This window comes from Drosophila pseudoobscura, chromosome X (genome assembly GCF_009870125.1).
Source record: "Drosophila pseudoobscura strain MV-25-SWS-2005 chromosome X, UCI_Dpse_MV25, whole genome shotgun sequence".
Classification (NCBI taxonomy): domain Eukaryota; kingdom Metazoa; phylum Arthropoda; class Insecta; order Diptera; family Drosophilidae; genus Drosophila; species Drosophila pseudoobscura.
In genome coordinates this window covers 20,777,317-21,018,294 of record NC_046683.1, presented here as the reverse complement: position 1 = coordinate 21,018,294, position 240,978 = coordinate 20,777,317, and the positions used below count along the sequence as shown (strand labels likewise).

The 240,978-nt window shown below is 45.7% G+C and overlaps 25 protein-coding genes, 5 long non-coding RNA genes and 1 other non-coding gene across 73 annotated transcripts; 12 read left to right on the top strand and 19 right to left on the bottom strand.

Moving 5' to 3' along the window:
• Window positions 1-17,257: 17,257 nt before the first annotated feature.
• On the bottom strand, window positions 17,258-18,644 carry LOC6901901 (pistil-specific extensin-like protein). Of its 2 annotated transcripts, none has more exons than XM_002133400.3 (2): window positions 17,803-18,644; window positions 17,258-17,741 (listed from the first exon to the last, which is right to left on the bottom strand). In XM_002133400.3, the coding sequence occupies exons 1-2, from the start codon at window positions 18,497-18,499 to the stop codon at window positions 17,419-17,421; spliced, it is 1,020 nt and encodes a 339-aa protein (XP_002133436.2). In that variant the 5' UTR covers window positions 18,500-18,644; the 3' UTR covers window positions 17,258-17,418. The 2 variants fall into 2 exon arrangements, with proteins under 2 accessions (XP_002133436.2, XP_015040962.2); XM_015185476.2 differs by having other exon boundaries at window positions 17,601-17,741; window positions 17,820-18,644.
• A 14,443-nt stretch (window positions 18,645-33,087) lies between these two features.
• Window positions 33,088-33,540, top strand: LOC117184909 (cuticle collagen 2-like). The gene has a single exon (XM_033384075.1). The coding sequence runs from the start codon at window positions 33,133-33,135 to the stop codon at window positions 33,418-33,420; it is 288 nt and encodes a 95-aa protein (XP_033239966.1). The 5' UTR covers window positions 33,088-33,132; the 3' UTR covers window positions 33,421-33,540.
• A 4,738-nt stretch (window positions 33,541-38,278) lies between these two features.
• Window positions 38,279-38,851, top strand: LOC117184881 (S-antigen protein-like). The gene has a single exon (XM_033383981.1). It carries the CDS (start codon window positions 38,342-38,344, stop codon window positions 38,759-38,761), a length of 420 nt encoding a protein of 139 aa, XP_033239872.1. The 5' UTR covers window positions 38,279-38,341; the 3' UTR covers window positions 38,762-38,851.
• Window positions 38,852-46,132: 7,281 nt separating this feature from the next.
• On the bottom strand, window positions 46,133-48,176 carry mst (misato mitochondrial distribution and morphology regulator). Its single transcript, XM_001355260.4, has 3 exons — window positions 48,002-48,176; window positions 47,210-47,939; window positions 46,133-47,137 (listed from the first exon to the last, which is right to left on the bottom strand). Exons 1-3 carry the CDS (start codon window positions 48,080-48,082, stop codon window positions 46,224-46,226), a joined length of 1,725 nt encoding a protein of 574 aa, XP_001355296.1. The 5' UTR covers window positions 48,083-48,176; the 3' UTR covers window positions 46,133-46,223.
• A 72-nt stretch (window positions 48,177-48,248) lies between these two features.
• On the bottom strand, window positions 48,249-48,910 carry Mpv17 (Mitochondrial inner membrane protein MPV17). Its single transcript, XM_002133403.3, has one exon. The coding sequence runs from the start codon at window positions 48,788-48,790 to the stop codon at window positions 48,287-48,289; it is 504 nt and encodes a 167-aa protein (XP_002133439.3). The 5' UTR covers window positions 48,791-48,910; the 3' UTR covers window positions 48,249-48,286.
• Window positions 48,911-49,351: 441 nt separating this feature from the next.
• Window positions 49,352-50,458, bottom strand: LOC6901905 (uncharacterized). The gene has a single exon (XM_002133404.3). It carries the CDS (start codon window positions 50,356-50,358, stop codon window positions 49,420-49,422), a length of 939 nt encoding a protein of 312 aa, XP_002133440.1. The 5' UTR covers window positions 50,359-50,458; the 3' UTR covers window positions 49,352-49,419.
• A 180-nt stretch (window positions 50,459-50,638) lies between these two features.
• On the top strand, window positions 50,639-52,882 carry Ddx56 (putative ATP-dependent RNA helicase DDX56). Its single transcript, XM_001355261.4, has 4 exons — window positions 50,639-50,781; window positions 50,843-51,594; window positions 51,800-52,225; window positions 52,285-52,882. The coding sequence occupies exons 1-4, from the start codon at window positions 50,719-50,721 to the stop codon at window positions 52,718-52,720; spliced, it is 1,677 nt and encodes a 558-aa protein (XP_001355297.2). The 5' UTR covers window positions 50,639-50,718; the 3' UTR covers window positions 52,721-52,882.
• LOC6901906 (small nucleolar RNA Z30a) lies at window positions 51,640-51,731 on the top strand. The gene has a single exon (XR_053179.2). It is a non-coding gene; the product is annotated as a small nucleolar RNA Z30a (small nucleolar RNA).
• Window positions 52,883-54,351: 1,469 nt separating the features above from the next.
• On the bottom strand, window positions 54,352-65,475 carry slgA (proline dehydrogenase slgA). Of its 6 annotated transcripts, none has more exons than XM_015185480.2 (12): window positions 65,003-65,252; window positions 62,487-63,216; window positions 59,198-59,319; window positions 58,146-58,232; window positions 57,863-58,044; window positions 57,028-57,063; window positions 56,512-56,576; window positions 56,154-56,332; window positions 55,915-56,089; window positions 55,497-55,850; window positions 55,266-55,443; window positions 54,352-55,190 (listed from the first exon to the last, which is right to left on the bottom strand). In XM_015185480.2, the coding sequence occupies exons 2-12, from the start codon at window positions 63,042-63,044 to the stop codon at window positions 54,985-54,987; spliced, it is 2,142 nt and encodes a 713-aa protein (XP_015040966.1). In that variant the 5' UTR covers window positions 63,045-63,216; window positions 65,003-65,252; the 3' UTR covers window positions 54,352-54,984. The 6 variants fall into 6 exon arrangements, with proteins under 6 accessions (XP_015040966.1, XP_033240072.1, XP_033240074.1 ...); XM_033384181.1 differs by lacking the exon at window positions 59,198-59,319 and adding an exon at window positions 58,637-58,758; XM_015185477.2 differs by lacking the exon at window positions 65,003-65,252 and adding an exon at window positions 65,277-65,475 and having other exon boundaries at window positions 54,985-55,190.
• Window positions 65,476-66,257: 782 nt separating this feature from the next.
• Window positions 66,258-73,301, bottom strand: bbx (bobby sox). 5 transcript variants are annotated; one of them, XM_015185486.2, is made up of 4 exons: window positions 73,166-73,301; window positions 68,250-69,260; window positions 68,106-68,187; window positions 66,258-68,032 (listed from the first exon to the last, which is right to left on the bottom strand). In XM_015185486.2, the coding sequence occupies exons 2-4, from the start codon at window positions 69,233-69,235 to the stop codon at window positions 66,704-66,706; spliced, it is 2,397 nt and encodes a 798-aa protein (XP_015040972.2). In that variant the 5' UTR covers window positions 69,236-69,260; window positions 73,166-73,301; the 3' UTR covers window positions 66,258-66,703. The 5 variants fall into 5 exon arrangements, with proteins under 5 accessions (XP_015040972.2, XP_015040971.2, XP_015040970.2 ...); XM_015185485.2 differs by having other exon boundaries at window positions 68,250-69,257; window positions 73,166-73,288; XM_015185484.2 differs by lacking the exon at window positions 73,166-73,301 and adding an exon at window positions 71,164-71,267.
• Window positions 72,621-75,621, bottom strand: waw (Translation factor waclaw). Its single transcript, XM_002133405.3, has 3 exons — window positions 75,017-75,621; window positions 73,166-74,936; window positions 72,621-73,097 (listed from the first exon to the last, which is right to left on the bottom strand). Exons 1-2 carry the CDS (start codon window positions 75,590-75,592, stop codon window positions 73,389-73,391), a joined length of 2,124 nt encoding a protein of 707 aa, XP_002133441.3. The 5' UTR covers window positions 75,593-75,621; the 3' UTR covers window positions 72,621-73,097; window positions 73,166-73,388.
• A 198-nt stretch (window positions 75,622-75,819) lies between these two features.
• On the top strand, window positions 75,820-77,295 carry LOC117184978 (uncharacterized). The gene is made up of 2 exons (XR_004470458.1): window positions 75,820-75,955; window positions 77,049-77,295. It is a non-coding gene; the product is annotated as an uncharacterized lncRNA (long non-coding RNA).
• A 4,384-nt stretch (window positions 77,296-81,679) lies between these two features.
• On the bottom strand, window positions 81,680-86,595 carry Septin1 (Septin 1). 4 transcript variants are annotated; one of them, XM_015185488.2, is made up of 5 exons: window positions 86,557-86,595; window positions 83,862-84,054; window positions 83,529-83,787; window positions 83,083-83,448; window positions 81,680-83,011 (listed from the first exon to the last, which is right to left on the bottom strand). In XM_015185488.2, the coding sequence occupies exons 1-5, from the start codon at window positions 86,581-86,583 to the stop codon at window positions 82,756-82,758; spliced, it is 1,101 nt and encodes a 366-aa protein (XP_015040974.1). In that variant the 5' UTR covers window positions 86,584-86,595; the 3' UTR covers window positions 81,680-82,755. The 4 variants fall into 4 exon arrangements, with proteins under 4 accessions (XP_015040974.1, XP_033238731.1, XP_001355300.2 ...); XM_033382840.1 differs by lacking the exon at window positions 86,557-86,595 and adding an exon at window positions 86,459-86,555; XM_001355264.4 differs by lacking the exon at window positions 86,557-86,595 and adding an exon at window positions 84,611-84,708.
• Window positions 85,239-86,253, top strand: LOC26534040 (uncharacterized). The gene is made up of 2 exons (XR_001452489.2): window positions 85,239-85,887; window positions 85,957-86,253. It is a non-coding gene; the product is annotated as an uncharacterized lncRNA (long non-coding RNA).
• A 1,750-nt stretch (window positions 86,596-88,345) lies between the features above and the next one.
• Window positions 88,346-95,348, bottom strand: sol (small optic lobes). 5 transcript variants are annotated; one of them, XM_015185494.2, is made up of 8 exons: window positions 94,667-95,348; window positions 93,487-94,109; window positions 92,431-93,403; window positions 91,601-91,872; window positions 89,453-91,524; window positions 89,119-89,385; window positions 88,892-89,034; window positions 88,346-88,825 (listed from the first exon to the last, which is right to left on the bottom strand). In XM_015185494.2, exons 1-8 carry the CDS (start codon window positions 94,933-94,935, stop codon window positions 88,648-88,650), a joined length of 4,797 nt encoding a protein of 1,598 aa, XP_015040980.2. In that variant the 5' UTR covers window positions 94,936-95,348; the 3' UTR covers window positions 88,346-88,647. The 5 variants fall into 5 exon arrangements, with proteins under 5 accessions (XP_015040980.2, XP_033238263.1, XP_015040981.1 ...); XM_033382372.1 differs by lacking the exon at window positions 94,667-95,348 and adding an exon at window positions 94,561-94,598; XM_015185495.2 differs by lacking the exons at window positions 92,431-93,403; window positions 93,487-94,109 and having other exon boundaries at window positions 94,667-95,346.
• Window positions 95,349-95,570: 222 nt separating this feature from the next.
• Window positions 95,571-97,763, top strand: LOC117184495 (protein ALP1-like). 3 transcript variants are annotated; one of them, XM_033382375.1, is made up of 5 exons: window positions 95,572-96,050; window positions 96,113-96,512; window positions 96,585-96,687; window positions 96,775-97,245; window positions 97,277-97,763. In XM_033382375.1, the coding sequence occupies exons 1-5, from the start codon at window positions 95,871-95,873 to the stop codon at window positions 97,305-97,307; spliced, it is 1,185 nt and encodes a 394-aa protein (XP_033238266.1). In that variant the 5' UTR covers window positions 95,572-95,870; the 3' UTR covers window positions 97,308-97,763. The 3 variants fall into 3 exon arrangements, with proteins under 3 accessions (XP_033238265.1, XP_033238266.1, XP_033238264.1); XM_033382374.1 differs by having other exon boundaries at window positions 95,571-96,050; window positions 96,781-97,763; XM_033382373.1 differs by having other exon boundaries at window positions 96,775-97,763.
• An 821-nt stretch (window positions 97,764-98,584) lies between these two features.
• On the top strand, window positions 98,585-101,481 carry LOC4815957 (probable ATP-dependent RNA helicase DDX10). The gene is made up of 2 exons (XM_001355265.4): window positions 98,585-99,059; window positions 99,130-101,481. The coding sequence occupies exons 1-2, from the start codon at window positions 98,697-98,699 to the stop codon at window positions 101,275-101,277; spliced, it is 2,511 nt and encodes an 836-aa protein (XP_001355301.2). The 5' UTR covers window positions 98,585-98,696; the 3' UTR covers window positions 101,278-101,481.
• Window positions 101,482-104,576: 3,095 nt separating this feature from the next.
• LOC26534308 (protein ALP1-like) lies at window positions 104,577-107,448 on the bottom strand. 3 transcript variants are annotated; one of them, XM_033382832.1, is made up of 4 exons: window positions 106,102-107,448; window positions 105,640-106,039; window positions 105,465-105,567; window positions 104,577-105,371 (listed from the first exon to the last, which is right to left on the bottom strand). In XM_033382832.1, exons 1-4 carry the CDS (start codon window positions 106,279-106,281, stop codon window positions 104,828-104,830), a joined length of 1,227 nt encoding a protein of 408 aa, XP_033238723.1. In that variant the 5' UTR covers window positions 106,282-107,448; the 3' UTR covers window positions 104,577-104,827. The 3 variants fall into 3 exon arrangements, with proteins under 3 accessions (XP_033238723.1, XP_015040982.2, XP_033238722.1); XM_015185496.2 differs by having other exon boundaries at window positions 104,577-105,377; window positions 106,102-107,445; XM_033382831.1 differs by having other exon boundaries at window positions 104,577-105,377; window positions 105,640-106,036; window positions 106,102-107,445.
• A 3,049-nt stretch (window positions 107,449-110,497) lies between these two features.
• On the bottom strand, window positions 110,498-123,240 carry RhoGAPp190 (Rho GTPase-activating protein 190). 9 transcript variants are annotated; one of them, XM_015185497.2, is made up of 16 exons: window positions 123,106-123,240; window positions 119,738-121,030; window positions 118,952-119,670; window positions 118,282-118,864; window positions 118,033-118,211; window positions 117,689-117,931; window positions 117,525-117,593; window positions 114,917-115,042; window positions 113,741-113,785; window positions 112,932-113,435; window positions 112,408-112,641; window positions 112,121-112,173; window positions 111,665-112,058; window positions 111,459-111,590; window positions 111,245-111,395; window positions 110,498-111,167 (listed from the first exon to the last, which is right to left on the bottom strand). In XM_015185497.2, exons 2-16 carry the CDS (start codon window positions 121,018-121,020, stop codon window positions 110,969-110,971), a joined length of 4,914 nt encoding a protein of 1,637 aa, XP_015040983.2. In that variant the 5' UTR covers window positions 121,021-121,030; window positions 123,106-123,240; the 3' UTR covers window positions 110,498-110,968. The 9 variants fall into 9 exon arrangements, with proteins under 9 accessions (XP_015040983.2, XP_033238719.1, XP_015040990.2 ...); XM_033382828.1 differs by having other exon boundaries at window positions 112,417-112,641; XM_015185504.2 differs by lacking the exon at window positions 123,106-123,240 and adding an exon at window positions 122,702-122,836.
• Window positions 122,978-123,494, top strand: LOC26533327 (uncharacterized). The gene is made up of 2 exons (XR_001452492.2): window positions 122,978-123,066; window positions 123,125-123,494. It is a non-coding gene; the product is annotated as an uncharacterized lncRNA (long non-coding RNA).
• Window positions 123,495-123,740: 246 nt separating this feature from the next.
• On the bottom strand, window positions 123,741-127,609 carry IntS2 (integrator complex subunit 2). Its single transcript, XM_001355266.3, has 3 exons — window positions 126,531-127,609; window positions 124,830-126,469; window positions 123,741-124,766 (listed from the first exon to the last, which is right to left on the bottom strand). Exons 1-3 carry the CDS (start codon window positions 127,428-127,430, stop codon window positions 123,908-123,910), a joined length of 3,399 nt encoding a protein of 1,132 aa, XP_001355302.2. The 5' UTR covers window positions 127,431-127,609; the 3' UTR covers window positions 123,741-123,907.
• A 374-nt stretch (window positions 127,610-127,983) lies between these two features.
• On the top strand, window positions 127,984-140,909 carry beta-Spec (spectrin beta chain). 6 transcript variants are annotated; one of them, XM_015185507.2, is made up of 9 exons: window positions 127,984-128,159; window positions 132,059-132,699; window positions 133,233-138,819; window positions 138,894-139,090; window positions 139,171-139,339; window positions 139,661-139,711; window positions 139,902-140,008; window positions 140,083-140,249; window positions 140,340-140,909. In XM_015185507.2, the coding sequence occupies exons 2-9, from the start codon at window positions 132,238-132,240 to the stop codon at window positions 140,524-140,526; spliced, it is 6,927 nt and encodes a 2,308-aa protein (XP_015040993.1). In that variant the 5' UTR covers window positions 127,984-128,159; window positions 132,059-132,237; the 3' UTR covers window positions 140,527-140,909. The 6 variants fall into 6 exon arrangements, with proteins under 6 accessions (XP_015040993.1, XP_015040991.1, XP_033238717.1 ...); XM_033382826.1 differs by having other exon boundaries at window positions 127,986-128,155; XM_015185506.2 differs by lacking the exon at window positions 127,984-128,159 and adding an exon at window positions 128,521-128,645.
• LOC117184567 (uncharacterized) lies at window positions 140,667-141,652 on the bottom strand. The gene is made up of 2 exons (XR_004469976.1): window positions 141,369-141,652; window positions 140,667-141,194 (listed from the first exon to the last, which is right to left on the bottom strand). It is a non-coding gene; the product is annotated as an uncharacterized lncRNA (long non-coding RNA).
• Window positions 141,653-144,009: 2,357 nt separating this feature from the next.
• LOC4815556 (O-acyltransferase like protein) lies at window positions 144,010-146,455 on the bottom strand. Its single transcript, XM_001355268.4, has 4 exons — window positions 146,091-146,455; window positions 145,307-146,030; window positions 144,317-145,250; window positions 144,010-144,240 (listed from the first exon to the last, which is right to left on the bottom strand). The coding sequence occupies exons 1-4, from the start codon at window positions 146,281-146,283 to the stop codon at window positions 144,106-144,108; spliced, it is 1,986 nt and encodes a 661-aa protein (XP_001355304.3). The 5' UTR covers window positions 146,284-146,455; the 3' UTR covers window positions 144,010-144,105.
• Window positions 146,456-148,842: 2,387 nt separating this feature from the next.
• chas (chascon) lies at window positions 148,843-173,339 on the bottom strand. 4 transcript variants are annotated; one of them, XM_015185509.2, is made up of 7 exons: window positions 173,107-173,339; window positions 169,090-169,427; window positions 163,269-163,350; window positions 159,639-159,808; window positions 159,284-159,565; window positions 152,527-153,034; window positions 148,843-152,435 (listed from the first exon to the last, which is right to left on the bottom strand). In XM_015185509.2, exons 2-7 carry the CDS (start codon window positions 169,147-169,149, stop codon window positions 149,368-149,370), a joined length of 4,170 nt encoding a protein of 1,389 aa, XP_015040995.2. In that variant the 5' UTR covers window positions 169,150-169,427; window positions 173,107-173,339; the 3' UTR covers window positions 148,843-149,367. The 4 variants fall into 4 exon arrangements, with proteins under 4 accessions (XP_015040995.2, XP_033239811.1, XP_015040996.2 ...); XM_033383920.1 differs by having other exon boundaries at window positions 173,143-173,339; XM_015185510.2 differs by lacking the exons at window positions 169,090-169,427; window positions 173,107-173,339 and adding an exon at window positions 168,401-168,805 and having other exon boundaries at window positions 163,269-164,302.
• A 1,350-nt stretch (window positions 173,340-174,689) lies between these two features.
• Window positions 174,690-177,048, bottom strand: LOC6901912 (ubiquitin-conjugating enzyme E2 S). 2 transcript variants are annotated; one of them, XM_015185512.2, is made up of 3 exons: window positions 176,260-177,048; window positions 175,721-176,188; window positions 174,690-175,658 (listed from the first exon to the last, which is right to left on the bottom strand). In XM_015185512.2, exons 1-3 carry the CDS (start codon window positions 176,266-176,268, stop codon window positions 175,509-175,511), a joined length of 627 nt encoding a protein of 208 aa, XP_015040998.1. In that variant the 5' UTR covers window positions 176,269-177,048; the 3' UTR covers window positions 174,690-175,508. The 2 variants fall into 2 exon arrangements, with proteins under 2 accessions (XP_015040998.1, XP_002133446.1); XM_002133410.3 differs by having other exon boundaries at window positions 175,721-176,191; window positions 176,260-177,045.
• Window positions 177,049-177,249: 201 nt separating this feature from the next.
• On the top strand, window positions 177,250-180,381 carry par-6 (partitioning defective protein 6). Its single transcript, XM_001355269.4, has 3 exons — window positions 177,250-177,613; window positions 177,920-178,148; window positions 178,220-180,381. Exons 1-3 carry the CDS (start codon window positions 177,536-177,538, stop codon window positions 178,984-178,986), a joined length of 1,074 nt encoding a protein of 357 aa, XP_001355305.1. The 5' UTR covers window positions 177,250-177,535; the 3' UTR covers window positions 178,987-180,381.
• A 586-nt stretch (window positions 180,382-180,967) lies between these two features.
• On the bottom strand, window positions 180,968-182,997 carry LOC6901913 (lymphokine-activated killer T-cell-originated protein kinase). Its single transcript, XM_002133411.3, has 3 exons — window positions 182,578-182,997; window positions 181,977-182,335; window positions 180,968-181,919 (listed from the first exon to the last, which is right to left on the bottom strand). Exons 1-3 carry the CDS (start codon window positions 182,835-182,837, stop codon window positions 181,471-181,473), a joined length of 1,068 nt encoding a protein of 355 aa, XP_002133447.1. The 5' UTR covers window positions 182,838-182,997; the 3' UTR covers window positions 180,968-181,470.
• Window positions 182,998-183,448: 451 nt separating this feature from the next.
• On the bottom strand, window positions 183,449-205,463 carry gce (germ cell-expressed bHLH-PAS). 4 transcript variants are annotated; one of them, XM_033383922.1, is made up of 10 exons: window positions 204,570-205,463; window positions 196,654-197,774; window positions 192,403-193,499; window positions 186,829-186,992; window positions 186,403-186,760; window positions 186,138-186,330; window positions 185,845-186,076; window positions 184,932-185,765; window positions 184,712-184,851; window positions 183,449-184,636 (listed from the first exon to the last, which is right to left on the bottom strand). In XM_033383922.1, exons 3-10 carry the CDS (start codon window positions 193,488-193,490, stop codon window positions 184,469-184,471), a joined length of 3,177 nt encoding a protein of 1,058 aa, XP_033239813.1. In that variant the 5' UTR covers window positions 193,491-193,499; window positions 196,654-197,774; window positions 204,570-205,463; the 3' UTR covers window positions 183,449-184,468. The 4 variants fall into 4 exon arrangements, with proteins under 4 accessions (XP_033239813.1, XP_033239812.1, XP_033239814.1 ...); XM_033383921.1 differs by having other exon boundaries at window positions 204,586-205,463; XM_033383923.1 differs by having other exon boundaries at window positions 204,912-205,463.
• On the top strand, window positions 203,965-206,073 carry LOC117184859 (uncharacterized). 2 transcript variants are annotated; one of them, XR_004470329.1, is made up of 2 exons: window positions 203,965-204,198; window positions 204,359-206,073. It is a non-coding gene; the product is annotated as an uncharacterized lncRNA (long non-coding RNA). The 2 variants fall into 2 exon arrangements; XR_004470328.1 differs by having other exon boundaries at window positions 203,965-204,293.
• Window positions 206,074-212,861: 6,788 nt separating this feature from the next.
• On the bottom strand, window positions 212,862-216,163 carry LOC6898464 (uncharacterized). Its single transcript, XM_002138471.3, has 2 exons — window positions 215,263-216,163; window positions 212,862-215,211 (listed from the first exon to the last, which is right to left on the bottom strand). Exons 1-2 carry the CDS (start codon window positions 216,007-216,009, stop codon window positions 212,968-212,970), a joined length of 2,991 nt encoding a protein of 996 aa, XP_002138507.2. The 5' UTR covers window positions 216,010-216,163; the 3' UTR covers window positions 212,862-212,967.
• Between the last annotated feature and the right edge of the window lie 24,815 nt (window positions 216,164-240,978).

Sequence of the window (240,978 nt, the reverse complement as noted above, 5' to 3'; positions counted from 1 at the left end):
ATGATAAGCCACGTTCTGTTAGCCCAGAGTTCTGTATATAAAAGTGGCCTGCTCAAGGGGGGAGAAGGAGGAGAAGCTGAAAGAAGCCAGTCATGGACTAGTGGAGTAGACTTGACGTTCAAGTAAAATCGCAAATGTTCAGACGAACTATGCAGCCCATAAATTGTAAATATCTACACTCGTAGTGATCTGGAGAACGTTTTCGTTGATGTCATGGTTCTATTTTTTGACTCGTTTTGTTTGTCTCCTTTGCATAGCTCAAAAGACTAACTGCGGACGTCCGTGGGTCTCTCTAGAATCTAGATGTAAGCCAGCTGCGTAGGTACTTTTCCGAACCTGGGACCGAACCTCTGTGCGGGTGCGGGAGCGGCTGCGGGTGCAGGTGTGGTACTGGTCACCTTCGAGGACGTTCTACGTGAGCAACTTAGTACCAATTCTGTGGTGGTTGGAATAAGGGGAACTGATTTGGGAGAGCCAAATTAAATTAAATTAAATGAAATTAAATTAAATATGTCACTTGAAGTGCATCCATATCCTATGAACTATGAACTAGTTCCAACCAACTAGATGAGTGTCCCGAATGCCATAATTGCTTCAGTTTGAGAGAATGAATTACTGATAGAGAAAGTATTTATACAATATGCAGATTTCGCCATTTCAATGGGCAGCTGTAACCATTCACTGCCAGAGCGTAGAGTACGTTACTCGATTTTTAATCAGTTCTGTGCCACCCACTTGGCATTCTCCATTCCTGTGAGAATTAGTTCACCTCACTGCACCCCTATCAAAGCAGACCTTTGTTACCGTGCAAAGAAAATAATAATTTGGATCCTTGGTCTCTAACTACTCCCACTAGAGCATCCCCACTAGAGCCACAGACCAGACCGGTGCATGGCTCTATCCCATGCACAGAGACAGACAGGCAGATAAAGATACAGGAACCACCCACAGTCCATACGTATTCGTATACGTATACGTATACGTATACGTGTATGAATATCCAATATCTACATGTGTGTGCGTGCTCGATTCAATTCAATGCTAAAATATTATGTAAATCAAAAGAAGTTGAGTACGAGGCAGAAAAAGCAGAATTAAATGTGCCAAAAGCATTAAAAGCAACTCAGAAAGAAGAAAAAGTAAGGAAAAGACGGAAATAAATCAAATAGAATTTGTGTGCTCATATCCAAAATATACCATAATACCCATACCATACATACATACATATGTACACACATATGTGTGTATAACCCACATATCCCGGATCCAGACCCTAGACCTTAGACCCTAGAACCTTGACCCCTCCCCTCAATTGCAGCCCCATTCCAGTAGTCAAGTCTTCAAAAGCTGACTACTCAGATGTACTCTGACTCATATACGTACCAGGAGGATATGCACTCGTATAAGCAGGCACAGGGAAAAGGAGGGGAGGAGACGATACATTTTATATATGATAAAGTAAAATTAATTATACATAGGGAATATTTTTTTTGGTGGATATAATGAGTAACGATATCGCCTAGCAAATCAAAGTTAAATTTAATCTAAAAGTGTAAGAAAAAAGAAATATCCATATCCATATATGTATGTATATGTATGTATATGTATGTATGTATATGTACACAGAAATCCCATGCGATCAAATTGTTCCGATTGCAGTCAGGCAGGAGCGGGAATAAAGCAAAAGAATGAGAATGAGGGAAAGATATGGGAGGAAAACATACCCCCAATAATCTAAGAAGGGGAACTACGCGAGTCGAGGGAATAGGAAAAGAAACGAAACTAAGAAAAACTATAACAATACCTAAGTGAACGTGAAATACAGCAGCCAGCAGCCAGAAGCAAGAGAAACCATTCAAATCGTAAAGCATTCAATGTCTACTACGCTACAACCATACAAAGATAAACCATAAACTAAATATACAAATATTCAACAATTAAATATTGCATAATACACATCCAATGGGAATATCCAGCAAATTCAACACGTAAAAGAACAAATAAAAACAAAAACGATAATCGGAAAATGAAAAATGAAAAATTAAAAACAGAAGTATGCCGCATAATGCGAAAATTCATGATTCTCATGTTAAAACACATTTAAGTAAAATTAATAGAATTTAGTTGGATTTGTTTTTATGTACATAAGAAATGAGCAAAACAAAAACGTTTGTACTGTAAAATCTGATATACAACAAAATATTTCAGCTGTGCGAGCTACCAGGAAAACCCAAAAAAATCAAGACAAAAAAAATGAAAAATAAATTTAAAAAATAAAGATAAAAATATATGGAAAAAAAGTATGGAGGTATATCGATTTTTGTTGTACAGTACCCAAAATAAACTCTCTATATACATAGTAGCAGGTCCACTGCTCCTGTGCTTAGGTACGGTAAGTAAGGTAAGTAAACATGGAAATAGTTTAAGTTTTCTCGAATGTTAAAGGCAGAAGGAATCCACAAATAGTCGTAATATACATACATATATACATAAATACATGCATATGCATATGTACGTATGTATTGTATAAACAACATCTAACATCTAGACATGTCAGACTGTCTTTTCACAAGAGCCCGACCAAGCGCCACCTTGGGTCGATTGCAGTCCTGCCAGTTTGAAAATCACAGAAGGATCCCTTTCCGCACCAAAAAATGCATGTATATATACATGTACATATATTCTTGATCAGCATGAACATGCGAGATTAACCATCAGCACTTTTCCTCTTATTTGAAAGCAATTTGAACAATTAAAGCGTATACAGAGCGTCTATAGATCGTAATAGAGATGGATACATTTTTAGTAGTTTCTGCCAGAGCGCGAAAGAAACTATAAGGTCTTCCAGATGCTTTTGGTCAACGTTGGGCAATTTCGATTGATACGAGATCACAATAGAAATTGTGAATATAATTATATAATATATAATAGAAATCTGCGACCCTGACAATCCACTTGCGGAACACTGCGAGCAAGATGATAACACTTCAGGATTGATGATATATGCTTTGAACATGATTTGATGACACTCAGAGACTGGGAAATCCCCTTTGAAATGAAATGGTTTAGCAATGAAAACACAATCAGGCAGTTGAAAAGAGATGTAAGTCAGTTAATGGTGGGGTGTTTCCTAGAATAAAGGTCGTGGAGGCATCGGATTCGGAAACTTTCGTTTTCTTCTTCCGAAGAAAATTCGTACTAAAAAATTCCAACTGGACGTTGTTAGTGCAATCGACTTCCTCATCTGAGGTTTAGTAACCAAAACCTATGCAACCTACATAGTATGTTAAAGTTAATTGCAAACTTTAATCATAAATGAATTCAATATTCGGAAATTCTCGTACATGATTTAAAACAAACCCATTGTTCGAATCACAGAAAAAAGTTAGGGTCGCAGAAACGAAGAGGGAGGCGTCACAGTCCACACACAATCCATAATTGTTAATTGGATTTTTATACCCGATACTCAAAATGAGTATTGGGGTATATTAGATTTGTGGTAAAAGTGGATGTGTGTAACGTCCAGAAGGAATCGTTTCCGACCCCATAAAGTATATATTTTCATGATCAGCATCAATAGCCGAATCGATTGAGCCATGTCTGTCTGTCCGTCCGTCCGTCTGTCCGTCCCCTTCAGCGCCTAATGCTCAAAGACTATAAGAGCTAGAGCAACGATGTTTTGGATCCAGACTTCTGTGATATTTCACTGCTACAAAAATATTTCAAAACTTCGCCCCGCCCACTTCCGCCCCCACAAAGTACGAAAATCTGTGGCAGAATCGTAAAGGATGACTGTATTTTCTAGAGTGCGAAATCTGAACCAGATCGTATAATTTTTATAGGCAGAATCAAGAAAACAATTTCATTCTTTCTCGCTCTGTCTCTCTCTAACACACAGGTTTCATGGTCGGTTTTGCCAATTTCAAAATATGAGTTCAAGGATCTCAGAACCTATAAGAGCCAGAGCAACCAAATTTGGTATCCACACTCCTGTGATATCGGACCTTGACCGTTTTGTGTCAAAATTTCGCCACACCCCCTTCCGCCCCCCCTCAGAGACTATTAAGGCGAGAGTAACCAAATTTGGTATCCGCACTTCTGTAAGATCTCACTATAAAACGTATATCTCAGAATTTCGCCCCACCCCCATCCGCCCCCACAAAGGACAATATTGCAGATTCGAGAAAACGCAGAATCATAGAGAATGACCAGAATCTATCCAGTTGCAATCTGGATCAGATCAGATCATTTTTATAGCCAAAAGCAACATATCAATTTGCTGTGGCTACGCAGCGCCCGACGTCACGCTCAGACTGATTTTCTGTCTCTCTCGCACGCACTCTTTTTCGTGTCGTTTAATATTCGCAGCGTCTGCCGGAGGAGAGCCATACTGACTTAGTATCGGGTATAACTGTAGAGTTGCGGTGTCCGCAGCAACTCACAACGTTCCCCCTCGTTGGGGTTTATGTTTTATGCACGATATAGCAAAATACGAGTATTTATGAACTCAACTCAAGACTAACTAAGGGCAGGCGTTAGAGCGCTCACTTTTGGGTCCTATTCTTAATCTAAAACGTAACTCACATCCTATTCATTACTCACACACATGCAATCAAAACGAAGCTGCTGTCACTGAGCAAAATAAGCCCCGAAAAGAGAGCGCGTTGCGGGAGTGGACCACCGTGTATATTTGCTTCATGGCAATAGTAAGGATTTACTTGAGGCTACTCCACTATGATTTAGTTTGATTGTTAATGGTCGTAGGTTGACAAAAACCCTTTGCCATGTTTAACGGCATTTATAATTTTATTTTTTTAAGGTACAATACGTTTTCTATTCGGTGATCTATTTGGGAATTTTTAAGGATTATAATGATAGCATATACCATATCCGAGCATTTGAAAAAGTGACTATGCTTGTTTATAATCATGAAAATTATGTAATTTTTTGCAGTTTGAGTTAAATATTCAGAGGTATATATCGAGGTATATTAGATTTGTGGTGTAAATGGATGTGTGTAACGGCCAGATGGAAGCGTTTTCAACCCCATGAAGTATAGATATATCCACCCTTCTGTCCGTCCGTCCCGATTAGAGCCTAGATCTCAGGGACTATAAGAGCTAGAGAAAACTAATTTTGTATACAGGCTCCTGTGATATCACACGGTTATCACACGCCCCGGTCTGCCTCCACAAAGTACGAAAATCTTTAAAAACGAACAATTTTGAAGATACGAAATAAAACCACAGACGCAGAATCGTAGAGAGCGCCTACTCATTTTCCTCTTCCACACACACTCCTATCGTTCAGCGTGCGAACTCTGACGGAGAGAATGAGTTCTGAATGAGTTCTGGGTATACGTGTAGAGTCGCGGCCCGAGCTGCGACTCACAACGCTCCGCTCGTTTTACAGCTGCCATGCAAGCCCAATTTCAATGTACTTGAACTGCAACCAATGGGCTCGTGATAGGTGTCCAGAGGACACTGTCCACGGTAGAAAGTGCAACTTTTTGCACTTATTACAAACACGCACACAAACACACACCAAGTACGTGCCTTGATTATTGAAAAACAGAACACCCGATGGGATGAGGGCGTCGATGAGGATTCCATGGAGTGGGCGGATCGAAGAATCCGCATAGGACCAGTGCCATTTGAGCTCGATTTGTTTCGTAAAGAATAAATAGAAATTGCACAACAAAATGCAAATGCAAACTGGGCAAATAATTTTCCATGTGTGTGTGTGTGTGTGTGTGTGTGTGTGTGTGTGTATTGTTAGTCAAATGGTGGCTGCCAAAAACAACGGGAAGAACTAACTAACATTTTGTATTTATTTTAAGTTGTAGTTACAAAATATGCACAAAACTCGACCAGAGTTATTTATATTGCAGACCCACAGAGCAACAGACACGCACAAATGTACATATGTATGTATAAACTGGAGCAAAATGAATAAAATTGTGTGACAATGTTGTCCCATCTCCACCATAACCCTTAACCCTTCCTGCACACTACACACACACACACACACTGCATTGCACTCACCGCAACAGAACTCAACAGAACTCACTTCCTTCCAGCCTAAAAATGAAAATGGAAAAAATATCTTTACATTTGCATCTTTTATATTCACACGACACAAATAAAGGCCAAGGCAGGGGGCGGTACAGGAACAGGGACACGAATACGGATGGGAGAGGGAGAGGGGAGTGGGGACAGAGGACATAGGAAGCAAAGATTGCGTTTGCAGGGTTATGTCAACCAGAACCAGAACCAGAATTAGAACGAGAACAGAAACGAGAATGTAAGCGAGAACGAGAACGAGAACAAAAGCTTGGATAGAGATGAGCAGAAGAAAGCCAATGCGAATCCAGCTGCCTAACGATGGATGCACCTTGCAACTGGATGAGAGTCCAACAATGTTGAGGAGACCGACAGAAGATGCACAAGGTGGGAGGAGGAATAGATGGCTATACAGCAAGCAGGAGCAGGAGGAGCAGCAGGAGCAGCAGCAGAGAAGGTTATTCAGACGAAAGAGCAGCAACAGCAGGACCTGGCAACATTTCTCTCTATTCTTTCCTCTCTGCGAACACTAATAGTTTAAATTCATCTACATGTCTGTGTCTGGTTTCACGCTTTATGCACTGCTAATGATTTGATGTCCTTCCCCCCTACGCCTCCCCCGTCGACTACAGAGTACGGATGGGGAAAGAATAGCAGGGAGCCATGCTCCAGCCACGTGACGACGTCAAATGCAAAATTGTCAAGCTCCAGCTCCATTCCCAGCATACATACATACATACATATCTATATATTTATATATATATATACATACATATATTCGTATACATTCAAATACGAACGGATACTCTCTGCACGAGTATCTCTTCCGTAGTGCTGCCAAAAGATACAGGAAACTGGCAGCTTGCGTCTTCAAGCAGGCCGCTGACTGCATGGGGCCTCAAGCACCGGCATGGGAAATCGATTAGTTCAATTATTTACTTATATGTAATTATAATTACCTAACACAATACCAGTTTGCCCCTCAGACGCAGAGAGCCCTAGGAAAATGCATTCCAATTAGGAGAAATTACCCAAAAATACATTTTTCCACTCGGGAGTCCATTTGAGTCCGTTTTTCTCAGCCTGGTCCGATTTTTCGAAAGACGCAAATTTCTCAGAATCCTGCTGATGAAACAAGTCCCAACCGTACCTTACATTCCAAAATCCAAAGCAAGCCCCAATCGCAACAATAGATCCACTCCCGCGACGGAAAATATCAACAGCTATCCCAAAATGTAGTAATTGGATATAGCCCAATATTGTAATTTGTTTGCCCTTCAAAGATCTTAGTAAATTTAAAAAAACATTATGTGGTTCCTCGATCTCCTCCCCCAAATCAATACGCTTATAAACCAATAGACAATTACATCTCAACAAGAAACCACGTATTACTACTCTCCACCGATATCGAAAAAGCTTTCGACAGAGAAGGAATCCATTACGCCATTGAACAGCTCTAAGAGTGGAAACTAGCTCCAAAAATAAAAAATTACATTCGCTAAGGTAGCTTAACAACAGAAGATTCCGAGGGCAAGTAAATAAACCTTATCAAGAGGGACCCCAGGGATCCCCGTGGTCAACACAAATGTGTCACCCACCTGACAATGTCTGCCTTAATTTCAATCCAGATCTTTTCTTCTATTCTTCTTCAACAAGTTCTAACACAATAGCCCAACTGTCCAAGCATGCAGACAAAAAAATAATATCCAGCAAAAAATCTTCACACTTTTGTACAATATGCAAAAACCGAAATGTACAGAAATTAAACTAAATATTGCAATTAAGCGTAAAAAAAAAATACCATCTTAAAAATATTAGGATTAATCTTTGGAATGAACACGTCATTAATAAATTCGTTAAAAGGTGATAAAATTCTTAGTTTTATTAAGAACGAGGGGGAACGTTGTGAGTTGCTGCGGAGACCGCAACTCTACATTTATGCCCGATACTTAGTCAGTATGGGTCTCCTCCGGCAGACGCCGCGAATATTAAACGACACGACGAAGAGTGCGTGCGAGAGAGACAGAAAATCGTCTCAGACGTCGGAGGCTGCGTAGCCACTTCAGATTGATTTGTTCCTTTTGGCTATACAAATGATCCGATCTGATCCAGATTTAGCCATCCGATAGATATGGTCATTCTCTATGATCGTGTGTTTTTACTTTTCTCGAATCTTCAATATTATGGATGCCACAGATCTTCGTTCGTTGTGGGGTCGAAAGGGGGTGGGGCGAAATTTTGAGATATACGTTTTATATTGAGATCTAACAGGAGTGTGGATACCAAATTTGCTTACTCCAGCCTTAATAGTCTCTGAGATTTGTAAATTCCCCAGATTTTCGTACTTTGCGGGGGCGGAAGAGGTTAGGGCGAAGATTTCACACAAAACGGTCAAGGTCCGATATCACAGGAGTGTGGATACCAAATTTGGTTGCTCTAGCTTTTATGGTCCTTGAGATCTAGGCGCTCACTTTTTGCAATAGGCAAGGCCAAAGCCAGATAGAGCTAGAGAGAATAAAACTGTTAGTGTTAGGTAGTGTTTTCTTTTCACATACCCTAAGTATCTGACATCTGGTTGTATTGTACTTTGCCAGTCTGCAAAGTTGACAGATGCAGCTATAGATCTTACCCGAACACTTTGTAGCTCATCTTATCATCTAGAAAATATCAAGCTTTTAAATTGAAAATTGTTGATGGTTTTTTTTTCCAAAATTTGGTTTGAAAGCTCTGTACATTTTGTATGTTCATATGTACGTATGTATGTAGGTACATTAAGCGGGCGTCATTTAAGGTATCGTTTGTAAAAATCTATGAATAAACGGCTAAGGTGCAGTCGTTTGACCAAACCTTCAAATGTCCCATTTTGCAGTTAAATTATGCAAAAACATAAATAAATAAAAATTAAAGTGTTTTTACTTGCTTATGCACCAACAAAAATACCATCTAATTCAATTTATCATTTTTCATTTGTATCTGTGAGAAACAGATGTATCTGTGAGATACGACGACGATGACGAAGCCGACGTCATTAAATTACATTTATTTCATTTAACAATGTTCGTGTTTAAAAATTAAAAAATTATTTTCGACAATTATAAACATCTTCAGCCCTAAATTAAGCCCCGTTCTCGTTGCCGCCTCGTTTCGGAAAATTGCTGTGAGTGCCCACAGTTGAAGCTCACTTTCATTCACTGACTAATGAATTCCATAAATACACCTTTACAAATACCCGACTACATTTGGCAGTGCTATTAAGAGAATGAAATGAATATCTAAATGTATAACCATACAAAAGAAAGCTAATGAAAGATTTTAACCTCAGAGTATTTTTAGACTAATTGTTTGTGTCGATCTTGGATTTGCCAAGTAAATTCCAGATCGAGTAGTATTGTACATACATAGCCATGTATATGATTTCTTTATGGGATGGAAGATGCCTTCTTTCTGTGCTGCCCCTGAAATGGTATGTAAGGGGGACAACAACAGTACCGTCTACAAATTTATATTTACAACTGTAAAAATTGCTGACCAGCTTCAACATATCGCGCTCACTCTTTTTCTACTCACACTCTTTGCACTTCTTTCTTTGCACAGAAGGAAAACAAGGAGAGAGGGAGAGGGAGAGAGTTCACATTTGTTGTTGAGCTTTTTTTGCAGCTGGAGCAAATATTTGAGGATTTTAATTGTTTGTATTCCTGACCAAGAAAGAGAGAGAGGGAGTAACAGAGCGGTAGAGTGAGTGTGTGAGCGAGGGAGAGAGCATGGCTAGAAAAAAATCAGTCAAAAAAGAGGAGCGAAAATATTTGAACAATTCCAAAATGCGATAGTAAAGTGTTTTAAGCGGTTTTTGTTTGAATGTGGCCGTTGGGTCAAGGGGAGGGGGTAGGTGGGAAGTGGGAGTTGGGAGTTGAATGGGCATCGGTTTCGACGGGTTGGGTTGGTGAATGTTGCATGTTGAATGTCGGATGTCGGATGGGTTGCCCAATGGGAAGGGGCGTTGACCGAGAGCATTGCATACTTTTAGGCTCTGCCTCTGGTCTGCCCTCTTCGTTTGTTTGTTTGTTTGTGTGTATGTTTGCGCTGCTGCTGCTGCTCCTGCAGCCTGTTTGCATCGCACACACACTCACACACGCACACGCACACATGCTCGCAAACGCATTTATTTACTGTGCACATTTACTGTGTTTTATTGTTAACATTTAAAATATTTGCGCCTGCATAAAATTTGACCCGTCCTCCGTTTACCATCCTTCACTCCTTTCTTCTCTTCCGGCATCTCCTCTTTCCTTCGCTTTCATTTGCCCGCTTTCGCTTTGTTGCTTCTTTGTTTGCTATACTTACTTTTATATACACATATAGATATGTATGTATGTATGTATGTACTTGTCGTTGCTTTTTCAATCGCAATTGTCCAACACAGTCTCCAGGCTGGGACTCCCGCTCGGACTCGGCTTTAAATTGCTTGAGTATTTTATCCTAGATAAATCCCTAAGTGAAAATACGGACGAATAGAGGCCTGCCTGTGTAACTGCCGACATCCGGGTGAACCACCCGAGAAAGCCATCTGTGAGATTAGACGATCTGAAGAAAATTTCAATCCCAGATCAATTTAATTGCAAAACTCACTAGATTGGCTCATTATAGTCAAAATTCCCCGATTGGGGCTTGAACAAATGATCAAAAGTTTCCGTCAGTATAAAATAACTAATTCTATATAATAATACCAGTCAGACTCAATGGAATAGAGGTATAGACTGGGATTAATAGACAGGTTATTCTTCGAAATCGCCAAAATAGCTGCGATAGGAACATTTGGCTAAATTTACAACAATTTACTTACATTTTGGTTTTTTAACAAGACTTTGCGCAAAAGTCTTTTCTTCAATCAAAGGATCATTTGTCTGAATCATTCGGAAATACGGAAACTACAGCCTCCTTTTGGAAGGATTTTCCATATCAAAACAGTCCACAACGTGGACTCAACAGAGATTCAACAGGGATTTCCAGCCCGAAATTAGTCAACAAATTCCTTAAATAATAGCCAGTGGTGAAGAGTAACGTAAATCCTCCAATATTGCTCGCTATTTGCGAAAATCATTGCATATACGCGGCAGCGGCCTTGCCTTCGCCTCTCTATCCAGCTTCTACATTCCTGCAGTTCTCTGGAGCTGCTCGAGCTCCTCTAGCGCTCTCCTTCTGTCGCTCTTCTCCGATCTCTCACTTTCGTGAGAAATGGTGAAATAATACAAGGTGGTCCGTTACTCTCTTTCGGGTCTTTAAAGCGCTTTGACGCCATGTTTGATGAGAGAAAGAGAAGAACGACGTTTGCCGTTGTACTGGGAGAAATAAGACCCGTAAAGAGAGCACGTTGCGGGAGCGGACAACCTTGTATAATTTCATCATGGAATTCCGTCCGCTTGCCCTTGGTCAGTCTTGAGCTGGTTTTCGTAACCATCAGAATCGCATCGTTGTTCATCGGTCGTTCACACACATACCAACATACATACTTTCGCTTTCGTCTACCAATAATTATATTAATTAAAAGAGTCGAATTCCAAAATCATAATCTTTTCGATTAACAATACATTTGATATCGAAAACGATTGATCTGTGAGCTCTCAAGCGCAACGTATGTTTTCGCTGACGAAAGCAACGAATTGCTTGGGTAAATGCCATATGCCATGCGGAATAAGTGCCTTCTTAGGCTTGTTGACCCCCAGATCTAGCCGCACTTTCCGTCAAACTGGTCAACCAAGGACGATTGCCTTCTCTCAATGTAGGTATCCTCAGCATTAATTTAGAAACGGTTTCCTTGCAACAAAATTTTGTATTCTCGACGATATTCATCTGATCGCCAACAGCGAGAACGTTGACATCTGCAACGTGCTCATTTTTAGGAACAGTTTCCGTTTCCGTTGCTCATTTATGATGTCCAAGCAGATAGATCAATCATTGCTGCAGTGGTACTCGCTATGGTCCTCGAATAGTAGTATTATTTTCAGAAAATTATAGTGAAGTGGACGAAAGAGGTACCAGTTATATTGGTTGGATGTACCTGGAGACCCCGGACGAGACAATTGTAAGGCTGGGAAATGCTGCATGCATTAAAAGCTTCGCGCAAAATTGCCCTTAAAGTCGTACGAAAATGAACGATGATGGCCCTGCCTTTGAAGAAAAAACCAGAAATTATTTCCATGATTCCGACTAAAGTTAAAAGGGACGGCTAGGGGTAAAAGTTTCGGATTCGAATTCGTTTCAATTTCGCTTTACATTAATTAATGCTGCTCGTCGAAACTGGCCCGGATCCCAGAAGGAGGGGAGGCGAGTATGGCGGAGGCCTTAAAAATTCAGACGGCGTTTAGGTAACCACGCCCCCTATACCGAATACGCCCCCAGTCATGATTGCATGCCAGCCACACAAATGAAGACTGGAAAATGGGAAACGGAGAATGGAAACGGATATCCAACATGTTTCCCAGGAGACCCCGTGCCCGGCTCTCAGCTAACAAAAGAGCTCATGTGGTGGGCTCAGTACTCGCGCTCCTTCCTCCTTCCTCCTTCCTCCTGGCTCTTGGTTCCTGCAAAGATGCGAGGGGCGTGGCTGGTCTGAAAATAAGGGGGAACATACAGGCATACAAGCAGACAGGCAGACAGATGGACGAAGAGCAAGCGAAAAACCTAAAATTTTCAAGCAGCTCCACATTAATGTGGAGCACATTAGTGCACGTAAGTGTATTAAGGATAATGGATGCACTCATAGATATTCGCCGTGAGGAGCCGCTGGTGGGCGATGAACACTCGTATGCAGGTGTGCTGAGGAGCACCCTTTAATGGCAGCGCAAGACATACGGGAGAGAACCTGCAGCGGTCGAATGTGAACGGAGTCCGGGTCTGTGTTTGGTTTTGGGTGCGAGTGTGGGTGTGGGTTCACATGTGTATGTGGGTGTGTGTTTGTGTGGGTCTGGGGTTATCCACATAAATAACATTTGCCCAAGCGACGGGGCTGTGGGACTATGTGATTTCGCTATCTCAACATTTTGTTGTGTTGCATAAAGACTTCGTTCGACCTGACAGCAACCTCGAATCAGGTCAAAATCCTCCAAAAACGGCCAAAGCCAAAAAATCAAATGCTGGTCTTACAAATAATCCGTCACTAATGATTAGGCAAGGTACGTCTCTGCAAGGTCATCCGAACCATCCCGTTCCCTTCAAGCAAAGGTCGAACCTGTTCTCAGCTGTTCATTGGGCAAGAGCGACAATACCTCTAGATTCGGATATGGCGGTATACACGTAATGAGCCCGCCTTACTGATTGCCCTGGAACCCATTTTCGAGGTATGGAATGGATTCCACAATTCGAGACACTCTCCCCTTATCCATAGAAGATAGACTAGAGTCAGAAGAGCACAGAAACCTTGGGCATCGTCTCTAGAAAGCTTGCATTCTATTTATATATTCTACATATACAATATTTATGCACAATTTGGAATGATCCCTAACTATACCATATAGCTATTCTGCATTCATACATATCTTCCATTTGCACTTTTCCAGCGGGGTCTTCATATAGAATCTGAGTTCCAACAACCAAATCCAATCTCAAACGCCCGAAAAAATCCCCCATTTCAAGGAAAATACGTATAAATTCTTACGTTGGATGCTCCAAGTGGCACTTATCAAACCGAATTGAATTTCAATTGTGTAGCCCCCAACCCATGCCGTTGTTGCCACCTCACCACAACTCACCTTCCGCAGCCAAACAGCAAAACAGCCGAAAAGAACCACAGAAATCTCACAGACAGAAAGACACGGGTAGGGAGGGGCAGTGAGGGGCGGAGCGCACAGTGTGGAGTGCGGTGGGCGGAGGGCGGAGTGAGGAGTGAGGAGCGCGGGATGAGAGCAAAGCATTTTTATTGCCATCATTGTCAGCGGGAATTGTCATCATAAATATTTGATTGTTGCATCAATAAAAGCTTATGACACATAAAATCCATAATTTCAATTGTTGCCCCGCAGGCGAAGCGGCCCAGCCCGGCCCGGCCCGGCCGGTGGCCCCAGCGGGCAATGGCAATCCCGAGCGAAGCGAATGGAATCGGATCAGCCCAAGGTTAATGCAGCCAAAGGAGCCAAACAATGAATAAAGAATAAACTGGATACTGAGACGTGGTGGCTCTGGGAATGGTGTGGGAACGGTGTAGGAATGGTCGGGTGGTGGTGATTTGTGTGGGAGTGGACTTCAAATGGGGGTAGCCTCATAAATCAGCATGGTTACGGGTTGAGGGTAACGGTAACGGTTAGCGCTAGGGTAAGGTAGCGGTAACCCCAGGCGCACTCCCAACTCCGAATTCACCTGGAAAATGTCAAAGGAGAGTGAAGCCCGCTGGTCTTTAATGAACTACCACGGGGTAGTGCTGGCAACCTCATCGTTGATCAGCCGGAGAAATCGGAGAGATTTCGTCTGCGAGAACACTGCCCCTGATGACCAATCAGCGGTTTTTATTATTTAAATCTCATTTGAGGCCCATTTAAAATGTTGGAAAAATGTATTCATAATTTACGCATTAATTGAAAACTTAAACTGTGTGGAATTTCATTCGGCTGGATTGGACTCAGATACAGATGCAGATGCAGATGCAGGTCCACTTCCAGGTCCAGGTCCAGGTCCATGTCGAAGAGCAGGACGCTGTCTGGCCTCGTGTCCTTTGCTTAATGATGTTGCAATTCATGTATACATACGTACATATATACATATGTTCATATGTATATGGATATCTCCTCACTTTATGCATCGCTTCATATGACAAATTAATAAAGCGAACTCATGCGTACATGCACATATGTGAGTGCAAATATCCAGATGCACGGGCAGTCGTAGTATGTGTATGTATATATGTATATGTAGATGTGCATATGTGTGTATATGAGTACATATTTTCGTATCTCTGGCTGTTCATAAATCAAAATTTATGCCCATCAGGCGAAACCCCGCAGACGTCAAGCCGAGCACATTTTCCACTGTTCCGAAAGACAACAACAATTGGCGAGTAATTGACATGATTGAGGGCTTAGCGAGGCAGTGGCGCCCCGGAGAGGGGCTGGGCTGTTGGTTAATATGGCATATGTTGGTGGCACTGACCAATACCCAACAATTTTGCACTGCAAACGTCAGCGAAAGTTTCAACGGACAGCCAAAGGACGGACGGAGTCGAAAATGCTCGTGTGTAAAGTGCTAAGCTAAGCAGGAAAATGTACGCTCCCGCTTGCTTCCCCTTGCCCTTGCTTGCCCTCCTCACTGGCACTGTGAGAAACGAGAGCAAAAGCAATCGAAAGTGCCAAAGAGTCGACAGGTTTCCTCTGGAGTGGCGTGAGTGGCACCCAATCAAATTTTTCTTGTCCGCCCAGTAATTGATTTGCCCTTGTGTCTGGTTTCGCTTTCGCTTTCACTTTACTCATTTTTCGCAGTGTACGTGGCCGGACTGGCCAGCAAAGCAGTTTATGCGGGGCAAAAATAACCACGAACTAGTTGAAGTCAGTCTAATTTGAATATTACAATTCGCACAGCAGGAAACAATTGAAATATTAAAGAGAAATTCGAACGATCGCCCGTTGGAATTCATACGGAAGCCATCAGGCTTTATCGAATAAACGATATAAATCAACGAAAAATGTCATGCTATAAGCATCAAAACTCTTGGATTATCCATTTCGCGATCAAACAAAGGCATAGACCAAAACGATTTCAAGGATTTCCAACCGCGACGAAATGTGCAAAATGTAAATTTCCCAAATTACATCGAAGTATGTAATTGCACTCTAAACATTAGAAATAGATAGATATGGGAAATGAGAAGGTGAGAAGGTGAGTGAGATCGAGATATATGTATGTACATACATACATACCTACTAAGGACCATGAAAATGTGGCAAAAGGAATCCGTTCGAGTGGCTGCAGCAAGAATCAAAGTCGAGGAAAACATCGGCATTGTTGCGCTTAACCCGAAACCCCAACACGCTTAACCTCTTCCTCTCCACCCGCCACTCTGGCTCACCCCTTCCTTCCTGGCTCTCCCTTTGAACATTTTATGTTGTACATTTTATTTCATTTAATTTTGTGCTCTTTGGAGGACTTTTTATTTATTTATTTTGTACTTTTCTCTCTTTTTATTTTAATTTTAATCCAATTTCTGCTGAAACACACACACAAACACACGCTTATAAAAGAGCAACGAAGAGAATTTATTTTTATTTTTATTCTCATTTTTTGTTTTTTATTGTGTGAGGGTGTGCTTTTATTTTCTGATTTTTTCCCCCGGCTTGTGGCAAAATATATTAAAAGCTACTTACAAAGTGCAGAGCCAAACGCTTTGGCCCCGTGTGTATGGGTGTATGGATGTATGGGTGTATGGGTGTATGGGTGTGACTGCACATAAACGTACGTGCATGTGCACACACACGCACACACACACGCGCGGAGGGACAGGGCGAGAGAGAGTGCCCACACACATATTTGCAATGTTGTGGTTCCCATATAGCCACGTTGGCAACGAAACGGGCTATGATGACGATACGATGGTCATGGCGATGGCAATGGCGATGACGATGATGATGATGATGATGCAAGTGATTCATGCGGAAAACGAGCAACAATTTTGGTTTACCAGGCAGACAACGCCAGCAACAATGCCAGAAACAACGGGAACAACAACTCGTTGTTGCACCCACATCACCAACAACAATTGACCAAGACATACATGTGTTTACACAATGGGCAATTGCCTATGGGTATGGCCTGGCCTGGCCTGCTCTAAGCTAGGGTTCTGGCCTGGTTCTGGCCCCAGCCTCAACCTCAACCTCAGGCAAGCTCGCTTGCTCTTTCCATTTTTTTTATTAGAGATGTGGCAGTTTGTTTTTTCTGGATTTCCACGTCCGAACCAAGGACGATTGCATCAATTGCGAAATTTACTGGACCGGGAAAGCCGAACCGAGGCCGGAGAGTAGTCACAGTTCACCCGAAAATCCATCTACATATACCCGGAGACACCCTCAACAGGCAGCTTACTTGCAATCATCAATTGTGTCATCAAACTTGTGTTTGACTCATTAGACCTTCCGCGATTTCCTTTCGGTGTCTCTCAAATGTGCCATGATCCGCCAGAATCGCCCATCCCACATGCCAACAAATGACCGCTGCACAACTAGATGGCCATCAGTGTCTAGCGAGACATTTGCTTACTACCAAATTTAAGCATTTATTAGTATACGAAAGATTAGAATACCCCAACAAAAATAGAAAAACCTTACGGATATATGTACATACATATCTACTAATATTGTTTCTGTCCCTTCCGAAGGCTTCGTTAGGAAATCGGATCTCGATACACGTACCCCGAGGACTTGACAGGTATACCGTCCCGGGGCGGCTGTGCAAGAGAAGACTCTGAGGATTGTCTGGAGAAGTCAGCCGAATCGTATTCGTTCGCATAGTTGACTACAAACCACGGTAGTTCTGCCCCAGAGTTTCCATCCACATCTGCACCATTGTAATTGTCAACCGGGGCTGTCGCGTCCGTGCCGTCATCGTCTTCGTTTTCGCCATCCGGTGCGTCTTCCGGACCCGCCTCCACCGGTCCCACTTGCGCAGCAACTCCGCCACCGACCACGCTTGGCCTATAGTAAGTATCTGCAAAGTGTTGGAGAGAATCCAATTGTTCGGCAATTAGCTAAAAGTTTATGTATTTTACCAGTAGATTGTGCGTACTGATAGACAAGTCGATCGTTTAGCTCGGCTGCTGGGCGGCGCGTCTGTGTCTTTGTCTGTGGTTGGGGCAGCGGCTGTCGGGGCTGCGGACGGGGACCGGTACGGCGACGGGGAGCAGGAGGATTGGGGAGTGATGGTGCAGGCGGTACTTGTTTTGGTGGAGGCGGCGCATCGTAGTCATAATCAGCTTCGTATCTAGCAGCCAATGCAGGACCAGGAGACTTTCTTTGTAAATATAAGGGGCGCAGGGGGCGTCTGGCAAGGCCTGACTGCGGCGGTGCTTTTCCCAAAGCATCTTCGTAGTCTGTTTCATAGTCAAACGGCAGGTAGCCGAAGGAATAGTACCCGTGCGGTTGCAGGACTGGCCTTTGGCGTGGAGGCGGAGGCGGAGGAGCTGGTGGTTGGACTGGCGGTGCAGTCGTTGTTGTTGTTGTTTTCCTGGGGCGACTCGTTGTGGCTTTGACTTTGTCGGCCTTTGCATTTGAGAACTGGGCACTCTTCAGGAGCAGATTACGAAGGACCATCCCAAAGTCAACAGTGACGGTGCCGCGCTTCACCCGCAACTCTGATTCTTCGATCTCCGATCTCGTGGTCGAGACCTGTGGCGTCATGGCATGACTCCTGGCAGGACCGAGACCCAATGCGACTAGGAGCAGCACTAGGCAAATCTGGCGCAGCATATTCCCACTGATATCCGTAAGTAACACCGATAAAGTTCTGGGTAGTAGCGCTTTTAGTACCGCACTAGGCGCCGTCTGACTAAAAACTGGCCCTAATCAGCGGTCCAGTCGACTTCGGGCGTAACGCCGAACGAGCCTGGCCTATGGCTGGTGGATTAGTGGCCCAAATCTCAACAAGTTAGACGGGTTAGATGCCAAGCTCTAGAAACACTTGCTAACAAAATCATACTTTTATTTCATACATGGTCGTGCATGACCGGCAAGTCCCTCAAGGATACGGCAATTGTACGGCAAAACGCTTCCCAGGTATGAAAGAAACTTAAGGTTCATTTATGGTATATCGATATATAAAAACAAGGTTTATAAACGGCAAGATATAGCATTGTATAACTGGAATAACACTCAGAAACTGTCTGTATTTTTCATTTTTGCTCCTTTAACCTCCTCCTTTCCCTCTGCCTTTAGTGAGATCCAGGCCCCCTGGCTCTCTTTAAGTTCCTTCTGTGGCAGCTCACTGTTACTCTTCAGTTCTCGATGGTAATTCGCTATTCCATGCGATAAAGCTCGAATCATATTATGGCTATTTTTTGGAGGTCATACACACTCTTCATCGTGCAGCGTGGGCCCTCTGGCCATACTGGCTGAGTATCGGGTATAAATGTTCAGTCGCGGCCCTGGCTGCGACTCACAACGTTCCCGGTCGTTTTTGGTCGTAGTTCGGAGCTCCAAATCTATCGGAAAACGTAGGTTTGATTCTGGAGGTTGTCTGTTCAATAGTGTTAATAGACGGCCCCGCAGACCCCGACACCGGTGGACCTGTCGGTTATGAACAAGTTTTGTGCGTTGCAACAATTACTTTTGAGCTACTTTTTGCAGTAGTAAAAATGTATGTATTAAACAACGAAAAGTATTCATTAAGCCGAGCCGAGCGGTCGATGCATTTTAAAATCTACTCTGCAGACGCACATTGGGACCAACCAATATACTCTATAGGGTATATTTACTGTGATAAACTTACTTCCAAGGGTAGGCAGGAATGCTCTGCGCTACGCGGGAAAAACATCTCCGCATAATAAAAATATATTACCAGGTCACTATATTATGCAATATAGTCTTGTCTTTTTGTACAACTTCAACAGTAACCAGAAAGGAAGCCAACATCGGCGCGTCGGTATTCAAATACCCTTTATGACGACCGATCTTCAAAATAGGATGTTAGGTTACGATCGTTACACTCCCCAACTCCCGCAACGCCACCAAATTGAGAGAAATGAGGGATAAGCAGGGTGTGAAAATTTCTAGGTGGTATTATGAGGCACGAGATCAAAGATCAATTCCTGATCAAAGTCAAACCCAGAATCGGTACTTCTGATACAAACCTTTAAAAAAATAGTTCAAATAACCAAATTTTGTCTGGCAGAAACAGCGCCGGAGATCCTCCCCAGAGGCCTCTATGGCTCAAAATGATCCTGCAATCTACATTCCCAGAATATGCTTACTGTAGTGTATTGTAAGGGTAAAACTCAAAGCCTGCAATCGTACTGGAATCTTTGAAACAACTCTTTTCAGACTTTCATGAGGTGTGCACCAACATGCAACTGGTAACAATTGATGTGGCTGAACCTGTTCAGATCACCTGTTCAGGTGAATGAGCGGTACAGCCAATCATTTATATCAGACTCGCTCTGGTCGTTATGTAAAGCACGCTTTTAATTGTGTCTTCGGGCTCTTGATTGTATCTCGGAATACCCTGATACCCAACAGTGGTAAGTTTCAATCAATGATAAGCAAAATTTACGATTTGCCACAAAATGCAATCCCGTTGAAGAATTGTTCTTATTTTTCTCGAAATTTCGCGTATATTTCCGCGACCGCGAGAAAAGAGAAAAGAAAAGAGATCTGTTTTGCTTAAATATTATAATTTCCACTCACCTTGGAGCTGTTCTAACCCCTGAACCCCCTTCGTACCCTCGCACTCGTATATGAAATATCAGTAGTTCTTAATTCTCGCCGGCTGGGCGAGAGTGTCTGGGCTTTCGGAACAAGCATAAATATTTTCCGAAGGCACAGACAGTCTAGACTGACACTACACTCTAGAGTTGTTTATGCTGCACAGTGGGAGCTCAGGGCATATCAGCTCGCAAAATGAATAGCTTCAGATATACTTCAGATATACATACTCGTACAAATATATAATACAAATCTTCAAAGTTTCAGCCTGCACTTGTGCATAGCGCTATAATATCTAGAAGCTTTACAATACATTTTGAATGTTGAGTTTGGTTGCCGGTGCGTAATGTTTTTTTAATCCTTCAAGATCATGAAAGGGCACGGAAATATTCGCTGCTACGACCGCGACTCTACATTTATACGGCTCGGTTTGCGGAGCAACTGCAAATTGATTTGTTCCTTCTTGCCATAATAATCATCCGATCTGATTCAGATTCCAGTCTAAGAGATATGGTCATTCTCTAGGATTCTGCGTTTTTGGCTTTCTCGTATCTTTAAAATTGTGGATGCCACAGATTTTCGTCCTTTGTGGGGCTATGATACGATCTGGTTCATATTCTGCACTCAATAAGATATAGTCATTCTATGTATATAGTTCTGTGTTTTTGATTTTTCTCCTGACTTTAAAAATGTCGATGCCACAGATTTTTGTCATCTTTGGGGCGGAGGGGGGCTGGCCAAGATATCACAGAAGTCCAGATATAAAATGTCGTTGCTCTAGCTCTTATAGTCTTTGAGCACTAGGCGCTCATAGGGACTGACTTGGTGCTGATCAAGAACATATACATATATGTACTTTATGGGGTCGGAAACACTTCACAAATCTAATATTTGATGTGTAATATTTCCTATTGAATAATGATAACAATGAATAGTCCCTAAAAAGTAAAAATACGAAAACAAGACGAAAATGCTTAAAAGAATTATCAAAGTCCTTCGGATGTACTGTAGCGTCCCATTAGGATCCGCCTGTCCGTACATATATACATATGTATATGTGCGTACACAATAATAGATGATCTTCTTCACAATGCCTTATGGGGTCAGAGTCAGAGTGGCTTCCTCTTGTGCGTTGCACACAACCAATCATAATAGTATTCCAAATATTAATATCCTTTGGAGGAGCATACAACTAATCATTTTGATCATCAATTGGTATCATATATCTTGTTGTGCACCGTTAATCACAGAACATCATGTGTATAACATCACCCGATACCATCGCTATTAACACTGTGCCACAGGACGAGTGTGTGCCAGCCCGTCCCAGGGTCCACGTCCGCATGGCTTCAATGATGCAAATTGATTGCCGACTAAATAAACTTAAATCACAGACACAGACGCAGCTTAATTTAGGAACACGCACACACACATGCCCAGTGCATACTCGTATACAGACACACACTCGTGTGGGTATTTGTCTATTCAATGAAGTTGCCAGGAGATGCAGCACGTGTGAACACCGCACTCTACGGACCTCCTCCAGCTTCCACATGGATATCATCAAGTGACAAAGCCATTGCACTCGGATTCAAAAGAAGTCAAAAGGCACTCATGTGTGTAATTCAATATTGGGGACAAATTGTTTTAAACACGTTCCATTAGATTTCGCATTGAAAATGCCATTACACACTCACACGCGTGCACTTATTTAAATGCTTAGCAACAAAAATCAGCACTGCTCGCATTCTCGCATTCTTTTTCTTTGTGCGATTTCATTAAAATCGTACGAATTCTTTGAAGCCATGACATATCCGACCATCGCTGCGCATCGCCGCGAACAATTGAGAAAATTAGTTTCGAAATTTTCAGGGTTAAAATATTTTCAAAATACGATAGATCAAGGATTTTGACGTAATCAAAAGAAATTATAATTCATTTTTAATCATACATGCAGTGCCGGAAATACATAAGTCTTAGCAGAGCAACAAATTTTCAGTTTACTGCGGTTCTAAGAACTTATCCCTAGCTATTTTCAACTGATTTAAAGTTATTTGTGTACCTACATAGTTCTCAGAAAATTCCGATTTTCTTCGATATGAAAAATGGAAAATGTTTTCGGTTTCCGGTAATGCGAGTATAATACTTTTTGCAACCTAAGAAGTAAATCTTGCGAAAGTGAATTTGGGAGCACGCCGAAATGACAGCAAAGATGCAAAGAGAAAAAGGAAGCAACAGATGTGCTCTGTCCGCCCCACCTCTCCCCATATTGTGTTTGCCAGTGACAACTGAGAGATTGAATTGAACTTTGCATTCGTGCGATTCCGAAATGGAAGGGGAGCAGAATAGCAATGCGAATGAGAATGGGAATGGGAATGAGATTGAGAATCTGAATGGGAGGGAGTGGGAGCGAGCGGCAGGCAGTACCGTAATTGTGAATTGATTGCTCGAGTGTAGCGAATTTCGCTCGCAGAAGAAGGAACTCGAAGAAGTTCCAGGAGAGCGGCCGAGCGGGAGAGCGGGAGAGCGGCAAAGAGCAGAGTCATGCAATGTATTTGGAAGGCCACTCAATGCGATTTGTCTTGTGTCAGATTTGAGTGACAGAGCCGTTTGTTTGCCTAGCGCTGCAGCGTATGGAAACGGTACAGCCAAACTCGTACGAGAATGTGTGTGCTGATCTGTCTGTACGACTATTTGTATGTATGTATGTGTGCACATACATATGCATGTGCAGGGAATGCTTCTACGGCTTGCCTGGCGACAAGATTGTCGAAGATAATGTGTTGAAGTGCAAGCAAAATATGTACCAGCGTCGGACTTTATTATTAAGTCAACCTATTACTACTTAACTATTATTAATGAAGTATGAAATATTTGTCTAGAACTGGACTGGGAGATTCAAGCACAAGCAAACCAAATTTAAGCTTAAACCCAACTCAACATTAGGATATGCATGCCAATACAGTTGCTCCGAGATTAGACATTAGATTCGATTTTGACATTAATATGCAAATACTTGGTTTAAATTGGACAATGGAGCAGAAGGCTAAACTTAGTACCGAACAATTCTGGAGGGCCCTGTTCAGCTGTGATCTTGACACTTTCATCGCCCTGCACTCTGGAGATTCCTTGCAGCTTTGAAGCGAATTTCTTTTGACTGATTTACGGGACGTGAGTTTGCTCGGCTGGTACTCCTTCGTTTCATTTCGAGCTAACGAACCACACCTCGGCAAGACCCAGAGACCCAAGGCCTGCCCTCAAACCATCGCCCATCAGCCATCTGATGGCTGCTCAGACCTGCTCAAGTGGCAGCCGAAAGCAGCGTTCCGTTCCTGGGCAGAGTTCACAATGAAGGCTCATGGCAGAGGCGGAGGCGGAGGCGGAGGCAGAGGCAGAGGCAGACCAGAACAGAGGTTCAGGACGGTTCAGGACCGTTCAGGTTCTCTGCTCTTGGTTTTTCTCTTCTGTTCATTGTGGCACAGTGCATTAGGGCTTCGGATAATGCGCTTTCCCTCTGCCGACACGCCCTTCGCTTTGTGTTCCTCTTGAGATTGCTTCACGCCAACTTTTGCTTCATAATTTGGCAGTTTTCTTGTTGTTTGTCGGCCTTTATTGTATTATCCTGTATTGTCGTTATCCCGGTCGTCGTCTTCCTCCTCTTCCTTCCCCTCTTCCTTCCCCTCCTCCTCCCCCTCGTCCTCCGTCCGCGTTTCGTTCTCGTCGTCGCTTGTTGCTTTTATCTTGAGCCTACCCTTAGCTTCCGCGCCCCCCCTCCCCCCACCCATCCAACATCATTCTCTTTCCCCTGTTGCGACTCATTATGCGCTTAATTTTCGCTTTTCATTTTCAATTGCCATAATTTAGTTTTATTTTGCTTCATTTTCAGCACTGCCAGCAGAGGGAGGCGGAGAGAGACTGGGCGGAAAAACCTTACCTGGGAAAAGTTTTGCCGCAAAAAGCACAAGCCCCACTCCAGCGAGGAAAACGGGATCCATAGTAGTATGGGAATAAGGATGCGGCTGCGGATGAGTATTTGAATCCGGATGCAGATGGGACTGGGCTGGAAATGTGGATAGGGATGGCATATTTTCATTTGAAAACCAAGCTGCGTCTGATTACATCATAAGAAATGCGTAATAATTGCGTTAACATTCGAGAACCCAACAGCAGCAGCCGCAGTCACAGCCACAGCGAGCGTCGGCAGGAGCAACTTTTACGAAGATAGGACGCCCCGACCATCCCACCAATCTCTGGCCGCATTAAGCGCGTCCAAACACGCTATGTGGGCGGTGGGGGGTAGTGCGAGGAGGGGTAGTTGACAAATATAGCATAAGGAAAAGGCATAACATAAAACTTCATCAAATTGTGTTCACCTGTTTCTTTTATTCACAAGTTTTTAATTTAATCTAAGTGTTAATTTGAAGTGACGTAGAATAACCTTTTCTTTTAATTTTTTATTTTGCCATGGCCAAGTCGAGCAGGCTGGCAGCTAGCTCTGCTGGTCAATAGAGACACAACAGGATGGTCTGGCATGCAGAATGTACATACATATGTATGTATATGCATAGGCCTGGGCTCTTTGGCCACCTGTTGGCTTATTCTTCCAATTAATTTTCGCCTTGAAACTGAAACTGGATCCAGTTGCAGTCGGTCTGGACCGACTCCCTTTCCACACAGACAGTGTGGCAACTCTTGATAAGAACTATTATACATATGTATGTAGCTGTGAGGCAAGACAGTTGAAGAGAGCAAGCTTAATCCAATCCCGAGCTCGTATCTCGCTCGTGTTACCTATTGGCTCATTTCCGCAGCTATCGCGGGCTATTTTTTCCTTTCCTGCTGTTTAGCAATGCAAAGCACAGATAGCGGGAGAAAACCCCCAGTAAGAAGCTATAAATCAGAACCAATGAAATATCATTAGTGCCAGACCCACAAGAAACTGCAACAGAAGGAAAAGCAGCACAAGAAAGAAGCGAAATGCATGTTTGCAACAAAAAGCAACACCCCGAGAAGTGTACCCGATCCGACTCTCCTTGTACCATGCCCTGTCCTGCCCTGTCCTGCCCTGGCTATGTCCTGCTCTATGCTGTTTCCTGGTTGTAAAAACTTGAAAAATTGATTGAGCGCGTGAATAACAGCTAGTGAAATGGCTTAAAGAAGGGAGGAGTGCCAGAGGAGTTTCTAGATACATGTTTGCCCATACAAATGTCTCTGCTTACAGCTCTCGACGCGACTGAGGGCAATAAAATGTACAAAGTGCGGGCCGGAGAGTGCTGCAGGGAACTGTTCATGCCACATGCCACCCCATGTTGCAGTTTGCGCATTTGTATGCCAAAAATTACAACAGATACAGCACAGAGCCGGAATCAAATCGAAAGTGGAGCTCTGTTGTACCCTAACTTTGGACAACTTACCTGGATCTTTGATCTCCTACTATTGCGATTGAACATACAAATCATAAGCAATTTCGATATTTCAAACAACAAATGTGTACAATTGCTTAGAAATATTGGTTCCATTCGTCATTCTCTAGGCGGTACTGCAAATCTTTTCCCATTCTGATAGACCACCTCTAAATAATGATCATGCCAGCATTGAAACAATCAAATACAACCGTTCTTTGGTGTGGCAATAGTTCTGTTCGCGGAATGAATTGTTAAGCTATGAATATAATTTTACATTTTTGGTTATATTTATTAGGTTTTGTAATTTATAACGAATGGCAGCAAGTGGCAGACCCACTTGTGTAGGGCAAAACAAAGGGAAAAAGTAGAGTGGAGTTCTGCAGTCCTTAGTCCCGGCCAAAAGTAACCCACGGAGATGGGGGCCCCACTCAAACCCAAACACTCGCAGACAGACATTGAGACAGTCGAACAGATATAGCAACAGTATCATTCCACGGGACCCTCTAACCCGTGCTCATGGCCGTGCCCGCATCTCTGCCTCTGTCTGGGGCAGCACTCGCTTGACTCTCCAGACATAAACAGCACGTAGCTGGAAAGCTAAAACACCACGTAGCATTATCGATGTAATCACCGGATAAGCTAACAAGTTGCCAGGATTTTCACGCATACTCCGTTGCACCAGAGCACCGGAGGCAGGGCAGAGCAGGGCAGGGCAGAGCAGGGCAAGGCGCGGCAGAGCAGGCGGGCTGCACTGCAGGGGATGCGTGTGAAAAACAAAAGGGGGTAAGCTATTCCCGACTTCCCCTCTCGATGGGTTTTCTTGTTTTCTCCTCTCTTTTTTGACTACTTACCATTTTATAGTTTCGCAGTCGATTTGCAGGGGTGGGCACAGAGGGAAACGCTGGGGGAAAGGGCTTCGGAGAGGGACGGACTGAGTAAGCGAAAGGGCGAAAGGAAACCGGAGAGGAGAGAATTGCATTGAACTTAGTATGGATAAACTGATTTGGTAACTAAAAACGTTCAAGTTATTGATACTGCAAATATTGTGTGGAAATTCCTTGTTTCCTTCCATCAGAGGACCCCCCATTTTACGTATACGCAATGCCACATAACAGGAATCATGATAATTGCATAATTAATGGGTATGATCCTATTAAGAACACTTGTGCGAGTAATTCGATAGTTGGCTCCTTTCAGTGGCAAGCGCAATCCAGTTGGATAATTTAAACAACTCAAAAGCAGAACTGTGGAAAGCAGAAACTATGATTTAATTCCCGTAACAGGTTCAAAACGATTCTGTAACATAATGAGGGCAAATGTGGATAAGTTTTGAAGGTATGTTTGGGGCTCCGCGGAGCTCCGGAAGGATCTACAATTTTGATCATATACCAATTTATGCTGCAAAATTAATCATACAAAAAGTTTAATACTTGATTAGCCATAGAAACCCTTTACGCTTTTTGCAGTTTTTCTGACTTACTGTAAAAATCAATTATCGTAGATCTATCGTAGGAAGTGAACCTTCCCGATTGATTACTTAAAAGTTGAAAATCTGTATCAAGGTAGATAACAGGCCTATATCGGAAGCTATACCAGCTATTTTTACCAAATTAAATTATGGCAATCCCATTGGGGAAGAGCATAAGGATTCTGAGGATGTGAAAATCCCATCCACATTGACTCCCCCAGTGAATAAATTTATTTCTGCTGATTGTAATAAATCTGCAACAGAAATAACATCATAAAGCTAATAATAGAACTGAAGAGTAAGAGAGTGATACTCGTACCCACTCATTTACCTACTTTTATACAGAATTGAGTTTTTCCACCTTCATTTAATTATACCAATTGTAATTTATTGATTTTAATCACTTGTATTTTGAACCGAGATTGTATAGCTTGATTATAGTGTCTATTTAGATAGACTGCAAGTCAAATATTCGAATACATATGTATGTCTGCATTATTTTCGTACCAGATCCCAGATGAATTGAAAAGATCAAAAGCCGTATCCAGTCGACACAATCAATCGATTTGCCTTATTCAAGAGAGAGCCTGGAAAGATAGCAGAATTTAGTTGATTACCGACGTGGTTCGATGATGAATTCCATTTTGAACAGCCCCTTGATAGATCATATTAAAATCCGTTCCAATCGAATGAACTGCCAATTTTCTCATTTTTCCACTCTTTCCACTCCTTCTCTTCTGCTTGTTCTTTCCATGGTTGTCCACTTTGTTCCATTTGAGCTGAATCGGAATCCTTTGGTCCAAGAAAACCTCTTTGGGTCAACTCTTTGATGGCCACCAAAAGTGATTGCGAAAGACAGGGAAAACTATAAAGGATAAACAATCGATAACAAGAGCAGAGGAAAGTTGGCAGTGGAAGGGTGCTGCGGAAAGCGTTGCACCTCGTATTATGAGGGGCAATTTATGGCCACACTTGTGGGAATACCAAACAAAATTGCAAATATTTTGCCATATATGTATGTACATACATACACATACATCTCAACATACAAGATTACCCCCACTCAGACGCTCACACATATGCACTGAGTACGTATATACATATATATATATGTGTATATATATATGTATGTATCCGTCTATTTCTCATGTCTATGACAGCGGAGGCGAAGCCGCAGCGACGTGCCGCAAAATATGCGCCAAAAGCATGCAACCTGGCGTGGGGCTCGCTGGGAGAAAGAGGTGAACTCGGGCTGATAGCCATTGCAACATGTTGCCTTTGCCACTGAGCTGTTGTCTTGCTATATTGTTTCGAGCAGAGCGCATCAATTTCTAGACAAATTTAACAGAGAACCCACCAAAAAAGAAGCAAAAAACACAAAAAGGCAGCGGCGGAAAGGCGATGGGGCAAATACTCGTCCGAGTAGGTGGATCTGGCTGCGCTTCATGTGCACAATATCAAATTGGGAACACAAACACCACACGACTAGCCTGGCTAGAACAGAATAGATGAATGGAGGGATTGGGAGTGGGGCTGGGAGTGGGAGTGGGAATGGGAAGGTGCCAAGGATTCCCTCGATGCAGGCGCTTAAGAAGTTTCAGACATGAAATCAATTTGTCTTCCAACTCCCACGAAAACGAAAACGAGCCGTAACCGGCAAATGCAACGGCTACGGCTACGGCAACGGCAACGGCAACGCTCCCAGTCTCAGTCTCAGTCCCAGACACAAGCCCACAGCCAGACGCAGCCCCACTCGCACTCGGCCACCCACCCTCGATCCCAGGCCAAGCCAGAGCGGAGCAAAGCAGAACAGAGCCGGGACAAGTGAGGGCCAGAGCGGGGACGGGCAAACCGAAAAAGGAATGAACGCAGCCAGCAAACTACTGCAGAAAAACAGCTGAAAGTCCGCAGTGGAGACACAAGGAACACGAAATACTCTGTCCCTAGAAAGGAAAAGTGGGAGTAATGTGTCCCAGTAATATTTCCAACAATTCCCGGAGCATTATTTCCGCCGAAGAATTCTTCTGATTAAGGACCTTCTCTTGTGTGAATTATCCTTATCCAGGGGTTTTTTCTTATCGAAGAATTTGCTCAGATATCTCAAATATCAATTTGCGGACACTTTCTATCCAGAACCATTTTCCTTTGGAACGCTTGATTAGGGATCACTTTCGATTGGGATAACCTCGAGTGTATCCTCGGGACGTTTTCGTATTTGCGAGCTCGGTTCCCAAAATGCTCCCTTGATCTCATTCTTCCCTGTATCTTTGAACCTCTCTTGCATTCCCGCGACCCGTATACCCGTTGGCCACGGCAACGAATGTCAGACAAGCAAGGAAACATCCATGGCCCGACTCAGAGTCAGAGTCAAAGCCAGTCATGTGGCAACACACACGAATACACGAATACACGGACACACGAACCCACGAACACACTGAGACACATGTGAAACGGTTTCTGGTGTTGCAATAACTTGTATTTTAAGTTTACTCACTGCTGGGATTCAAAATTTAATTTCATAGTGCGGTGCGTTGTTATTATTTTGCATAATAACATTTCTGGCCCCGGTTCCGTTCACTCAACCAACTTGGGATCCATCCGTTTTCCTTCCGTTCCGTCCCGTCCCGCATCGCTCATCCTCCTCATGGGGAGGGCATGTGGTTCGGAATTCGTATCCGAACGAGAGAAGTGGAAGTAGCGTCGCTGGAACTGCGACTGCCTGAGGACTGGGACCATCGACTGTCCGATTGTGCAATCGAATCAGGCCTATTAGTCTCTGTTGGGCGCATTAGCAGACTGGACTGAAAAGGACGGAACGGGACTGGGGAGAACCGGACAGGACCGGAACGGAACGGAACGGGTAGAAAAGACCGAGCATCGAACTAGAACAGCAGGTACTCAATAATGCCTCATCAACACAACAACATTCCGATGTGTGTGTCCGGGTGCTTGCATATGCATGTGTTGGCTTATCAAAATGTGAGTGAGTCGATGTGCCATGGACAGCTGACCACAAATCAACGCCACCTCCGGCTCGCCCATTAACGTATTAAGCTTCTGGGCAAGTGACAAAATCAAGTGAATCCTGGATCGTTTATGACGCTATCGTTCGTGAGATACCGGAGGAGATGGCATTGGGCTGTCGAGGATGTGAGAGTTTCCAACGGTCATGCGTGGGGGTGAGACGTCTCGAGACGTTTTTATATCCCAGGAGCTTCTTCGTCAGAAGTTAGTCTTCATTTCTCGTTTGGAGCTCTGCAGACCTGCAGGCCTCGTACACCTCGGACTCGTACAAGATCTCGTTGCTCTAGCTCTTATAGTCTCTGAGAACTAGGCGTCAAACAAGACGGAAGGACGGATAGACGGACAGGAAGATCATGAAGATATATACTTGATGTAGTCGGAAACACTTCCTTCTGGGGGTTACACACATCCATTTTCTGCAAAAATCGCATATACAAATATATACTCCTTTTGAGTATCGGATATAAAACCCAAATTACCCGCAGACGAAGTGACTTCTTCACTCTTCCGATTACTTGGGCATGTATTTTCCTCTGCTTTTCTCTTCTTTCCCACTTATTCCTTCACGTTCCCGATTTACTTTACCATGTGCTTTTGAGCAGTATAGCAGAGGTACGAGTAATTGTGCATTTGGTCTCCCAGCTGCTATCAATTTAGCATTAATGTTTAGTTCCGATCTTGTGTTAGTTGGTGGGACAAGGGTAAAGGCATTCATAAGCGCCACTCCGAAGCACTTGGTCACTCGAAGCACAAAGCACAGATCTGGTCGCTCTGGAACTATAAATCCCTCTCGTGGATTGTGACGCTCAGCCCTTGCACTCGCCAGCTTCTGTTTCAGTGACTTTCGATTAACAACAACGAATTAAGTGCTACTTAATTGTTAATTGCTCTTGCTGCTGCTGTTGCTTGCTAGCTTGCTTGCCTCTCAGAATTTGTTGCATGCGCAACTTTGGCACTGCCTTTCTGATGGCTAACACCTTCTGATTAGGCGTCAAAACTAGAGAAAATGTACACCTCTTAATTTTTCATACCTACTTTCTCCCTCGCCCAAAACGGACTCTGCTAAAGTGGTCTATCCGCCTCTCCAGCTGGGATTCACTTTTCTTGATATACACTGACTGGCACAACCTTGATAAAATTTCCAAAGGGAATTGTGGCTGTAACCCCAAACAGGTCATTGGGGTGTAATTATCATCAGTCAGCAACAGGGACATCGGCATCAAATAATGAGCTAATAACAGTTTTATGGGATAACAATCTTTGATAAAACAGGCTTTTGTGTTTGTAGAGCTCGGAGAGAAATGGTTGAAGGTGTATTTGATATTTTTCCCGCTTCCTTAGCCTTCGCTTAAACCAGGGGGAAATAACAGAAAATGGTGAGGCAGACACCCACACTCATAGATACCCATGCACACAAATACACAGTCTACTCGCAGCATGGATGCCACAAAATGGTTTGCACAGAGAGGGGTCGTGGTGCACGGGTCAGGGTTTCCCCGAGCGCTTTGAGAGCGTCAACATTTTTTATTTATTGACGATTCACAGCACGCGCCGTGCCAAACAGATCATCAAATGTTATTGCACAGAAGAAGGTCCTTCGCCCACGTAATCCTTCTTCGAAACCCCACATGCATTGTTACAGTTTTAATAGATTCATAAATTAAACTAAACAAAATACAAAATAAATCCCGTAAGGGGAACTGTTACACTTGAGAAGGGCTGCAGTTTAGTGGTGGAAGGGGCGTAGGACAAAGGATATGTGCAGGTCTCCGCGGGATGTAAGGGATGTATGGGATGTATGGGGATAAGGGTTAGAGGCAACTTCCGTCTGAATGTCAAAGTTTGAGCTTCTTTCGCGACTTTCGTCTTCCGCTGTTCCTTGGACTGGTACTGGTACTGCCACTGTGAAATATTCATAAGAGTTTACGGGATGGGGGCAGGACTGCAGCGAACACTTTCCCGAGACAGACACCCCACACGCAGAGACACACGGAGCACAGTCATAAAGCAATAAAAAGAAATCATGTGTAGAAATTTTTTATATGCAAGTTCGTTCGGTGTCTCATCCAAGTGCCAAATGTTCAAGAAACTACAGGAACTGAGAAGTGGAAGCTGCGAGGTGAGAGGCGGGAGGCGGGAGGCGAGAGGTGGAATGTGGGAGGTTATTGTGTTGCGCAAATCCCTGCGAAGAGCTTAAGGTTTCATCTCTATCGTTTTTCCAGACTTTATATCATTTTCCTTTGGGTGAGTTAGCCAAGCTAAGACACACCTTTATAAAAATCAAACAAAAAATATATACACTAAGAGCTAAATGAATAAAATTTCTCTTCAAGCATTAAGTTTCAGCAAGACTTCAATAATCGCGAGGACCATCAGGTTCAACTTCTTGAGAACCACTGCGATGATCTCATTATGAGTATCTATGGTATCTGACTATTTCCTCAAACAAGATCTGAAGATTCCTCTGAATAATCGAATAGATTGAATTACAAGCTTCTAAAATGTATGAGGATGCGATTCTTAGGACTCCAAACAAACCGAAGTAAATCTCCTATAATTAAACCTTTATATAGAGCATTGAATTAACTTACATAACCGCAGTCGGAAATGCCATTCACTGTTTGCCTTGATGTTTTCAACTAATGTTTGCCCAGAGAAAACATCAGTGCAGGAACATCTGTGCTTGACCCAAGTCGAGCTAATTGGCAGTAGTATATAAGGGCCGGTATTGGCCGGTAATATCAGATAGAGTTTTTCATTCAGTCTACAAAAACCAAAACCCGAAAATGCGCATCCTTATCGTTGTTGCTCTCCTTGCCCTGGTCGCTGTAGCTACCGCTCAGAGGTCTGGAGGTCCCCCGGGAGGTCGTCCAGGAGGACCACCACCTAGGGGTCCTGGAGGTCAACCCAGTGGTCCTGGAGGTCCTGGAGGTCCTGGAGGTCCTGGTGGTCCTGGAGGTCCTCCCAGTGGTCCTGGAGGTCGCCCGAACGGTAATTCTACAGAGCCTCCACCTTCCGAGGCTCCATCCTCAGAGGCTCCATCCTCCGAGGCTCCATCCGCCGACTCCAACTAATCAAAGGCAGATCGTATCTACAGCTCTGTACCAGATTCCTCTGTATGCATATGCACTGTATCTGCATGTGTACAGACATAGTATATGGAGAAAATAAAGAGCTTGTTCTTATTGAAGTAAGTCCTATTCCGATTCCATTACCATCTGAAATTTGCATTCCAAATCGGAGTATCGGGGTATCGCTCTTCTCACAGAAACAGAAGAGTCCTGTCAAAGGGCCGCCTGGTGTGGGGAAGTAGACGAAGGGGCGTGTCTCAAATCGGATGCCTAAATAAGAAATCATTTTATTTGAAAAGTTTCGTTTTCCACGCCCCTTTGCCCTCGCCCCTGTGGGCTGCGTCAGCGTCAGCGACAGCTTCGTCTGCGTTGGCGACAACAGCAACAGCGGAAATAACAGCAAGAGCGTCGACAAGGGCAGACCAAAGGCAGAGCACATGGCGCAAGAAAAAGAGCAACGAAGCGAGCAACTGAGAATCTAATTGAGCAGTGTCTAGACCTGAAGATACCCTCGTTTCCTCTTTTCCTCTTTTCCACTTAACCACTTATCCACTCGCTGTTACGAGCACCAGCTTCCTTTGACTGACACCCACCGTAGGTGTTTGCCGTGGCTGGAGGCTAAATTAACGAGCAGAAAGCATGGGAATTTGTTGGACAAAACAGTTGCATCTGAAGACAATTTAACCTGACGTGGGAGCCTCATAATTACCGATCGATCAAGTCAGTTATTTTTTCGTTGTTCCTCTGAGTGTAGTTTCGATAATTGAACCCGGAGCAGCCACTTGGGTGACCGCTTGGGAAAGCGTAGAGTTTTCATTGTACTCCGAAACACATGGATCACGCGCTACCAGTTGAAGAAGCTGCTAGTACAATGTGTTTTTCCTTTATTGATTCCAGTCCCATTCGTTATTCATGCGTCCAGAGAGAGACATGTTCATAAGACAAGACCTGCTTCCGCTGGTTACAAACATTCCGCGAAAAGGCAGAATACGGTTACACTTGCACTCGCAGAGTGTACCGCTGCCCTGTAGAGGGTACCAAAATAGGAACAAGGAGGGGGCATGGCAAAAGCAACAAAGTTAAACTGTAACAATAACCAAAGTCAAAGTTTGTCGGCAAAGTTTCCCCTTTTTTTGTTGCTCTTCTTGTTGCGTGTGTGTTTGTGTGTGTGTGTGTGTGTGTGTGTGCAGGATACAAATTCATTTCAATTGTTTATATGTATAGAAAGTGATTGTGGGGAAGGGTGGAGCGAATTAGAGTGGAGTGGGAAACAGCAGAATACGGCAAAACGAGAAGAAGAATCTGTGTAAAATGAGTTGGATTTCGATACTCTTGCAGAGAGTATTGTGATTTTGACGGGAAGATCAACACCCAGAATGGAAGCATCTCCGATTCTAGTATATGTAACGTTGAAAATTTCAGGTTTATACTGGAACCAGATCCCATATCATTGTACTTAAACATTGTACTACATATCTCAGCGAAGGTACATGTAAATTCCTTCCATAGAACGAACGATGTGAAAGGGTATCTAAAGATTCAGCCCCGTCGAAGCTCGCCTTCCTTTCTGGCTCCCGTTGAGCTTTTCCAGATGAAAAAGCTCCTTGTAGCTAGGGGTGGGAGAGGGAAACGAAAAGAGCTCTCCTGGGCCAGGACCAGGACCAACACCAGGGCATACCTGCAGACTTCTTTCGATTCACTTTCTGTTTTGCAGCGAAATGCCCAAGAAATGCAAATAAAAACTTTTTGTTGTTCTTTTTTTCTTGTTCCTCTGCGTTGGTTTTGGCTTTCCCATCGATTCGACTGCACCAGCGCCAGAGCCCTTATCGGGGCCGGAAATCAAATAAGCATAGAACAAATTGTGGGCCATTTTAATTTTACCCAAAATGCAACGAAAATCGTTAGAATTGAAAACTGTGAACTGCCCCACAAATGGGGGGATTCCTGGTCCCATTTCCGCAAAACTGTTCGAAAGTGAAATTAAGATTAGGAGAATTAAAAGCTAATAGGCAACAAGGTAAAAATGTGACTTTTATTAACAGACCAGGTCCAAATTTATTAAAGTTCGTAAGAAATACATATGACATATATCATACCACGGAGCCTCCGCAAGAGATGGTCCCCCCCCCACCAAAGTTTATTTATTGGCAATACATTTCTGAAAGACTTGTTCCTCAAAGGAAGCAAATTGTTCCTCTTATTCTAAAAATAATTTGTCTACTTTATAAAACCGGATATGACCAATGTTAGTACAAAGCTGTAAATTAAAAAAAAAATAATAATAATTACCTTTTCAAACATTTTTGGGGAGAGGAAATTAGGAACACTCGGCACCGCCGATCTTCAAGGAAGGCAAGGAGAAACAGGCCAAAACTTAATTACGCATTTTGCCAAACCAAAACAAAGCAAAACTGACAAAATCGACATTAAAACGAGGGGGAACGTTGTGAGTTGCTGCGGACACCGCAACTCTAAGGTTATACCCGATACTAAGTCAGTATGGCTCTCCTCCGGCAGACGCCGCTAATATTGAACGACACGACAAAGAGTGCGTGCGAGAGAGACAGAAAATCAGTCTGAGCGTGACGTCGGGCGCTGCGTAGCCACTGCAAATTGATTTGTTCCTTTTGGCTATGAAAATGATCTGATCTGATCCAGATTCAGCAACCTGATAGATATGGTCATTATCTATGATTCTGCGTTTTTAGTTTTCTCAAATCTGCAATATTGTGGATGCAACAGATTTTCGTCCTTTGTGGGGGCGGATGGGGGTGGGGCGAAATTCTGAGATATACGTTTTATAGTGACATCTTAAAGGAGTGTGTGTACCAAATTTGGTTACTCTAGCCTTAATAGTCTCTGAGATTTGTGGTTGCCTCAGATTTTCGTCCTTTGCGGGGGCGGAAGGGGGTGTGGCGAAATTTGGACAGGAAACGGTCAAGGTCCGATATCACAGGAGTGTGGATACCAAATTTGGTTGCTCTGGCTTTTATAGGTTCTGAGATCTTTGAACTCATATTTTGCAATTGGCAAAACCGACCATGAAACCTGTGTGTTAGAGTGAGACAGAGCGAGAAAGAGTGAAATTGTTTTCGTGATTCTGGCTGTAATAATTATACGATCTGGTTAAGATTTTGCACTCTAGAAGATATAGTCATCTTCTACGATTCTGCGTTTTTAGTTTTCTCGTATCGTCGAAATTGTGGATGCCACAGATTTTCGCCCTTTGTGGGGGCGGAAGTGGGCGGGGCAAAGTTTTGAAATATTTTTTTAGCAGTGACATATCACAGAAGTCTGGATCCAAAACATCGTTGCTCTAGCTCTTATAGTCTTTGAGCATTAGGCGCTGAAGGGGACGGACAGACGGACAGACGGACAGACGGACGGACGGACAGACAGACAGGGCTCAATCGACTCGGCTATTGATGCTGATCAAGAATATATATACTTTATAGGGTCGGAAACGATTCCTTCTGGACGTTACACACATCCACTTTTACCACAAATCTAATATACCCCAATACTCATTTTGAGTATCGGGTATAAAAAGGCCAAAAACAATTTATTGCAATTACCAACAACAGCTTTATTGAATGCACACATATGCACATGTTCGAATGAGACAGATGGAGATGTCGGCTAGCAGGAGAGGGCACGGGCACGGGCAGGGGCAGGGGCACGAGCATGGGCATAGGCTTTGGCATGGGCATGGGCATGGGCTGGAAATAACAAAACACTTCCAAAAACTGCAATTGACAGTAGAGAAATTTCAAGACATCACAGCATAAAGGATAAAAGGTAAAGATGGGAAAGATTGAGCGGAAAAGAGAAAAGTGTTCATGTGTAATGGAAACAAAAGCTTTTAGAGATTTTAGTTCTGTACTCGTACTCGTATACATGTACACTAGTATGTTAGTACATACATATGTATGTACATATAAATCGAATAAATAGCTCGGTACTATGTTCGATGTCGTTATTAATTGAAAGATGTTAATTACATGTAGTTTCAGTGGAGAGTCGCAATTCCTATTAAATATTCCTATATATGTACTATATACATGGAATATATGTACATGGATCCATACAGATCCTCCCGCTGAAGTCCGCCTCAGGGCGATCTGTTCACGAGGGTCAACCATTCATACTAACACATTCTTGAACTCCCAAACTTCTAGTCACGAATTGTTTGAGAACACAGAAAAAAAAGATCTGTTTTTCAGAAAATTCTTATTTTTAATGTACTAAGACACGAACGATATATAGAATAGAATATAGTATAGAATATGTGGAATACAAAGATTTTAATGGTTTATACGGAAAGACGGTAAAGTCAAGACTATTCTCGAAGCACTCACTTAAACTTGTTTTATGAAAAACATTTCCATTTCCTGAAGATACATCTTCCCGAATTTTCATTTAATCGCAATATCGACTAGAGTGTTGATGTTTGTCCAACAATATTTCCCGAGTACCCGGGAACCCGAGTACATTATGCAAACATCAATCGATGGCAAATATTTTGCATACGCCAGCGATAGATGTGGACACAAGACCGATTCCCGGACAGACCAGAATGCGGTCCATCAGTCGCTGGCTTACGTAAGGCAAACATCCCGGCATAGCTGTTTGATCCGAGTTTGGTGCGAGAAAGAGAAAAGGCTAGTTCTGGGAATTCCATCGTACCCCAGTCTGCCCAAGGCCAGTGCCATTGACTGGCGAGTGGGAGCGAGTGGGGTTTACCTTATCCCAACTGACGTTAGTTTGCTCAGCCTTCACACGTCATCGATGAAACACTTGTGGTGTTCCGCTCGACTCTGTGACTCTGTACCCGTCCGTCCGTATATATAGTGCCTTATGTGGGAGCTAAGGTCAGGTGGAGTTGTCTATCACAAACAATCGCACAGAGGTAGCAGATAACAAAATGCGCACATTCATCATTCTCGCTCTCGTAGCTCTGGTCGCTGTGGCCGCCGCCCAAGGACCTGGAGGTGGTCGAGGGGGTCCAGGAGGACCGCGTGGCGGTCCCGGTGGCCGTAGAGGTCCCCCAGGAGGTCGTGGAGGTCCTGGTGGTCCTCAAGGTGGCCCAGGAGGTCCTCCTAGGGGTCCTGGAGGTCCCGGTGGTCCCGGTGGTCCTCAAGGTGGCCCAGGTGGTCCCGGTGGTCCCGGTGGTCCCGGAGGCCCAGGCTATCCATGGGGTCCCCCACGAAACAGCACAACCACAACCACGACCACGAGCACAGAGGCGAGCTCCTCCAGTACTACAGAGGCAAGCTCCACCAGCACAGAGGCCAGCACAGACGCCTCCACCTCCACCGATGCCAGTACCACGGGATCCGATTAACCTGTTCCAGATCTGGCTTGCTATTCTGCTCCTGGGTCATTTCCGATAAACCTGTAAATAAATTTGTAAATGTTCGCACATTGAAGAGAACCTTGTACCGAGCCCTTTGTTGATGGTGATAGTGGTGGTGGGGTAGAACGCGTGTAAGTCCGGCCCAAACAGTGCAAGGAACCTAATCCGCTTATTGAACAATAAGCAGTGCTGTGCGGGTGAGGAAGCCCACTTGTTTAACCTGATCCCACCAGTTGGGTGCGAATTCATTTCCATTCAATTCGAGAATCGAGAATTGAGAATCGACATGGCTTACCTATGCAGGTGCTTACGATGCATGCATCCATCAATTAGTCGGAGGCGATTACCGATTCCCTGTGGTTGGAAATAAGTCAGAATCCTTTACCGAAACAAAGCACCGATAACAATAGCCCGATCCCCGAAACAGCTGCAGCTAGCACTGCATTCTCGGTTGGCCATTCAATCATTTTCCATCTAATTGGGAATTAAATTTGCGTTGGGAAATTCGAAAGTGGTGGGGGGCACTCCCTCCGCTCACTGGAATAATTGGACGGAATTGTTTTCTATTTAATTGTATTTGGTCAATTTCCAATGAATCAACCTGTTAACTGGTCGAAGTTCGCCCACGAACAACTCCAGAGCGACGAGGAACCACAACATACAGGAGCTGGACAGAACAACACTGGACAGAGCTTAGCAGGAAGAGCATGGAGTAGAGCATCAGCAAGAGGATTACGAGGCATTACGAGCTATAAAACAACAGGATTATGGCTTCGCAATAGCAAACACACTCACATCAGGATTCGAATGTCCCTGTATTTCTGTGTGACGCCTCCATATCGAACAAATATGTGTATAAGTAGAAGTACTGGTTCCTTTTCTCAAGGATGGAAGATGCACTGGAACTGAATTTTAAGAAAGCTTTCTAGAAAGTTGCTTTTCTCTTCGTTTGCCAGAGCCTATTCTATCATAATAATCGCCATATTTTAATTTATTCCATGCCTTTGTCGCTGATAGACATCTGTTTTACGAGTCTTTTCAAAAGGTCCGTTACACAGGCTATTGCATAAGCAATCATTATTTCTTTTCAACATAGTCTCCTTTTAGCTCTATAGAGCAATAGAGTCAAACGTTTCTCCAGTTTTGGTGTTCCTTCCAAAAAATAGGATTTGTCAAAGTCCTTAATAGGAAACATAGAAATTCATTTTTGGGTGACCTCATCGTTGGAATCAAATCTCTCTCCGTGAAGCCAGTTCTGCAGGTTCGAAAACAGGAAATAGTCCCTCAGGGCTAAGTCCGGCGAATAGGTTGGGTGAGATGCTCCCTTACCCTAAATCGTAGCCATGGATCCACCTAGCGGTAACCTTTCTCATATCCAAGTGATCATTCAAAATTTAAACCACTGAACACTTTCAATCTCCTATCGACCTACAGGCGGGTGTAGGGATCTCAACTGGGGATCTCAACCCCGAAATTCAGTAAACCACTTTTTACCATTGAAATTGATGGTTCAGAGTTCCCATACTATTTATAAATCTTAGCCTGGGCCTCAGTGGTGGTTTGATTCCGCAAAAAGATTCCTAATGAAATTTACTTTTTTTTCAAAATTACTCTCTTCAAATTAGAAGAAAGTCTGCTATCAATGGCTGTCAAATAATGCAGCGTTTTTTAAATTTTGACAGCAATCAGCTGATAGGCGAGACTAATTGAACAGCCCACTTGATGAGTTGATGATTGAACATCATTCAGATTTCTAGATTATCGAAGGGTACCCCACACCACAGATATCCCCACATATCCACATCTGTGAGGCCTGGTCCGCCTATTGGTCCGATCTTTGGATATCTACTCGCTTATGCTGGGCAGCCAAGCAATCGTTTCTCTCTTTGTGTGATTGGAGCTAATGGAAGTGGAGCGGGTCAAGTGTCAATGTCAATGGGTCAAATGGGTGGTGACCGTGAATCCATAAGCAGTGGCGCGCTTTATCAAATCGCGCTTCATTCGTTCAACAATTAGCACCGATAACGAATTTATTGCCTGGACCTGGAGTGGGGGGTCAATTGAGTTGGACTGAAGTGGATTCGAGTGGAGCATTCACACGTAATAACAATTACAAATGCGCGCGCTCCATAAATCAAGCGATGCCATCTCCTTCTCCCCCTCTCTCTCTCCCCTCTCTGACCAGCTTCCCATTCCTAGCCAGATCTCCTCTCCGGCTGGCGGCTCCTGGGCACTAATTACAATTCAGGACGCGTTGCACTCGAAAGTTGTTGCTCAACACTCGGAGAGAGGCAAGGCGAGGCGAGTGGCGAGTGGCGAGTGCCAGACGACGAGTGCTGGCGGCCTGATGGGGCAGAGTGCTTAACTTCAAAGTAGCAATGCCCATCCACACTCCTTTGTGGCTCGCGCGTGGTTGCCTCCACCTCCACCCCGAAAGTGTTGTTGTAATTAAATTATGTGCCAAGTGACGTCGTCGTAGTTGTCGTTGTCCCCAGCCTCACTCCCAGGCCCAGTAGCCTGTCCTCCTCCGTTGCCGTTGCCGTTTCCATTGCCTTTGCCGTTGCCTTTGCTTCGTGCCATCTCAGATGTTGTGGCAAATTAAGTTTGCTTTTGTTCTAGATTAAAAAGGCATTGAAATGTCGGCAAGGATAGCTAGAGGAGGGTGGCCAGGAGAGCGAGCCAGGGCGGAGTAAGGGTAAGCGGCAGTTAAAATGACGCCTTCGGCCAAATTTAGCTAACTTTGTTAAGTTTGTTTTGCCCTGGGAGTCAGTCAACTCCAGCCAGCTCTGAAGGGTTCCATTGGATGATGAAGTACCCAGTGATAGGGCCATAGGCAGACAAGAAGAGTGTCAGGGTGAGAGAAAGAAATTAAAAATCAACTCGCAAGGAACCAAGCTGAGCACTTAAGTAGCTGACCAACTGAGTAATTGAAGGAACTAATTGGAAATGATGGGACGGTGGGTGCGGGTGGGCGAACCGGGGCAGGCGTTATTCCTTCTACAGATATCCCCAATGGCTTATTTTCCCTTCTGTGAATTCACGTACACGGACATCGGGCGCATGCGGAAATTAAGTGATTTTTTTTAATTTAAAAAATGCGTAGTATATGTATATATATTTTCATTGACTTTCATGGGAAAACCTATTGAAATTGGTACATTTTGGAATTTTCATATTCATGTTTTTCCGTACTATTATCTATTATAAGAAAGATGATTCGTGATAAAATGTTTCCTCAATATTGGACTCTATACAAAAAATCCCACAAATTGGCCCAATCTCGGCTAATGGTACGTTTTTTTTACTTTTACTACCTCGGAATTCGGTGACGTAAAGCCAGTAACGTACGTAATAGTACGGTCATATTTTGGCTTATATCGTTTTTTGGTGAACATACGGCTACCCAATTTGTATTTAACTGGAAAGATTTTTTTCATTTCATTCTCTTTTTTGTCGTACGAATATAACGTAACGCCAGAATGGAAGTGCCCATACACTTGCATATGTAAGTAGTCTTATGACTTATGTAACCTATACAATATATTTTATACGTAACTTAACGTCAATGACTATTTCCGTTCGCAAAAATGATTACCTATTTGTAATTATTTTTATCTCTTTCCAAATTTCCATTTCTCTTTGTTTTTTTATTTCTTAACATGCGATCAACAACGATCTCTAAAACACCTATTCTATCGTTCTCTCCTCCGCCAGGGGGCGAACATTGCACGAGAAAGAGTGCGTGAGAAAGAGAGAGAAGGAGTAGCGCGTGGATGGGAAAAGCGGAAGACACTGCGAAGCGATTCCAGAGATTTTCTTCCTTTATGATGGCGGAAGAGGGCGTGAGTCTGAATACAAAATTTTGCTGCTCTAGGTCTTATAGTCTCAGAGAACTAGGCTTCAAACACCACGAACAGGCGGACAGACAGACAAAGCTATGTATATCGGACTTGACTATATATGTATCTAGTATATAGAACATATATGTTCTTTATGAAGTCGGAAACGCTTCATTTTGGGCGTATAAACTCCTAAACTCTTTGAGTATTGGGCATAATAATCTCTTTCGTTATCGGTGTATTATGTACATTATACATACAGTAGCGGACAGTGAAATGTAGACAATCAAAAAAAGGTGTTTTTTGTTTTTATAAAGTTTTGTTTCGTTTTTTAAGAAAAAAGCTCACGAAAATAACTACAAAATAAAAACGGCTAACGAAACACATTAAAATTTTGAATCCAAAATTCAATTTGGTATTCACTTTTATAATTTTACGGAAAAATTCATTCCAGGTTTTCATTCAGATTGATTCGATGTTTTTTTATCGATTCTTTCAATGCAGATAATTCGTTCAGGATGTGCTAAAGATTCTCGATCGGATTGAAGTCATTACCATTACCCGGCCAGTGCAATGTCCTAATTCCCACTATTAATAATTATTATTTTACCTAAGAAGACCCATAATGCACATACCGCTGAGAGTTCTATAAATTCAAACAATTGAGAAGCAAAAGCTTTACCAATGGAATGATGTTAGTCTGTCTGAAATTTGCTAAAGGAAATTTCTTTTATCGCTCAATCGTTATTGTTTTTTTACATCAGAAGAATATTCCATCTTCAAGGAAAGCGTTATCCAGGACGCTGTAATAAAAACTGTTTTCGAGCTTCCGTGATTCTGAAAGCAGTTTGAGTCATCTGCTTTTGCTAAAGTCGAGTGTAACCGTAATTAAATAGACATAGTCCTACGAAGGTCAATTCTTGGGTCCAGAACCAGGGCTGGATGACAATGCAAGATTTCGTGCCAGTTCTGCAGCAGGCAGACGCGGACCGAAATGGAAACCAAATTACTTAACCTAGAAATTAAATTAGAAGCGAAAAAACACAATATACTCGTACCCGTATATACGGCACAAATATTTTGCCATGCGATGCTCTGTCGGTTCAAAACTGGCATTTCAAATTCCACGCACATATTCCATTAAAGTCGTTGGCGTAATTTTAATTTCGGATTTGGTCCCTTTTCCACAGTAGAAACAACGGAACAGTGGCAGCTGCTGCTTTAAGAAGCCAGCTCTGGAGAAGGAGTTGGGGATCGAGGGCGACTGTGTGCCAATCAAATTGAAATTTAATTTGCACAACAATGCGGCAGGAGCAACCCGAAACTTGACCTGAGAGGAGAGGAGAGGATAGGAGAGGAGAGGAGAAAGCGCAAAGCCGCCTTGGGGCCACTGCGAAATTATGAACCCCATCTCATATTGCTCCTATCCTATATACTCGTACCTATTCTGTTCTGCCTTTATCGGCGGGCGGAGTTCACTCGAGTGTGCCCCGCCTCCCGTTAGCAGTCCATAAAATTGTGATTTACTCCCGTTGAGATTTCAATTACTGCCGCTTTATTGGCAATAAATTTCCGTATAAATTAGGCGGGGAAAACTTTCAATCCAACAGAGTGGCCTGCGTCCGAAAGGGTTAAACAAAACGAGAAGTGGCCGCACGTAGCCACAAAGGTAAAGGCAACCCGGAAAAGGTCCTTTGGGTTAACTGTGGAGACAACAAATAAACCACTAGTATCAGCGGGAGGTGTTCTCAAGCTCAATATCCGACTGGGGGATACCTAACTACATGGAATTCGGAGGAAGAGCTTTGGATACAATAAAAAGGATCGAGCTCCAGGCAATGTACAAATGTTAATAATAATATTTTGATAATATCTTCAAGATTCTCATCATTAAATAATTTAGACCCCATCCCCATAATTCCAAAATAATTCTTCGAAACCTAGAAAAATCCAATATCATGCATAATATCCAAACAAACTTGTAAATAAGTATCTCTACCATCCTATCATCATTATATTAATGAATATCTTTTCACGGCTTTGCAAAGGCAATTCCTTTGTCTGTCGTTTATATACCAGATACTCATGTATTAGATTGGTGGTGGTGGAACTGGATGGTGTAACACTCAGAAGAAAGCGTTTCCGACCCCAAAAAGTGCATATATTCTGGATCAGCATTAATAGCCATGTCCCGATGAGCGCTCAGATCTCAGAGACTATAAGAGCTATATCAACTAAATTTGGTATTCAGACTGTGATATCACACGTTACAAGTCTATTTAAAAACATTGCCCCACCCTCTCAAGGACGAAAATCTGTGGCATCCACAATTTTGAAGAGACAATTGCCGAATCTGGATCAGATCATTATTATAGCCAGAAGCAAAAAAATTAAATTGCAACGTTTTCCACGCGCTTACCCACTCACTCTCTCTCTTTCTTTCTCACACATACTCTACCTCGTGTAGTGGGCGGCAGGTGTTGGTGCGAGAATAGAATAAAGTATAGAATAGAATAGAGCAGAAAAAAAACAGATGTAAAAGAATATAAGGAAAATGGAAACAGATAAAATCTAATAAATAAATTAAAATCTCCCAAACGGTTTGACCTTTTTCCTTTTTTCCATTCTGCTAACAGCATAACCAAACGGCATATAAAATTTATTGTATTAATTACATAAATCATAAGCTCGCATATAAGCATGTACATACTGACATATATACATGTACTGACTGAGTACTGGGTATAAAAGTAGCTAGCAACGTACCCGCTCGTTTTTTATACCCGATACTCAAAATGAATATTGGGGTATATCAGATTTGTGGTGAATGTGGATGTGTGTAACGTCCAGAAGGAATCGTTTCCGACCCCATAAAGTATATATATTCTTGATCAGCATCAATAGCCGAGTCGATTGAGCCATGTCTGTCTGTCCGTCTGTCCGTCCGTCCGTCTGTTCGTCCCCTTCAGCGCCTAGTGCTCAAAGACTATAAGAGCTAGAGCAACGATGTTTTGGATCCAGACTTCTGTGATATGTCACTGCTACAAAAATATTTTAAAACTTCGCCCCGCCCACTCCGCCCCCCCAAAGGACGAAAATCTGTTGCATCCACAATATTGCAGATTCGAGAAAACTAAAAACGCAGAATCATAGATGATGACCATATCTATCAGATTGCTGAATCTGCATCAAATCAGATCAGTTTTATAGCCAAAAGGAACAAATCAATTTGTACTGGCTACGCAGCGCCTGACGTCACGCTCAGACTGATTTTCTGTCTCTCTCGCACGCACTCTTTGTCGTGTTGTTTAATATTAGCGCCGTCTGCCGGAGGAGAGCCATACTGACTTAGTATCGGGTATAACTGTAGAGTTGCGGTGTCCGCAGCAACTCACAACGTTCCCCCTCGTTTTAAGCTCGAGACAGGCTGGTAGCCGAAAAACAGAGGCTTTGAACCAAAGAATGGAGAGACGAGACTGCACTGCGGACAGTCCATGGTGAGAAGACCATAGACATGGGATATATTTTGCGCAACGATGTGGATGAGTGTTTATTGTGTGTATTAATCTAGTCTTATGACAATCGGATATCTTCTTCATAAGAGAATCCACTTACAGGTACTGCTGATCGGCATAGTTGTCGCGGAACTCGAGAAGCTTGTCCAGGGCCGTTTCGTACTCCTCCCGATCGACGGCCGACTGGGAGTACGACTGCAGTTTTCCAATTTGGACACGATGGGTCTGGGTATGGAGATTATCGAGATGGTCGCCAAGTTTGGTAGAGTTCTGCAGGGCTGCCAGCACTGGAGTCGACTCCACGCGGGTACTTGACTCGCGTTCCCCGCCCCCAGCAACCTTGAAGCCGTCCGTGGCGATGTTCGGCTGGAATATCTCGTAGGGGAAAGGCAATTGAGTCTTGAAGGGCAGGGGAGTGGAGGCAGCATTGGTGACACTGCCATGGAAGCTGCACTGATAGTACAGCTGCAGCATCTGAGAAACACTGTTGCAGCCATAGGCAGCCATCCGTAGCTGGGGTCCGGCCGTCTCCTGAGGACGTTTCAATCGACTGGTGGGAATTCCGCGGGCCATCACCGACTGCACCACATAAGAGGTACCAGCCTCGCAACCTGGCGTCAGCTGGGTCAATAGTGATTGGTCGCCGCTGTGGTCCATATAGTCGATCAGGTCCTGCTCCTGCTGCATTCCAAGTGGCAGGGCCATGGCAGCTGCTGTCATCTTCCGTCCAACCGGGCAGACATTTTCACAGAACCGCACCAGCGACTGGGGCGTCTGGCGCAGACGGTAGCTGAGCGTCATGGTGTCCATGAAGGCGGCGAGCACAGCCGAAGTCTGGTAAAGGTTTCCAGTTTTCCATTCGAGGCCTGGCATGCGACGGGACTGTAAGGTGTTGTTCCGCCAGATGGTCTCTAGCGTGGCTAGCGGTGTGAACATCGTGGCCTGCTCGCTGAGATGGTAATAGCTCAGCACGCTGTTCACCACGCGAATACTGTGGGCAGTTCGGGGATCTAACAGGATGATTAATGGAGTTTGGTATACAAGTTATATGGGAAACTAACACAGATTTCAATGTCCCCTACCTGCTTGGTTATATGAAGGAATCCGTGGGTAGTGCAGCGGCAGAACAAAGCTTACGCGACTATATTCATCGTTCAAATGTTCCATGCACTTGCTGGCCAGGCCACTGAAGCCATCGTCTATGTCAAAAAGAATGTGGAAGCCCTGTAGGCCCTCGCACTCCTCCACATATTGGCGAATGCGGTTGCAGAAATCTTCGTTGAAGGCGTCCCCATCCCAGATCTCCTTTCCAGCTGCTTGTGTGGCCAAAGCCTGAACATTGCTGTCGCGAATTAAGTCCGGCAGTACATTGAGTGTGCGCGGATGGTATCTAGCGTACAGGTAGTCAGCCCAGCTACGCGTTGTATCGGCCAGTTGATAGTTCTTGCCGGCCTCTATAGCTCCCTTAAGCAGATCCCGCTGATACTCGGATATCGGGACTTGCGGCTGCTCGCGCACTTCCAACTGATCGACGGTGGAGAGGTTATTTTGCTCAGCACTCTGTCTAGTCTTCTGTAGATGATTGCCTGTTGTGAGGGGCAACAGCTCCTCGTTACGCTGTACATAGTTGCCATATAATTCTCCCACGATTGGCAGATGGGCCAAGTTGCCAGCCAGGTCAACGGAGAGCAGACGAGGCGTATAGGTAGTCTGGCCATAGTCGTTGAGACCTTCTCTGTACAGTACATCGTTTTGCGGCAGCTGTTCCTCGGCCACCTGGCTGCTGGAGCCGTCATACACAAAGTTTGCCTCCTATAACAAGCATAACCGCATTGGATTGAGGAGTGGCAGTGGCAGTGGCTTTTCGAGCTCACCTGCTGATTCCAGAAGTGTGCACCAACATAATTGGCATAGGTGCCAAACTGGAAACTCAAAATCTCACGTGTGAAGTCCATAATATCGCCCTATTGTGACTAATTTGGACGGAATTGCAGGCAGCCGCGCACTTCCACAAACACTATCGATGGAGAGTATATCGATGTGTGCAATCGATAGCTACAACGATAGCGCCCGCGAAATTGACAGAATCAAAGAAAATCCAACACCTTTACACAGAACGTGTGATTTCATTCGCAGAATCTGCTGGATAACTTAGTTTTTTATTTGTTGAGTATGAGAGAAATGTAACAGTTCCAGATAATGGCAATGAACTGTGCATACATCACTTGGTACGGCAGTGGGACGAACGTGAAGTTGACGAACTGGGCCGCCGGCCATAGCATGTAATTCTTTAACATAATCGAGAAATAGCTATTCCGAATGCGGGTCTTGATCTTCTCCGTATCCTCGCCGTTGACGAAGGGCACCATGAACGACATGGCCAATGTGAAAGTCGGCGCAAACACGGTTTGGTCAATGACCATCTTCTTGATTCCGCGCGTCAACGATGGTTGGTCCTTGCTCACCAGCGTCTCCAGCGTCAGGTACCATTTACGTAAAATCGGGCCAACAAACAACAGACCGAGGGCACTGAACCGGGCCGTTCGTCCAGTATCCCATTGCTCGAGCGATTTCTTCTCAATGAACAGCTGGGCAATTGAGTCGCCGGCTCCCATAATTGCGGCCACGTTCAGACCCTCCCTTAAATAGCCACGCAGCGCCATGCTTCTGTTTGGTTGGCCTGTGCAGAGGGGCAAACGAAATAAATATAACCTATTCCGAGTTTGTTTGGTTAAATTTGGGCACGGAAAAGGGTTGTCAAAGCCCTTAAAATTGTAGGATTTTCAAATACATTCTCGGAAGCGTCGAAAGCAACGCTGATATACTATCGATAGTAGAAAAATTAGCAGACCATCAATTTTTTTTGTTCACCCCCAATAGCATCGAGCGCGTGATTTCCAACAGCGATAGTGGAAACTATCGATGTTTTCCCAACTCTTCAAGATAGCAGTTGAACGTATTTTTTATGTTATTTACTTATCGATAGTTGAGCTCACCGATAACTTCATATTTACACTATGAACTATCGTGCACTACCATTAGCAAGATAATTTTAAATAAATTTTAAAACATTCAACGGATAAACATACACACACACCAGCTTTGCCCCGAGCCCTGCTGGTCTCAGATCGACGTACATCTGTATCTGGTCATTGCAGGTTAATTTTCTAGTGCCCACTCAAAATGCTCCAGTAGAAACCAAAGACAACAAAAAAATAAGCAAATGTTTGTTTTCTTAGTTTATTTCGTGAGTTGAATATCCTCACATCACATCTTTCTCCTAGTTCTTCGTTTAGACTTCTCCATTGGTTTTCAGCTTCTTTCGTTTCTTTTTTGGCGCTTCATCGGCGCCGTCCTGCTGGTCATGTTTCACGTCGCCATTCGTTTTGACTTTTCCATTGGCTGTGCGCTTTTTCGGCTTCTCCGCTGACAATAGCTGATCTTGTGAGATCTTTTCTTTTTGTGTGTTATGCTTCTTTTTGGTCCGTACTTTTTTGTCGCCGCTGGTGAGGTCCCCGAGGTTGTAAGAGGCACCATGGCCCTTGGTCATAAAGTCTGGTGTCACGCCAGTCAACACCGATTGACGCACATCTTGCTCTTTCTCCTCCAGAGTCTGTGTTGTTCCCTGAAGCTGCTTGCGGATCTTATAATAGTTTGCCTTATCTCGCAGCAATGCTGATGTCTCAAGACTCCTCTTATTCGCCTCAATCAGGTGTCGGGAAATGGCTTTGGTCACCTTAATGCGCTTCTTGTAATCACGGCCGAAGAACGGGTGGCGCACAGGCATCACGAAGCTCGGGGGAGTAGCAGTTGTTGGGAAAGAGTTGGCCTCCTCGTTGGCGCCAGGCTGCGCTACGTTTAGACGCTTGCTGAGCACCACAACGCCACTAAGGGGAAATTTGCGCACCCTATTTTTGCCCTTCACATTCGTATAACCAATGGATTCGGAGGAGGGTGTTGAATATTCGACGCACCGCACTTGAAGTCCGCCCACAAAGCGACGTCCGGGCATCTTGATGCGCCTGCCCTCCAACGCACTGGGATCCAAGCTCTTAGGGCATTGCAATAGCCAGGCTTCGTGCGTTTGGGCATCGAACTCCTGAAGGCCTCGACCGCAGCAGCTGTTGTTAGCGCAGTTCGGCTTTAGAGCTTCGCAATCGTTTTCTTCTAGAAAGTCTTGGAAAATCTGTTTGACGTGTTTACGTGCATTTATTTTCTGATCATCACCCATTGGGATATACGAAAAAACGATTCAATAAATAATTAAAAACAAACGCCGCTGCCTATCTGCACGCACGTGCTGGGTTGGACTAGTGCTGCAAAGCGCTGGAAATGCCACGCCAGCCCAGCTGATATGAGTAGTATATCGATATGGAAAAAATTGCTTAAATTATTAAATTTATTTAATTATGGCTTAAGTAACCTGTTGCCAAGTCGTATCATTGATTTATGTATTTATATTATATTATATTATATTTCGACTACAGCATGTATCGATAAGTGGCGCACCTTTGCGTTCTGTGCAACACTTATTTATCGGACATAAACACATGTGCGTTCTGTCCGCTGCGCATTTTACAAATTTGCAACAATGAGCAGCCCAGAAAAGTTACCAAAGTTCCATGAACTTGAGTTGGACCATCGTATTCTCAAGGTAGTGTGCAAGGACCTGACCCGTATTACGCGGTTACTCAACTTTCCCATTCGTTTTGTAGGCAGTATCGAAGCTGGGATGGGAGCAGCCCACGCTGATCCAGGGCACGGCGATTCCCCTGCTGCTTGAGGGCAAGGATGTTGTAGTTCGCGCTCGCACCGGCTCCGGCAAGACGGCCACCTATGCCTTGCCTCTGATACAGAAAATTCTCAACTCTAAGCTCACTGCCACCGAACAATGTGTGAGCGCCGTGGTACTGGCCCCAACCAAAGAGCTGTGTCGGCAGTCACGCGCAGTCATCGAGCAGCTGGCCGAATACTGCCACAAGGTTGTGCGTGTTGCGGACATTTCCGGAACAACAAGTAATACTGTGACTGAACGGCATGCCCTCGCCGAGCGCCCCGACATTGTTGTGGCCACTCCAGCCAAGCTACTGAACCATGCCAAGGCCGACGGTGTGGTAGACCTGAAGAAAGTCGAGACTCTGGTGGTGGATGAGGCAGATCTGATATTTGCATTCGGCTATGAAATGGATTTCAAGGCATTACTTAAACATCTGCCTTCCATATACCAATCGGTGCTTGTCTCGGCCACCCTTTCAGACGACGTGGTACGCATGAAGGGACTGTGCCTCCACAATCCAGTCACGCTAAAGCTGGAGGAGCCCGATGTAGTGTCGCAGGATCAGCTAACCCACCAGCGCATCCTGGCGGAAGAGAACGACAAGCCGGTCATCCTGTACGCCTTGCTTAAGCTGCAACTGATACGCGGCAAGACCATTATATTTGTCAACACCATCGATCGCAGCTACAAGTAAGTAAAAAGCGAACCCCTGTTGCTGAATTCCTGTAGTTGAGTCCCACATGATGTTAAACCCAAAGTGAAAGGGAGTGCGCATCTGGCAACAGTTGGCGCACGCATGACCAATAACTAATCTTCTCGCTGATGGATCAGATAGCCCCTGACGAGGCCCCACCATGAAACTTCATATTCAACTCCGCTTACCCCTCTCTTGTAGGATTCGCTTGTTTTTGGAGCAGTTTGGCATACGGGCCTGCGTTCTCAACCCGCAGCTGCCGGCCTCGATTCGCATCAACATGATTAGTCAGTTCAACAAAGGCACCTACGACATCATCATTGCCTCCGATCAGCATTATCTAGAGCGGCCCGATAACGGTTCACAGGACAAGCGCAAATCAACGCGCGGCGATTTCGAGTCTAGCGCCTCGCGTGGCATCGACTTCCAGTCGGTAAACAATGTGATTAACTTTGACTTTCCGCTCGATGTTACCTCATACATTCATCGCGCTGGACGCACGGCCAGAGGCAACAACAAGGGCTCCGTTCTGTCCCTCGTTAGCATCAAGGAGTCTGGCGTAAACGATGCCGTAGAGAAGAAGCTCCGAATAACCTTCAGTGCCAAAAAGGGCGACACGATCATTAAGTAAGCAAGCATGCTAGAATCTCCAATCTGTAAGCAAGCTAAAGATTTTCTTTTCGCAGAAACTATCAATTCAAAATGGACGAACTGGAGTCTTTCCGCTACCGTGCTTACGACGCCTGGCGTGCTGCCTCTCGTGCCGCCGTCCAGGAGACCCGTTTACGCGAAATCAAAACCGAGGTGCTCAACAGCGTGAAGCTCAAGGGCTACTTCGAGGATCACCAACGCGATCTGAACGCTCTGCGTCACGACAAGCCGCTGCGCATCCTCAAAACGCCAAGCCATTTGTCCGACATGCCCGAATACATGGTCCCCAAGGTACTCAAACGTGTCGTCGTCTCTAAAGCCTCTGGCCCTGCCGACGAGTCCTCGGACGCCAAACGCCCTCGTCAGACAGCCGCCAAGGCAGCCTTCGACCGAAAGACCAACGATCCCCTAATGGTTGAATTTGGCAATCGACGCCCTGCCCCCAGACAAAAAAAGAAGAAACCCTTGTAGGCGGGGACTGCTTACCAAGGGTTCCGGAAATAAGCTAGTATATATATATATGTAAGCATTTAGGTGCTTTAGTCTGTAATGGAATGAAAAATGTGTATGTTACGAGTTGAGAAACGATGATAATAATATAAATCTCATCGTGCCATGAGATGAATTGAGAAATTGTAATGTTTCTTCATTGAGCAAGGGAATCTTTGATGCTGAATCTGGACTGCAGAGAAACAAGAATATATAGTTATGCTTCCTGTGGTCAGAAGCGATTCCTTCTGGCTTTTGCCGACATCGACACAATACTAATATGTCCCCTAACCTCTTAGCACCGGGTATAATGAATATGAAAGAGAGGGAAGCATAGGAAGACAGCGCGTCCCTTTCAGTTGCGTGCGAATAAGTGTCCCGCAGGCATCATTAGGGGATTTTGACAAATGATGGCTCAGATGATAGATAACCTCATTAGCAAGAATGCCTGCAAGTGCCAGACCATCTATTGTCTCCTCTCCCCGAGATGATTACCCAATCAACTGAGGCTGTGGGAACACCGTGAAGCCATTACATGGCAAATGAATGAAATTTTCACGGCATGAGCTTTCGTTTTTAACATTTTATTATTGTCATTGAAATAGTTAACATTCATACAATTATTTATTTATAGCGTTTTATGCAATACAATAATAATAGCAATCATGAGAATATACTAAAGAAAACTATCGCTTCGGTCCTTTTCGAATCGAATCGATTCAAATCAAATCGCAGCGAATTCGTTTCGGTCTTGCTTTATTGATGCCTTTCTGTGTCTGTCTGCGTGTCTGTCTGGCAGGAATCCTCATCTCCCTGGCACTTGGGGCACACTGATGCTGATCGATCGGAACGAGAACACACAATTGGAAACAGAAATAGTGGGGCAAAAGAAGATGGCAAAGAGATTCTCGCGGTTCCGTCAACGCGGCTTTTCGATCAACTATCGTAGTAATGACTTTTATAATATCGCTTTGCTACTCGCTAAAATATACATATGTGTACATATATAATGTTAATTTAGCCATAATCATAATCATAATCATAATCATAATAATAATAATAATAATAATAATAATAATAATAATAATAATAGGAGGTGTTAGGTTTAGGTATGCGCGGTTATCCCTGGTTCCTAGTGGTGGATGCTCTCTCTTTCTCCCTCTCTGGCCGCTGCAGGCCACGGCAGTATTTGACTATTTTGGAGTAGATGGTAGGGCTTCAAGCAGGGGGTACAAATTCCCCGGACTCTCCCCCTCGCTTTACTCTCTTTCTTTCTCTCGGTCTCTGTTCTTTCTCTATCTATGTATGTATGTGTGTCTATGTGTATGATCGTAAGGGGTGGGATCGTAAGCTTAAGGAGGAACGGAACATAAAAAAAAAACAGTCAAATCACATCGTAAGTGGAACAAAAGGTTGGGAGAAACAGAAAGGAACGTCAACGAAATTTGGGACTAAAATGCAGCCATACACATACATATATTCTATGCATATATATATCGTTACATATACGTATGTATTTCTATAAACGTTTTGCTCTCATTATTTGTATATATATGTCATATACTGTATAGATTTTTATGTTTTAAATTACGATGCTAAAAAATGTTCTCTTCCTCGCAATCCTTTCTCCATCCAAGATCTTCTGATCTTAGATTGCTCCTACTCTTCTTTCGTTTTTCGTTTCGTTTCGTTTTATTTTCTTTGTTTTTTTCTGTTTATGGTTTTTAAGGGGATTTTCTTTTAACACACATAAAGAAATCGTTTTAATTTATTGGTTGCAACAAGACATCAAAATATCATACATATTTTCATTAGAAAAACATTTCCCTCTCATCAATCCTGCTGTCTATGGTTGTTTCTCCTCCAGCTGCTGTTCTCCTCCCTTTTCTGGGGAGTGGGATGTGGACTGTGGACTGTGGATGGTGGGTGGTGGATGGTGGGTGGTAGGTGGTGGGTAGAGTGCGAGACTGGGGATGATGAAGGGAGGAGGATGGCTCTCTGGGTTGTTCTTGGTATATAAAAACAGTTCCATATATACGCGAAGATAGACGCAGATCTCGTAAACATTTAGAATGGATAACAAACAGAATAAAAAAGCCTGAAGCGAGCACAATTCCCTGGCGACATTATCAACATCATCATCGTGGCGGTGGGTCATCCGTCGCTCTCACCACCGCCGATTCTGTACGGTGTGCCGTGTGTCTGTACAGTGCGCGTCCATCCAGAGTGCTGGGCCGCCAGCAGGCTTAGATGGGGACGTAGTTGCCTTTGGGCTTGTAGAAGAGCTGGCCGCGCACCAGGCGACGGCTGATCTCGGTCAGCAGCAGGCGTTTCTCCTTCTTGATCTTCTTCAGCACGCCCTTGTTCTCCTGGGCGCGACGCGACAAGTATGGCAGCACCTCTTCAACGGGTCCATAGGGGATGTACTTGTAGGCGGAGTAGCCAGCCTGCCCTGTGGATCGAATCGAGCATTACGGAACATTAAGAGCTGAGCACGGTTTGAGATTTGTAAGGGACGAGAACTCACCCAGAGGGAAGGTGATGTAGTCGCACATCCCCAGCAACTGGCCAAAGCAGATCACCTTGTCCTCGGGTGAGATGCCGATCTGATTCATCTGCTCGATGGCGAAGCGCACGGTGTCCTCGTTGTGGGATGCCACCATGATGCCAATCTTCCTGGCGTCATCGCCGCAATCCTTCATTAGCTGCAACCAAGCATATGGAGAGATTACTTCAAAGGAATAGGAGTTGGACTCACCTTGATGCGACGCAGGCACTCGGACAGAGTCTTGTGGTACATGTCTGTGGTCGCCTCGTACGTGGGATTGACGGGATCCGGATAGCCGAGGGCCTGAGCACGGGCACGCTCCTGCTCCATATAGGCGCCACGCACCAGCTTGGCGCCGAAGTAAAAGTTCTGGCGCTTGGCCTGCTCCAGATCGGTGCAAACCTCGCGGAACGTCTCGCGCAGATAGCACTGATAGGTGTTGAAGACGATGGCCTTGTCCTTGTTGTATTTGCGCATCATCTCCAGCGTGATGCGCGAAATGGCCGGCTGGAAGTAGGTCTGCTCCGCATCGATCATGATGCGCACGTCCAGCTCGGCAGCAGTCTGGGAATATATCAGATGTGGAATATACCAGTGTTCAGTTTCCGGAGGAATGTAATGCACCCACCTTTACAATCGTGTTTAGACGACGAATCATATTCCTAAACATTTCCTCCTCTTTGGGCGGTATCTGTGAGATCAGTCGGCGCATCTGGCCGGTCTGGGGATCAGGAACACGGAACGTGTCGCTCAACTGCGAGTCCTCGTCCACAATTCCCGACCAGGGGAACAGATGCAGGATGCTGAAAAACAAGGGGTCTCCATTAGACAACCGGGCGACCCGTTTCCTCCTCTGTCCTGTCTCACCCCTCCTTATCCGAGGTGACATTCTTCAGAAAGTCCTGCACGTTCTTGTTGTCGCCCAGGGTGGCATAATACTTCTCGAGATCTTTGATGGTCTTGTGGTGGGTCAGCACGTTGCCCTGCCCGCCCACCATGTCCTCCATGTACTTGCGTGTGCGCATGATCACCTCCGACAGTTGCAGCTAATGGGAACAGGGTACAGGTATAGAACAGGTATGTATGAGTGGCTAATGGGGTATAGGCGATTCAGTTTGGTTGACTTGTTTTGAGGCGAATTTCGGTTTGAACTGAGCGTTTTCTGACCGAATTAAAAGTAATTGAATATCAAGCCAGGAGCATGCGATTTCGCGCTTCCACTTACCAGCAATTGTGGACGGCCCAGGGCGGTGAGCTTGATGGCCGTGATGCCAGTACCAAATGTAGCTCCTGTTGTGGTGTGTTTTGAGTCGTTGTTCAGTGGTGTTGTTGTTTCAGATTGATTCGGGATGTTCATTCGGTGGTTGTTGGTAATGAAAAACATTTGAACGAGAGTAGAGCAGTCGATGAATTGGCCATTGAGTGGTAAGCAGTGTGCGGCAAGCAGTGTCCAGCAAGCAGTGGTAAGCTGTTTCTAACCAGACGAAACAGGCATGCGATGTCTACGTATGTATCTACTTATCGTCTAGGTTGGTCCAACGCTACAGATGCCACAATACTAGGCTAATACTAATCATACAAGCAATCTAACTAAATCAACTAAACTAACTACAAATACACACAAATGATGCCACAATAATATACACGTATATGTTTCAATTCTGTGGTTGTTCTGTTTGTATGTTTATTGAGAGATACTTTTGTTTTCGGATGCGTTTTGTTGGATATTGGTTTGCCTTACCCGTGGCGGTGGCACGGGGCACCTTGCGATCATCGTCTTATTGTTAGGGATATTTTTGTGATTTTTTCATTAGTTTTGTATATACATATGATTCGATTCCATTCGGTTATTGTGAGGGATTGGTTGTTCGGATTCGTTTTCGGATGCGTTTTGCAAGCATACCATTTACCATTTGCGAGGAGGGTGGGCAGGAGAAAACTTTGATTATTTTACTTGATAAGATCAGATGTTGCTCAGAAAGATGAAAGGGATAGAGAAAGACTAGCATAGGGTGGCGAAGAAGCCTCCTGCTTGAATTGGTAGTTCATTCATTCAACATTCAATTGTGGTGAAAAAGTTGAAAGTGCCGCAACCAGCTTTAACAGATCAACTATGATCATCTATGTATGTATCTACGAGTATCGAAGGCTTAGCTGAGCCCGTTACCAGATGACAATGGTCAAAGACTACAAAATACCAAGATATTGCATCAGTACTTCAATTGCATAGTACTATTGGGCTATCCCTCGTTTCGCCTCGCGCATCGATTTGCCGCAACGCATACTGGTTTTTGGTTTCCTGGGAGCGACTTTTGTTGTCTTGTTGGCTTCTGGGGACCGACTCAGCTGTCCAAGGCATTGACGAACAGACGATGGAAAATTCCCTAACTTAACGTAGTTTTTGTGTCCCATGCAACATATTGGTACTTGTATAGTCTTTGCTTTGGTGCAGAACAAAATACTAATTTAAAAAGACTTCATGCTAACAGAAAATTGTATTTTAAGTGCATATACTAAAACTCAAGGGATTTGGCCATCAGCCATCAGCCATCATCAGGGGAAGTAACGTTGCTCACCTGAAACAGCCTCCAAGCACTTGATGAACGTCTCCATGTTGCGCTCGCAGGTGGCCTCGTTGAGATAGAAGTAGGTGCGGGCACTGCTCACCTTGTAGCGACGATCGGCGAACGATTTGTCCACATGATACTGGGGCATGGTGCCCTCCTCCTTGTTATCGCCCGCACTCGAAACGGAAGATCTGCAAGCACACGAAGTGTGAACGTGTTAGAGGAAGACTGTTACTGACTGACTGACTGACTGACTGCAGGGGAGCGGGCCCCATTCGATACAAGCACTTACTCGACTTCTCGCTTTTCGGCCTCCTCCTGGGAGATATCCTCCTCGACGGAATAATCAAGTATGGGCTTGACGCCAAACGACCGGAGTCTGCATTTGAAGGAAAAGGGAAGATCAATGACATTCGTCAGTTCGTTTTTTCTCGGTTAATACTTCAACACATACGCGCATATATGTAAGAGATTAGTACATCAAAAAGAATTTAGTTTTCGTTTTTGTTTTTGTTTTAGTTAAGAGATTAGGGGATGGAAGTGGGGTTTAAAATTTTGATTGGTTTTAGCGATAGAAGGAGTAGTTTCAGCATTCGATTTAGATCAGATCAGATGGGAGATTGGATTCGAGAAAATCTTCATGCTTGCCACATGCCACACGGATGAATGCCCGGGCCAGGTACTGCTCGTGCTCCTCTGGCCAGGGCACGCCCAGTGCTTGTACAGGCGGACAGGATTTAGCTCGTTAGTAGCGAAAAATTTGTAGATATTGTGGGGATGCACCTCTCCAGGGTGGGCACGATCGTGTGCCGGTTCTCGCCGGCCACAAAGTGTCCGTAGAAGCTCGACTTCATCAGCAGCACAAACAGCTTTTGGCCCAGCAGGTTGCGGGCCAATTTCAGGAGCTGTTCGGGAGTACATTCGATGCGGGATGCGGTGGTGCGTTGTTCGATATTCGATTTCGATTTCGATGTTGTCGGTTTTGTTTTGTGGATGTGGATTCCATTACATACAAAGCGTGGCGTGGTGTGGTGGTGGTGGTGGTGGTGGTGGTGGCGGTGGTGGTGGGGTTTGGTGGGGCACAAAGCGGTGTCCACGACCGGTTTGTTGCAATTTGCAAATTTTCCGATTCAAATTCAAAACAAATACGAAACGGAACGGAAAACGGAGAACGGAGAACGGAAAATTGAGAACGGAGAACGGAGTACGGAGTACGGAATACGGAGTACGGAACCAAGGCACGAAACGAAAGGCAGAAACAATAAGAGCAAAAAGAAAAGAAAGTAGGAAGAAAGAGAGAAAAGAAAGCGGTAAGTGAGTGGGATTATCGTAATTGGCAATTACCTTTCCAGTGTGGGTATGATCTTGATCTGATCCTCGCCAGCGACAAAATGGCCGTAGAAGGTCGCCTTCATCAATACTGTAAATAACCGTTGCCCCAATATTTGCTTCGACCATTTCATAAGCTGCGAAATTTCGAGTGTATTTTTGTTCGTGTTTAAATCGTTATTTGCGATATTCGATATTCGATATCCGATAGGCATCGGTCATTTTCATTCGATCGGGGTTTGGGATATATTTGGGAGTTAAATATGTTATACATATACAATTTGGAAAGCAATGTGCATTGGTTTTCACTGATATTATGTTTATTAATGTACAATTTTGAAGAACAACAAAACAAAACAACCGAAAAGGGGCACAAGAACTGAGAAAGGGGAGAGGTAGAGGGAGAGGGAAAGGGAACGGGAACTTTCCCTTCATTGATTCACTCGAAGATCTCTCGGCCATCTCCCATTCCGCCGTGACTGTTCCGTTCTATTTACCGTACGTTCGTCACTTGACGAGACATAAATCACTCGGAATTTGGCCAACATACCAAGTCAATTCAAGTCAAGTCAAGTCAAGTCAGTGTCCGAGTCAAGGCCGGAGAAGCGTGGCCAAAGTCCAATTATACTCATACGCAAACAAATCGAAAAAACACCAAGCGAAAATGCGACAATTGTGCGGGGGCAGACCCCGCCCGCCTGTGCGGTGGGAACAGAGTTGGGCACAGTAATACACATATCTGGGGAAAGCTATAGCTACATGCATGTATAGTACGTATGGTGTGTCCAAATCGGGCCGAGTGAAAGATGATCTATGCCGAGACCAGCAGATCTATCGACCAGAACAAAAGTCGAACGAAAATAAATCGAGCACTAAGGCAACGACACACACTCAAATCGCAGAACGAACAGAGGAATGAATGGAATTCGTAGTCAATTCCAGAAAAGTACGATCAGCTACGATCGGGAATCCCTAAGATCTCTTGAGCAGAGATCTAGCTTAAGATCTATGGAGATCTATACCTGAAAAAACAACAGTTTGTGGAATCAACAGCATGGAATTATCTGCAGAAGGAACTAAATGGACATCTCACACTCCCACTACCCAGGGGAAATGGTTTAAATAGTTATCAAAACGGTCGAAGAACGAGAGGGAGAGAGAGAGAGAGAGATCATTAACCTTCTCCTTGAACGATTTTGTTGAATGATTCTCCTGGGCACGTGCTTGATGCGGGATCCGTCAGGTGAATGGGGGTTGGGTGGGTGGTGCATGGGGGAGGAGGAGGGAGGGGCACATGCCTCTGTCTGGGGGAACCGGTTTTTCTTGACAACCCCAAAGTAATTAATTGACCGAAAGCCCAGGCTAAAAGCAACAAAAAACTGGTTACATAAAAAGAATTCTCGTTTCGCATTTTATTTGGTTTTTGTTGGCACTTTTTGTGCTTTAATTTTTTGGCAAACAATTCGGAGAGCGAGAATGGCAGACGGAGCACGAGAGAGCGAGAAAGAGGAAAGTAAAAAAAAGAAGGAGACTGCGACTGGGACTGGGACTGGGGACAGGTGTTTGCTGTTAAACTATGACGCCCCCTCCCCAGCCCGACAAGCTCGACAATGGCCAACCCCTCTGGCACATCACGAGACCCGTCGCCGTCGCCGCTGCCGTCGCGAAAAGCAAAACTGTAAATAGCACAGAAGCAAAAGCAATAGCAATAGCAATATCGGGAGCAGCAGGGACAGGCCTTCCCTGGCAAGGGGGTGGGGGTGTTGGTGTGGGATGACTAATGCCACATCTGATATTTCATACGGAGCCGCGAAACCGCCCTACAAGCGGCACACATATGCTGTATGTCTGTATGTATGTGTATTTAAATATCCAATATGGAAATGGATCAAACATTGTCGGAATAATGCACATGGAATAATCAATAAACAATCAAGAGGCAAGTGGCAAGTGGCAAGGGCGAGCGCTAACGGGGTTTGGGTTTGGGTTTGGGTTTGGGTGGGTGGTGAAAGCGTAATTCAAACATAACACCCTCAACCCCAAAACACGAGAGCGGGGGGATGGGATGCGCCCTGGCCGAGTGCAGTAGTGATTGATTGCGAGGCAAAGAAGAACGCATTTCGTTCAGTTTTGAAGGATCCTGCTGTAGCTTCTCACAGACCCTTCTTGAGCGATATTTTACCATGGAATTCCGACAACTCATAGGAAATGAATATTTGAAGTAATTTTGAAGCGATCTTGAAGTGGAATCCAAGTAAAATATCCAATTCTTAAAAAAATATTCGATCAAAATAGGATGACGATCGCCATGGGAACACTGGATATGCAAGGGTGTCAAAAGCTTCGAGGCTCGAAGCTAGTCTTCAATTCACGTTTTGTTGCTGCTGTTTTGCTGGTGTTGTTGCTGCCTGCGCTCTGATTGGCGCTCTTTTGGGGGCCTGACTGCCTGCCTACGCGTATACTTGTCTAGAGACAAGCATGTGTGCATGTGTGCGTGTGTGTATCTGTGTGTCTGTGCATCTGCTGCCTGCCTCACTTTTCCTGGCGCGCTGGCAAGGTCACTCTCCGCCGTCAAACTGCAATTTGCAATGCAAAAGTTTTCCTTTTCTTTGGCACAAACACATGCACACCGAGCGCTTACTCAATCAGTCAGTCATTCAAGCCATTCACTCAACAATTTGCGGACGAGTGCAGCACCTGCTCACCCTCACGCTCACGCCCACGCCACGCCCGTGCCCCTGGCGCTGCACTGCATCAACAACGAAAACAACATCACGTATGTAGACAAGCAATCAGCCAAGAATTCACACACATTCACAAAGGAAACGGAAGAGAAGCCAACAGCTGGCACTAATATTCTGCATAAGAAATGCGCAGGAATACGAAGCACTATTCAGGATGTTGGGTGGGGATGGGGATGGGGAGTTAGGGAGCAGGTCAGAGCTGGAGCCAAAGAGAAGAAGCAACGTGTAAGTGCAAGAGATCGAGAAATTAAGGGAAACGACGAGGGTGCACCTTAGTGGGGGAAGTGGGAAACCTAAGAGCGGAGAGCGGGTGCAGCAACAGGAAAAGACAGGCTGTCGCTCGCTCTACTTGGAAGCGAATAAATAGCATAACTTCAAAGCACCAAAGGGAGCCGGGAACACACACAAATGTGTGTTACAAAGATCCCATGTGATAGAGATAAAGGCAGCAAAAGAGCATCTAAGAGAGCACAAAACGGATCAGCGTCGACAGCAGCACCGCTGAGGAGAAGAAGCGAGAGCGCAGGAAAGAGAACCTCACAGGAACCGCCGCCACTTACCGTCATGTTGTGCTCGACCAGCTTCTCGCTGGAGCAGATCATGTACACCATATAGGCCCGCACCAGCTCCCACGTGGTCTTACTCTTGAAGGCGGCGACCGGATCGTTGAAGCCCACGTCGAGCGGGTCGCGCTGCGGCGTCCCGGACGGCTTGGGCGACGCAGACTTTCCCAGCTGTCGCTTTTCGCGCAGGGCCTCCCCCTCGACGTCGCTGGACTGCGCCAGCTGGTGGGACTGGCGCCCGTTCTGGCCGGAGTGCACATAACGTGTGTGCTGCCTCGATCCTCCGACTCCTGCGGCTCCTGCTGAGTAAATAAGACGACTCAATAGCTGATGATGCTGCTGACGGCGACGCAAGATGCCCGCTGCCTGCACATGCTGCTCTTGGCTGGGGCTCTGGCTGCTGGCCTGGACGTCGGCTTCAAGGGCGGCTGTGGTATGGAGGCTGTGTCTTTTGGCAGCGGCGGCGACTGAGCTGCTCGAGCTAACACTGACGCTGGTGCGGCTGTTGATCAAGTATGTTGTACGTTGGGTCCTCAGCGACCGAAGTAGAGCCATTACAAGGTCAAGTGCTTCGGGGGAGGAAAGGGAATTCGATGGATCAGTCGCTCTACTGCCGCGTCTTGATGCTCCTTTTCTTGTATTCCTCGTGTGGCTGTCGCAAGCGAATTTCACTCGTTTTCCTTGTGTATGCTTTCCAGTCTTCTTCTTGCTGATGCGGCTGCTGTTGCTGTAACAAAAAAAACAAAAAAAAAAACATATTTGAGACGCACAGCTGATTTTGCTTTTGCTTTCCCATTCTTCTCGGTACTACGAGAGCTTTTGATTTTGTTTTTGCTCTCCCTCTCTGTCACATGGCTCTCTTCGAGCGGTTGCCTGCTTCTGTTATACAACAATTGCAAACGGGTCCCACAGAGATCTGAAGAGAGCAACGCGTTAGAGGCGCACATACACACACACACACACACACAAACACACACAAACATGAGAACACACACAATGGGACACCTCAAAAAGTGTTCAATTAAAAACATTATTTCAATTTCTTCGTTTCGCTGTTTTTTTTGTAAATGTTTTTTGACTATTACTTTTTGCCCTGTGTTATGTGTTATTGCGCTTTGTACGCCCAAACGTTTTGCTATCGCAAAAGCACGAAACAAACTGTGACGACTGCCTCGAAGGCCAAAGCAGAGGTATCGGCAGCAGCGCAATGCCCGAACGACGGCAAATTGGCAGAGCCGTTCTTCGTCCCCGCCACACACGAGCGACGGCGACGGCGACGGCGACGGGCACGAAGCATGAAAATCCTGCTCGGTTCGCGTTCTGCTTTTACATAACAGTTGTGTCTGACCCTGTTTCCGTGTCTCATCCCTTTTCATGCCCTCTTAGAAATATGGCGATGTGACGTCACAGCAGCGCGAGCCCCCTAACGATGAGATTCTGGATTTGGATTTAGCTTTGGCTATGATTTTCATTACGATTGAAGCCTCCTTCCCTGCGGGCGCTTCTCTTTCTCACTCTTCTGGATGCTTTGATTTAATTGATATGCGCCGCAAACATGGAAAACACACTAATTGGTGTTAATTAAGTGTTGTAGGGGAGGGGAGAGGTGATCATCTGCTGCTGGGTAAGATGAAAGTATGAGCGTAATGTGATGAAAGTACACGTACTCCTCAGAAAGGCCCTGACTGTGACGACCACCCCCTTCCCATCCTCGGCTCTCCCCTACGCTCCTCTCTTCTTCTTTACTCTTAATTAATTAGCGGCATGCTAAATGCACGCTAGACGCTGTTCCTCCTCTTCTTGTTACTGCCACTGCCACTGTCACTTCTACTGCCCTCTCAGCCTATCATTGCTGCAACTGCTTTCTTTGCCTTCCCTAACGCAGCTGTCAGTGTTTTCCCCATCTTATCTGTTTTCTGCTGCCGCTGCTCCCTTTAGTTCTGAAGATGCTGCCCTGCCACCACTAGTTCTGCTCCGCCTCCAATGTCTCTGCGGCAGAGCAATCAAACCAAAACTTGTCGGGTTTCATTGCAAAAGTTTCATTATAATTTATTATTATAGGCTCTCTTCCCTCCCGACGGCACTCATCAGACAGACAGAAGATACTCAAAAGCAGGTAGAGTAGGGGCGCAGGCAGCGCTCGAGATGGGAAGGCAGAGCAGAGCAGAACCAGAACCCCCCGCACTATACACAAATTAAGTTGCAAATTCATCAAAAATGCTTTCTGTTGCTAGCTCAAGTCTCAGCGGGAAGGTGGATGGAGCGAGAGAGAGCAACGCGCGGCTAAGAGGCAGCGACTAATTTTATTATATAACCGTACTCTCTCGCTACAACACAGAGATCCTTTTATGACACTCGCATACACACCTACACCCGATTCGGAAACGGTTACACCGCTCCCATTCCCCCCTAGGTTTCCATCGAAAACGACACTGCCACTTGACAATGCTTCCTCTTTTTGGCAATTTTTTCACATTTGCGTATGTGTATCTGTGTGTGCGTGCGTTCTTTACCTTTTTCTTCTTTTTTTCAGCGCTTTTCAATTATCTTTTACGAGCATAAATTACACTTTTCCAACTGCCTCTCATCGATAAATACACAACAAATAATTTGTATCGTTTGAAATCACGGACTGGACCCAAAATTTAATTAAAAATAACTGTTTGTTGTGTTTTTTTGGATTTGATTCTAAGAGTTTCCCTGATTTGTGGTCTGACAGATTCGGCAGCGGGACGGGCAGTGCGCGGCAGTGCCGATGACAGAGAATTCGTAGCGTACTGTTCGTACCTCGATTGAATACAGCCACACTTCTTTTAAGCGATTTGTAGTTTTTACGAATTTGGTTGGCCCGCTCGTTCGTTCCGTTCCTGGCTACTCTTGGTCTTGTTGCACACACACGTTCGCACCGGTATCGAAAATCGGGTGGAGAGAGCGAAAGAGAAAAAAATGAACTGTAAGGGTCTGAATGCGCGAACAAACTAAATTAAGGCCAACATTTTCAAGCGAAACTGGTGGCGAAAGCTCGTCCAAAGCTTGCCAGAATGGTCAAAACGGTGTATGGTTTTGGTATTTGGGGTGGGTTCGGTTGGGTTGGGGGGATGGCAGGGGTGCCACACTTTTGTGTGTGTTTCTGCGAGAGTGTGGCAAGGCAGCTGTTTTGTTCGCGTGCTGATGCTGTTGTGCTGCTACCGTTCGTTCCCTTGCACGTGAGCCGGCACATTCCCAATCACGCGCCCGCCATCTTGGCCTCGTACTCTGGCACCTTCGTCGCCCAATTGGATCGCATCGGCTTATCTGTGCAAGTGGCGGTTGGTTGGGAGTAGAGTCGAACCTTATCTTGCAGCCGGCTAAAAATCACACGTTTGTTGTTGGTTCTGCATTGAATCGAAAAATCATCTGGCCACACTAAAATCCGAACACGGTTGCTTTATCTATCCATATCGATTACCGACTGACTTGCAGTTCGGGTTCAAATTTAAATTCGAATTCAGAGCAGCGCAGAGAGAATTAAAAAATATTTATTTTTTGATGAATATATTTTTGTTTGCATAATGATTGCGTTTCGACACATATAGTAATAAATTACGACTAAATATTAGAAATTATAGTAATAATTAACACTTAATGAGCGTCCAGCTGTTGGTAATTTCGGACGCGGCCCGATCAAAGAGAAACTTAACAAAAAACAGAACAAGTCATCTATAAAAAAAATATGGTATCCATATAAATATATCATGCGTGTGATAATGATAATAGAACCGATTCATGAACGATTTGAGTTGCCTATCACAACAAAAAAAAAATATATATATATCAATTTTTCTGTCACGCATACATCTGCCTGCGCTCTCTCTTTTTACATAATATTATTGACTAAATTGTAGATCAGCGAATGTCTGTTTCTTCATCATGCCGAGGCGTTCGTCTCTGTCGCACCACCACCACCACACCACTACTAAAACGATTTGCATTATGCAAAACGAATGCGCATGCATATGCATGAAAGAGAGGGGGGAAAACAATAATATTCATGACTGGCGGGAGGAAAGGGTTAAAAACAATGCGCGGGATAGGTGGGAAGGTTCAGGTGCTATATAGCCTTGCTTCCTCCGTCCAGCTGGTGTTGGTGCTGGTTCTGGTTCTGGGGCTGGTGCTCGTTCTGCTGGAGTGGCATGATGCATAGTGCTCGGAGGCGGCATCATCCGAGTCCCCTGTTAGTTGGACTTGGTCAGCTCAGTGCGGTTGGCGGCTACTTCGGCCAGAATGAGTAGATCAGATGTAGAGGTCACATCGAAAGCTGCCTGCGAGGACGACGACGATGAAGACGACGACGAGGAGGCCGAGGAGAGTGGCGGCGACGCAGAGGACGAGGAGGAAAGTGAAGTGGAGGTAGTGGACAGGGTCAGGGACGAGTTGTTTGCTGCCTTTGCTTCAACATCCGGGGAGGCGGTCTGGTCGAAGTAGTAGCACCCGTTGATGGTCAATGGTAGAATAGACGCCACCTCCTGCTCAATGGCGCTTACGTCGCGACGTGTGATGCTCTCCTTGCGAGCCTTGCGCTTCTGACTGCCCACAACGGCTGCCTGCCGCTGGGCCTCCTTCCTGACAAGCTCATTTGCCGCTGCTTTCCCTGCGCCAGCTGCACCTGTTGCTGGTCCTCCTCCGCATGCTGCTCCCCCAGCACTGGTGCTGTTCGAATTGCGCTGCTTCTTGCCAGCTGTGAATTTCTTCTTTTTCTTGGTGCTGCGCTTGCGCTGCAAGTAGGCGTCCAGACTGAGCGCAGTCAGTTCTTTGATCTTCTCCTCCAGGTCGAAGCCACCGCCGCCACTGCTGCTCGACTCGGAGACGCTTCTTGGGTGTTTGCAAGACGTGCTGGTGGCTACCTCCAGGCTGTCCATCTGCTGGCGCACTGCTTGCGAGTGGGGACTGGCGGCATCTACGGCAGCGTCTCCAAAGAAACCGGCTCCTTGTCCGCCGCTATTCAGGCGGCTTTTACTCTTCTTGGCCACAGCTGCCAGTTGGCCGGAGTTTACTAGCTCCTGGTAGATTTTGCCCTTGCAGGAGCGGGAAGACTTCGCCTTCTTGCAGGGGGATGATCCCAGGCCACCCACATCCTCCTCGCTAGAGTTGCTCGAGTTGCTGTCCTGAGAAATCGGCCGTTTGGTGCCACCAGGCATATGGGTGCTCAGGAACTGACTGGTTTCGCTCAGGACCTGCTGCAGCTCACACGCCTTCTCCTGCACTTGTGCTTGCAGCAGAGCGCTCAGTTCCCCCATCTGGGTTTCGTCGGCCAGCTTGAAAAAGTTTCCTCGCAGTAACTTGGCGGCGGAGAGAGAAGCGGTCATCGGTGCCGCATGCAGCTCGTTGCGCTCCCACTGCAGCTGGACTTGCTGCTGAGTGTTTTGTGGGTTCTCGTCGGTCAGGTGGCCGCCGATTGCCGGGGTCGCTGCATTGCCGGGTCGTGTTGCCAGTGTGCGCAAGGGGGGAGCCGGCAATTTATACCACTTAAAATTTGGATTGGCATTGAAAAACGCATCTTTGTTCTGTAAATATTAAATTGGAAATGGGAAAGGGCTCAAGCGTTTAAGTTAACATTTAAGGAGGAGCTCTCCTTACCTGCTGTGCCAAATCAGTAAAGCAATGTTTCTCCTGTTCATCGAGTGCTGCCCACCAGTCGCCGAGTATTTTGGTAATGGCTCTGCGGAGGAGAAATTATTAAAAATGTTGCCGGTAGTTGTACGTTGGGATCAATGGACTCACCGATTCTCCAGGGACTTGTAACGCTCCTTGACAATGGCCCGATGCCGTTTGCAGAAGATGAGAAATGCATTCATCGGTCGCCGGGCATGATGTTCTGGCCTTCTGTCCCCCGTCTCATTGTTGGGTGATCCAACTGCTGTAGGCTCTAACTGCAGTTTCTGCTGGACCAGTTCCTGCTGCGGCACTGTCACCACGTCCACATGCTCTTCGGTGTCCTCCAGTTGTATGCGCGTTACCTCCTGCTGCACTCTCATCGGCACTGTCATCTGTTGCTCCTCTTCGTCGTCGTCGTCGTCGTCATTGTCCTCGTCGTCGTCGAGAAGGTCTTCCCCATCGTCTTCACTGTAGTCCTGCAGCTTGGCATAGTTGTGCACATCCTCGACGAGTCGAAAAGCGTGCTCCTGGTCTTCGGTGCGCTGTGGCTGATGTCCCTGATGCGGCTCTGGTTGTTGTTTCTGTGGCGTCAGGGACAACAAAGGTAAAGCCAAGGCTGGTGGCTTGGCTGTTTTCTGCTGCGGACGCTCCTTCTCTTTGGTGATTGCTGAGGTACTCGAAATTGCTTGGTGCAACAAAGATGTGCGCCGTATGGGCATTGGCAGCAAATTTAAGCTGGCCACTCCCCCACCAACGCTGCCACCTGTTGCGTCTTCTACTGCTTTTGGCGTGCCTGCTATAGTAGCAGTTTTACCAGTTGCTGCTTCTGCTGCTTCTCCTCCTCCGCCTCTGATGCTTTCTATTATTTTGAGCACCTTTGTAGACAGCGATTCCTTTTGATTGTTGTTCATTTGATGGTCCATTTTATGGCCACTAATATGGTTTTGGTTGTTGTAATTCTTATTGTTGCTCCTGCTGCTGATATTGTTGCTATTGCTGCTGTTGTTGTTGTTGTAAGTAAAGTGCAATGTTATAGCAGCACCACTTGACTTCGCCTTCGTATTTGCTGCTGCCTGCTGCTGACCACCGCCAACACTCAATCCGTTGATCATCTTTATCTCATGAATGATTATTCTTCTTCTTGTTGGAAATTGTAAATAAGATAGAGAGAAAAGAAAGCAAAGGAGACAGAAAATTTCTGATCAGTTATATGAATTTCACAAATATGCACAGAGCGGGGCTGCCAATATGCTTGAAAATCAATCGTTGACAGGACTTGGCAGCCCTGTTAAACAATATTGAGTTGTTTACAATTTTAAGCATCTCACACAAGCAAGAAAGAGTGACCTGCGTGTGTGTGTGCACATGTGTGTGCATATTCTAGTGCGTCAACCACTATCAGCTGTGTTTGTGTGTGATTCGATGCGTAGACTTGCTTCCATTCACCGCCCCCTCTCAATAATTTTTTTAAACAAAAATAACGCAAAAAACTCACACCAACACTAGTGCGTTTTTTATTATTATGAAATTTTATGTTATTTTGCGCCTAAACGGGAGGAGGAGGAGCATGTATGAATAAGTGAGATATTAACACTACTCTCTTTTTGTGCGATTTTTATACCAACATATATGTACATACATATACATATGTGTACGTATGCGAAAGCGATATTTTTTTACGCACATACAATGGCGTACAAATGTACATATTTCTATATAGTTGTATGACTGCCTGATCGGTCAGCGAATACATATGTATGTATGTATGCCTGTACTTGCATAAACAAATCAAGCGAAAAATAAAACGAAGTTAATCAAATTTTCTAAAAGGGAACACAGACTGTAACTGTTTACAACACTGGTCGTATTTTGCCAGGTTAGCAATCTTAGTGAAAAATAACTGAATTCTTTCGAAGTTCCTCCTTCTTCTCTCACGCACACCATCTGCTAATTTCACACAATTTTTATACATATGTACGTACATATGCCATTTCGTGTTTCACTGCTCGATTCAATATTAATATTTTACTTGGTCTACCATTTTTCTTTCTTTCATCAACTTTCTTCGATTGGATTGCACAATTATCTGACAACAAAACAACAAAATAAAGAAAACAAAAAGTAAAACAAAAAAAGAAAACAACAAAACACTCTCGCGATGAACACTGGCTACGTGTACAGCTGTGCGATTGCCATCGTTGTATAGGTATGAGGGAGCGAGAGTGCGAATGCGCGCAGGTTCATGAGTTTGCAAGTGTGCGTGCGTGCGATGCCGTTCGCCTTTTCTCTCTCTTTTGCATTTTGATTTGAACTTGATTGCGCTTTTCTACTGCTTCTACTGCTTGCATTCAACGCACAGGGCTTAACTGTTCCCTTTTTCTTGTAATTTTCCTTCCGTAACAGTTTGACAGGGTGTGGAGTGTGGTTTTGGAGCGGTGGGAGGATCTTCCGGGCTGCCACTTAGAGCAAAAATCCAACTGCAGCTGTCAGCTGTTGGCTACCGTTGCTTTTGTCGCTGTTGCTGACCGTCTCACAGAAATTCACACACACAGGCATACGCATACTGAAACACAAACACACACACACGGTCAAGGCCAAGCCATTGAGACGGCTGGTGGTGGGGTCGCAGGGTGGTCGAGGCAATGGCATCGCCATAACCTTCAAACAACCAATTCTCGTTTTCAATTCCGTTTCTAGGTTAGGTTTAGATGCAATCAATTTTTGTTTTTTTCTATTTGTCCACTTTTTTCATTTCGACGAAAAAACAACAACGAAAAGTGTACAAAACCCAAACACACTAACAGACTCGCTACCGCACGTACACACTCTTGCACACAGCCATACGCTCGCACACACTCGCAGTTAAAGAAACAGCTGATGACGTTTGTTATTTTGTGCGCGTCGACTATTTTGCAAAAAAGTGTTGTGGAGGAAATGGCATAGCGGAATTTTATTTATCCATTTCCTAAATGAAAACTGATGCACCTGCAAGGGGCATTAATGAAGCCCCGCCTGAAATAGTCTCAACTAAAGTATTTACTTGAATCGAAGAAATCGAATTGCACTCGCAGTCACAGTGCTCGGCCGCTCTGCTCTTATTTAATTTAATTTCAATGTTGATGATGTCAAATGAGAATGAAAACTGACTGTGTTTTTGTGTTTTGTGTGCGGCAGAGCAACGACAACGATAGCGACGGCGACGGCGGACTACGACGACGATGTCGATGTGTCGAGACGAAGTCGCGTCGCTGCTGCTTGCTGCTGCTCTGTGAGTTCAATTGCGCGCAGCAGCAGAGGCGACACGGACACGGACTTTTTCTATCTTTTTCCCTTTCTGCATATGCTTGCTTGTGTGTGTCTTGTGCTCCTCCTGGTCGTTCCGTTCCCCACATTTACATATGCACAAAATAACCGCTGAACACAGAGAGAGCACCAACTCTTGCGATCTCTCTTGCACTTGGGCATGGAGGCCAGACTCAGCTGTTTTTCAGCGCACTCTTGTTGTCGTCTCCTTCTCTGCTCTTTGAAGAGCAGGAGGTGGAAACAAAGTGCAAGTGATTCCTGGAAGGGGAGAAGGAGGGTGCGAAAGAGAAAGAGTGGGAGGCTGCTGCAGCACAGTCACCGTCACCGTCAGAGTCCCTGTCACTATCACTCTCCCACTTGCACTCTCTCTCTCATATCATCTCGAACTGCAACAAGTTGGCATTTCCACAGCTGATCGACAAGCTGCAGTCTGCCTCGTTCTCCCTTGAGCCTTCCAGTTTTAAGCTTCCGTTGTCCCGTGTTTATTGCATAACCATTTGACAGTTTTGCTCAGATTTGGTTTATTTGCAATTTGCATGTTACCCATAGCAAAGTAGAGCCAGCAGCGAAACAGCAGCAACAACAATGTTATTGTTTTTCAAGGTCACATAAACACAAACACGCACACATACATACATAGAGATGAACGACACCGCCAGCGCCCGCACCCGCACCCACAGGTTTGGAGGTTCGGTTCGGTACGAATCTGGCGTTCGTTCTCTCTATCTTTCTCATAAACAACAACATTTTCGCCGGGAGCGAGACACAAGCGAACCAAGAACTTGCTATCTCACACACACACACGCATTTCCATTCGAACACAGATTTTTTGTATGGCAGTATGTGTGTGCTCAAGTTGTGTTTGGGGAGACGGGAGGATACCGTTATGCACAATATCTAGCGCTCTCTGACTGCGCGAGTGTACGTCAGTGTGTCTCTGTGCCACATTTCAGGGTCAGGGAAATTCGATTTTTTTGTGCCTTGCCTTGCTATTCCTCTTCCTCTTTTTGTTTTCATTGAGGGTGCCACAGAAACAACAACAAAAATAATACGAAAAGGCATTAGCGGGCAATGTAAAAGCAAACAAGAACGCAACGCTTTCCCGTGAACTGCTACGAAGCTCCTAATACCCTTCGACTTTTCACCTTAAAGCTGGGTGAACTAAAGTCGGAAAATGTTACCATCCCAAGCAGAAACTTTCAAATGTATTTTAATCGCTAAATTAATCGTTACCAAAAGATACATTTGAATAACAAAATGTAATCATATTTCTACTATTCTACTATTTCCATGTAGAATGAAAATTCTTCCCACCAGAACTAGAGTGGAAACAGAGTTCATGCTAAAGTGTGGCAGATACAATAATATAAGAATTAAAGCACTCAATCCCCAGAAATCTAAAGAAATTTACAAATAACTATGAGTACCACAAATAGTTATCTAGCTCTAGCTTAAGTTCATTAACATTGTGAAATAGGGGCGTGGATGTGGTCACGCCCATTTCCTCACTTTTGGCTTGTAATCCATATGTATGTACATATTGCTATGTTTATGCGATGATGAAAGGTTATCTTTTACCACGGAAACCACTGGGGCGGAGATTGGAGTGGAAGCAGCTTTCGGTTGGGGGTCCCCACCCGGTTTGCTGACGATAAGCTGCCCACGCCATGCCTTGGGAGCGTCATTCAAGGGATAAGAAAGAGAGAGAGAGAGAGAGAGGGAGATAGTGTGGCACTTACCTCACACACAAACAAGAACGGGTCCATATCCTTCCTCCTCTCTCCTGTTAATCCCACATTTGGATGGGGGCTGCTGGGGTCAATCGATGAGTTTATGTCTGCTGACGCACAATGCAGCCAAATGAGGATCCCAGCGCATCGTATCTTTTCCATTTCCTGTTAATCGTACATGTGTGTGTGTTTGTGCGTGGGTGTGGGTGTGGGTGGGTGCCAAATGCAGATCCTAGCGTTTCAGAACATTGATGAACGTCTCGTGGGGCACACGGATGTTGGCGAAGAGTCGCATCTTCTTTTTACCCTCGGCCTGCTGTTTCAGGAGCTTCATGCGACGCGTCACATCGCCGCCGTAGAGCTTGGCAGTGACGTCCTTTCGGTAAGCCTTGATAGTCTCGCGGGCCAGCACCTTGCTGCCGACACAGGCCTGAATCGCGATCTGAACCATCTGCTTGGGTATAAGATCCTTGAGCTTGTGCACCATTTGGCGGGCTACGCCGGTGGCCTTGGAGCTGTGCACGATGCGGCAAAGCTCGTCGACGGGCTTCCCGTTCAGGTGGATGTCCAGCCGGACCAGCTGGGTGAGGTGATAGCCATGGTCCTCGTAGCTGAAGCTGGCGTATCCGGAGCTGATCGACTTGAGGCGATCGTGGAAATCTAGTATGATCTCGCTCAGCGGCAGGACGTACTTCATCAGAATACGCGCCTCATCAATGTTCACAGAGCTCTGTTGCAGTCCGCGTCTTTCCACGCATAGGCCGATGATTTGGCCGACGTACTCGGTGGGCGTGATGATGGTGCCCATGACCAGGGGTTCGTAATACTCCCGGATGCTGCTGGGGTCGGGGAAGAGCGCCGCATTTGATATGTCCATGGTGTCCGTGCCCTGCTGACGGATCATCTTGGGGTTGCCCAGCACCAGCCGGTACGTAACAGACGGAGCCGTAATAATCGGCTCCGCGCCATGCTCCTGCTCTAGTCTTTGGCAGAAGACCTCCATGTGCAACAGGCCGAGAAAGCCCAGCCGCCAGCCTTGGCCCAGTGCCGGGCTCGAGTCCACCTTCACAGTCACCGCCGAGTCGTTCAGCACCATTTTTTCAATGGCACTGCGCAGGGCCACGTGCTTGGACTGGTCCACGGGGAAGACGCCGGCGAAGACAAGCGGCTGCTGGGGCCGGTAGCTGCCGGCTGCGCTGACTGACTGGTTTTTCAGGTGGATGGTGTCCCCGATAATCGACTCCTTGCTGTTGCGCATGTTGCAGGCGATGAGCCCCACCTGGCCGGCGGACAGGCTAGCCACGCCGCACTCAAACGGACGTAGCACGGAGATACTCTTCACGGGATAGGCCTTCTTGGTGGCCAACGACTGAATGTCTTGGCCCTGCTCCAGCTTCCCGTTGAGCACGTAGATGAGGTTGAGAGCTCCGCGGTACTTGTCGAACCAGCTGTCGAAGATCAGGGCACGGAAAGCACTGTTCCGTTCCACTCTGGGGGCAGGTATAACCTCAATAACCCGCTCGAGGACCTGGGTAACGCCTGTTCCAAGTTTGGCAGACACTTTGAGTACCTGGTCGGGATCGATGCCGAACAACAGCTGCATGTCGTGGCACACCTTGTCTGGATTGGCATGTTTGATGTCGATCTTGTTCAGCACCGGCACCACGGTCAGATTCCGCTGCTTGGCTAGGTGATAGTTGGCTACGGTTTGGGCCTGGACGCCATGGCACGCATCCACCAGCAGGATAACCCCATCACAGGCTGCCAGCGAGCGGGAAACCTAAGTACATCGAGAATTGGGAGAAGAAACGATTCAGGATGAGTACTGATTCAGACAAAGAACCCGCTGCTCCCACCCACCTCATTGGAGAAGTCCACGTGGCCGGGGGTGTCGATCAGGTTCAGAAGGTATAACTCGTCCTTATATTTGTAGTATATAGAGGCCGTTTGCGCCTTCACTGTGATGCCGCGTTCCCGCTCGACTTGCAAGCTGTCCAGCACCTGGTGTTGGCCGGTATTCTTCGAAATGGCCCCTGTCAGCTCCAGCAAGCGATCGGCCAGGGTGCTCTTGCCGTGGTCCACATGTGCAATAATGCTGAAATTCCGTATTCGCTCCACTGGCATTTTAGCAAACTCCCGCAATAGTGAATCCTGAGACAACTCCGAAACCGCACCGGAACTCGATTCCGACTGCGATGCCTCCGCCGCGTTCTTGACCCAATTCGTTGTGGAGAGCCCCTTGTTCCAGTTCCAGCTGTAGGATCCTTGCCATGGCCAATGGACGGTGCCTTTGCACCGCCTGGCAGGATGGGAATGCACAACGCCCACCGCTTGGATAAGGGACCAGCGGATTGAAAGAGTCTTGTGCATTGTGGTACAAAATTCACATTTTTCTTTGCCCGGCAATGTTACCGAACAACATGTGAGCAGTCTCATATATCGATAAGAAAACGAACTTAGCCCACTTAACCCCCTTCTATTTAAACAGTTCAACGACTTGAGGTAAATGGTCGAAAATATTACTGATTATAAATTCTTCTTTTAGATCCATGGCAATTTTACTCTGAATTTAAAAAAAACCACGATATCTTTCACCTGAACTGCGCTAAAATTATTATATTTTCATTATTTTCGGTGGAATATTAAAATACCTCCTTGGTTTACAATGGGTTAATCGTTCTCACATAATGTTATCCAATCAATGAACCTATTTTCTATTTGACTGGTTTAATTTAAATACTTGCTCTTATTGGATTTTGTCTAAAGAAAGGTTAGCGAAAACGGTCAAACCAATAAAACGTCAGTGATCGTTCGTATTGCTCAATTTTGATATTCCGGTGAATACTGCTGGCTAACTAAAATTCTGCCCACATATTTTTATCTCATTCATAAAAAAATTGTCTACAAGATTAACTACTTTTAAGTACTCCCATTTATTGTTTTTGACTAAAACAAGGTTTAAGGCTGGTATTGGAAGACTTGTTGCTTATCAACGGGAACATATGTAAACACTATTTCGTCAATTTAATATGAAGATACTGTTAAACTGTTTTTAGCTATCTATAAAGCGTTATTAATAGAGATTTCTCAAATTGATATGTATGTTCTAGGCGTATTCATGCATCATGCATTTGATTAGTTTCCTGTGTATATATTCTATATATCCCGATACCTATTCTTGGTCTCCATAAGAGAGCTATAAAGTTTGAAATATTGTTGTGATAGCTTAAAAACAGAGACTGACTAGTTTCTGCCTTCATTGGAGCCTTGGAGGACCAAAATTTCCTTAACTCTATAATCCGTCTTCCAAGGGTAAGCAGAATGTTGCCCATGCTCGTTTTCTGGGCACATGGTCATGTGGCGCATGTTGCTGCAGCAACTTGTTTCGAAATGGATTTTTATCGCTTTGATGAACATTTTTTACGATTTTCATTGGCGAAAAGCGGTTCCGTTAATGTGCGATATATTTAAACCTGTGCAAAAGGGTTCCCAACCACATGCAAAAATAAGTTTATATGGATATATTATAAGTGGTGTATATCAAATGCTTATTAAAATAACTTATCAATACCAGGCTCCGTCTTTCATTTTCACAAAAGTTTTCCGATTTACTTATGAAATCACATAAATTGGAGCTCCCCTTTTCACAAACCGCAAGATTTCTTAAGATAATCAGATAATAATATATCTCAAGATAAGTAAACGGCTTTTTATACAACAAAACGAATCTTAATTCAAAAAGGAAAAAAATATATGACTTATTGATGCATTAACATAAACTTGACACCCATATCAGGGCAATTTAACTTGTGCTTTCTTTATAAATAATTTTGTTTTACGCAATCTATCATTTGTAGAGCATTATCTTACAAAGTCTCCATTTTATTTGCAGGGCAGATACAAAGAATCAGAGACCATAGTCACCAGCAGATTGCATCCATATCAGGCAAACTGTTTAGTGGTGAAAATGGAATTCGAAGGGACCCTGATCGAGATAACATTCATATTCACATTGCTCTCACGAATTGGGAGACAGAGTCAAAAGCCGGAATAGCCTAAATGACCATTCATTCTCCGATCCGATACCACAGATTCTCGAATCCCAGATGAATTTATTAAAACTCTGCAGGAAACAGAAATCTTTTGAGATTCGCGAATTATTTTAGGTTATTCGAGTAACACAGCTTTAATTATACCTCAAAATTTAAAAAAGTGACAACAATTTTCAAAAGTCAAACCGCAGCGTTGGCGTGCGATGTCCCCAGGCCGCAGTGCTCGGTACAGTCGGTCTGGCTATCGACCTGCAAGCTCCATAGGACCCATTAAGCAAGGCAACAGCAGCAGCTTGCTCTGCACTGAACAGGATGCCATAGCCAGCACAACATCTCCTTCAGTAGTGTGGGGGTTTTTTATCTGTCCAGTTTCCAAACAGTTTCCAAAATAGTCGACAAATTAAAATATGAGGTATGTATGAAAAGTATAGAGATTACAGAATTACATTAGGTTATGTTAGGGGTAGTCCCATCTGGAGGCTTGGATGAATTTAGACAAAGTCCCAGGTTTGATTTCGGAAAGGTCCGAAATGACCGTGAGGAAAGGGGCCCCGAGAAACCGAAGACGACGATTTCCAAGGGCCGGGCAATGACAGAAGAAGTGGGAGAGCGATTCCCCATCTTCCTCGTCGCGAAAATTCCTGCAGAAGTCATTGTGAGGGATTGACAGCCTAGAGGCGTGAGTGCCTATCTGCCAGTGTCCCGTGATTACTCGGGTAACTGCAGAGAATTGTGCTCTACTGAGTCTATATAGCTCCGCCGAGCGCTTTTTCGATCGATGAGGCCATATGGATCTCGATATTTTACAGAACAAATTTTTACGCTTGGAACACACTGCAGTGATCCGGGAGCCTGAATCCATGACTGACGTTTATCTCGCTAAAGTTGACTTCGCCTCCCACGCGGCCGTCTAACTTTGAGCCATCAGTGTAAAAGTGGACCGCATTTGCAGGTCCCGGTTCGCACATCTCCCAGTCCTCTCTGGATGGGATTGCTACCTGGAAAGCCGACGAGAGGTGATCACTAGGGGTACAGTATTCTGTCCTTTTTTTTCGTTTTTCCGTGTCCGTTTTCCACAGTTTGGCTTTTCTCATTCTGAGGGGGAAGAGTGTTGCAACCTTCTTTCCCATAAGGTCTATGGGAAGGAGCCAGGTATCGAGGGCTTCACCTGGGGTAGTGCGTAGCCCGCCAGTTATGCATATCTCTGCCATGCGTTGAACTCTGCTGAGTTTGTTGAGACATGTTCTTTTGTCTAAGGCCATACGCCATACCACCACTCCATAGAACATGATGGCGGTGTAAAGCCACCGAACTCATTTTAGTCCGATGGTTTTTTCTGCATGTATAGAGGGCCACTGTGGCCTTCTTTACTCTATACTCTATGCTTAATTTCCAGTCGCGCTTTCTATCGAGAATTGGCCCAAGATACTTGGCGTTGTTGCTAAAGACTCACACAACGTGTGCGGAAATTTACCTGAGAATGCTATGGAAACATCGTCCGCATACGCCACAACGCGGCAGCCCCCGTCTATCTCCCGCAGCTCGCACTGCCACGTTCCATAGAAGGGGCGAGAGGACTCCGCCCTGCGGTGTGCCTCTGCTGACAAATCTGGTAAGAATGAAGGCGACTTTGGTATGAAGCCAGGTTCCGGGATATTTATGGGAAAAGATTCCCTCGTATATCCTTTTGAGCCAATTAGTGGCTTTTTGTCCAGCCTGAATCAGTTGGGCAGGGTTAGTGCCATCTGGCCCCGCAGACTTGTATGGTTTGAAGCTTTTGATGGCCCAGGAAATGTTCTCCTGGCTTAGAAGGTTCGTGATATCACTTGAGGCAACGGAAGGAGCCGCGATGTAGTGTGGTCTGTTTTCAACGCAGCCGGGAAAGTGGGTGTTAAGGAGAAGATTTAGCGACTCATTGCTGGACGTTGTCCATGATTGGTCAGCATTCTTCAGGTAGCCCAGAGTGGGTGTAGTTTTCGAGAGAACTTTGCGCAAGCGCGAGGCTTCTGAGTTATTCTTAATGTCGCAAACAGAACTTACGCCATGAGGCGTGTTTGGCTTTCCTCAGTTCTTTATTGTAAATTGACAGGCTGGCCTTGTAATCGGCCCAGTTCTGCTCAACCTTTTCAGCCGTAGCTGTGTTAAGGAGTCTCCGGGAGGCTTTCCGGAGTTCCCCCAGATTAGGAGTCCACCATTTAGGTTTCTTCCGGCCTCTTCCAGATTTAACGAGCGCCTCATTGCAGGCGTCGGTAAATGTTTTTACAAGATGAGTCGTGGCCCCCCTGGAAATCTCGTCCTCAGGTGGAGTCTCAGGGAGAACACGACAGAGGTGGTCTGAGTACCGAGTCCAGTTTTCCGCGTGAGTTTCCGGAATTGAGCTGGTCTCGCTGTTGTCTCGTACCTGTGGTCCGAGAAGAAGTGCTCTCCAGGACCCTCCAGGATACGATGTTCCCATGTATCTCATGAGAGGCAAGTGTAAGGTCCAGGACCTCCTGGCGGTCTTTAATAATGAAGGTGGTAATAAGGTAATGATCACTCCCCCGATTTAATAGGACCATCTGAGTGGTCAGTAAATAATTGAAAAGGTACTAACCCCCTTTCGTTAGTGCCAGTGCTTCCCCACTGGCAGTGATGTGCGTTGGCGTCGCACCCTACGATTAGGCCGGTGTCCTTGGCCTTGATGACTGCGATTGGCGCCCGGAGCGCATGTGGAGGGGGTCGGGGTTGGTCGTGACCCATGTACGTGGAGCAGATCCTCAGTGAGCGCCCCTGGCCTTCGAGGCTCACTGCTGTTTGGTCTTTATTGCTGAAATTTGGGAACAAAAATAAGTGCAAATCTCTTTTTGCAAGAAGTCAGGTGCGGGTTTTACCTGCGGTGTCAGCTACGCATAGCTTATAGTTAGGAGTCCTCAGACCAGAGACCCTGTTTCCGAGGATCCAGGGCTCCTGAATGAGGACTATGTCGGCTCCACCCTTGGCTAGGTGGAGCAAGAGAGCAGCGCATGCTGCCTTATAATGGTGGAGGTTTATCTGCAGGAGTATCAGTGACATTCCTGAGGTTCACCTCAACCATTGTTTTATCGTGGTCGCTTTCCGAAGAGTCCAGCTCCTCCCCGACCCCGATGTGCTTGAGATCCCTAGTAAGATCGCTCACGTCAGACACGTTACCATCCAAGATGTCATCCGACACCACTGATGCTACGTCCGACACCGCAGGCTTGATCTCCATGCTAGGGATCTCCGGGGGCTCCAGGTCTGGCTCGAACTCCGGTTGCATGCCCTTACAGTCGGACTTCTATGGTACTATGACTACCTCCTTGTAGCCGTAGTCCGTAGTACCCTCCGTGTCATGGAGAAGTCTTACCGACTCCTCGTTCAGGTCGAGGATGACTTGGCGCCTCTGTCCATTGCTCTCCTCTACTTTGGCCACCAGCCAATCGGCTGTGGGAAGGTGAGGCTTGCAGACCTGCAGAATCCGGAGAATCTTTTCCGGCTCTGCAGGCTTCGCCGAGACCCAAGCTCTGGCCCTCGGCTTGCTGGGGAAGTCCTCCCATTTAACGGCCTCCAGCTTGGCTCATGGGTAGACCTCCTTGAGCGATGCTACCGCCGAGCGAGCATCGTGGCAGGCGATGGCACTCGGCCTTGGTGCCACCCGGCGTCCTCACACTTGGGCGGTGGTCCTCCATGACTCCCTGTCTATGACTTCAATTAGGGGTTTTCCCCTCGCCACCTCGACAAACGAGCGGTTGCTCAGGGTTTTCGTCCTCTTGGCCTGTTGGACTTACGTGGTGGTATCTTCCGCCGAGCGTTGCCGCTTGCTTGGGGCCTTGGCTGCGGCCTTGACAGCTTTGGCGGGCTGGCCTTGGGCAGACGCCAGGAACACCGGGTCATCGTTGCCCAGAATGAAGGCCGCCCGTCTCTTGTCCTGGAACCTACGCCTATCTTTCGAAGCAGGAAATCCACCTGAAATGCCGGGGTTGTCAAGGGGTCGCCGGCCCCAAGGGGTCTGCCAGCCGCAATAACGTTCTGCATAGCAGCCCCCCCGGTAACCGCGGGGCTCACCATGAACTGGTGTTATGAGTTTTCTTCTCTCCGCCCGATTACAATAATAATAATAATAAAAAAAATAAAAAAGTCGCTTGTGCCATTACTTTGTGCTATGGTGTTTTGTGTTGTAGTGGTAGAAAATCATTGTCGGACCACAGCTTGCTGAAACGTTATACAACGCCCTACAACGAAAGTAATTCTTAGGAACTAATACATAATTTACAATATCCCGAACCTTTATGTAAACAATATATGTATGTATGTAGATGGATGTATGTAGATATATGTGCAATGTACATATGTATGGAGATGTGACCACTGAAGAATAAGAATACAAATTTTTGCGTTCTCGTTTGAAAAAGAAAATCCCCTAGAAGACCCCATTGAACACAAATCAATGGATTATAAATTATCTGCAATAAAATACACTTTTGCTGCTTTTATTTTTTTTAAATGTTCCGTTTAGTGAGGAACGCACCTTGTAGAATATAAAGTCATAGCGAATTAAGTTGGGATAAAATATTTCATATACATAATAAAAAAGAGATTTCACATTTTGGTTTTTTGTTTTTACTTTCGAGTGCACATGGCCCTTGACTCGTCCTTTAACTTGCCCGGATCTATGGGCGGGCCATGCCACCTAGGAAGGGATCACTTTAAAGAGCTTCAAGTACTTCAAAGATCAAGTTTGAGCAGTCAAAGATTGTGCATAGGATGCAGGGGGCAGGGGACTGGGCCCATAGTTCGAGGGCAAATCAAAGGACGACAGTACGACGTGCAGAACTATAACCTAAAGGAAACGCTTAATACGGAAGAGCAGAGCCAGCAGCGGAGCTGGAAGCTGGCTGGTTGTCGGAGGGAGCCAGCGTCCAGCCAGCGCCAGCTACTGCTGTGTGTTGGAGACTATAAAGACGATAAACAGACAAAAAATGGACTAACATACATTAGATCGGATGAATCAGGCGATGGGTGTATACTTAACCTAAATGCAAATACAGAGTGCAATAATCCATGGTTAATATCGACATGTCATGTCTAAATACATAGTAGGAATACAGTTGTTATTCATGTTCGATTTTAGGAGTGTGATATGAAATGTGTTCGCGTTTGTTTTTGTCGATTTGATGAGCATTTTGGGAGCAATTGCATTGCAGATGTTTCGCCACACGTAGTAGATGTGCGGCTGTGTGTTTTCGTGTATATCTATGTTCTATATATTGATATTCATATGCATGTACATATACACATGATATAAATATGGTGAATGCAAAATTAATACAAAATACTTTAGCGCCCTTCGTTTTACAGTGAGATTATAGTCAAGCGCGACCGCAACTTAAAAATCTGCGTACAAAATATATATATATATATGTATATGTATGTTTTTTGTGTATAACTATCGATTGCACAATTTAGTGCTTTTCGCTTCTTGATTTTTATATATATATATATATATGTATATATATATGTAGGTGTATGTATCAATTGATTGGATACGCTTCAATGCTGGGCTTGCATGCGTGCTTGCATCTGGGCCAGCATCTCCGTCATACGTGCAAGCTCGGCCTCCTTCTCCTGCAGTATGCGGTCCTTCTCTGAGAGCGCACTGTTTGCTACAGTCTGAGCGTTCACGTTGTTCTCACGTTCCTGCTTTATGCCGTTCTCCTTACCCTTGATGCCTTTGGCCAGGCGATCAGATCGATAGTTTTCGTAGTGCACCTCTTGCGTTACCTCCTGCAGGTCCTGCATGTGGGTTCTGGAACGGAAAACAAACATAAAAGTTAACAAGCGTGTGAAATAGAGCGAGGGACAGCGGGAACTACTCACATTAGCATTGTGCGCAGCTTTATGAAATCACAGTGATCGGGATTCTCTACCTCGACCACGCCCCAGGGATAGAGGCGGCCGCGAACCTTTTTACCCTTGACCTCAAGTAATGTATTGGCGCCGCAGACGGCAAAAGGCACAGCTTCCTTCAGTTGCTTCACTTGTTCCTTGTAGTCTTCGTCCTCGTCGGAATCACAGTCTGGCAGTGGATAAATTTTAATGCCATGGCTCTCGATTTCTTGCATAATGCGGCACTTAAGGCGCAAGATCTCTTTTTTGGTGAGGCAGTCAGCTTTGGCAATAACGGGCACAATGTTCACCTTGGAGTGGAGTTTCTTCATGAATTCCACATCCAATGGCTTCAGGCTATACAATCCAATCAAAACTCAGCGTTAAGAACCGTCGAAGGGACAACGAACGACACATTGCAGTGAAAGTGAACTTACCCATGCCCAAAGGGCGAAATAAAGTAGAAGCAGCAGTGTATGCGATTGTCCACAATGTTGCGACGATTAAGACCGCTTTCGTCGCGCAGGAAGCGCTCGTACTGCTCATCGATATACTCGAGTATGGCACTGAAGCTGTTAGAATTGTCGATGGCGTCACCAAATCCGGGTGTGTCGACTACGGTAAGGCGCAGTTTGACCCCACGCTCCTCAATCTCCACTGTCGAGGCCTCCAACTTGACTGTTTGCTTTTGTTTTTCTGCAAGAAGATGCGAGTCATCAACGTCCAACACAAGGAAACACAAAAAGAGACAGGGAGGGGCGTGCGCCTACCTATGGCATCGGGTATGATGCGTTCCGGGTATAGGTCCGTGAGAAATAAACTGTTGACCAGTGTGGACTTGCCAAGTCCGGACTCGCCAACCACCATCAGGGTGAACTCGAAGCCCTTTTTCACGGACTTCCGATGCACTTGGTTGGGCAGATTTGCGAACCCCACATAGCCGGGCGTCTCAATGCTGGAAAACTGCAACATACCATAACAAAAAGAGATATGTAAGCCGTTATTATTATCGAGTATTGTTTTTATTTCGCATAGAAAGCGATGGCGTCGCGACTGTTTGAAATGCTTGTCACGCACAATAAAGAAACTAAAATTTCTCTTGCCACAAGCCACATATTTTTGTACATATATGTATATGTATGTACATATGTACATGACTGACACCCAAAATATCAGAAAAATGCTATCGTTACTGACTGCCATTGCCATTGCTCTCTGAATGTGGGTCAGAGGCGGGACACTCGGAGAGATCTGCAATCGCAAACAAAGGAAGAATGCCGATAGCGACGCCACCACCGACGCCGGCATGTGTTGTGAATCACTTGACTGCACAATGAGCGGACGCAAGGCGAACGAACGAAGGAGGCATCGGCGAGCTCACGGCAAACAAAAATGCACTTAGCATTTGGACTACAGACATATGCTGCATCTGCATCGAACTGCTTTGAGTAAATTTCTTTTTTAAACGATCACTAGACATGCTAATCAAAATTGTATATAAAATTATCGAGCTACTCACGCCCTTTGTATCAGCCATTTTAAAAAAAAACACGAAACGAACGAACACAATGCAATGAACAAAATAGAGCAGTGTGACCGCGAATTTATCGAATTTTTTTATCGAATTTATCCGACCCTCAGAAATATACCAAAATATACCGTCTCATTTTACAAATATACCGTAAATATACTGACGAATTCAAGTTCTATTATACATATTCAGTGAAATATTATTAGCAGATAGAACCCTCAGCCCTGCCCACATAATTTTATCCAATTAATGATTTTCTACTTGACTGGCTTATTTGGAATACTTGACTTTGATTGTTATTGCCTCAATTTTGGTTCCTCAACAACAATATAGCGTCTCGTATGATGAAAAACCGAATTAGCCCACTTAAGTCCCCTCTATTAAACAACGACTTGAGGTAAATGGCGGAAAATATTAACGACTGTAAATTTTTTTTTTCGAATTTCCGACACTATATTCAACCATGATGACGTTTATGTTATCAAATTCTAAACTCTTTTATAATTTTGGCTTCATCAAACCGAAACGCATGTATTACTTATGATTTCAAGTTAACTTTATTAAAAAAGTTTGGGTTAGTTTGCACGGAAATCTGATCAGGTCAGTATCTATTTTCCGGTAAAAAAATACATCACTTTGGGTCCGCCAGTCGACGTTAAAAATTCTTAAAACATAAAAAAAAAACTGATGTATCTGATAACTGCAGATGAATATACTGGGGGCCATTCAACTCGCTCCAGCAGCGATCAAATAACAATAAAAAGATACATTGCCCTGGCAGCAATATGGGTGCGGCATTAGTTTAGTCCAATCTAGACTGTAAGACAGTATGCAGGTTATCTGTCGCTACGCTTTGTAGCTGTTATCAGTTCGACTAGTTAGCCCGGTAGACGTTGTTCTGCCATTTAAAATATCAATATTAATTTCGAAGATCAATGGAGTGTACATTATTTGTTGTCAGTCCAACATACATAAATAAGCTCGGTGGTTTGCGCAAACGGAATCATGCGAAAACCTTAAATTTCCTAATCTAAGTCCCAAACTGACATTGGGATGTATTTGATTGACATTGCGAATGCCAATCTAAAAGGAAATGGACCGCGTTTGGAAAGAATATTAGCTGCTAAATGTTTTGAAAAGACGGGGGGAAAGGCCTTCCCATGGCAGGGTAATTCAGAAGCTACTGCTCCGGATCTCAGGTATGGTGGGTACGTCGGAGGTAATTGAAACCTCAGCTTGGTTTGCGTCTGTGTTGGAGGAAGAATGTAAAGTTATTTGATTCCATTTGTTTTGAAGTGTTTTTTTTTTTTGTTTACGATATATTTTTTTTTCAGATTGTTGGTATATGGTACGACCCGAGGGCTTGGGAAACACCCAGCCTTATTTAATAGGTCATCCAGCTCGACGACAATGCGCCTGGATTTTGGGGAATTCAAGTTATTGTAGCCGCAGCGTGTATCCACACGATTGGGGTGGGTCATTCGTGGTCTACACGGTTGATGAGCCGCCCATGAAGTATATTTACAAAAATTTATGTGCTTCGTTTGGCAATACCGTATTTTACAATTATCTACTGACGCCTGCAATGAGGCACTCAATAAAGCTTGCCGTCCTGGCAACTAGCAACTAGAGGTCGGAAGAAAACTGAATGGTGGACTCCGAGACTAGGGGAACTCCGAAAAACATCGTGGCGGCTCTTTAACAAGGTCAAAGCCAATGCTGAACAGATCTTTCTTGAGCTTAAGGTCAGTCTGTCAACATTCAATATTGAACATAGGAAAAACAAACTCAGAGCCTTGTCGTTTGAGCAAGGTTCTTTCAACGGCTAAGCTTTACCTGAAGAAAGCTGGTCAGTGCTGGGCTACGTCGAGCAGTGTCGTTAGATCTTCTTCTGAATACCCACATCGTAGGCTGCGACGTAACTTCAAACCTACCCACTTCTCGTTCGTAGACGACATCATCTGAAACTTTATTTTCTCCGCCCTAGTTCTGAAAAACAAACATTTTCTTCAAAGATCTCAGTCTAAAAAAGTTCCATTTGTGACAAATTAAAAGCCAAAATCCCAGAGGCGAGCCTTACGTCAGCTCACTTGGACCTGTGATGAGCTCGCAAAGGGGCGCGTTTGGAGATAGAGCAGATCCTCAGTGAGCTCTCATGACCTGTTTCCGAGAATCCAGGGCTCCTGAATGTGGACTACTCTTGGCTAGGTGAAGCAGGAGAGCAATGGGGAAGTTTATATGCAGGAGTGTCAAAAACATTCCTGAGGTTCACCTGCACCATTTTTTTGCCTGGATACCTCTTTTTTGTAGCCGTAGTTTATAACTCCTTCCGTTATTCCGAGGAGTTCTATTGACTCTTCGTTTAAGACGAGGATGAGGCACCAGGCCCTGTCCATTTATCTCGTCCGTCTTAGCCACGTCCAATCGGCTGTAGGAAGGTGTGGGGGACCTCCAGTTTGGCTCCTGGGCAGACATCTTTTAGTTTCGCCACCGCCTACGTGCAGAGCGCCGCCGAGCGAGGATCTTGGCAGGCAATGGCTTTTACTCTACCCTGTTGCCACGCGGCGTCATCACAATTGGGCGGTTATCCTCCGCTCTCCTCTAGCTTCTGGAGGAAGCGATACAGCAGCTAGTTTTCCACCTGGTGCCATTTTTATCGAGGAATCCGTCTGACACTAGAGCCCCTGTCTAGGACACCAATAAGGGTCTTGACCCTCGCTACCTCGTCAAGCGAGCAGTGGCTGAGCTGCGTTTTCGTGACCTGCTAAACTTCTTGACGCTTGCTTGGGGCCTTAGCCGCGCCCTTACCAGCTTTGGCTGTCTGGTAGTTTATCAGGATTGTCTTGGTACATTGCCTTAGCTGGATCACTTGTGTAAACGATATGCTGGATCGTTTTTATCGTCCCTTTTATTGGATCGTCCCTGAACGCTTGCCAGCGCGATGTCGCTTGGCTTGGTAACCCCCAAGCGTGGGCCATCTGGCTTCCCAGATGCAGAGATAGAGGGATTATCATTTTCCTCCGGCACTTTATGAGGAGTACCGAACTCCTTTGAGGTATGTTTAGATGTATTCGAATTTGGCATAATTGGATCCACGAGAAGGGGAAACTTCCCTCTTGCCCCGCGAAGCCTAGTTTAAGCTGGAGGATGGCATGTATCCGGATTATGCATATTAGCGACTGAGCACCCCCTCGACCTTGCATGCCTAGGCAACACTGAGAGTTTTCTTCTCTCCGCCCCACTACCATTAGCCACAATCTGGACCTGTTACCAGCCGCCTTCACGGGGAGAGTATAGTCGCACTTTCACCGTCGTATACAGCTACGACGGGTGACGGTAAGTTCGCGATCTCCCTGTATCCTAGGGTATGGAGCAAAGCCGCCTCGGGTCAGGAGAGCACATGTATCCCAGAACGAGTTATGGCAAGCCGACCCGTCATTCGTTGATCTCCCGGAAACACCCGATGGCTGACGACCAACCATTGAAAAAGTTGATTCACCATGAATTTGTTCCAGCCAATGCTTGGCCGTTTTGAGACGTTTTGCAGGCAGATTGTGACTGAGTTTTGGCCAAAAACTAAGCTTCGCTAAGGTAATAAGGGCCTCCCATCGCCGTACGAGGCCTTTAGAAGTCTATTTTAGAGCCGATTTTAAAGAGTTGAGTTGTTTAGTTCAACTCCAACATACATACGCACATCAAAATGTTGGTTTTTTAACCAGTTCGTTTGAAGTTTGATCAGATGGTATACGTCTATACCCATCTATACATATATATATTTCTTTCCTTTGGGTTTTGGTTTTTGTTGTATGCATGGTACGTAAAACGTTTACAAAACATAGACTAGAGTACGGTATAAATGAGCGGAGGCGAATGGAAATCAAGACATACATAAGTACACATCGAGAGAACATCAAAAGGAATCATTAATCGTTATCTTTAACCAGTGCTCAGGCATCCGTTCATCCGTTCATGCATCCATGCATTTCATACGCATTTGTGCGGTCCTTAATCAATGGAGTCTCAGATTAGGTGATCAGGCGCGGGGCATGCAGCCCGTGTACGTTTTCAATGGGGGGGCAGTGTGTAGCTCCTGGCGGTCCCCAGTCGTGGAGGCCCCGAGAGTTGGCCAGCCGGTGTGTGAGCCGATGGGCGATGCTGAAGCCGCCGCTTCCTTCCAGCTGGGTAAGCACAATAATCACTTGCCTGGTACGGGTACGTAATGTTGAGAAATTAGTGGGGAATCTGATCGACGCTGAACGTCTAACCTACCTTTGAAGCGGCGGCACGGAGTCCACAGTTTTGAGCTCGCCTCGGGTGGACACCACATTGTAGCTCTCCTGGCAGTCGCACTTGACATGAATCCACTTATTCTCGTGTCGGTTCTCTACCATCACAACCAGACCCGCCCAGCCCTGCGGAGGACCACAAATACAAAACCATATGAGTCTTTCATTGTTAATTTGGAGTGCGAAATGGAATGGTAAAGGAAGACTTGCCTTGGTGAGGTAGTAGGCGGTCATACCCTCTCGTCCCTCGTGCCTCTGACCTTTGGTTAAGGTCAGACTGATGATGGCATCGGCTAGGAGGTGCGGCGAAGGGATGATCTGCTCCACAAGCAGGCGCTTTGAGCTGTGGATGGCTAGGATGCACTGCGGATACTGGTGCGGATCCTCAATACCAGTGTGCCAGTGGTTGAAGGCCAGGCAAACCAGCAGATAAATGTCCCGCTCTAGCATCTTGTGGCAGCCCACAAAGCCGCGCACCTGCAAAGAGATTCCCAAATCAATCCGGGGCAGAGGTGGTTGACTTGTCTGGGTCACGAACACTCACCTGACGCTTGCTGTGCTCCACGAGACGGCCGATCTCGGGGGCCGCCGGCGAGCGGGTGCGGAATATCACAACACAGAGATCCAACTGGGAGCGCTGCGACTTCTCGGAGTTTCGCTGGCCCTCCTGGAAGAGCGTGAACTCCGCCTCGGTGGGTTCCAGCACGGTGAGCAGGACACAGGAGATGGAGCACAATGGCTGGAGGGTGCCCTGCAGACGCACCTCGTTCCAGCCGGACCGTACCTTACAGATGTCGATGCAGTCAAAGTAGTTGAGCACGTCCTCGAAGGAGATCCAGAAGACACCCTCGGAGGCGCCGTGCGGCATCAGGGCATCCCTCAGGTCGTCAGTCCACAGCGAAGAGTCATCCGACCAATCGCCGCGCCACGAATAGTGGCCCCACGGGTTGCGCAGCTTTAGCAGCCTGTGCCCCTGGATATCCTTCACGTCCAGCACCGAGTAGGCGTGCCGGGGCCGCAGGCCCTTATGCTGGTACTCCTCCTCGTCGACCTTCATGTTTCCACCGCCGCAGCTTGCACCCATGAGGAAGCGCACACAGCGCGAGCTAAGCAGCTGCGCCCAGATCAGATCCTTGTCTAGCTCGTCTTCGCTGGGCATGGGCAGGGAGCTCGCCTGCAGCGGTATACTCTCACAGGGGGCGCCCGTCAGAGTGGCCAGGCCTTCGATGGCGCGACCTGAGACGAGCGCCTCGTAGCAGCCATGGATCTTGGCCACTGCCTTCTCAATCAGCGGCACCCAGAGCTGCTTCCGCTTAGCCTGCGAATAAACCAGATGGCCGCGCTTATCGCAGGGCAGCAGATCGTCGACGAGCACGGTCGTCCACTTGCCGTCTTTGCAGAGCCGCACCTGGTAGGCTCCCTGGGGGCAAATCTCCTTGGTGACCAACACCTCCTTGACGAGGTCCTCGCGCTCAGCTAGCACGGCCAGGGCGCTTAGCAGCCAGCAATTGCCCAGCACACCCTGGCAGATGTCCGATGGCAGGGGAGTGCGGAAAACGGCCCACGGCGGATATGCGCCGCCGTCGCAGTTAATCTCGTGCGGACGGCGCCACTGCACCACCGGATTGCCCTCGGTTGCACTGCTTGCCGGGTTGTAGTAGAGGCTTTTCGGCGCCGGCGGAAAGGAGTCGTCGACGAAGAGCTCGTTGTTGTCGCGGCAGTACTGGATGATATTCTGCCACTTGGTCAGTGCCTCGGTCTCCTCCAGCTGGCGCAGGTTCTCCATCAGCTTGCTCTCTTGCCGGATGTCTGTTAGGGCCACCCGTATGGACTTCCTGGCCAGGGCATCCCCGATAACAGCGTTTACTAGCCCCCGCGGACTCGAGCATATGTCGCAAACTACGGAGGCGGCGCAGTTCTCGTAGGTGCATGCCGGACATTGCCACTTCTTGGAGCCAGACCCTGCTGATGATCCCTGCTGTATGTTGTAGGCTGAAGTGCCAGCTGCCAGTCCGGCTATGGAAATGTTGCGAGGGACGATGGAGCCCCCGGTGCTGTGCCTTTTGGGAATGGCCCCCGAGGAGCTCCTTACTGACTGCACCTGTTGCGGTTGCTGCTGTTGCTGCTGCTGCTGTACAATGGGCGACATCCCTATCGCCCTGGGCGAGGGACTGCGTGACCCACGATGCACGACCGCTGCTGGCAACTGCAGCATGGGCATGGGCATGGGCACAGTCATAGGCAAGGACAAGGGCATGGGCATAGGCATGGCGATCCCCGTTGGAATCTTGGCCTCGTTGGCGGTGCCTGGCGGGAGGTGGCCAGCGGCGGCAGCGTCTTGGTCCTCGTACGACTGCCCATCGGGACGCTCGCGCACCGTTTCGACGGGGAGCAGCCGAATGGACTTGCAGGCACTGCACAGACCATAGTGCAGCGAGTTCTTGAGAGTGCAGTGGCTGCACGTCCAGAACTCGCCCTTGCGCAGCGTCATGTCCTCGATGGAGGAGATGCTCTTCAGCTTGGATCCGCCGCACACAATGCAGGCCATGGCCGAGGAGTAGTTGACCAGGGTGCACTTCTTGCACGTCCACGGTTCGTCTCGGTTCGTTGGCGTCTCTGAAATTCAATTCGAGCAAAGCATAAGCCTGCATAAGCGCATGTTCATGTGGATTCCCTTGACAGATGTACCGACCTGCCTGCTGCTGCGGCTGCTGTTGGGCCTGCTGCTCCGGCTTGGCCTCGCACATCTCGCAGGTCTGCAGCCAGAGACGATTGTAGGCATAGGAACATTTGATGCATGTCCACATCTTGCTGCGGCTGCTGTGCCCCACCAGCGGTTTGTTTTCGCTGCGTTGGGCCACAGGTGCTGCTATCGCTGATCCTGCTGCTGCACCCGATGGCGCCCCTGTTGCTATCGCTGAGGCTGTGGCAACAATAAGACGACTACTGCCTGGATCATGAGTGCTGTAAACACAGAGCAAGCGATCAAATATTAACTCCAACACAAGTAACTCCAATAGATCCGTCCGTATATAATAATAATAATAATAATTACAATAATTGAAATAAAAATGGGTTCGCAAATGAAGCGGCTAATTAATTCGGCTAATTAACAACAAACTGAAACTGAATCTGCAACTGAAATGGAAACGAAAACGCAACTGAAACCGCAGCAAGCAAAAAAGCGACAAACCAAACGAAAAGATAATACCATCTACAGTGAGAGCCCTCGTAAGCGGACACCCCAAGATTGGTTGCAAATATACATTTTTCCGTTCCAGGGGGAACTCCGCCGGTAGAGCTTTCACTGTGTGGAACACACACACACAGACACATGGCCCGGGCGTGACTAAGCGTCCAAGCAAAACAAAACATAATCAGCAGAACCTAAATAATTGATAAGGGAACAGGAACAGTGTGTTCTGCACTGTTCTGCACGGTTCTGCTTTGGAGCGGCAGGTGAGAGATTGTTGGGTATTGAGTGTTTGGTGTTGGTGTTGCTCTAGCGGCTTGGAAATTTACATTTTGGATTCAGTGGCCTTGCGTGGTCCCTTCCAAACCTTGGCATAGATGGAATGCTCTTCGACGTGCAGCTCTGGCTGTGTACTGCTCGACTCTGACTCGCTTGCCTCCCCGCTGCCATCGGTGCTGGCTCCCAGGCCGAATCCTGTCATAGCTTCGCTACTACTGTTGTCCGTTGTCAAAGCTGACGCCTCAACGTTGACGCTTTCATTGTTGTTGGCCTGTACTTCCTGCTGCTGCTGCTGCTGTTGCTGTTGCTGTTGCTGATGGTGTTTCTTCTTGAGCTTGTGCTGCTTGTTCACCTGAGCATATATGGGCATTGACGGCTCCCCTGCAGCCACAGGGGAGGAAGCCACAGGCATAAGCAGAGGCAGGGGCACAGCCACGGCGGTTGCTGCTGCCTGGGCTGCCTGGGCAGCGGTCGCCCTCAGCTGCTGTTGGACCAAGGCCACGCAATCGTTCTCATACAGCTGCTGCTGCTGCTGGTGCATCTTTCCACAATTGTTGTTGTTCTTGTTGCTGTTGCTGTTGTTGTTATTGTTGTTGTTGTTGTTGTGGTGCTGCTGCTGGGGCTGATGATTGTGGGCCATATCACAGGGCAGGGCTTGGCTGCGCTTTCCACTGGCAGCAGTACTGGCCGTCGGCTCTGACCACTCATTGACGGCTATGAAGACTCCGTTCCTCGGTATGGTGAACTGTGATGGATTCATACTCACTGCTGGCTCCCGCTGGGCATTCGCTTGCTGCTGCTTCGGCTGCTGTTGCTGTCGTAGCGGCTTCGATATAGACTTGGCCTCCTCCTTGGCCGAGGATCGCGAGAGCGTCGTGATGGTAAAGTTGTATTTCTTTTTGGCGCAACTCTCGCGCACCACTTTATTTTGGTTCTTGTTGTTATTGTTCTGCTTACGACGACAGAAGGTATCGTTGGCAATGGCGAAGCGCGAATTGCTGCAGGTGGCCACAGGAGGAATACCTGGCAAAGGGATGGGAGACGCCATGAGATTAGGATTTTGACTAGAGGGGCCTTCAAGGTGCGCTGCGATGGGTAGAACTCACCTGTTAGCAGTGGCTTGGACTGGGGAAGATTGAAGATGTCCTTGCTCTGGTTGTTCACATAGCATATGTGGCAGCTGCGGCCCGAGGAGCTCTTGTCGATGGCCGTGCTCAGGCTCTGGGTACGCCGAAAAAGGGAGAATCTGCCACTTCGACCGCTGCCCTTAAGCTGTCGTTTTTGGGAATGTTGTTGCTGTTGGTGCTCCTCCTGCTGGTGCTGGTACTGATGCTGATGCAGCTGGTGATGGCTATAATGATTATTCTGGTCCGATCTGTCCGTTAGCAGCTCCCCCTTGCTGCCGCTGCCTAGATTGTCAGCTAGCTCTTGGCCCCGAGGACCGTCGCCGGCAATCGCGTCCTTGTAAATGGGCGCCAGATAGCTGACCGTGTCGCAGATCAAACAGTGCCAGGTTACTGAGTTGTTGTCCGTCTCACAGGCGTGGCAGATCCAGCGTCGGTTCAGCGCCGGGTTCGAGAAGTGCCGATATAGCTCAATGGAGCTCTTGATGTACTTTCGCGTGTCCTCGCAGTCGACGCAGTTGGCGGGCAGGTTCTGGCTGTTCCGCTGCGGTCGCTTCAGGCAGCCGCGCAGCAGCGACTTGTAGACATTCTTGTTGTATTCGTTTCTGGAAACACAAGGAGGGGAAAGGAAAAGGTGTGGGTTAGGGGCCCGGAGTCAAAGGTTATTTCATTGACCGCATGGAAATCCAACTTTCGACCACCCCTTTCACTGGTGTTCTGTTCCCTTCTCTGCTCGCCTTCCCAATCACTAAACGCTTTTTTTCAGCGAAATTTTGTTGTTTGTTTTGCGCTACGGCTGAAAACAGAGGCGCAGACGCCTCGGCGGCCGATTGTGGGCGATGGAAAAGGAGGGTGGCGATGGAACGAAGAGTAATATTCAATTAAAAACCAAATCAATAAAATTGTAAACAATGTTTCTTGATCCAAATCGATTTTCCCCAATTTCTTCTCTGTTCCTCCTTTTTTTGTTGCTGTTGCTGCTGCTGCTGCTCCTCCTTCTCTATGTATACAGGCACACACACACACACATACACACACACATGCAAACAAACTCACGCGACACGCACAAATACACACATGGACGGGCTGTTTGTTTTTGTGTGATGATTTTTTGACCTCCACTGCTTTTTGCCTACTGCGTGCTGGCTGCTTTCTTTCTTACCTGGTTACCGTTTTGATCCTATCAAGCGAGTCTCCATCAGCTGGCAGTGCTTCTGCCGGATGTGGGGGCTCTCGCTGTCGATGTATCCAAGTGCTGGGCTGTCGCGGTGCAGTTTTTACTGTAGCCGTCTGGTGAGACGACAATGTTGCGGTAGGACTGGGAAACACTTTGCGCACCGTCCCACAATTGTAGCATTTAAGAGATTCAGTCGGATTGATCGTATTGCACTTGGTGCACGACCACTGCAGCACCGATGAGATAGTGCCCATTGCTGAATGGCTGAGTACTGGGACAGGCAGGAGCAGGGGGGCCTAGCTGCTGTCGAACTGATTAGAGTTGGGGCTGCCACTAGCTTAAACTGGAGCTTTCGCTCTGCCTATGGCTGCTGTGTCTGAAGCTGCAGCTATCAGCGCCGTTGTTGTTTGTGTTGCTGTTGTGCAGGGTGGTGGCAGGCAGAGCTTCACAGCGAGCACCAGTATAACCAGGCAATGGCAATTGCTTTCAACAGTTTCACGCCGCGCGCTCCTTTCACACTTTTAACTGTTGCAGCACAACACATATTTAGCAGATTGTGTGGGCAACGGGACCTTGTTGTAGATACAAACTTCGGACAGCAACAATAAGAACGGCCCACCTGATTAACTTATCGATAACACTGAGAACAATTTGTACAGGGTGGCCACGCCATTGCATCAATTGAATTAGGGCTGTCAAATCTACTTAATTTGTATGTGTACTAAATGATATGAATCAATTAAATTTTTCCTCTTAATTAAATCTCTGTGATAGGCAAACTTTTATAGCCAGGAGTTTGCTATTTATATCAAAATTATCCTATGTACAAAAACTGGACTTTCGCCAAAACGCAATAACGCAACCCTAATGCAACAGCTGATGCTGAGACTTTATGCATTTTCGAGCACTACTACGTCAGGTTATCGATACTAAGTACAATATAAATCAAGGTGACCATTTCTGGTGGTTGTATATATATTTGGTATATTTTAAAACCCGAAAATGAGATTATAGGCTCTGCACACTGAGCCCATCCCGGGGGAATGGTTGGAATTTTTGACAGATGTGAAACTCCGATTCACACTGCCACCATCCACCATCCACCATCCACCATCCGTCAAAAACAGCTGATGCCAATAACAAGTTCATTAAATTTGCGCGGAAGATTTATTAATTCTTGGTTATTATAATGGATGATGAAAATATAGCAATTATTTCGGCTGTGGTTGCACAGCAAAATATTTTCTTGCACCAACTAATAATGTTGATTAATGATGATGACGATGATGACTTTAACTTTGACGAAGATGAGATGCTTGACTGGGTAACTGCCATAAAAATACAAAAGCCAGGAAGATTATGGTCGTTTGTGAGTACTTCTACTAACTTCAACCATAGTTTAACGTACAAGGACATATTTTATGGTTTTAGAAGCGGTTCGGGACATTTTGGGAGAAAGAGGTACCAGAAAACAACGAGACGTTTTTCAAAGAGAGTTTCCGAATGGAGAGGCCCTGCTTTGATATTTTAGTGAATCGGCTTGAAGTGCTGCGAAAGAAGGACACCAACTGCCGAGCTGCAATTCCTTTGGAAAAGCGCATCGCCATTGCGCTATACACTTTGGGCTCGTCCTCTGAGTACCGAACAGTTGGCAGGCTTTTCGGTGTAGCTCCAAACAGTGTGTGTAATATCCTGCACGAGTTTTGCAGAGCACTTATCCACGAGTTTTCGAAGGAGTACATGTCGCCCAATTACCTAACTTCCGACAAAATTGATGAGTGCGTAAAGGGATTCGAAGCAATTGGGTTTCCTCAGTGCCTAGGTGCAATTGGTAGGAAATCAATAAGAACTTCAGCAATATGTTTACATATAAATTGGTTTTTAAACTTCCTTTTTATTCTAGATGGATGCCACATCGAAATAAAACCACCAGCAGCTGAGGCAGTAGACCACCATAACTCTAAGGGCTGGTATTCCACAGTCTTGTTTGCCCTAGTGGATTATAGGTATGCAAATGCAAATATCTTGCACAAAAATATGTAGTTAGCAAGTTGGTTTAATGTCCTAAATTATTTAAATCCGATTCTTTTTAGATACAGATTTACATATGTAAATATCGGCTCTGCAGGAAGGTGCAATGACTCGATGATATACCAGAAGTCAAGCCTTGCAAAACATATCGAAGCATCGGCATTACTCCAAGAGAAAGCCAAGGAAATAAGCGGAGTAAACGTCCCTGTAATGCTTATCGGGGACTCGGCATTTAGGTTTTCTAAAAAGCTGATGAAACCTTACCCGTTTTCCACAGTCGCCTCTTTGGAACAGCGCACGTTTAACTACAACCTTTCCAAAGCTAGGCGAGTGGTGGAAAATGCATTTGGGCATTTAAAAGCCAGATTCCGAATAATCGGAAAAGGTCTTGGTAGCCACCACAAAAATAATAGCGCCATAATAATGAGCTGTTGTATTTTACACAATATATTAAATATGCACAACAGCGCGATTAATGAAAATTGGGAGCTTGCAACAAATGAGCAGCGCGAACAGCCCGATACCAGCAACAGTTCTGCTGACTTTAATCAGTCAGCAGAACAGATACGATCTGCAATCGCAAAATATTGTGTAGACCGTAATGAAAATTAAAAACTTATTTATTTTTATTTTTTAAAACTTCTAATAAGTCGTTCTGGAATTTTGTTTGGGTGCTGATCAAGTCCTGCACCATCTTCTCCTGCCTAACGTCGTGCTCCTCCTTCTTTCTGTGGTGGCCCTTTTGTTGCTCGAGACGCTCCTGGCCAGCCACGAAATGTCGGTCTTTTTCTTTTTCTTTGGCGGACGCCCAGACAAGGTGCTGGAGCTACAAGATCCGTCCAGGTCCATCTCAATAATATACGTCAGATGGTCGTCAGTGTGAATAGCCTATTAGACTGCGAAAGAGGCTGATGAAGTCTCGTTTTGGAGATATGTACTTCCTTCTGAGTACCAATAGTGTTGCGAAAATAGCTTAAAACGTTTCAAAATGGGTATTCATCTTTATACCCATCAATATTTATAAAACCATTAAAATCATTCTCAATCACCATTGTTCTGTTTTGGCTTTATTGTTTTTCAAAATATTCCCCCTGATGATCAATACACTTTTGCATTCTTTAGAAGCACTGCTCATAGCAGTTTTTCAATTCCTTGTGAGACACCTCCAAAACATGGTTTTTGAACTCTTGCTTCTACTGCTTCTTCGGCGCTCGTAAATCGTTGAGCACGCAGATTTTTTAAACCCGATACTCAAAATGAGTATTGGGGTATATTAGATTTGTGGTGAAAGTGAATGTGTGTAACGTCCAGAAGGAATCGTTTCCGACCCCATAAAGTATATATATTCTTGATCAGCATCAATAGCCGAGTCGATTGAGCCCTGTCTGTCTGTCTGTCTGTCCGTCTGTCCGTCCGTCCGTCTGTCCGTCCCCCTCAGCGCCTAGTGCTCAAAGACTATAAAAGCTAGAGCAACGATGTTTTGGATCCAGACTTCTGTGATATGTCACTGCTGACGAAAATCTGTGGCATCCACATTTTTAAAGATATGATAAAAGTAAAAACGCAGAATCGTAGAGGATGACTATATGTTCTGTTCTATATGAGCCATTTGAAAGATTTTTTTCGATGCAAAATTTAGTCTAAACTAACAATAGAAATGTGATTTTCCAATATAACTCAGAAGAAAATAAAGTTTTCTGATTTATTTTATAACATGTAGACTGAGTTGTGAAAAGTATTAGAAACTGTTTTGCTACTTTTGTATTAAAAATATATATTTTTTTGAGTGAGATTAGATTTAATGGTATTATATATTTGGAGATTGAAATGGTATATTTTCGGAATATACCTGAGTATTTATTATCGATAGTCCGCACTCACACTAATATATATACAAATTCATCGCAACTTGATTCCCGCGTGCAACCAGAACGTGTGTTTTGATTATAGGCGAACATTAAAGAGAATATATAATTTCCAAGGAATGCAACGACACAAACCCAAGAGGTCTGGAAAACCAAGGCCGCACCCCAAGCCGAACAATGGGCAACCAAGCCCCAGTAACAAGCAGAAGCGTCCCAGGCCAGAGTACAACAAGTCAAAACTGGCGGCCAACGATTTAGAAATCCGTGAGCTCCAGGAGAGATACAAAGAGATCGATGCACAGGCCATCAAGAAGTTCGCGCAGTTTCCACTCTCCAAAAAGACTCAAAAGGCCTTGGCCGAGGCCAAATTCGTAAATCCAACGCAAGTGCAACTAGAAAGCCTCGGACCAGCATTGCTGGGTAAGGATGTGCTAGGCGCCGCTGTCACCGGCAGTGGAAAGACCTTGGCATTCCTCATACCCGTAAGTGGCTGGAGATCTCAGACATACGGGAAATTTGACTTAGTTTTTCTATATCATTACCTCTATTTAGGTCTTGGAGCACCTGTTTATCCACAAATGGTCACGTACGGATGGAGTGGGCGCTATAATCATCTCGCCCACACGCGAGTTGGCCTACCAGATCTTCGAGACCCTTAAAAAGGTGGGCAAGCATCACGACTTTTCTGCCGGTCTGATAATAGGGGGCAAGAATCTGAAGTTTGAGAGAACACGAATGGACCAGTGCAACATACTGATCTGCACGCCCGGCCGTCTGCTTCAGCACATGGACGAGAATCCGTTGTTCAACACCAGCTCCATGGAGGTTCTGGTCCTTGACGAGGCGGATCGCTGCTTGGACATGGGCTTCCAAAAGACCCTTAATTCCATAATCGAGAACTTTCCTCCAGAACGGCAGACGCTGCTCTTCTCGGCAACGCAGACAAATACAGTTCAGGATTTGGCGAGACTCAATCTAAAAGATCCCGTCTATGTGGGATATGGTAGCCAGTCAGCAGCTTCCACCTCTTCGTCCGCATCGGCATCCACATCCATAAAGGAGGGTAGTCAGACGACTGCCGTTCTGGCAGTTCCGGAGCTGCTGCAGCAGAGCTATGTGGTGCTCAATCTGGAGGACAAAATCACCATGCTTTGGTCGTTCATCAAAAACCACTTGAAGCAGAAGATAATCGTGTTCGTGTCCAGCTGCAAGCAGGCCAAGTATCTCTATGAGATCTTCTGCAAACTGAGGCCGGGCTGCCCGCTGCTCGCCCTCTATGGCACCCTGCACCAGGATCGCCGCATCGCCATCTACGAAGACTTCTTGCGCAAGAGCCACGTGGTCATGTTCTCCACAGACGTGGCCTCGCGCGGCCTCGACTTCCCCGCCGTCAACTGGGTTGTCCAGCTGGACTGTCCCGAAGATGTCTCCCAGTACATCCATCGAGCGGGTCGCTCCGCCCGCAACAAAACCCGTGGCGAGTGCCTTCTGGTCCTGACTCCCAGCGAAGAAGATTACATGATCAGAGCGCTGAAGGAGCAGCTCAACCTCAACATTCACTGCGTCCAGATCGATCCAAAAAAGCTTTTTTCGCCGCGCGTCAAGATCGAGGCATTCTTGGCCCAGTTTCCCGAACTGCGGGCCACCGCTCAGCGTGCCTTCCTCTCATACCTTAAGTCCGTCTTCCTCATGCGTAACAAGCGTCTGTTCAATGTGTTCAGTCTGGACCTGGACGCCTACGCACAGTCGCTGGGCCTGGCGGTCACGCCGCGTGTCCCCTTCCTGGAGAAGTTCCTTTGGCGACAGAAACAGCTCCAGCAGCAGCAGAGTTCTGCAGAGGGACCTGCGGGCGCCAGTCAGAGCCCCAGTACCGCATTGCCTAAGATAACCAGACAGCAAACCTTTGGTGGGGAAGATAGCAGTAATGAAGATGATGATGACACCGACGATGATGACCTTATCAAGGTCAAGCGAAGGGATCACGATGTCGAGGGAGGACCCTTGGAGTTACAGTTGGACCACACCAAAGACGAGGGCGAGCCGGAGGAGCCGCTGGTGGTGCCCAAGCGCGAAAAGCTCGTTACTAAGGCGTCGCTGGCTAAAAAGGCGCTCAAGAAGAATTTGCAGGTTAACTCCAAGCTCAAGTTTGACGAAGAGGGCGAAACTGTGGCCGATGATCGCAGTCAGATGAAGGCGCTCAGTTCCAGACAGCAACGCCAGCAGAAGGATAAGAACAAGGACGACGATGGTGGAATAAACTTGGTGCTATCCAAAACCCTGCTCTCAGAGGAGGATCAGTACGATAAACTTCGCTTCCGTGAGCTGGTCAAGAAGCGTCACAAGCTACAGCGCGAGAAGTTGCGCAAGAAGGCGGAGGCTGCCCAAGAAACGAGCGATGACGAAGACGAAGAGGGCGTCAACGATCAGGAGGATGCCGACGCCAATAGTGACAGTGACAATTCTGTGGACCTTTCCTGGCTTCCCGATCCCGACAAAGTCTACAAAAAGGAGTCCAATCAGTACAACCAAAATGGAGATCCTCAATCGCAGCCTAAGCCAGAGCCCAGTTCCAGCTGCGATGATAATGAAGATGATGGTGAAGACTCGGATGACGAGCCCGCCTTCAAAAAGTCCAAGTTAACGAATAAGATGACGCTGATGGACACGGAGGCCATTGTAGCCAATCTTTTGGGTAGTTAAATGAAAAGTGGGTCTCGACTGTTTCAGTAAATTAACACAAACTATTGTTATTTCAGCCTATATTACGTAGGCTGCTATTTAAGTTTCTGGCCTAGCTACGCGGGCTGCTATTTATATTGGCAATTGCTATTGCTATCGGCAATACTAATGTCAATACATAAAATCTGACAACACCATAATAAACTTTGTCATTTTTTTAGCATATACTTACTGTTACTTCAGGTGTGCCACAGGGAAGTGAAGTGAATGACCTTTCTCAAGTTATAACATACTCTACTACACTAATGTATGCTGATGATGTTGAAATCTGTCTTTCTTACTCTGATTGGTATTTGCACACACGCCTTCAACTTGATCTAAGTGAACTACTATTGTGGTGTTCAACTAATCTTCTTTTTCTGAACCTATCCAAAAGCAAACTTATGACATATCACCGTCGTGCTCCTCATTTTGTCCTATATGTTCTAGGAAATCATGTCCTTGAGCGAATTTCGAGTTCAAATGACCTCGGAGTCCTTTTTGATCATAAGATGTGTTTTAACACCCATATAGCTGCAACTGTAAATAAAGCTAAGGGTGTTTTAGCGTTCATCAAGCGTTGGTCCAAGGAGTTTGACGACCCGTACGTTACGAAACAACTGTACATCTCGTTAGTACGTGCTATATTGGAGTATTGTTCTTGTGTGTGGAGCCCTCAGTGTAAAGAGCAGCAGGTTGTTATTGAATCCGTGCAAAAGCAATTTTTAATTTGTGCCCTTCGTAACTTTAACAGGGACTCGGGTAGAATCTTGCCACCCTACCGGTCTAGGCTAAATCTTATTGACCTGCCGTCGTTGCACCATCGCAGGTCTAATTATGCTGATCATGAACCTTTTAGGGTTTTATGCCATAATTATAACTCCCTCTGCCAAACCCTATCCCCTGAACTGTCTCTTAAACTAATTGCATGCAATATTTATAATCACTTAAATTTAGCTAACTTTTAACTTATCTTTTTCCGCCTTTAGTAACTAAGTACCATTATTAACAGATAATTTGTTAATTTAATAAATAAATAATACATACATACATTTTTTTGTACAATTGGTTTTTGTTTTGTTTACAATAAGTTAAAAAAATGAATTTGGCAAAACAATGGAAATTTCTTGAAAGGGTTTTCGTTGGATTATTTTTCACAACTTTCGACGTGGATTACAAGAATGTGTCGATGAACTTAGTTCTTGGTATGTCGAGAAAGCACCATCAAAAAGGACAGTTTTTCGCTGGTTTGCAGAGTTTAATCGTGGTCGTAGTTTAGTCGATGCCGAGTACCGTGAAGGTCTTCCAAAATCAGTTGTTGTGCCACGAAACACCGATGGTGTGCGTGAACTGATAGTACAAGATCGACATGTGACATATCGTAAGATAGAGGCATTCCTGCACATTAGTTCCACTTTAATATATTCCATCTTCCATGAACACCTAGTTTAAAAAAGGTTTGTTCTCGTTGGATACCCCATAACTTATCAATCGCTAAAAAAGGCCTGCTCGCCTGTTTTTGGGAAGAATGGGTCATGTGGCCGTTGTTTCGCTAGAGGAACGTAGGACTGTCAATTCTGAGTGGTACACGACCATTTTTTTGCCGGAGGTCTTCGGAGAAATTCGCAAAGCCAAGTGCCGAACAGGAATCATTCTCCATCAAGACAATACGAGCTCTCACACATCTCTACAAACTCATTAGCCCTTCAGTCCTGACTTGGAACCCAATTGCTATTCCCTCACATCAAACAAAAACGAGGGGGAACGTTGTGAGTTGCTGCGGAGACCGCAGCTCTACATTTATACCCGATACATAGTCAGTATGGCTCTCCTCCGGCAGACGCCGCTTATATTAAACGACACGACAAAGAGTGCGTGCGAGAGAGACAGAAAATCAGTCTGAGCGTGACGTCGGGCGCTGCGTAGCCAGTGCAAATTGATTTGTTCCCTTTGGCTATAAAAATGATCTGATCTGATCCAGATACAGCTATCTGATAGATATGGTGGTTATCTATGATTCTGCGTTTTTAGTTTTCTCGAATGTGCAATATTGTGGATGCAACAGATTTTCGTCCTTTGTGGGGGCGGAAGCGGGTGGGGCGAAATTCTGAGATATACCTTTTATAGTGAGATCTAACAGAAGTGCGGATACTAAATTTGGGTACTCTAGCCTTAATAGTCTCTGAGATTTGTGGATGCCCCAGATTTTCGTCCTTTGCGGGGGCGGAAGGGGGTATGGCGAAATTTGGACACGAAACGGTCAAGGTCCGATATCACAGGAGTGTGGATACCAAATTTGGTTGCTCTGGCTCTTATAGGTTCTGAGATCCTTGAACTCATATTTTGCAATTGGCAAAACCGACCATGAAACCTGTGTGTTAGAGAGAGACAGAGCGAGAAAGAATGAAATTGTTTTCTTGATTCTGGCTATAATAATTATACGATCTGGTTGAGATCTTACATTCTAGAACATATAGTCATCCTCTACGATTCTGCGTTTTTGCTTTTATCGTATCTTTAAAAATGTGGATGCCACAGATTTTCGTCGTTCGTGAGGGCGGAAGTGGGCGGGCCGAAGTTTTGAAATATTTTTGTAGCAGTGACATATCACAGAAGTCTGGATCCAAAACATCGTTGCTCTAGCTTTTATAGTCTTTGAGCACTAGGCGCTGAGGGGGACGGACATACGGACGGACGGACGGACGGACAGACGGACAGACAGGGCTCAATCGACTCGGCTATTGATGCTGATCAAGAATATATATACTTTATGGGGTCGGAAACGATTCCTTCTGGACGTTACACACACTTTCACCACAAATCTAATATACCCCAATACTCATTTTGAGTATCGGGTATAAAAAAACTGCGTGCTCAACGATTTACGAGCGCCGAAGAAACAGTAGAAGCAAGAGTTCAAAAACCATGTTTTGGAGGTGTCTCACAAGGAATTGAAAAACTGCTATGAGCAGTGCTTCTAAAGAATGCAAAAGTGTATTGATCATCAGGGGGAATATTTTGAAAAACAATAAAGCCATTTTCATTTAAAAGTTTTGGTTCTTAATTGCTATTCCCGAAATATAAATAGCAGCCCTCGTATAAAAAAAGAACAATGGTGATTGAGAATGATTTTAATGGTTTTATAAATATTGATGGGTATAAAGATGAACACCCATTTTGAAACGTTTTAAGCTATTTTCGCAACACTATTGGCACTCAGAACGAGACTTCATCAGCCTCTTTCGCAGTCTAATAGGCTATTCACACTGACGACCATCTGACGGATATTATTGAGATGGACCTGGACGGATCTTGTAGCTCCAGCACCTTGTCTGGGCGTCCGCCAAAGAAAAAGAAAAAGACCGACATTTCGTGGCTGGCCAGGAGCGTCTCGAGCAACAAAAGGGCCACCACAGAAAGAAGGAGGAGCACGACGTTAGGCAGGAGAAGATGGTGCAGGACTTGATCAGCACCCAAACAAAATTCCAGAACGACTTATTAGAAGTTTTAAAAAATAAAAATAAATAAGTTTTTAATTTTCATTACGGTCTACACAATATTTTGCGATTGCAGATCGTATCTGTTCTGCTGACTGATTAAAGTCAGCAGAACTGTTGCTGGTATCGGGCTGTTCGCGCTGATCATTTGTTGCAAGCTCCCAATTTTCATTAATCGCGCTGTTGTGCATATTTAATATATTGTGTAAAATACAACAGCTCATTATTATGGCGCTATTATTTTTGTGGTGGCTACCAAGACCTTTTCCGATTATTCGGAATCTGGCTTTTAAATGCCCAAATGCATTTTCCACCACTCGCCTAGCTTTGGAAAGGTTGTAGTTAAACGTGCGCTGTTCCAAAGAGGCGACTGGGGAAAACGGGTAAGGTTTCATCAGCTTTTTAGAAAACCTAAATGCCGAGTCCCCGATAAGCATTACAGGGACGTTTACTCCGCTTATTTCCTTGGCTTTCTCTTGGAGTAATGCCGATGCTTCGATATGTTTTGCAAGGCTTGACTTCTGGTATATCATCGAGTCATTGCACCTTCCTGCAGAGCCGATATTTACATATGTAAATCTGTATCTAAAAAGAATCGGATTTAAATAATTTAGGACATTAAACCAACTTGCTAACTACATATTTTTGTGCAAGATATTTGCATTTGCATACCTATAATCCACTAGGGCAAACAAGACTGTGGAATACCAGCCCTTAGAGTTATGGTGGTCTACTGCCTCAGCTGCTGGTGGTTTTATTTCGATGTGGCATCCATCTAGAATAAAAAGGAAGTTTAAAAACCAATTTATATGTAAACATATTGCTGAAGTTCTTATTGATTTCCTACCAATTGCACCTAGGCACTGAGGAAACCCAATTGCCTCGAATCCCTTTACGCACTCATCAATTTTGTCGGAAGTTAGGTAATTGGGCGACATGTACTCCTTCGAAAACTCGTGGATAAGTGCTCTGCAAAACTCGTGCAGGATATTACACACACTGTTTGGAGCTACACCGAAAAGCCTGCCAACTGTTCGGTACTCAGAAGACGAGCCCAAAGTGTATAGCGCAATGGCGATGCGCTTTTCCAAAGGAATTGCAGCTCGGCAGTTGGTGTCCTTCTTTCGCAGCACTTCAAGCCGATTCACTAAAATATCAAAGCAGGGCCTCTCCATTCGGAAACTCTCTTTGAAAAACGCCTCGTTGTTTTCTGGTACCTCTTTCTCCCAAAATGTCCCGATCCGCTTCTAAAACCATAAAATATGTCCTTGTACGTTAAACTATGGTTGAAGTTAGTAGAAGTACTCACAAACGACCATAATCTTCCTGGCTTTTGTATTTTTATGGCAGTTACCCAGTCAAGCATCTCATCTTCGTCAAAGTTAAAGTCATCATCGTCATCATCATTAATCAACATTATTAGTTGGTGCAAGAAAATATTTTGCTGTGCAACCACAGCCGAAATAATTGCTATATTTTCATCATCCATTATAATAACCAAGAATTAATAAATCTTCCGCGCAAATTTAATGAACTTGTTATTGGCATCAGCTGTTTTTGACGGATGGTGGATGGTGGCAGTGTGAATCGGAGTTTCACATCTGTCAAAAAATCCCACCATTCCCCCGGGATGGGCTCAGTGTGCAGAGCCTATAAAAAAGTTGACTTTTTTTTTATAGCTGGACACAAAAGGGTCCCAATAGATAGGAGGCCGCCTCGATTCGATATTTTGGAATGTGGTAGTAAAGTTCAGTCCGTATTTGGAGGTTCCCTTTCCTTAATTCTCCAAGAACTACCGGACAAAAAACAGTTTTTTACCACGTCAAATTGATCTTCCAAAGTTGATTTGAAATGGCTCGTTACGAAAACTGTTGTGGCATTTGGTTCGCTTTAATTTTTTTCGGGCTTAAATTCACATATTCATGATTCGTAGATGTCATATACAGCTTTTGAAGCGTCACGATCGTCATATATGATAATTTTCTTAGACCAATCGACACGAGCCTCTTTTTGACCGTTTTGGTAATTGTGTGGGATGATGGACGTAATTTTAATGTCTAAGGATGCCTCAATCTTACCGTACGGTGACATAACGATCTTGCCAAAATATTTCTCGTACAACCACTGATGGACGAATTTAGCGGAATTCGTCCTGCAACGAGGGACGTTTACAATTGAATTCGTTTTACCAGGTTTTCACATTAGCAGTTCATAAGTTCTTCAATTAAATTTAAACTAAGCTGATCTAAGCATTCTTGACTTATGAATCCCCATCAAATATGGTCGAAAATCATCAGCGCGACCGTAGAAGAAAAAGTTATATGTAAGGTTATCCCAGATAATATCAAACTTGTTTGTGCAAATGACCATTGTGCCTAAATAGGCCAGCAAATTAAACAGCAGCCCTCGTACAATGCTCTGTCAATATATCATATGATATTAGAACATTAGAACTAGATTGTGGTACTCTAGCAGATCCGAAACGTCTGATGATGGCTATGGCCCATGAATCTCTCCAAACGTTTCAAAGTTTGGGCTTCATTCTTTGGATTCCCACTGGATGGATCATTAGATCGGCAAAATGCAAGTGCAAATGGAGTACACCAGTTAATTTATGAAATCCAGAATTAGAATATTCAATAATTTGACTTGTGAATAATCCCGCTTTGACTGCGACAGTAATATCACAGCTGTAATTGTATATTCTGGATTATAGAACACGTATATATGCACATAGTACATATATACAGAAAATATGCATGGGAGTCGAAAAGTACACCATTTTGATGTCTAACGAACCGAATGCATTCGGTTGTGTAGAAAAGCACAGGTTGTACGGGTGGGATCCGCCAGCAGCATAGGAAGCGTTGGCCTGAGGAGTACTTAACTCTGTGGCCCACACCACAGCCCCCGATCAAAGTTAACGACGTCGTCTGTATTAAGGTCGAAAGTTTGCAGTTTTACACACTACACGTAGTTTACCACTACGCTCTCTAACTTTTTACACTAAAACATCGAACAATGAAACCGTAAAATAAAATCTAACAGCGGAGAAATCTTTCTCGTAAATGTGGAGTCAGAGTTGCCGCCGTCAGAGATGGCAGCGCCCAACATTTTGGTGACCCCGACGTCATCTTTTTTCCTTTGGAACCTTTTTCGTAGTGTGAGTCCCAATGCATATTTTGTATGATCTAATTATGTGTCCATTCAGAAGAGATGCGACTGCAGCTGCCAAGGCAGCGCCCTGTGCCCTCATCTTAAATATTAAGATCGCAAAATCCCTTAAATAAAAACTCTTACTCCGAATGCTTCACAAATATTTGGAAAATGCCCACAAATTTATTCATATTTCGTTTCGTTTGATTTCATTTTATGATTTTTCTTTCCTTTTTTCTCCTCTCATGCTATTGTGGATCTTTCACCTCTGCAGGGCCCCAGGATCAGTGGTAGCACAAGCATATATATGTACGGATATAGTGGATATGTGTGCTACCTAACTCATCAGCTGGGATTCCCAGGTGGGGAGGGCCCGGGAGACGAGTTGTGTTGTGTGTGGTGGATTTGGGAAGTGATCGACGTCTGTGGAACATGGCATGTGGCTGGTTTATGGTTTATGCGGGGGGAGCGGACGCGGACGGGAACGGGTAATGACAGAGGATAGTGGAGAGGAGTATCGTGTGGTTTTGCTTAGCATGGGCGTGGCATAAAATTTGCTTTTAAAAATATCATTACACATCACGTCAATTACAATTTTTTTTTGTTTCTTTTGTTTTACGTTTTTTTTTAGTTTTGGTTTTAAGACATATTTTTGCTTGGTTTTTTGTTTTGTTTCGTTTTTTTTTTTTAGCGTATATAAATAAATGCATACACATATATACGTTAATACATAGACGGTATATATATGTACGTGTACAAATAATGCAATAGACACACATCTATACAAATTATACTATATAATGGTTAATTGTTTATTCCTCTTCATCCTCTGACGTCTCTTCTCCTCCTCTCTCTGTTTTTGGCAACAGATTTCATCTCGTTTTCCATTTCTTCCATTTTTTGAGCCTTTTCCTTTGCTTTGTTTCCACTTCTTCTCTCTCGTTTTTTTGTTTTGTTTTGTTTTTTTGTTTAAGTTTGAGGTCCGTTCAGACACAAGATACAATACACACGTATATATAATTACATATTTAAGTTTTTCGTTTTATATAAAAAAATTAATGCTCAATTACAAGAAATAACACTTAGGCTTATGTTGTCTACAATTTTTGTTTTCTTCGCCCCATCCATCGTGATGCTTGCACTCCTCCTGCCCCTCGTGCAGCGCATCGATAGTTAAAATATATGTATGCATTGTTGTATAATTTGTTGTTTCGCTAATTTTGGAACATTACACACACACACCCACACACAATTACTTAGCCGAGAGAGAGAGAGAAAGATATAGAGAGAGTATGGAGTATGTATTACATATATGTATGTATGTATGTATGTATGTATGTAGGGTTAAATGCCCGGCTAATGCGAATATCGTTTAGACAATCAGTGTAGTAGAGTGGAGAGATTGGAGTGTGTGTTACAGATTTTTGTTTTTGTTTTGTGGGTTTTTCCTTGTTTTGAGGGTGGGGACGGGGGAGGCTTCCAGTTGTTGGAGATTTCATTAGCTTTACGCGGTAATTATCAGAATCGGCATTATCATATACATATATGGGTATACATATATCTAGGGTTACGTCTAATTGGATAACACATACATGCATAGTGGAACACATACATACGCGCAGACACACGCACACGCACACACACACACTGAGATGCACATTTAGTTTAGCTCGTATATTAGATTTTGTCCGGATCTTCGCCATCTGCTTCTGAGCCTGATCTGAATGGCGGGATTCAGATCCATAGATCCTCTGGCTTTGCTTTTCGTCAACATTCTTACTTCTCCCACTTATAATATTATGTATAAATATAATACATACGCACAATACATATGGATATAGTAGATATATAGCTTTAATTGTAGACATATCTAGATATCTAGCGTTCTCATTAAATGTTCTGTGTATGCACGTACTGTGGAAATTGGTGTTGACTCGATCTTGATCTGGGTCATTTGAACATACAATTTAAGCTACAGTTATAGTTACAGTAAGAGTTACGAGACACAATTACAGTTACAGTTACAGTTACAGTTACAGTTATAGCATACACAAAGATATACAGTAAATTGTATTAATCCTTTTCCCGCAGTTTTTCGTTTTTTTTTTGTTTGTGTGTTTGTTTGTTTGTTTCTTCATTACTTGATCTCTGTTTTTTGTTTTAAATTGTATTTTATTTTATATTAGTTGTGCGTTGTCGTTGGCGCTGTAGCCCCCTGCCACAGTCCCACTAGATCTCTGGAAGGAGGGTGGATGAGGGTGTCTCTCACTCAATGGATTCAACGACAATGGACACACAGAGAAAACACTTGACGCGCGCTTACATATATCACGGAAACACAACAAAGCCATTGGATATACAAAATATATATATATAATATACATATATATATTTGTGTGTACACAAATACACACGTTGTATATGTATTCTGATGTACATAAAATATATAAGTTACATGCATATACATATATATAGCACATTTATATATATATATATATACATACACATACATAAATGTAGACATATAGACATATATGTATGTGTGTATACATATATGCAAGTATATAAAAAATAAATATACATATACCCTACTTAGCCAAGTGTTCACTTATTCTCCCCACGTTCCCCAAATACTTTACACATGCAGATACAGCTACAGATGCAAACACAGATACACTCGCACACATAGATATAAAAAAAAAAAAAACACAGATAATATCATCATCGTATATATGAAGTATGTATATATATAGTATTCATCATTACGCGCCTGCTCTTAGACTCCTACTACTCCACAAAATGAATCGATCGATCGATGGGCTGCCTTCTATTTCTTTCTTCCTTTCCTATCCTTCCAAGCTATGGCTCTATCTCTTTCACATCTATCCATGTTTCACACACTTACACACACATGGCACACTCCTCACACACACACACACACACACCGCACACACACCGCACACAACACGCACGCGAACATTGAGTCTATCTATGATCTGTTGTTGTTGTGGGTCCAATATCTAGACCATTACGAACGCATCCTTGCCGCAGAATAAATAGGGGAACTGGTCGATCATCGTCTGGACAATGTCCTCGAGGTAGGGCCGCAGCTGCTCGAAGTGGCCCATGTCGGTGAAGTCGATGGGTATCAAGGTGGGCCACCAGCAGATGGCCAGGTTCTTGCTGTCCATGCTGTTTAGCTTGGAGTTGTCGGAGACGCTGCAAGGATTGAGAGATTAACAACTGATGAATGAGGCATCTGCCTGTAGGCGAAGCCAATGGTTGCCATCACTTACTGCACAAAGTGCTGGAATATGTATTTGAGTATGGCAAAATTGATGGGGGGCAGCTTCTGGAGCAGCGATTTTAAAGCTATCAAGCGGCAGCTACGATCCGTTTTCACCTCCACGTTCAACTTGGAGGAGCCCACTCCCACTCCACGAGAGCCTGAAACGAGGCGAAAAGGCGCGTGAGATTGGGACAAGATTGGGTCATATGTCCTATGCTCACCAGCAATCTCTTCCAGCTCCTTGATGATGTCCTTACTAAACAAAGGCGGCAGGCGTTTCGAGAAGAAGTCCTTCAGCGCCGTAGCAACGGCATTGACGGGTATGTCCAGAACATCGATGACGGTGTTGACATCTGAATTGGCATGAAAAAAATTAAAAAAACAATAAATACATCACTGACGAAGGTTTGGATACTCCTCCTCTTACCCTCTTCGAAACGCTGGAAGAGCATATCCACATGCGCCCGGCTGCCCGGCACCCGATAGATGCCCTCCGAGTCGAGTCCCTCCTTCTCGATAAACTCCACGCACTTGTTGAGGAAAATGGGTATCTCGCCCTGTTCGGAGCTGATCATTAGCTTCCCGAACTGCGCCTCCACGGACTCGGCCAGTCCCTTGGCATTCTGCTTGAGCTTCCGTTTGAGCTTCTTCTCCTGCTCCTTCTCCTTCTCCTGCAGCTTACGCAGGCGTGCCGCCTCCTCCTTGATGCGCCTCTTCTCGAGCTTCTCAAAGTCCTTCAGGCATTTGGCATTCATGTTGTACTCGGGCAGATTCTCAGCGCCAAAGATCCCAGCTGCCGTCAGTTCTGGCACCATGGAATACTAAACGCAATGCAAAAGAGTCAGATAAAGATCTATGATCGATAGTATGGACTTGAGCTTACCTCTGGGGATTTGTCGCTCTTCATGAATTCCGGAACACCAGCCTCTGTTTTCTCTGTGGATGGAAGAGGGTGAGGGGAAGCAAGACATGATGAGTGGGGGCATGACTCAGTGAAGGCGTGAGTCGAAGAGTGGGCAGAGGGCAGAGAGAAACAGAAACAGCAGATATCCAATTACAAACCCAAGCGAAGGAAGTATGTAAGGAGCAAGAGTAGGAGCAGGATCAAAGTATAGGAGGAGGATTGGGTGCCACACGAAACACCACAAACGACACAAACACGACACATACTTTTCTCACCTGCCCCGACGATGGCCATGCGCTGATAGTGCAGCGGAATCTCCGGCGGACTCACATACGAGCCAAAGGGCGGCACTCTCGGTGTCTGCACGGGTATGGCCACCTTCTTCTTCTTCTGCTTCTTGGCACTGGCCTTGCTTGCCTTGCTGCTGGCCTTGAAATAGGCATTCTGCTGGCGCACCCGTCGCTCTGTGGAGCTGGCGCAGCTGTCCGACTCGGTGCAGTCTGTGGATGGTAGGGATAATAAGCAGAGAAAATGATTCTGTGGTCAGCTGGGAATGTTGAGTTGGGTTTCAAGGATATGCAAGGATGCCCTGCCTGGGGGAGAGTAAACAGTGAACAGAGTGTGGAGGGATCGCGGGTGCGGGTGCGGGTGCGGGATCGGGTGCGGTAGTGGTAGTGGTAGCGGTAGCGAGTGATTTGAGGGTGAGCTGAGATTCGAGTTTTTTCGGGTAGATGATTGAGATCCCGTGCTTGAGGTGAGGTCCAAATCCTCCCGATCCTATCGATCCTACCTTCGTTTTCATATATCTGCTCGTACTCGGCCAGTTCCTCGGAGTCCTCGTCCTCTCCATCCAATTGGGCGTGATCATACCGCTTGCCATCCTTTCCCACAGGCTCGCAGTCGCCCAGATACGAGTCGGCCATGCTTCCACTGCCGGTGCACAGGCCCAGGCCAGTGCCCGACCCAGAGCCGGAGCCAGAGCCCGACCCGGAGCCGGAGCCCGTGAAGTTCATCTTGGCCACTGCCTCGCTGACCAGCTGGAAGTTCTTCATGTTCAGCTTGCCCGGCGGCTGTGTGGGCAATGTGAAGGTGGAGGAGCTCATAGCCGGGCAGTTGCGACTAGGCGCCTCGCCTACCTTCAGCGTTTGGCTGGGACCCTTCGGACGGATCTTGTTCAGATTGGAGTCAATGTGCCGCCGGCCCGTGGTGTAGGCGTGTGTGGAGCCACTGAAGTTGTTCCAAATCGAGTTCTTGTTCATGTTGCGTCGCCCATCGCTCTTGTCCTCCAGCCATTCTGATTTGGAAAGAGAGTGGGAGATCGGATTAGGCAGGCCTAAGAGAGAGGGGTTCGTTCGGCTCTTCCCCGCTTCATCGTTCCTCATCAGAGGGAGGAGCAGTCCATCTACAGCTAAATTTGAGGGGTATGGTGGTGGTGGTGGTGGTGGTGGTGATGGGAGGGAGTCTAGCGGAGCAAACTGCGTGCAGGTGCAGGAGCAGGAGTGGGGGGCGGGGGGATTCAGGCAGCTAGCTGGGGTAAATCTATGGGAGGTGCATGCTGATGCATTCTGGAGAGGAGTGGAGGAGCATTAAGAGATTAACCTGCATCGTGGGTGGCCAATGAATCCTTAGACCCGCTGACGTCCGCTGCTTATATGTGTGTGTGTGTGCATAAGTTTATGGGAGAAAGAGAAACGAGAACCAGAAGGGAGAAACCAGATCAGTCTCGGTTTGACACAGCGCTGCAGATGGATGAAGAAGCTTCCACAAAAACAGAGGGAGAGAGAGAGGGGGAGAGCAAAGAGAGGGCAAAGCAAAAGTATAACAAGAACGAGAACAGCAAACAAACGAAAAACTTTTGTACAATATTCGATTCCGATCGATGTTTGGGGGTCGGCTGGGTTGGGGTGGAGTGGAGTGGAGTGGTGTCGGGGTTTGTGGGATTATAGATACATGGTTTATATAGTATGTACATAGATATAGATGTATATATCAGACAGCCCGCGGCCCAAAAAAATCAAGGATCAACCGAAACAGAAAGAAATAACCCAAAAAACCCAAATAAACAATAGCTAATAAGAGGAAATGGGAAACTCTAGGGAGAGCATTGATTGCTAAAGGACAAGGAAGGAAGTAAGGAAGGAAGAATGGAGATTTTCCACCTGGCCCTTGCGGTGTTTTTTGGCCAAAGCTAACACTGGATTCCATCGAGTTCAAAAATGGTTCGAAACAACTCTTCACATAAGAGCATCCTGCTAAACCATAATTTTTGGTTTCTCATTTATTAAAATTATTACTTCTTTATCTTCTGGGAAAAATACTAGATCGATATAGGATCGGTTCCACTTTCTACAGTGTAAAAGGACATAGTGAGATTTTGTAGGGAATCATTCCTACACGGCTTCGCGTGTCGCGCTCAAAGGCGACGAAGCTTATCTTTTGTCCAAAAATCGATGTTATATGACAGATCTTCATCCGCAAGGGGTATCGCTATCCAGATCTTTCTTGGGGCATCAGGGGAATCTCCTCTGAGGATGTGGGGCTGGATGTGGAGCGGAATACTGGGAGTTGGTGACATTTTGTTGGTGTTTTTATTGAGTGAAGACAAGATCAATAACAAAAAAAGTCTAAAGGATAGAAAACATAGATAGAGAGAGACACACAGACCAAGAGAGAGGGAGGGAGAGAGAGAGAGAGAGAGAGAGAGATAGAGAGAACAAAAAACTATAGGTGGAATAGGAATAAATAGGGTGAAATATATTCAAATAGTTAGATTACATGTTATTTCTTCCAAACTTGATTCTGAAGCCGAAACGAATTGACTCTTATATGTGCATGTAATGAGCTGATGATCTGGAGGGGCTGGCTCTGGAGGAGTTGTTGGAGGAGGGAATATCTGGAATCCTTATATAGTTTTCGTTTGTTTTTTTTTTTTTTTTGATTCGAGTATTTTTTGTTTTGTTTTGTTTCGTTTCGTTTGAGCAAATAATTTCGATTTGCAATGGGCAAAAAAATGACAACAACAATGACACACACACAGAGATAAATCGATAAAAAGTTGGTTAAGATTAATCGTTAATTAATTAATTCATAATTATCATCATTAATCATTATAGATTATAGTATATATTGTATATATAGTATATATGGAGTATATGGCGCACTTATGTATTTTTGGCGAGAATGAGAAATGGCAATGGCAATGGAAATGGCAATGGAATGAATGAATGAATGAATGAATGAATGAATATATAATATATATGATCTATACATATGTATATGATATATACAGTCAGCACAACATTTATTCGGACACTCGTCTATGTCAACTTTCTTTATAAATAACTTGAAAAGTATTTAAGTTTGACAAAAAATTTTTATTTCATTATGAACATGGATATTATTACTACTAATTTCAAAACAAAAAACAAAAAAAAACTTCTTTGGCGTATCAAAAAAAATTAAAAGTATCAAAAAAGCCACTTTTTTACGCACAACAATTATTCGGACACTTTATATTTTGTACGAAAAAAACTTATTGTCCCCAATTTTTTCTGATTTCAATATTTGGTGGGGCCGCCATTAGCTTCAATAACAGCTTTTAGACGTCGGGGCATACTTTTTACCAAATGATTGGTTTCATTTGGATCAATTTTCTCCAATTTCGTCATCAGACCCGTTTTAAGGATTTCCTTGGAGGAAATTTTATGTTTCCTAATTTTTTTTTCTAGCAAATCCCAAACATGCTCTATGGCGTTCAGATCTGGTGACTACGGCGGCGTTTTTAACTGCTTGCACTGATACAACGACCATTCTTGGACCAAAAACGAGGTATTTTTGGGGTCATTGTCTTGTTGAAACAAGAAATGCATCGCTTTAAGACCCAATTTTTCGACACTCGCCATTGAATTGTCAGTCAAAATTTTCTTGTAGATGTGTTTGTCCATCTTGGTCTCAATCAACACCATTTGCCCAGGTCCAGCTGCTGCTATACACCCCCAAACCCTTACATTTCCACCGACATGCTTCACTTCATTTCCGATGTGAACAAAAAAAAAAGATTGGAGTTCGCAAAACTTCACTTAAATAAGCCAGATTCTTTTTTGGAGAGTGTTATATTTAATGAGGAGTCTAAATATAATATATTCGGACATGATGGACCATCCAAAGTATGGAGAAAGGATAATCAAGCCATGAAAGAGAAAGACCTCATACCAACAGTGAAGCATGTCGGTGGAAATGTAAGGGTTTGGGGGTGTATAGCAGCAGCTGGACCTGGGCAAATGGTGTTGATTGAGACCAAGATGGACAAACACATCTACAAGAAAATTTTGACTGACAATTCAATGGCGAGTGTCGAAAAATTGGGTCTTAAAGCGATGCATTTCTTGTTTCAACAAGACAATGACCCCAAAAATACCTCGTTTTTGGTCCAAGAATGGTCGTTGTATCAGTGCAAGCAGTTAAAAACGCCGCCGTAGTCACCAGATCTGAACGCCATAGAGCATGTTTGGGATTTGCTAGAAAAAAAAATTAGGAAACATAAAATTTCCTCCAAGGAAATCCTTAAAACGGGTCTGATGACGAAATTGGAGAAAATTGATCCAAATGAAACCAATCATTTGGTAAAAAGTATGCCCCGACGTCTAAAAGCTGTTATTGAAGCTAATGGCGGCCCCACCAAATATTGAAATCAGAAAAAATTGGGGACAATAAGTTTTTTTCGTACAAAATATAAAGTGTCCGAATAATTGTTGTGCGTAAAAAAGTGGCTTTTTTGATACTTTTAATTTTTTTTGATACGCCAAAGAAGTTTTTTTTTGTTTTTTGTTTTGAAATTAGTAGTAATAATATCCATGTTCATAATGAAATAAAAATTTTTTGTCAAACTTAAATACTTTTCAAGTTATTTATAAAGAAAGTTGACATAGACGAGTGTCCGAATAAATGTTGTGCTGACTGTATATATATGATTTATATATACATATATATTTATATATATATTTATTTATATATATATATATATATATATATATATATATATATATATATATATATATATATATATATATATATATTTATATATACATATATATTTATATATATGTATGTATGTAGGTAGGTAGGTAGAGGCGGGTTGGTACGAATGCTAGTTATTATTATTATTATTATTATTATATTTGTATATTGTATTTTGAATTGGTGTTTTATGGCGCACGAATATTCTGAATCGGTGTTTGCTTGGTTTGAGGTTTTTGGATTGGTTTTTGCTTGAGGTTTGGTTTTGGGTTTCGCTTGGTCAGAGTATTTTATTCTTTTGGGTGGGTGGGTAGATGGTTTGGTTTGGTTTGGTTTGGTTTTCAGTGACCGCCAGCATGGAACTTACTTTGGTGCAGGTGCTTGGGCTTTTCGTTGTTTTCGTCGTAGATTTCATCTAATGATATATCTCTTTCTTCTGCGGAACATGCGATATAAAACAAAACAATACATGAAGGAGGCATCTGTTATGTTTGGCGCGTTGTCTCTTCCTTCTCTGGCCCTCTGTCTTACCATTTAATGAGTTGAGAGATCGGGTAGGAAGCATTTCGTAATTCTCGCTGCCGGAACCATCGGTGCCCAATGTGTTCGACAGCATATAGCTCTCGTGGCGGGGAGGTGGGCGCGGCATCTGGTTCACCGAGCTCTCCAGCGTGCCCTCCCCCGAATCTAAAGTAATTGACTCCTCCACATGCAGATTCTCCACCTCGTACTTGTTGTCCCAGGAGGTCTTCAGGAATGGATTATAGAATGCAACTGCAAAAACAGATCAACATTCAGCATTCGACTTGATCAAGGATTGATCCGACCGTTTATGGATTGGCAGGGACTGGCGGATTGGGATTGGATGCACTTACATTTAACATACTGATCCGCTGAGAATGTCATGAAGCTCCCCTTGAAACGATCGGCCACGGCATTTCCTTCGGTAATGAGAAACTGACAGATATCGCTGTTGAAGAACGCATTGACTCCTCCGCTCTCCGTCACCGCAATGATCTGCAACGGAATGTTGGCATTCTGGGCGGCCAAAATGCTGTCAACGTAACCCATAAATTAGTAAGAGGGAGCGCTTGCAAAGATCCCTATCCGCTTAGTTCTTTTACCTGAGGTTGGCCAGGGATGAGCGACGCTTCGCCGAGTAAAAGTAGATGTAGCCGTGGATGAGCTCATCCCGATATTGATTGGTGCCATGGTAGGAGGAGAGTATGAACTCGACCCGCCGCTTGGCATCCCCAATGAACACATCGACAATTATCGAGTGCTCGCTGGCCTTCACAAGCGTCGATTCGGCGACCAGCGGCTGGACAATGTTCTCGATATCGTACTGATCGCCGCAGAAGATGCAGCACAGGATACGGAGATCGGTGTGGTTGGAGGGATACGGATCGTAGCTCTTCATCTCGGTCAGCTTCAGCGACAGGATGACAATGTTCAGAATATCGTAGACATACTTCTGATGGTTCTGCGTGTGGTCGATGAAATCGCAGTGCAGCATCTCCGACAGACGCATGCCCTCGCTGCGCAGATACTCGACCTCGTTCTCCTTGAGGTCTTGCGGCTGGTACACCAGCACAATGGGAAGATTCTCGAACTTATCCTCCAGCTCCAAATTACAGAGCAGCGTCCGTTCCAAGTTGTCCTTGAGCGTTTCAAACGACTGCTGATTGGAGTACACACAGATGAGGCCTACAAAAAAGAGAGTGGAGTGGAGGGTCTCCCATGAGAGAAGTGAAATGAGGAGAAGAAGCTGCAGGATCTGGCCTGTCCACTCACCACTCGAATACACATCGATGGCCTTGAAAGCCTCCATGTCCCCGTTGGCTATGCGATAGTTTAGATAGTACGTCTGATTCTCGTAGATATACTCGCCCTTGCTGCCCGTGCAGATGCGGATGTCGTTGAGCAGATCGCTGGCCAGGTGCTCCGATCCAACGATCAGCAGATTGAGCGTGCGATCGGTGCCGTTGCCAGTCGTCTTCCAGCCACCGCCGCCACCGCCACCGCCAACTCCTACACCGACTCCCCCCGGAGTCTTGTGGTTGCTTGTGGTCGACTTGTCGGAGAGAACCTCCTCAATCAGGCTGTCCACACAGTTGTTGAAAAAGGGGCAATGGTCACGAATGGGGCAGTGGATGAAGCGCAGATGCTGGACGAGCATGACACGCCGCTCCTGGTCCAAGCGGTCGAGCATCTTGTAGCGTGAGTCTTCCTGGATGACATCCGTGATCTGACGCACATCCTCCTGCGTAATAATGTCCACGTTTTTGAACTGCAGAAAGTACTGAGCGTGCTCCAGGAGCAGTTCGACAAAGTTCTGTTTGCTTTTCTCGATGATCTCGTCCTGATGGATGTCGTAGATCTGCTGGCAGTCGTGCTCGGAGAGGGCCTCGAAGCACTCACGACCCATGAACAGGACGCGCACCTCCGATAGTTGTTTGCCGGGCGTGACAAAGCCGGACTCCTCCAGTAGCATCTTGAACTGCTGCTTCCAGCTGAGGATTGACAGGAAGAGAAGGATGAGTATCGGCACCGTCAGGATTTCTGCTTCGGTAGACTTACCCGATCTTCTTCTTGTCCTGCTGCACGGAATTCAGATAATTGCGGAATACTGTCTCTGCCTCGGAGGTCTCCAGTACATCGAAGGGGATGCGCGCCTCGTCCTCGGCCTCGTCCATGTCGACCAACTCGGTCCAGGAGGCCTGCGGACACTCAAAGAAGTACTGCTCAAACTCGATGTGGTTCTGCAGATAGTTCCGGGCACACTCCCAGGCATCGTCATCGCTGATGTTCAGGGCCCCGGTGTCCGGCAGCATGTACTCGAGGGCCAAGGCGAACTTGTCGAGATACTGGTGGAGCTTCTTGTTGAGGTGGTCATCGCGCAGCTTCTTCATGTGGCGGCGGAAGAGCTTCTGGCCGGCCTCGTGTCCGAATATGTTCAAGAACTCGTTCCACTCGCGGTACTGGGAGAGCATCTTTGAGCCCTGCGACCAGAGGATGTGGTAGTCAGTGATCTGGTTGCGTATCAGCCGTGTGACGGCCTCCGATCTGGTGTCCAGCAGCTCCTTGCGTGACTTGGCCGACTCCTGGTATGATATGATCTTCACCCGATTCTTCACCTTGTCGATCATCTGGGCGAGCATGAGGAAGGCCAAATCGATGTTGATGCTCTCGTGGGCTGATGTCTCGATCAACTGCACCGTGCTCTTGTAATCCTTCCGCTGGCTGATCTTCTCCGCCTCGCGCACGTACAGCTCGTACGCGTCGTCGTTCTTTGTGGTCACCAGGACAAGCGGCTTCTTGTTCTTCACAATGGTGGCGATCACATTCTGAACGAACTCCACCTGCTTCTCCACACTGCGGTTTGGCACGGGACTGACGTCAAACACCACGACGAAGCCGTCGATGCTCAGCCGCCCATCGGGCATCACCTTCTGCTCGTACTCCTTCTCGATGCCCAGCTGATTCTTGCATATGTACATGAGCTTCTCCGCCGAGAAGACCTTGGTGGCGGTGCAGCGCTTCGAATAGGGATCCATTTTTCCCACCTTGAAGGCCTGGAATGTGGAGTCATCCATGAACTCGGTCTGCTCGATGATATTGAAGTTGTACTCGACGCCCTCGTCCGTGGTCTTGCGCACCTCGCCCCAGTACAGGAAGTGGTCGTTGTTCACGATCCTGCCGCTGAAGTCGCTCTGGCTGAGCACTGATATGTGATCGATGAAGTAGTCGTCGGCCATCGGCCGCATGAATCTGTTGCACAGGCATGACTTGCCCACACCCACCTGGCCGCGATCCTTTTCGGTACCGGATAGTCCAATGACCGAGATGTTGAACTGACGCATCTTGAAGCACCTGCAAAAAGAGGAGAGCAGTCAGCATATTGGTCGAGGATTCTCCTCTCATTTTTGCAATTTTCAATTTTCCCTAGACTTTTGTTTCACCCACAAGATACGATTGACTACGCAGCTACGGATACATCCACGGATGGACCCCCCGCCCGACACACATTTCTGCTGCACAGAGATACATAGAGAGAGAGAGCCTGGCGGCTTCTGCGGTGACAAAAGAAAAACTGACTTTATTTTTTCTTTTTCATTTTTGTTGTCTTTGCCAGTGCAAAGCGGAAAATGTGCCCAAATTGATTTCAAACTGCAGATGATTATCGCTTGATTTCACATTTGCTGGCAATCCCCGCATCTTTTTTTTGCCCTAGACCATGCTCCATTACCGAGCCAGTACCTGGATTTCACAACATTTTTCTATGGGAAAATCTGTCTGCAGCACAAATCCTTTTTCCTGGCTTGACTGCGGTGCGGCGGCTGCTTCTGCTGGCTGCTGCTGCTGCTGTCTGCTGCCTGCCTGCTGACTGCTACAAACAGCGCAAGACAGCAAAAGAGAGAGTGAGAGAGCCAGAGAGCCAGAGTGCCAGAGAGCAAAGAGAGCCTGCCTCCGATAACTGAGAGAGAGAGCTGAGCCGCATCCACTCAATGTGGGTGGATTTGTTGTTGTTGTTGCTAGTGCATTTCTCTCACTCCTAATTTTCAGATGTTGCTGTTGTTATCCTGTTCTATCCTTCCTGCTGGTCGCGCTCTCCAGCTCTCCACAACAGCTACTGAATGAAGGCGAAAAATACGAATTGTTGCTGCGGCTGCAGTCGTGTGGGTGTGTACCACTCTTCAATAAACATTGAAGGGGCCGAAAAGAGGGGGCGCAATGAGGGCGAAAGTAAAGCCAAGAGCCCAATGCAAATAAACATAAGCACCAGCTACTACCCCCCTACTACTACTCTACTCGTACTACTCTAAACATTAATTGAGCTTTTCCGGCATTACAAATTATTGCAAGCGAAACCTCCTCCACGTGTATGTGTGTGTGAGGGTATGGGTATGCAAATGTGTGTGTGTTGTGTTGTGCTCCAACTGCAAGTGCAGCACGCAGAATCGAAATTGGAGACACAGACACTGGACTGGCAGCGGTGATGGTGCTGCTTGTCTGCTGCAGGCCCCCATAGAGATGGAAGTGTTCCAGCAACAGATTTCCTGTACAATCTACATTCCCGGGCTGCCCGACAGCAACAACAACAACAAAAACAACAAGAACAACTGCAGGGCCTACGATAACAACGACAAAGCAGAAGCGAGCAGAACCCCAGTCTATGGTTATTGTTGTTCTTGCTTCTCAATTCACTTTACCAGCCCATTGGGGCAGGGGCAAGGGCGGGGGTAGGGAGTCGATAGTAGTTCTGGCTGAAAGTGCAGTTGAATATGCAACGGGTGGGGCAGTGACAGAGCTTAGGGGGGTGGGCACAGAAAGAAAGAGAGAGAGAGATAGAGTACAAACAATTTTGGTGTAACTTCATTGAACTGTTTCCAGCCGAAATTCGGATTTGATGCAGAAAACACTGTTGCCGCATCCGTCTTTCCATCACCGTCTCTCTCCCACTTCCACCTCCACTCTCATCTCTACTCCTCTCCCTCGCTCTATCAGAGTCACTCTCTCTCACACACGAGTTGCGACAATTACCTGCAGTTGCGCACAAAGGCGAAGCAAGGCCACGGGGCGAATAATCAGACAAGCTACTTTCTTTTGTTGTATTCTTTGCGTTTGTTTCTAATGATGGCATTAACCAAATTCTAACAAAAAATTGGAGTTGTATTTGCTTTAATTATTTTCCAACCAGCTTGTACAGGCACAAACACAAGACAACACACACGCACGAGAGCACTCATACACGGGTACGGGCCATAGAGATGCCGTTGGGAGAGCAAAGACCAAGAGCGAGCGAGCGAGCAAGAGCGTACACGACGTATACAAGAAGACAATTACGAATCAGCATCGTAAAACACACACAAAACTGAGGAAAAAACTTCTCCCAACGCAAGTGAAAAGTTGTAGTTTGTCTCGCTTTTTGTTCAACATTAACTCACAATTGTTGCACTTTCACAGCTCCAATACGTTTAATTAAACGGTTTAAATATACTAATAAAAGTTATTCCACATCCGAGCTGAGCTTTAATAACAACAAAAATGCACCCAGCGTTCGACTTGGTCTTGGGCATTAGGGCTGCATCGCTGTTGCTATCGATGGTCGATGGCCAGGCCAGTGCTGACGATAGCGATGACTCCACTTATAAGCCAGAGATAGCGTGGAACATATCGGGGACTAAGCATCCCTGCATTAGCTACGCTGGCGCTATGATATTTTATTATATGTTTATAATGAGAGTCTTGAAATCTGTTACGAATAAAGTAATTTTCATGGCGGCTCTCTTAATATATGTAGAGTGTAACCCAACGGAACCCAACCACTCATGTACATATCGACAGTTTCCTCTATACTTTTCGCTGCAGAATGTCAGAATGTTTCAGATAAGAAACTATTTTCGTATGATTATTATGCAGATACGTACATATGTATGTACATACATACATAGATGTGTATCGCTGCATTTAAATCCCGATCGTCGCCTTTGAACTCCGATCTCTCCTAAGGATGTTGGTCCCGAACAGAATTATTGCAGCGTTGCTGAACTTCAATTTCATGGAAATGTTTATTTTGCTATTTTGGTCATTTTATGAATTTTATTACACATTATAACAAATTTGGAGATTGGTAAAAGGGTGCAGGGGCAGGGGAAGGTACAACGGGAATTATGTACATCTATGGATATGGATTCTATATTATTCTAGCATATTCTCTGTATTCTATATTCTGTTTTCTGTATTGGGCTAATACAACTCGGACTTCTGCATCACTGCGGAGACCAGGGCTTTGAAAGCGTCCTCTATCAGTACGATATGCATCTGGGCATCCCGGTACGACCAGAGCTTTGCACTCTCCGTGAGAGGCATTTCCATCGTGGTCACGCCCAGCGACGACTGCGAGTGGAGGCTGCGGCCGGTGTTCATCAGAATGTTGACACAGTCGTCGGCCAGTATGGGGAACGTCTCGACGAACCGCACCATGGCCGGCAGCACGTGGCGCAGGAACTTGCACTTGGAGGAGACGGTGAGCAGCGACAGAGTCGTCTGTATCACATTCAGGCAGAACTTGGACACGCCCAGACTCTTGGGTATCGAGTAATTGAGGACCAGGTGGGAGGTCAGCTCAATGGTGAATATCTGCTTGTCCATCTCGTTGACGTTGAGGAACTCGTGCACAAAGTCGATGCAAATATGCATCGACGGCACGCTAGCCACCATCATCGGGATCACCGACTTGGGGTACGTCTGGAAGTGCACCAGCTTTGCCAGCGACGGTTCTGATATGAACGCCTGGTGCACATATGTCCCAATGATGCCCTGGATCTCGCGCAGCTCCAGATGGGACAGGCGATCCTTGGAATTATTTGACATGTACTCCAAAACTTCAAGCAGTATGTGTACCGCAGCACTCTCCTGCGAGGCAATCAGCGTCGTCTTCAGCTCCTCTCGGTCGGCGTCTGTCTGTACCAGCCCGTTCTTGTCCAGCACCTGCTTCTGCTGCATGTACACGTTCAGATATGTTTTGGAGGCGGCCAGGCTGCCCTTAAGAATGCGCAGCATGATCATCAGCAGATATGGCGAGCAGAACACATGCCTGGGACAGCTGTGTAAAGAGATGCTATAATCAAGATACTCCTCTAAAAGCTATATGTTTAGTGGCAATTACCTTAGCACTTCCATTGGCTCCAGCAGGCTTTCATTGGCAAAGGTCCGGCGATTGATCGAGTCCGCGCTATTGGTGATGGCTCGCAGCGACATGACCCACAGCGTAGTGGGCAGAACCGCATTCAGGCGTAGCCAGAGATCGTGGAACAGGTCCTTGATGTAGCGTGGCACCGACTTCTGAAATACCACCGGCATGTGCTTCACCAGCTGCTGGCCGTACTGGGCCAGTGACTCGGCGGGCAGCTGCAAGAGCTGTTTGAATATGCGTATGGCCAGCCGAGGCTTCGTCTGGATGTGTTCGAGGGCGCGGCTCAGCTGCTCGGGCGTCAGTTCGGGACAGGGACAGTCAAGGGCTTCGATGCCTAGGGTCGTCAGATTGTGCTCCTCCAGCCAGTCGTCCACCATACTCAGGTGCGGATAGTTGGAGATGACCAGCCGCAGAAGCGGATGGAACAGAAACTGATATTCGCTGTGATACTTGTGGGCCTTCTGCAGCAAATACTTGAGTGGAAGGCCTCCCATGAAGTTGTTCGCGTACTCCTTCTGCTTCCGGCCGCCGATGGCACTGAGATTCATCAGGCGCGTGTCCTCGTACAGCAGCAGGTAATAGATCATAAGCAGCTGGGCAGTGAGGGGGCAACTGATCTCGACCTTGGCCAGCTCCTCGCTTTCTGTCATCTGCGGCAGGTCCTCGCCGAACAATGTGAGCTGGGAGGTGCGGAACACGTGCAGTATCTCCACCTCGGTGAAGGGCATGTGGATGTGATCAATGTTGACCTTGCCGGTGGGATTCGGAATGATCAGTGTGTTGACAAAGACCTCCACCAGGGCGGGCATCACGGGATGGATGGGCCGCACCGCGCTGCAGATCTGCTTGAAGATCCACGACTTGATTGTCACCTTGTGCTTGAGGAAAGTGCGCGACTTGAGCAGCTGGTGGATGCAGTGTACGGGCAGGTAGCCGGGTATGGTCCCACTCAGATTGGGCGTCACCGGCACCCGCACCGCCTTGAGAGCCACCACCTGTTCGGTAAATAGCTCCTGGGTGAAAAGCTGCTTGATCCGGCTGGTGCTGTTCGGCCGGATGGGTATGCGCATGCCCAGTGTGGAGCAGACCATTTCGCTGATGGCTGTTATCTGATTGCTGTGAAAGTGGATGGCCAGCAGGAGGAGCATCTCCCCCAGCGAGGTGCTTGTTCCAGAGCGCTTGCAGAAGAAGGCGTCCTCACGCGTCAGCCACTGCAGCCACTCAATCGCCTTCATCTCCAGCGGAATAGTCGATACAAGCGAGGGGCAGGCTATCAGCATGCACAGCCCCAGTGTCACGAACCTCAGACCCGATGGCGTCGGCTGGGGGCGGCTCGTGACCAGCTGCGACAGCGCATTTATCTCGTCGTCATTGAACTTCAGTCCGCCGATGCCCCGCAGGGCGCAGTAAAGCCGCATCAGCACCACGCCCTGCAGATTGAAGTCCTTAAGCTCTGCCGCATTTGTGGTCGTCTTTACAACCTTCTGGAGCAGCTCCACACGAACCAGATTGAGGGCATCACCCTTGCGCTTCTGACTGGAGCGTGTGTAGATCGCGAACCAGCAGCGCAGGTTCTGATCGTTTCCCAGCAGCAAGCCCGTGAGGAAGGGGATCTATTCAGAAAAATCCATTAGCGTTGATTAGCTTGATTACTTTGGTTGCGGGACCACTCACCAGATCGTCGGAATGCTTAAGCGCCAGCTTAAGCATGAAGGAGGGCCCCTTCATCATTTCCACGCACAGCGTTCGATTGGCCAGTGCTTGGGTGGGGTTCATTTCGCTGAGGGACATCAGCAGGGAGAGCCTGTGCTTGCCGTCACTGCCATCCTCGTCGTAGTTGGCAATCACGTGGGAGACAACATCGCGATAGCAGTCGGGAAAATTGGCCACCAACGCAGTGATAATGCGATACCCGTTGGGCACGCTAATCAGGGCATCCGTCAGCTCGAGAATGTTGAGCAGGGAGGGTAGTTCGGCCAGGGCAATGCAGAGGATGTCCACCACCTCCTCGAGGTAGATTCCGTCGTCAAGCATCTCCGAGTGGGCGGCGGGTTTCTGATCGGAGACCTGCTGCTGCAGATTGAATATCTCGGAGAGCACGACGCGGACTTTACGCGCCACATCGGCCCGTTCAAAGCCCAGGGCGATGCCCGACTGCAGACCATACTCCTGCTGCTGGCCCTCAAAGTAGGGGGTCTTCTGGCGAGTCTGCAGCTCTTTTTTCAGTTCATTCTCTAGTTCGTGATAGTTGACCTGCAGATAGGAGACTATGCTGTTCACAACCTCGATGCCAATGAGAACGGCCAGGATCTGTTTGCGAGACTCCATCGACGATGTGGTGTTGTCCAGCGGCGAGAGCAAACTCATGCGCACCAGCGATGGCAGCACTGGACGGATTTCGGCCTCTGGGTAGCTGGCCAGCGAGGTGATATCCAGGTTCTGCATCGATGTAAACACACGCTCGGACACATCGTATACCTGAACCGGCGTCTTCTTCACTTTGGCCCAGTGTCCTAACTTGTTGATATCGATCTCGATACGCGTGATCTTGGTTAGTGGTGCCGGGGCCAGCATTTCGGATAACCGGCCGTCACTCTTGGGGATTCAAAAAAACAAATCTTTGTAAGCTATCCGTTCGTCCAGGGAATCCTTGTGCTTGTGTTCCGTAAATCCTCATCCACACAAAACGGAACGTGAGCACCAGAGTGACCATTTACGATATATTATATACTAGGGCTAGAGCGGTCCGTAATCAAGTTGTTTTTTAATCGATTTTTTTTTTTTAATGGTATATTTCGGTATATTTCTGAGGGCTACGCTGGGGCTGTCTTCTGCTCTCTTGCTCATACATGCAACGAAAAAAAGTGACGGAAGAGCGTAATTTTGAATGGTCTATAGAAAGAGGTATGGACAACAGGCAAATACCCCATGGAAAATTGCAAGGTTCGTTCGAATCTTATCTCGGCCCAATATACCTTGAAGACAAAATCGGTATATCGGCTAATCGGGTAAGGGCTGTTTTGCCTGTTATCCATACCTGCTTATTTCTCCCATTATGTAGAAAATGTGTAGCTACCGCGTAGATGCCATGTCAAATATCAATAGCAACACAGTTGTATTGCGCACTTTGGTATTTTTTAGTGCCAATTGCTCAGTGTTTTGAATACATACATTTTCCATTCTGCTCGCAAGTAAAGTTCATCCGCCAGACCGAAATTAAAAATTTTAACGTGTAAAATCTATGATATTTCTTGTGTTTTATGAATCAATTAGGGCAAACGGAACTGAAAAATTATCGAGTAGGTAAGTGAGAGTTGCGAAACGCAGTGAAAATGCCGAAATAACGCTGAAAACGGTCGGTAAAACAGACCAACGCCCTAGTGCTGTGCTTCCTACCTCAGCTCTATCTCTTCTACCTTTTCAGAAGAGAGTGGCAGAAAGTAGAAGCAGCAGAGTATAAAAAAAAGTATCTCAGATATTGAAATGTGGGCCAGATCAGAGTGGACTAAACTAACCAATTACTAATGCGGACATAAATGTGCTCTACCATACAAGCTCTGTGCATATAATATATAGTGGTTAGACCGTGCGCATACATACATAATAAAAACATCATCGATTAAAATTGCCTGCTCTACCGCCACCGCGCCGCTGGTGCTGTAGCTGCCTCTGCTGCCGTTGATGACATCATTCGGCATTTGGTTTTTGGGTAGAGCGAGCGCGTACAAGTCCCACAGTGGTGTGGTGTGGTTCGCTTGTCTCATTACTGCCCTCCTAATCGAATTGGACGTGAGTGTGTGTCGAGTGGCGGACGGATTCGTTTTATTTTTATGTTTTTTCCCCCATCCTCGAGTTTCTCAATGGACAAATGTATAAGAAGTTTGTTCAAAAACGGTAAATTAATGCAGTGACTGAAACTGGAACTCGAATCAAAACAAAACTAAGAAACAGTGAGAAAGTGATCGGCAATCGCCGAAAGAGCATAAAGAACACCCGGGAGCATACACAAAGTAAAATAATAAGCAGAACCAGAAACATAAGAAGAAGAGCCTTAAGTAACATTTGCGTCAGTTGGTGATAAAATAAAATATCAGGCAATCGCCTAATCGGAGATACACTCACTCAGTCATACATGTGTACATATGTATGTATGTGTGTATATATGAATACACACACATGTGTATGTTTATGATTCGTACAGAAATACAACTCTAGGAACACTCTTTCCTTCCTCATAGATACGCTTGCACTTTGAAATACAGTTACGTGCACACAATCAGGCACTCACACACATGCACAGCCATACGCCTCATGTAAAAATAAGAACTCCTTCGTCTCCGTCGCCGTCGCCGCTGCCTTTCCCTTTCCCCTGCAAGAGGTCACGAGTTGAAGTTGCTTTTTGTAAGAAAGAGAGAAAACCACTGGCAATAATGGGTGAAAACAGTGTGGCGGTGGCTGCACTTGCTCTTTGCTAAGATAGTTCGTGTGAGTGTGTGCGAGTGTGATGTTCTGGCCCACCTTGTTTATGACAAATCAGCGGCTATCACTCTCTTGTACAGTTGTAAACACACGAACATACACAGAAGGCTGTGGCACGTACATGGGAATTCATGGCCCCCAGGTGCCCATGCCGTATAAAGAGGGGAGCCCAGCAACTGGAAAACCAAATAATGTAACTTGTTCAAAAAATGCAAAGGAACAACAAATATTGTGATACTGTGATCCCCAACCCCACCCCAATAAACTGGTTTCTCCATAGAAGCAACTGAAACCGAAACAAAAACAGAAAAAACACACAACTTTGACTTTGGTGGTGGTTTGCATTGGGCCTGAATTGAGCTGAACTCTTGGCCTGCTTAATTGAACTCGGGAGTTGCACAACCACTCCACAACTCCTCCACGCCCCGCACGCACTCTCTCCCTATGACGGCTCTCGAGAGGCAGACAGCTCTCTCTCTCTCTCTCGCGCCAGCCTTCACAAAAATGATGAGTGAGTGAGTGATGAACTCATAATAAGATCACTTATAAATTGTGCGCCAGGCAATCATAATTAAACATCGCAAGATGAATAGATAGACGGAGACAGCAATATTGATAGAGAGAGAGAGAGAAAGAGAGTGACAAAATAAGAGAGAGTGCATTTTGAGTTGAGGAAACCAACCCTGGCTGAGCTACTACTCCCACCCCCACCCGCTGGCACTGGTGCACCACCTTCAGATATACAACAAATACAATATGAATACTCTCCCGTTTCGACTCTCTCTATCTTTCTCTTCCATTGTGCGTGAGAGGGCTCGCTCGCTCTTTCTTTCGTTAGCTCATTCGCTGTTGTTTTTGCGTTGCGGCAAGATTTAAGCTTCGTTTTATTAAAAATATTACGTAATAGATAGAAGCCACTTTTGCGTGTGTGAGTATGGAAATGAAACATTCATGCATATGTACGTGGCTCTCGGTGCTTGTGTTAGTGTGCTGATTTTCTATTGTTTGTTTTAACAAGTTTTTCTCTTTCTGTTGCTGTTTTTGTTGTTGTTGTTGTTGGTGTCGCAAAATTAGTACAAATGAAATCAGCAGTAACTACGGTGGCGACTGTGGCAGAGCTTTGACTGAAGCTCTCATAATTGTGGAGAGGCCAGAGTAGGGCAGAGCGTGAAAACCAAAAGCCGGAGTAGAGCCTAAGCCAGACCAGAGCAGAGACCCACTGCCAAAGCAGTTCCAAAGCAGTTTCAAAGCAGTGCCAGAGCAGATATACAGTTGTGTATGTATTGTGTTGCTGGAGGAATGACCCCCATCTAGCACCTGTACTGTGCTGTGCTGTAAATGTAAATGCGACTAAAGGTCAAAGGACATTATCATAGGCACCAACCCACATACGTGAACAAACAAATAAGCACACACATATGTATGTACATAGTAACCGGTTGTATATACATACATATCTATTTACCGTAATTTTGCATCATTCTCGCTTGACCTAGGTCCGCGTCGAAATCGAAATCAAAATCGAAATGAAAACTGCAGTCGGCTCAAACTGAAATGTGAAAGCAGGAGAAAGTGCCAAGTAAAAATGTACTGTAGTAGACCGAGAGGCAGTTAAACATATGAACATACTATGTATTTTCATTGCATCCAAAGTTCGAGCCCAACATTCGAGCATAACCCATTTCGTTTAGTTAGCAGGTCTCTGGCACAAGTGCGAAAATACTGCCGCTGCTGTGGTGGAGGATAGTGCGAATGAATGATGGCCGACAGCGTGTACGGTTAATCACTTGGAGAGTTGAAGCCCAGCTTTTTTGTGGCATGGGGATTTTTGGGAGCACATACTTCTTTCGTGCAACTGATTTCTCGTGTAGAGATGGGTCAGTGTGTAGCGGCTCTCGGTTTTCAGTGTGAATGGGCCATCATTTATGTTTTCTCCACATAGTGCGAAATGGCTCTGAAATGCACATTTTGAGCCATATACATATGCATGTACTCCGGGTATTCAGTATGAATAGGTCACAATGTCTGCAGTCCTGTGCTGTGTAGAGATATGTATGTATATAGAAGTTCGCTTGGTTAGCCGTAGCGTAACATAATAGGTAGCCCCCCGCTCATTCGTGTTTTGTAGAGATGAAATCGGGAATGTGTGAACGCTTTTTGGTGGGAATGGTATCTATTCTACAGTAGAGCGTTGTGTACAGATGGAAACAGCGGACAGTGTGAACGCTTTTGGGAAGGGGAAAGCAGTGCACAATCATGGATGTACTATATTCTGTACTCAATCTGGGTTTTGTTTTCGATAGTTCTTTTTGTGAATTGAATTTCCTGCAATTTCATCAAATGTTGCTCCAGGAGGGGATACGGCTGGTGTGGGGATGGGCATGGGGATGGGGATGGGCATGGGCATGGGTTGTGCCGCCCGTTGAACAAAAAGAGAGAGAGCCTCACACTCGCACTCTGCTTGTCTTTTGGGGAGGGGGATGCCAGCGTGTGATGTAATCGCGTTAACTACGAGTATTTCTGAGTGTGTCCGAGTGATAGAGAGAGTGAGAGAGATAGAGGTACAGTTGCGATCGGACTTGTTGGTTGACCCAGACGACCCTGCGCATGACGTCACCTCAATGAATCATCCATACACAAATTGTCCAACCGATTTTTCCACAGTTTTCCCAATGCTTACCATACCTTACCTTACCTTTCCTTTTGTTTCGTTTCCTTTGCAGTGATTCTCCTCTGAAGGCAACAAATTCGGTTCTGGACTAGGATAAAAAACGAGCGACTTGACACCGACAAAGGAAGGAGGAAGGAGCAGAGCAGAGCAGAGCAGAACACAACTTTAACGAAACAGTGAGAGACACAGAACCAAAAGTGTGGAAACTGTAGAAGTTTCAAATAAGCAAATATGACGACGGACATCTCAATTGTTCGATGGGACCCCAGTCAGGGGCCTGGCAACGAATATATCGACGAATACGAATACGATGGCGGCAACAGCAGCTCCCGACTGTTCGAACGGAGCCGCATCAAGGCCCTCGCTGAGGAGCGGGAGAGCGTACAGAAGAAGACCTTCACCAAGTGGGTCAATTCGCATCTGTGCCGTGTGAACTGCCGCATCGCCGACCTCTATGTGGACATGCGGGATGGCAAGCATCTGATTAAGCTGCTCGAGGTCCTGTCCGGCGAGCGTCTGCCCAAGCCCACCAAGGGCAAGATGAGGATCCATTGTCTGGAGAATGTGGACAAGGCCCTACAGTTTCTGAGGGAACAGCGTGTGCACCTCGAGAACATTGGCTCCCACGACATTGTCGACGGGAATGCATCCCTCAATCTGGGCCTCATCTGGACCATTATCTTGCGCTTCCAAGTGAGTCCTTCTAGCCTTTCCTCTACAAATGTAGTACTAATATTAAGATCAGTAACGCCCATGCATTTCAATGGTTGTGTGCAGCGCCACCACCGTCCTTCCTCCACCACGATAACAAAATAATTATATTCTCTTCTATATTCAAATTCACATTTAAGGGACATACAAAATAACACTTATTTTCATGTTGGCGACGAGCTTCGCCAAAAAGTGTCCTAGTATTCTAGAAATGTCAGAATGAGACAGCCCAGACAACGTGAGATTACGTGTCCACGCCTGCATTCAAATCTGAGTCGTCCGCTGCCGCTCTTCAACAAAATTTGAAGAGAGCCTGGAGCCACTTTCAAAAGCCAAGCCGCTAAAGTCATGTATCATTGAAATGTGTGGGCGTTACTCATCTTCCTATTGTATTTATATTGTTTTTGCTTCTACCTTCCTTCAACCCGTTCGGACGCTCTGCTGTCACTGACACACTTTTCCCGCACTGCATCGAATATGTAACTGTTACCGTCCCTCCCTTCCGCACAAAACAGATTCAAGATATCACCATCGAGGAGGTGGACAACAAGGAGACCAAATCGGCCAAGGACGCCCTGCTGCTGTGGTGTCAGATGAAGACCGCCGGATACCAGAACGTGAATGTGAGGAACTTCACAACGTCGTGGCGCGACGGTCTCGCGTTCAATGCCATCATCCACAAACACCGTCCAGATCTGGTGCAGTTCGAGAAGCTGTCAAAGACGAATGCCATACACAACCTGAACAACGCGTTCGATGTGGCCGAAGACAAGCTGGGCCTGGCCAAGCTGCTCGACGCCGAGGACGTGTTCGTGGAGCATCCCGACGAGAAATCGATCATCACGTACGTGGTCACGTACTACCACTACTTCAGCAAGCTGAAGCAGGAGACGGTGCAGGGCAAGCGCATCGGCAAGGTGGTGGGCATCGCCATGGAGAACGACAAGATGATCAACGACTATGAGCACTTTACCAGCGACCTGCTCAAGTGGATCGAGACGACCATCACGTCGCTGGGCGAGCGCGAGTTCGAGAACTCCCTTGTGGGGGTGCAGGGCCAGTTGGCGCAGTTCTCCAACTACCGCACCATCGAGAAGCCGCCCAAGTTCGTGGAGAAGGGCAACCTGGAAGTGCTGCTCTTCACTTTGCAGTCGAAGATGCGCGCCAACAACCAGAAGCCCTACACCCCGAAGGAGGGCAAGATGATATCGGACATCAACAAGGCCTGGGAGCGGCTCGAGAAGGCCGAACATGAGCGGGAGCTGGCCCTGCGCGAGGAGCTGATCCGGCAGGAGAAGCTCGAGCAGCTGGCCGCCCGCTTCGACCGCAAGGCCTCCATGAGGGAGACGTGGCTGTCGGAGAACCAGCGCCTGGTCAGCCAGGACAACTTTGGCTTCGATCTGGCAGCCGTCGAGGCGGCGGCCAAGAAGCACGAGGCCATCGAAACGGACATCTTTGCGTACGAGGAGCGCGTCCAGGCCGTGGTGGCCGTCTGCGATGAGCTCGAGTCGGAGCGTTATCATGACGTGAAGCGCATTCTCCTGCGCAAGGACAACGTTATGCGGCTCTGGACGTATTTGCTGGAGCTGTTGCGCGCACGCCGCATGCGCCTGGAGATCTCGTTGCAGCTGCAGCAGAACTTCCAGGAGATGCTCTACATCCTGGACAACATGGAGGAGATCAAGCAGCTTCTGATGACCGACGACTATGGCAAGCATCTGATGGGCGTTGAGGATCTGCTGCAGAAGCATTCGTTGGTCGAGGCTGACATCAATATACTGGGGGAGCGGGTCAAGGTTGTCGTTCAGAACTCGCAGAAGTTCCTCAGCGACGACCCGGAGTCGTACAAGCCCTGCGACCCCGAGATCATCGTCAGCCGCGTTCAGCAGCTGGAGGATGCCTACGCGGAGCTGGTGCGCCTGGCCGTCGAGCGCCGCAGCCGGCTGGAGGAGAGCCGCAAGCTCTGGCAGTTCTACTGGGACACCGCCGACGAAGAGAACTGGATCAAGGAGAAGGAGCAGATCGTCTCCACCGACGAGATCGGGCACGATCTGACCACCGTCAATCTGTTGCTGAGCAAGCACAAGGCCCTCGAGTCGGAGATCACCTCGCACGACCCCCAGCTGCAGAACGTGGCCAAGGTCGGTGCGGAGCTGATCACCGAGGGCCACTTTGGGGCCGATCGCATCAAGGACCGCCTCAAGGAGATACTCTCCAAGTGGGATCACCTGCTCGACCTCACCAAGTACCGCCGCCAGCGACTGGAGAATGCCGTCGAGTACTTCCAGCTGTTCGCCGATGCGGACGATGTCGACAACTGGATGCTGGACACGCTGAGGATCGTGTCCAGCGAGGATGTGGGCCGCGACGAGGCCAACGTGCAGTCGCTGCTGAAGAAGCACAAGGACGTCGCCGACGAGCTGAAGAACTACGCGGAGGTGATCGATGCCCTGCACAAGCAGGCCGACAGCCTCAAGCTGAACGAGGCGGAGAAGGCGAACGTGGACAAGCGGCTCGAGGCGATCGACAGCCGCTACAAGGAGCTCACGGAGCTGGCGAAGCTGCGCAAGCAGCGTCTCCTCGACGCCCTCAGCCTGTACAAGCTGATGTCGGAGGCCGATGGGGTGGAGCAGTGGATCAAGGAAAAGACCAAGATGCTCGACACCATGGTGCCCGGCAAGGACATCGAGGATGTGGAGATCATGAAACACCGCTTCGAGGGCTTCGACAAGGAAATGAACGCCAATGCCTCCAGAGTGGCAGTGGTCAATCAGTTGGCCCGCCAGCTGCTCCACGTGGAGCACCCGAACTCGGACGAGATCCTCGAGCGGCAAAACCACCTCAACCAGGAGTGGTCGACGCTGCGCGAGAAAGCCGAGGCGAAGATGGACGACCTCAAGTCCGCCCACGGTGTACAGACCTTCTACATCGAGTGCCGCGAGACGATCTCGTGGATCGAGGACAAGAAGCGCATCCTCACCGAAACGGACAGCCTGGAGATGGACCTGACCGGCGTGATGACACTGCAGCGACGGCTCAGCGGCATGGACCGCGACCTGGCCGCCATCCAGGCCAAGCTGTCGAGCCTGGAGCGCGAGGCCAGCAGCATCGAGGACGAGCACCCCGAGGAGGCGCAGATCATCCGCGAGAGGATAGCCCAGATCGAGCTGATCTGGGAGCAGCTGACACAGATGCTGAAGGAGCGCGACTCGAAGCTGGAGGAGGCCGGCGATCTACATCGCTTCCTGCGGGATCTCGATCACTTCCAGACGTGGCTGACCAAGACCCAGACGGACGTGGCCTCCGAGGACACGCCCACGTCGTTGCCCGAGGCCGAAAAACTGTTGAATCAGCACCAGTCAATCCGCGAGGAGATCGACAACTACACGGAGGACTACAAGAACATGATGGAGTACGGAGAGCGGCTGACCTCCGAGGGCAGCACCTCCGACGATCCGCAATACATGTTCCTACGGGAGCGTTTGAACGCCCTCAAGGACGGCTGGGAGGAGCTGCATCAGATGTGGGAGAACCGGCAGGTGCTGCTCTCGCAAAGCCTCGACCAGCAGCTCTTCAATCGCGATGCCCGCCAGACGGAGGTGCTGCTCAGCCAGCAGGAGCACTTCCTCAGCAAGGACGACACGCCCGTCAACCTGGAGCAGGCGGAGAACCAGCTGAAGCGGCACGAGGCCTTCCTCACCACCATGGAGGCGAACGACGACAAGATCAACACGCTGCTGCAGGTGGCCGACACCCTCGTGGAGAAGGAGCACTTCGATGCGGACAAGATTGGCAAGCGGGCAGAGAACATTACCGGGCGGCGGGACGATAACCGACAGCGGGCCCTCGATCAGCACGAGAAGCTGAAGAATCAGGTGAAGCTTCACGAGTTCCTGCAGGATCTCGAGGAGCTGGCTGAGTGGGTGCAGGAGAAGTACGCGACGTCGCAGGACGAGACTTACAGGAGCGCAAAGACAATCCACTCCAAGTGGACGCGCCACCAGGCGTTTGAGGCGGAAATCGCCGCCAACAAGGAGCGTCTGTTCGAGGCCGAGAAGTCCGCCCAGGAACTGTCCAGCGAGAAGCCCGAGTTCAAGGACGTGATCGAACCGAAGCTGAAGGAACTGGCCAAGCAATTTGACGATCTCGAGGTGCACACCAAGGAGAAGGGCGCCATGCTGTTTGACGCGAACCGCGAGGTGCTCGTCCAGCAGACCTGCGACGACATCGACTCGTACATCACCGACCTGGAGAAGCAAATTGTCAGCGGCGACACGGCCAACGACCTCACATCCGTCAACATCCTCATGCAGAAGCAGCAGGTCATCCAGACCCAGATGGCGGTCAAGGCCCGCCAGGTGGAGGAGATCGACAAGCAAACGGAGTACCTGCAGAAGACCGTGCCCGAGGAGCAGATCGAGCCGATTGTCGTGAAGAAGACCGCGGTGCTAGAGCGCTTCGAGAAGATCAAGGCACCGCTGATGGAGCGCCAGAAGCAGCTGGAGAAGAAGAAGGAGGCCTTCCAGTTCTGTCGCGACGTCGAAGACGAGAAGCTCTGGATCGACGAGAAGCTGCCGGTGGCCAATTCCAACGACTACGGCAACTCGCTGTTCAATGTCCATGTCCTGAAGAAGAAGAACCAGTCGCTGGCCACGGAGATCGACAACCACGAGCCGCGTATCAACGCGATCTGCAACAATGGGCGGAAACTGATCGACGAGGGGCATGAGGACGCCAAGAAGTTCGAGGCCTTGATCAGCGACCTCACCCAGAAGTGGCAGGAGCTGAAGGACGCCATCGAGAACCGCAAGAAGCATCTGCTGGAGTCGGAGAAGGTGCAGCAGTACTTCTTCGACGCGCAGGAGGCCGAGTCGTGGATGAGTGAGCAGGAGCTGTACATGATGGTCGAGGATCGCGGCAAGGACGAGATTAGCGCCCAGAACCTGATGAAGAAGCACGAGAACCTGGAGCAGTCCGTCGAGGACTACGCCAACACCATCCGGCAGTTGGGCGAGGTGGCCCGCCAGTTCAGCGGCGACGACATCTCCAGCGGCGACGCAGTCGCCGTCAAGCAATCGCAGCTGGATAAGCTCTACGCCGGACTGAAGGACCTGGCCGGCGAGCGACGTGCCCGCCTCAACGAAGCCCTGCAGCTGTTTATGCTCAGCCGGGAGGTCGATGACCTGGAGCAGTGGATCACCGACCGCGAGGTGGTGGCCGGCTCCCAGGAGCTGGGCCAGGACTTCGACCATGTCACCCTGCTGTCGGAGCGCTTCAATGAGTTTGCCCGCGACACGGAGGCCGTCGGTGGGGAGAGGGTGGCCAAGGTAAATGGCATCGCAGACAACCTCATCCAGGCAGGCCATTCGGACTCGGCTACCATCGCCGAGTGGAAGGACAACCTAAATGAGTCGTGGCAGGATCTGCTGGAGCTGATCGAGACCCGCACCCAGATGCTGGCCGCCTCGCGGGAACTGCACAAATTCTTCCACGACTGCAAGGATGTGCTGGGCCGCATCCTCGAGAAGCAACACGGCGTCTCCGATGAGCTGGGACGCGACGCCGGCTCGGTGTCGACGCTACAGCGCAAGCACTACAACTTCCTGCAGGACCTGACCACACTCTACTCGCAGGTGCAGCAGATCCAGGAGGAGTCCGCCAAGCTGCAGGACGCATATGCCGGCGACAAGGCCAAGGAGATCACCAACCGGGAGCAGGAGGTGCTCAACGCCTGGGACAACCTGCAGGCCATGTGCGACGCGCGCAAACAGAAGCTGGCCGACACCGGCGATCTCTTCCGCTTCTTCAATATGGTGCGCATCCTCATGATCTGGATGGAGGATCTCGTCCGCCAGATGAACACATCCGAGAAGCCGCGCGACGTCTCCGGCGTCGAGCTGCTGATGAACAACCATCAAAGCTTGAAGGCCGAGATCGACACACGCGAGGACAACTTCGCTGCCTGCATATCGCTGGGCAAGGAGCTGCTCACCCGCAATCACTACGCCTCCGCGGACATCAAGGATCGCCTACACCAGCTGAGCAACAGCCGGAACGCCCTCCTCCGCCGCTGGGAGGAGCGCTGGGAGAATCTCCAGTTGAGTAAGTAAACCCTTGTCCTTAATTTGCTTTGCCTCTACTAATCTACTACTCTACTAATCTGTGTGATTTTCCAGTACTGGAGGTGTACCAGTTCGCCAGAGATGCTGCCGTGGCCGAGGCTTGGCTCATTGCCCAGGAGCCGTACCTGCTCTCCTCAGAGCTCGGCCACACAATCGACGAGGTGGAGAACCTGATCAAGAAGCACGAGGCATTCGAGAAATCGGCCGCCGCCCAAGAAGAGCGCTTCAGTGCACTTGAGCGGTTGACAACGGTGAGTGGTTAAGGCCCCGTTAAAGCCCGTGCCTGAATCAATCTAACCCAATCTAATCAAATCATTATGTGTATCCACAGTTTGAGCTTAAGGAAATGAAGAGGCGCCAGGAGTTGGCCGAGGAGGCTGAACGACAGAAGATCAAGGAGGAGCAGGAGGCTAAGGCCGCCTCTGAGGCAGCGGAGCAGGCCAAACGAGAGGCTGAGAGGCGGGATGATGTCGATGTTGGCATTTCTCACGATGATGCAGGTATGAAAACGTTTTACCCTTCTCCTTTTTTACTACTATTCCCCATGTATCCCATGTATCCCATGTATCCCATGCATCCCATGCATCCCATAAATCCCCGTCTCGATCCGCATCCAATAATCTGAGAATAAAAAATATAACAAAATGCCTACCCTATCATACATAGATTGAAATCAAGATCAAGATCAAGATTGTTCGATAACCAAAGACAATTTATATCTAAACGTTCTATATCATTCACTCATGCTTACTAAACATTAAAAATATGCATTAAATATCGCTACGGATTAACACAACCAACTAACAAAAACCCAAATGAAGCCGCCAAAGATACGGCCGTCGAAATCGAGCGCGCTGTCGAGATACAAACAGGTACAAAAACATTATCTCAAGAGCCATAGCATGCGTATTATTATGCGTATATTTTCCGAGTAGCTTGAATATTGAATCTTTTGACTCCATTCTCATTGCGTATGCATACTCGTATGTTTGTGTGTTCAACCTTTACCAATAATTGCGCTCAACTTTGACTAACTGAAGGCTTTTATTCTCTGCTCCCCAGAACGAGGCGCCACACCAGCTGCTGGCGAGGGCCAGGAGGGCTATGTGACACGAAAGCATGAGTGGGAGTCGACCACCAAGAAGGCCTCCAACCGATCCTGGGACAAGGTGAGTGATATCAACTCTTGCCATTCCCCCTTGCAGTGCGTTTACAATTTACAATCTTAAAATTGCGTCTCAAGGTTTACATGGCTGCCCGGAGCGGACGAATTTCGTTCTTCAAGGATCAGAAGGGTTGCAAGAGTAACCCCGAATTGACCTTCCGCGGCGAGCCTAGCTATGATCTGCAGGGAGCTGCCGTCGAAATTGCCAGTGATTACACCAAGAAGAAGCATGTACTGCGTGTCAAGTAAGTAGCCATTACCGAATCGATCCACCCACTGATCGTACGATGCTGATTCCTTGGCTTTCCCCTTCTCTCTCTCCCTCTCGACTGCAGGCTCGCCAGCGGAGCTGAGTTCTTACTGCAGGCCCACGACGATAGCGAGATGTCCCAGTGGGTGACCTCCCTGAAAGCCCAGAGCGATTCGGCAGCTGTGGCGGCCAGCAGATCCCAGACTCTGCCAGCCACCTCTCAAAAGGACGAACCAAAGCGCAGATCGTTTTTTACTTTAAAGAAAAAGTAAATCCAAGCATAGGAAAGAGCAGCTAATTAAAACAAAACAAAAAACGGAAAATAACACAAACAAAAAGAATGATAAAGAAAAAGAAAAGAAAGAAACAAATATATATATTTTTTTTCATATATTTAAACTTATTTCGTAAAGAGACAAACAAAAACTTGCAAGAGACGAACGAGCAAACGTAAACCATTATTATGCTTATCAAATTTGCACGATAAATACTGCTATTATGATTAAACGTATGTATCTTATTTATTTAAACAAATACAAAGTAATATAAAGATAAAAAAAACGACAAAAAACAAAACAAAAAACCATTTGAGGAAACCAACTCGTGTATGCATTTCAATGTATTCGATAAATAAACGAAATATTCCTTTAAAGTACACCAATTGCCATGGCATTTATGCATTTGTTTCTGCCGTTTGCAGTATTTGAGTACCTTATGTACCTTATGTTCTCTTAAATGTGTGCATCCTGGTATTAGAGACGTTCGAAATATGAGGCTTTGTTTTCTGATCCACCGGTTCGCCACAAATGCAAATCGCAATCATTTATTTATTTTATTCGGAAACCCCATATGGGCCACATGGGAAAACTAATCGCATAACTAAAATAATTAGTTTTTAAGCATATTCCTAGGCGTACCGGGGGCCTCGCCAGGAGCGCCACTGGAAGAGGGAGAGAAGTGGATCGCATTTTGGCATTCTGGTACAAACATTTTCTCGTTCTATATGATTCTGTTGCTGTTGTTCTTATAGTCTCTAAGAACCAGGCGAAAACAAGCCGGCCGGACAGTCTTGCCTATATCGGCTCGTCTGTTGATGCATAACAAAACTATATACATATACATTATGGGGTTGGAAACGCTTCCATCTGGAATCCACACGAATTTAATATACCCCTATACTCCTTGATTACCCGGTATTACAAATACAGTCTTTGACTTGTGGACTTTCATGGAGTGCAACTGCAACAGTTGGGATCCGACTAGATTCGGCGTGACTGTTTTCATTTTCATTAAGGTGAGTCTTTGAGTCTTTGTGAAATTTGTAGATTAGTGTGCAACAACCTGCAACGTTGAAAAACAAAGTATGTACATATATACCTTAATAAGTGCGCCCTGTGTCAAATCGCTTTTGTAGACCAATAAAAAAAATGTTCTAAAAATAATTCCTGCAAAGGTGTAAAATTAGTACGCTCCACTGTCTTTGCATATGATCACTAACCATGCAGTACATAAGTATATGTACATGTGTGTATAGATTTGTCAGCTCATACAACGATTATGTTCCAAACGAATTTGCTGGATTGGATCTATACTGGATACTGGATATATATATATATACTGTATGGTTAGTGATCTTATGTCTTCGGCTCTGGCGTTTGTTATGAGTGTGTGAGTACTAATAAGAAGCCCTGCAGTCCCAGAAGTGAGCGATGACGTTAGCGCCGGCCAAACCGAACTCGTTTTATACCCGATACTTAAAAAGAGTATAGGGGTATATTGGATTTGTGCGTAGACTGGACGTGTGTAACGTCCAGAAGGAATCGTTTCCGACCCCATAAAGTATACATATATGTACATATATTCTTGATCAGCATCAATAGCCGAGTCGATTGAGCCCTGTCTGTCTGTCCGTCCGTCTGTCCGTCCATATCAGCGCCTAGTGCTCAAAGATTATAATAGCTAGAGCAACGATATTTTATATCCAGACTTCTGTGATGTCACCGTTACAAGAGTATTTCAAAACTTTGCCCCACCCCCTTCCGCCCCCACAAAAGACGAAAATCTGTTGCATCCACAATATTGCCGATTCGAGAAACCTAACAACGCACAATCATAGAGAATGACCATATCTATTCGGTTGCTGAATCTGGATCAGTTCGGATCATTTTTATAGCCAAAAGGAACAAATCAATTTGCACTGGCTACGCAGCGCCCGACGACACGTTCAGACTGATTTTTTGTCTTTCTCGCACGCACTCTTTGTCGTTCAGTGTTAGCGACGTCTGCCGGAGGAGAGCCATACTGACTAAGTATCGGGTATAAATGTAGAGCGGCAGACGCCGCTAATATTAAACGACACGACAAAGAGTGCGTGCGAGAGAGACAGAAAATCAGTCTGAGCGTGACGTAACGCGCTGCGTAGCCACTGCAAATTGATTTGTTTCCTTTCGCTATAAAAATGATCTGATCTGATCCAGATTCAGCAATCTGATAGATATGGTCGCTATCTATGATTCTGCGTTTTTAGTTTTCTCGAATCTGCAATATTGTGGATGCAACAGATTTTCGTCCTTTGTGGTGGCGGAAGGGGGTGTGGCGAAATTTTGAGATATACGTTTTATAGTGAGATCTAACAGAAGTGCGGATACCAAATTTGCTTACTCTAGCTTTAATAGTCTCTGAGATTTGTGAATATCCCCAGATTTGCATCCTTTGCGGGGGCGGAAGGGGGTGTGGCGAAATTTTGAAACAAACTCGTCTCGGTCCGATATATTAGGAGTGTGGATACCAAATTTGGTTGCTCTAGCTTTTATAGTCTCTGAGATCTAGGCGCTAATGTTTTACTCTAAGCAAAGCCGCCTATGCTACGTGTGTGTTAGAGAGAGACAGGGCGAGAAAAAATGAAATTGTTTTCTTGATGCTGGCTATAATAGTAATACGATCCAATTCAGATTCTGCAGTCTAAAAGATATGGTCATTCTCTACAGACGGACAGACGGACGGACGGACAGACGGACAGACAGACATGGCTCAATCGACTCGGCTATTGATGCTGATCAAGAATATATATACTTTATGGGGTCGGAAACGATTCCTTCTGGACGTTACACACATCCACTTTTACCACAAATCTAATATACCCCAATACTCATTTTGAGTATCGGGTATAAAAAAGCCAAAAAAACAGAATCATTGTAAATTTCAGATTATTATTATAGTCAGAGGAAAACAATGAAACTGCAGTGGCTACACAACGACCTCCACGCTCTCCACGCGCCTACACACTCTACCTGGCCTGGTTTAGTGTACGCCCTGTGGCGAAGGGAAGCCATGCTGACAGAGTCCGGGGTATAAATGTAGAGTCGCGGCCCTAGCTGCGGACCTTTTTATAAATTTATTGAATTTGTATAGGATTATTTGAAATTGAATAGACAAACACAGAAAATATTTTTCAAATAATTGGTCAAAGATCGATCAACAATCGGCGGAAAACCAAATAAAGTTTGAGAACAAATATGAGAAGAGAAAGAAAGAAAAAACAACAACAAGTTATTCCGAGGCCCCCGTTTCTAGACGCCGTTGCGAGTGCACCGGCCTGAGACTCTAAATCTGAGACTCATAAAACACATTGCCAAGTCGACCCAAGATTGCTGGAAGTCGGCTGCACCATAATCGACGTATTATATTGCAATATGCAAACATCAATTTGGCTACATATGTATGTTGCCTTAATGTCGAGTGCAACGGTGCTCATATTTTCCGAAGGAAAAAACAGTTAACCATTTGTTTAATTGAAGTACATAGTTAATAAAATGTTTGAGCAACAGCTGGAAAAGCATTTCCAGATCTATTTAAAGACTCTTTTCCTTGGAGAACATGGTGGTCAGCACCAGGCTGGACAGCCTGTTGAATGGGCTCTCAAATATCAGCGTGAGTGCGTTGGCCAGAACGTAGCAAATCACCGAGTGGGCCACAATCAGAAGGAACTGCAATTGATTACAAAGTTATTCAAGTGGAACATTCTCGAGTCTACATACATGCGTATGTGATGTCTGAACTTACAATAACGAAGAAATCGGCCTGTAATCCGCCGCTGAATGAGTAGTAGAAGTTGAGAATGACTATAGGATTCAGCAAGTAGATGGCGTAGGTGAATCGGCCGGCCCGCTGGATGGAACTGGCCTGCAGGAGGACAAGGAGCCAGCGAATGGGTGGATACGATTCGCTCGTATCTGCCTTGTCCCCGATTCTGATCAGATGGCTAGTCCCTGCGGCCAGAAGCAGTCGGAGAAAGATCATGAAAATGGTTATCAGCAGTGGCGAGGATGGATTCGGGCCGACCACCTGGTTCGTTAGATACAGCATAAGGAAGACCAGTCCCAGCTTGGCCCACCGATTAGGCAGTATCTGATCGAAAGGAGTCGGGCTGCCCCGCACATGAGAATACCCATAGGCACCGCCAACAATATAGGCAAGCGTGCGGACAATGGGACTCACGTACAACAATTTGCCCGAGTGGATGAAATCATCAAAATTGCCGCCCACCTTCAAGATCTCCATCACCAGAAGCGTATAGGCAATGTTCCCCGCCAGAATCAGAGCAACCAGAGAGCGTACCACCCTCGGATGCCTGGTGTGAATGAAGAGCATCAGCAGAGCCACCATATGGAGCTGCATATCACAAGCCAGCGACCAGGTCCAGTTCCCACAGAGCTCAATGACGGGAAAAAAGTTTTGGATGAATAGCAACTGGCGGTGCCAATGCCGAGGGCAGAGCTCGTCCATCGAATCGCTTATGTGAAAGACGGACACCTGTTTCTGGTATTCCATGCTGAGGGTTCCTATTAGAAGGACTACGAACTGCATAGGAGCAAGACGCAGGAAGCGGTGCAGCAGCTGCCTGAGGTAGCGCTGCACGTTCCCGCGCAGGCTGTCCCGGGCAATGTTCTGTTGCAGTTTCTCGTCCCGTAGAAAATTCGTCACGGTAAGAAAGCCGCTGCAATGAAGATGTCATCAATGGAATGGAAGAGTGTTGAAATAAGCCATGCGAACCTAATAACAAAGAACACCTCCACCACAAGTGGTATGTAGGTGTGCCTCATGGTCATGTGGACCAGCTTGTTGAGAATCTCCACCGAAGGGTCCACGGAAAAGTACTTGTACCAGATTACATGCACCCCCAAGAGAGTGAAAGCAGCGTAGACCCTCAGCCCATTGATGACGCTGTTCTCCTGGCTGGGATTCACTTCCTGATACAGGCGTTGCCAGTTGGTAGATACATTAAAGCAGGCCACGATGCGGGAACGGTTATCAAGTCCACTGACGGCCAGGACGGTCAGCAGGAGTATTCCTGTTATCACACCCAGGACCAAGTGGAGTGTTCGGCTCTTGTAGAAATCCTGCTTCAGTTGTGGCTTCTTCACGTACTCAAGCTGTGGACGCATATCCCAGCGCTGAAAGCTCTGGCCCGTGATCAGGGCCTGGCGCAGTAGTCGCTCGACTCTGGGGGGGCTGCAACTGCTAGGCAGGCAGAGACCAATGTGGAGCATAGGATCCTCCTTAATAGAAACCGATATTTGCCAAGGAGATCTGGCCCTGATGTAGGCTACTTGGTAATCAAAAGCAAAGGGGGCCAGCTCCACGAGGAGTTTCGGCATTTGCGCGGTCAGGTCCAGAAGCATTGGTTCATTGACAGCACGGCAGGTGGCCCGACTGCCCAACCACAAGCTCGGGCCCATCATAATGTTGGAAAAGCCCTCGCCCGAGGCATCCAGAGCTGAATTAATCAGTAGTAAATTTAACCGCTCAACGACCGATCAGTGCGTCTTTCACTTACCCTTCAACGCCCAGAACTTCTGGCCCTGCAAGGCATCGCTCAGCTGTAGCAGCTGCTTCTCGCACTGGCTCATCGTAGCATTGGAACTCTTTGGAACCGTTTCTACGATGTCCACAAGCAGGGATTTGTTCTCCCAGGGCCAGCCCTTGCCCAGCACGGCGAGGACTTTAATCAGCAACAGAATTATCAGCATAATGAAGAATACAGACAGCTGCAAGAGCACTTCAGCTCTTCACGACAGACTCTGCGCAACTAGTCGAGTTTCTCGGCGATAGCAAAGTCTATGCGACCCAAATAACCCCCAGATATTAGCACTCCGTCAGTGTTTCGATGAACCGTAACGCTCGGCTAGTCCCAGAAACAGCTCGCTAGCTGCAGCTAAGCGCTGATTTTATAGGATTCACTGCTCCACGAGTAAGCTCGATTTTACTATGTTGGAAGCTGGAATTTTATAGCCAGCTCGACAATGCCATACCCAGTACACGGACCTCTCTGTCACGGAAACATTTTCAAAGACCAATGAGGGTTATTTATTTAAAAATGTTCAAATATGTATTATTTTAGAAGGCAATACTGCTGAGCCCACCCATATCGAAATTGAATATATGGTCTTTAAAAAGAAAAATAGTAAAATTAAATATAACCATTTTGATTCAAACACAGGTGTATTGAAAAGTCTTTTTAATACTGTTGATATTTGACCTACAAATTAATAACACATTTATAGATTAAAATGTTTATATTGAATATTATTATGAATTCGACAATATTTATTTGAATATCAAAGGGAAAGACTGTTTATTTTGAATACTTCAGATTAAATGAATTTAAATATTTTTGTTGTATTTCGTGGAACTAAGCTTATATCAATTTTGAATGTCCCTTCCATTCCCAACTGGTACAATCATAACCATTCGAGTTCTACTGAGGTTGTGATTGCTGGAACGTGAGGACGTGAAATATTATCCGGTATGGCAAAATAATTTAAGCACCAAATTTAATTAAATTTAATTTAAAATTAAAAAATATTTATATGTTAATGACCTTTTTTTTCAAAGTGTGTTTTCTTTTTAAAAAATGTTTAAAAACTGATATTTTTTTTTAAATATTTTTTCAGATTTACTGCTTTGTTTTTCACATAACACACGATACTTAAGTTAGGCAAAAAACTACCAGTTTCTAAAAAAATTAAAAAAAAACACACCATGAAAAAACCATAATACAATTTTAAAGCACTAAATACATCAGAACAATTCGGATTGGCTCGAAGCGTAAATATGGTGTTGCAAAGTGTTATAAGTGTACTACAGGGAAGCTCCAATATACCCATAAGCTCTAGAAACACATTTCACAATTATAAGTTTACTTCTTATTTACAATGCAGTCTTTTCGACTTTGTATCTATCGTTTAAATGGCATAATGGCCATAACAAATAGACTGATACTTATTACAGAAACGAGCGGGAACCTTGTGAGACGCTGAAACGGACGCGGTGCTACTTAATACTCGGTGCTCAGGCAGTACATATATGAGCTTATGATTTATGTAATTTATTCAATATCTTTTATATGTCGTTTGGTATCGCTGCTCTCAAGACAGAACGAGGGGGACGTTGTGCGTTGCTGCCGAGACCGCAACTCTACATTTATACCCGATACTTAGTCAGTATGGCTCACCTCCGGCAGACGTCGCTAACACTGAACGACAAAGAGTGCGTGCGAGAAAGACAAAAAATCAGTCTGAACGTGTCGTCGGGCGCTGCGTAGCGAGCGAAAATTAATTTGTTACTCTTGGCTATACAAATGATTGTATATGTATCTGGTACATATGGTCATTCTCTATGAGTGCGCGATTTTTAATTTTTTCATCTCTTCAAAGTTGTGGGTGCCACAGATTTTCGTTCTTTGTGGGGCGGAAAGGGGTGAGGCGAAATTTTGAAATACGCTTGTAACAGTGACTTATCACAGAAGTCTGGGTACAAAATGTCTTTGCTCTAACTAGTTTAGTCTCTGAGCACTAGGCGCTCATAGACACGGACAGACAGACATGGCTGAATCGACTATTGATGCTATTGATGCTGATCAAGCATATATGTATATACTTTATGGGGTCGGAAACGCATCTTTCTGGACGTTACACACATACACTTTCACCATCTTATCTAATTATCAATCAATTAGATCTAATCTGTTTCCGTTTTTCTTTTAATTTTTTTACATGTCTCCTTTTTTCTATTCTTACACCAACACCAGCTCCGCCAAAGCGCTCACAGCAGGAATTTGTTTCTTGTGGCTCTAATAATGATCCGATCTGCCAGATATGGTCATTCTGCACGATTATGCCTTAGATTTTCGCTCTTTGTAGGGACTTGTAACAGTGTGATATCACAGGAGTCTAGATACAAAATTAGGTTGCTTTAGCTCTTAGAGTCTTAGAGATCTAGGCTATCATCGGGACGGGAAGACGATGCTGATCGAGAATATATGTATATACTTCCTTATGGGTGTTACACACATCCACTTCCGCCACAAATCTAATATACCCCTACACTCTTCGAGTACCGGGTATAAGAACAAACAAGTTTTGGATATTAGTTCCTTGTGTTGTGCTTAACACATTTTACAGCATGCTTTCAGGCGCCAACTGTAAATGAAGATTGTGATTTAGCTATAGATCACGGTCACCGTGTGAAAGCGAATAAAGTGAAAATGTCCAGCCAGAAGAATCGAAAGCCACTTTCGGGATCAGGACTTTGTTTGTTTTGGCACTTTATTTGTATTTGTATTTTTTATTTTAATTTGAATTTGTTTATTAATCAAACATGTACAATAATATCGAATTAATATTAGTTATTTTAGTTAGTTTATCCATACAACGGTATCTATACAACAAACGTTAAGATTAGTATAAAAAAAAAACAAAAAATTTAATCGAAATATTATAGATATTGCATTTAAATTTAGGTATTATTATAATCAACATATTGTAGATTACGATTAGAAGAGGCGTGGCAGGACAGCAGGAATGGTAGCGATTTCGTTCGATTTCTGATCATCCATTAAGTTTGGCCTTTTATTTTGATTTGCTGCTTGTCAAATGAAACTAAAGCCAAGGCCGGGCATTTGTTAGCGAGCAAATAGCGAGACAGCAAATAGTTAGACAGAGACAGAGACATACATTGGCATACTGTGTGTGGCTCTGTTCGACCATACGGCATACGAGAAGTGGTTATCGAGGGAGAGAGATAGAGAGAGAGAGAGAGAGAGCGATGGCAAATCACTTTCGATGGCCGGCAGTATTACGTAGCTCTATGATGGTCGCCCCAGAACCCCGTCGCAGATGCGGCTGTTGCTGCTGTGGATGCTGCAGATGCTGGTGATGTGTGTGGACATGTTGCTGGTGCTGGTGCTGGTGCTTGGAGTCCACCTCGCTGCTGCGACGCACGATGCTCGCCGTGTCCTTGTTGAGCTCGACGGACGGCGGGGACCGCGAATCCAGCGAGTACTTGGGCTGCAGCGGATACTTGTGGCCATTGGTGGAGGGGCTGCGCGGACCGTAGTCCTCATCGCCGTGGATTACCCGATAGAGATCTGGCGCCTGCTGGTGCAGGCCACGCAAGTACATCTGCTTCTTATCCTCCTGATATGGCAGGTCCGGGTCGTCCTCGTTGCCAGTGGCTATCTTGGTCAGATCCTTCTGACTGCGACTGATCAGATTGACAATGGAAGGACTCTTGAGACCGCTCTTCAACGAGTTGTCTTTCCCGGAGAACAAATGCGGATTGGACTTGTAGTTCTGGCTCTGGCCCAGCCCCTGTTCCTGCCTCAGTTGATAGCCATTGCTGTAGTTACTGTTGCCACCTCCGGCTACTCCGCCGCTGTAGTTGTTCTTGGTCAGCTTTTCTATGTAGATGGGACTAGGATCATTGCTACCGTTCATGCCGTGCACATTGAAGCTCTTGCTGCGGTTCAAGACCTTGGCATAGGTGCGCGCAGGCTTTGCCGGACCATGCGGCATTGCCTGGACCTGGCTCACTCCACGTTGCTGGGGATGCGGTTGCTGATGATGCTGGTGCTGTTGCTGCAGTGAAGTTGGTGCCGGGGGGGCCGTGACATAGGTAGAAGTAGAACGACCGTGGGGCGGTAGGGGCTTCTCTAGGCTGTAGCGCTGTTCGTGCATTTTGCGGGGCAACGTCTGAGCCGATCGGTAGTCCTGCTGCTGCTGGTGGAGATTGGGCGTGGAACCGCTAAAGCGCTGTCCGTGCTTCTGGTAGCGTCCCAGGGTATGTGACGAGGTGACAGGCGGCGGAGCCCGGGACTCGTAATAGTCGTCCTCCCGGTCCCGGTCCCGCTCTCGATCTGCTCGTTCCTCCACGCGCTGGTCGTAGCGCTGGCGCGGGCGTCGTTCATAGATGTTCTCCTTCCCGTAGAGGGTGCTGGAGTAGGGATCCTCGCCCAGGTAGTACCGTTGACGCGGACTGATCGTTTGCTCCAGGTGCTGCAGCTGGGGATCTGCGGACTCGGCTCGCTTGAAGGTCTGTCGTCCCGACTGCGTTGATATGGCTAGCGTGGATTGCGTCTCGGGCTTCAGAGGCTCTCGCTCCCGTTCGCGATCTCTTTCCCTCTCCCGTTCACGTTCACGTTCTCTGTCTCTATCGCGCTCCCTTCGGTGCTGAATGTCGCTTGCCGAGTCCTCTGAATCGTTGCTGCTGTGACGGTGCCCGCCCCCGATGTGGCCATCTATAACATTGTACTGCTGATAGGTAGTCACCCCAGCACCCGGTCCACCAGGGGCGCCACCGCCTCCGCCGTGACCTTGGCTGGGCGACTGCTCGCGGGACTTGCTGGAGGCGGATTTCATGCGGAACTTCCGCTCGGCGCTGGCCGAACGGATCTTGCTGACCAGCTTGCGCAGCGAGTTCCCTATGACTTGCCCCATCCGGCTGGGCTTGCTAAGGCCGCCTCCGCCTCCGGCGCTGCCACTGACCGCAGACAGATTTGAGGTGGAGGCAGATGTGGCCCCCGGACGGAGAGTACCCGTGCTCACGCCCGCGCCCCCTCCCAATGCTGGCGGGTAGTTGGACGTTGGGGCGAAGCGTGTGCGCTGCTGCTGCTTCCGGCTAAGGGTCATCGTGCTGGTGGGTACCTCCCGGGGCGGCCGCGTCATCAGGTAGTCAACCTGCGGTGACGAGGAGCGGCTGCGGCTGCGAGGTGGCGGCGAATAGTCTGGCGGTGGCTCCAGCGATGGCTGGGGTGCGGTCGCCTTGACGGGCACATGGACGTGGGCATGGCTGTGCTCGCCCAGCTTCTTCTCGATGGCACGTCGACGCTGCGGTACTGTGGGCCGAGCCAGGCCAAGGTTGCTGCTGCTGCCGGAAAACTCCATGGAAGCCAGAGACGTTAGGGGCGGCGTTGGGGCAGCGGGCTCGTAGCTCTTCCCGCGACCGTTTACCGCAGCGGGGGCAATTCCATTGACCGGATTGCTGTTGTTGTGGCGATGTCCATACGCCACTCGCTTGTGCGACGGCTCTTCGGGTCGTGGCGGCACTGGCGCTGGTCCCGGGCCGGGTATGGCCTCCAAGTCGTCGAGGGCATCGTGAGAGCCGCGCATGGAGCGGGCCAGGAATTGCGATGAGAGGCTCTGGCGCTTCTGCTGCAGGATATCCTCTCGGCTCACATAGCTATCCTTGGCCAGGCTGTCCTGTGCATGGGCAGTCGTTCCCAGTCCCGATCCCTGGCTGGAAGTGGGGCCGCTTATCTTCTTCTTGAGCCCGTTGCGCCGTATTGTCTCCTGGAGGTCCTCGCGGAAGGCCTGCGACGAGAAGTGATTTACCAGTGGTCCCGCCTCCTTGCGCTCCGACCAATTGGATATGCCCTGAAAGTACTTGGAGCGTCCTGCCCCACTCTGGTTCGCTGGCTTGCGCTCCAGTGTGGTTGCTGGGACCGCCATGGCGGGAGGCAAACGTTCCCGATCTCGTTCCCGTTCCCGCTCCCGCTCCCTCTCCCTCTCTGCACTGCGGGGCAGGGTCTGCGGGTGATGGGCGTGATGCTGGGGAGGATGATGTGGATGCTGGGTGGTCAGCTGCGACTGGGAATGGCCATGAGCATGCACATGAGCCGCCGGCTGGCTCTGCGACTTGATGGTCACATTGAAGTAGCTCTTCTTGGTGGGCTCCACTTCGGCTTCGGCCTCGTCGTCACGCGAGTCGTTGGAGGCAGTGGACTCGCTGCCAAAGTGCGACTCCAGCCACTTCATCGTCTCGCCCTTGCGGGTCTCCTCCTCGCGGTCAAAGTCGAGCGGCCGCTTGGTCAGAGCATCTTTGCGATCGGCCAGCAGGGCCACCTCTGGAAGGGAAGCGGAAGCACCACAGGGATTAGCTTGGCTTTGGGAGAGAGGAGCGGAGATTTATCTGGACCGGGGCCGGACTGTACTCACCCTTCTGCTGCTGCTGCTGGGAGCGCCGCAGCTTGCGCATGCGGTCCGAGAGGCTGTCCCAGTCACCAGGTCGCTCCAATTCGCCGGGACCGTCCTTGTCCATCTGGGTCGTCTCGGCCGCGTAGCGCATCTCGGTGGACAGCAACTTGCCGTTGGCTAGCACATCCACATGCTGCTCGTCGCGCTGGCGGAAGTATCGTTGATTTGCCGCCGTCGTTGTCACCTGCTCCTGCTCCAGTCCGAACCGCAGGCCCCGTTCATCCCTCTCGGGCAGCTCGTCGTCGAGTATGAGCTCGTGTTCGGTGGTCCGCTTGCTCTCGGTCACCAGCGTCCCGTCCTCCTGGGCCAGACACCGTTTTTGCGTGTCCTCCGAGTCGATGGTCTTGCGCGACTTACTCCGATTGGCGACCACCTGCGGCCCCAGTGGCACCAGCTGACGTTGGCTCTCCGGCGAGCAGAGCACGGCTTCAAGATCCTCGGCTCCCTCGCGTACTGCCTTCACGTAGGTCTGCCATGGAATAAAGAAGCCAAAAAACTTTCGCTTAGTATGCCACATTCTAGTGCAGTAGCTCATCTGCTCATCCCCAGTCCCCAGTCCCCAGTACCCAGCCCCCTTCCCTCTAAGCGTTGCATCACTTCTCCAGCGATGCAGTGACTGCACACACACAGCCCGTCCTAGCTCCCAGCTGGGTTTCAGCTGGCTTTCGTATTCAGAGCAAGACAGAGTCGGAGGAGCAGCGGAAAATCCATTTACTTCTTCAAGCTTCAAGCTTGGATGGGGCAACGTCATTGGGTTAGCGGTAAAAGTCAAGAATGCAAAGCCAGCTCGAATACGTGTGTGTACAAGCGACATGGCAACGATGACCGAAGCTTCAGATACCTCTGGATGGATCTACGTACAGCTGCCCTTAATCGTAAGGATCAGCATTGGTACTCGTACGATAAGATCGTATGATCAGACGTCAGATGTCAGATTTGGTAGGTCCGTTCACGGGGTCAAAGTCAACGTCAGCTCAATCGGATTGCTTTAAGGCTTCTAAAGAATACATGCGAGTAACCTAAGTACTAATTTATGTGCGTTGCAATAATACGGGCAATATAATAACCATGATAATACCTTCTGAAATGCTATAAACAGAAGAAGAAACAGCAGTCGAAGAAGAAAACAAAGAGAAGGGTGGGGTGGCATGGGCAGACTAAAGAAGGAAAAACTTAGGCATAGACATCTCAAGGTCGGATGGGATCGCATCGCTGGAATAGATGACAAGCAAAAGGCACGCCTGGGTGACCAGCGCTGGCCATCTCCGAACCGCAGAAGAGATCGCTTTGTCCGACCCCTTCCTATCCCCATACCCCGATCCCCCCCCACCTACCTACCTGTGGATCCACAACTGGTTGTAGTTTTTGTTGTCGTCGACCTTGTTTAACGGTAACGCGCGTAGAAAGTGTTTTGTTGCTGGTTTTGCTTTCAGTCTGAAACTTGATGGTCAGTCAGCCCCCACTCATCCCACCCCTCAGCCGTTGTCTATGCCCCTGCCCCTGCATATACAGCATCCGCTCCCCTCCGTCATGCGATTCGCCTCTGGGGCCTTTGTTGTTCGCTTTTCAACCCATTGAGCGTTCGATGGCAAACGAAATTTGCCATCCATATGCCATATGTCCATCTGTAAATGCACAGTGCACAATGCATAATCGCTGATTCACTGATTAAAGCCCAAGAAAATGCAGGTTCCAGTTGAAGAAAATTAGCATTAATCTTAAGCCTCAAAATATTCGAGGCAGCCAAGAAAAAATGTAAATTCTTCCGGCCAGAGCTCTTGATTGCCCTATATGTATGTGAAAGCGGTCGGATTTGGGTAATATTTAATACAAATTATGTTTAAATTACTGAGTTTTCGGAAAAATGATATTAGGCAAGTATCAAACCTTGGAGTCGTGACAAATTCTTTATTTTAAACCCAGTGAATGCGCAGAATATTTTGGGGCGTCATCCAGCTCCTATTATTTTGAACTCTACTGTATGCATACTATCGCAAATGTGTGCGACGGTGTCTGTTGGCTTACGGCGCTGCTAGCTTCATTGATTGATCAACGAAGCAAAGCCAGAGAAGGGGAATCTGATCTATAGAGATGGTAAAGAGCTGTTGTCGTTGTCGTTGTCGTTGTCGTTGTCGTTGGTGTTGGCGCGCCAATCGATGATTAATATCAATCGATGACGTTGACGTTGACGCTGACGCAGACTTCGAAGCGAAGACAGACTTTGCCCCTCTAGTCTTTTTATAGCATTGTCAAGCGGTTTGTCATTGACCAAAAATACCGTAACCCAATGGGCAACACACTGAATGTGGGCATATTCCTTCAAGGGAGAGCTTGCTGTTTTGCACAAGGTTAAATCTGAAAATGTATAGGGATTTCCAGATGCTGAGTGATCAAATTCGAGTGCTTCTCAGGAAGTGCTTTTGGAAACCTTTCCAACTGCAGCTGTCACACTAGAGGGTAGAGAGGGTATGCCCTGTTCGAGTGTATCCCCTCTTCTTTCATGACTGTGATTTATCTTCGACTTGACTTAACTTGGCCGAATCTCAAACTGAATTCCAACGAAAAGAGTTGGACCTGCTGGGCCATAGGGGCAGTGGTAATGGGCACGGGGTCCACTCAGCGGGGACTGTGACAGGGCTCCATAAGTAGATACATACATACTTCTCTTGCATGTACCCATACCCATACCCATACCCACACACATACCAATATTCAAATGGACTGCTGGCCATGTTGCCTGGCATGCCAAGTGGCCTGGCCGAAACCGAACCGTCGAAAAAACAAAGCCGAATGAAAGACACAAAATCGCAACAAACTAAAACAAAAAATACGAAATAAAAAGAGAAATGAGCAGATTTTAAAAGGGGAGCCGAAGGGGTGGCTCGGTCGGAGTGCTGGAGCTGGCGCTGGAGCTGGAGCTGGGCTCACCGACCAAGACCAAGACCAGTTTGCCTTGGGAGTTGCTCAACCTCACGGAGCTCGCGATCGATTATTATTATTGTAATTCAGTTAGTGTGCGGCCAACGCCAACGCGCCAGCCCGCTTCATATGATAATCATAGCCAAGTCGATGATGAGGTTCGGGGCTGGTGCTTGAGCTCGAGCTGGAGCTGGAGCTGGAGACAGAGCCAGAGTCAGAAGTACACCCAAAGCTGGGTGACGGGCGGTGGGCAGTGGGCAGCCAATAGTGGACGGACCAGATACCCTTGCAGATGGATTTTGTTGTTTGGATTATTGGAAAAATTATCAAGCTCCGATTCTGGTGTATACCCGTACATCCTCCCCGCATTGAATCTCCTATCAAATTAGAGATCAGCTCCCAGACAGGACATTCCTTATTGTTTAAAAAAAACTAAATTTGGCTTTTGGCGGGATATGTGCGGCATATATGTGGGTTGGTGTACCACACAAAATACCAAATGAAGATAAGATCCCTAGACGACGAGCAACGATGATCCCATCACTAAAAAGAACGACGAACAACGATTATGCCATCACGAAGAAGACGACGAGCAAGAAGAGACAAGCAGAGAAATAAAACGACGGCGGTACCGAAAAGACGCAAAAACGACGACGCACGCAGAGAAGAAGAATAAAACGACGCAGAATAAAGAATACATTTATCCTAAATTTATCAAACATTAAATACAAATTAGTTATTAAACCTAAAGTAAATAAAAACCCCACATATATATTATTTGTACGTACATACATACATATGTGTTTATTATGTTCTGTAGCATAGATCCCGAAAATTGTTTTACTGGGAAGAATAGTACTTCATTGGGTTTCAGAACCATATCAGAAGACCAGGCAGATGGATCTTCAGATATGGCTATACATATTCATGTAGATACATATAATGTATAGGTTCGGAAATGCTTGCCTCCCTGCGCGGCAAGCAGCTGGGCATGTGTATACTTAGTTAAACGCCCCGTTGCGAGTCCAAGTCGAAGCTCGACTTGGGAACGAGTCTGGGAGTCCAGACTTGGGCTGCTCTAGAGGACTGAGTGGGGTCTGCTCTGGGTCTGGTTATAGTTTCCGTTGCGTGAAGTTGTTGCCCCCTCGGCCCCTTTTCCTGCCCCAGTCCCAGTCCCAGTCCCTGTCGCTGCCACAGCCGTTGCCCCAGCTGCTGATTGTCATTTGCTGATTAGAGTTGTTGGGGCTGGATCGGTTTGGTTTGGTTTAGCATGTGGGCACCTAGACTGACTCGAAACGGGTTTCGGTTTGGGCTACAGCTAGCCAAGTACCCACACACACACACACACAGACACACACACAGAAACAAACACAGATGCAAAGAAGTACTGAAAAATACAAGAAATGAAAATTCAAATTCCAAACACTTTTTAGTGGGGTCTCTCTTGCCAGCAGACTTCTGTGAATGTTGTGGCATGGACGAATTTAATGCCCACTGCAATCGTCTCAGGTCTACTCCCCACAGCCCCCCATTCTGCTTTGTGTTTATATCTCAATCTGTGTATATGTGTCTGTGTGGGTACTTGGATGTATATGTGTGGTTAGGTTCATGGACCTTCCTCAGACACGCCTAGAATCCAAGCAGGAGACTCCTCTCCAGCTATTGATTAAACCTGGCTCAGAACAGGTCTGCGCAGCTCAGCAGACCAGCTGCCCTAGCCCGAACGCAAAGAGTGTACTCTGCCTCTCTCCCTCTCCCTCTCTCTCTCTCTCTCTTCAGTTTTCTCCCTCTCTGTCTTTCACTGCCTCTTGTAACATTAACGACCACAACAAGAGGAATCATCAATACACTGAAAATCAAAGATTGATATTTCGGGATGGGGATTATCAGATAACCAGATTTAAACATATTCCCTTTTCAAATAGTAGTATATCACTTAGATATACATATGTACATATGTTAAAAGGTATAACATTTATTAGTGACAATATTAACCGTGGATATTCATCAATATTTAGATATCTGTATGTACATACATACAATTGTCCATATGTACAGGTGAATTATGTATCACCTTGAAGACACACATAAAAGATACGGGAACCACGATCTTTTTCAAATTTCAACCTTTTTCTTTCCGTGCAGCTTCAATGGCAATACCTTTTTGGTTTGGTTAATTGCCAACTACCGGTTAGGTTGGCATTAGCTCCAGATCTGGTCAAGAGCTATAGAGTCTAAGAGTCTCTTCTTATTGGGGGTACGGTTAGAGTAGGCGTGGTGGAGATGGGGTTACCGTATATCGCACATTTGAGAATTATGCCAATTGTGGTTGGGCTTGTTTGCTGCTCCTTTTTCGTCGTCTATATGCTGCTATGCTGCGCCTTCTTTCAGTGATCTCCCTTTTTCTGCTCCTCCTTCCGCTTTTTTGGTCACTTCGCACTCAATTGGCGCTGCTCTAATCTGTTGGAACCATCTGCCATAGGTGGACCCACGCATTAACAGTTAAATTAAGACACAAACACACACAAACACACACACACCTCCCACCAGAGAGAGTCCGCGATTAGGAGAATTGTGAAGCGAGAGAGCACGAGAGAGGAAGAGAGAGTAACTAACGAAATCACAGAGCAGCGCCGTTGTAAACAAAAAAAATACACACACCTACAACAACACAGCCAGATGTTAGGTCCAATGGGGAATACGTCTATCCAACGCTCGAGCTTTTGGTAGCGAAAGCAAAGACAGAAACTGTAAACCAAATGCAAAGACAGAGAGATACACGACGGCACTGCAAAGCCGAATCGAACGCGCTAAATGCAAAACGAGTTGTCTTGGCGCTCGCTCGGCGGCGACTGATCTGACAGCAGCAGCGGCAGCGAACGGCCCGCAGCTCGAGTTGCTTTTGAGATGCAGCCAGCAGCCAGCAGGCAGCAGCAACAACACCAATAACTTTCGAATGAGCTTAAAAGCAGCCACAACAACAACAACAACAGCAACAGCAGAGGCAGAAGCAGAAGCAGAGATATCAGAGCAGGTAGTGGCAGCGACCGAACAAATAAGAAGAAGCAGCAAGAAAAGGAAGTCTAGCTTCGGGAGTCGGACTTTTCATACCCTCGTAAAGAGAGCGTTTCTATCAGAGAGCAGCAACGAGTGATCAGTTTTGGGTAACACCTGATCACATACTCGCAAATCGTATGAGGTATGATCGATGCGTTTCGTGATAGAAACTGAAGATTTTGGCGGCGTGATAGAGCATACTCGGTGCAGTTATCTGGCTCTTGTGCCAGCTGTATTCTACAATCTAGAATCCGCTTTTGATACGATTTGGCGTAGTATTTACGTGGTGTACCGAATCGGTTGTAAATGCTGATCATAAATATATGTACATATGTATAATCGATGCGTTGCATACATCTGGTCTACTTCATAACCTCCAAGGGTATACAAAAAACTCAACGCAACTGACCAATGGCGCTGCCGCTGCTGGCGTCGCTGCTGTCCGTCTACATTGTGGCTTTTCACGCCGAATTGATTTTCAGTTATTTACGCCAATATTCGGTTTTGCTTGTCCGCACTCTCCTGTCTCCGATTACACACTAACAGACACACTTCCATTGAAGTCTGTGTGTGTGCATGGACCTGACAGGCGGCTAAACCGCTCCTGTCTTCTGTCTGCATCTCTGCATCTCTGCGAACCGGTATCTAGTGCTGTCCGCTCATATTCTTTAGCAAACGTAAGTTTTAAGACTATATGTATGTATGTATGTATGTACCTCGCTGTCACGGGATTGGGACTCACCTGATCCGTAAAGTCACCCAGGTGCCGAATATCCTCCGTCTCGTGGTAGTCCTTGATCTCCTCGTGCGAGATTACCCGCTTATCGTCCACCTGCCGCACCAGCCCATCCACGGGACGTGGGACCATGCGCTTCACCAGCTTACCACCGGATCCACTGTCCGGCCCGAAGGCCTCCTGTAGCTGGGTCAGCTGCGACTCGCTCACGGCGCTAGCCTGCAGGGCTGCCACATCGATCAGCTGGGCGTTCCCATCCAGATCATCGGGCAGGTCCAAATCGCGTTTCTGCGAGCAAGGAACCATCATCGGAAACCATCAATACAGAAACCGGATTGATGGGTGACACCAGTGGACTCACCTCAGTTGTTTCCGTCTCCTGTTTGTCAGTGTCCTCGGTGGTGTTCGTTGACACAATGGGGCCAGAGTCCTCGATGACTTTGCCATCCTGCAGCTTCACCTGCCTTTTCACTCTCGTCTCGATCTGTCTGGTCGTGGTTAGCTCTGTCTTCCGCTTCGTTATCCACTCCTCTGCAATGAACGGAAGTTTGATTAGAGCTTTACGAATTTTGAGCCGCTCCCAAAAGAAGACTACAGAAAGCTCCACTTGAGCTCGGCTCTGCTGTAGACAAAGCTTTTGCAGCCGATGCTCAGACCAAGCTCAAAGGAAGCTTTTCCCTGGAGCTTTTCTCCAATTTAATTAAACCGCACAAAGGACTTTGGTTGGTCAATTCCAGTTCTTTTTTAGGCTGGGATTGCAACATACCAGCCACGACTCCAAGATGCCTCATTTGCATGTGGATAAAGCCCATTTTGGACTTGCCACTTCTAACAAAAGAAACGGGCGGAGGGGAGGGGCAGGGCACTGAGACTGAATCGCTTCAGCGATCTGTTGCCGCGTTTGAGTTGCTCGCCCAATTACGTAACCAAGTCCAAGTTGGTCTATCTGGTCCCAGACCCAGCCACAGCCGCAGTCTCAGTCCCAGTCTTAGTCTCAGAGTCCGACTCCGATCTCTGCCTAACTGTACTCGGTGTGTGCCTGTGTTGGGCAACCTGCACTCAGAGGTGGGCCAAGAGCTGGCAGCCTAAGCTCTCTTCGAGCACGGACATCCGACAACTGGCAAAGCACAGATTTCTGCTCTTTTTTTTGTTGCATCTGAATGAAAACGGAGCAGAGGTTTTCTTCGCTTTTTTGCATCGACAGCGTCTGGGGCTCTCTGTCCCCAGCTCCGTCTCTGACTGCATTGAAATCGCTGGACCATTAAAGGTCGCTTATATAATCTATCTGCATTCGCAGCAGCAGCAGCAGCAGCAGAAACCGAAACGAGACGTCTCGTTGTCTGGCGTCTAAGGGGGGAGTCCGGCGTCAGTCTCGCGACTCGCTTCAAATTCGAGCCCGCAATCGCCCATCCGCTGGGCAGTCGATCGAACTAGGCGCAGTCAAGACTGCCTACAGAGGGAGGCCCGAGCTGAACTACAGGAAAGCTGGGCAATTTCCTAAATAAAGCACTATAGAAAATGACCCATGAAGGGTTTTCCTTAATATTAATTTCTAGGTTCTTTTAAGTATAATATTAAATTCTATGGCAAGAGAACCTGTTAAGCATTTATCCAGGAATCCCGTGTGAAACATCTGGGAAGAGATGTGTTTTAAATGTTAAAAACTATTCTGTAAATGCACATTATGATAAAGCGTACTCTTATTACAAATATCATCTGTTCAACTGTTCTTTCCGAAAAAGATTCTTGTATTCAGATTTATTGATGGAACGACCTAGGTTATGGGTTGCTTTAGATCCGACTTATGGAATTATATTTCATTACAGCAATGGTTCTCATTACCTACTGGATAATTTGGGAGATTAGGTACGTATTTTTTCTACGATTGCAAGCAGTCTATGTATCTGTCGTTAGACCTAAGCCTCGTCATGCCATAGGTTTTACTGTGGCAAGGCCCCTGCCCCGTCCCTTAGCCCCGGCAGTCTATTGTTCGTATATTTGCCTGACCAGACTGTTTATCTTTATCATTTGTACATATACATATATCCGCATTGTTGCAACTGCTGCTTCTCTGCCTTCCCCTTCCCATTCCCATTCCCATCCCCCTGAGCAGTCGGGCAGGCACTTCATAAATAGCAACAACTTTGCCAGCAACAACTACAGCAATCACAATTAAGCAAACAAAGGGAAGGGAAGGAGGAGCAAGAGGAGCAGGAGGTGGTTGTGGTGCAGCAGGTTAAGGCATAGGCAGTGGTGGCGGCGGTGGCGGCGGAGGCGGCGGTGGCGGAGACGGTTGAGGTGTATCGGCTGCAATAGCATTCTCAGTTTCGTTTTCATTGTTCGATCCAAGCCGATTCGATTCGATCGATTGCGCTTGGGCTGACGCTAATGTTAATTTATGTTGCATGGCCACGCCCACTTAACAAGCCTCGATTTCTGCCATCGATTTGGCCATAGCCAAAGATTGCATTACATCTTGGGCTCCCCGCTGATCCGCCGATCTGCTGATCTGCTGATCTGCTGCACACATTTGGACTAATTGTGGTATCGATTATGGCCAGGCCAACGGTTTCTGTCAACCGATTTCCTCCCAATCTCGATTTTCATCTGTTCCACTCCTTCTCCTTTGCAGCGCAGCACTTGTTAGGAGGAACTCGATTCAACAGCAGTCGGGGGGAGGACAAAGACGACTGAAAGGAGGACGGGGAGGAGGAAGAGGAGGTGGAGGAGGTGTTTTGAGTGGTGCACCAATTATTGTAATTTTTCCATAATTTTTTCAACCATCTCCGTTTGCATATGGCCAAATGTCGTCGGGCGCTTGTCAGGCTGCCTTGCAGTTGATTTTTAATGATTTGCTAACGTGGGAAATCTGCGAAGCTGTGCCTTTTCGCCGGATCACTTTTCTGGGCTCGGTTGCCAGTCTTATGTAGTCTTGTCAAGACGTTGAGTGGGGTTTTCCTCTGCCCGCTTTTCCATGCATTTGCATTTTGCTGTTGACTGCTTGTTATTTCTAATTTTTACACGTTTTTCACTCTTTCTGCTCGGCTCATACATTTTTCAGATTGCTGCCAGTAATCGACTGATTGTTGCAGTTGCAGTTGCAGTTGCTGTTGCTGTTGGAGCCACTGCCTCTGCTGGCAGTAGCGCCTTTGTGTTATGTTAATCACATAATTAAATCAAGACTTTCTATAATTTCCGCAAGTGGCGCCCCGGAGGGCTGCAACTGGGAAAGTAGGGAGCGAAAGGAATTTGGGATTAGCTGCATTATGAATATGGGAATGGATCTCATCGCATCGCATCGCATCGCATCCATAAGGGATTTCTCTTTCATGAATCCACATTCATTTTCATAGGTGTCCCCCCATAGGTGTCCGATTTTCTGGGGACTCCCCGTCGCATTTTTAATGTGCGAAAGGTTGATCAGAGATCGATCTGATTGAGTTTCTTCCCCGCTGATTCAGTCACTCGCGCGGCCTGCATTCGAAGTGAGCTTCGTACAATCGATAGCCGAGTGAGTAATCGATGGACAATGCAAGGAGATCTACGACTATTCAGATCTCGTCTCAGTCTGTCCCTCTCTCCAGCTGTGATCTCACGCTCGGGCCTCTTCTTGATTGCTGGTCGGTTGATGCTTGGAAAGGTTTCGACAGCCCGATGATGTCACTTGATTGGCTCACCCGCGATCATTCCCATTGATCTGATTGAATGGGCTTATGCAAGGTTGATTGAACTGGGCTTGAGATCACCGCGACCAGAACGATCCCCAGATCATATCATGATCATGGCCTTTTAGCAAGAATGAGTCTGGCCAGTCTTCGCACCAGTCTTCGATCTAATATTCCCTATAGAACGCATCCTGTGTGTATCCAGTTCTAGGAACCGACAGGATATTAGGGATGTCCCCTATGATAAACTCAACTCATTTACCTATTCCAGCAACTAGCTCCAGATTATTCCCCTTAAACCCGTACGTTATGTGCCCCCTACTTACCTTCTTTGGTTATAGCTTCTGTATCGCAATTGGGTGCCGCTGCCTCGTTGCTCTCTTCGTCATCTTTGGGTTCGAATTCGACCTGCGAAGTATCAATGTCGTAGAAATTAACGCGGGTCACGTGACGCACGTAGTCAGTGGTGGTGGTTGTAGCTGTGGTTGGAGTTGGATTGGTGGTTGGACTGGTGGTGGTGGTGGTGCTGTTAGTGTATCTGGCGGCGGGCAGTAATGATAGCGGTGGCCCTGGCAAGGCCTGGGCCTGGACACGAAGGACAAGCGCGATAGGTGACGGATGCGATGCCAAAAAGTCTCCCTGGCGTCCGCATCCGTATCCATGGGAACGTGGTGGCTTGGGCACGGCATTTGTGGGCTGCAGCTGCGGCTGCCGTTCCGTCTGCAGGCGAACCGGCACCCATCTCCCCTGGGCAAAGGCGGGCAGTGCTGCTGGCTGATGGCTATGACTATGACTAGGTCGGAGGAGACGGGCCGGCTGCTGGTGCTGTTCCCGGCTCTGGTGCTCGCGCTGGCGCTGGAGGTAGCTGGCCGGGATGGCCGTGTCCCCCGTGGAGGCCGACGAGGACTCATTGCTGCTGCGGTCGGATGAATCCGGGGGGAAAGGAGGATCGTGCTTGGGCGGTGCCTGTGCCTGTGCTTGGACGTGGGCGTGACTGCTGCTGCTGCTGCGGCTGCAAGTGCATGGCGACAGTAGGAGGATCACCACCATTCGATCATCTGGCGGTGGCTGTGGCTGTGCGCTTTCTGCTGACTACATCTGCATCTGCTTCTGCTTCTGCTCCTGCTCCTGCTCCTAATCGTGCTGCTGCCTCTGTCCCTGCCCGTGTGCTGCGCCAGCTCTGGTCCCAGCTGAGACTTCAGCTCGAGTTGCTGCCCTTGCCACAGCCAGTGGCCACCCGATTAGTATTGCTTGTGCACTTGCTCTCCAGCGGATCCGGTTCTCATTGGCCACCCAAAACATCTCAGAGCGCGGCTCCCGGCTGCAGCTCCAGCCTTCAAAGGTGACCAAAACTTTCCGACTATGAGCCAAATCGAAGCGAAATGAGAACAAAATTAAGCCATAAATTATGGACATACCATACATATGTATATATGTATAGCTAGAGAGACAGAGGGAACGAGAGAGAGAGAGAGAGAGGCTGTTAGAAAGGGCTACAGATAGTTCTGCCGCTTCAGTCATTCCCGGTGGGCGTTAAACCCGCCAAGCGTAAACCCCCGAACGGGCCATGTGCAGCTGAGCGAGTGCCACGAGCTCATTAAGCCAAGGGCCATAATTGGATCTGGGGGTTGGGAATGGGACTGGGATTGGGATTGGAACTGGGATTGGGACTGGGACTGGGACTGGTACTTGCTCTGGAGCCTCCTTAGCGGATGGAAACAGAGAAACTCAGAAACCGAACCGCGTCAGCTCCCAAAGAGCAGAGTTCAAGGCGGTGAAATGTTAGATCCAAATGGAAACTCAAACAAAACAAAACTCATCTCAGTTGGATTCAACTATGCCCAAAATGCGGTCAAAGGTAGCTACAGAGTAGAGCTACAAAAACCAGAGGAGAACCTCTGGCCTGTGACTGTAGCAAGCAAAAATATGAGACAAAAGCCTGTGTGGACAGAAAATTGAACTGACTAATCTCATTGGATAACGGGCAGGCTTCACGCGGAGGACCTTAACTCTCAGCTGACAAGTTCCTTCGGGTGACCCTTGGCTTCTGGTAAATCCCAGAGTAGAATGCCAAGAACGAAAATAACTAGGAGCTGAGAAGAACCAATAGTGCTGAAGATCAAACAAAAATGAGCTCCCGCTTAGTTTTCACCTCTTTAAAAGAAAATGTAATATTTGTTTTCTGGATATTTTCCAAGATTTCTAAAACTATCTGTTAGAGCTGCAGAATGTACTCCTCTTCATCAAAACTTATATTTTGCTCAATTCGAATAGCTCTCAGTGCACTTCCTCTAGCAATGTTGCTGTTTTCATAAAAAGCCAATAGTCAAAACATTCCCCATCCTTACGATGAGATCATACGATTTACATATGTATGTACGTGCATATATGATGTCTTCAGTCAACACTTCGGGTAACACTACATTAAGTATGACCTAGATTATCGCTTCCAACTATCCAAATGCTTCCCAACTTTGGACAATCGCTGGTCTGTTGGCTCTGCTCCGATCGCAAGACACTCAATGGCTTCCTATGGACATGGCACAGAGACGGACTTCCCTCTCCCACAGCTTGCCACTAATTTGCTGTTGTGCGAAAACGATTCTTGAATTGATAATTAGGCAGACGAACAATAAATCTGAAGAGTGCCATTGTTGGTGGGTATTTTTCCGATTGCTTGATTTGCTATTTTCGGTTTTTAGCGATCGATTTGGGCTTCCATTGGGACGCTCCGCAACCGGTGCTGGGGCCGGCCCGGCCCGGCCCGGCTTTGACCATCAATAAGCGATCATTGAAGCCGCAAAACTGACGTCAGACCGACACAACAACAATTAATTGTGACTGCAATTTGGCCATTTTTGTAATTGTTTCCGGTCAAAGCTACCTGTTGTTGGTGGTTTTGTTGGCTTCGTTAGTTTTATTTGCCGCATAGGTATGGGTAAAGCGACAGCAATTGACAGAGAACAGAAAAGAGAGAAGGAAGCTTCTGTGCTCCTTCTCCGCATCAGGCGCTGGCTCCTCTTTTGTCGAGCCCCGCTCGACAGTGGGGTTGGGAGCTGGGAGCTGGGAGCTGGTCGCGCCCAGCTATGAGTCAACAAATCTCACAGTAAGCTTTTATACCCTTGCAGAAGGTATTCTCGTTCTGCCCCAAGGGCTTGCCCCCCAAAAAGGGTAGCATTGCCGATCATTTAAAGACGATTTATTCTTGAGGATGCGTTGGGATATCCTCCGTTCTGTTTCTATACAAGATTTGCAAATCTGTGCGAGAAAACCTGACTTACTCCTTAAGGCCAAATTTTTCTGGCTTGATCTTTACAAGATTCCAAAAATATAAATTTTTTAGTGACCGTTTGCTATGGATAGGAGCTTGTGGGAGTTATCTTTTATAATACCAGCAAACTCAATTAATTGCAGTGATGAAATTCGGCTAGTTCTATACTCAACGTATGGTCTCTATAGGAAAGGGTATGTAAACCATCGGCTCCCGAAGGTATCCGGTCTCTGAGCGTAGCTGAGCTAGAGTTGGAGATTTTGTAGAGTTTGGTAAAATCTGACAATTCCGAATGCAATCGCACTGCCAGTGCCTTTTACTTGACCCAAAAGCAGCGACAGCAACAGCAACAGCAACAGCAGCGACAACTTCATGTGAGAATGCTTCAAGCTGAGACAAAGTTTGAGCCGAGCCCACAAGTCACGCACTGGTCAACGACGAATAGGTATCCAAACAGGCCTCTCGCCGACCTCAGCCCCTCCACCATTGTTGTTGCAGCTAATTCACGCCTTTTGGCCATACAAAGACATTGAATTGTGGACGCAGCCAAAAAAATTTCCTTTTAGAAGGGAGGGAAAACAAATCAGAAATAGTTCAGACCGCCCCCACACTCCCCTCCTTCACCACTCACTACCCCATAAAAGGGGCAGCAAAAAACAACAAATAAACAAGTTAAAAGAGCAGAAGACAGGGACAACAATAACAACAAAAACAGTCGAAGCTCTTTCAAAAAGGCAGCCACACTTAACCACAAACTAACGGCGAACAGAGAGACAGGGATAGAAACAACAACCACAGTTGTGGGTGCTGGCTCTCCTCCCTGTCCCGTCGCCCACCCACCCCACGATCTACCACTTTGTCAGCCCGCCTGCTGCCCGCACGGTGTCGTCCACTTTTTGTGCAGGCTATGATTTGTTGCATGAGTGTGTTTCTCATGGCTGTTGCTGTTGCTGTTTCGATACCCTATCACGGGGTATAGAGATTCTGAACAGACATACATACATGCATACCTGCACACTGGATTCCATCCATATCCAACATCGTACTCCGGTCTATATCCATTGAAACTATTCACATAAATACTTTTGAAGCAAAATCTGACTGGATCTTGGCATAAAAACTCTTTAACGCCTAGATTCCATCACAATATAATCATTGTACCTACATACAGACATACATACATATGTATGCGTGTGTGTGCATAAGTCACATGCATCTGGATGTACACAGCTGACATAATAGTTATCGATCTAAAAACAAGTCATTTCGTAGGAAAAGCTACTCAAGCTGTAATTGAAGATATGTATGAATGAAGACTTTTTAAGGGTATCAAACGGTACGGCTTCCCAAAGCAAGTCATCCTTTTCGTTGTTATTTCTTTCGGACTTGGAACTTTTTAATGGTGGGAAAATATTTGTGCCTTATGGCCGCCAGGGTGTGTGGGAGGGGCGGTGGTGGAGCTGCAATACTTCTCCAATAGGAACTAGGAGCATTAGGAATTTGATGTACCAACATATTGCGTATACTACTCGATCGATTCGTGAGTAGGAGGATGGTGATGCTGGGGGATGATGTAACCAACAAATAGAAGCGATCTAGCCTCCATTGAGAAGAAAATGTAGTACGAAATAAATGTACAGCAAATATGCAGCTAAGAGAAACAGCAACAAATGTCACGACAGCAAAGCAAAGAAAAACGAAACGAAACGAAACGAAGCGAGCAGCCATAGTCAGAGCCAGAGGAGTGAGGAGTGCAAGACTCGAGCTAATGATTAATTTTTTGCACGTACTAAAGCCTGAGCCATGTACGCTAGATAGAGCTGGCAGCTAGCATCGTATGCGACATTCGCTCGCACACACATGGATGCCCTAAGCAGCGGGCAAACTGGGAAATGGGTCGCAAATGCGTCTCTCCTATTCTCTCGCCCTCGTCACACAGAGTTGAACCTGCGATCCTCATTCCATCCCTCCTCACTGGCATTGATTGCGTGGATGCTCTGTCCTGGTCCTGGTCCTGGTCCTGGTCCCTCGCACACAAATAGGGACACCTTCTGGACAAATTCAGGGATCTGTGTGTGAACACCACCTGGCGTGCTTCTTAAAACATCCATTACATTACATTACACCTTCTCCCGCTCTCTCTCTCTCTCCCTCCCTCTCTTGTTTGCTGTCTCCTATTTTTCTCACCGTTCGCTCTGGGCACCAGCACACGCGAACACACTCTTTGGCGCTGTCACACTTTGCACTTTGCCTTTGCCATTCAGGCCGAGGCAGCAGCAGTAACAATTAGCAAAAAAAAGTTGTATAAAAAAACCGCAAATTGTGCAAAAACAAATAGCAATAAATACGAGTAGATGTTGCACTGGGGCACTTGTGTGTTTTTTTAGTTCGAATTTAAACGTTATTAAATGAACCGCAGCCCCTCAACAAAATGCAACAAAAGAAACAGAAGAACAGCAGCAGACAATTCAGACCGAACGCCGAAAATCAAAAATCAAAAACCGACGGTAAACAATCGCGCGGCGGAGCGCTGCTGAAGGAGAGCGCAAGCGCGAGTGCGAGTACGAGCGAGAGCTTCGATGGCGCGCATACGACTGGGGTATGGCGGCAAGCTGCACCGTTAGTTTGTTACACCTGAACTCAAAAGTTTTTGGGCCCAAGCCGCCGCCGCCGCCAATCATTGTTTTTTTTCCCGCGACGCGAGAGCTTTGCCTTTGCCACCTTACACAAAGTATCCAAGTGTGTGGAGGTGTACATGCATAGATACACATGTACATTTTAATGCATATGTGTGTTCGTGTATGTACGTATGCATGTGTATGTGTATGTGTGGTGGGTTAGGGGGTGGGATGTAGTGACAGGTACAGGGTACTTACCAGTTCATTTTGCTCGTCTTTGGCGCCAGCTTTCGATTTGCTGGTCTTGCTCAGAGCCATAGCTTTAATGGAGCAACCACCAGCAGGAGCTTGGATCCACGCTTTGATTCTTTTTTGTCTGTGTTTATTTTTTTTTTTGCTTTTATTGCAAGATTTTATCTTGTAAATCAATCGCAATAAAGTAGCCAAAGAGATGAAGCACGAAAGCTTCTCAGCTGCATTGGATTACGAATGTGCTTAGTCAAGTTTCAATCCAATTTGCGCCTGAAAGTATGCAGGGAGTTTATGCACCAAGAGTCTGTAGATGGCACCACGGTGCCGATGCAGATAATCAAAGCCTATAAAATACCAAGATATTGTATCAGGAAAAATTGCATTTCAATTGTCGTTCGAAGCTCCTTGTTTGTGGCGCTGGGGATACTGGTACGTCACTTCTCTCTTGGACTATTCTCTCTGCGGCGCAGAAAATACGTACTTTTCGATCCGAAAATTTCCAACAAAACCAAAGGTCTCCCATGCACTTTCTTGGTATTGCATAGTCTTTGATATCATAGTGTGTATACAAATTAGCTTTTTAAATTTTTAACACAATGGAAAGGTTTTTTATTTATATGATCATAAACTATCGATAGCCTTTAAACTTGCACTCCTTCACGGTACCCAGTTATTAAGGCTATGGATTTTTAATTAATTTATTCACAGATGTCGATTCATTTTTTTCTCGTCTTACTTATCGAATATTAAATATTATTTGGGTCTAAACAGTACATTAATATTTCGAAATGATCGTAAGCAAAATTTTTGTGGAAACTATTATAATTAAACTGCAAAAATTTCCCTGGCTAATCAGTATCAAATTGTTCGTATGTCACAGAGTATTTTTTCATTAATAGCTAAAGTATCCCCTGCATGTACATATGTACATATGTACATATAGGCCATACACATCATAGTCTGGTGAGAGTATTCAAAATTCCTAAACAATGCCATCGCACTACGGATGTTTTGAGTTCTCAAAACTGAAAGTTATTTGTTATTTATTTCTCCACAAATAAAATATTTATAAAATATATTAGCAAATTTAAATCATCAGCTCAAGAATTTTTGTACTTATGTATGTATTTCAAATGTAAAACATACTGATTTAAAAAATGTATGCGATAAGAATATCTTACCCTGCAAATATAATTTGCTAAATTTAAGAGTAAAGAATCTTTGGCTGAAAGCAACGACGAGAGCTAAATAATAATAAATAATTATTTGGATAGCTATATTATGCTCCTTCAAAATGACGTTGTATGGAAAACGGCTTTTGTAGGTCACCGTCAGACATACATATGTACATTTTGCTCTCCATGCACTCTAAGCTCCGTAAATCCGTAAATATCGTACGAGTATAAAAAAGAATGTGCACTTGAAATTTGGCGCATTATCTACCACCCACCATTTTTGTTGACAACGACATTGCAAAATTTTGAAATCTCACTGGAATACTAAATGACCGTGTTGATTTTTAAAATGTCTGAATAATATTTACGATATTACTTATTTTAAATGTTGAAATCGATCAAATCGAACCTCAAAAAATATCAACATTTTTTGCAGATTGTTGCAATGGCTTGGACTTGGATAAAGAAGCTATCGCTATTGAAAGAATGATCCTAGCCGATTACAGTGAATGCTCTGTCGAATAGGTAATATTCTAGTCCCAATTTTTGTGGATACCTCTCATGGGAAGTAGAAGCTACAGGAACCGTACCTGTTTGAGCCATATTGTGTTCTTCCTTGGACTAGATTTGAACTATTCTGCCTGTCGGAGTGAGCAGCAGATCTGCTTCTTCTGTATCTCCTCCTTGACTGACTTCTCATTTAGATAATTGCTGCTCTCGAAGAACTGCTTTGAACTGGTGGTGCTGCCCACTCGCTGTTTCGTCGCATAGTTTCGAACGCATTTGGTCAAAATGAGTTTTCGTTTTTGGCTTTGAAGCCTGATGGCCAAACCATTTGAAACGCCTTCGGCCGCCACCACCCGCCCCCGCCAGTTAATGAAACGTTCAAGCGTTCTTGCCACAACAACAACTAAAGCAAAAGCAACAACGAAAATAAAAACATAATAATATTGTTGACACACAAACAGTTTGAAGCCAACAAATCTACAAAATCAGAGGATTTTACGATGGCAAACACCATGCGCCATACATGTACGTAGATCTCAAAATGGATTTGCATATGCACAACCATACGTATGTGTGTACATATGTACTCATGTATGTATGTATAGCAAATATATAGACATCGAAACCCATATATTCCGACATATATCAAATATTGATAGCTGCTCGAAATGACGAAATGAGCGAATTATTTGCGTGTTTTTTACTTAACGTTTTTTCTTTCTTCGGCCCACACAGAGCCAGTATCTGCCATATATTATAGAACTGTGATCTGCTATATCTGTGGCGGTCTCTGCCTGTCTGTGTGTGTGTGTTTACGTATGAGTATGTGTATGTGTATGTGCGGCAAACATAACGTCGTACAAGGCATATGAAGTAGAACTGACAGTTTGTCATACCCGCCACAGTGTAACAGTCCTAAAATGATTCGTCGAATAAATGTTGAATGAGTGGATTGGTATTCGTACATGAAAGCAGAGATGAATATTCATTCATACGATATGCACATATGATAGATGGTTAGATGAATGAGTGGATAGATCAGATCAATGAATAAATTAATAGATGAGTATGGTCCTCCAGGAGCTGTGAGATTCTAGACTAATGAAGGAATTGATTGTGACCAATCAATTAATAAATGGGTAAATGATTCGATAGTATATATGTACATATTTACGTACATATGAATGCAGATTCATGATTTATGCAGACTGATTCATGAAGGGCGCGTCAATACGGTGAAAGAATAGTTCGCGTATGGTAGAATTGTACGCCGTTTGGTACGACTATATGCAAAAGATTGCAAGATGTGTTACTTGATAAAAGACACCTTTCCTAGTTTCAAGAACGTTTTGCACAATGTTCCGTCAGGAAGTGGGTACGTTTAAGCTCGGAAGGAAAATATTCTTTTATAACGTTGCTTGCCCGCATCATTTGTCCTAAGAAGCTCCTTTAGCGCAATGTTCTGTTGAATATATTGTTTCCAGGTTAAGACCATCTTTCAGTTTTGTTTTTGATTGTCCACCAGAAGACAATGTTCGCCTTCGAAAGTGGTATCCTCATGAAGGAGAGAGTATCGCCTAAAACTGGCGAGGCGATGCTAAAACGTGTTCGTTAGCGAAGGCTTCACTGTAATCATATGCAAAACATTTTACGGCGACCGCGGCGAAAGCCACAAAATAAAGATACAAACTAACATCGCGAAAGAGTCATTGTCATCGTCAAGTTGAATCGATTTCGATTCGATCGCATTTGAGATTATTCGATTGGACACCACGATCACTCGCTATACTGTGTGCATATATCCCCGAATATGTCTAGAAATTTACATGTACTGTATATATGTATATCTACTGTAAGCTCGGTTCTGGACGAGATCGGGCAAGGTCGGCACTAGGCACTGGGCAATGGGCTTCATCAGATGATCTCTCTCGCAGATCACAGATCGAACACTTAAAAAAAAGAAAAACAAACAAACGCACATATGGAGTTGGGGACAGAGCGAGGCTGAGCGTGGCATTTAGAGTGAGAGAGAGAGAGAGAGGGAAAGAGCCATCCAATTAGCCAGAAGACACATGAACGCATGGATACGGGCATCTGGGCAAACAGATGTTGCAAAAATGGCTAATGGGGCAGACAAGCGTGTCCAAAAACGCAGACAGGCACGCTCCTAGGGATGGGTGCCCATCAAGGATGCATCTATCGATTTTCAGTCCATAGATCATCGATAGATGAGCTATTTGGGATGTGGGGCGTGATCTTTTGATGATTATCCCGGTTCATTAATCACACAGTACTAACAATAACACTAATAACAGTGCAACACAGTCACACACACACTAACCGAAAGGGTAGGACGAGAGAGAGAGAGAGATAGTACTTAGAAGGAGTCGCGCGCGCGTTTTTTTGTCGTTTTTGCGTACGCCCGTCGCGAGAGCACTTTGAGCAGCAGGCCAGGCCAAATGGTTTGTTGTAGTCCGTCTGTGCCAGATTCACAACTGATCTACCTGCTGCCATAACCATAGCTCCGTTGCCGTCTGTCGCCGCAAAATTGGCGATCGCGCGCGCTGCTCAGCCGCCGCTCCCTGCTCCAGCCCCAGACCGAGCCAGAGCCCCACCGATCGGCGATCAGTATTTCCCATTCGCATTCAAAAGCTAAGCCCCAGCTTTGTGGTCGGTACATCTGCTAGCCAGCCACACAGCCACTTGGGTATTCATTCAAGTAACACAGACAGAGAGAGAGAGAGCGAGAGAGAACCGAAAAGAGACTAGAGAGAGAGAGCCATTTCGAATGGAAGCTGGCCAGCAGCTATGATGCGAATACCAGTATCGGGCAAGGTATGTTTATTCAAGGTGAAGCGCTTCCGGTCTAACCAATCGTGTCCGACCTCTTTCGTTAAATTTGTGTCCCGCATAGACATAAAAACGAAAGTAAAGAAGTGCATAGCCAACATAAACGTAAGTGCGCACTCTGCCTCACCCTACATTAATGAACACTGGAATCGGGGCTGGTCCCTAGATGAGCGGATCATTGAGAAGGAGAGAGGAGGAGCGAGCTGCTACCCTAACGTTAGATAAACATATGTATATGTATACTCGATATACCATAGGGTAAAAAACATTCGGTGATGTTGTTCGTGGCTCTGCGACAATATTTGGTTCGAGCAACTTGTCGCTTGAAGGTTAGGCCCGATTGGAATGCTGGCCGGCTCAAAGCGTTGGCGGTTAGGCAACGCCAGAGAGTAAAAGAGAGAGACAGTGAGTGACCTGCGCACACACCTACACTCAGCCCCACAGTAAAACTCATGTCGGCATGTCTCATGACATTTTGCAGAATCGCTGGGAATATCGAAGCTGCCCGCCAAACTGATAAACTGTTCGGGGAGGGGGATTGAAGGGGCTGAACGGAACTAGGAAATGCCTTTTGTCATTGGCACGCGCTACATGCACTGCTTGCCGGGTGAGGGGGTGGGTTGTCAGACGAACAACAGATAATACTCTCGCCCTGGTTTTTTTTCATGGAATTTTATTCTTTTTTATTGTTTTCATTTCTCATTAAGGTTTTTCTTTCAGTTTATATATATATATGTGTGTGTGGGTGTGTGTGTGTGTGTGTGTGATGATGATTGGCCGAACGAAAAGATTGGCATCCACTCCCAACTTAAAAAAGAGATAGTGCGGGAGAGGATGGTGCTGAGGAGCGGATCGCATCCCTTCGCGCACTGATTCCCTTCAAAATGAAAGTGAGATTGATTGGATGAATATATGATGTATGATCTCTATCAGTCAGCTGATCCGTTCCAGTTACTTTCGTTCTATTCCTTTCCGTTTCGAGTGTTTTAAAGTAAGTAAGTACAATCATAACCTTAATCTCTACAGAATGTGCAATTATTGATCTTTTACAGTTTTCATTTATAATTTTATGTATTTTGTTGTTTTTTTTTGTATGGTTGCCTTTTTCTTAAGCTAAGAACAGCTGATAAAAATTGATACGTACGAATGTGTCATATGTTAAAAACTCAAAAATATTCATTAAAATTCGGGGAAATAATAACCACTCTAGGACACGAATACAAAATTAAACTTCTAATATGCATATGATTAATGATCTTCATCTTGATCTGGTTTTTAAGGGTATGTAAGTAGAGTTTGGTGATGCTTTAGAGAGATGCTGGTTTGGGCGATGACACTGTTTCACTTCTGCATTTAGTTTAAACTAATTACATAAATTATGCTAGGATAGCGCGTGATTGTTAAAAAAAAGAGGACTACATAAATTAATTGGGCGCTGTCGTCCCGTTTATCTTCGTGATTCCCCATCTACATTCTAGATTCGGACAGCAGGGCCCCGGACTCGAGGGGCCCGCCGCCGATGTGTCGCGTAAATACGCAATTTTATGTGGTTACTGGATGTTTTTTCTTTGGAGTTGTGGTTGCGGTTCTTTCTATCGTTTTAGCTTTTCCTTAATTTCTGTTCTTTTTCCCACCTGGCTGGTATCCGGGGGTTTCCCTGGTTGATTGCATCAGCTCTGCTTTTGGTTGCTCCTCGTTACCGGATCAGTGTAAAATTTCATAGCGCGCCTTTACTCATCGCCCTAATAAATAATTGCTTATCCCGTCATTCGTTTGTCCCTCCCGTGTTGGCCACCAAAGCCTTATCCGTTGCTTCCCTCCGTCTGCTGTCTCCGTGTGTTCCTGCTACTGTTTCTCCTGCTCCTGTAGTGGCTGGAACTCCGCTTATGCCTCTCATAACCTCTTCAGCATACGCTTCTTCTCCTTGAGCAACTTCTCCTTCTTCTTGTCCTGTAGCTTCTTGTCCAGGCCCGCATGCTTCTTAGTTGAGGGTCCGTCATCATCTTTGGCATCGCTGGCAGCCCCGACACCACACTTGGCGGGCTAAACCCAGACAAATTCGGTTGAGATCCATGAGATCCATACGATCAAAATGGAACACTTACCTGGGCATGGATCTCCGTCATCATGCGCGCCCGCTGCGAGTAGTCATCGTAGCGTTCGAGCAGCATCTTGCCAGCCTCCTCGTTAAGAGCCGACTCTGGATTGGGCACAATCAGCAGGCATTTGATGGTGAGCAGTATGTGCTTGATGCCCAAGTCCGGCTTCCAGTCCTTCTTTAGTGTGTTGACGCAAATCTCGCCGTTGCCTGCCACATTTGGGTGAAAGATCTTAGTGAGGAAATAGGCCTTAGGCGGCGTTTGAGGGAAGTCTTTGCTCAGTGTCAGCTTGACGCGGAAGATGCCAACGGCGTACGGGGTGCCCGCTGGTCCGTCGATCAAGGCCTGTATATCGGTGACATCGCTCTCGTTTATCAGCACTTTAATGCCCTCCGGCGGTGTGGTCTCCATCTCTTGCAGCTCCCTCATCACTTGTCGTATCGTCTGCGGCGACAGATTCTCCACATTGGAATACTGCTAAAAGTGGTAATTTTTTTCAATTGTTTTAGATTTGATTTTCGACCGCCCAATATTGAATACATTACCGAACTCATGGCTTTTCCTGTGCCTAATGGATGCTGTGTAAGTGTGTGTGTTGCGTAGAGGTTTTTCAAGGTTTCGCGACAGTACTGCTGTCCTGGGCCCGGAGCTTGGGGACGCCAAAAGTGTTGCAATCTTTCTTCGCGCGGGGAAGACGCTTTTTCACTTCTGCCAATTGGCGTCGTCGTTCGAGTGGAAAACTACTTGTGTTTCACTGTCTTTTGCTGTTTGTGTTTTTGCTTCGAGTGGGGGTTTGGTTTGGGTTTCTTCTTCTGTTTTTGCACGCTTTTCACTTTTATGCCTAATCGCAGCACAAATACTTTTTAATCTTTATAATTTTGTTTTGCGACGGATTTCAAATCGATTTGATCGCCTTCTCAGTTGCTGTTGTTGTTGTCCTTCTTTTTTCGTCACATTTAAACAAATTCTGTCCAATTGCACACTTCACGTTCAACAACAACACGAAAACAGCTTCCATTTACAGAAACCCTCGTCGTATGGCATGCGCTACACATCTAGCATGCTGGCTCGCTGAAACGTTCTTCACAGGAACTTCTTGAAAAGCCGCGTTTGGTGGTAAATCAATTCAAAATATACAAAACCTGGTCCAATTCAGTTGAATGCTTTCGCTGCAGACACTTGCTTTTTTTTAATTAAACCAAAATATGTATTATTATTCGCAGTGCTCTCTGTGCAGAGTGTACATAAGTCAACTCAGCCTAAGCAAACAAGCAGTTCTCTACACTTTTTTCAGGAACAAACACTAGGGTTGTCTCGCTCTGGCGCACGCCTACGAACGCATCACAGTTGCATTTGAAGTTCACACTAATTTCGATATTACTATTTTGCAGCTATATTTGATTAAATTTAAATTAAAAATATGTAGTACATTTTTCGAAAAGTACAATACAATTGCATTGATGAATAAACAATTACAGAGAAAATAAATTGCTTTGCGTTGCAAGGGCGGTGGTTCAGTGTGGCCGTATGCCAGCGCTGCCACATTCCGCAGACATTGTGCATTCTCCAACACTCCAGCGCTGAGCGAGATCTACTACATCCATCTCCATCCATTTATTTTATTTAATTAGTTTTAATTTAGATTTCTAATTCTAATTTATTGAAACATTTTAATTTCTGTGCCCCGCATTCCGTTCGGCTCTCTTCGCTCCGGTCCGGTTTGTCCGTGTGAGCCCTCGCCCACCGACACCGACACAGACACAGAGCCAACAGTGCCCCCTCCGTTGTGTGTGCGTTGCTGAGAAATTGTGTGTGGAAAAAATGTCGAAGAATAAAATAAACACAACCTCGGCCACGGCGATCGGCGCCGAAACGAATCTAATCGAAGTGAAATCAAAGGTGACTACTCCTAGGGAAAACTACGATGCTGTCTCCGTACCGTGCCGCTCCCAGTGAGGCTACTAATGCGGTCGGTCGGGGTCAGGTCGATCAAGCGGCGACAGCGGTGGCATTGCTGATTCATGCGTAGGAATGGCAATGCAAACGAGTTGCCAGAGCTGTTGCCTCCAAAGATCAGCAGCTGTTGGAAAAGTAGTGGTGCCTGGAGCAACAGGCCGTGCAACAGTTGTTGCGGGGTGAAATTTTCATTGAAATTGCAAATAGCAAATAGCGCTGGAATACCTCTAATGGCCTTTCCATTTCTAGTTCGATGCCGAATTCCGACGCTGGAGCTTTAAGCGCAACGAGACGGAGCAGAGCTTCGACAAGTTTGCGGCACTTATCGAGCAGCTGCACAAGCTGGCGAACATACAGTTTCTTATACTCTACATCGATCCGCGCGACAATGATCTGCTGCCCATCAACAACGATGACAACTTCGGGCGAGCGCTCAAGACAGCCCGACCCCTCCTGCGTGTAATAGTGCAACGAAAAGGTGAGAGTCAAACCTCTTTGCCTGCTTCCAAGACGATATCTACTCTAAATCCGACTCGTTTTCCCTTCTAGATGATCTGAATGAGTACTCCGGCTTTGGGACGATGAAGCCGCGCAACCTGATTGGCAGTATACTACTCGGCCACACGCCGGTTAAGACCAAGGCGCCATCGATATCAAAGCCGCACGACTTTCGCCAGGTGTCGGCCATCATTGATGTGGACATTGTGCCGGAGACGCATCGGAGGGTGCGCCTGCTGAAGCACGGCAGCGACAAACCGCTGGGATTCTACATACGAGACGGAACTTCTGTACGGGTGACGTCCAGCGGCCTGGAAAAGCAGCCGGGCATTTTCATATCGCGCCTGGTGCCGGGCGGACTAGCCGAGAGCACGGGCCTACTGGCCGTTAACGATGAGGTAATCGAGGTGAACGGCATCGAAGTGGCTGGCAAGACTCTGGACCAGGTCACCGACATGATGGTGGCCAACAGCTCCAATCTGATCATAACCGTCAAGCCGGCCAACCAGCGTACGCTCACGTCGACGCACCGCGGCTCCTTCTCGCGTAACAGTCAGCTCTCGAGCGGATCCCATCACACAAACCACACGAACACCTCCGATGAGATCGAGCATGATGATCAGGATGATATTGTCGACCTTACTGGCGTCACGCTCGACGAGAGTCCCACGGGCACCTCCTCCACCGGCAATCACAATAATCATCAGCCGCAAACGACGCAGCAGTCATCATCACCGCCCTCGCATCACCAGCAGGCAGCCTCCAATGCATCCACGATAATGGCCAGCGATGTGAAAGATGGGGTCCTGCATTTGTAATCCCTCCAGCAGCATAAGTACTCAGAGCCAGGCAGCGACAAACGAGCGGAAAGCGAAGAGCGTCATTGGAATGTCGAATTAAACCCACAAACGAACCACACATTTGATGGAATCAGAACTGTACAGGCCTGTGGGTATATCAGTGGAAGATAGAAAACTTTCACCGAATTCGATGAGCTCTCGTTAATCGAAAATCTCTAAAGTTTCCAGTTAATTAAGAGTCAAGTTACATGAGAGATCCTGACAGGCCTGGCAGTCATACAACATATACACATATATAAAATGTTTATATATGCAGTCACACGACTTTCCCAAACATTCCACACAAACACAAACACACATGCACATACACATGTTCATTTGCAAGTTTTTGAATGCAGTAGTCCCTCGTTTTTATCTTTTTTCCTTTCCATATTTATATTTATATGTTTATTTGAATTTGTAGGATTTTTCCGTCATGTTATTATTCATAGTCCCCCCGATGATGTCGTATTAGATTAGAACGAGATGGCAATGGAGATTGAGACAGAGCAGGAGGGAGCATCAAATGCCTAAAAGAGAGAGACGGAGAGAGAAATTCACTTTAAATACACCTAAATGCCCAACGGTGATTGTAAAATTCTGATAATGTAATAATTATACACTTGCACACACATGCACGAATAACTGGTATCCAAAACATTCCATTTTATGTACTCCGACAAACCAAAACTCACTCAAAAGATCGAAACGCCATACATAAAACGTGGATATATTCTAATATTGGGTGCGTTTTGTGTTTGTGGAACTTATTTTTAGCAAGAATTTTTTGTAAAAGGGTTTTATATGTATATGTCTGCTTTGAACATGTATCCCATATTTCTTGTGGTTATCTTATTTTACTTAAAAGATTATTTTTATTTTACCATTTTTTTTTTGTAATTTTACACTCGTGTTTTGTCGCAATGTGTCCAATACTCGTTCAAGTTGTTTGTCTTTTTTTTGTACAAAGGAAACCAATATTTCATCATCTAGGGTAATACAAGGAGAAGAGAAATCGGGAAGATAAAGTTAAACAAACACCAACAGCGCCTTCGCCTTCAAGAGAGCAATTCGATACTTTTTATATATTTACAAGAAAATATATACAATAATGATAATGCATCTATGTATGTTATACACGTAACTATCTAGATCTAATTGAGCTATATACACACTGTATATGCTTTAGTCAAATCGAAGAAAAGACATTTATCAGCAGAGTTTCAGATCTGCTCGACTTGAAGTTAACAATCACCATAATTATTACTTATGAGAAAGACCGGACAGGCATTACTACCAATACCTTAGATATCTGATCGATCAAACTCTATGCATAATATACTATACATATACTATATACACACACACATACTATACCCACACACATATAGATAGAACGATCTAGACTAGTGACAGCAGCGAATCTGAAACTGTATCTAAATGCGTTTCCATATCCCGCAACCCATACCCATTTCCCTTGAAAAACCCAAACCAAATCCGAACCATAACCGGTCGAGTTCGGTCATCCCACAGAGCCCCGATTCCCAATCACCTATAAATGAAAGTACATATGTATATTCCATCTGAACAACTGAAAGAAAGAGAAAAAAAGTAGAGAAACAAAAACTTATATTTTGATGTATGTATTATTATTTTTTAATAAATCTAAGAAAGTATAATCGAACTTAAAGGATTTTTCCTCATTTAGATGGGTTACGGAGTCTCTTAACTTGAGAAGTTAATGGTGAAACGATTCTGAATGAATAATATATGAGTGGATTGCTTCTAGTAGCTGATAGATATTTTAGAAGTCATTCTCCGTGACCTAAAATAAATCTAATTCTAAATTGTTATTTTTATTCAAATTGTGTGGATTGGAACCTTTCGTCACATCTGATGACTAATGGAATCTGGGATGGTATCCAGAATTCCGAATTTTGTAATCAACTCGCAGATGTACATATGTAGTTCCTATCAAAAAGGTCATTGAATCTTTATTTGCTCTTTTCGGATATATATTTTACTCAGACTATTCCGATGAGCTCAAAAATGAGGATGTGAGCTATCAGATTCCACTAAATTGCTAATTTATTTTATTTTGTTATGTTGTTAAGTTAGTCGAACAGCAGGATGATGCCGCTGGTTAGAAGCGCATCTGTGGCTCCAACTAAGCTCACTCACATATACGGTAAATGCTTCAATTGGTGTACAATATTTAAATTAAAATTATAATCAACTATCCGATCCAAGGTCGCCAAACTATTCTGGTCCATCTTAATATATCTTAATGCTTTAGATTAAAGATTTATTTATTTTTTAGTGAAGGAATCAAATACACGTAAATTCCAAGGAGGTACATCTAGATTCTAGATAAATGCAATTTAATCCCATGTACCATGGGTAACATTAAATGCCAGAAGGTTGAAAGTTAGATGCGGATGAGGCTTGGGAGGAGCAGCATGTTTAATCGCTGGACTTGTCTATGTTGGGCGCATTATTCGGGAGGCACTTCAAGATGGTGCGGGCCGAAGGGCGATCCTCGCCCAAATCATTCGTGCACAGGTAGAATAGCTCGACGATGGTGTTGTAGTCGTCGCTGAGCTCGAAGGCCTCGGGTAGGGGTGGTCGTGTTCCATATGCCGACTCCAGGCTATTCAGAACAGGATCGTTCTCCTTGTCGTCGGCCGGCTCTAGAAAGCTGTTTAACTCGACGATGGAGTCGTCCTTAAGGCAGCCAACACCGCTTTCATCGCAGCCCTCGTCGCCATCGACGGTATCATTCAGCATGAGAGTGTGCGGCGGCACGAGGGCCAATGTTTCGTAGATTACAAGGCCAAAGCTGAAGATGTCAGCCTTGCTGTCAATTGTATCCATTTGGTCAATAACCTCCGGTGCGGACCACAGAGTGGTGCCTGTTAAGATAGCCTTTTTTCGCATCAGAGTTTTTTTTTCGACTGTATATGACTTACCCACGTAGCGAAGACCATATTCCCCACTTATTTTCACCTCATTTTTTTCGTCTAGAGGCAGAGAAACTCCAAAGTCGCAGAGTTTGCAGATCTCAAACTCGCCTTTCACGAGCACATTAAAAGACTTGAGGTCGCCGTGGAGCAACTTGGCTTCGGTGTGCAGATAGTCCAGCGCCTTGGCAATGTCCATTATCATTTTGAAGATGTGATTAGCGTCCAGCGGTCCCAGCTCCTCTTCGAAGCGCTCTTCCAGTATCGAGCCCAGTGAGGTATTGCACATCTCCAAGGCCAGGCTGTTCACGCCAGCGGACGTCTGCATCTCGCCGCGGAAACCAACAATGTTAGGATGGCTTAGTTTTCTAGAAAAGTAATTGAAGGGAATTTAATATGAAAGTGGTGTTATTGGTGAATATTCGCCGTTGATCATTGTGCATCTAATCCACAGTTATCCTTCGCGACGGATTGTCTGTGGTCACAGATTCCAAAAATACATGCAATATATGTATGTACATATATATGTACATGGAAGCGGCTGACACACGAAAATGCAGGCTCAACACACAAACACACACACAAAATTACGCCATGCCGCTTTACCCACCGCAAGATATTCGCCTCATGGATAATGCGGTCGTTGAAACTAGTATCCTTTTTGTCCAGCGTACGCTGGGTTATACGCTTGATTGCCCACGGGGAACGGGGATGCCCAAGACGGGGCGAGCGATCCAGGCGGTAAACGTTTACGCCGGTGCCATAGCCCAGGGTCTTCAGCATTGGTGATGGCGGTATGCGAATCGGTGTGCTCAAGTTCTGTATATTCTCCACATGCACATTACGCAGATTGCCTCGCGGCGATTCCATCTTGATGCTTGGATGCTGCAATGCGGCAAATTTTACGACGGAAAAAGATGTAAATTGTTTTTAAAACGATTTAAGTTATGAGACGACGCGCAAATGTAGTTTGAACCCCAAAATACAACACTGGGCGTGATTATCACAAATACAACGACAGACAAATACAATTTCCGCAATTGTCCACACTGTTAAAGCAGAGTTGCTTTGAAGAAAAATACTTGCCTTGCTGTCCTACTGACATATCTTGGTGGTATTTACTGAATTGAATTGGTCCTTTAAAGCCATATCATGCAGAGAATTTCATAGGTTTTTGCCAACGCATTTCCGTTAAATACGGTATGTAGGTATTCTGCCTAGTATTTTGCAGCACTATTGCTTTGCCGCCCTGTTCTGAAAAAGACGCGCGCAGTTTTTACCGTTGCTGTTTGAATTTAAATTCAAATGATTTTCCCACTTTGATTCTCCTTAATGCAGTGCATGTAATTTCATTGTTTTGTATATAGGTACACAAGTTTATTCTCTAATACATTATTTTAATATTAATTTAGATAAAAAAAAAACAAATGCATAACAAACATTTAACATAGTTCTCTAAATATTTTTCGCCATAGATTTTTTTCTTCTTTTTGTGTACTTAGTTTACATCGTACAATATACATATTCATGAATGATGTATGTACACATACATGTACATATACTTACATATGGATGTATGTACGTACTTTTTGTAAATTGTACTTGGGTCACTTTCAATGGTTGTTCTTGCCAAAATCATTCTCTAACTTACATATTGATTCTGTGGGGGGAGGGGGAATCGGGATCGGAATCCGATTCCGGATTCTCTTATAGTCTAGCAACATTAAACATCTATAAAAAATGTTCGTACAGTAGTATATTTAGTTTAACTACGTCATATACGCACACATGTGTGTGGAAGTACATACATGTATAGTTTAACCGAAATTTGTTTACATTTTAGTTTTGTATAATTATGCAAGTATGTTTGTATCTATGTACATATGTATGTATGTAGTTGGTAACAGTCTTTTATCACGTTTAGTTTTGGTTATGCACATGCTGCAACATGCATAATGTATGGTACATAGGTATATAGTATAGTTTAATTGTATTCCGATTTAGACTAATAATTGTTTATCCTTCACATCCACTTCCCAACACTCTTCGGAGTGCGACGACTCTAAATTGAAGTTAACGACCACTAGCTCTACACATTTATGCGTTCTGTATGCATACATATGTGACTAACTCTACCTGGTACATAACGGTTAAAACAACGAACAAACAAGTATGTATGTATGCCTGTCTGCCTGTGTGGGGCTGCGTGTGAGTGGCCTGGGAAGGAGGGCTTGTGTGGCCGGCAGGCATTTAAAAAGTATTGTATGTACGTTGTCTCATGCTCACTCATGGGTTCAGTAGTAGTGGTTGCTGCTTTCTGAAAAGCAGCAGCAGATCGGATCCAACTAGATTCAAACTAGAATAAAACTATGTGTTCCATCATTTTGTTGAGCTTGCTGCCAAGACAGTGTTATCACATCATTGATGAAACCCTTCTTCAGTTGAGAGCCGATTCTTCTCTCTCGTCTGTCTTTGTCTTTATCCTCTGCCATCCTGTCTGTTTAGGACGGCCTGGCTTGATCCTGACCTGGATCCAGATCCTGATCCGGTCTACGTGGCTCGGAATCCGAATTCTTAGTTGCAGTGGCATTGTTGGCCTTGTTCTGTAGCTGCACCTCGTACTCGCTCTTGATGTTCACAAACAGTTCACTTTGCTTCTGATGCTCCTGCTGCAGGTTCAAAATAATTCGAATTATATACCAGGCTGTCATCAATGGTGATCCGTAGAGTGTGAGATCACTTACCATAATCTCATCGAAACGCTGATTGGCATGAGGCAGCTCGTATCGATTGCCCTGGTCCCGTAGATTCCTGGCTACATTCAGCTGATGAGATAGCTTTCGTCCAATCTGGTCCAGGGAGGTGTTCAGCACATGCTCGATCTCTGCAAGGAAGAACAGACGTGTCAGGTGTCAGTAGATATACTTAGGGATCCATCCAGGAGTAACCTGGATAGAAGCTCACCTGTGCTGGGCATAAAGCAGCGCTTTGCTACCTTAACATCCTTCGGTTCCTCCAAGGCTGAGCTGCTCCTCTTTAGGGAAGGTCCCACTGGATTTGGGTCGGGTGTCAGTGGTACCTGGCACAGGTCGCATTGGGAGCGGGCGTCGCCGCCTCCATGGCAGGTGCATTCAGGTAGGGAGCTTGGTGACTTTAGTGCCGAGCTTTGAATGCTCCGCAGATGCTTAGCTACCGTCACATTGACCACGCTGATGCTCTTTGAAATTGAGGACTTTACGGAGGAAGCTTCGGGGGGAACTAGAGCCAAAGGCGGGGTCTTGGAACTGCCTTGACCATGGCGGGATTCCGACAAAACTGATGAGTGGCCCAGGAAGGAGCTGTGATGCGGACGCGAATGATGGTGATGTTGATAGGATTCTCCGAACTCGGACATGCTGCGACCGCCATCATCCTCGTCATCGTCGTCGTCGTCGTCCTCCTCATCCTCATCATCCTCATCACCATCCAGCTGAGACGGGTCCTCGTTGGACTTCTGCAGATTTTGGATGAGTCGCATGACGGCCTTCTCCAGCAGCGCAGGATGCTCAGAGGCGGGCACATCAATGGTTGACTGGGGAATCTGCGTGTTGATTATCACCGAAAATTTCTTCTTCATCTCTTGGACGCGCCGCTTGCCTTCCTCATCGTCCAGCAATGTGTTGACGCATACGAACGAATGAACCTTGTTGGTCTCCTTGTCGATCTCCAGGTAACCCTTGGACTGCAGGTAAATGATGTTTCCATTCCGGGTGAACAGACGATACGTGGACTCACCATACGAGCTGTTACAGTCGTACACTGAAACAGATTATATGGGTTACGATTAAATGGAATTTCTAAAGAGATCACTTGAGAGATCAACGAGAGAGATTCTTACTCTGTCTTAGGGCCACGATCACCCAGCGTACGTCGTCATTGTGCATGAAGGTGAAGGGACTCAGGTTGCGCACCTCGTCTGTCATATAGCCCGCTACAATGCCGATTCGTTGATCGCAGTCGATGATTCGTCCATCAATCAGGTGGCGAGTGCGATACTCCAGCGAGTTCGCATCGATCAGCCGGCTAGCGATCTTCGGCGGACGGATGATCCTAGCACAGCCAGTCAGAACCTAAAGAAGAGTAAGAGCGGTATCAGTGATCGTGGATTCCCGGAGAGATAGTCAAGCATACAATATCGTTGCCGCTGATCGTGTGCAGAGGAATGACATCATCGCGACCTCGCGTCCTCCGAATCAGCTGCAGGCTCGAGCTGAAGGTGCTGGAGCGGACGCCACGAGGCGCATCGTCACTCCGGCGGAAACAACCATCGATCTTCACCACCTCATAGGCTGTTGGTTCCGAACGGGGCCCTGCACGAGCCAATCTAGAGAAATTAAGAGAAGTTCAAGCTGCTGTTTAAGGAAGCCTTTGGATCAGAAATCCCAGTGACACATACCGCACGCGAAAGCTGCGCCTGTCCTCGCGCAGTTTTCGATCGATGTAGTCCTCCTCGGACTTGCTGCGCAGTCGCGGCTCTCCATCCGCTTCTGAGTCTACGTCGTGAACATCGAAGAGATTCTCCAGCTCGGTGGGGATCAACTGCTGTTTGAGCATGTTCTGGTCCTCAGGATGGGTAATCTGCATGATGCTCTGGCCGTACAGGTCCGTCTGACAATGGCCAAGGTGCTGCTCGATGCTCGATGAGATCAGCAAGATGTGGCCGTGGCAGGTTACGGTAAGGAAAAAGCTGTCCAGCATGCCCATCAGGGTGTCTGTGATCTGTGGGCGCTGGTGCTGCAATGTCTTGCCGAAGGCTGTTGGAAGTCCCCATTAGTACCGTCATCGCTGGCTCTATCATTGATCTTTGTTGGGATCCACTTACCGTGCTTCAGCCGAAGTCCGTGGGCAGCAAAACGGAGCACGGCCGTCTTGTCCACGCGTCTCGGCGACTCAGCCACATGGGGCACCATCGTGGAGAGCTCTTGGATTGAGCCATTTAGTTTGTCGCGTCGGTTCTTTTCGGCCCGGTTGCGTGCCTCCCGGCCGCTTTAAAGGAAACAAAGGGACAGGGTTGCATGTGTAAATTAGGTTATTAACGGCAACGGTTACTGTTATGTAAAGTTGGGCAACAGGACAGAAAGGAAATCTATTTCACATTAGGGTAGGTAATGACTGATACAATATAATGAGAATTAAGCCGGCCGGAAGTATGAGCCAAAATACGCAAGTCTAAACTGAGATTGTAGAAAGGGAAGAGAGCTTCTACAGGTCTCAATTAAATAGAGCTGGAGGTGAAGAGCGAGAAAGAGAAGTAACGAGAGTTGGGTAAATAAACCTAAGCTACTCTGTGTGTGTGTGAGAGAGAGAGAGATAGTTCGCGAGGCAGCTTCTCCATTCTGTCTGTAATCCGGTTGCAGTTGATCTAGTAGTCTCTACGAACTAGCTCAGCGTTAAACAAGACTGACAGAAGAACGGACGGATAGACGAACATGACTACGATGGGCTATTGATGCTCATCAAGCATACATATATTTGTGAATATACTTTATAGGGTCGGCCATATAGCTATAAGAGAATCCAAATACTCAACAAAGGTGACACTTGACGTCATCCAGACTGAACAAGCCAATCGAGCCGGCGGCCTATGTATCTCCCCTTCAGAGCGGGCACGACAACGACATTGTGCCAAGCAATGCACTGGAAAGCTTTGCCGGCTCGTCTGTATTCTGTCCGTCCATCGTATATAGGGTGTATGCACGCCTCATGAATTGGCATTTGGTGGGGGGTTACCCAGCCGACACTATTTCAGGGCATGTACTATGCACTACCCGGCTAGACGACAACGGGGTACCCGACTCCGTCAGTTCGTCAAACGATAATCAGCAACAGCTGGCTTCCGTCCGGGTGGTGGAGCGAAGGGGCGACTGGAAGAGATGTAAGTGCAATGATCACGTTCGTTTCGGCTCTGTTCGCTTCGGATCGATTCGATTGGCGCCATCGTCTTGAACGCTATTCCTTGGCTACCACTTTTGATTACATAAAGTTCTCTCTCCCTCCCCTCTGTCCGACCGTCCCGCTACCGCTCCGATGAGTAATTTATACGGAAATGTGAGAGCATTGCGTTCGATTAGCAATGGCTACTACATTGTTGCGTTCACCCCACTCGCTGATGTAATTTATTTTAGAACGCAATTGCAAAACAAGTTCGCAAACTACGAGTGCACACACACAGAGCGCGCAACGAGGTGCACGAGTAATGTAAACAAAATCATAACCCAAAGGTATTTTTGATATTCCGACTCTTTAATATCCGCCAATATGAGTCTGTTTTCCCATGGTAGTTATGTTCATATTTCGGTTCGGAAGGCTGCCTAACTTTTAGAAAATACTCGTACAAAATCGCCATAATCTGACACCCATGCAAAAATACGAGTAGTCCTCACGATGGGCACTTTTCTACTCAGTGCTCTACATATTAGATTTATGTATGTTTTCTTGTATTTTATTCCGAATTTGAGGTGGCGTAAAAAATATTCAAATGCACTTCTTTCAGAGGGATACCACAGGATTCCTGTTGCGCTAACTCTAACTCATCAAGACGCACGGACAGTCAGACATGACTTTGGACAGCGATCATGGTTCTGTCTGTTACATATATTTACATGCATTGAATACATCCCTATGCTCTTTGAGTGCCGCATATAAATATAGTTTTGTGTTTGGTGTGGAAGAACATACAGTGTACGGTGAATGTGTGTAAAAATATCGACTCCTCTGTTGATGTGCAGATATTCTCGTCAGGAATAGGTATATGTATGCATATATATACCCAGCAAACCAAACTCTCACAAATGATATCCCACACGAGTCAAATGCGAGACTTAACACTACAAAACGCTTGCGTTTGGATCCTAAAATGATACGAATATAATACTTGTGAAAGCATCATTTATGTAAGGCACTTAAACACTTACATACATATGTATTTAGTACATAAAAGTGAAGGAGTAGCGTACTCCAGGAGCAGCGCGTTCCAAGCACAATAACTCGTACTAATTGATAATCCTGAGCATCGGTGCCAAAGAGAACCGATTGCAATCCACTGAAGTAAGAGTACTTCGTGCTATTTTGGGGGTGAATTTTAGCTGCAGCGTCCCAAAAGGGGGGAACTTGAGCTAAAATAATGAGGAGCGGCACTCAAAGTCTTCAAGAAGTTATCGGTAGATAATTTGTAAGACTCGATGGGCAGAACGCGCACCAACCAAGTAAATGCAACAAAAATATTTTGCGGTCCTCTAGCAAGGGAAGCTTGCACTCGAATGAAGTGCGATTTGCCAATTGGGATGGAATCAAAGCTAAAGCTAAAGCAATGGGGGTGTTGAAATGTTTCAAGGGAGCTCCGAAAAAGCAAAGCAAGACATTTGGCAGAAGTGAACTTTGTCGTATTTTAACATGTTTTCACATTAAAGTTAATCAAATAATCAGGCAGGCTCCTGTTTTCGCTTACTTTTGAGTCTTGCGTTTTCAGCCAAAACGTTTCGTTTTCGGTTTTAGGTGCTCCCGTTTTCACAAATTTTGGCATCCATATGCTTAATTTTCTCATTGATTCTGGCCAACAAAAACAGCTGATCTGGTTTCTTAAAAAATATACAGCGTGATAGAAATGGGGTTTTTTTTAAATTGCTTGTTTTGAAGCAAAACGACGACAGAAAGTGCCCGAGTTAAGAAGATCAAGGCATCTTAGATGCAAAACCTGTGTATTTAACAAGTCTGACGAACTGGGAGCAGCAGCATGCACATTGAAAATTAAATTGCTAATGGTAAAAAAATGAATTTGTTGCACCTACATCTTGAAATATATGCGGAGCGTAAAAGCTGTTTTCTCCCAGATGTTCTGTTATGCGCATGCTACGAGCACAGTCCGAACTGTTACGCGCACATTTGTACTGTTATGCGCAAAAATTGTCCTATAAGTTACGGAAAATTGTTGTTGTCCTGACCAAATATTTCCCACTTTAATGTTTTGGGTTATAAAAAAAATATAATACATGTATATATAAATAAATTATATATAATGTTTCGTTTTCAAAACAGAAGAAGCTTGCGTTTTGCAAAAAACGAGACACCACTTTCTGTGTTTTCAAAAGTAAATAAAACGAGGGGGAACGTTGTGTGTTTGCTGCGGAGACCGCAACTCTACATTTATACCCGATACTTTGTCAGTATGGCTCTCCTCCGGCAGACGCCGCTAATATTAAACGACACGACAAAGGATGGAAAAGAGAGACAGAGACAGAGAGATGGAAAATCAGTCTGAGCGTGACGTCGGGCGCTGCGTAGCCACTGCAAATTGATTTGTTCCTTTTAGCTATAAAAATGATTTGATCTGATCCAGATTCAGCAACCGGATAGACATGGTCATTCTCTATGATTCTGCGTTTTTAGTTTTCTCGAATCTGCAATATTGTGGATGCAACAGATTCTCGTCCTTTGTGGGGGCGGAAGGGGGTGTGGCGAAATTTTGAAACAAACTCGTCTCGGTCCGATATATTAGGAGCGTGGATACCAAATTTGGTTGCTCTATCATTTATAGTCTCTGAGATCTAGGCGCTAATGTTTTACTCTAAGCAAAGCCGGCTATATGACGTGTGTGTTAGAGAGAGACAGGGCGAGAAAAAATGAAATTGTTTTCTTGATTCTGGATATAATAATTATACGATCTGGTTCAGACTTTGCACTCTAGAACATATAGTCTTCCTAAACGATTCTGCGATTTCAGTTTTCTCGTATCTTTAAATTTGTGGATGCCACAGATTTTCGCCATTTGTGGGGACGGAAGTGGGCGGGGCAATGTTTTGAAATATTTTTGTAGCAGTGACATATCACAGAAGTCCAGATATAAAACGTCGTTGCTCTAGCTCTTATAGTCTTTGAGCACTATGCGCTGATAGGGACGGACAGACGGACGGACGGACAGACGGACAGACAGACATGGCTCAATCGACTCGGCTATTGATGCTGATCAAGAATATATATGCTTTATGGGGTCGGACACGATTCCTTCAGGACGTTACACACATCCACTTTTACCACAAATCTAATATACCCCGATACTCATTTTGAGTATCGGGTATAATAATCAGCTCGACTCGACTCGAGCCCCCATTCTCGGTCCCAGTCTGGGGCGCACACAGGTGTGTAGTCGGGCAGTCTCTTCTGCACTTTTAGCTTGTGCGTCAGGCATACCTTGGAGTTGGGACCCATCGCTGCTCTAATTCATTAAGTAGTCAATAATAAGACTATTACTATATGATCTGTTCTTTTCATTTGATGTTCTTGCTGCAGCGCCTTCGTTGGTATCCCACCACTGACTACACCCTACACCTCGGGTGCACTTGTTGCGCCGCTTCTAGTGGTTCTAGGGCGGGACAAGTGGTCAGTTAACGTGGGGTTTTGGCCGCTCGATGTGCCAGGTCTTCAGCTGATTGCCAGCAACATTCCGTGTGCATGTCATTGTGCACGAGTATGTGTCCGCCATCAGAATGTGTGAGCGTGTGTTTACACAACTTGTTGCATTTTCCGCTGAATGGCAAAGCGAGGCAGAGCTACGCCAAGTGTTCGGCCTCTCTCACTGTGTGCTGCCTGTTGCTACAATGTAAGCGATAACTGTACTGCCTGTCGCTCCCTCTCTCTGTTGCGCTGCACCGCGCTGCACTGCGACCTTGAAACCATGCAGAAGCAGAGACATGGGAAATACAGCAGTGCGACAGGGACGGCTATGCGAACCCATCGAAACGCATGGGATTTGGGAAAAGTCATTACGCGTACGAGTACAGCAGCAGAAAAAGCAAATACGAGTACAAACATAAATATTGCAAAGTAAATAAGGAAACAAATTCCGTATTCTGTTTATGGTCTGTCAATCAGTGGAGGGGGCTGCCGTGGGGTGGAGGGGACTAGGGACTGGGGGCATGCACGCGTGTGCAGCTCTTTTCTAGCCGCAAATTGGTCAGAATGATGAAAGATGAGGACCCGAATGTGGTCGCGGGTCGTCTTGAGTACGAAAATAAATCAGGGAACAAAACAGAAATTTGATAAAAATATAACGACCTCCTGCATCTGCACCATGGGACTAATCAGCCGCAGAGAGGTTTCTCGAGGGCCAGGACCCGGCACAAGTGTGCCTCAAACGTGGGAGGGAGCCTAAGGGAGAAATGTCAACGACGTCAGCGGCTAATTGAGAGGGGCAATCTCCAATCAGACTAGACACTCAACGGGTGGTGTGGAAAGAAGTGCGTAGGACTTATGAATGGGAAGCAAATTGGTGCCTGCGGCTCGGCCACGGGTGGAGTCCGTCTCAATTTGCACAGTGGGGGATCAGAGAGACAGAGTGTCGGATGATCGAAGAGTGCAAAAGGGGGGGTTGGCGGATCTAAGGGAGGATTGGGGGACTCACCTATTTGAAAGCTGGAACATCTCCATCATGGTTTCGTGTGGATGCGGGTGTGGATGTTGGTGCGGGTGCGGGTGCTGGTGCTGGTGCTGGAGCTGCGGATGGTGATGCGTGTGCTGGTGCGGATGCGGATGCGGCACTGGCATATGTGGATACTGATGATGCAGCGGATGCCGGTGAGCCGTATGAGCTCCAAAGCCGGGTCCTGGTCCCGTTCCCGTTCCAGTTCCGGGACTTCCTCCTGCAGCCGGGCCGTAGCCACCATAGCGAGTAACACCGGCTCCGACTCCAACTCCGACTCCCACTCCGACTCCAGATCCCGCTCCGGCCGAACTGTACGGCGAATTCGGATACCACATATTCGGATAGAAGCTAGGCGAGGCCGCTCCGTGCGGACCCTGCGACAGGCCCGGGGAATGTGCATAGGGATGCAGGCGGCCGCCCCCGCTTGAGCTCGAACCCGCCGGCGATCCTCCAGGAGGAGCAGGCATTCCCATCCCGGGCACTGGACTGGCCGGCGATCGGTAGTTGAAATGGTACACTGAACTTGATGGCGGTCGCAGCATCAGTTCGCAGTTGGAAGGGGTTGGCGACTGGTAGTAGCTGTTGGCAGCACTCCCGCTGCCGCTCGCTCCGTAGTCGGAGCCCAGCACAGAGCTCTCGTTCTCGTCCGGGTAGCTGTCGTCCAGTCCGTTGCTATCATCGCCATCTACATCATCTATAGCATCTCTGCCACTGACCCCGACACCGACACTTTCACCTCCCTGATTTGTTCTGCCGGCTGTTTTCGGTTGCAGTTTCAGTTCCGGAGCTAGTTCAGGCTCCGCGTCCCCGGCATCTGTGTCCGGATCCCAGTCGATGGCGCTTGGATCGTATTCGGCCAGGTTGCAATCGGTTTTCCCCAGCGAAAGGAGGTCGGTGTCAAACCCGCTTTCAGTTCCGAAATCAGTGCTATTTGCGGTTCCACTCGCGGAAGCAGCTCGCGGTGTCGGCGCTGGTGGCTCGCCAAAGTAGGGAATGTCTTGCTGGAGGTCTTCAACGTCCTGACTCTGACTCGTGGAGGAGTTTCTGCTGCGGGTCGTCTCCTCCATGATCTCCAGCTGAAACAGATAGGTAGACAGAGAGAGAGAGAGAGAGAGGGGAGAGAGAGAGAAGGAGAGAGTGAGGGAAAGAAAGAGATCGGGAGATGAGACTTACATCAGTGGGAGCTTGACCTGGCAGCTTATAAGCATCCCGTAATTTCAATTACGGAATCAAATATTTCGATTGCTGATTATTTAATTGTTAAATTGTTGTTGCTTTTGTTACTACTGTTTCTCGATTTTTCGTTTGTTTCCATTTCCATTTTCATTCGTTTTCGAAATGATATTTGAAATTAAAAATAGATCAAAATGAAACTAAAAAGAAATCCAATTGGACGTTCCCAAACTTTTTTATGATCGAACTCGTAAAATTCTAGCGGCAATAAACGACTGTGAGTCATGGGCGGCGAGGGAGGGTACCGTGAAGGGCGCAAGTGTATGACAAAAAAGTAAAAGTCAAAGAACTAGTGAAACATACATATTCTTGGTTATTTATATGCGACTCTTGTCCTAGTGCCACCTATAAATAATACTCAAGCTACAGATCCGAGTATATAAATACTACATGTACATATACATAAGTAGGTAAGTGAGTGTATACACAGATACATATGTATATACGTATTCAACACCGAGCCAAGGACATACATACGACATATGTATACATGTATGCATCGGCGGTTTCACGGCAGATCTTTGAACTATATTTACTCCTCGCTTTGTCCATTCCATTTCCTTTGTCACACATATTTATGTATGTAGATACATGTATCATGCTTCTGATTCGGACGAGTATGACCAGGGGAGGAATTGGCCGTGATTGAATTGGTGTGAAGACTGAAGGAAATTGTATCCGTTTCTTGTTTTTTCTTCTCTCTTGAATTCGATATCCTATTTCCATTCAACAGCTATATTTACCTTGGAAAATGGGGAGTGTCCATTCATGAATAATATCATTCCATCGAATAGACAATCAAATATTTGACAGCCACAATTTAAGAGTACATATATGATTTCTCTTTGGTCTACCAGAAATTGGTAAGAGATATACAGAAGCAGGGCGGTTAGACAACAGTTGAGAAAAACAGACCACAGACAGTCTACGGACAGATGATAGGAGAAACAAACAAACTTACGAGTATGTTAGATGGACAAGGTGCAGACAGTACGGAGACAGTCGTATCTTTCATTTATTTAAATAGAAGACCCATCCTTCCATGGATTGGCCATATCCCTGCGCGCTTCCGTTGCTTTTCCCTATCTCAGTCCAGTTATCAGTCTAGTTATAGTCAACCCTCCCGTACACCTGCACTGGGAAGTGCTCCGCCTTTCCCCTGCTATTACAATCTTGGAGTACGAGTATCTGGCACTGGCACTGGCACTGGGAATGTGGGGGCTGAGCAAACACGGAACCCGAACAAATACTTGACAAGAAAGTAACTAATATGCAATTCGAGTGTTATTATTTTTAGCTGATTATCATACACGTTGTTCCCGTAGAATGTTCAGGTATATTAGAAAACAGGCAGGAGCAATTACTTTCCACTGTTCTACATAAAAATACATAATATTCCATGTCTAACTTGATGCATGAATGAAATGATTGCAGCATACATATATACTGTATATAGACTGATTGCCTTCCCCTGACCCTTCTTCGGACAGAAATCGTCAAGCCGAGGGGGTGAGATCCACTTGAAGCACCCGAAGAACACACAGCGGGTATCACCCAGTCGGAATACTCGACTGTAGTGCGCCTATTTGTTTTTTCTCGCTTCATACTTTGTTCTGTAATTGTTCTCGAGTGCATGCCAAATATTAGGGGCAGCGAGAAGGAGACTAGACAGAGACATGTCAATTGCTGCCAAAATCGCTAGACGGCGTCGACGCCGTCGTTTGCAAATCGCTTTTTGCACGGCTTATAATGAGTGAAATGAAATCTAGGAAATTAAAGGAGCGGACACATAGTGTAGCGAGTCTCGGAGGATGGTCCGCAGCAGAGTGTCGACAAGTGTATGCTTCCCCGAGATACTGATCCCTCGCTTGAATGTTATCATGGAAACCGAAGATAAGGCACTGATCAGACCACAAATGAAATTATCAATTTTTATAGCCTTACATATATCTTGACCAGATACCAAAATAAGTTTACGAATTTTCATAATGGGATGCATCGTAAATAAAAACTAGTTCTCTAGAATTACGATGTTATTCTTATGCAATATTAGGAAATCTACCGATATCAATGGCATAGTCGTTCGTCTATTGATAGATGATACATATGTAAGTATGACTGTACGACTTCCATATCATCCTATTGAGCATAGGCGGAGAAACGTTGCCGGTTCCGCTCGATTAGGCCTCAGCCCGCTGTGTAATCTAGATATGATATTTATATGGTTTGGAGAGTGTGTGTTGGGCAATTATAATCGTCGTATTTAACATGAATATGACTTTTGATAAGCCGCCAGTGTCGACGACGCCGACGCCGACGCTTGTTTGCTCTTCTCGATTGTGTTTGGGCCAATGACCATGGCCAGACACCCACAAATGGTTTTTGTTGATTTGTGAGAGGTACGCTGAGGTCAGCCTAGGGCAGGTATTATGTGGCGTATATTCCTCCAAGTAAGGACCATTTTTAATAATTTAACAACTACCTAAGTACATAGTACATAAGAACGAATGCAGAATGAGCCCTCTGGGTGATGCACCCACAGTTCGTCTGGCCAAGAGAAAGGCCAGATGTTCTGGCCAGTAGAGATCCAGAGATGGCCAGAGATCTTGGCCGCACTAAAGGTGAAACCGTCATAATGGAAGCTAGTTTTAAAGCCAACTATTAACAGCCATTGGAATGGATGACTGCTCATAGGAGAGATGCCCGAGAGAGCTTTCACTACGAGGAGAGAGGAGTTACCGTGCAGATGTAACGGTTGCAATTTCATCAACTCTCACAGCGCATTCACCACCTTTTTCTGCCCACTTCGCACTTCGCACTTCGCACTCCCCGTTCTCCTCTGCCCACCGACCTTCAGCCTTGAGCCCAACATAAATCAATCATTAAATATTTATGTGCAACACTAACGGTAACAATAACAACAACCATAACAATCAAATAAAAGCGAAAAAGAGATGGAGAGACGGCTGGAGAGAAGCAAAAATCAATTTCACTTACATATTTTGCGATGTTTCTTCGCCTTCTGCATGAAGCGAGCGTTCGAAAGCTTTTTCTCGCTCCTAACCTGCTCTGCTCCGCTCTCCTCTGCTCTGCTCTGCTCTGCTGTGTTTTGGGGCTGGATGCAAGCTTTCTCCTCCCGCTCGCTCGCTCGCTCTCTCGCGCGCGCTGTCTGTGCAGTTTGTTTATTTCAATGGCACTGCCGCTGTCTGCTGCCCGCTCCTCTCTCTTCCTCTGTCTCTGTCTCTGTCTCCTTCTCTGGACAGACAAGACTGTCCGTCTCGCTCTGTCTGCCTACAGTGAGGGATTTCGGATTTCGGAGTGGTGCGTCCAGGAGGGGCTTGCCAGCTAGCGCGCTGGGCAGGGGGGGTGGTTGATATTAGCAATTTATATATTTTGTATTACTTTGTTGTTGTACTGATAGCTCTGTTGTGCAGTTGCAATTACAGTTGTTATCTTCTTGCCGTACTTTTTGTTGAGTCGGTTTTTCTTGCTAGCCCTATCTGTGGTTCTTTGTACTTGAATTTGCGTGCTTTTTGATTGAAATATACGTATGTTTATTTGAAAAGAAAATTAACAACAAAACAAAGACCACTGCATGGTACAATTATACTTGAAGTATGTTCCTTTTAGTATTTTCTGGTACTTTCACTTTTTTTTTTGTATTTTCACGGTATTCGGTTATAGCATATTTAGCTAGTTTTTTCTTGTTGTTTTTAGGCTAGTAACTGGTTATAGCATTTCAGGTAACTTAGTTTCCTGTGTACTTGCATGATATTTTATAGTTATACTCTACTGAAGAGCAGGTGTCTTTAACTCACACGCCGAATACATTTTCAATTGGCTAATTATCCTGCACTACATATTCCAGTATTATTTTGGCGGACGGGAATAGGGAGTAGGTTTTCAGTCACATTTTCGACCTGTAGCTGCTTTTTTGTTGCTCGATCTCTTCACTTTTGCACTTCTTATAATTTGCATATAAATTTATATTTGTTGTGTATTTTTGTTGTTGTTGCGGGTATTCTGTCAATATTTGTACAGCTGGAGGTAGTTTTTGGTGTTGGATGTGTTGCCGTTGTGTTCGAAACGAGCTTCCAGCAAGTGTTCAATTGTTGTTGCTAAAGAAACATAAGGAGAAGAAGCGCGTTGAAAAAGAATTTTTTATTTTTATTTCGAGTTTCTTGATTTTATTATGTTTTATGGCTTGTTCACACAAGTGCACTGCAGTAACAAAACAACAAATTCGATAAAACAAAAAACAAATTATGTTCGAAGGTTTAAATTCAATTTTTAATAGAAGTCCTTGAATTAGCAATACTAAATTGAATTAGTAAATACATATATGTATTCAAGCCTCGCAGATCGAAGAAACTTCGTAAACGAATGCGGCAGAACTTCTCTAATATCTTTCATTGTATCATGGTATCCGACCTGTTGTTTCTTTTCAAGACTTGATTCAAATGTAATTTAGATGTTGCTGCGGTTTGCGTCTGCTGTTTTGCTAATCAACGGAATACTTTAATTTATATATGTATGTACATATGTATGTACATATGTATGTACAAATATGTACGGGTAGGAACCAACACAAAAATGTTTTTGTTGATCGAATCGGGGCTTTCACCTGTTGCTTTGTTGTTTATTTTCTCTGTTGCTGCTGTTAAATGCTTCTAGAATTCGTTTTTTATTATATATGTATTTCATTGTTTTGTGGCTCGCGTGAAGCTTTTTATGAAAATATAAACCGGTTGGAGTCGCGTCGCAGTTAACAGCAGTCAGAGGGGTTTGTGGAGAGGTGCAGGCGGGTGGCGGGTGCAGGGGCTGTGTCAGTCAATATGTACCAGTATTGCTCGAAGAAAAGTTCTCACACGTGAGAGAATCTCACAGAGAGAAATCACGAGCAGAGATTTTAGGGGGGAGTTTGTAGAGCAACTGTTGATGATATTGCATAGAGGAGATCGTTGTCTCAGCTTGTGAATGGGTTATAGCTTCCTATATACATATGTATGTATGTACATGTGTACACACATTCATAAGTACATGTCCAGTCCATCAATCAGTTGGGATTTACAGCTCAAATCGGCAAGATCATCATTTGTGGTCCTTCGAGCCAGATTGATTATTCATTCGGATAATAGAAGTCGCATTAACATAAGTTAGTCTCTTCTGTATGTAAACATGTAAGTAAATCTTTCCTATACTTGTTTCTAAAGATCCCATAGATCAATATCCCGAGCAATATCATCCGGAAAACCTTCTGGTTCAGTCCGATTAAAAATCTATTATTTTCCATACTCTCACCCAAGAATCCCAAGCCAATGCTTTGCAATGCATAATCTCTCTCGACTCCTTTTATAATGTCCTGTATTTCAAGGCTTTGTCTGAACTGAATTTCCTAAGCTCCTAAGCAGAACTAACGACGCACACTTGTACAGAAAAGTATACGGATGTACGACAGTGTCTGGTTGTGTGAATTAAACTCAAGTGGCGCTTGCCATTCCAAATCAAATTCACCGACCTCCTTTGGGGGATAGGACTTTTGCTTCTTTTTGCTCAACTTCTTGTTCCTGGAAAAAAGCTCACAAAGCAGCACATTCCCACGCACCCATAAGCATATATGTACATATGTATGTATATGTACATATGTATGTATGATATGTACTATGTATATGCATTTGTATATACATACGTACATATGTATGTGTGTGTGCATGAGTGAAGCAAGGACAACTGAATCATGAGCCACTGATGTTTTCGCTGCGGGAGGCGCCTAGTGTGGGTGGGCGTGTGCCGCTCTGGAGCTCTGGAGCTCTGGAGACGACAGACGTCTACGTGTGGGCGTTCGCCCAAGTGCGTGTGTCTGAACGAGTGCTACAGTGAGAGCCCCGCAGGGGAACGTTGCGAGCAGCGACTCTGCATTTATACCCGATACTCAGTCAGTATGGCTCCACTCACCCAGAGGGCGCACAATGCACGATGAAGAGAGTGTGAGAGAGAGGAAATGAGTAAGCGCGTGGAAGGCGTTGCGTAGCTTCAATAATGATCCGATCTAAATCAAATTTAATCTGGTAGATATGGTTATTCTCTACCGTAATTTCGAAGTACGCATATAACAGTGTGATATCTCTGAGATCTAGGCGCTCGTCGGAACGAACAGATAGACAGACAGACAGACAGACAGACAGACAGAGAAAGCTACATCGAAACGGCTGTTGATGCTGATCAAGCATATGTATACTTTATAGACGCTTTCTTCTGGACGTTACTCTTTACTCTGAGTATCGGGTATCGAAAAATCGCCAAAAGTATGTTCAAACCTAATTTATCAACTATTCCTTTGAGAGTCGGTTAAACTTGTAGTTTTCGTCGTTGGTTCGCTGCATGGAGGTAGCACTGTGCGCCGTGCTTGCCTGTTTGTTTGCACAGTTCTGTCGGAAAAATGGCACGCACGCCGGAAAAATCTTTCTGAGTATTTCCCATTGCTATGGTTCGTGCTACGGTTGACAGGCAACACACACGCACCGCCATTCCATCTTGCACCAATTTGCACCCATCCCCCACACCTACCCCAGCACCACCCACATGCTGCACTCTCTCTGCATCTGCATCTGCATCTGTTTCTGTTTCTGTTTCTGTCCCATTCGCAGAGGTCCGCGTCTGGGGCCTGGGTCAATCAACCGACTGCGGGCCGTAATTGCAAAGAAACCACAACAAAATTCAAATGTAATATATAAAAAAAAACTTTTTTGTTCTCCCCCCCTCGTCTTTGCTTCTATCTCTTTACCCCAAATAATTCTCTCTCTCTCTCTTTCTGTCTGTCGGCGTGTGTGCTTTTGCACTCGGTTTATTTGCATTTCAGACGCGACGTAGAAAAAAAATTAAAATAAATTCAAGTGCTTCGTCCAAAAGAAAAAAAATGAGACAGTATGCGAACAACAAAAATGTTGGCGAGCAAAAGGCAAAAAAGCAATTTAGCAGTGATGGGAGTGGTAAAGCGTGATGGGGGGAGGGAGTGTGTTGAGGGATTATCAAAAAGAATAACAAAAGCGAGAGCAGAGCACGAAACGACAGCGAGAGCACAAAATAAATAAATTATATAATTTGCTTTGACGTTTGCTGAGCCCCCAGTCCCTCTCCCAACTCGGTCACATCCCCACCCCTTCCTTTGTGGGTTTGTTTACATTTCTAATAGTTGAAGTTACATCAAATAATCTCCCCCTCCCCAGCCCACGTTGCTCTACACGACGCCCCCCGTTCCGTCGGATTAGATTCAGTTTGAACTGTGGGGCGTATACGCAATATTACGTATACGGCGATTCAACGCTCTCCCGCTCCTACCGCTCCTACCGCTCTCTCTGTCTTTCGATGGTTGATTTATAAATAGAGGAATAACTGACAAAATAGATCATCCGGAGAGGATCAGTGGGGATGCGGGTGGTCTGGCTGCGGTTCTGGATATGGGGAATCTCATTAAGGGGTTCTTTCCATTTTGTTCCATTTCATCTTCAATTTAATTGAATGTGATACAGGTTCTGGGCTATACGATTACACACAAAAATACCTATTGCTACACGCGTTGCCCTCCCACCACCCCTCCCAATAGCATGTCCTTTCAGCTTACCAAAGGAATTACGCGCCATTCTCCAAAATAGCAAAAATAACAAGCATAGACACACAGACACACAGACAGAGAAGGAAACCATCGACAAGCTCCCCCGTCCCCCTCTCCCTCTCCAACTGCTTGCTCTTCAACTTATGCGTGCTGAGTCGGTGTCAACTGCTTGCTCCCTCTCTTGCCTTGTCTCGCTCTCGCTGCAGAGTCTGTCTTTGCCGCCTGCCTCGACCTGGCCCAATGCTGACGATAACCAGGGCGCTGACGTCGACCACTGTTTTTGCCAATATTGGGGACATCAGGTGGTGCCTGGCCAAAAATAGCGGCATGCTTGAGAGCGACTGGTACGGCAAGAGAGAAATAGAGCGGGAGAGTGAGGCGAGTGAGGCGAGCCCAAAGCGTGGTCATTTGAGGTTTCAGTGGACTTCTGTGGCTTGAGCACGTTCCGAGATAAATTCCGTGTGCTCTCTGGATCATGTTATATTGTTGCATGTTTACTGGGTGTGTGCGTAACGTGCCGTAGAAAAGATTGCGCACACGCATACGCTGAAAATAATAGAACCCCACTAAACACCGATCCAGACTATACTGATTCGATTAGAATACCATCCTAAGATGGCGTCAAGCTATCTCAGATTCTATGTTCGGGACCCCCTCTCTCACCATTAAAATTCTCAACCAATTAAGATTCGATCCATCGATAAACCTTTGTTTTGTCAGTTTCGGCATGCGGCATTTGGAATTCTCGCTCGATCGATTTGATTGCGCCTAATTTATAGGCCAATCGTTTTGCTTGCGGATGACGAAGCAGTCCCAGGCGAAAGCAGTGTCACAGCAGATTGTTAGCTGATTCGGAAAAGCCAGACCTGCTGAATTTTCCAAATTTCACATCAATTGTTTTCAAAAAACTTGTTTCAAAACAAACAAACTGTTCGACAGAATAAATGTCTCAATAATAAAAACCATTTCTGATTTCTAAGTTCTAAAACTAAACTAAAATGCCTCATATTTAAACCTGTTACTCTTACGGTAACAGAAAATTATTAAAAGTCTCAATTAATATATGCTGTATTTTTGTTGGATTGCTTCTTATTTTTTCTTAGAGTGTAGGAGGGTCTTTGAAAACGTCTCTCCTTGAAATATTATACGGCGAAAAGTACCAATTTATTGTCTAGGTTAGGTTATCAATTGCTCTTGCTCAAGTTCAGGTCTGCTTCAGTACAGGTTCGGCTTTTCTCGGGCCGAAGCTTTTGCTCCGTCTGTCTACAGCTCTGGCTCTGCTCCGGCTCTGTGCTGTGCTGTGCTGCGCTGTCTGCGCCTCCCGCTCTACGCGGTTTCCACGGCGAGCTTTCAGCTTCTCGGCGCTCTCGCCCTCGCTTTTACTCTCTCTCTCTCTCTCCCTCTCCCTCCGCCTGTCTGTATGCCACTCTCCAGCGCTCAGCCAAACAGGGCTGCCTGCCTGGCTGTTCTCTCAGACGCGACGTCAGCAAAAAATGTATGAAGGCGACAAAAACAAAAATTAATAAAACATACGTACATATGTATGCATGTACATATGTACATATTTATGTATGTGAGTAAGCGAATATCAAAAAGTTGAAAAGCACTTATGTGTATAGTATTGTACATATGTATTTTTATATATGTATAATTAACAACATTTGAAACATTCTCCTCGAGACGCAATTGCCAACATCAAAATTAACATCAGCCCTATACCTACATATATCCATCTACACCACCATCCCCGTGCCCGTGCTCGTCCCCATTCCCATCCCCATTCCCATCCCCACTCCCCACCCCGGCAACACTTTTGTGAGACATGCGACGCAGAAATTAATTATCAAACATAAAACAAAACAAAACACACACTCAAACAAGAGCCACATTTCGGACAACAGCCCAACAACAACGGGAACGAAAAGCAGAGCCAGCAAAAATAATAAAAATAAAACATAAAAAGGCAAGGAAAACCTTGAAAAAAATAAAACCGAAAAAATTCGACTGAAAAAAAAACCAAACGAAACGTTTTTTATTGAATGGAACTCGGAATTGGACGCCAAGCCATTCGAAAAGTGTTAGTTTTGCTATTATTACTTCATGTTGCCCCTAAAAATTGTAATATTCGCCATTATTATTAGCTTTTTCCCCTTATTCTCAGTTGTGCTGTGGAGGCTGAGTACTGGGGAAGTTCAGAGGTTCGCGACCCCATAAACCGTATACACACTGTATTCATGCTATACTCCACTTGTCCGTCCAGCTATCAGAACGAGCACCTTGATCTCGTACACCCGTCAGACGAGAGATGTGAAATTTTGCCAGCGCTTTTTATGATACTCTGGCGCATGGAAATGCCCTCATTGTTATCATACAAAATGCGTAGTCATTTTCCAAATTTTCAGGAAATCAAAGAGGGTTGGAAGAAAATTCGGGATTTTTCTTTCTTTATAGTAGATATTTAAATATTCCATTATTCCTCCAGAAATATTGAGGACTGATAAATTGGCTCCCAAATCTGTGAGCTTGTCCACCATTTTGCATGTGTGGTTTCAAATACAATTCCAATCAAATAAAAGACTGGGGAAAATCGGGTTTGTACGGTGTTAATTCTCTCTTTGGGTATCCTTATAGTCGGTAGAGTCGTCGGCTCTTTGGTTTGATTACTTTGTCAAAAGGCAAAAATAAAAATAAAAAATTTACTAAACCAAAAAAAGAAACTGGAAATTCATTAATATGTTAATTTTTTTTGTCTTGGCTCATTGATTGTGTCTGTGTGACTGTATGTCTCTGGCTCTGTATCTGTCGTCTGCCTCTGTGTGTGTCTGCCTGAAGTTGTTGCTTTTGCCGTTGGCTAAGCAGATTTTGGGATTTCAGGCAATGTGATTTTGTGAATTGAACATTCCCTAAGCCCCAGACAGAAAACAACAGAGGTGCTGGCCATTTCCAGGTTTTAGTTCTCGGGTTTCGATCACGCTCCGTCGAGGCGATCAAAAGGCGCGCGCGCAGCTGATTCCAACACAAAATTGTACATACTTGTACATATGTATGTATGTATGTACGTTCATGCATTTTCTCGTTTTATATTTACAGTCTCGTACAGTGAAAGCTCGCTGAGGTGCACACACTCCGCTCACAGGAAGATGCACGTCGATTCTGCAGTCGTTTTGAAATCTATTCGCTCGAAAAAGCTTTCCCTGTAAGTCGTATTTTCTTGGTGGTCTAACTTTTTCTTGTTTTTCGAAATATTTTCACATTTGTTTCACTCTTTTTTTGTTTCAAACTTTACACAAAACACACATACAATTAAACACATATACCACCAAAGCGTTGATAGGAAAGAAGAAGCAGTGCACCCAATTTTGTGCTTCGGTGTTTCAGGTGCTGATGTTGTTGTTGGTGTTGCTGTTTCCTCTGTTGCTTTTTGGGTCTTTGGTCTCACTGTTTGATATTCCAATTCGATTGGTTAGCGTTTGGGCGCCGCCATTTACGCTGCTCGAGCGTGTTCTTTGCATTTTCAAAAAACCGAAACAGCACTCGCACGCATACAAAGACACACACTCGCTCTCACAGAAAAAATAATAATAATAATAATAAATAAGAATGAGAAACAGCGAGAAAGAAACAGCGATTCGAGGGAACCAACCGAACGAGCGTACGTCGCGACGCGTCCGTCCCGAGCCGCTACAGAAACAAAAATTAATTACATATATTGAAATCACAAACTAAACTAATCAGCCAGACCAGGCCGTAGCAGAGCAGAGCAGTGGCAGCGACAGAGAGGAGAGCAGAGAGCAGAGAGCGAGCGAATCAGCTGCATGAAAGCTAAATACTAGTACAAGAAAAAGCTTGCTCAGCGCTTTCTCAAAGCGGGCGTGCGAAAGAGAGAGACAGAAAAAGGGAGAGAGAGAGATGTCTGTCTGCGTTGTCAAGAAGACCTTGACTAAGGTTTCCGGCCGGGAAACCGTTACATCGCTCAGATTGAGTATTACACTATACAGCGGCAGCATACAGAAGCATTCCGAGAGAGAGCTTATTTCGGTGTAAGCTTTTTGAGCAGCAGAGAGCAGAGTGACGCGACAGTTTGTCGCTTTTTAGTCTATGAACTTGACGCTTGATTTTTACACCATGTACGCCTCCCCGCCACCCCAACCTAATCCATCACCACAATCACCACACAACACAAACAACCGAATTTATAAACACAAACACACAAAAGCTTGCCGAGGAAAAGAGCAGCAGCAACAGCAACAGCAACTGCAATAGGAAAAGCATAATTGCCGAACGCCAGATTTTAATAAGCTGCTGGTGTTGCTGCTCCTGCGTATGATGTTACTGTTGTTCGCGCTGCACTGGAAGAAACTATGGAACAACAAGCTATGCTGGAGGCGCCACCTCGCCATCCGCTGCAGCAAGGCCTAAGCAAAGCGAAGACGCGTCGTTGGACTTGGACTGATGCCGACTGACTGAGATCCAAGTCCAAGGTAGTCCTTAAAGCTGGGCCAGGACGTGCTCAGAGAGCTTTCGATTTGACAAAAGCTTTTCGGCATCCCCTATGCTCCGCTCCGATCCAAAGGAGTTGGAGCAGTAGGTAAGAGCACAGCAGAGCAGACAGGGCGCATACGCAACATTCGAAATGCGTGAAAACAGTCTCACCATCTCGCTTGCACCCCTAGAGCTTGGAAATAGAAAGGAGTGCGCGTCTTGCGCTCCTCTCTACACTTCTTGGTTTACACGTTTACTTTTATAATCTTTCGATAAGACAATCAAAATAATAAAAAGTGCGAGAGCGCTGTAATGAAGACTTCCACAGCATGTTACCTGCTAGTCCGATTTTTTTTTGGTATGCTGCATCGGATTCGAAATACAAAGGCTTGAACTATCTCACAACGAGAGGATAATATGTAATCGCAATGATTTTCTGTAGATCAGTAGATAGTAATAGATACAAGCTCGACTGGAAATTGATCATAGAGGATAGAGTAAAGAAGGCCACAGTGGCCCTCTATACTTGCAGAAAAGCCATCGGACTAAAATGGGGAATGACCCCTTATATAGTTCGGTGGCTTTACACCGCCATCATACGACCGATCATGCTCTTTGAAGTGGTGGTATGGAGGCCAGCCTTAGACAAAAGGACATGCTTCAATAAACTGAGCAGAGTTCAACGCATGGCAGAGCTATGCATAACCGGCGGGCTACGCACTACTCCAGGGGAAGCCCTGGATACTGTGCTGGACCTTCTCCCTCTACAGAATGAGAGAAGCTGTGGAAAGCGTCCGCGGTTGGGCACTCAGGAATCCTAACGAGACTCTCGCAATTACCAGAGAGGACAGAATACTGTACCCCTAGTGATCACCTCTCGTCGCCTTTCCAGGTAGCAATCCCATCCAGGGAGGACTGGGAGATGTGCGAACCGGGACCTGCAAATGCGGTCCACTTTTACACTGATGGCTTAAAGTTAGACGGCCGCGTGGGAGGCGATGTCAACTTTAGCGAGATAAACGTCAGTCATGGATTCAGGCTCCCGGATCACTGCAGTGTGTTCCAAGCGTAAAAATCTGTTCTCCTGTGAAATATCGAGATCGAAAAAGCGCTCGGCGGAGCTATATAGACTCAGTAGAGCACAATTCTCTGCAGTTACCCGAGTAATAACGGGACACTGGCAGATAGGCACTCACGCCTCTAGGCTGTCAATCCCTCACAATGACTTCTGCAGGAATTGTCGCGATGAGGAAGAGGGGGAATCGCTCTCCCACCTCTTCTGTCATTGCCCGGCCCTTGGAAATCGTCGTCTTCGGTTTCTCGGGGCCCCTTTCCTCACGGTCATTTCGGACCTTTCCGAATCAAACCTGGGACTTTGTGTAAATTCATCCAAGCCTCCGGATGGGACTACCCCTAACATAACCTAACGTAATTCTGTAATCTCTATACTTTTCATACATACCTCATATTTTAATGTGTCGACTATTTTGGAAACTGTTTGGCTGTGTTACTCGAATAACCTAAAATAATTCGCGAATCTCAAAAGATTTCTGTTTCCTGCAGCGTTTTAATAAATTCATCTGGGATTCGAGAATCGGTTCTGTGGTATCGGATCGGAGAATGAATTTAGGTCATTTAGGCTATTCCGGCTTTTGACTCTGTCTCCCAATTCGTGAGAGCAATGTGAATATGAATGTTATCTCGATTGTATGGGATCAGGGTCCTTTCGAATTCCATTTTCACCACTAAACAGAAAGCACAAGTTAAATTGCCCTGATATGGGTGTCAAGTTTATGTTAATGCATCAATAAGTCATATATTTTGTTCCCCCTTTTTGAATTAAGATTTGTTTTGTTGTTTAAAAAGCCGTTTACTTATCTTGAGATATATTTATTATCTTGTTTACTTATCTGATTATCTTAAGATATCTTGCGGTTTGTGAAAAGGGGAGCTCCAATTTATGTGATTTCATAAGTAAATCGGAAAACTTTTGTGAAAATGAAAGACGGAGCCTGGTCTTGATAGCTTATTTTAATAAGCATTTGATATACACCACTTATAATATATCCATATAAACTTATTTTTGCATGTTGTTGGGAACCCTTTTGCACAGGTTTAAATATATCGCACATTAACGGAACAGCTTTTCGCCAATGAAAATCGTAAAAAATTTTCATCAAACCGATAAAAATCCATTTCGAAACATGTTGCTGCAGCAACATGTTCTTGCTTGACCATGTGCCGAGAAAACGAGCATGGGCAACATTCTGCCTACCCTTGGAAGACGGATTATAGAGTTAAGGAAATTTTGGTCCTCCCAGGCTCCAATGAAGGCAGAAACTAGTCAGTCTCTGTTTTAAAGCTATCCGAACAATATTTCAAACTTTATAGCTCTCTTATGGCGACCAAGAATAGGTATCGGGATATATAGAATATATACACAGGAAACTAATCAAATGCATGATGCATGAATACGCCTAGAACATATCAATTTGAGAAATCTCTATTAATAACGCTTTATAGATAGCTAAAAACAGTTTAACAGTATCTTCATATTAAATTGTCGAAATAGGGTATACATATGTTCCCGTTGATAAGCAACAAGTCTTCAAATACCAGCAACATTGTCGTTTTTGTTTAACTTTTTTGTTTAAACCTTGTTTTAGTCAAAGTACAATAAATGGGAGTACTTAAAAGTAGTTAATCTTGTAGACAATTTTTTTATGAATGAGATAAAACTATGTGGGCAGAATTTTAGTTAGCCAGCAGTATTCAACGGAATATCAAAATTGAGCAATACGAACTATCACTTTCTTTAGACAAAATCTAATAAGAGCAAGTATTGAAAATAAACCAGCTCAACTTGAACTTTTAGGGTTTCCGCCCAACCTCCTAAAATGGATTTCTAGCTATCTTTGTTCCAGGTCTCAAAGAGTCCTCTTCAAAAACTCACTCTCTTTACCAGTAAAGGTTTCCTCGGGAGTTCCACAGGGCAGCCATCGAGGCCCCTTACTCTTCACACTCTTTATTAATGACTTGCCTTCAGTATTAACACACTCTCGAGTACTTATGTATGCGGATGATGTTAAACTCTGTGTCCAGTACAAGGACATTTCATTTCATTCTCGCTTGCAATCTGATCTCAATAGCTTTCAGTCATGGTGTTGTGCAAACTTGTTACACCTTAATGCCTCGAAATGCAAAGTTGTGACATTTCATCGTTCTAACCCTTTGTTGGCTCCCTACACCCTATTTGGTGGTTCTCTTGAGAGAATTACCCTGGTGGATGATCTGGGTGTTATGTTAGACCCCAAGTTAAAGTTTTTCGAACACATTTCTACAATGGTAAATAAGGCCATGGGCGGGCTTGGGTTTATAAAGAGGTGGTCAAAGAAATTTGACGACCCCTATATAACAAAGACTCTCTATACTACGCTAGTTTGTCCGATTTTAGAATACGGCTCCTGTGTATGGTGCCCTCAGTACAAAGTACACCACGACGGTATAGAATCAGTACAGAACAACTTTTTACTCTTTGCTCTGCGGGGCCTTGACTGGGATGCGGGTGTAAGACTCCCATCTTACTCTAGTAGACTACTATTAGTAAACCTCCCATCCTTAGTTAACCGTAGAAAAATGCTTGGTGTGATATTTGTGCACAACTTGATCAGCGGTGACATAGACAGCACTGATCTGTTGAGCCGCATAAACTTCACGATTCCTATTAGACTTACTAGAAATTTTATACCGTTGTTCCTTCCACTTTGTAGATCGAATTATTCCTTGCATGAACCGTTTAGGGTCTTATGCTCGGATTATAATTCCCTCTACCATATTATATCCACCACTAATTCTCTTCCTCTTATTAAATTACTAATCCTTACACACCTTTCTAGTAATTAGTAATTGTAGTGGTATTTGTATTTTGATTGCATGCTTAGTTTCTTAGTAAGTTTAGTGCTAATTTTCCTCGAAGGTTAGTCTAATATCTATCTTTCTTGCATGCTCGCGTTTGGTTCGGCTACGCACCGCGCGTCATGCGGCAGCGCCCCTCGGTCGGTTGGGCGGGAGGAGGGCTGCGTTTTGCCTGGGATCCGCGCGTAACAGCCTTCTGCTGGTTTCACACGGGCCACTTGACGGTGCAGTAACTGCATCGCCTCTTGAAAGATGCAGTCATTGCATGTCAGCGTCCAAGAAAAAAATTCCGGAACTACAGGCGGACAAACTGGACTCCCTGAGACTCCACCTGAGGACGAGATTTCCAGGGAGGCCACGACTCATCTCGTTAAAACATTTACCGACGCCTGCAATGAGGCGCTCGTTAAATCCGGAAGAGGCCGGAAGAAACCTGAATGGTGGACTCCTTAACTGGAGGAACTCCGGAAAGCCTCCCGGAGACTCTTGAACACAGCTACGGCTGAGGACGTTGAGCGGAACTGGGCCGAATACACGGCCAGTCTGTCAACCTACAACAAAGAACTTAGAAAATCCAAACGCGACTCCTGGCATAAGTTCTGCAGCGAAATCGAGACTAACTCAAAGACAACACCCACCCTGGGCACCTGAAGAACACCGACCAGTCTTGGACTACGTCCAGCGATGAGTCGCTAAATCTTCTCCTAAATACTCACTTCCCTGGCTGCGATGATAACAGACCCAACTACTTCCCGCCTCCTTCTGTCGTCTCAAATGCCATCCAGAGCCTGCTAAGCCAGGAGAACATTTCCTGTGCGATCAGAAGCTTTAAACCTTACAAGTCTGCGGGGCCAGACTAAAAAACTGCGAAAATTGTTGTTATCTATCTTTTTTGTGCATCTAAATGTCTATCACGATATAAATCAGCAGAAGCGAATGATAATATTTTTGATAGCTTCGAAATTTCGCCTGATCCAGCTCGAAGGCCAGAAATAGACTATCAGAAAAAAAGAACATTTAATTCCGTCTTGTCATTTCACCATCAAGCTTTTCACGAGAAAATTGGAGAATGGTGAGAAAGTGAGGAGAAGATGGCTTACCTACTTGAAAAGTGAGGACAAGGTTTTTTGTTTTTGCTGCAATCTTTTGTTTTTACCGGAAAACCATCGTCATTAACAACAACTGGTTTTTAAGATTCGAAACAGGTCCTTGAACGCCTGCGTGAGTGCGAAACATCTGCTGAGCATGTCATTTCATATTTAAAATGGTTGGAGTGTGAATTTCGATTGAAGTTAAATCAGGAAATAGATGTAAAACAACAAATGTTGCTTAATGAAAAAATATATCATTAAAAGCGCGTTTTAAAACACCTGAAGTAACCATGTAGCTTGCCCAACACAATCTAGCATTTTCGGGGCTTATCGGGAAAACATTGCGGGCAGAATAGCAGAAATTTCTTGCGCCTCGTGGAGCTGATAGGAAAGATCGACGACTTCATGCGTGAGCACATATGTAGGAAGAGTATCGAAGAAATAATTAAACGACCGTTATTGTGGTTAAAATGATTCAAGAGGAGTTGATAAATCATCTGACAAACGACGTTTTGGTAGAACAGCTGAGATTATAGAAAATGCGCTATACTACCCAATTATCCTTGATTGCATTCCTGACAAATAACATTTACTTTGAGACTTGCGAGTGTCGACGATAATAAGGTAAGCATCAAATAGTATTTTCAAGAATTCATAATTACGTCTTCATTGACAGCGGATGGACTAACGGGACTAATCTTATGCTCAAAACTCTTGAAGACAACAACCTCAATATCAATAGACCTGAGGTTTTAAAATTGATTAATATTTTTTTTGTTTCTAGGTTTAGTTATTATACCCGATACTCAAAATGAGTATTGGGGTATATTAGATTTGTGGTGAAAATGGATGTGTGCAACGTCCAGAAGGAATCGTTTCCGACCCCATAAAAAAAATATATATTCTTGATCAGCATCAATAGCCGAGTCGATTGAGCCCTGTCTGTCTGTCCGTACCCTTCAGCGCCTAGTGCTCAAAGACTATAAGAGCTGCTACAAGAATATTTCAAAACTTTGCCCCGCCCACTTCCGCCCCCACAAAGGGCGAAAATATCTTTGTCGTGTCGTTTAATACTAGCGGCGTCTGACGGAGGAGAGCCATACTGACTTAGTATCGGGAATAACTGTAGAGTTGCGGTGTCCGCAGCAACTCACAACGTTCCCCCCCGTTTTTTAATTTGTGTGATGACGAGAAAAAATACCAGAACAAAAAGAAACACATATTTCCATTCTGTACCATAATCTACCATTAAAAGGAAGATAACTTACCTGTGGGATCTGCTACTTATACATAGCTTTACTGACAAACAAGTCTATCCGACCTCAAGGTATTAGACTAAAAATGGAACATTTTTCCATTTTGTGTTAGAGGTATCATTTTATCATCATTATATCATTTTAGAGGTATTGGATTGAACAAATTATATGATATAGTTTATAGAGAAATTGACTTGCGAAAATCCTCTAAACAAGCACTCCACGAGGATAGCAACTGGGCGTGTCCATTGCCCCTAAAAACTATTAATATTTTGGCATGCTATTGTCAGAAATAATGCAGTGCCTAACTAAGGCTGGTCCAGCGTTCCTCCTCCCCGACCTCCGCATTCCTTAGGCCCTTGGCAAGGTCCCTCTCGTTGGACTCATAGCCGCCCTACACCACAGACATCGCGGCCTTTAGCTCCGTCTTGAGGTCCTCGTCAAATGCAGCAAAATGCAAAATCTGGATCAATCTCGGCTGGCTTACCCTTGGCGTCAGACTCAAAGGGTAATATGGTTTCTTTTTCATAGCAAAGTCGGCGTGTGATACCCGCCTGTTTGCTAGCTTAGTTTTTGTCCGCTTGGCCTGCTGAACTTGTGGATGGGTTTCTTCGTAGAGTGTTGCAGCTTTGACTTGCTAGGCTGCCTTTCCCGAGCTACTACCTTTGGCTGCCTGGTATGTCTCGAATTGAGTTGTACAATTAAAATACTTGACAGTTCTTGCCTAATAAATGGGAATTATGCCCGTTTTCCTCGTCTATTTATGTACCTGGTGCTATCATATCAAGCACTTGCTTGTGAAAAATTGTTCACAAATTATAAAATTGTAGGTACGACAATGTTCATGAAAAAGATGTAGATTTTGTGTATCAGAGTTTTTCTCACTAAAGGGACTGAAACTAAGTATGCTTAGGACACAGATGGTTTATTCTATGCGGAATAAAAAATACTGATGCTAAGAGTCTCTTAAAATGTCCAGCTCCTCAATCATGGCGTATATGCGCAGCTGCTTCTCGATCATTACATCCTGCAGGTGTCCCAGCTCCTGTGGAACATACATGGCCCCATCCATGTAGAGGGCCTTGTCCCATGGGCACTCGTCTAGGGCGGTCAGGAGGACCTCTTTGCTTCGATCAAAGCTGGTGTACTTGTCGGAAAGACAGCGGAGGTAGCAGCGCCAGTAGAGTGAGTTCCGCCTGAGGATCTGGTACTGCTCGGCTTCGATCTCCGATCGATTCACATTCGTCGGTAGAAAAGTCTCGAACACGTGAATCACCCGATTCCGTGCCGCTATCTCGAAGGCGACATTAAGATGAGGCACCTCCTGACCCACGGCAGCATCCTCAGATTGCTTCAAGCTAAGAACATAGCGGCAACGTGCAGCCAACACCAGATGGAGAACGGACAAGATGCCGCCCTTGGTGCGTATAAAGCGGGCTCGCTGCTTGTACCAGGGCAGCTTGTCAAAGTTTGCCCAGCGTCCGAGCAGGGCCATGTTGCGCGGGAACTCCTCCAATCCTTGCTCCACCAACTGCACTAGTTGCCTGCTGCTTCTTACAGTTGTTGGCTCCGTGGAGTCTTTGCCCACCATAGAGCTTGGAACCTGCAGAACTACCATGTACAACTCCAGCAGCTGCTCTCGCATGAACCGATGTCGCTCGCTGGTCAGGGCTTTCTCTCGGCTGAACTGGTCCTTTAGAAGACCGTGAAGGAGTTGATCAGCTTCGTCGGCACGGCTCAACAAGCACAGGGTTAGGCAGTGGCAGCGCAGCCCGAGCAGCAGCTTATTGGACGAAAAGAACTCCTCTAGAGCCATATTCGGGGGCGCGGCAATGAGTAGTTCAAGCTCCATCTGGATTACATTCATGCTGTTCTGAAGGGCCGCGGACTTATCAGCACTGTCTTCCGGATCAATAGGTGCATGCTTTTGCAGGCATACGCATATGAGCATTTCGAGGGCTTTCTTACGATCATTGCGCGAGATAAGCATCTCGGCGTAGATGACGTAGACGTGCATGAGATCTGGATTGTCGAGACTCTCATTGGAGCTCCTTTGCCAGTCGACTACGTGTTGGAACACGTTAAACGCTGGCGACGGATCGTTGTTCCAGTCCAGGGCCTCGAACTCGAACATGGCCAGCTCCGTGAAGAAACGGGCCACGTGACGATTCTCCTCCAGGCGCAGCAGCTGTCGGATGCGGTGTCGGACCTCCTTCAGGTACGCTTCGGTTAGCTTTTTCATGAGTTTGCGAATGACCAAGAGAAGCCGCTTGAACCGGAACCACAGCAGAATAAAAATTCTACGTGAGTTCTCCTCATGGGCAAAGGCCTCGCTACACTTGAGAAGCAGGCCGGAGACGGTATCCTCGTAGAGGTCGCTGCCTAAGAAGTGCGGCATAAAGCTGGGCGTTACACTCATTTCTCGAGCCAGGTTGAGCAAGGCCACCGAGAAGTTACCGGTATGCTTGACGGAAGAGGTGTATGTGTGACGATCTGCCAGAACGGCCAGCATCATCTCGATCGCTTCTGACTCTCCAATCTGCTTGATCCGCGTGCACAAGCGATCAGCAAGACAGTGGCTGCGCACGACGGGAATCTTGGTCACCTGCACGATCAGCAAATATAGATGCAGGCGATTGGTTTGCGACTTCAGCGGGTAGACATAGGAGCAGACATCTGCGCTGAACACTAGGCGCTCCGTATCGATCCCTTCATCTATTCCGGAGTTACCCCCCAGGGCAGGGTAGGGCAGATAGCAGTACGCCTGACGGAGCAGCTCTACGCGTGTCCATATCTCCGGGAGCGGCATGCCAGACTCCAGCACCACCTCCTCGAACTCAATAAGTGTATTCTCGCGTTCCGCCTCTGCAACCAGGCAGTCCACCTCCAGCCCCATCACATTCATTTCCAGAGCCATCTTCAGCATGGCGAACATCCGGTTGCTGTGGCCCATCTGGCGCAGGAAGAGTGCACAGTTGTAAAACAATTTGAGCATTATGGGGTCTGTGTCGAGGGTGTCAAACTTTTTGGTGGTATCCGTATGGCCAAGGTGCATGCGTCGCATGCTGTTTTCGTAGATGCGCAAAACATCATTAGCATTGCATCTGGCCATGGTACCCTGGGTGGCCATGATCAGGGCCGTCCACAGTGTGTACTCGAAGGGATTTCGTTCGAGCAATTGCTCAATTAACAGAGCGACCTAAAAAAGGAATAGTATTACTCTACAGCTGGTTTCCATGGCACTACTCACCTGACTGGCCGGATAGGTGGCAGAGGCCGTCTCGATGTACAGCTGGAGAAGCTCCTCGTTAGATGTATGCTGCTCGAGGGCTAGTTTCAGCGAGTGCAACTGCTGCTCGGAGACGGCCAGGCGATTGGCCCTATCCGGATTACGGCCCAGGAGCTTGTGCTGCCGTATCCAGTGCTCCAATTGCTGGGGTTCCCTGGCAACCAGCACCCTGCACTCATTAAGCTCCGCCTGCAAATCGTCAATCTCCTCCGGCGACACTTTGCACTCTTTCGCGACATTTTTGCCATAGCGGCAGCTCTTCCAATCGACCTTCCGGCGGTGTACAATCCAATGAAAGTTCTGACTTGCATCCCAAAGCCGACCAAGCTTTAATTTGTAGCGGGGACGGGAGAGACGAGCCAGGCTCTTGATTGTCAGGTAACTGGGATTGTTCTGCTTGTCCACATAGAAGCCATCGCTGGCATCGAACTCCAAACGACGTAAGGGAATTCTTTCTTTCTGTTCCGGCGGCTGTGGGCTGCCCTCTCTCGAAGTGTCCTCATCCTCGCTGGAGGTATCTAATGGCGATGTGGTTTTTTCAGCAGCTATCGCATGATTCTCCAGATCGAAACTTTTGTTGTTTTTCCAGCCCTCCGTTGTGACTTTATATCCGTCTGAGAATGTAGCTGCCTGTGTGGTTCCTTCAGTCGTTGTTTCTTTAACGGCTGGAGGCGGTTTCGATCCGCCATAGGCAGGAAACAGTGACATTTTCACTAAATAGGCACTAATTAATATTTATTATAATAGCTTTGCTTTGCATCTATTGCAATAAATGACAAAAACAATAAAATAAATACAGCTGTGGCGGCAAAATAACAGAGCTGGCGAAACATCGATTGTAACGTCAATGTCATCGATGTTTTTATAAATATCGATGTTTGTGCAATCTACATTTATAGGCCACTAACATTAGTTACTTGTCGATAGTTGAGTCACTAGCCATGCATTATATAGATATGCCAGTTCATGCAACGAACTCTTCGAAATGCACATCGAACTCGGAAAACTGAGTCCCAGGGTCTTCGGCTCTGGCTACCTTCGCGGAGGTAGAACCAGCCAGAAGAGCCATGTTTTGTATCTGTTAGTATAACACGCACAATATGTTTTCACAAAAAGATGGGATTGTATGCTTTTTTCGTTTTCAAAGTTCTGATGCTGGTTTGATTTCTGGTTTTTGTTGTTGCTCCAGCATATTTGAGTGTATGGATGCGAACGCATTCTCACGTACTTTGCGTGTGTGTTATTGTATTGCTGGCCGCTATAACTATTATTTGAGTTTGGTTTTTGTTTTGAATCGATACATATCTACTTATTTGGTTAGTAATATGGTTAGTCGAAAGATCAAATTAGTTAAGTATTTTTTTTAAGCATTTTATCTATATTTTAACTTTTCGCAAGTCATAATTTTTTCAATATTTCAACCATAGTGTAAACAGAGAGTAACAATTGGGAGAAGCTAACGAGAAAGCGCCAGCGGTCTAAGCAATTAAATAATAAAGACAAATTGAATTTCAATAGGGCAGTCAATGATATAGCGGATTATATGTATATTATAATTTATTAATTCTATACCTGGTACCCATTTTATTTTTTAATGCTAATTATATAGACATTCCAAACATGTTTATTGCATGTTTAAAAACGGGCTTTACCGGTCTTGTACACTTCTAGTATTAAATATGAAATAAGCGTGTAATTTTCATCCCGCTTAGCCGACGGTCACACTATAATTAAATTGTTATAATGAGGCTGTAGAAACATCGATGTTCGCGACTAGCGATGTTTCCCTTTTTTTTAAATCAAAAATTTACAAAAAAAAAAGTGCCTGCCCTGCTGGACTTTTTAATATATTTATATAATATATAGCATATAAAATGTTTTCTGTTGTGCTTCCAGAATATTTTAATGCATGGGTGCACATGTATTCTGACGAACTTTGTGTGTTGTTATGGTATTGATGCCCGCTAGAACTAAAGCTTGACTTTGGTTTTTGTTTGAGTCTTCAGCTTATTGATGAACTGATCTGATCGAAACTAACTAAACAAAGCATGGCCAGGGCGGGTGTGGGAGCGATACACTTGGGCGAGGAATATAAAATAAAAGCTGTTATTTATTTGATTTATGCCACAAAATATGAAATATTGCAGTATTATAATTGCCCATATACATATATCATTATTTTGGCCATGTTGTTTATAAATGATACACATATTATGTAAACGACGTCGGTTCTTCTTTGTTAAACGCATACAAAAAATTTATTTGAACGAAAATAATGATATATTCAAATATACGAGCTCAGGAAAAGGTAATGTGTAAGTGTTCATAAATATATCCGGTTATTACATTCGTATATTGCATGGGGGTACTCGAAATTACAGCTGTCACTCATTAAAAAAATAAAGGTGTTTTTTTCATCGGTATTTTTGCGGTATTTCTGAGGGTGATACGGTCACACTGGTGCTCTCCTCGGCAATGAACAATGAGTCGTAGTTTTGAAAGTCCTATAGAATGTGGGTATGGACAACTGGCAAGGTTTGTGCGAACCTCATGCGTGTGAGGAAAATATACCTTGAAGACAAAATCGCCGCTTTACTTCAAGGTATATTAAGCGAAGGGGTAGATTTGACCTTGCATGCGTTCTTTTTACTGCGCCGTTTTGCCTGTTGTCCATACCCTCTTTTTCCTGTCATTATGTTGCAAATGTGTAGTTACCGTGTAGTATGATTATACACGATTCTCAAAATGAGGTTAGGGGTATATTAGATTTGTGGTGAAAATGAATGTGTGTGGATCATCTATAAGGAAGCGTTTCTGACCCTGGAAAGTATATACATATATTGATCAGCATTAATAGCCGAGTCATTACCCAAGTCTGTTTGTCCGTCCCAATGAGCGCCTATTGCTCAGAGACTTTATAGTCTCTAGCTAGAGCTATGGCACAATTTAAAAGCTTCCCAAGCCCCCATTCGGAATAACTAGCAATGCATTGTTTTCCTTATAATTTTCATCCCAACTTCACAATTTTACATATGAATACCTTTACCAACCTACGCCTGCCTACCCAGCAAACCAAACGCTCACAAATGATATCACATACGAGTCAAATGCGAGACTTAACCCGACAAAACGCTCGCATTCGGACCCGCATATGTATGATAGAAATAGGATACTTCCCAGCAAACCAACTAACGTGCCTTTTGCGAGAGTTCCGCAAAATGCTCGCAAACGAGCTCGCTAGCGAGCTTGTGTACGAGCGATATGGTTTTGTGTCGCAAAACGCTCGCAAACGAGCTCGCAAGCGAGCCAAAAATGAGCTCTACTTCTTGTGTCGCAAAACGCTCGCAAACGAGCTCGCGAGCGGGAGTTTTACAATAGGAAAGTGCGCTGCGACTGTGCTGCCGGTCGAAAGCCAAAAAAAAAGCAAGCCTTCGTGTGCCTTCGGTCCGGCAATTCTCCTTCGGCTTTGTATTCATGTCTCGACAGCCAAAGCTCGCTTGCGAGCTCGTTTGCGAGCGTTTTGCGACACAAAACCATATCGCTCGTACACCAGCTCGCTTGCGAGCTCGTTTGCGAGCATCTTGCGGAACTCTCGCAAAAGGCACCTTATTCTTACGGGTAGTTATACATATATGTAATATAAAAATATATATAAATGCGCGGACAGAACTTAAAACTCGAGTTGAGTCTTAAGGGTGTATGTCAGACGAGATGGAATACAATTTTGTATACAATGAAATCGATAGAGCACAATTGGCATGACGTCGTTCAAATTTTAAATGAACAAAACGAAATGAATCGTCTCATCTAAGTTGAACTATAGCGACATTACCGCAGTCACAAATGTACTCTCTAAAATCGAGGAAATTTCGAAATTCCTGGAGGCGGACAAATATCCGACCATGCACTGGGTTATTCCCCGCATTCATGCTCTTCAAAAGTTCATAAAAGACGCTAATTCAGATAAGGATATTGAACAAAAATTGAGCTGGTCCTTGAGCATGCATATCGACTCAGTACTTTTAAAGTACATAACGAAGTACCACAGAATTGCGTTGTTTTTATTCCCTCCAGCGATCGTTTCTCACTGATGACAAAGAGAACTTAGACCTGTCGGCGACTTGTTCAAATAAATTCGAAGAGTTTCTAGCTGATTTTATCGAACCGCTTTCAGGACAGTCAGAGGAAGAAGTCTTGACAAGAGAAATAGTAGCGTACTCCAATATACGAGTAACTATGATAGACGAATTCAATGTTTTGCACTGGTGGAACGAAAACCAATTCCAGTTCCCAACATTGTACAAATTAAGCTGCAAGATATTTGCAACACCAGCATCGTCAGCTTCCTCCGAAAGAGTGTTCTCGTTAGCCAGGAACTTCATTTGTGGAAAACGAAGCTCCATATCAGGCAGCGACGACATGGTTAACAAAATTATGTTTGTAAATATAAATTAAAAAAAATATGAAATGTAATCTAAAACCAATTAAACAAAATTATTTTTCTTAGCAACATATTTTCACATTAAATATGGTTTTAACACAGTGTTCACAATGCTCAGAGTGTGCACAGTGTGCATAGTGTTCACAGTGCACAGTTCAACAATATCGACTTTGCTTGTAGAATGACAGTAGCAGCGTAGCCTTTCTGCTTTTTCTGTGATGTGTATCTAAATCATTTGCTGGGAATCGCACTCACACTGGCTTTTTTTGACAGTTCAACTGAATCATGACTCTAGCTCATACATGAGAATGTTGTCAATGTGTTTTTGTAGACAGTGTGAAATATTGATAGTGTTCGAGTAGCACACGATTCAGTTAAGCAAGATGGGATAATTTTTGGAATACTGTGCATTCATGCAGGGCTCTAATATGTATGTAAGTTAACACAATCGATCGAAAAAATATATAAAAACAAGATCAGCCGTTATACAGGGGATGTTGCCCAGCGACACCGGAGTTTTGGGTACGCAACAATGTTGCAGAATGAGCAGTGAGCGTCGGGAGTGCTGGGAACTTACTGGTAAGCAGTAAAGTAGTTCGGGGGGAGAAATCAACCGCGTCGGCCGTCGCCACGCCTATCTCAAACCGAATAAAATAAAATAAAAATTGAAAGAAATAAAATTAAAATTTGTACATAGAGTACATGTACATGTGTATAAGGAAGAATATATAAATAAATACGGACGGACTTAAAATTAGATTTTAACAATTACCTATAAATGGGGACATCTAACAAAAAAAAAGTATAGGAGTAAATAAGTTAACTAATGCTATTATGTTATATTTAAATTAATACAAATAATTGCGCTCGTAATTTGCGTGTGGCTGAGTGAGACTTTGGCACCGAATTAAAATGGCGTCGATCGTTGAGGCTGTGTTCTCTCCTCTCTTTGTTCGACGGCGGCTTCTAGTCTCTCTCTTTGTTACTTGCTCTGTTACTCTGTTGCTCTCTGTGGCTTCCTACCAAATCCCACATTCGGCCCTCCTGACATAGAGTTCGCCCCGAACTCCTTCATAAATTCGGCTACCGTAGATGTTTTAAAAGGGCCTTCTCCTTCTCCCACTCTTTGTACATCATACCGGCCGGGCTTGTGAATCTTGACTACCTTAAGGGCCCTAGAAACTTTCCCCTCAACTTCAATCCAACACCATATTGGGTCCGCCTGATTGCAACTAAGTCATTGAGCTTGTACTGCTTTACATCCTTTCTCTTTTTATCAAAGGATCGCTTATTTTCTAGCCTCTTTCCTTAACCGCTCACGCTCTTCGTCTAGCTCACCTATGAGAGACTGCTGTACCAATTCTCTCAATTCAGCTATGTCAGTTATACGCATGTCTAGTCCTGTTAGGAGTTTAAATGGGGCGACTTTGGTACTCCTAGGTTCGACATTGTTAATTATCTGTTGCACTCTACCCACGTGCCTATACCAATTTCCTGGATTTTCTAAGCTCAACTTTAAATATTTTGTGCATTCTCTCGACCTGTCCATTGCCTCTAGGTACGCCTGTAGCTATTAACAAATGTTGTATCTGCTGCTTGTCACAGTACTCTTTGAATAAGTGCGATGTGAAAGCTGCGATCAGGGACAATTCTGAATGGGTTACCAAAATAAGAACCAAACGAATTTTGAAAATGCATCAACAACTATCAATATGTGATTATATCTTTTCTTTGTAATCTCCATCGGCACGACGTGGTCTAAGTGATAGGTAACTACTTGATGGTTTATCACAAAAAATTTATTTGAACGAAAATAATGATATATTCAAATATACGAGCTCAGGAAAAGGTAATGTGTAAGTGTTCATAAATATATCCGGTTATTACATTCGTATATTGCATGGGGGTACTCGAAATTACAGCTGTCACTCATTAAAAAAATAAAGGTGTTTTTTTCATCGGTATTTTTGCGGTATTTCTGAGGGTGATACGGTCACACTGGTGCTCTCCTCGGCAATGAACAATGAGTCGTAGTTTTGAAAGTCCTATAGAATGTGGGTATGGACAACTGGCAAGGTTTGTGCGAACCTCATGCGTGTGAGGAAAATATACCTTGAAGACAAAATCGCCGCTTTACTTCAAGGTATATTAAGCGAAGGGGTAGATTTGACCTTGCATGCGTTCTTTTTACTGCGCCGTTTTGCCTGTTGTCCATACCCTCTTTTTCCTGTCATTATGTTGCAAATGTGTAGTTACCGTGTAGTATGATTATACACGATTCTCAAAATGAGGTTAGGGGTATATTAGATTTGTGGTGAAAATGAATGTGTGTGGATCATCTATAAGGAAGCGTTTCTGACCCTGGAAAGTATATACATATATTGATCAGCATTAATAGCCGAGTCATTACCCAAGTCTGTTTGTCCGTCCCAATGAGCGCCTATTGCTCAGAGACTTTATAGTCTCTAGCTAGAGCTATGGCACAATTTAAAAGCTTCCCAAGCCCCCATTCGGAATAACTAGCAATGCATTGTTTTCCTTATAATTTTCATCCCAACTTCACAATTTTACATATGAATACCTTTACCAACCTACGCCTGCCTACCCAGCAAACCAAACGCTCACAAATGATATCACATACGAGTCAAATGCGAGACTTAACCCGACAAAACGCTCGCATTCGGACCCGCATATGTATGATAGAAATAGGATACTTCCCAGCAAACCAACTAACGTGCCTTTTGCGAGAGTTCCGCAAAATGCTCGCAAACGAGCTCGCTAGCGAGCTTGTGTACGAGCGATATGGTTTTGTGTCGCAAAACGCTCGCAAACGAGCTCGCAAGCGAGCCAAAAATGAGCTCTACTTCTTGTGTCGCAAAACGCTCGCAAACGAGCTCGCGAGCGGGAGTTTTACAATAGGAAAGTGCGCTGCGACTGTGCTGCCGGTCGAAAGCCAAAAAAAAAGCAAGCCTTCGTGTGCCTTCGGTCCGGCAATTCTCCTTCGGCTTTGTATTCATGTCTCGACAGCCAAAGCTCGCTTGCGAGCTCGTTTGCGAGCGTTTTGCGACACAAAACCATATCGCTCGTACACCAGCTCGCTTGCGAGCTCGTTTGCGAGCATCTTGCGGAACTCTCGCAAAAGGCACCTTATTCTTACGGGTAGTTATACATATATGTAATATAAAAATATATATAAATGCGCAAAACTGGCTAAATATTTCAAGAGGTCCGGACAGAACTTAAAACTCGAGTTGAGTCTTAAGGGTGTATGTCAGACGAGATGGAATACAATTTTGTATACAATGAAATCGATAGAGCACAATTGGCATGACGTCGTTCAAATTTTAAATGAACAAAACGAAATGAATCGTCTCATCTAAGTTGAACTATAGCGACATTACCGCAGTCACAAATGTACTCTCTAAAATCGAGGAAATTTCGAAATTCCTGGAGGCGGACAAATATCCGACCATGCACTGGGTTATTCCCCGCATTCATGCTCTTCAAAAGTTCATAAAAGACGCTAATTCAGATAAGGATATTGAACAAAAATTGAGCTGGTCCTTGAGCATGCATATCGACTCAGTACTTTTAAAGTACATAACGAAGTACCACAGAATTGCGTTGTTTTTATTCCCTCCAGCGATCGTTTCTCACTGATGACAAAGAGAACTTAGACCTGTCGGCGACTTGTTCAAATAAATTCGAAGAGTTTCTAGCTGATTTTATCGAACCGCTTTCAGGACAGTCAGAGGAAGAAGTCTTGACAAGAGAAATAGTAGCGTACTCCAATATACGAGTAACTATGATAGACGAATTCAATGTTTTGCACTGGTGGAACGAAAACCAATTCCAGTTCCCAACATTGTACAAATTAAGCTGCAAGATATTTGCAACACCAGCATCGTCAGCTTCCTCCGAAAGAGTGTTCTCGTTAGCCAGGAACTTCATTTGTGGAAAACGAAGCTCCATATCAGGCAGCGACGACATGGTTAACAAAATTATGTTTGTAAATATAAATTAAAAAAAATATGAAATGTAATCTAAAACCAATTAAACAAAATTATTTTTCTTAGCAACATATTTTCACATTAAATATGGTTTTAACACAGTGTTCACAATGCTCAGAGTGTGCACAGTGTGCATAGTGTTCACAGTGCACAGTTCAACAATATCGACTTTGCTTGTAGAATGACAGTAGCAGCGTAGCCTTTCTGCTTTTTCTGTGATGTGTATCTAAATCATTTGCTGGGAATCGCACTCACACTGGCTTTTTTTGACAGTTCAACTGAATCATGACTCTAGCTCATACATGAGAATGTTGTCAATGTGTTTTTGTAGACAGTGTGAAATATTGATAGTGTTCGAGTAGCACACGATTCAGTTAAGCAAGATGGGATAATTTTTGGAATACTGTGCATTCATGCAGGGCTCTAATATGTATGTAAGTTAACACAATCGATCGAAAAAATATATAAAAACAAGATCAGCCGTTATACAGGGGATGTTGCCCAGCGACACCGGAGTTTTGGGTACGCAACAATGTTGCAGAATGAGCAGTGAGCGTCGGGAGTGCTGGGAACTTACTGGTAAGCAGTAAAGTAGTTCGGGGGGAGAAATCAACCGCGTCGGCCGTCGCCACGCCTATCTCAAACCGAATAAAATAAAATAAAAATTGAAAGAAATAAAATTAAAATTTGTACATAGAGTACATGTACATGTGTATAAGGAAGAATATATAAATAAATACGGACGGACTTAAAATTAGATTTTAACAATTACCTATAAATGGGGACATCTAACAAAAAAAAAGTATAGGAGTAAATAAGTTAACTAATGCTATTATGTTATATTTAAATTAATACAAATAATTGCGCTCGTAATTTGCGTGTGGCTGAGTGAGACTTTGGCACCGAATTAAAATGGCGTCGATCGTTGAGGCTGTGTTCTCTCCTCTCTTTGTTCGACGGCGGCTTCTAGTCTCTCTCTTTGTTACTTGCTCTGTTACTCTGTTGCTCTCTGTGGCTTCCTACCAAATCCCACATTCGGCCCTCCTGACATAGAGTTCGCCCCGAACTCCTTCATAAATTCGGCTACCGTAGATGTTTTAAAAGGGCCTTCTCCTTCTCCCACTCTTTGTACATCATACCGGCCGGGCTTGTGAATCTTGACTACCTTAAGGGCCCTAGAAACTTTCCCCTCAACTTCAATCCAACACCATATTGGGTCCGCCTGATTGCAACTAAGTCATTGAGCTTGTACTGCTTTACATCCTTTCTCTTTTTATCAAAGGATCGCTTATTTTCTAGCCTCTTTCCTTAACCGCTCACGCTCTTCGTCTAGCTCACCTATGAGAGACTGCTGTACCAATTCTCTCAATTCAGCTATGTCAGTTATACGCATGTCTAGTCCTGTTAGGAGTTTAAATGGGGCGACTTTGGTACTCCTAGGTTCGACATTGTTAATTATCTGTTGCACTCTACCCACGTGCCTATACCAATTTCCTGGATTTTCTAAGCTCAACTTTAAATATTTTGTGCATTCTCTCGACCTGTCCATTGCCTCTAGGTACGCCTGTAGCTATTAACAAATGTTGTATCTGCTGCTTGTCACAGTACTCTTTGAATAAGTGCGATGTGAAAGCTGCGATCAGGGGCAATTCTGAATGGGTTACCAAAATAAGAACCAAACGAATTTTGAAAATGCATCAACAACTATCAATATGTGATTATATCTTTTCTTTGTAATCTCCATCGGCACGACGTGGTCTAAGTGATAGGTAACTACTTGATGGTTTATCACCCTTGTCAATGGGAGTTAGGTACCCTTCTTGCCTGCCCGCTTTTGTATTAACTAAGATACACTGCACGCAACCGCCTACCACTCTTTATACTTTATTTCTTAGTGGAGGGATAAAGTAAGATTTCTCTACCAGATCCTGTTGCCATTTGAGATGGAACAACTATTAACTCTCGGTTTAGATCTTTGAATAAGCAACTCGACTAAGAGCGTCTACGTGTCGCATCTTCGAACCTGAACGATGTTCTATTTCGTAGTCGTAGTCCTGCAGATACATTGCCCACATAGCTACTCTTAATGGAACGTCTTTCTTTTTCATCGTCACGGCAAACGCGTTACAGTACGTAATGATTTTAAATTTCAGTCCGAGAACATACACACGCCATTTAGTCAATGCTCCTATTACTGCTAGAACTTCAAGTTCGTATGAATGATAGTTTTCCTCACATGGCTTTGTTTTCTTACTCATATATATCACTGGGTGCAGCTGACCATCTTCATAACTTAGAAGCATCCGTGTGTATCTCCGTAGATAATTTTGGATTGTACAATTGTAAAACTGGTTTTCTAGTGAGAGCGGCTTTAAATTGCTCGAATGCTAATCGCTGCAACTCCATGAACTCGAACTTAGAATCCTTTCTCAACAAATCTGACAATGGCCTGGCTATGACTGCGTATCCTTCAATGAATTTCCTAAAATAAGAAGTCAGCCCAATGAATCGTTGTATAGCCTTTTTATCCTTTGGGATCGGAAAGTTTGCTACACACTGTGTTTTCTCCTTACCGGGTGTTATGGTACCATTTTGTATAACATACTCCAAGAACTGACTGAACTTCAACTGGTACGTGGAAATAACCGTTAGTTTATATTATGTAGTAAAAATCAAAGCTCCTTGCAATTTCTCAATAACATCCTGCATCTGTACCATCGGAAAGTTATCTCGCACTATTTTCTCATTTAACTTGCGATAATCGCAGCATAGACGTTTCTGTCCATTCTTCGTTGGTACTAATACAATCGGAGAGGCATATTCTGATGTACTGGGCTTGAATATCTTTTGTGCCAACCACCCGTTGACCTGCTCGTCTACTATGTTCTGCTCTCTATAAGCCATGCGCCTAGGATGCTGATACACAGGTAAATCATCCGTTAGTACAATTTTAATTAAGATCATCTTAATTATTATGTTATGTTATTGAATATGTAAACTTAACACTATGTTAATTACCACTGCTACCGCCGTTCTTGTCTGTCTGCTTCTTTGCAATATTTCGCTTGCACTCACCAACAACAACCAATTCCAAAATTGGTTCGTTGTCGTCGCACCAACACAGCTCCAGAATTTTTTGTCGTCATCACACCAACCCAGCTCAAGAATTTTCGTCGTGACCAGCCGCCTTTATCGCTGTCTAGGACATGCGAACCTCTAGCTACCTTCTTTGCTCCACGCCTTTCTCCTTGTCCAGATGATGTTCACCGCCAACGATCTTGCCTATTGCACGCTGTTGACCATCCACCAAGTCTTGCGTTGCCTTCAGATTGGGTACTGGGTCTCTTTATCGCCGTCTCTGCTGATTACGCCGTTCCTCTCTATTCCTGTTTTACAGTTACTGACTGTTGCGTCTCGTTTCCACGCACGCACTGCCTTGTCAATTTTCTCGTCGTTTTCTTGCTGCAGACTTTTTGCGTTGACCAGCTGCCGTTTTCGCCGTACAGCACTTGCGAACCACTAGCTACCTTTTCTGCTCCACGCTTTCTCCTTGTCTAGATGATGTTCACCGCCTACAATCCTGCCTATTGCACGTTGCTGACCATCTACCAAGTCTTGCGTTGCCTTCAGATTGGGTGCTGCCTAAAAATTGTGGCCCCGGATTTTCCGTAGTTATACTTTAGTCCTACCAAATCCCACATACTTTACATTCCGCTGGTCAGCTCTAAAAGTTCTGGTGTTTCCCTGATCCTGATCTCTATTAAAAAAAAAAAAACGAAACCTCACGACACTTTTTCAGTCAACCAGCGCGCATTCGCATGCTCCTCAGTTGCGGATTTTTTTAAAATCTGGATCCCCTCTTGACTTAGCTGCTCCATGCAATTCTCCCGGGCCGCTGATCCCCATCGTTCTCTTCTACTGCCTTTGAACTAGATTCAAGGGCATGGCCTGATTCGGGATGCTGCCGGCTCTCTTTTCTCTGAGTTGGCTCCGTGACTCCGTTATGGGAAGAGATGGGAAATCTTCTCTCATAACGAAATCGAAGAGCGAAGGTGGCGCCACTCCTTGATAAGCTTTGGCGGGTTGGCCAATGTACGCCTGCATTCTGATTAATGTTCTTTATTTATTATCATTTAGTCTAACACAAGTTTTGTTTAGCGTCGAAGTCAGAGATCAAGATGCCAGACCGCTAATAATAGTCACCGGTGTTGCCACACCAGCGAACGAAGATTAGTGTTGTACCACAGTACTCCCCCTAGAAAAGTTACAAATTTTTAGTTTTCTCTTTTCTTCTCATATGTCCGTAATGGGATATGATGCGAAGCTGGAGTTGGCTTTACCACCTGCATTCTTCTCATGAACTGGCTGGCAAAGTCGAGTGGTTTAGACGGCACATCCACTTCGGAAAAGTATTCGTTGGGAAGACGTAGCGTACACCCATATAGCATCTCTGCTACTGTTGCCTTAATGTCCTCCTTGAAGCAGGTGCGGAGGCCCAGCATGACGGTTGAAAGCAGCTTGATCCATGATACATTCGGTTGGCACATCAAGGAGGCTTTCATGGACCAGTGCCAAGGCTCGATCATGCCATTTGACTGGGGGTGGTTTGGCGTCGTGTGAATGTGCTCTCTTCCCAGAATATTCGCTAGAGACTTAAAGAGTGCAGATTTGAATTGAGTTCCTTGATCAGTTGTAATAGTCAATGGGCAGCCGAAACGCGATATCCAGCGCGAGCAATAAGCAATAAGGTCATTCACATATGGTCTCTGCAGTCATATCCTTCAACGGCACTGCCTCCGGCCAGCGGGAAAAATAGTCAATCATTGTCAGACAATATCTGTATCCGTCAACCAAGGGCATCACAACAATGTCTAGATGTATGTGAGACGGTGATCTTTTCCGGAATCAAAGCGTTGTGCTTGTGGATTTTGGCTCGTTGGCACGGAAGGCAATTCGTCGATCACGTTCTTACACATTGACGGCCAACGTACTTCCGAGAGATTTGTTTGAGAGTTGACCTGCCACTTTGGTGAGACAGTCCGTGTACGTTTGAAAACACATGAAGAGGGTATCTGCAACTACGTTGTCAGTGCCACTCAAGTGCACGATTGCAGTGGAGTGTTATGATATAAACCCCAGCTGCCGCAGTTGTCTCTCCGACGCTTTCTCTGGCTTCTGGTTGAAGGCATATATCAGTGGCTTGTGATCAGTTTTGATCACAAAGATCCTAGCCTCCATGTGCTTGAAGTACTTTATAGCCTCGTAAATCGACAACAGCTCTCTATCGTATGTGCTGTAACTTCTTTCAGTTGCACTGAGTTTTTTGGAGAAGAAATCGAGAGGATCTCAATTCTCTTTCGTGTTCTGTTCAAGCACAGCTCCAATAGCAGTATCGGATACGTCACACGTGAGACTTAGTTCTGCCTTAAGACTGGGGTGAGCAAGGGTTGCGGCGTTAGCTATACTGTTTTTGCACTTTTCGAATGCTTTAATCGAGCTTGTCGTCCACTGCACTGGCCGTTTGTCGTTTTTCTTCATGTTGCTGTCAACTCGTTGAGTGGTATGCAGCAGCGGTAATAATTAACTATACCAAGAAAATGACCTATTTCGCAAATCGTTTGACTTCACTGGATCCTCTGGAGGCTTAATTCCGTTGCCGTTGACTGTGTAACTCAGGAATGTCACTTGAGGTTGTGCGAAACAGCACTTCTTCTCGTTGATGCAAAGTGTATACGCTTTTAAGATTTGCAACACATTATCCACGTGTTGTCTGTGTTCATCCATTGAGTTGGACATTATAAGAATGTCATCAATGTAGCAAAACACGTATTCCGCCGTTTTCAAAATCTGATCCATGAAACGCTGGAACGTTTGTGCGGGGTTCGTTTCACCGCGTCTCGACTCCTACTACATAAACTTTAAAATGTTAGTATCCCGTGACTCTACAGGGAGCGAACTCCGAAAACAACACTATGCCTCTTCCGAGCATAACGGACATTAAATGGCACAATCATAGGGCGTACCCGAAAGTACCAGGGGCTTTCGTCGGCGTGTTCCAAACTCTCGCGACGTAAGGTCTTGCGATGGAAGTCGACCCACACGATTCTATACCCACCCTTCCATGATTTCCAGGGGTGCGAAGGTTCTGGAAATCCCTAATATTCTTACCCTACCCCATTAGGTCACCCTGTCCCTAGGAAATTATAAGTCTACTCCATGTTCATTGCTAGTGAAATTCAATATATTTCGTTGTACTTCATCATAGACATGTTGCTTCAATCAAAACTAGCAAACCAAGTTTCACTTCTTAACATAACACAAGTCTTGCACTACAATCAGCAGGCAACTCAAGAAAAAAATGAATGGAATCAAAAAAAATAGGAGGCTTAATCCCTAAGAAAAAAAATTGTATAGAGATTTTATACGGTGAGCCAAAACGAAATTTAATTTAACATTATAAATTTATTTAATTTTTTTTTCTGGGTTGAGGAGATTTTTTTTCTATGTTGGTTAGTGTATTGCTTGGCTACGTCTCCATGCATTAAAAGAATGCAGGGAATGCGAGCAATGCAAGCTTAGCAGAATTGGCACCGAAGAGACCGAAAAGCTTCGAGCGTGTGGAACGCAAGTGTTGCGCTCTCTTATCAGCAGCGGCTGGCCGCTGCGCATGCGTTTTAGATTTGAACGAAGACAGGCGCAAAGGAGAAAATTGAAATTGGGTCACTTACGGCTTGCATACAGTGGTCCCTCGCTGAAAGACGCCTTTCGTTGTGGAGCTGTGGAGACCCTGTTAGTGTGTGCCCAGATCGGAGGGGGATTGGTAAATAGGGGGGGGTATGAAAAAGGTTTTTTTTTTGTAGTCTGTTATTTTATGATTAAATCGTTCGGTCTCCAACCCGCAAAAATAAATTCCGTTTTGGGAACTGGCACATTCACGCCTAGCGAGGTAGGACTGTGCCTCAGAGTTAAAGAATATAAGTGCTTAAAAAGAACAAAAAAAATTACAATTAAAACTACACTATGCTACGAAATCTCGGTCCGGATCCGTGGCGGCGTCTTCTAGGCCGTCGCAGACAGCGAGTTAGCGGCGCATAGGGTGGGGTGATCTCTATGCCCTCGATGCCCTCTATGCGCGTACATTAGATATGGCGCAAGGGTTAGGGCCGGTGGAGGTTATGTCGCCGGGCAGGTGGATGCTTCAACGACTCCAAAAGGGGGAAAAAAAATCTCGGCCCCACACCAAGGTCGACTCCGAAGAGTACTCCCGTCAAGGGTGGGAGTTTGGTGTGGGTGAGGGCAGAACTTTGGTAGAGCCGGGTGGCTACCGCTCGGGGCCAGGGCCCTATGGGCGAAACAGAACCAAAACCACGAGGGCTTAGAAAAAAAATCTACATTTTCAGTTCAGGGCACTTTTACATACCGGTTTTTCCGGACTTTTCCACGGAGACACGAGTGTTGGGTTCTCCTGGCCGAGCTGTGGGACGCACGGGTTTGCACCAAGAACAACACTTGCTGGCGAGGCGAGGCAAATATGCACTTTTCGCCAGGGTAGTTTCTTGCCAGTTTTCTCGGCGCACGGTTATTAATTTTCGCCCGAGTTTTGCGGCGCGCCCACCGTGTGGGACTTTCCCCGTTCCGTTTTATTTCTTTTCGGTTTGTCTTTCTGGCACCTATTTGGGTTTTATTTTCTTACTTTTCTTTTCTTTTGGGATTACACGTGGTCGATTTAGTTATATATTTTTTTTACCGAAGTGGAGATAGCCACCGGCTGCACAGATTCAAATTTTCGAAAGAGAACGTTCTGGTGCTTTTGCACTGCTTAAATACGAGCTTACCGATCTTAAAGCTCGGCTTCGAAAGCTCCGTTGCGATGCGCTGCACAGCACTTACGGCAGCTCAGCTCAGCTTTTCCCTACCTCGAGCTTGCTTGCACCCACCCCAACTATACTATGCCCTGCAGCGATAATTGGCCCAAGGTTATTGCATGCGATATCCGAGCACCATAGCGATAACCTATTTTGAATCGGTATTGTTCAACCGCAACCGTTACACATGTTATAACTGACACCACCGATCCGGAATCGATGCGCAAAATCCGACTAGTTTTTTATCTTGGATGTGCAGTCGGTGGCCGTGATTCACAGATACCTTGCCGCTGGTCGTTGAGATGCTACCGCCTACCAGCTGAGTTAGCGGTAGCAGCTTTAGCTTAACTGTTGATAATATCGGCAGTCCGGACGGCACTTGCGTGCGCGATCACCAAAAGTATTGTGGTAGTAACACAGGGATGCCTTGTTGCCATTATCATCTACGTTCGGGCCATGGGGAACCTTGGGCTTTTTGGGAATGTTGTGTTGTAGTTTATCAACCTTCGCATCGACGCTCTGCTGACTTTTCTCCGCGGAATTGGGTTGAGTCGACACGTGGAGTCGATGGCCCTATTTTCGATCATCTTTCCGGCAATCTTTGCCAGCTTGTCCATGTCGTTCTCCTTCCAAACCGAAATGAGCGGACGAATCGACGAAGGAAACTCGGTGAAGAAGAGGTTTCGTATAACGGCTTCGCATCCACTAGCGGGTGCTAAGCGACGCAAGTGAAGCAAGATTTCAGATGGCTTCTTCCCAGTCATGTCTTCGCCCCGGAGCAGCCGTCTCATTTTTGAGTCCTCTGACTCGTTGAAGGTTTCGAGCAGCCGGCGCTTCATTGCGTCGTACTTGCTGTCAGACGGTGGGCGAGTAATCGTTATGAGAGAGGACTTCCGATCTCATCCCGTAACGGGCACAGCTCTGCCATCCTGGCTTGCCTTTTGCTGGTCTCGCGGATCCATCCTGGCCACGTAGTGCGGGTCCCTCGCCCTTTTAGGGCGAGAGAAGAAATCATTAATTAACTTATTTACTCCATTATTTATTTTGTTAGACGTCTCCATTTATATGTAATTGTTAATCCCCTAATTTAAGTCCGTCCATATCTATTTATATATATATTCTTCTTTATATGTAACTTATTTATATTTAATATATTAATTATTCCTATTTATTTATTTATATAGCTGATAAGATGAGAGGGGTATGAATAGGCAGGCATAGTTCAGTAATGATAGCAAAATAGTAAAAGTAGGAAATCAACGTGAAAATTATAAGGCAGAAAATGAATTGCTAATTGTTTCGAATGGGGGAAAGAGGAGCCACAACAACGAGATTGGAAGAAGGCTGCTGCACATGACAGGGAGATCCAGAACGTAGTGATTCGGATCTCAGGTAAGGTGGGTACGTCGACACCTCGACCTGGTCCACGACTATGTAGAGGGAAGTTCCTGTGGCATTGTTTGTCGAGTAGAGTCCGTTCGCAGTTTTTTTTTGTCGGTTACTTTTGTTGTTTGAATTTGTCCAAGATGTCCAATTAGTTGGTATATTGTGTGACCTGAGGGCTTGGGAAGTACCAAGTCCTGGGATGACTGGTTAGCCGTCCTTGCCCCAAAGGAAACAAAGGTTCGTAACAATACTTAATGGCGCCCAATCAGAGACAGGGAAGTGGACTCGCAGTCCTTTCTCAACCATCAAAGAGGGAGAGTACGGATGCGAATCATACGGACGTCCAAGAAATTATAAATATCCAGCAGAGAAGATAGATCTCGAGTGGTATTCTGCAATCTGGGGTCCATTGGTGAGTTGGCTCACAGAAGCACTGCGCTGACGGATCTGAAGATGCAAACAAATCCACAAAGTAAATGGTTTTTTTTTTTGTGTTCGATGTTTCAACACTTATCTGACAACGAAAAGCAGGAAATCTCAAGAGGGTATTTGGTTTGGCACTGGCAGAGGGGAATCCGCAAGCCAGTTAGCAACCGGCCCGGTGCCTGGTTTGCACAATGAGAACCTGAAGAAAACAAAAAAATACCCGAAGTTAGGATATGGTCTGAAAGATTTCTGTTTTGCGCTTCCCCTGCTTACCGCTGGGTGGAGTCGGGAGGGTAGATTCTCAATGAGATTTTTGTTCTGAGTGGCCCGTGGGGACAGAAGTTGGCCACGCGTTGCACCCGGAGCAGCAACGAATATTCAGTAGGGAAGTCGGCGGAAACAGCGACTGCAGGGACTCTTAATCTTCCAAAGAAGATAAGATCAGTCAACAGCGCTCGCAAAATTCTAGACGTTGGTCAGGAAAAGACGTAGAAAACCAGGTGCGGAGTTGGCCATAGTAGTAGTTGTGGTTCCTTTGCCCCTTATTATTGTTTATGCCGTATTAAGCGTTTTTGTGCGGAAGATCTGTGAGTCGGCGTTATAGGTAGTGTTTATGCGAGTGTTCTGAAAGAAAAATAGATAATTGTGTTGAATAAAATGATAAATAGGATAGTTCTAGGTAGTGAAATATAGGGCTAGGTTGATGAGCGCGTACAACTTGCGGTCTAAGCAGAAAATGACCCGCAGGACTCCTCCACCAGGTAACCTCCAAGGACAGATGCAAGGGGGTGACACACAGGGCGCTGAGGGGCGTGGAGACGACAGCTGGAATGTGCCAGGCCAATCGAACGCACTGCCCTCCGAAATTCTCTCTGGAGTAAATGTCGCCATAGCTCAAGCACAGGAGACGTGGAGAGGCAGCATGGCAGATACCCTGAGTAGGACGCTGCAGGAGCAGATCCGTCGCGGCTTTACGGAGCTGATGGGGGCCATAACAGAGGTGATGGCGCCTCTGCGCCAGAACATGGAATTGATCCAAGACCTGAGATTGGAAAGCGACCAGATGGAAAACAAGAATAATAATGGCGATCAGCAGCCTCTAGCTCACCTCAGGCGGAAGCCGAACACAGGGACCATTCCCAAGAGGTGCAAGGACGATGACGCATGGAATTCCCAGTCGCCTCCAAGGAAGCCGGCGAGGTTGAGCTAGAGCTGGCGCCGAGGAATAGGCGATGTGGACCTGGATCCAGGTGCTGGAAGGCAGAGACGGGAGACATCAGGAGACGGTGGAGGTCCAACAGATCTGCCACCATATGAAAGAAGAGATGATTGAAGAGGAGCGAGATGGGGACACGTCGACAAATGGGAGATCCACTTCGACGGAGAAGGAGACCCAAATAAGATGACGATGCAGGACTTCGTGTTAAGGGTCGAGTTCCTCCGGAAGCAGAACCGACGGTCGTGGGACGAGGTCCTTGACAACTTCCGCCATCTCGTCAAAGGACAAGCGGCGGAGTGGTATTGGCAATTTGTCCGAGAACGGCCTCCGGAAGTATGGGAGGATGTGAAGGACGAGTTGGTGTCCCGGTTCCGAGTAATGGGTGGCGAGTTCGAGCGGCTACGCGCCTTGCATATCTAGAGTAGCTAGCGTTGCGCAGGCTGGCAGCTAGACTCACCAGTCCGGAACGCGGAGCAGCTGAGGGAAGAGTGCCTAGAAGTGGAGTACCACTTTCGCAGACGCGAACAGAGTTCGACGTTCCGTCCTGCACCGAAATTCCAATCAGCCGGGAAGCGAGTGGAGGAGATAGAGCCAGAAACGGAGTTTCCAGATGAAGAGGAAGCAGTGATGGTGAAAGAAACTCACCTGGCGAACAAACCCAGTCTGTGTTGCTGGAATTGCGGCCAGTTCGACCACGGGCTCCGACGTGTCCTAACTGCTCGGGAAACTCACGAGCGGGCATGATGAAAGCGGGAGATCAGCGCTCGGGACAGAAGACCGCGAAGAAATGAACGATGGTCCACTAATTAATATAGAAATTAAGAATAATATCCCGAATAAATTATATAAAAATAGTTTGAAGTTTATATCGGCCGAAGAGAGGATGAGGAGATACATGAAAATTCAAAACCAGATCTTTATTGACAGGCAGTTGGAGAGGATGCGCGGTGTCAGTCGTAGACTACAAAAGGCCCGTTCCAGACATAAGGAAAGGCGAAAGACTCGCAAAGAGGTAGCCGAGGCAGTCAGATGAGGAGCAGGACGCGATCCCAGAGTGTTTGCCGAAGTGCAGATAAGAGGACATCGGATTGCTGGACTCCTAGATACTGGGGCATCCGTTAGTGTCTTAGGAAAGGGCAGCCGTGAACTCCTTGCCGACCTCGAGGTAGAAATGGATAAATACGTCTCGATCGTCATAACAGCCTCTGGGGAAGACAGGTCCATAATCGGCAAAACCAAACAGAGTGTGGGATATAACGGAAAGAACAAAGAGATCTTATTTTACATATGCCTTGAGCCAGCCATGTACTTGGGTATCGATTTCTGGAGATCCTTCGCGTTGGCTCCCACTGTCCTCGGAGAAGAGCCCAGTAGATCCAGGAGGACGTGGATGTGTATGCTTGGGCCCTGGAAGACACGGAAACCGAAGAGCTGGAGAATGTAAAGAAGGAGTTCCTGACCTATGAGGATGCCGTATTGGGAACAACGACGGTAGAGTAGCATCGAATCCAGTTGATCGAGGGAGCCGAACCCTTTACCCTCAATCCCCAGCGATGCAGGAGGTGATCTGGACCGAGGTGGATAAAATGCTGGAACTAGGAGTGATCGAGGTTAGCGATAGTCCATGGAGCAATTGGACGACGGTGGTGCGGAAGCCAAACAAAAATAGATTCTGTTTGGACGCGCGAAAACTGAACCAGCTCACCGTAAAAGATGCTTACCCTCTACCTAGCATCGAGGGTATACTATCCAGGAGTGACCAGACATATTACATTTCTAGCGTCGACCTCAAATTCACATTTTGGCAAATTAAACTGGACCCAGAAAGCCGGAAGCGCACCGCATTTACCGTTGCAGTATCAAGTCGTGATGATGCCCTTCGGTCTGTGTAACGCTGCCCAGAGGTTATGCAGAGTGATGGATAAGGCAATCCCGACGACGATCTTTTGGTGATAGCCCCGGATTTCGATATCTTCGATATCTGCGATTGGTGGCCCAGTGCCTGAAAAGAGCAAACTTGACGATAGGCCTAAAAAATCCAAATTCAGCTTTAAGTCGCTTAACAACCTAGGGTTTATCATCGGAGGTGGCACGCTGCAAATGGATCCCGATAGGGTTGTGGCTATCCAAATGATCCCGAACCCGAGTTCAGTGAAGGAGCTACGGAGGATGGTATAGTCCATTAGTCCATGCCGGTTTTAAACGCCATTTCTTTATCCAGTGCGACGCCTCAAATTTTGAAGTGGGAGCAGTGCTTTTCCAGCTGGATGACGACAAAGCAGAGCGTCCAGTTGCATTCTTTTCAGCCAAGCGGAACAAACACCAAATAAATTATTCTGTAACGGAGAAAAAATGTTTAGCTGCGGTATTGGAAATAGAGATAAATTGATGCCGTTCACTGTAATCACTGGTCATGCCAGCCTCAAGGACCTGAATGGGCGTCTAGCGAGATGGTGATTGCGGCTGCAGAGGTTCGACTTTGTGATCGAACACCGCAAGGGAGTATATATATAGTGGCGGATACACTATCACGCTGCATCGAGGAGGTGGTCCTAGACCCAACGGAAATCCTCGGATTCCAGACGACGGAATTCAAATCAACGGAACACCAGGAGTTGAAAGGAGAAATCTGCAGGAACAAAGAATTATTGCCTGACCTGCGAATAGACGGGGATCTAGTATTTAAGCGAATGGCTTTCGCGCAAATGGACGACCAAGTGGAAGGTTCCATGTGGAAATTATGGATTCCCGCGGCACTGACTAAAGCTCTCATCGCGAAGGCCCACTAAGACCACACAACTGGAATGAAGAAGACCTTGCATAGATTACATAGGCACTACTACTGGCCGGCGATGACGGTACAAGTGCGGAAATACGTCCGAAGCTGCTCCGAATGCAAGGAATCCAAAGCACCAAATTACCGTAGCCAAAAAGGGATCGGTCAGGAAGTAGTCACGGAGAGGACATTCCAAAGATATACCTAGACTTCCTTGGAAAGTATCTCAGGTCAAAAAGGGGACAGGCCTGGATTTTCGTCGTCTCAGACCACTTTTCGAAATTCACCTTCTTGAAGGCGATGAGAGAGGCGACCGCGGCGAACGTCGTTCAATTCCTGGTGCAAGAGGGGTGCCAGAGCTGATCCATTCCGATAACGGAAAGCAGTTTCTTGTAACATTTCCACGATATATTTCTATACGTGAGTAGGGGATGGATTGGAGGGGATGTCGAGGTCACGGCCGGTGGGGATTCTTTGGTTCCGTGCTCATTCGGTAACTTGGGGGGTTCGTTTGACCGCGTCTCGACTCCTACTACATAAACTTTAAAATGTTAGAATCCCGTGACTCTACAGGGAGCGAACTCCGAAAACAACACTATGCATATTCCGAGCATAACGGACATTACATGGCACAATCATAGGGCGTACCCGAAAGTACTAGGGGCTTTCGTCGGCGTGTTCCAAACTCTCGCGGGCGTGAGGTCTTGCGATGGAAGTCGACCCACACGATTCTATACCCACCCTTCCATGATTTCCAGGGGTGCGAAGGTTCGGGAAATCCCTAATATTCTTACCCTACCCCATTAGGTCACCCTGTCCCTAGGAAAATTATAAGTCTACTCCATGTTCATTGCTAGTAAAATTCAATATATTTCGTTGTACTTCATCATAGACATGTTGCTTCAATCAAAACTAACAAACCAAGTTTCACTTCTTAACATAACACTAGTCTTGCACTACAATCAGCAGGCAACTCAAGAAAAAAATTAATGGAATGAGAAAAAGAATAGGAGGCTTAATCCCTAAGAAAAAAAATTTTATAGATATAGGTATATATAAATGGTGGAGTATAATTAGATAAGATAGGAATATAATATAAGATATTAGAAATAAGTAAATTAGGTATGTATAAAGGAAAAAAAAATAAAAAAAAATATTCAAAAGCAGCAGGGGTCATACCAGCGATCAGCAATGGTGAGCCAAAACGAAATTTAATTTAACATTATAAATTTATTTAATTTTTTTTCTGGGTTGAGGAGATTTTTTTTCTATGTTGGTTAGTGCATTGCTTGGCTACGTCTCCATGCATTAAAAGAATGCAGGGAATGCGAGCAATGCAAGCTTAGCAGAATTGGCACCGAAGAGACCGAAAAGCTTCGAGCGTGTGGAACGCAAGCGTTGCGCTCTCTTATCAGCAGCGGCTGGCCGCTGCGCATGCTTTTTAGATTTTGACGAAGACAGGCGCAAAGGAGAAAATTGAAATTGGGTCACTTACGGCTTGCATACAGTGGTCCCTCGCTGAAAGGCGCCTTTCGTTGTGGAGCTGTGGAGACCCTGTTAGTGTGTGCCCAGATCGGAGGGGGATTGGTAAATAGGGGGGGTATGAAAAGGTTTTTTTTTTTGTAGTCTGTTGTTTTATGATTAAATCGTTCGGTCTCCAACCCGCAAAAATAAATTCCGTTTTGGGAACTGGCACATTCACGCCTAGCGAGGTAGGACTGTGCCTCAGAGTTAAAGAATATAAGTGCTTAAAAAGAACAAAAAAAAATTACAATTAAAACTACACTATGCTACGAATTCTCGGTCCGGATCCGTGGCGGCGTCTTCTAGGCCGTCGCAGACAGCGAGTTAGCGGCGCATAGGGAGAGGGGGTTATCTCTATGCCCTCGATGCCCTCTATGCGCGTACATTAGATATGGCGCAAGGGTTAGGGCCGGTGGAGGTTATGTCGCCGGGCAGGTGGATGCTTCAACGACTCCAAAAGGGGGAAAAAAAATCGCGGCCCCACACCAAGGTCGACTCCGAAGAGTACTCCCGTCAAGGGTGGGAGTTTGGTGTGGGTGGGGGCAGAACTTTGGGAGAGCCGGGTGGCTACCGCTCGGTGCCAGGGCCCTATGGGCGAAACAGAACCAAAACCACGAGGGCTAAGAAAAAAATCTAAATTTTCCCTACAGGGCACTTTAACATACCGGTTTTTCGGACTTTTCCACGGCGACACGAGTTTTGGGTTCTCCTGGCAGAGCTGTGGGACGCACGGGTTTGCACCAAGAACAACACTTGCTGGCGAGGCGAGGCAAATATGCACTTTTCGCCAGGGTAGTTTCTTGCCAGTTTTCTCGGCGCACGGTTATTAATTTTCTCCCGATTTTTGCGGCGCGCCCACCCTGGGAAAACCCAGTTCCGTTTTATTTCTTTTCGGTTTGTCTTTGTGGCAATTATTTGGGATACTTTTCTTTTGGGCTTGCACGTGGTCGATTTAGTTATATATTTGCTACCGAAGCGGAGATAGCCACCGGCTGCACAGATTCAAATTTTCGAAAGAGAACGTTCTGGTGCTTTTGCACTGCTTAAATACGAGCTTACCGATCTTAAAGCTCGGCTTCGAAAGCTCCGTTGCGATGCGCTGCACAGCACTTACGGCAGCTCAGCTCAGCTTTTCCCTACCTCGAGCTTGCTTGCACCCACCCCAACTATACTATGCCCTGCAGCGATAATTGGCCCAAGGTTATTGCATGCGATATCCGAGCACCATAGCGATAACCTATTTTGAATCGGTACTGTCCAACCGCAACCGTTACATGCTGTCGAAGACTTTCATGATCAGCGGCTTTGGGATCCGACACATGTGCACAGCAGTCTACTCGCCGCAACGTAATGCAGTCGCGAGCGCAAATCGGACGATACTCGCTGCAATAAGGACGCATTTGGAGAATGATCACAGAGACTGGGACATCTACCTACCGGAGATCGAAGTGTCAACCCGTGACTCTGTGCACGAAGCCACAGGCGTAACCCCGTTTTCCGCTGTATTTGGACAACAGATGTTCCTAAATGGGAACTGATATAAGCTGGCGAGGAAGCTGCAGTCTTTGACGGAACATGAAGTGCACGCATTAGACCCCGAGATTAAGCGACACCTCATTCGCGAGCAAATTAAACACAGCCTACACCAAGCATTTGAGCGGAGCAGCCCGAGTCTTTTTCGCCAGACCTGGTCAAGAAGTCTACAGGCGCAACTTCACCCTCAGCGACTTTGGCAAAAGGTACAACGCCAAGTTCGCCCGGAAATTCCTAAAATGCAGAGTCGTACGTCCATTAGGGAATAATGGGAAGCCAAAGACCTAAAATTGTAGCGAAAATTTCAGACTTGGACTTCAGAGTTAGAAGAAAGGCAACCGCACTTAGGGAACACTAGATGTGTGGGTGTAAGCCAACGTTGGGCGCTGCAAGATCCTGGGCACCGTAATGGCCGGGAATGCCAGCAGTTTTAGTGAAATGTGTAATTCTTCGATGTTTGCGAATAATCCTCCGCGGCCATGGCCGCTCGAATTTTC

Excerpts from the sequence above, each read along its gene's own strand:
- slgA (XM_015185477.2), bottom strand. The coding sequence starts at position 63,044 with ATGGCTCTACTTCGGTCGCTGAGGACCCAACGTACAACATACTTGATC. Across the intron at positions 56,577-57,027 it reads GCCCCGTGCCACCGCCACGG|GAGCTACATTTGGTACTGGC; the intron begins GTAAGGCAAACC and ends ACACCACAACAG. Across the intron at positions 55,851-55,914 it reads GTCTAAACACGATTGTAAAG|ACTGCTGCCGAGCTGGACGT; the intron begins GTGGGTGCATTA and ends ATATATTCCCAG.
- LOC6901901 (XM_002133400.3), bottom strand. The coding sequence starts at position 18,499 with ATGCTGCGCCAGATTTGCCTAGTGCTGCTCCTAGTCGCATTGGGTCTC. Across the intron at positions 17,742-17,802 it reads TCAGTACGCACAATCTACTG|ATACTTACTATAGGCCAAGC; the intron begins GTAAAATACATA and ends AACACTTTGCAG.
- LOC4815957 (XM_001355265.4), top strand. The coding sequence starts at position 98,697 with ATGCAACGACACAAACCCAAGAGGTCTGGAAAACCAAGGCCGCACCCC. Across the intron at positions 99,060-99,129 it reads CCTTGGCATTCCTCATACCC|GTCTTGGAGCACCTGTTTAT; the intron begins GTAAGTGGCTGG and ends ACCTCTATTTAG.
- Septin1 (XM_033382840.1), bottom strand. The coding sequence starts at position 86,527 with ATGTGGGTATTCAGAAGAAGATCTAACGACACTGCTCGACGTAGCCCA. Across the intron at positions 84,055-86,458 it reads CACTGACCAGCTTTCTTCAG|TTTTCCAGCATTGAGACGCC; the intron begins GTAAAGCTTAGC and ends GGTATGTTGCAG. Across the intron at positions 83,449-83,528 it reads ATTTCGCCCTTTGGGCATGG|CCTGAAGCCATTGGATGTGG; the intron begins GTAAGTTCACTT and ends TGGATTGTATAG.
- LOC6901913 (XM_002133411.3), bottom strand. The coding sequence starts at position 182,837 with ATGGAATCGCCGCGAGGCAATCTGCGTAATGTGCATGTGGAGAATATA. Across the intron at positions 182,336-182,577 it reads CATGAGGCGAATATCTTGCG|AAAACTAAGCCATCCTAACA; the intron begins GTGGGTAAAGCG and ends TTACTTTTCTAG. Across the intron at positions 181,920-181,976 it reads ATATGGTCTTCGCTACGTGG|GCACCACTCTGTGGTCCGCA; the intron begins GTAAGTCATATA and ends CTATCTTAACAG.
- LOC6898464 (XM_002138471.3), bottom strand. The coding sequence starts at position 216,009 with ATGTCACTGTTTCCTGCCTATGGCGGATCGAAACCGCCTCCAGCCGTT. Across the intron at positions 215,212-215,262 it reads CCACCTATCCGGCCAGTCAG|GTCGCTCTGTTAATTGAGCA; the intron begins GTGAGTAGTGCC and ends TTCCTTTTTTAG.
- LOC117184909 (XM_033384075.1), top strand. The coding sequence starts at position 33,133 with ATGCGCATCCTTATCGTTGTTGCTCTCCTTGCCCTGGTCGCTGTAGCT.
- IntS2 (XM_001355266.3), bottom strand. The coding sequence starts at position 127,430 with ATGCTGGCCCCGGCACCACTAACCAAGATCACGCGTATCGAGATCGAT. Across the intron at positions 126,470-126,530 it reads TTAAGCATTCCGACGATCTG|ATCCCCTTCCTCACGGGCTT; the intron begins GTGAGTGGTCCC and ends TTTTCTGAATAG. Across the intron at positions 124,767-124,829 it reads GAGCCAATGGAAGTGCTAAG|CTGTCCCAGGCATGTGTTCT; the intron begins GTAATTGCCACT and ends CTCTTTACACAG.
- chas (XM_015185510.2), bottom strand. The coding sequence starts at position 163,992 with ATGGTGGTGATCCTCCTACTGTCGCCATGCACTTGCAGCCGCAGCAGC. Across the intron at positions 159,809-163,268 it reads AGAAGCTATAACCAAAGAAG|AGGAGTGGATAACGAAGCGG; the intron begins GTAAGTAGGGGG and ends CGTTCATTGCAG. Across the intron at positions 152,436-152,526 it reads CCAGCAGCAGCAGCAGAAGG|AGGTGGCCCTGCTGGCCGAT; the intron begins GTGAGTACAGTC and ends CTTCCCTTCCAG.
- gce (XM_033383922.1), bottom strand. The coding sequence starts at position 193,490 with ATGGAGGAGACGACCCGCAGCAGAAACTCCTCCACGAGTCAGAGTCAG. Across the intron at positions 186,331-186,402 it reads AGGCGCAGCTTTCGCGTGCG|ATTGGCTCGTGCAGGGCCCC; the intron begins GTATGTGTCACT and ends TAATTTCTCTAG. Across the intron at positions 184,637-184,711 it reads AGCGTTTCGATGAGATTATG|CAGGAGCATCAGAAGCAAAG; the intron begins GTAAGTGATCTC and ends TTGAACCTGCAG.
- LOC6901905 (XM_002133404.3), bottom strand. The coding sequence starts at position 50,358 with ATGGGTGATGATCAGAAAATAAATGCACGTAAACACGTCAAACAGATT.
- beta-Spec (XM_015185507.2), top strand. The coding sequence starts at position 132,238 with ATGACGACGGACATCTCAATTGTTCGATGGGACCCCAGTCAGGGGCCT. Across the intron at positions 139,712-139,901 it reads CGCTGTCGAGATACAAACAG|AACGAGGCGCCACACCAGCT; the intron begins GTACAAAAACAT and ends TCTGCTCCCCAG. Across the intron at positions 140,009-140,082 it reads CCAACCGATCCTGGGACAAG|GTTTACATGGCTGCCCGGAG; the intron begins GTGAGTGATATC and ends TTGCGTCTCAAG.
- par-6 (XM_001355269.4), top strand. The coding sequence starts at position 177,536 with ATGTCGAAGAATAAAATAAACACAACCTCGGCCACGGCGATCGGCGCC. Across the intron at positions 177,614-177,919 it reads TAATCGAAGTGAAATCAAAG|TTCGATGCCGAATTCCGACG; the intron begins GTGACTACTCCT and ends TTCCATTTCTAG. Across the intron at positions 178,149-178,219 it reads TGTAATAGTGCAACGAAAAG|ATGATCTGAATGAGTACTCC; the intron begins GTGAGAGTCAAA and ends TTTCCCTTCTAG.
- RhoGAPp190 (XM_015185497.2), bottom strand. The coding sequence starts at position 121,020 with ATGCGTCAGTTCAACATCTCGGTCATTGGACTATCCGGTACCGAAAAG. Across the intron at positions 117,932-118,032 it reads AGCGGATCAGTATGTTAAAT|TTGCATTCTATAATCCATTC; the intron begins GTAAGTGCATCC and ends CTGTTTTTGCAG. Across the intron at positions 111,168-111,244 it reads ATATTCCAGCACTTTGTGCA|CGTCTCCGACAACTCCAAGC; the intron begins GTAAGTGATGGC and ends CAATCCTTGCAG.
- LOC26534308 (XM_015185496.2), bottom strand. The coding sequence starts at position 106,281 with ATGGATGATGAAAATATAGCAATTATTTCGGCTGTGGTTGCACAGCAA. Across the intron at positions 106,040-106,101 it reads CAGGAAGATTATGGTCGTTT|AAGCGGATCGGGACATTTTG; the intron begins GTGAGTACTTCT and ends TTATGGTTTTAG. Across the intron at positions 105,378-105,464 it reads TTTGCCCTAGTGGATTATAG|ATACAGATTTACATATGTAA; the intron begins GTATGCAAATGC and ends GATTCTTTTTAG.
- bbx (XM_015185486.2), bottom strand. The coding sequence starts at position 69,235 with ATGATCAACGGATTGAGTGTTGGCGGTGGTCAGCAGCAGGCAGCAGCA. Across the intron at positions 68,188-68,249 it reads TACAAGTCCCTGGAGAATCG|AGCCATTACCAAAATACTCG; the intron begins GTGAGTCCATTG and ends TCTCCTCCGCAG. Across the intron at positions 68,033-68,105 it reads TTACTGATTTGGCACAGCAG|AACAAAGATGCGTTTTTCAA; the intron begins GTAAGGAGAGCT and ends TAATATTTACAG.
- LOC117184495 (XM_033382373.1), top strand. The coding sequence starts at position 95,871 with ATGGATGATGAAAATATAGCAATTATTTCGGCTGTGGTTGCACAGCAA. Across the intron at positions 96,051-96,112 it reads CAGGAAGATTATGGTCGTTT|AAGCGGTTCGGGACATTTTG; the intron begins GTGAGTACTTCT and ends TTATGGTTTTAG. Across the intron at positions 96,513-96,584 it reads TCAGTGCCTAGGTGCAATTG|ATGGATGCCACATCGAAATA; the intron begins GTAGGAAATCAA and ends TTTTTATTCTAG.
- Ddx56 (XM_001355261.4), top strand. The coding sequence starts at position 50,719 with ATGAGCAGCCCAGAAAAGTTACCAAAGTTCCATGAACTTGAGTTGGAC. Across the intron at positions 50,782-50,842 it reads TGGACCATCGTATTCTCAAG|GCAGTATCGAAGCTGGGATG; the intron begins GTAGTGTGCAAG and ends TTCGTTTTGTAG. Across the intron at positions 52,226-52,284 it reads AAGGGCGACACGATCATTAA|AAACTATCAATTCAAAATGG; the intron begins GTAAGCAAGCAT and ends TTCTTTTCGCAG.
- mst (XM_001355260.4), bottom strand. The coding sequence starts at position 48,082 with ATGGACTTCACACGTGAGATTTTGAGTTTCCAGTTTGGCACCTATGCC. Across the intron at positions 47,940-48,001 it reads CACACTTCTGGAATCAGCAG|GAGGCAAACTTTGTGTATGA; the intron begins GTGAGCTCGAAA and ends TGCTTGTTATAG. Across the intron at positions 47,138-47,209 it reads TCCTTCATATAACCAAGCAG|ATCCCCGAACTGCCCACAGT; the intron begins GTAGGGGACATT and ends TCATCCTGTTAG.
- LOC6901912 (XM_002133410.3), bottom strand. Across the intron at positions 175,659-175,720 it reads TGACGGAGATCCATGCCCAG|CCCGCCAAGTGTGGTGTCGG; the intron begins GTAAGTGTTCCA and ends GTCTGGGTTTAG.
- sol (XM_015185494.2), bottom strand. The coding sequence starts at position 94,935 with ATGGGCACTATCTCATCGGTGCTGCAGTGGTCGTGCACCAAGTGCAAT. Across the intron at positions 93,404-93,486 it reads GTCCAAGCCACTGCTAACAG|GTATTCCTCCTGTGGCCACC; the intron begins GTGAGTTCTACC and ends TCCCTTTGCCAG. Across the intron at positions 91,525-91,600 it reads GCAGCCGCAGCAGCAGGCAG|AGACGCCAACGAACCGAGAC; the intron begins GTCGGTACATCT and ends ATTGAATTTCAG.
- Mpv17 (XM_002133403.3), bottom strand. The coding sequence starts at position 48,790 with ATGGCGCTGCGTGGCTATTTAAGGGAGGGTCTGAACGTGGCCGCAATT.
- LOC4815556 (XM_001355268.4), bottom strand. The coding sequence starts at position 146,283 with ATGCTGATAATTCTGTTGCTGATTAAAGTCCTCGCCGTGCTGGGCAAG. Across the intron at positions 145,251-145,306 it reads GAGGTGTTCTTTGTTATTAG|CGGCTTTCTTACCGTGACGA; the intron begins GTTCGCATGGCT and ends TCTTCATTGCAG. Across the intron at positions 144,241-144,316 it reads AGGCCGATTTCTTCGTTATT|TTCCTTCTGATTGTGGCCCA; the intron begins GTAAGTTCAGAC and ends AATCAATTGCAG.
- LOC117184881 (XM_033383981.1), top strand. The coding sequence starts at position 38,342 with ATGCGCACATTCATCATTCTCGCTCTCGTAGCTCTGGTCGCTGTGGCC.
- waw (XM_002133405.3), bottom strand. The coding sequence starts at position 75,592 with ATGAGACTGCTCACATGTTGTTCGGTAACATTGCCGGGCAAAGAAAAA. Across the intron at positions 74,937-75,016 it reads ACGTGGACTTCTCCAATGAG|GTTTCCCGCTCGCTGGCAGC; the intron begins GTGGGTGGGAGC and ends CGATGTACTTAG.